We start from the raw sequence: 288358 nt of genomic DNA, 5'->3' as shown, positions 1-288358 counted from the left end.
TAACATCTTTAAGATATGTCATTTGAAATTTCTGTGCCTGGGATTAGTTTTGTTTAAAAAGTGGCAGCTGTTGACTCTGTGGGAGTTGAGACCCATTCATACTAATGGATTGTTTTGTTATGTCTGTGTATCTGCTTCCAAAGATATTCTGAAGGCACCAGTGGCTCATCAAAGGTGGCCACTTTATGACTGCACCTGGTCAGGGGGACCCTCCATTATTGGAAGGTTTTGTGGTCTGACTTGTTCCTGCTCTCATCAAATGTGTGAACAAGCACTTCCCAGCAAACCTCAATGGTTAGTGAATAACAAACGGTGGCAGGGTTTTCCCTCTGTTGTTTGTATGTTTCAAGAGCAATTTTAAAATAAAAGCATAACTTTAAGTTGAAAGCATTATGTTTAAAAGAAAATTTATTCAAATTACTTAAATCTCCAAGGTCTTTCTGGAAATTGCACAGATCTTCCTTTATGAGATGGCATGATAACATAATGCTGGCTGTGCTTTTCAATTCAGGGAAAGCTGCTATTTCCAACAGCTCCATTTACACAAATTGGTAATGTAATGCCAATACAATACAATTCAGAGTCATCTAGTTATTGAATAGATCCCATGCTCAGCATGTGTAAAGGTCCATAGCAGAGATCAGCAGATGGGACATAGACTGGGGCCTCAGGTCTCTTCAGCTCAGCACCACTATTGAGCTATCAGAGCTGAATTTTGAAATGCCCTGTGTGCCTGGTGGTAAATTGGTTTATTATTGTCACATGTACTGAGGTACAGTGAAAAACTTTGTTTTGCATGCCATCCATATAGATCATTTCATTGCATCAATTCATCAGGGTAGTACAAGGGAAAAGCAGTAACAGAATGCAGAATAAAGTGTTACAGTTACAGAGAAAGTACAGCGCAGGTGGACAATAAGATGCAAGGCCATGACAAGGTAGATTGTGAGGTCAAGGGACCATCTTATCATACAAAAGGTCCGTCCAATAGTGTTATTACAGCAGGATAGAAGTTATCCTTGAGTCTGGTGGTATGTGTTTTCAGGCTTTTGTATCTTCTGCCCAATGGGAGAGGGGAGAAACGAGAATGTCTGGGGTGGGAGGTGTCTTTGATTATGTTGACTACTGAGGCAGTGAGAAGTGTAGACAGAGTCTATGGAGGGGTGGTTGCTTTTCATTATGTGCTGAGTTGTGTCCAAAACTCTCTGCATTTTCTTGCTGTCTTGGGCAAAACAGTTGCCAGACCAAGCAGTGAGGCATCAGATAGGATGCTTTCTATGGTGCATCTATAAAAGCTGATGGGGCTTAATGAGGACATGCCATATTTCTTTAGCCTCCTAGGAAGTAGAGGCACTGATGTGCTTTCTTGGCCATGGTGCCTATGTGTTTCAGTACATAGAGAAGCTGGTCTGTTGTTTATGTAACTTTGGAAAATAAAGCATTGGATTAGACAAGATATGGCAGAGAATTTCACAGATACAGCAAATAATTTCACTCTCAGCACTGAGACTACTTTTGTTGACAGAAATATTAAGTGTTACAGAACCAAGGCCAATAGAGGAAGTTATAATGTAGATCAACCATGATTTTACTGAATAATGGAACAAAACACCGGAAGGGCTGAAGAGCCTATTTAGGTTCCTATGTTATATGTGGAAGTTAAATAGATTGTGGGTTTTCAGAAACCCTGCAGACAATTCCTTTTCCATAATCCCATTACATAAAAGTATGGTTTTAACCTTCTGTATCAGGGCTTACTTATAACAATTTCCTTCTCCACACCAGCAATCAATACTTTGTGATGAACTTGAATAATTGATTGGTTCAGTGTTTTACTCCTGTTAATTTTGTTAAGAAGGAAAAAAATCCTCAATCGATTTTAGGTTTGAAAGGGTGAGATGAGAAACTTTGAATTCTTCCCAGTTTTCACTTGTAGTGTTGAATTAGGTGAAGCATGTTTATTAGAACATTTCTTCAAGGTTCAGGGTTTGCCATTTAGTTGAAACCAAATTGATTGTTCCATCTTTACAAAATGCTTTATCTAGGATAGGCAATATGCAACCGTTAAGCTGCCATACTGCACACAGAGCCAAAGCTATTTCACTCCGCTACTCGTAAGTCTACAGACAAACTGGAGGGATGGTATTGATTTATTGCATGCTGTTTCGTAAACGTATCTTATATCTTTACTAATAGGCAGAATACTGTAAGTTAACATTAATTTCAGTGAATTGCTTGGAATGGACATTTAAGAGCTGAGGTCAAAAAGAGCCAAAATGGATGTTGTCTGCTGATGTGTGCTTTATTTTTATCCCACTAAGTGCAAGTTTAAAGTGTTTGAATTATTTTCAGAATCCAGATGCAATTTGTTTTTTTCTATTTTAATACTTATTACAATTTTGAGTTGATGGCATCATCCAGATTTAACTGAGCAATGGACCCTGAACTAAGCCTCACCCTTGAACCACAGTCTCAACTTCCACTTTCCTTTCACTTTGTTTTCCTCAGTAAGCAGCCCGGGTGTTAAATCGATGCACTGTGCAGTGTAGAACAGTGTTGAAGGCAGATTTTTGAACCTTGGTCTGGAATTACCCGAAGTACAGAGGAACAAATTATCGTGATGATCAATCGCTAGCTTAGTTTACATTTTTCTGTATATGAAATCCAATAGATCCCTGTAAAATTAATGCAATTGCTCAGCCCACCAGGACATTAGTAAAACCATGACAGATATTTCAATATAGGCAGTGAAAATAAATCTAATATCTGGTACGTACTGAATAATGATAAACTATAAATTTGGAACCCACTGAAGTGAACAGCTAGGGATGTTGTGGAACTAATTAATTAAATCTACCTCATTTCCTTGGCTAAAACAAGCAGACTTTAAAGGGGGATTGTCCTGTTGATGTTTGTTGTTGGAAGAAGTGACTGAAAGACGTGCTGCTGTCATGGTAACATCAGTTGTTTCAATATGTAGAACCAATTGAGTTACACATTAAAACAACATTTTCAGCATTAAGATTGTGGGCCCATAAATTTCGTTCTCTTCCCTCAATTAGTACTGACAAAATTTCGGCATCTCATTCATGCTATTTCATATGCATGCAGTCATGTACACTCTTGGCTGTCATGTTTGCCTACTTAGAGAATGCCCTTCATAAAGTGATTCATTGGAGAGGAAACACAGGAGGACGAGCTGGGAAAAAATAATGCCAAATCCACTATTTTTTCTCTCTTATATCTGGAGCCTTCGGAGCCATGCTTCCCCTCAGCATAGACTTAAAGTTCATTTCTGGCAGCATCTGGTATTTCCATAAAACATCTCCAGCAGAGGAGAAATAGCCCATGAGGGTTAGTAAGGGAAGAATTAAGAGAGTGAGTTGAAAGTACAATAGAACAAAGTGAGAAAAGATTCAGTATTGTATTGAATTTTTGGAGTTCATTATGTTGAGGACTACGACCACTGCATATGATGAAAGTAGAGTGTATGTATGACTGAATACATACCAAAAGCCTGGCAGATTATTGGAAATTTACTCAAATCACATACAAGTGTATGTTAAAAACAAAGCTTTGTGGCATTACTTTTGCTCCCACTGTATCTGACAGTATCAAACCATTTTGGTGTTTTGTGGGAGATTCTGTCATCCATTTCTGAATAGAAAGGTTTCACTTCCTATTTGGAGAGATACTCATTAGAGCTATCCTAAAGGAACTCAAACATACAATTATGCATCTGGAGTTTCAGTAACTTCCCTGCAATATTGACAAGAAATAAATTTTAGGTCCAATGGCGTCATGTTAGTATTTTGAGTTCTTGAGTACTCTGTTTGTTGCTGCTCAATGAGACATCAGAGGATTTTCTAACTAATTCAGGAAATGCTACAGAGAAGAGCTGCAGCAGGATAGAGCTCTGAGCAAGAGTTTGGTCATTCAGATAACGAATGAGAGGAGATCTTATGGAGACATAGGAAGCAAAGAAACAACTTGCATTCATATATCATTTTTTATGAACTCAGACTCTCCAATCATGCTTCACTGGCAATGAACTAACTTTGAATTCCCGTAACTGTTGTAATACTGGGAAGTGTAGCAGCAAATTTGTATAAAAACAGGTTCTGCAAAGATTAGTAAGATGAATGGCCAGGTAGTTAAACCAGCTAATATAAAGTGCTGGATGGAGGAGTAAAATGCAAATAGAAGTTTAAACCACATCTACACAAATGATTACACGTCAAATACAGGACTGGTGTTGATATTGGCATCTTCACACAAAATGATTAATACATGGAATAATAGTAGCAGGAAGAGCTTTGCTGTTATTAATGGATAGAATTGTGCAGTGGCAGACTCATGGGCTGAACAGCTTCTTTGCACCAACCCTTCTCTTATAACTCTAGTGTTTAATGTATTCCTGCTAAATTCCTATTTGGATTAGTTTATCACAGGTATTTGGCCAGGAGTTATTTAACACTGCATGAAGCATGCCACGCACGGCATGCTTTTTGTGAGGATCCAGAGCTCAGAATTCTACCATGCACATGAGTCAAGGTGAAGTGCTGGGGAAAGAGGTGCAGTGAAGTGGAGGGTAAAGTGGTCAGTCTATTGGGGATTGGATTGGGCATCAGAGGGAGGGTGGGGAAACCTAAAATGGTTGTTGAGAATGATTGTATGGTGGCATCACAACTGTCATGGGCTCAGTGTAGAGTTGCAAAGAGATTTGAACTTAAAGGGCACCTCCGTGCATTTGCTTCCCCCTGTGAAACTCCAGTAGATTACTATTGCTCAGGCAGGTCCCTGTTACATCTTACCTAGGCATTAGAGGTCCAATTGGTCATGGAACAACCAAGTATGAATGGATAGTGTAGAAATACAGATGTGCATTGTATCTGCATGCATATCTTAGCAGCTTGATGAATTAACACATCATATACTTCAAAAACTCAGAAGGAAAATTACAAACTTAATGGGATCAGTTTTATAAACTCTTAGTTCGCACACATAAAAACTACACCCTGCTATAGAATTTCTGGGGTATTATCTCTTTTAAGTGGATCAACAGTTCGACCAAAGTATCCTTGATGTGACCATTATGAACATAAATTAATCCATATATCAAAGAACTGGCAGATGAAATTAAAGACAATGACATAGATAGAAGGCTATTTGAAAAGTCACTAAATTTTGGCTCTGTAATATTGTCTTGGCCAAATGCAGAATTGTCCTCGAACAGCAGAACAAGATTCCAAATAGTATATACAAATGGATTTAGTTTCCTCATGAAAAGAGCTCATACTGAATGAATTACTTTCAAATTTAAATGACAAATTATCCCATGAAGGGAGATATTGGCAGCTGTATTACATCATTCTTTTTTCTTTCCAACTCTGCAGCATAGAACAGCAGACAGATAGTGCAAATGATACTCAAGAAAATAGCCTTTTTAATGAATTCTGGTAGTTCAGCAGTGACTTCTGTTACTCCAATTCACCTTTTGGTGATAGGTAGTGCGTGAGAATCAAGAAGGTAAGTATGAAATTCACTGGGAGATATTTAGTCATGCTTCAGTGATGATGTGAGTTATCTATGTATAAATGTTTCAACACTAATGCAAAGAGCTTGTATAATACAAGAAATCCTGTCAAGGGGAACTCCTTACCTACACTTGAAGTCCCTGAGCTTTCACTTTGGGGGTGTTTGTTATACATGCACCATCTTTGTGTGTTGTGTTATTGGGTCAGCTCTTTCCCGACACACGCCAGTTCCTGCACGCCTGTGTTTACTTGGGCTGCCTGCAGAGACCCAATCTCACTGTCCCTCTGCATGTTGAGTCCAGCAGCAAGTTCTGGATGGTCACTGGGCCACAGGTGGAATGGCACAGAGTCCCCACCCCAAAACATCCATCACAGCCCCAGACAGAAGCATAGCTGGAGTGATGCTTTGTCAACTATCAAAGCTTAACTGCATTTGTTCCCCTGACCACAAACACATTCTCTGCAACCAAGATCTTTGCTTTGACCCCTCATCACTACAGGCGAAGCCACCCTCCACTACCAGTCAAAGCCTAAATATAATTGAATGCTGCCTCATGGGATCTGGGCTCTGAACATCAGTGGAATCCCCGAATGCCAGTCCAACCATTTTCCCCCTCTGAACCAGTCTCTCAACCTGCCCCCTGCCTTCATACCCCATCAGTGATATCTCCCACTTCCCAAAGCAGTTATGAATACTTTGGACGTGTGGTCACTGTTGTATTGAATAGTAGAAAACTGAATGTGTTAAGTCTATTACCAGATCTAAGAGCAGAGCAGTACTTTGTATCACCTTCTACCACTTTAAATAAAATTTACTGAAATTGTTCTTTTTTCCTCAAGGAGCTGAACCAAGGCATAATTATTCCAAATTACAGGACTTTTTTGGCAGGAAAATAACAGCTTTTTTTTTGCACCAAATTCTGGAGGCCACATATGCTTCAAGCTCAGTGAAGTATCACTACACATGCTGGCTTTGACAGAGCAGTTAATTTCTAAAGGAGGACCTTCTTCATTATATTTGACAAATATTTTGTGAATTGCTGAACAACAGATTTACAGATAATTTCAATGCCATAGTTTCATAGGTGTTCCCAGAATTTGTAAAACCAAGCCAAGTTGTGCAGTTTTTAAGACAATCTTCAATAGTTTAATTGGATCCAATAATTTTCTCAGTCCTAAGCCCCATCTTCAAATGGTCTATTTTTACGTTCCCATGGTATGAATGTAAATGAACCTTTAAGAACTATGTAAACCATATGGTTTGACTTTTCATACATTGTTGTACAATTCACTGCTGTTAGTTGACTGCTTTCAGTAAAGGATATTTTGTTAGTAACTCTTTCCTTGTCACTTGCCTTGGTGAACAGCCAGACAAAAGAGCCCAAGAACACCACAGTTAAGGTTAAACGCAGTGTCAAATACTGCAGCGGCTCTCCATAAGGAATATAGGAGTAAAAATTCTTCTTCACTTAAAAATGTACATTGAAATGATGCTGTGTAGAGGAGGTGTACCAGTTTTGATCATGGCCATGGGAGAGCAGTATACTAATGCACATGGTGTGAAATGCACCATGCACACTGAATCATGAATCCCAAGCCTTGTATGAGTAATTGTGAATAGAGTTGGTGATAGGTCCAAAGTCACATGAGAAATTGTATGCCAACTGATGTCACTTAAATGTGTCCAGTGGTCTCTGGACACAATCATGTCATACACATACCTGCAGCATTTAGCAATGGGGTTTTACATTAATTTCATTCTGTTTTACATTACGGTATTATACTATGTGACTGATCACCAGGCCATACTATAGTGCTATCTTGGTTCATAATATTGATTTACCTGTACAATAGCTACAATATCCAGGATGTACAACATTGTTCCTTAGCTGTGTACATATCAAAGTATGTTCCATGGTTTTATTACTTTTCACAAATTAGCATTGGGATCCTTATGATCCTTTAGTCAGTTACTGAACATTTCTCCAACACGGTATAAATACAAGAACATATGGAATAAGAGCAGGACTAGGCCATCTAGCCCTTTGAGCCTGCACCACCATTCATCAAGATTATGGCTGAACTTCTACCTCAGTGGAATTTCCCTGCACTATCCCCATATCCCTTGATTTCTGTAATAACCAAAAATCTATTAATCTTCATTTTGAATGACCTCAACAACTAATTCTTCTCAGCTCTATGGGGGAAGAAAATTCCAAAGACTCACCTCCCTCTGAGTGAAATCTCTTCTCATTTCAATCCTAAATAGCCTACTCCTTATTCTGAAGCTGTAACCCTTGGTTCTAAATGCCTCATCTGGGGGGAACATCCTCCCTGCATCCAACCTGTCAAATCCCTTAAAGAGTCTTGAAAGTTTCAATGAAATCTCCCATTCTTCTAAATGCTAGTGAATAAAGGCCTAGTTTACCAGATCTCTCTTCATACTGTGAACCTGAACCCTAGTAGTCAAGCAGCGAGTTTTACATTAATGAAACAAAATGCACAAAATGGTGGTTGACACTGAGATTACTTAAATTCAATGTTTTCTTGGCATTGATGAATAAATGATCAGTTATCTGAGTAAAATTTATCTGTGATGTTATCTGACAATAAGTTGTGCTCTGGTGTTGTTTTGTACCATACCAAGGAATTGAATCCTTCAAATAATTAAGTGGCTGGTTTTGCATTCCTTGACTCTAGCACACTAGGATGTGGTTATAATACTAACCTGGCATTATTCATGTTGAAAATTATTTTTCATTCCTCCCAACAAATCGTGTGCTTAGTAAGTTTAGTGATTGTGTTGCTTCCTTTGTGAAACAGTGTAACTACCCAATTCATTGAATGTGCACAAGGATATGTACAAGATGTCTAGGGTACCTTTTATCTCACTAGCAGCATAAAGCAAAAATTTTCCTGTGCCAGACTTGTTCAGGTTATAAAAAGGGGATTTTTCTTTCTGCTTCCAGACATTCTCTGCCTTGCTTTGACAAATAAACAACAAACCTCTTGCTGTGAAAAGATTAAAGTAAAACCTCATTGCAGGCCAGAGGAGCCCTTTGGATCTCTGGATAAATACTGTTGTTCTCATCAAAACACTGCTTGTCTTTGATTGCGGACACTTAATGAGTTGAAGCATAATGCAAGTCCTAAGGATTTGCTTCCAGGGTAGTTCTGTTGAATTAATATAAACAATAGAGAAAGTTGTGATGTCTTCAAATAAAATAGAAAAAAAGTAAGTTGTTATGTCCATCTTGAACATGAATTTATATGCTTAACCTTTGTCATAACCATATCAATAACATCAACATTTAAAATAACCTTATATCAAATAACCTTGACATGATAATAATCTGACCACTAAAGTATCAAAGACCCAAACAAAACAATACTAGCATTGGGGAGAAATGCTTGTGTTTTGCAGCTTTAGATGAAGGATTACATTTGAGGGATTTAACCTAAGCAGAATAACTGCTAATACCTTATAAAACTTCAAGGCCTTGGCAATGAGCTGAATTCATCAATGTCAGATTCTTCTTATTTACTCATGGTAGTGTAGTGGTTAGCGTAACGCTACTACAGCGCCAGTAACCCGGGTTCAATTCCGGTCACTGTCTGTAAGGAGTTTGTACGTTCTCCCTGTGTCTGCGTGGGTTTCCTCCCGGTGCTCAGGTTTCCTCCCACATTCCAAAGATGTATGGGTTAGGAAGTTGTGGGCATGCTATGTTGGCGCCGGAAGCGTGGCGATACTTGTGGGCTGCCCCCAGAACCCTCTACGCAAAAAATGTATTTCACTGTGTGTTTCGATGTACATGTGTCTAATAAAGATATCTTATCTTACCTTATTTTTGTGATAAGAACATAGTTGGAGAGGCTAGCAATTGTAATCCTTCCACAATTAACCTCTGAACTTGAGGATCTTGCTTGATCATTTTAGAAGGCAGTTAAGAAGACCCAGCCACATTATAGGAGTTGGAAGGAGGGTCTGGAGTCACACAGAAGCCAAACCCAACAGATAGAAAGGCAGATTTTCTTCCCTGAAGGACAATTGTGAACCAGGTGGTGTTTTATGACAATCTGTGTGTTTAATGGATAGCATTACTGAGAATAGCTTTTCATTTTAAACTTATTTAAATTCCCCAGATAACATCGTGGGCTTTGCTCTTGTGTTCCTGGATCAATATTTCCGGCCTAATTGATGTTAGTCCAGCAACCTAATCTGCCTGCTACCTTTTTCCTACAATTAATGCAGGCTTGGGCACCTGGAGTGAGTGAGGGACCAGCTGCAAGTCTCTTGGTGGACTGGTATTTACAGATGAGAGAGAGATAAAGAGATAGAATGAAACTGCAATTGTGAGCTAACAGTCACTGGAGACTTGACACAATGGTAAAGCCAGTGTACATGCTTCACTGGACCACCTGAACACAAAAATATATTTTTTCATCCTCACCACAAATCTCTGTGCCACTCAATCCCAAAGTGATTCCATCTTCCACAACATGTTACTACTGTACAAGGTATTGGTGAGACCACACTTGGAATATCGTGCACAGCTGTGGTCACCCAGCTACAGGAAGGATGTCATTAAGTTAGAAAGGGTGCAGAAAAGATTCACAAGGACAATACCAGGACTGGAGGGTGTGAGTTATAAGGAGAGACTGGATAGGCTGGGGATTTTTCCCTGGAGCGTTGGAGGATCCTTGCTAGTATAACTCCATGACTCTGTGTGCAGACTCTTCCCATGCTCTCACTCTTCTTCTTGTCTTCATTCTTCTTCTGACATTGCTCCTCTCCTCTTTACCCCCTGACTTCTCTCTCTTTCTCTCTCTCTCCCTCCCCTCTCTCTCGCTCTCTCTCCCTCCCCTCTCTCTCGCTCTCTCTCCCTCCCCTGTCTCCCTCTCCATCTCCCTCTCCCCATCTCTCTTCCCCCTCCCCTCCTCTCTCCCCCTCTCACCCCCTCTCTCCCTCCCTCCCCCTCACCCTCCCTCTCCCCTCTCCCCCCTCTCTACCACCCTCTCTCTCTCCACCTCTCTCTACCCCCCTTTCTCTCTCCTCCCCCTCTTCCCCCCTCCCCCGTCTCTCTCTCTCTCTTCCTCTCCCTCTGCATAGTAACACTTGGACGCTTCTCTGCAACCTGATCACCTTAGACACTAAGTCTTGGGTGGCTGAGAGTTCCTGGTTTCAGGCTTATATTTTCCAGCAGCTGTCATCCACATATCAGAGCTTCCTTATCTGATATACAGTGGGCATCTGTCTTTACTTTGGTCAAAGGATTTACACAATGCAGCTTGTGTTATGCCAGATAGCTTGATAAAGATGTTTGAGTCAAGTGTGCATACTTATTCATCACTACCTGCTCAATCCAGCTCAATGGAAAATTGATTGTTTCTGGCATTGTTCCCAGGAAGAGAGCTCACATTAGCTATTAGGAAATTCACATGAATAATGTCTACACCTGTTGACCTACTGTTAGTTTGATGATACAGGATACTGTCTATTTCCTTCAATCTTACTGGTTTATTAACATTTTTAATGCAACAGATTCATGGAAACAGGCCATTTGGCCCAACCGGTCCATGGTGACTGTGTTGCCCAGCGAGCTAGTCCTATCTGCCTACGCTTGAGCCATGGCCCTCTAAACCTACCCTATCCATGTACTTATCCAGATGTCTTTAAAATGTTGCTAGTGTGCCCCCTTAATCACTGTTTCTGGCAGCTCATTCCAATTATGCACCACTGTGTGAAGAAGCTGCCCAGAAGATGATGTTCCTTTTAAATCTCTCACCTCTTATCTTAAACCTATGCCCTCTTTTAGCACCCCATCCCTGGGAAAAAGACAACGTGCTTCCACCCTGTCTATGCTCCTCATGATCTTAGAAACCAGGTCACCCCTCAATCTCCTATGGTCAATCCTAGGGATTAAAGTCCTGGTTTACGCAACGTCTCCTTGTAACCCAGGCCCCCAAGTCCAGGCAACATGCTGGCTATCATCTTCTGCAACTTCTTTGTAAATGAATCCTTAATGAGATCAGATAGATCAGATTCCGACTTCTCTAGAGCACTGAGATACCCGCATAAACTTGTTGGAATATGCACTTGGAGGAATTTTTATGTCTATTTATTAACAGAAGTGAGGAGGAGACTGTTTTTGATTCTAATTTGGTGTTATTTTGTATTACGCATTTATGCAACCCAGTAGCCCCACTTCATTTCTTTCTTCGTAACATGCTGCATGGTAATCTATATTTGCCAGAGCTCTTAACTGTTCTGATGCCACTTGCAGTGGAAATTGCTTCTGATTCCAATAGTGATAACTTTAACAGAGTCATGCCTCATGAATGAACACCTAGTAGGCTCCAGTTTCAATTCGGTTTTGTGTCCAGAGGCAGGGGTGACGTCATTCTTAATTATCACTGTTTGTCATGAAGTCAAACAGACCAAGCCTCAATCTTAATGCTCAGCAACATCCATCTGGCATTTTTTGTCTCACTCAAGCACTCTTCTGTTGTCCCTCTTTCTCTTTATTTCCAACTTGTTCTCATTCCTTCATTCCATGCATCTCTTCTTGGCTTTGATTCTTTGGTGTCATTCTGCCGTTCTCCTTCTACACCTGCCATACTGTGTCTGTCTCTATCTCCCAAGCCTCATCCTTTCCTTTTCTCTTTCTGTCCATCTCCTGTTCTGCACATCTTGTCACTTTCCTTTCTGTTGCTTTGTTTGTGCCTTGTTTTCTCCCTATCTATTTCTCAGCTTTTCATTTCCTTGACTCAGTGATCGGGAACCAAACCCATCAGCAACCACAAAAGGTTCTCCTGTCTCCAGCATTTATGAGAGCATTGTCATGATTTTGTTTTTCTTCATCCACCCTTTTCTGAAGTTGTCATAAAGTGATGTAGCACAGAAACAGGCTCTTCAGCCCAGCAACTCCCTGCAACCATCAAACACCCATTTATGCTATTCCGATTTTATTCTCCCCACATTCCATTGCGTCTCTCCCAGATTCTACCATTCATCTACACACTAGGGACAATTTACAGCAGCTAATTAACTTAAGAAAATGCATGTATTTGGGATGTGGGGGGAAACCAGAGCACCTGGGAGAAATCCACGAAGAAGAATGTGCAAACTCCACACAGACAGCACCTGAGGGAGGATTGAACCTGATTCATTGGAGCTGTGAGGGAGCAGCTCACAGTAGCTGCCCCAAGTTGTGAGCACTTGGCCTGTACATAACCAGTCTCTTGAGTCACGTTCCTCATAGTTTCTTCCTTGTGACAATTCACCTTGTCTGAGGTGGAAGATATTTGCCTTGAAACTTTGCCTTGCCCCTGTAACATACCGAAGTGGCAAGTTAGGAAGTATACTGTTGAAAAGTTTAATACTATCTGATGAAGGGGTGCTTTTGCAGTTCAAGCAAAACAACTAACCTGAAAACACAGCACAAATGTGACTAACTAGATCAATAAAGGTTGTAAATGAAATGAAGGTAGGTCATAATGTTGTTGCTTAAACAGCTCATTAATGAAATTAGCTGTACTTGCTTGTGATTACAGCACTTTATCCTTTTTGGGAATAAGAACTCAGCAATTATTTTTAACACAGCTTTCTAAATGAATCTTTGTAGTAATCTAACTAAGTACATGAAGAGTACCTCCCCCTTGAAGGGAAATCAATAAACTTTACAGCATGCCATCATTTGGCACTTTGTTCTCCTCTAGCAAAACAACAATCAGAGTCATTAACGTCCCTTTCTATTAAATATTTATTAATCTTGCAAGCCTCAGTAGGACATGAGAATAATGCTTCTCAACGTGGACCAAAACTGCCTTTGGTCAAGATTTATGTTGTCACTGAAATAATTGCTTTGTTTTCAACAATGTTCTCTTTATCTCAGGGCAGGGAGGTGCAGCAAGCTGTGCTAGTTTGGTCATGGTAGCCAGATTCAGTTTCCTACCCCGCCCAATGAATTTGATTTTCGGCCATGTCACGGACTAGAAGATGAGGAAAAGCCAGCCATATCTGCACAGGAGAAGACTTGGATAAATTGGAACAAGAACTGGCCTTACTTCACAGATGCTGACTACTCTACCTCCCATGACTTATCTGAAGAATATATAGGAACGGAAGGAATAACAGAATTAGGCCATGAATGCTCTGCCGTTCAATAAGATGAAGGCTGGCCTTGTACCCTAGAGCACTAACCTCATAATCACTTGATGTTCCTTACAATCTAAAAATTAGGCAATATTTGGGCTAGTAAAATAAAATATAATCTCTTCAAGTATAAGTATGTCTTTGAATGATGAGGGAGCAAGTGGAAGTGATTTATTGGCCAGAAAGAGCAAATAAATCAGTTTCTTTCCTTCTAACAGCAGGTATCATCCCACAGAGCAGCTGAATTCTCTTACTTATCTACTTTGGAATAAATTTGAGTGGCTCCTTGACCATCCACATTCTCAGTGATGGTAGGGCCCTGTATGAGATCCAAATACAAGGCTGAGACAGTCATGTTCAAATGGAGGAGCTGAGTGATGATCCTTACCAGCTTCATCCAGAGGTCTGCACCATCACAGCCAATTCAATTCACTCCACTGATATTAAGAAACATCTGAGATCTGGCAAGGACCATGAGACCAGATGGGCAGTGAGAAATAGTGTGCTCTGGAATTAGCCACAGTTCCAGCCAAGCTGTTCCAGTACACAGAAAAAAAAGCAGGGCAACTCTGATCTGGCTAATTTCAGTTGTTTGCAAAGTTCTGGAAGGGGTCATTATCAAACGGCACCAACTGACTAACAGGCTGTCAAACTGATGTGCAGTTTGGGTTTTGCCAGAATCACCATATTGGTCCAAACATGGACCAGACTTCTGAACTCCAGAGCTGAGGTGAGATTGACTGCCTTGAAGTTAAGGGCACCATTTGACTGAGTGTGGCATAAGGGAGTCCTGATAAAGCAGAAGGCATTGGACATCAGGGGAAAAGCACTCCAGTGGTGCAAATTATACCACACAAGGAATATGATTGTGGTTACTGCAGGTCAATCATCACAGCCACAAGGTATTGATCCAGGAGTTCCTCAGGGCAGTGTCCTAGCCTCAACCGGCTTCAGCTGCTTCATCAAATGACTTTACTTCCATTCTAATGTCAGAAGTTTGTTGATGATTGAACAATGTTTGACTTCTCAGAAAACAAAACAATTCATGCCTGAATGCATCAAAACCTAGGCAATGTTCCAGTATGAGGAGATAAGAGGCAGGTAACATTCATGCCGTACAAGTGGTAGGAAATGACCTTCCCTAAGGAGAGAGAATCTCACCACCTCGGACTGACATTCAATGCATTATCATTGCCAGATCCCCACCATCAACATCATGGAGATCACCACTGACCAGCAACTCAACTGGACTCACCACATAACCTGTCAAATTCTGGCTAGCCTTTGGCAAGTTATTCACCTCCTGACTACCCAAAGCTGTTCTGTCACTTACAAGGCACAGCCGTAATAGAATGCTCTCCACTTGCCTAGATGCATGCAGCTCCAAAAATAACGAAGAAGCTTATTATCATTAATGATAGGAAGCCTTCTCGATTGGCACCTTATTCACCTGGACATTCATTCCCTCCACCTCTGGCTGCAGTGATCATTGTCTATGAAAATTCACAGCAGCTGCTCACCAAGGCTACTCTGGCAACATCTTCCATACACACAACCTCTACCACCAAAAGTGACAAGAGCAGCAGATGCTGAGGAATATGCATGGTTTTCCTTCGAATCTCACCGCACCCTAATGTGGAACTATAATCACCGTTCCTTCATGTCACTGGGTCTAACTCCTGGAACTGCTTCCCCAGCAGCATTGTGGCAGCATTTCCACTAGAGCAACTTCATTAGTTCACCATCTTCTCCTGTCAATTGCACATGCACAGTAAGTGCTGGCTATGCCACTGATGTCTGCATCCTTAAAACATGAAAAAATAATTAACATACATCTCATTCACATTTCCCAGATGAGACATTGATCAGGTTGCTGACTTGGATGGATATAAAACATCCCATGGCACTAGATAGAGAAAGTTACCCATTGTCTTCTCCTCAATATTTATTACTCAAGAATCATTGTGAATAAAGACCTGGGTGGGATCACAATTGTGCAGTGCTTGTTTTCATGTGCCATAGGTCCTTATTCATGCATAATTTCAATCACAATTTGTGCAATGTTAAATTGAACTGTAAGCTTATGATAGTACCACCAGAGCAAGATTATACAACTGTGATGTCACGTCAATCATCATACAATGTCTGTTTGATTCTGACCTGTCAAATTTGCTGAATATCAGCAAAACCACACATTATATCAAGGAGGGGCAGAACAAACAAACAAGATTGCGCTTCCAATAGAGTTAGAGTCAAGAAACTGTAAGAAAACACAATTAAAGCCTCTTTATCAGAGTCCATACAACTTATGTAATAAGATCGACGAATTGATGGCAAAGTAGAAGTAATTAGGTACAGTCCAATAACCGTTACAGAGATGTGGTTGCAAAGTGATCAAGGTTGGGAAATACTTTAGAGCACTTAACAATTTGAGATGGGCAAAATTGAAAGTGGGGGGGGGGGGGGTAACTTGGATAGAGAAGGTAGAGATAGGATTTTAGCTCAGAAAATCAGTTTGGGTGCAACTGAGAAACAGCTAGAAACAGGAAGCATTGTTGGGAGCATCCCATAGGTCCACAAATAGTCAGTAAATTAGAAGTGCATGTAATTGATTTTAGGGAAGTGTGACCATAATATGATCGGACTTTATATCAAGATTGAAAGTGATTTAGTACAATCAAAATCTAAATAAAACAAGCTCCAAAGATATGAGGTATGAGATTGCTATGGTAGATTGGGAAACTAGATTAAAAGGCATGACCATAAGCAACCAAGGATTAGTACTTATAGATTTAATATAGTTTACAACAAATAGATATCCATGTAAAGCACAAAAACCCAAAAACCCAACAGGAAATGTAGTGTAACTGTGGTTAACAAGAGACAGTTTTCAATAAAAAGACCCATTATATTGTCGAAAAGAGGAGTTAAGGCTGAAGATTGAGAAAATTTTATCATGCAACAAAGGAGGACTAAGGCATTAATAAGGAAATGGAAAATAGAATATTAGCAAGGAACATTAACGCAGACAGCAAAAGCTTCTATAGTTAAGTAAAACAAAAAGAATGGTTAAAGTTAATGTGGGGCCTGCCCACAATGTATTGACAGCTCTGTTGTTTTGCTGGTCACAGGTTCATTTAATTGTTTTAATACCGATTTATGTTCCCCACTTTAGCATCTCCTCATTGTGGATGGATAACCTCCTAACCGAGTTTATTTCTCAATAATTTTAACATTTTTCTCCCCTATCTGGATGCTTTGTCATTTCCAAAATTGTGGATCCCCATTGCTCGCCTATCAAATAACTTAAGAGTTATTGAAAGAAATCTGCACTCCTGCTATCAGTTCTCCTCCCTGACCTTCTTATTCTGGCTACTGCCCTCCTCCTTTCCAGTCCTGATGAAAGGTCTTGACCAAATCGTCGACTGTTTACGACGATTGTGGAACTGCCTGGATTTGCTCAATCTTACATTGGAAGGGCCATTTTTAGTGGGTTTGCTAATCCACTGGTCTTGGAGAGTCTCATTTTTGGCTTGCAGTGCGTGGCATAAAACCTCTGCTCCTGAAATCCTGTCAGAGTTGAGACGAAGGAAGTGTCAGCCACCACCTCTTCTCTATAAATCAACATGGTATATTTTCCTCATAAATTTCAGGTGGCCATAATCATTTTTAGCAGTCCCTTCTATATTCTCTCAAGTTCAATAAATATCCATCTTTTATTATGCAGCAGTTCTTTCTACACTGATCCCATGAATGGGCTTGATTGGTAGAAATACAGGTTGATGAATCGGTGAGAGACCAGTGTGCATGATTTGCAGTGAGATTCATTCCATACATCAATCAACCATATGAGGAGGGGACAGTCCCTGGGAATTTATCTCCACGTGACAGTAACAACAATAAGAAAATTGAGCACTGAGATGCAAATCTATCTTTAAAAGTCTGAGTTCCTCTGTGTGTCTTTATGCTATTTATCATGGCTCAGGCACAAAGATGCCTTGTCAGTTCCACCTATCCTACAGCAAGTGGGCTCATTGCTTGAAGGTAAAAGAGAGATTTGGCAATCAGCCCATTTGTGTGGAGAGACTAAAAGTTAGTTAAATTTTACTATTACTTTATGCAGCCTGTGGTTCAGTGCAACCTTCCTGAAAATGTGCACATATAATTGTCCAGTGCTAGAGGAAAGCAAGTTGCACCATCCAAAAAAAAACTGCTTGATTTAATGCAATTCCTGTGTGTCCATGTTTATTTCAGTCTTGACGGTGCTATACATTCTAATTTACATGGGCATATGTCAGCTTGATGAGGGTCAGTGCTCTTCCCTGCATCAGACCAGCAGCTTAGCTGTAGTTATGGAAACCGAAGCTACAGTATCTGCTGCAGCTTTATAAATCAACACAAAGGCCTTTGTCATTGTGATGGAACATATAACAATTATCTTCTTCAACTGCAGTGGTGAAACATTTTCATCCATGTTATTTAAAGAGTTTTTAAATTAAATGTTCCTGTTTCCCTTTTAACTGTCGGTTAGAAAACAAATGATGAGGATTTCATGTTAAGTCACATAATAGAATAAAAATGAACCAGATAGTACTGTGTTGTTTTTACACAGGGAAAGGCACATTATTTACCCTGTTGAACTCTGACATTTAGAATTCTAGACACAAATTTTGTTCGTCGTCAGTCCATGCAATGTCTGATCCTTCCTAATCCTTTAAGACCTCCACTAGTTTTCCTGCAGTTTATTGCTAAACATGAGCAAATAGCATCCTCTTTTGAGTATTTTTTTAATTACATTTATGTTAAGTAGGTTTAATGTGCTGCAGGTTAAAATTATAAGTGAATACAGAATTTCTTTTAATCAAACCTAGGGATGAACATTGCACAAGCTACTCTCTTGCAGAATAGGGAGAAGGTAACCAGAGTAAGTTACTCATCCCCTCGAGTTAAGGGAGAGGTTAATCATTTCTACCTTAACCCTTATGCAAAAAATATATATAAACATCAGTCTTAAAGGTTTCAGCTGATCATTGTTGATAGCATTTGGGGAAGAGTGAGAAAGAAAGACCTACATTGAACTGTGCATCCCATTCCTTACTGGCAGGAATATTTTATTTATTCCATAACAATGTCAGTTGAATCATAAGAACTAGTTGTTGGTTTGCAGTGATGTGAATGAGCTGATTTAATGAGTAGATACAGTCAGTAACCTGAAGTCCAGCTGCAGTCGTCAGTTGTGTTTGTTTATTAAGTCAGTTCTCTACATTGTTAGGCTTAGCCCCTCGGAGCGTAATTATGTCACTGCTTCAACAAAATTATTCCCCCAAAAATACTAGGCAGCAAAAAAATACAGTGGGCCAAGGACGTTGGTATTTTTGCTTCCAAGCACTCAACTGTGGCAATATGAAAATTCGGTAAAATATTTTAAAACTGAAACTCGCTACCAACTGTGCTCAATCAATTATCTTTATAGGGCTGATGTAGACAGTCTGATGATGTTTAATTTTTTTTATATGGAAGTACAATCATTTATCCTTAACATTTACTTTGCTTTCCCCAAGGCAAGTTTCCCTAAATCATATTGATACAAAACAACTTATTCAATATTGATGTCTTTCCACCCACTGCTTCAAATTTACAGAATTAAATGTATCTCAGTATAACGTATATATTTTCAGTCAGTTCATTGCTTTGTTGTTCATTGTTTTAAAACATGTATGTTTATAGCCTTCTAACTTATACAATGGTAGATTTTATTTAACAAATACTGAGAGATTGTGAAATTTCTGAAAGTGAAAGACATTCACACAAACAGCAGTTTTGACAGTTGTTGAGCTTAGTGGTGGAGCCTTAAAAAGTTATCAAAGCTGTGCTATTAATGCAGGGAGGGGCCTTGCCAATGAGCTAAGTTAGCTTCCCAGAGGAAGGCTACTCTTGGGATCACTTTAGAAGAATGGCATTATTCTGGGATGATGAAAGAACTCGGGGTGATGGAGAATCTCTCCCCTGTGTTTAAAATTTCTTGAAAGTCAAGATAATGTGGTTTGATATGTTAGAAATGTGGTCCAGTGAGAGAATTTGCCACAAACTGTTTGCTCTCAGGCTGGGTCTGGATAGAATTCTCAAACACAAAATTCAGAGGGAAAAGTTCGAGTAAGTCTAGTTAGATTTGCAACTGCCGTGTTTAGTTACAAATTAAGATGGTTGGTGCCAAATTGGGATAGCCTGCCATAAGAATAGGTACATTCAAATTAAATGTAAAGTAAACCTTGTGGGGCATTTAAGTGTGATTATAACCTGCCACCATTCTGGCAGTTTCCAGGTTTAATGGAGATGTGTTTGGCTGCCAGCATGGCATCTGCTTTCTGGGTACAGACTACCTTTTAAAACAGAGGCATTTATAATTAACATCATTAGCACTTGGAAATGAGGATATTTTGAATTGATTTAAGATATCTTTATTAGTTACATGTACATCGAAACATACAGTGAAATACATCTTTTGCATTGAGTGTTCTGGGGGCAGCCCGCAAGTGTCGCCACGCTTCCAGCACCAACGTAGCATGCCCACAACTTCCTAACCCGTACGTCTTTGGAATGTGGGAGGAAACCGGTGCACCCGGAGGAAACCCACGTAGACATGGGGAGAACGTACAAACTCCTTACAGACAGCGGCCAGAATTGAACCCGGGTCACTGGCGCTGTAATAGCGTTACACTAACCGCTACACGCATTTTGAAGAGCTCAGGAAGTTTGCATCTGAAAAGGAGACAAAGTTGAGCAGTATTGGATAGGGGTGTTTGAAAATAAGATTGTCTGGCATTAGTAAAGCCTCAGTATTTTGTCATTTCCCTCTGAATAGAAAATGGAGGCTTTCCTTAAAGACTTTCAAGTGGATGCTGGAGGATCGTGGGGGAGAAAGGGGGCAGTTAGTGGCAGTGCTGTATTTTTTTCAATAGAGCAAGCAAAGCAACCATTGTCCATTGTGTACAGTACAGCAACATTTATTGTAGTGGGGTGCAGAGGATTTTAGATGGAGCATGACCAAAGATTATTATCTCTTGACAGCAAAGATATTGAAGAAGAAGAAGAGTAATATTATTTTAAAATGTGGCATCCATTGCCGGAGCAACTGCATACATACGTTACTGCCTGGCAATACCCTCATAGCTACAAGATTTAGTTAGACTGATTATAAAAATGACAAAGGAAATCAGCCACCTCTGTCCTCTTCCCCTGCATCCAAGTGGCCAACCTCACATTAGACAATTCCTAATCCATAAATAATATGGCCATAAATTAATGTAGGATTAGCATAAATTGATGGTTGATTGTTAGCATGGACCCAATGGGCTGAAGGGCCTGTTTCTGTGCTTTATCTCTCTATGACTCTATAAACCCACCATGTATTTCCCAGTTTGCATCACACTTTGCAATATTTTGTCACCTTGTGGTTGTGAAACACATCTCTGCCAAAAATAATGGCGAAATCTACCTAAAATAAGTAAGTTGTTCTACCAAGTATAAATAAAATTATAATCATGTGTGCACCTTTGTAAGTGAAATGTATTCTGCTCTTTCTTCCCTGTTGTTAAGGTTTTATGAGCTTTGAAGTGTACATCTCATATATGCAGAATGACCAAGTATCGTAGTCTATTAACAAAATAAACCTCTGACAGCAGGCTCCAATTTATGCTAGATTACAATCACCATTCCCTTTTAATGAAATGTTTTTGTTACCTTCAATAGAAATAATTATTTTGGACTGTGAATTCAACAAATTATTTTCATTACTATTGCAAGGGAATGAAATATTGGTACATGTTTTGTTCGTAGTTGCTTATAAAAGCAAAGAAGTGCTGGGTATTTATTTGAATTTTTTTTCTACCTGGTAGTTAGATTCTTAAAATGCCAATTACTAGAAGTAACTTAGAGCAATTGCAAGGTGAATTTTAGATGCATGGCTTCAGCTCAGTTTAAGAACTCTTGTAAACCTGATCAGATGAATAACCCACACTCCAGGCTGCAAATTCAAACCTTCCAGTCGGGAGAATGTTTACAAGGGCAGGTGTGCTCAGTTGTCCTGCCTCTGCTGTAAGCACAAGAACATTCTCAATAATTGGAGTTTTCATAGAATCATGGAAAATTTATGACGTAGAAGGAGCCCATTTGACCTATGTCACTGTTGGTCAAAAAAGAGCTAATCAACTTCATCCTACCAGCACTAGATTCGCAGTCCTGTAGGCCACAGTTCTTCAAATACACGTCCACTGTATATTAAATGTGATGAGAGTTTCCGCCTCTTCCACCATTCCAGGCAGTGAATTCTAGATCCCTCCCTCTGACTTTTTTAAGGTGCTAAACCCCTTAAACCTTCCTCTTTTATTACATTTACCCCATCTGACACATGCGTTTGTCTTATTTACAGTGTCAGCATCATTGCCATTCCTTGTGAAGACAATGGTAAGATATTTATTAAGAGCTAACCCACACACAGTTTGCTTTTTTATTTTGTAGTAGACCTGACTCTTTGTTTAGATATCTTCTTGCTCTTAACGTATTTATAAAACATCATTGTCATTTTTGTCATTTTGCTTCCTGATATTTTTTACATACCCATTCTTTGTTCTCCTATTTTCCTTTGAAATTAATTCCTACACTTTCTGTACACTTCCAGGCTTTTTACTGCATTAAACATTAAACTTCTTATTTTTGCCTTATCCTACCCTCTAAACATCTTGTTATCTGGATGCTCTAGATTTCAGAGACCCACCCTTTCTTTCTGTGGAAACATGTTTATCCTAAACCCCCTGGCATCTTCTTAAAATCCTTCTATTGCTGTGAGACTGATTCACCTTCAAAGTCTAGTAAATTAAGTCTTATCCCATTTTAGAGCCTGTTAAATCTTTTTCCTTTTCATTGATTGTGCTAAACCTAACTGTAAATTATGATCATTGCTACAAAAATGCTCTCCCACTGATACTCTTTCAGCTTCAATTTGAAAAACTAAATTTAGAATTGTGACATTGATTTTTCACAAGCATGAAACCTGCTGTCCTAATACTGTCAACAGTTGCCCACAAGGCTAGTTGGTGATCATTGTCTTTCTATAGTGCTTAATTTGGAACCTGCTGTGTAGGGCTTGATATTAAGACCATTGGGTAATGATGAGAATTTCACCAGCTTCCATATGCAACTGAGAACACCCTCTGTTAGAGGTGGATCGGCCCTTTAAATTGCTGCAGTGGCATTTTAGGTTTTGAACAGCTATGTATGTAAATTGTTTTAATCTCTGATGCACAAGGGATAACTTTGCTTATACACCTTCAGGTTTGAACGACTTTGACAGGGTTGAATGCCACGCCTTCAGGGTTTAATGACCTTGACATTAAACCCTCCCACGATAAGGGAGGAAGTGAGGGTGTGTTATGGGTGAGGATGTTGATTGTTCAGATTTTAAAAGGAGGCAATCCTTTCCTATTAACCAGATGCACACCCTTTCTTGGGGTTTCATGCTGTGCATATTTCCTGCTGTGGAGAGGTGTGAGACTTCATTGACTATTTTAAATGAGGTTTCTACAGTGCAATTTGGAACCTGATTTATCTTTAACAGTTGCTGTACTTGTTTCCAAGAGATTGGTAAACTTGACAATAAAGGAGAGCTGACAAGTCAAAGAGTGGCTTGTATTGACATTCTGTATGGATTTAGAAGAGCAGGAGTGCTCTCAGCTCCCAATGCAAGATGAAAAGCAAACAAAAATGCTGCAAATCAGAAATATTAAAGTAAAATACTGAGACACTCAGCAGTAAGGCAACATCTGTGGATAGAGACACAGACTTAATGATTCAGGATGAAGACCCTTTGTGAGAAGGAAGATCTTTAATCTGAAGAAGAGCCTTTAACCTGAAATGTTAACTCTGTCTTTTCAGAGATGCTCCTTGTCCTGTTGATTGTTTCCAGAATTTTCTGGTTCTGTTTTGTCTCTGTTTCACCCCTACCCATCAAGAATTCCATTGGTCCTTCTCACCAATAATGACATCCTCTGCTAATTGAAGAAAATCAATGGAAACAATTGGACTGGTTATCACTCTTTTTGGGGGAAAATGTTTCTTGTTCACTTGATGGTTATAATCTTCATTCTAACTTGGTGTTTTTTTGATTCCAGATTTTATTCCATGTGTTACGAACCAGCAATAAAAGAAACACACTGAGTCATGATTCAGTGTTAAAAACTATTTTATTAATCACTACTTATGATAATAAGAAAAATAAAAGTAAAAATGTTGGTATGTTAGAAGTAAAAATGTTAAACCTTGAACGTTAACCCCAAAAACTAAACTCTTCGTGTGTGTGTGGCAAAGTCCCAAACTCCAAGTCCAGGAATGGTTCTTAAAGTTCAGTTCAGCAAGCCATAAGGTGAAACGTGAGCAAAGGCTTCTTCAACAACCACCATTGTCTGAAGATAAGGCGTAGATGTAGAGAACATAGAGAGAGTAATTACGAAATCCAAATGTTCCACGATGGAACCCAAACGACACCTCAGTGTTTACTCGGTAGTGACTTCCTCACCCCGGAAAGCATCCGACCCATGGCCGTCCACACAAGTACCTGTTTCCTTCTACAGGTCAGCAACAAAGTGAACTCCGCTGGATTACTTCCAACTTCCATACGTGGATTGCAGTGACAGACACAGTTATTGTTTCTCATCCATCGATAGAGAAACTAGCAGGCTGGTGTCTCTCTCCCTTTTCTCTCTCTCTCTGACTGCCTTGGACTGACCTCTTCAACAATGTCATTATGTCCTTTATCTTCTGTTGACGTAAGCACGCTAAACACACACACACACACACACACACAAACACACACACACGCACACACACACACACACACTACTACTCTATCTTAAAGGGACATTCACCGAATCCGTAACATGTTTGTAATGCCCATTTTCCTCACAGGGCTCCATTTTCTATCTGTTCTTGAAAATAGTGTCTAGCACAGCATTAATCCGTCTTCTTCTGGTACTCATTACTAACAATTGCTATCTAATCCAGTGCTCTACACATCAGTATTCTAAACTTGCATTCAATAAATTCTAGGGGTAAAATGCAACCTTTCAATGCTCTTTCAACATCTGATAAAATGTTTATTTGCAAAGTAGTCCACTGGATTTGACAGACATCTCATTGACTCTTTTGAAGGCAAATAAACAAAAATGTGTGCACTTTGATTGATGTAACCTGTCAATTCGAAGCCAAAGAAGTCAGGAGATCGAAAACTAAAACCTGTTACTGTGTATGCATACAGGATTGAGGTTGACTGTATATTTGCAGAAAATCCAAGCAATTGGACACTTTTCTCAGTTAGAGGATGGATATCTAATCCTTGATTGGAATGAGAATTAGATTTTGAAAATCAATGGAATTTAGAGGGAATTGAGATACTTAAAGCTCGAGATGTCTTTTCCCTCTCCTTGTTAGAAGGCAGTGTACAGACATGCCGTCTCCTCCAGTCACAAATATCACATATGCAACCAAGTTGGTAGGTTTGATTCCTGAAAGGAATGATGAAAATGTATTTCATTTCATTTCACAAAGTACCTAAAAATTCCAATAATTAGTGTTCTTGGGTTAAGTGATGTATTTGTCTAATATGCAATTGAATACACAATGGCTGCTACCTCTGCACCTTCATTTGATATTGGATTGGGTAGGCCTCAAGACCTCTCAAGTCATGCATTATCGTGGAGTTCAAGTACCTTGAATATGTCAGTTTAGTAACAAAGCTATTGAATGTAAATAGAAAGATTGGAATCAATTTCATTATATCAATTAAAGCCAGTAAGTACAGCAAAAAATCCTTTTGTCAGCCTTAAGTACCTTTCTTGTTTCCACAAACTTTCAAACAGGTCCCAATGTAAAGGTAAAAAAAAAATTGCTGGATCTTTCACATTAGAAGGAAATTTAAAAAGAATACTGCAGATGCTGCAGATCTGAAATAAAAACAGAAAATGCTGGTCAGGCAGCATCTGGAAAGAGAAACACAATTATTGTTTCAGATTGAAACATTAACTCTGTTTGTCTTTTCACAGAAGCTGCTTGGCCTGCTAAGTGTTTTCAGCAATTTTTGTTTTTATTTTAACCAGAGGTAATTAACTGAAATCCTGGAATTCAGCCTGACACTGTAAATTTGGCTTAGGCTTGATCTCCCTGTGATTTATAAACTGTTTCAGGTCTGAATTAGTCAGTACAATAGCAATATAACTTGCTGAGAACACTGAAGATTCTAACGAAAAATTACTTTTGAATAGCTGATCTCTGGCCTTTGAAGTGTAACTTCTACTTCTATTTGGAGCTGCTGACATGATGTTGTGGCACATGGATGACCTTACTCACTTAATGAGTGGTTGCTGTGTTTGAAATGAGCGGTGACATTGCAGTAAATAGGAAATGAAACATAGAACATGAAGGTTTTATTGAGAGGCCTTGCTTCAATGTTTTAACATCTGGGAAACATTGACATGAGTTCTTTTGAATAAATTGATAAAAAATTACAACCTGGCTTTGTGAAGAAATAGATTTACAAAGTAATTTAATGGTGAGAAGAAACCCAATTCAGACAGAATACCATAGTAGATTACAGGGGAAAAAAAATCACCATTCAATCGGATTTCAACTGGGAAAAGAGATTTTTCAGATTTAGAAAGATCATTTTAAAATGTTGTTAAATCTCATTTTCCTGAAATGATGGCCAGTGGCTCTGGCACAGAATGCAAGGAGCTCATTATGTTTTCCAATCGGAATCCTACTGTCAGTTGAATAAACCATTGCCATATTAAATAATGACTAAGAACATTGAGCCTACAAACTGTGGAGCACACCATTTATGTGCATTACAGAATGGAATCTTGGGAGAAAATGAGCCATCAAAAGCAATCAGGGACTTACAAACTTTGGGAAATAGTTTCTGGACCCTGCGGTGTGCGGAGTATGGAAGTGTCTGTACACATGTAGTGACTTCCAACTTGTTGAAACATCTGTTTGGAAATTCGGTTGCATGTATGAAGTCAGCAGATCGCATGGGGCACTCATGTGAAGCATGTTTTCCGAGCCAGTGGAGGTCCTGCTTCAGCGATAGTTAAAAGGAACCAGCTTGACCAAGTCTGGGTCTGTGGGGACTGGCAGGCTTACTTTGGATCACCATGATGCATTCTCCCAGATCCTAGTTAACATCTTTAATATTCCAATCTTCTCATATATTCACAAATTTAAATTGATAACTCTCTTGATGTCTTCTTTCCATGACTGTTTCCTACTTATTATTACATCCAACGTGTGGCCCAATCTCCCTCCTACATTCAGTTTCCCACTCTTGTCAGTTAATGATTTCACATTTAGCTGTTAACCACTTTCAGTATGCACCTTCTCAATTTGCCTCTTTTTTTCTCCAGTATTTCCCTTGCACCTGCACTGTTAACATGGTCCATAATTTCCATTCAGTTTTCATTCAGTGCTCACTCTGTTATCATTACTTCTTGCTGCAGTCACCTGGGGCTGTTTTGCAATTGGTCTGGTATTAACTGGATTTGCTTTTGGCCGATGTGATTTTTTAAAATCATGGTGTTTTCCATTTAGTTTTTTATTTGCTGCTCTTTTCCCATTTCTTCCAATGTAATGGGCACTGGCAACTTCCCCTAATCTTTGTTCTTGTTCCCTGTTGTGCCAAAGTGAACTGGTGCATTGGCAAAAGGATTACAAATTAATTACTTGTACAATTACTATGGCACAATCCACCAGGAGATTGCTGAGGCAAAGCTCTAGTAAGTGGCACTCATCTTTAGAACATGGGTCCAAATTTTAACTGCATGCCAATTTAGAATAAGTAGGTTTGCCACTGTGTGGGAGCTCCAGACAATGAGGGTACAGCCACCTATGTGGCCGATGTAATATTGGTTAGAATCACTTTAAAATTTGTTTTATATACTCCGCATCCTTACAGCACTGTTTATAGATGGAACTGACCAGAGAGAACCTCATTCTGTGGAGAAAGCCACGGTAAAGAAATGCTGTTTTGTTACACAGAAAGCTTTTCTTTTATTAAATGTCCACTTGTTATTTGTTTGAATTACCAACTACTTTCCTGTACCCAGGAGAGAGGTTACTGACAAAAGAAATTGACAGATGATGAGATAAAGAGGAGACAAGTTCTTCTGCGCTTGGCTTTTCAAACCTGCTAGGTTGCTGGATTGGAGGCCACTTCAGAGGTGAGAAGTCCCGCAGAAATTAGTGTGGGAAAGAGAAGTAATGAATGTAGTAGACGTGAGTGTGAGTGTGCCTTTACGGACTGAGTGTACTGTTTGGTATGATCTTGATGCATTGTTGTAATGGACACTTGGTGTTCAGTTCGAGAACAGCTGATCTCAAATAACGATGTTCAGCTGGTAGTTCTGTTTGGTCACCAGAGAAACTCACCAATACTACAATAATATTACAGTTAGACCCAGCTCCTGTATGGTGAGAAGCTCTTTGACATTTCAGTGCCAGTGATTTGTATTTTAGAAGGTATTTTGTTTTGGTAAACTCACTTAAATTTTATTATTTACCTACTCTCTCCACCTCGTCAGGTCATGAGCCTTCACCTCTAGACCTCTGTGCCTTGAAATGTCCTGGACCATCCCGGTCACAGACTTAGCTTCCATTTTCCTTCATGATGAACAGTGTTTAAAGGTGACACGATATACTGCAGATGCTGGAATCTGGAGCAAATAACAAACTGTTGGAGGAACTCGGCAGGTTAGGCAGCATCTGTGGAAGCAAAGGGATAGTCGATGTTTTGGGTCAAGACCCTGCAGTCAAGAAGCTGCAGTCCCATGATGAAAATGGTTGCTGGCATACACACTGGTGTGGATTTCTAAGCAGTACCAGTGAAAACCTTTTCCTTCAGAAGCACCTCTTTCCTCTTTGTAATCAATGGGTAAACTGATCCTCTTCATTTGCAGGCTGTTGCTAATTGGAAATGTTCTGTGCGATTCGACGACATGATATATCTTGGTCCTGCTTGTCAATTTGGGCAGTGATTTATAGCTGTGACCTTCTTGGATCAGACTTGTCTACTTAACGCAGCAATAAAATACTCATTAGCTTAATATAGAATAGAATATTTCCCATTGCTTTTTGGGCTGAGAGGGAGTCGTGCATGGATGTATTCATTTCCTTTCTGCGTATTCCTGAGGTATTTCTTGATTTTATCCCATTTGACACAGACTATGGATGTGATGTGAGCCTTTTTTTCATGCTCATTACGGAGATGGATGATTGTGCTGAACTGGAAGATTTTTCCAATTTGTACTAATTGACATGTATAACTTGATGCAACGACTTCAGAGACTTCAAGCTGTAACAGACCTACAGGATATAGGCCCTTCAATAAAGTAACACTGCTTTCTTGACACCTGCTATTACCTACTTGAACCTGAGCCTCTCTCTGTCAGGTTCTGTACCCTGCAGTTGAAAGTATTGACTGATAAAACACTGCTCAGCAGGAAGTGAGATGGGTGTTTGTTTCACGTTCCAGTCTAAGTGGCCTGGGTTAATCACAAGTGAAGACAGGACAGCAGGGTTGAATAGAAGGCCAAGCCTCTGGGTGCTTGCCTGCTCATCACTTCAGTTGCCGTCACCAAATAGTTTTAGCTTTCAAAGCTGGAGCTCGCTAAAAACCTCCCCTTCTCAGTCTTTAGCTGCCATGAAAGCGTGTTACAGTGGCTCTGGGCATGGGGCTTGTGCACTCTTGGACAAGGCCCTCCGGCAGCCATATTCTATCACACAGGATGCCCTTCCAGTACAGAATCCTTACTATACAATGTAGATGCCCTTACTGTGGAACCAACAGACAATCTGCTGGAGTAACTCAGCAGGTCAGGCAGCATCTGTGGAAGGAAGTGGACAGGACAGTCAACATTTCGGGTTGAGGCCCTTCATCTGGACGTCCTTCATCAGAGTTCCTCCATCGTCTTGTTTGTTTCTCCAGACACCACCATCTGCAGTCTGTTGTGTCTCCATTGTGATAGAATCAGACTTACAAACAAAGGAAATCAAGTATGCCTTAGGTGATAGAGATGTTGGAAGGTGGGGTCAGGGTGAGGTGGAAATTGTGAGACGTTAGAGGGGTTAGAAGTCAGAGTTGGTAGGGTCAGTAGCTAGGGACATGAAGTAAAGATAAACGTCAGCGGAACTGACTGTGTTAGAGGAAGAGGAATGGGGACCAGACTTGAGATTGGGTGGCAAGCAATTGGTCTGGGGTCAGAGGTTGGAGTGGGAAGCTTAGGTATACCATCAGGGGTACCAACAATATCAGCGGTGAGGTAAGGTGGAGTGCTTAGGAACAAACACCAAATAGGATACATGGAGGGATCTATTTGCTGGAAGATTGATATCTCTTACTCTTTGTCAGCAGATCAAGTAAAGTTGATCCACTTAACTTTCATCAAGGTCTCAATGTCCCTGTTGTAATCTTCTTCACTGTGAGTGGCCCATGCACTGTCTGATGTGCACTGAGGATCCAGAACAAATTTTAAAAAGTGATCAGGTTTTAGATTACATTCCATTATATGGTGCACTGAACACTGGGTGGTCCTTGTAATAGGAGTAAGCACATTGCAGCAAGTACACTCAAGGTCACTCTTGTGTTGTTATTCTTTGACAAGAATGCTCAATAGGATTTGGAATTGCAATCAGTTAATTATTTCCACATAGGTGTGAGTGTCACTCTTGGGAATTTTTGTAGTTAGCTAACTCTACAGGCCAGAGACTCCAGCTAAGTGTATGCTCAGCCATGTTGTTGAATCTTTGGAAGTCAGGCCCTAAGGTCTGTTGTGACCCAGAGTTCACTCAGGAGTTCTCAGAGACCCATTAATTTTGAGAAATGACCTTTAGTAGTAGTTGTGCTGGATCCAATTCAGAGAGTTTCAATGTTATTCATTTGTCTGTAAGTAAAAGCCTAGAACTCCATTGGCACCTACAGGGGCACATTAATCCTTCTTGCACAATGTGACAGAAACACGCTTTACTTGTTGGCTTGCTGCTAAAAAAATTCAGCAGCATTCTAGGCAGGAAGGGTTGGGTACTGCAGAATGGTTTCCATCACGAGGTAGGCATTTTCAGAGGGTGCAAAGAAAAATAGCAGGTTAGTCCAGCAGTCAGGAGTTGGGCAGGCTGATCAAGGCCTGGGACTCGAGAGGTGTTGTTGGATTAGGACCTAGGGTCTGGTGAACAGGAGATCAGTGGGTGAGGGGAATCAATTAGGGGTAATGAGTAAGGAAGGGTGTTGGTGTGCTGGAGTAATGCTGTAATGATTAATTAAAGCAGCAATCGAAGTTACCAAGACTGGGCAGACACGGTAATGTAGTGCTATTACAGTGCCAGTGACCTGGGTTCAATTCTGGCCACTCGCTGTAAGGAGTTTGTATGTTCTCCCCTTATCTGTGTGGGTTTCCTCCGGGTGCTCCGGTTTCCCCCCAGTTCCAAAGATGTACGGGTTAGGAAGTTGTGGGGAAGCTTGTGGGCTGCCCCCAGAACACTCTACGCAAAAGATGCATTTCACTGTGTGTTTCGATGTACATGTGACTAATAAAGAAATCTTATAAATACTGCAAACATAGAAACATAGGAAACCTACAGCACAATTCAGGCCCTTCGGCCCACAAAGCTGTGCCAAACATGTCCCTACCTTAGAAATTACTAGGTTTACCCATAGCCATGTACCTATCCAAAAGTCTCTTGAAAGACCCTATCGTATCCACCTCCACCACCATTGCCGGCAGCCCATTCCATGCACTCACCACTCTCTGAGTAAAAAACTTACCCCTGACATCTCCTCTATACCTACTCACCAGCACCTTAAACCTATGTCCTCTTGTGGCAACCATTTTAGCCCTGGGAAAAAACCTCTGACTATCTACCCGATCAATGCCTCTCATCATCTTACATACCTCTATCAGGTCCCCCCTCATCCTCCGTCGCTCCAGAGAGAAAAGGTCATGTTCCCTCAAGCTGCTTTCATAAGGCATGCTCCGCAATCCAGGCAGCATCCTTGTAAATCTCCTCTGCACCCTTTCTATGGCTTCCACATCCCTCCTGTAGTGAGGTGACCAGAACTGAGCACAGTACTCCAAGTGGGGTCTGACCAGGGTCCTATATAGCTGCAACATTATCTCTCGGCTCCTAAATTCAATTCCACGATTGATGAAGGACAATACACCGTATGTCTTCTTCACCACAGATTCAACCTGTGCAGCTGCTTTGAGCGTCCTATGGACTTGGACCCCAAGATCCCTTTGATCCTCCACAACACTTATCTGGGTTGAACTCCATCTGCCACTTCTCAGCCTAGCTTTGTATCCTATCTATGTCCTGCTGTAACCTCTGACAGCCCTCCATACTATCCACAACACCTCCAACCTTTGTGTCATCCACAAACTTACTAACCCATCCCTCTACTTCCTCATCCAGGTCGTTTATAAAAATCACAAAGAGTAAGGGTCCCAGAACAGATCCCTGAGGTTCACCACTGGTCACCAACCTCCATTCAGAATATGACCCTTCAACAACCACTCTTTGCCTTCTGAGGGTCAGCCAGTTCTGGATCCATAATGCAATGTCCCCTTGGATCCCATGCCTCTGTACTTTCTCAATAAGCCTTGCATGGGGTACCTTATCGAATGCCTTGCTGAAATCCATATACATTACATCTACTACTCTCCCTTCATCAATGTGTTTAGTCACGTCCTCAAAAAGTTCAATCAGGCTCGTAAGGCAGGACCTGCCCATGACAAAGCCACACTGACTATTCCTAATCGTATTATACATCTCCAAATGTTCATAAATCCTGCCTCTCAGGATCTTTTCCATCAGCTTACCAACCACTGAGGTAAGACTCACTGGTCTATAATTTCCTGGGCTATCTCTACTCCCTTTCTTGAATAAGGGAACAACATCCGCAACCCTCCAATCCTCCAGAACCTCTCCCACCTCCATTGACGATGCAAAGATTATCGTCAGAGTCTCCACAATCTCCTCCCTCACCTCCCACAGCAGCCTGGGGTACATCTCATCCAGTCCCCGCGACTTATCCAACTTGATACTTTCCAAAAGTTCTAGCACCTCCTCTTTCTTATATCTACTTGCTCAAGCTTTTCAGCCTGCTGCAAGTCCTCACTACAATCACCCAGATCTTTTTCCGTAGTGAGTACTGATATAAAGTATTCATTTAGTACCTCTGCTATTTCTTCCGGGTCCATACACACTTTCCCACTGTTGCACTTGATAGGTCATATTCTTTCACATCTTATCCTCTAGCTCTTCACATACTTCTAGAATGCCTTGGGGTTTTCCTTAATCCTGCCCACCAAGACGTTCTCATGTCCCCTTCTGGCTCTCCTAATTTCCTTCTTAAGCTCCTTCCTGTTAGCCTTATATTCTTCCAGATCTCTAACATTACCTAGCTCTCTGAACCTTTTGTAAGCTTTTCTTTTCCTTTTGACTAGATTTATTATAGCCTTTGTACACCATGGTTCTTGTATCCTATCGTAACTTCCCTGTCTCATTGGAACATGCCTATGCAGAACCCCACACAAATATCCCCTGAATATTTGCCACATTTCTTCCGTACTTCTCTCTGAGAACATTTGTTCCCAATTTAAGCTTCCAATTTCCTGCCTGAGAGCCTCATAATTCCCTTTACTCCAACTAAGCACCTTTCTAGCCTGTCTGTTCCTATCTCTCTCCAAAGCTATCGTAAAGGAGATAGAATTATGACCACTATCTCCAAAATGCTCTCCCACTGAGAGATCTGACACCTGACCAGGTTCATTTCCCAATACCAAATCAAGCACAGCCTCTCCTGTTGTAGGCTTATCTACATATTGTGTCAAGAATCCTTCCTGAACACACTTAACAAACTCCACCCCATCTAAACCCCTCACTGTATGGAGATGCCAATCAATATTTGGGAAATTAAAATCTCCCATCACAACAACTCTGTTATTATCACACCTTTCTAGGATTTACTTCCCTATCTGCTCCTCGATATCCCTGTTACTATTGGGCGGCCTATAAAAAACACCCAGTAAAGTTATTGACCCCTTCCTGTTCCCAACCTCCACCCACAGAGACTCCGTAGACAGTCCCTCCATGACGTCCACCTTCTCGTTAGCCATGACACTATCTCTGATCAACAGTGCCACTCCCCCACCTCTTTTGCCTCCCTCCCTGTCCTTTCTGAAACACCTAAAACCCAGCACTTGAAGTAACCATTCCTGTCCCTGAGCCATCCAAGTCTCTGTAATGGCCACCACATCGTAGCTCCAAGTATTTATCCAAGCTCTAAGCTCATCCGCCTTGTTCACAATACTCCTTGCATTAAAATAGACACATCTCAAACCGTCAGTCTGAGCGCGTCCCTTCTCTATCACCTGCCCATCCTCTCTCTTGTACTGACTACAAGCCTTCTCTATTTGAGAGCCAAACACCTCTTCCCCAGTCTCTCCATTTTGGATCCCACCCCCCCCCCCCCCAACAATTCTAGTTTAAATTGTCCCCAGTAGCCTTAGCAAACCTCCTCACCAGGATATTGGAGCCCCTGGGAATCAAGTGCAACCCGTCCTTTTTGTACAGGTCATACCTACCCCAAAAGAAGCCCCAATGATCCAGAAATCTGAATCCCTGCCCCTCACTCCAATCCCTCAGCCACACATTTCACCTCCACCTCATTCTATTCCTATACTCACTGTCGCGTGGCACAGGCAGTAATCCTGAATACCTTTGCGGTCCTGCTTCTCAACTTCGTTCCTAACTCCCTATAGTCTTTTTTCAGGACCTCTTCCCTTTTCCTACCTATGTTGTTGGTACCAATATGTACCACAGCCTCTGGCTGTTCTCCCTTCCTCTGCATGATATCTTGAACGCAATCTGAAAGTTCCCGGACCCTGGCACCTGGGAGGCAAACTACCATCCAAGTTTCCTTCCTGCATCCACAGAATCGCCTGTCTGACCCCCTAACTATAAAGTCCCCTATCACTACTGCCCTCGTCTCTCCTTCCCTACCCTTCTGAGCCATAGGGCCGGTATCTGTGCCAGAGCACTGCCCCTGTTGCTTTCCCCAGGTAGACTGTCTCCCCCAACAGTACTCAAACAGGAGTACTTATCATCAAGGGGTACAGCCACAGGGGTACTCTCTAGTACCTGTCTCTTCCCCTTCCCCCTCCTGACTGTGACCCACTTGCCTGACTCCCATTGCCCTGGTGTGACCACCTGCCTATAACTCCTTTTTATCACCTCTTCATTCTCTCTGACCATACGAAGGTCAGCGAGCTGCATCTCCAGTTCCCTAACACGGTCCCTCAGGAGCTGCAGCTTGACACACTGGGTGCAGATGTGGCCGTCCTGGAGGCAGGGAGACTCCGGGAACCCCCACATCTGACACTGAGCACAGAAAACTGCACTCATTCTACCTCCTTTCCTCAAATTACCTATCTCGCCTCACCCCATTACTGCCTAAGCCCATTGAGCCAAAGCCCAATCACTCTGCTACCTCTCACTCCGCTGCCCGTTCCGATGCTGCCCACTGGATATGGCGGTCTTCTTTTTAAACTGCTTGCGCGCTAATCGCTTATGTCACGCGCCTGCAAACAAGGAGTAGGCTTATTTCTAGTGAAATAAAATATAAAAGTAGGAGGCAATATTAGAATCCTTTGTTGGACCACACTTAAATTACCTGATGCAGTCCCAGCTTTAGAACATAGAGCATAGAACAGTACAGCACAGGAACAGGCCCTTCGGCCCACGATGTCTGTGCCAAACACAATGACAAACTAAATTAATTTCTTTCATCTGCACATGATCCATTTCCTTCTATTCCCTGCAAATATCCTTTACAAATAGGATATTGAGCATGAATGTGCTGGAAAGATTTACAAATGTGTTACCAGAATGGAGAGAAAGATTGGGCAGTTCTTTACTCATTAAAGGAGATGGCAAGAAAACCAGTGGGAATTTTGTTTGAGTTATGAAGGGGTTTGTGGGGGGAGGGGGTGGATGTGGAGAAATTTTTTTCCAGTTGAGAGTGTCAAATGAGAAAGCATAAAATTCACACCACCTCAAACAGATTACGTTAAGAATTTAGGATGCATTTTGCATCACTTGGTCCGAACAGTCAATATCAATCTAGTTAGGGCAGTCAGCTAAAGGGTACTGGGAAAGTGAAGTAAGTTTTTTCTCACTTGTGGGTCCACTCCTTCAGGCTTCTGGATCTAAATTTTAGGCTTCTTCCCTTCCTTACCACAAGACTATTGGAGCGTCTGTCCCACACTACCGGCAGGCAGTCTGGGGCCACCCACTTATCCAGAAGCCAGTGGTTGCTCACTGATTCCTTCCCAACCATTCCACGTGTGATGTGCCCCAACCAGGCAGTTAAAAACACTGTAGCCTCCTACATTAGAAACTGACAGGGCACTAAATGAGGCGGGAGTGGCCTTAACCACCAGACTGGTGTATTTCCTGCTGTCAGTTTATAATATCACCCTTTGAATGTGATTTGACTCCACTTATTGTGAAGTAATGGAAGGTTATCCAATGTCATCCCAAATCAACCTCAATCGCACAAATCCTGTGATCATGAGAAACACTCCTGTTTCTGGAATCTTCTAACCAAAGTAATTTTGATATAGAAACCTAGGAATGTGATTTAAGGATCGCAGAGGTTTTTTTACAGTCTCTCTGCACTGGGAACTTTCCAGTATGAAATGATTGGTTATTGGGAACTGGAGTGGGCTGATTAGAATGACATAACTCACTGAGATTCAAGTCTGGGTCTCGTTACCTGAAGCATCAAGTAATAGTTTTTCTCTTTACAATATTTTTATTGAATGCATGAAAAAAAATACCAAGTACATACATCAAGAAAGAAAATAAAAATACTACTGAATACGTTGTATTAAATCGTACTTAGATTACAATACTCTAAATTAATAATCACATATAGTAGTTAGTTAATAAAGGAAGAAAAAATTGAAATATTTTATTAGAAAAACATATCTACTCCCACTACCAAAACCCGAAGCTGTTAGATGGAAAAAAACAAGGAAAAACCTTTAAAAACGTAACTGTGTCAGCTAATATCTGCATTTTAGTCCCCAAATTAGAGATTTTGAAAATAATTCAAAAATAGTCCTCGCAGGGTTTGAAAGTCTAGGTTAGGTTCAAAAACTGAACAGCAAATCTTCTCTAGATTCAAGTATGACATAGCATCCCGTAACCATTTAACATGCGTAGACGGAGTAGCTTCCTTCCATTTAAGCAATACTGTTCTCCTGGCTATAAGAGAAATAAAAGCCAGAATATGTAAATCAGAAGCCTTCAAAGTTATATCTTTTTCTCCAACAATTCCAAATAGTGCAGTCAAAGGATTAAGTTTAAAATTTATTTTGAAAAGTACAGAAAAAGTATGAAAGACCTCTGTCCAATATTTTTTAAGACTCTGACACGTCCAAAACATGTGAATTAAGGAAGCCACTCCATTATTACATTTGTCACAGTAAGGAGGTATGTCAGAATAAAAACGGGATAATTTATCTTTAGACAAGTGAACTTTATGGACCACTTTAAATTGAAGGAGAGAATGACGAGCAAAGTAATAGTTATTAATTTCAAAGTTTCCTTATTAAAATTAATCAGTCCTGACGTAAGCCTGTAACAAAGACTGTTGCAAAGCAATGAACAGATTTATCGTTTGGTGAACTTTGTAGTAAATACAACTCTCATGAGGACATTCACAAATAACATTGGTAGGGTAATGGCGAGGCTGGTTGTCTATTTCTCCGAAATTGATTCTCTAGATTTGATTGGTCCATGCTGTGGATATTATAACTCAGTTAAGACCAGTCAATGATTGCGACATACCTTCATACAACAGTTTCAGAGGGAGTTAACTGTAGAGTTTGTTATTGTAATGTTATTTTAGTTACATTTCCTTTTCTCAAGGACACTGTGTATTTTCCTCTTAAGGCTGTGTTTACATTAGAACAGGCTCAGTCTCTGATGTGGCAATTTTTAAAAAAAGTTTTACTTACAGCATGGTAACAGGCCCTTCCGGCCCAATGAGTCTGCGCCGCCCATTTTAAACCCAATTAACCTACCCGTACATCTTTGCAATGTGGGAGGAAACCGGAGCACCCGGAGGAAACCCACGCAGACACGGGGAGAACGTACAAACTCCTTACAGACAGCGATGGGAATCGAACCCCGATCACTGGGGCTGTAATAGCGTCGTGCTAACCACTACACTACCGTGCATAAAAAAAAACAGCCATTGTTTGCATTGTCTTCAGTAGTGAGTCTGTAAAATCAATAATAGATACAAGGGCAAACAGACACCATGTATGTTGGTGGTGAGGATGGAGAAACTGGGATTACTGTTGATGTTAGTTACAAAAACCTGCATTTGTGACATCCAAAATGAACTTTTGCTGTCAGTTTTTGATCTGGTCTGGAGGATTTCTTGCAGCTGTAATAGATTCAGCCAGTCAGTTAACCCTGTAGCTGCCAAGGAGACGGTAAATTCCGACACCTAGTCTAATTAAACTGGATCTGTTCAAGTTTCCCAACGTTGAAAATATATATGTAAATAGTAATGTCCAGTGAGTTCAGTGCACATGCATTGTATTTTCATACAGTTAAGGTGTTGATGGCCATGCCTATCCTCATGTTTTCCGGAGATTTATTATGGACCTTTATTATAGGAGTGTAGTGTTGTACAGCAGAGGCAGGTTGGTGAAGGAGTTTTGATTAGGGAATACTCGGTGCAAGTCCCATTCTCTTGCATACATCAGTGAAAGGGTGAAGATGACTGGGAGCTCAGACTCTGAATGTGCACTCTCCATGTGGCAGCTTGATGACTGAAGCTGGGAGACCTTGGTTCTGCAGTGAAGTTGATGGAGGTGGGAACCTTGTTGCAAGTGAGGTGCAGCACTGTGGCAAGAAAGGTCAAGGAAAGTGTTAGGGTGATGATGCAGCTTTGCTTAACACCAATCTGCACTGAGATTGGATTTATTGAGGACCCCTTGGTTAAGATTATGCCTTGCCTACTGCCATGATGGAGATGAATTTCTGCAGACAGCCAAAGGATGCTCCATAGTTCCTTTCAAATGATGAAATGAAAGGATTTTCAGAGATTGTGTATGATGCCTGAGGCTGCTCCTCACATTCCTTTGGCAATTGATGTGCAGAGAAGGTCACGTCCAATGTGCCTCCAGATAGGTGGAATCCAGAATGTAATTCAGCGAGCAGCTCTTCAGCCACTGGGAGGAGATGGATGTGGAGGACTCTGGTGATGGCTTTCCTTGCGACAGAGGACTCATCAGTAATTGGATTTGTCTCATTTGAAGATGGTCATGAATACATCATCACTGAGTTCTCTGGCATGTTTTCCTCAGAGGTGAGGTTTGACTTTGTGAGTGAAGTTCCTCTCTGCCAAGTTTTTCTATTTACCCCTGAGGCCTTGTTTCTCGGTTGGTATGTAGCCCTCTCAACTTCTTATCGATGTGTGGTGAGAATGAGACTGGACCAGATAGCATTCTATGGATGGAATCAAGTGCACTGATGTCAACAATTGAATCACAATTGAGGACATTTTCAAAGTATTTCTTGCAGTGAGCACTGACTGCTCTCCGTCCTTCATAAGTTCACCTCCAATCTTCACTCTTATAGACTGTGACTCTGGGTGTCCCACTCTGGCTTCATAAACCACCTCAGAGCCCAAAGAACAGAAGTGGATGTGTCATCCTCAATCCCAAGGGGGTGCCTAAGAAGCAGAACTAGAAGATGACTCATCAAAGCATTAGATATGGATAGAAGTGAATACTTAGAACTTCTGAAACAATGTACTACTTGATACAGGCGTATCTGTCAACATGATGATTGAATAAACCTTTGACAATCTTCAATCTCACTATTATCCTACTCTTAACTCAGTGAGAAAATGCCAGAATATTTCCTAACAATAGAGCTAATCCTTTGACAGTTGTGGAGACACATTCTTCACAGATGACATTCAAATCCATGAGTGTTAACATGTCATTCTATGTAATCTCAGCTAACTGTGGCATCTAGCTGAGTTTCAACTTAGCATCAGCTCTTCACTTTTGCAGTGCCTACAACTGACCCCAGTGGTTCTGAAGAAAAAGTTACTGAACAGCATTTTGCTTATTTGAATGGCAGAACTGATCAATACAAAAGCTACAGGGCAACATCTTGCTTCCATATCACTATGTGTGACACCAATCTAGTCACCAAGTGGAAGCATCGTGGAAACCATTGTGATATTGCAGATACACTGCAATGTTTGCACGTGATTTACTATGAACTCATGATTGCACCTACAATAATCATGTATTTTCAGATTTTCATTCCACAGTCATTAGTGGAACATGTTATACATATTGCTCACCAAGACCAAGGGGGAATCATGAAAACTGCAGGTAAAATTCCCCTAACAGATCATTTGGTTCAGTGTCACAGATGTTTAACGTGGAAAGCAACCACAATGTCATGACTGCAAAAATGAATAAAGAGTATAGGTTAACAAGTTAATGTTGCAGATTTACGGTATGTTGATCCTTTGTTCATCATTATCAGTGACAGTAGTAGATTTTTTGCTGTAGCTTTCCGTAGAGAATCTATTGTAGTCATCAACAATTATAAACAAAACTTGATGATGTCTTTGCATTGTTTAGTGATCTGCAACAGTGAGGCTGGATAATGGAACACCATTCAACAGTGATGACTTCAAAAAGTTTTCAACTACTTAGATTTCACCAATCATAAAACTGCCCTTCACTGGCCATGCACCAATCAGATTTTGTGAATACCAATGGAAGTCATCTATACCAATTATGATATGGGATAATCATGGAAGGCAGAACTTTAGGTTTTTTACAGAACTATAGACCAAGGCCATATTCAGTTAAATGAATACTGCATGCACGTCTTTCAAAGATAACCTGCACGATAAATAATTAATGAGAACTTGACAAAGCAAAGAAAGACATCATAAAAGCAAATGCAGAGAAACATGTGAAATTCAGATCTTGCCATTACAGCTTGTGAAACATGCTGAATTATAGACAGACAGGTAACTCTTTCTTCATGCAACCATTTGAAGAGATGACCACAATGGATCTGTGATGACAGCATTAGACAACTTGGACCACACAAAACAAATGATTCTTCACAGCACTCAGAACAACATCCACTATCCCTGAATCCAGAATGGAAAACTTCATAGGTAGAAGGAGAAACTGAGTACAAGTCCTCCCCAGCTTACTAACGCCCGACTTACGTTCAGCCCATACTTACAAACGAGCATTTGGGACACAGGCGGGATGGATTTGCCGGCTGCTGTGGGGCTGCAGGCATCTTCTCCTCCTGGCAACCCAGTTCGCGGTTGCATTTCCGGCTTGCGAACAGTTCGGGTTACAACCAGTTGATGGGAATGGAACCCTGCTGTAACCTGAAGGTGGCCTGTAATCACTATTGATGCAATAGCCAACACCCTCATAAAATCACTTGGTGTTATTCTTTGCGTGAATGGAAGCCTCCCATATATCTGAAATACTTTTTAGCAAGTACTTAAATCAGATGTTTCTTTTAGTTAATTAGGATGGGATGTAGTTTGTTATGTTATGTTATCGTTATGCTATGCTAGTACGTTTCCTTTATAAGATCACTGCTTGCATTTCCTCTTTAAGGCTGTGGTTCTGAGCATACTCAGTATCTTGGGTGTTGCAATAAAGAAACAAAATATTCATTACTTTGTGTTCAATAGGGAGTCAGTAATATTAATTACATAAATAAAGGAGATCAGATGTAAATTCACATTATGGTTTGAGAACAGAAGGAGGCCATTTAGATCTATACCAGCTCTACATGATAGCGATCCAGCTAGTCCCACTGCCCATATCTTCTGAATACTAAATTGAATCTGCCTCTAATAATAGCCCTTGCATGGCATTCCAGACCCCAATCATTTACTGTATAACAAAAAATGGAAATAAAACTGAATTAAATAGATGTAGAAACTTGTGTAAATTGGTTGCAAAATGGTGACATCTAGAATTTGTAGATTTCGATGTAGTACTTTGTTAATTTTCACTTTGCGGACATTATCTGCATCAGTAAATTTGTAGCTGTTATCTGGTTCCACTCAGTGACATGCAAAATAGAAGTTTAGAACTCCTAGCTGTCTGTACTAGGAAGTCCTTTCAGGCCCAATTAAAGAGGAAATCATGATGATTTCAGTCCTGGGCTCAACTTGACACTGCTGAATTGAATGTCATGTTTTGTGTTGTAAGTGAGCGGCTCCTCCATTAGTGATGCAGCTGACGCTGCCAGAGCTCAGTTCAGCTCTGACCTATAATAATTGTGCTTGAAGGCTTTCACTACTTCAGACTGAGGGAATTCAATCTTTGATTCAGCTACATGGTTTTAAACTCCAAAGCCAACATTTCCAGCTCCTATTGTGTATGACCTTGTCAGCAGTGAGAGCATGTGACTTTAGGCTGCCCATGTAAAATTATATTCTCTTCTCAAAGCAGCTGAGAAATTTAACTCACAAATTTTGTTTTTTTTTCCAAAGTTTAGTTTTGTCTAGAATGTTCACACTAGCCAAATACTGAATGGAACACTTCCCGCAAGGATACCAGAACCTAAACCCCAACACTGGGCCTTTCGGTCCCTGCACTTGCTCCAACATTGCACGGCAGAATCGCGTGATGTTGTTAGAACGGGATGTTTGGGTAGCTAGCAAGGTTTACAACTGCAAAACTCACATTGGTGCAATATGCATTTAGCCAAGACTGAGCGAACGGCAGGTAGGAATTATTAACCAGATGTCTAGGCCACCACAGACGGTGCTTACCTGCAGTGTGTCTCCCTGGGGTCATTAATCCTAGGGATTCGAATGACTTTGTCGCCTTCTTACATTTTAAATAATGCTGAATTGGCAGAATTCTGAGCAATCAAAATGTGCATTATTAAAAGAGGTATTTTCAATTAGTGCTATGCCAACAATTTATCATTGAGTCATAGAATCATACAGCACAGAAACAAGCCCTTTGGCCCACCAAGTCCATGCAAACCATCAATTACCTATCTACACTAATCCATTTTACCAGCACTTGGTCCATGGCCTTCCATGCATTGATGATTCAAGTGTTCATCTGAATACCTCTTATATGTTGAAGAGTATCTCCCTCCATGACCAATTCTGGCAGTGCATTTCAGATTCCAGCCATTCTCTGGGTGAAAATGTTCTCCCTTAGATCCTCTCTAAACTTCTTTCCCCTAACCCTAAACCTACATCCTTGAGTTTTGGAGCATTGAAATTATAGTAGAATGCAGCGTTGGGGGAAGATTGGTGGGTGAGGATGGAGAAGGACACCCATATGACACGTATGAGTACAAAATGATCAAGATGTCATCTTGTGTTATTACTGCTATATCTGTCATAGTTTTCTTTATTTGGCCTCATATACAACTTGATCATCCAGTGACCTCTGGTATGGATACAGTCCTTTACCTCCGTTTTGAGAATGTACCTTTTTTAGGTCTAAAGCTAGAGCACACAAGTAAGAGGTTTAGAGAAGATCTGAGGAAGAATATTTTCCTCAGAGGAATCTGAAACGTGTAATCTGAGGGGTGGTGGAGGCAGGTACATCACAGCACTTAGGAAGTATCTAGGTGAGCACTTGAATTGTCAAGGCATGGTAAGTTGTGGGCCAAATGCTGGTAAATGGCATCAGCGTAGATGGGTATTTGATGCTTTCCAAGGACATGGTGGACCAAAGAGCCTGTTGGCTGTAACTGTACTTTGAGGGTAACAGAACCATATCCTTTGTAAAGGTAGCCCACCAGCCTATTACCTTTCCACTTAAGATAAGATATCTTTATTAGTCACATGTATATCAAAATACAGTGAAATACATCTATGCGTAGAGTGTTCTGGGGGCAGCCTGCAAGTGTCGCCACGCTTCTGGCACCAACATAGCATGCCCACAACTTCCTAACCTGTACGTCTTTGGAATGTGGGAGGAAACCCACACAGACACAGGGAGAATGTACAAACTCCTTACAGACAGCGGCTGGAATTGAACCTGGGTCACTGGCGCTGTAATAGCGTTACGCTAACCGCTACACTACTGTGCCTGCCTACACTTGCCAGGACTAATCTTCAGTTTGACTAGGACTGATACTTCCTCATTTCATTGAAATTAACACTCTTTCAGTTAAGTACTTTTACTCCAGGTTACTCCTTGCCCTTCTCAATAACTAATACAGACCATATGATATTGGGCTTATTGTGCTCACTATTCCCAAGATGCTCCCCCATTCACCCCCCACCCCCCCAGAACATTCTCTACTTGAGTCACTTCATTTGCCTTATGAGTTTAAATCATACAAGTCAACATACCTCTGCTTATCTGACAACACAATATTTGGCCATTCAAAGTAGGATGAATTACTGTTTCCTCTTGCAGTTGATGGACTTCTCAGAAATTAGCTTGAAAACCTGTTCCTGCTTACATTAAATCACTCAGTTCAGCCTTTCACCTTTAAGCATACATTTTCTTGCTAACATTACAGTATTTTCAGTATTTTCTTTAATCAAAACTACTTTCCCTCCTTTTTACTCTTATTATTTATCTTGAATAGTTTGCAGCTAGGAACAGTAAGTATTAAGTCCTCCCCTTTCTCTCAGAAAATTTTGAAACCACTTCCCAGATGCCAAATTGTTTGAAACAGAGCAACTGTTACTTGGCAAATAGGGTGACACAAGTTAGTTTGAAATGTGGTTGAAGGAGGATTGTTGGACAGAAAACAGGGTAAATGTTTCAATTCAGTAGTCAGTTAGACCTTGATGTAACATTTCCTCCAAAAGCCAAAATCCTTCATAATGCTACAAGATTTGTGAGCATGCTGTCTGTAGTTTACAACATGTCCTCAAGTCCTCAAGTGTGGTTTGAAATTGAGTCTTCCATTTTAGGTGTAAAACTGCTCCCAGCTGAACCAAACTTGCAAATTGCTAATACTTTGGCATCAGCTTAAACCCAAAAGCAAAAAAAGCAAAATATTGCAGATGCTAAAAATCTTAATCTTTTAAAAGACCCAGAAACTCCTAGAAATGTTTAGAAGTTCTGGGACCATCCATCAAGAAAGAAACTGATTGGCGACATTTGAACAGAACTGGGAAAAGGTGGAGGTAAAATATGCTTCAAAAGCAGAGAATGAAAAGATTGCACAGGGTTGCAGGGGTGGTAATAGGTTAAGGGAAAGCTTGTGATAGGGTGGAGGGTAGGAAAGATTGAATGGTAAGAGGAATAGGGGAGCCAGATGAAAGTGGGTGGTAAAGATACTTGTGAATAATAGAAGGTAAGACAGGAGGAAGTGTAAATTAGAGAGGATGAATAAATGTTTTTTTAAAGCCTGCTTTTATTAATAAAGCAGAAAAGAGAGGAAGATAGAAGTTATGAGTGCTGAAGTTCTGAGATAGAAAGGCTGAAATTGCTGTACTCAGGGTTGTCAGAAGGCTGTAATGTGCCCAGCTGGAAGATGAAGTGTTCCTCTAGCTGACTGCTTATTTTCGCATAGATTTTGTTTAACTGCACATTGCACCGATGTCACACCTTTAAGGTAGAAATGTGGCTCGCAGAGGCATAGGCAACATGAATAAGAAACAAAGGAAGGAAGGTACCAAAGAAGTTACATTTCAGCATGGGATAAAGGGGAAAAGGTTTGCAGGATTTTGAGAAGCATTTCTAGAGATTGGACCCCAGGCATGATCGTAATGGCCTGAAGCGAGGCACAGAGGATCAAATGGACCTGAGGTTCAATGTATTTCAGTTTGATTCATTGGTTTTATAACTAGCTGTGTATATTAAACCATCATAAGATTGAACAAGAACTGATGAGATTCAACAGAATGCAGTTGATCTTCAAGTCGGTATTATTGTATCACACGAACAACTTTTTTAAACATTATTTTTCCTTAAATTTTTCAGTGCTTTGATTTATGGATTTTATTTGGGTTCTTGCTGACACTCTCAACCAGAGAAAGAAAGAAAGAAAGAAAGAAAGAAAGAAAGAAAGAAAGAAAGAAAGAAAGAAGGCCTCTATTTCTGTACCACCTTCCACAGCATCAGCATGTGCCAAAGGGTGTTACTGCTGAGGAAGTGCTCATGAAATTTAGCGAGTGCAGTAATGTGGGAAGTCAATGAAACACTCAGCTCTTTGAACCTCCTGACCATTCAGTACAATCATGACTGATTTTCTCAGTACCATATTCCTGCTCTCTTCCTGTAGTGCCTTTTGTATCTAGAAATCAATTTAGCTCCTTGTTAAATCTATCAAATTACTTAGACTCTGTGGTAGAGAATCCCATGGGTTCATCACCCTCTGAGTGAGTAACTTACACCTCACTTCAGTCCTAGATTTCATACCCAAATCCTGATTCTAAACCTGCCCCCCCCCCCCACCCAACCACCACCATCTCTTCCCTGCATCTAGCCAGCAGGGTCCTATCAGAATTTTGTATGTTTCAACAAGATCTCCCCCTATTCGTCTAAACTCTGATGAATACAATGCGACAGCATGTGTGAGTGAAAAGCAGGTGTCTAATAATCTGCATTTTGCAAGACCAAGCCTTAATCAGCTAGAGTTGGGAATCCCAACTATGTGACTGATGGTATCTCTGAAATTGACCTTGTTTGTTCCATTGATTATGGAGTCTGTTATGAAACTAAAGAATTTGTCAATACCCCGTGTTGGCTATATTTACGACTCACTCATACTCAGTGACAAGATACCACCCAGAGAGCAATTTAAGTGGCATTAATGGTCTCAGAGATTTAGTCAATAATGCAGACATGTGCGTAAAATCTTCGTTGGACTGGAATGTTGAGCTTCCATTTCCCATTTATTCAAAACAGTGGCCCCATTTTACTGGGCATTCAGATCAGGCAGACTTCCACCTCTCGAAACTCCTGAGGTTCAAGAAGCACTTTGGGGATCACAAACACTATTCCTGTTTCCAAATTCAAATTGGGTCCACCTTGTTTCCAACCATTTTACTGTCTTTGCTTTCTTCAGATGCTAATCATTTTACTTTCCATGTTCAAAATTTTGTATTCTATTCCAGATCTCTAGCCCTGTGATTTTTTTCTCAATTTCCTTTTCTGACTGATTTTTTTTAGAGTTGATTTTTTTTGGTTGGTGTGGGAGTCATCTTAGATTGTAGAGGCATTTCCTTGGATGTGGCTAGCCTTTTGCTGAAGAAACTCACTGAAGTACATCTAACACTGCATTTTCTTCAAGGGAAATTCACAATCCTTTTGAACCCTTTGTTGAAATATTGCCTTATTGTTCAATCTGGGACAAATTTATCTGTACGTCATAATTAAGTCCATGACTGTAACAAATTACTTTTCAAAGAAGTTTGTGTTCCATTGAATTTGCTATTCTAATCACTGCCCATCCCTAATTCCTACATAATAGCTATGATTTTCTTCTGAGTTAATATTGTTCACTCTTTATTAATAGTCTGACACCAATAAGGGTACCTGTAACTAGAATATACACAGATTTATCAGTCGTGGAGAAGGCATTAGTTTATTCACCTGCTCTTCTGGAAGAAGAATGGGTAAATTTGTTGGAGACAAATTAAGGAAATCAATTGTAAAAAAATTATGGTAAAACTGAGGAAATAAAACTAAATCACTAGACTAGAGATTTGGAATAGAATACAACATTTTGGAAATGGAAGGTAAAGCGATCAGCTTCTGAAGGAAGCAAAGAGATTAAAATGGTCGAGGTTTCACTCTTCATTAGAGTGGAGTTCATCAAAGAGGAAGCACTTACAAATGTTGGGGTGAAATATGTCATTGTTCACTAGTACTAAGCACGTGCAAGAGAACCACCTATGAGTTTCTACTCATCACTGGGATATTTCACCAATCATACAAACAGGCTCCTGGGCCAACCATCAACCACCAATTTACACTATTATGTTTTTCTCCCACATTCCCATCAGCTTCCTCCAGCCTCTACAACTCACCTGTATACCATATGTGATTTCCAGAGGCCAATTAACCTACCATTGTAGAAGTGAATGTGTGGAAGATGACAGTGGCCAGCACCCGAAACTCTTTCGAGCATGATGTTGCTGTAGCACATGATTAGTAGGCTGTTACACAGACACATGGATCTAGGAGTGTGAATTTGAATCCCACCATGGATTTTACATTTAATTAATTAAATAATTCTGGAAATGAAAAATTACAAATGGTAATCATGAAACTATCAGATTGCTGTAAAATCTCATCTGTTTCACTAATGTCCTTCAGAGCCTGGTCTGGCCTATGCATTTTAACTGCCCTATGAGATGGCAAGCAAATTGGTTCAGTGTGCAGTTTGTGATGAACAATAAATGCTGGCTCTGCCAGCAACATGCTCATCCCATCAACAAATACATTTTTTAAAAATGGGCTTAGTGCTGGCAACTGTTGATGGGCTAGGGTGGTGCAATCGTCATGTTACTGGCAAATCTGCTGGTGCTCCGGGCTAGTGACTCGGCGACATGTTCAAATCCTGTGAAAGTAATTGAGAATCTTAAATTCAAATAAAATGAGGTGGGAGTGCTGTGCTGGGGGCAGAAAGGGATTGACTCCTGAGTTGTAATTAGTTTGTCATTTCTCCTCGTTTCTTTGTATTTCACAAGTTTGAGTCCTTCTAGGAACATTTTATGCAGGTGTATATTGGGCCAGAGCACATGCAACTCAGTCTGTGCCTCGTGTTCACTTCCTTTGTGATGGGCACATGGCTCCCAACATCCCCCACAGCCTTTGCTGTTCCGTGAAACGGACTGGTCCACAAGTGGTGACCAGGCCTCAGGTAGTACAATCTTGCCCCCAGACCATCACATGAGTTGTCAGGGGCCTTCACCACTGTCTGTAGCTATACACTGAACAGACACATTTGTTAAACTACATCTAAGTAATTTTAATAAAAAGCTAAATTATTTTTCAGAAGTTATTATAAAAATACTTAAGGTGACTTCATTAAAACTGTGAGTATTAATTAAAATGGAAGAAAGCCATTTAGCTTCCTTTTGTACAAGGACAGCTTCTATCCCACTGTGATAAGACTATTGAACGGCTCTCTTATACGATGAGATGGACTCTTGACCGCACAATCTACCTTGTTATGACCTTGCACCTTATTGTCCACCTGCAATGCACTTCCCTGTAGCTGTGACACTTTACTCTGTGTTCTGTTATTGTTTTTACCCTGTACTACCTCAGTGCACTGTGTAATGAATTGATCTGTACGAGCGGTATGCAAGACAAGTTTTTCACTGTACCTCGGTAAAACTGACAATAATAAACCAATACTAATGAAGGTTAGTGATCTTGTTGAAATAAATGAGGCCACTGCTGATGCACTGTTATTGCTGGTGTAATGCTGAGTGGGAATACATGAATTATATCTGGCCACTGGCCCAGTATATTCTGGAATTGATGTGGGATTCTGTGCTGAGTCCAAGGGTGGAATGGAAGGTAAGGTGCACCAGCATCTTATCTGTGGAGTGTTCTGTACTTCTGCATCACAGTTTGAAGGTGTGCAAGTCCAGAATGTGCTGACATGTACATTGTAGCCAATGAACCATTGGCTAGTCATCAGTGAAATCCAGCACTATCCTCTCATGCTTTAATATTCTCTTGATGCATTGTGTCTCTCTTGATGCACTCTTCCCAATTTGTTCTTCCTTCTGCTTTCTTTTCATTCACTGACCTTTCTTTGTGTTTAATAACTCTCTCTCTCATGTGTGTTCACTGCCATTAATTGTCATTTTCATTCCTATCTCTCTCTGATTTGTTAATTTGAAATATTGCCTTTTAATTGGTGTCAAACAAAATAAATATGCAAAAAATTGCCACTTGTTATAACTTCATAGATGGTTATTCCTAATTCTCACTTATATCATTTGTTTTATGTGAGATTGAGCTATCAGTGAAGATCAGCCTTGAAGAAGTTTATTAGAAAAGTCATTAAGTGATCGAGGTCTAAGTCCCAAGCAAACCATTGTTCAGTAATCAATTATAGTCATATTAAGATTGTTCTTTATTCTTTAAATTTAAATTGAAACACTGACAGATTTTATTGGTGAAAATGAAAATTGTTGGACTAGAAGTTCTATTGGAAAGCACATTTTTGTGTGAAGTATCAGTGAATTAGAGCTGCCATATATTCTGGTCTTTGTGTCCATGTAGCACACTTGCTACAATTTTGATCTACCTCCTCTGTGCATGTGATGTGCATACACAGAGAGGCTTCGGGGCATATACAGTAACATCAAACAGCATGGAATATCGTGTACTCCCTCTTTGTTGTTGATGGAGACTTGTATTTCCAGCTCACACCATCCTCGGACCAGTTCTGTGACTGATACCTTCCCAGTCATTGCCAGTAACCTAGCAAATGCCCATTGTCCCACCAGTCCACAACTACCCAATTGAACTTTCTTTACCCCAACACCCAGTTCCTTGTATGTCTACCCCACCACCAAATCATAAATATCTTCCAATACCAGCCAAGCACATGTACACTTACCCCACTATTACCTATGCACGCATTCATACCTTCTTCCCCCTGCACCACCAGATCATGCATTCCAACCAACCCCTCCCCACCAGCTTCTGATTGCATGTTCAATGTGACGTTCCCTTGATCCCATCCCTCAGTGTTCCAATCTCCCATTCCCACTGACTGCAGGCCCAACCCTCTCTACTCCACAGCAGTCCCCTCTCTAAATGCAATCATCTTGATCAATGGCAGAACAAGTGAAGGAAAGGCCTCTCTTTGCACAACTTGTCCAAGACCTGTTTTATCACTCTGAACTCCATGGGCTTTTAACATGACAGAATTTAACATTCCTCACAGCATGAAAAAATTTCCAATGAAGTTCCTTTGAGTGCTATTGCATGATCATAGTATATTGCAATGCTTTGTAACATCACATCCACAGAATATACACAATTACAATTTACAAAAGGAAATCATTGTAACTGATAATGTAGCTGATAACAGAACTTGGCAGACACTAGATGAGATTTAACTGAGTTTTAATGTCCCACATCAGTGACTGAAATCTTTGTTTATCCTGCCATATCACTAGATGGGTCGTGAGTAATGCTTGAATGACCTTGGATTGGGACTGAGGGCACCATTCAAAAAGCCACACCTCAGCACCTGAGGAGTTGAGACACAGCTCACAGGAGGTGGCTTCTCCTGGTATAGATCACAGCAATTTATCAAGATATAACAAGCAGCTTTGCAGTTTCCTAGGGTCCAGCTGCTGCAGTCAAACCAATGCAAGGAAATGTACCTCATTATCAGAAGCTTGATTGTGATGATTTGGTTCTGCAGTTGCCTCTTTGATGCGTGTTCCTTTCCTTAAATGTGCGAGGAAGGCAACTGTTATTGTATGGTTCATGGGACAGATTTCCAGGCTCCATTCTTGCACAGAGGGGTTCCCTCCCCCCACTGTTCCCAACTGCTCACCCCACCTTCTTTATTTGATCCCAAGCTCCACCTTCCTTCCCTATCAGATTTCATCATCTGCAGCCCTCTGTCGCCTCCACCAAAACTTTCCAGTCTCTGTCGCTATTTCCATCTGCCTACCACCCCTCCTCACCTGGATCCACCCATCGCTTGCTAGCTCTTGCTCCACTCCTTCCCCTCACCTCTTTATACTGACTATCTCCCCTCTATCTATCAGTCCAGATGAAGGGTTTTGACCCAAAATGTCCGCTGTTCATTTCCCTCCACAGATACCTCCTAACCCACTGAGTTCCTCCAGCTTCTTGTTTGTAGCTCCATTCTTGCCCGTTAGGTTGCCTGGATTTAGCACCAAGGGGAAAATCAGGCAGTGAGGATTGCATGCTTTTGAAGGAGCTCACCCAATTTTCTATACATATAATACATTTTTTGGCTTACTTTCCTGTAGACACTGCTTTCATGTGGAATCAACTGCATCCCAGTTGCCCAATCAGTCAGCAGAGATCTGGAAATTATACGTAATAGAAGTCTTACTCATCCATCCACGCTCCTCCTTGCTTCTTTGTTTCCTAGTCTGCCTGTGAATCAATTGTAAAATGATCACATTCACAATGAAATCTCTCCACATTTCTTTCAGCCTTACAACCTCTGAGAACTCTATGTGCATTGCCCAGCTCTGACACCCTACCATTGGCGGCTGAACCTATATCCATCTCAGCCCTGGAACCTGGAATTCCTTTGCTAAACCTTTTTTCTCCTTTAAAGCTGTCATTAAGACCCATCACTTTAACCGATCTTATTATTGTGTGCCCTATTCGCCTGAGAAGTTTTTTGCAATGTTTTTCTATGTTGAATGGGTTATATGAATACCAGTTGTTCTAAATTAATCGCAGCATCATTGATGGGGAATAATGTCTGTTTTCCCAGAAATAAACCAGTCAACGTTTTCATCAAGCGAATTCTAAGGCAGAATTATACATGAATTTCAGATCCTGTTGTGTCAAAAGTTGTCTTAAAAGTGTCGCAGGCCCTTAGCAAGTAACACTATTTTGCCATGCTCCCAATGAGTTAATGCATTGTAATAATGTCTTGTTTTTATTTCTGGATAGGGAAACATAGGCTTGTTGTGGAATCCAAGGATAGATGACTAGCCAGGTCTTTTGAGTGTGAAGACAGGAAACACTTTGATGTGCAAAGAGTGGAGAGTATGAAAACTAATCACAAACAGCAGTCGATACTAGGTCAAATGCCCAGTAAACTCACTGTAGGAAGTCTTGCCATGCAAGTGCATATACTCTTCTAACGATATATGTGCTGATAACTGCCAAGTACCTCCCTGGATCCGAAAACTGCAAGTCCATTCCTTAACGTTTTGAAATTTTCAGGGAGATTTTAAAAAAGTAAGAATTTTAATTTTACTTTTTTCTTATTTTTGTTTTCCTTTCTGAGGCACTCTACTTTCAGGTCTTTCAACAGGGTATCAGCAAGCATGTTTAGCAAATTGATCCACAGGGCATTTTTGATCTGGAGGATGTAGGGGACAGACATTTGTATTACGATTTGTTACAGCAAAAATCTGCTTCATTGCTTTTTATTGGAGGTTTACAGGAATATATAAAGACTTGTTGGGGAGGACAGCATTTGGGCTGACAAGAGGAGGAGAGCAGGCATGGTGGTTAGGTGATCTCGAGTTTGTCTTAAACTTGGATTGAAGAGATTGTAACTATAAGGGGAATTGGGATATAAAAAAAATCCGATTGTGTCACTCCAAGGTGACATGCAGGGAGAACGATATAGGAGCATGTAAGTTCAAACAAAATCCTGCAGAGGCAGGCAAAAGAGCAGAATCAAAAGCCCAGGATTGGCACATTATTTTACAAATGTAGCCTAAAATGTAAAACCCTTTTGTTCCAATATTCTGCATTGTAGGTTTAGGTTAATATGTTTCTCCTTAATATAAGGATACTGGTTCTAGGACTGTAGAAGTCTTTTTATATCATGAATAAGCATTTGACAAGGCAGCTGCAGAATGAAGATCCCTCAATATAGTCTGACAGTACGGTTTAGCCCCAATCATACGAAGACCAGAATGATATTTCATTCCATTTCCAACATCCATCATGCCACAAGATTACCAATTAGTGCTGAAGTAGGAAGCAATTATTACTGTAGGCCCATGTTCATTAGAAATTCAATTAAGAGTGTTCAAATATATTTTTCAACCAAGCATTAGTTCCACATTTTTTAAATTGCAGTGTTTGAATGTGTATTTCCTTGTATTTCAAATGGTCATTAATGTACATGTGGCATTACTACCAAAGTGCTGGTTTCCCTCCGAAGTGCTCATATGATACATGAAAGAAAATTGTAAATATTGTCCAGTGGCAGAGAATGTATCTCAAAAGATTCATTGATTTAGTATTACAGCAGCTTTCAAGTTGGCTGCTAAGAGCTCATTTCATAAGACTTCACTGCAAGCACAAAGGTCACTTCCGAGAATCAATAAATCAGTGTTAGAGGATGTTTTTGAAATCACACGCTTGATGTTATTTATCAAAGTTCTTCCTTGTAATGGAGCAGAAATTGAGAAAGTGAAAACTGTGCATCTCAAGGCACACCTTTGTGGTCAATCTTGCATAGTGCTTATTTGTGAATTCTTTTTGATCATGTGATTATACAAATAACTCACATTGTGATTTAGACATACACAAAGATCACGGGAGGCAACCATATGGCTCCTTAAGCCCATTTCACCATTCAATAAAATCATGGCTGATCCTATCACAACCCCAGCTCCATCTTCATTCCCAATCCCCATAATTCGTGACTCCCCTGTAGACCAAACATTTTTCTGTCTCAGCCTTGAATATGCTTAATGACTCAATATCCACAGCTTCCCGGGTAAAGAATTCCAAAGATTTACTACTCTCTGAATAAAGAAATTCATCTCTATCACAGTTGTATGTGCCTTGACCCATTATCCTTAGACTGTGGCCCTCCTTCTAGACTCCCCCATCAAGGAGAATGCTCAGGCAAAGTTTACCCTTGTCAAGCCCCATCAACAATCTTTAGTTTCAGTGAGTTAGTTCCTCTCTCATTCTTCTACACTCCAGGCATTTTGCTCAATCTTTCTTCAGAAGATAGTATGCTCATCCTAAAATTTAGTGAGCCTTTGCTGCACCATCTCCAAGGCAAGTCTATTCTTCCCTAAGGAAGGAAATTAAAACTGTAAGAAGTACCCCATGTTGTATTACCAAAACCTTGCATATTATATGCAAAACTTCCTTTTCTTCTGCCTCCTTGCCCTTGAAGTAAAGATCAGCATTCCATTTTCCGCTTTAATTGTTTGCTGTACCTGAGTACTAATTCTTTCTCATTAGCCTGGTACCCCAGCCTTGTGTTTATGTTGCCAGTATTTAGAGAAAGTATTGACACAAGAATATGGTAGATCTATTTAAATCTATTCTATCCAGCACTTAGGCCACAGGCTTCATGAAGGCCCAAACAAATGTAAACTCCAGTAAATCAAATATTATGTTGTCAGTTCAGTGGAAATTAGTGTAAGAGTGTGTATCCTAATGATTCTTTTCAAGTTAATTTGGATTTTGATTACAAGTGTTGAGTATGAATTGTAAATGGACAATTGTAACCATTCCCTTAGTTGAATGTTAATATTTCATATCAGTTTTGAGTGAGTTAAAAACTTTCACTTTTGTATCAATTATCAATTAAGTTGTATATATAAGGCTAGTGTTGAATTACTAAGAAACAGGCCATTCAACGTAATTGGTGCATCCAGACTAATCCTAACCTTATTTAATCTAAACCTACCGTATCTCAGTACTTTTTCATGTGCTTATACAGTTTTTCCTTAAATGCTCTTTGCCACATTTGATTTGTTTTGCCTTATTTGATTTATTTCAGACTTTCATACTTTAGATCTCTAGCTTTGAACTCATCCACCAGTACAAATATTTTCTCTATGTCTACCCCAGTAAAACTCTTCCATAATTTAAAATGCCCCCTCAACCTTCTGTTCTCTAGACAAAAGATAAGCAGTAAATTCATTCTTTTCATCTCAGCTCTTGTTTGGTGTCACTTTCCAGTTAATTCTGTGGAAAATAAGGGCTAAAAAATTTGAATGTGCCTTAAGTGGGTGCAAGGGGTGTATGGTGGGGAGAGGGGTGTATGTTGGTGGGTGGGAGTGTGAATTATATGTGATCCCAGTGAACAACTTCTGGGCCCTCATTAAATAATACAACTTGCAGTCTACAATAATGTTTCATTTATTCATTTGCTGCATACCGGTTTTGGCCGGGCTGGGGCAGTGAGGTGGGGGTGAAATGTTGGGGCAGGGGTATGGGCAGCAGGTACCTCTTAAAGGGGCAAGGATGTTATGGTTGCAGAAAATGGAAAACTGCTGAAGAAAGAACTGTCTGGAAGAAGCATTGACAAGGCACTCGGTTTGTCCAGTGCTGGTTTGGAGGACTTGGTCCGTATAGTGCACAAGAGGAAGGTGCTGTTTTTCCTGGGGAACGAAAGCCGTCCAAGCACCACCTCTAGAAAGACTATTGTGCGCTGGAGCAAGCCCAATAGTGGTTGAATGCTGCTGTGTATAACAATTTCAACTTTTAAAGGAAGTTTTTTCTTCCAATCTCCGGTCACATAGAATCATGAAATAGTTCCAAGATAGGAACAGAACCACGTGCGGCTTTTACTTTCCAAACAGAATCATGGGAATTGGGAATACCCACATGACACTCAACATCCTGTCAACAGGAAGTGATTATTGCCGTGCATGGAGACTGACATTCCCATGATCTGAAGAAACCACTCTTGTCTTTTTTTATTCCTTGCAGGACGTAGGAAGGATGGGGAAATCGATGTGATTTGTAATGAGGTAATAACTCCATTAACTTTCCATTTTTAGGATTGATTCAAATCTGTGTTGACTGGCATTACTGAGTACTCAATTCTATTTTGACACTTTTATGGTTGCAAATGATTGTCTGCAATAACATTGTGCCTCAGGATTAACTAATTAACTTCACAAACGTTGGTGTAAACACGTAAGTTTGTACACCACAAAATCTGGCTTTGATTCACTGCTTTATTCAGTGCTACAGGTGCCAAAATACTTCCTTTTCTATCCAGGTCACGCATGCATATTTTTGTACAACTCTTGCCATCAGTCACATTGGATAGTGCCCCAGTTTGTGCATTGTGCACAAACACCATTGCAGAAAGAAGGAAGATGGTTATGTTAATCATTGTACTCTGTATTTTGAAGCCAGCACAGCCAAATTAAGACTTTAATAATGCTGTTAACACCCTGCGTTTCACCCACAAGGCAAATCTACCCTAGGACTACCCCAACATCTGCAATTTAAGAGAACTAACTACAGTATTACTATTGGGAAGTGATTGAGTTGTCACTGGGATTGGATTAACCTGATTGGTGAGAAGTCCCTACAGTCATTAGGAAATGCGATGGTTGAGGTCAGCATGCAAACCTCGTGAATAACAGACATGAAGTCAGTGTTGGTATGGCACTGGGAATCAAATATGACAAGGAGAATAGGAGTATCCAACTTGCTGGAAGGAGGAGGAGGTGAGCCCCATCCAGCAAAGGTGTTTAGAGGTGTTCAGTTCAAATGTCTGAGACCTAGAACATTAACTGTTTCTTTCCACAGATGTTGCCTGACCTGGTGAGTTTTCATTATTCTCTGTGTTTAGTGATCAGATTTTTCATGTATAGTTGGGTGATGAGCAATGTCTTGGGCTGATTTTATGAAGCAGATGGTCACAGAAGTCTGCAAACACAGCTTTCACCACATAGTTGGGCAATAACGTCATTGCTGGTGCCAGTCAAATTCACAATGGCCTTGAAACTTTTAGTTCCGGGCTTCTTCCAGGTAGTAGTCGTGGATGTTTTAGAATCATAAAATCGTACAGCATGGAAACAGGCCATTCAGCCCAACTAGTCCATGCCAACCTGTAGGCATACTTCTGTATTAACCCCATCTCCCAGCACTTGGTCCATAGCCCTCTATGCCTGAGCAATTCAAGTGTTCATCCAGACCCTTCTTAACTGCTGTCAGCAAGCCAGGTTCAACCACTTTATCTGACAGTGCATTCCAGGTACTTACCACTCTCTGGGTGAAGAAGATTCCCCTTCTATCCTCTCTGAATCTCTTCCCCCTTATATCTTCTATAAATCTCTTCCCCCTTGTTCTAAACCTATGCCCTCTAGTTTTATCTGACTCTGAAATGGGGAAAACTTTCCTGCAGTCTACCCTACCGATACCCCTCGTACCTCAATCTCCTCTTAACTTCCTCTGCTTCAGGAAAAAAAGACCCAGCTTCTCCATTCTCTCCTATAACTGAACTGCCCCATCCCAGGTATCACCCTGGTGCATCTCCTCTGCACCCTCTCCAGCACTATCACATCCTTTCTGTACCCGCAGTACACCAACTGAAGTCTGACCAATGTGTTATAAAATTGGAGCATGTCCTCCCTCCTTCTGTATTCAATGCCCAACTAATGAAGACCGGTATCGCTTATGCCTTCCTAACCATGTTGTTTACTTGCATTGCCACCTTCAAGGATCTATAGTCTTGTACTCCGAGGTCCCCCCGTTCCTTGAGAGTCCCTAAGACCCAACCATTCATGGCATATGTCCTAGTCTCTTTATTTTTCCCAAAATGCATCACCTGACATTTGTCTGGATTAAACTTCATCTACCATTTTTCAGTCCATTTCACCAAAACATCTATACTACCCTGCATCCTAAGAATACCTTCTACACTGTCAACAACTCAGCCAATCTTTGTGTCATTCACGAACTTACAGCCACATCCAAGTCATTCACGTATATTGCAAACAGCAAGGATCCCAGCACCGATCCTTCAGGGACACCACTAGTCACAGGCATCCAATCACAAAAACAACCCTGTACCATCCACCTCTGTCTCCTATTGCCAAACCAATTTTGGATCCAATGAGCCAACTTGCCCTGGATCTCATGGGCCCTAAACTTTTGAACCAGTCTCCCATGTGGGACCTTGTCAAAGGCTTAACTAAAGTCCATGAAAATCACATCTACTACACTGCCCTCATTGATACACTTGGTTACTTCTTCAAAGAATTCAGTAAAATTGGTTAGACAGGATCTGCCCTTAGTAAAGCCATGCTGGCCATCTCTGATTAGTCCCTGCCCTTCCAAGTGATCATTAATCGTCTCCCTGAGAAGACGTGCAATCCTTCCCAACTTTCTCTACATTAATGCATTCGGCAAGTTACTGAATGCTCTTTAGTTCAGGAATTTTCTTTTGGACTTCAGCCTTCAGGTGCCTGCAGAGTTGTTTCTGTTTCCAATCAAAGAACAACCTGCATTTGGACTTAATTAGCTCCTGGATCTCCTGGCATTCTCATCAAAGCAGTCCTGGTGTTTTCTGGGAAAAAAGCCAATAATCTTCTCACAGGCATTAATTTTGTAGACTTCGCAGAAGCTCAGATATTGTCGTTTCTGCAGCTTCTGTTAGTTGGGGGTCATCAAGTTATCTGTGAGGAGAGCTACTGTATCTTTGCAAGGCCATTGAGACCTTCCTTGTTGAATTTCTCACCCACCTGTGCACAGATGGACTCAGGCACAGATGTTCTTGTCCATTGCCTCCTCCTCACTTCATCCGTTCCCATGCCCACCCTCATCTTTGATCCTTCCCACCCCTGAAACTGTTCTATGTTCACCTGAAGAACAGATAAAGGCTGGAAGTGGTGTAGAAAGCCCTGCAATTCACTATTAAATATGGCACGAGTGGATTCTTCAGCACACTCAAGGCCACCTGTGGTCCAAAGATCTGAGAGGGGATTTGTCCAGGATTCAGAAATAGCCAGAACTCACTGGAGACTTTGAAAAACTCCTCAACCAAGACTCTGTTCTCAGCATAAGTGCACTTGACTCTATTTCACATCAAACTAGCCCATTAAGCCTCACTCCCACCCCTGAGCCAACAAGAAATCAAAATGGCTGTATAACAACTGAAAAAAGCAGAGCTTTGGAAACATATATACACATAAATATGATTTAAATGAAGGAATTAAATGTAACACATTTGACAACACATAGCTGGGGGATTATGAGAGGGAAGAGGGGAGTGTGAGCTATGGGGAGGATGCAGCGAGGTTTCAGAGTGATTTGGATAGATGCAGCAGACATTTAAGAGGCAAATGGCACATTGTCCTTCACAGTGAGAGACATTGACAACAGGAGCAAGGATGTCTTGCCTTAATTGTACGGGGCCTTGGTGAGACCACACCTTAAGTGCTGCTTTTAGATTTGGTCTCCTCATCTGAGGAAGGATGTTCTCGCTCTGGAAGGAGTGCAGCAAAAGTTCACCAGACTGCTTCATGGGATGGCAGGAATGAAGTATGAAGAGAGATTGGAACAACTGGGATTATATTCACCAGAATCCTCATAGGACTGGGCAGGCTGAGTGGTGGGAAAAGCCAGGTCCAGGATTTCACAGACTAAGGATATAGGATATGCCAGTTAGGGTTGAGATGAGGAGAAATGTCTTCACCCAAAGAGTGATGAACCCATGGAATTCTCTACCACAGAAGGCAGTTGAGGCCAAATAATTAAATAGATTCAAGAAGAAGATATAGTACTGATGGCTAAAATAATTGACAGATACAGGGAGAAAACATGGTATGGAATGGCCTATTCCTACTCCTTGTTTCTAAGTAACTGATGATTTTCCAGCTTAAGTTGCAAAACTTGGCAGAGAGGAACTTCAGTCACAAATTCAGAACCTCACCTTGCATGTCAGGAGGAGGAGGACATTCTAAGGGACCTCAGACACACTGTAATTGTGACCATCTTGAAGAGATGGAGCTGATTGCAATTATTGCAATGGGGTCTGCCGGCTAACACAGGGAAAGTCATCGCCAGGGTTCTCCTCAACCACCTCATCCCAGTGGTTAAAGAGCTGCTCCCCAAATCTCAGTGTGACTTCTGCCCATCTAGAGGCACAACAGGCATGATCTTTACTGTACCTAACTGCAAGAGAAATGCAGAAGGCAGCATCAACTACTGTACATAGATCTCATGTATGCCTCAGACACCAGTAATTGAGAGGGACAGTGGAGCATCCTTCACAAGTTTACCTGCCTGTAGAATTTGTCTCCATTTGTGTCTGCTACCTTTTGACATTCAAGCCATGATCTTAACCTACAAGTCCCTAATAGACTTGATCTCAGTTCGAACTGACATTAAGGAAGGCCACATCATCGTTCCAGCACTTTTCTCGTTAAATATCACCTCAATCTTGCATCTGACTTTCAACAAATGTCCTCCTGAAGAGGAACTAATCTATTGGAAAAATGGGAAAATATTTTGTTTCTTTCTAGAACCAAAGACAACCCAATTCAGATACTGAACTTCAGTACATAGATAATGCTTGCACATGCACTTATTAGGAGGACAAGTTCCTTGACATCATTGAAATTCAAAAAAATGCAGATTCTGCAAATCTGAAATAAAAACAGAAAATGACAAGTTTTAGGATTTAGCTGGATTAATACCTGCTTCCTAAGCCTTGTTATATTTTAATTGGGACATGGCCATCTTGACTTCTTATCCATGAGTATGGAAGAGTTATCAATCCTGTTCTCTCAATAATCATTGGGTATGGTTTGGAAAGATTTCACTGGCCATTTCAAACCCTGTTAAAGTCTCTTGACTGGGTTGGTTTATCCGCTCACACTACAAGGTTACCTAACCTCACAACTTCCGCCTATTATCTTCATGTTGACAGTATTAGAATGTTCAGTGTGAAGCTCTTCTAAAATCTGTTTTCTCAATGCACTTGGAATGACAACTCTGTATCTCCATTTAACACAACCTTGTTCTGTTGACAACTCATGTCATTCACTATTGTATGGTATCATGTTTTCATCTGGACAGTTGACAGATCTGAGCCATCCCTCCAGTGCTGTATACCTCCCTAAGTACAATACCTTTTTGTGTCTTTTCAGCCACCTCCATTGCTGTAACTAGAAAATCATCATCTACTATTTTCTTAGGTTGCATTCCACTTGCATCTAATTTTAGCCCAAAATAGATCACCTCTCTATTTATGGATACACTTTTGTGTTAATGTGGCCAAATGAACACTTCAACTAATATCCAAAGATTTTCTTCTTTAGTACTTAATGCATCATCTTGATTGAATTGCTGATGACCTGAACTTTATCGTATCTTGTCTGTTGGAGCATGAAAGATCCTCAGTGATGCTTTAACGTATCATTTGAGTACAAATACAGGCCCTTACGTGAATTAATTACCAAATATTGTTGACTCTCCTTGTCCACATTAATTTATATATGTAATTGACAGATACAATTTGGTGAAAACTTTCTTAATATCGATTCTTGAGGTAGTTAATGGACACTGATTCTCACTTACTGCCTAGTTCAATGTCGTTTTGTAATCACCGCAGATTTGTTGGTTTTAGGTTACATTGCAATTAGTGTTGCCCAGTTACTATGGCTTCATTTCAATAGAACTCCATTTTGTTCTAAGCTACCTGACTCCTCCTCCACTTCGTCCTTCAAGGCAAATAAGACAGGTAAGTTTACAGTAATTGCCTTTGTACCAGCCTTGATAAGAATATTGACATACTTGTGTAAGTATTCTGGACATTTTTGCTTACTTTCCTAATTTGTGTATCTAAGTATGAGTTTGATGAATTCATGCTGAAAATATCTCTCAATCTTGCTCCAATTGTCAGAGCCAATCTTTGCCCATCAATGCTAGTTCATTCATGTAATCAGCTATAGCAACTTGTAGTTTTAGATGCTAATCATTATGTCTTACCAAATGTTTTATCTGACCTAAAGTCTTCAGTACTTTGCTTGAATATATTTACAAATTCAGTATAATTTTCATCAGTGATAGTTGGCTGCACTTACTCCAATATGTGTCATTACCCAAGATTCGGCAACTTACTGTCATGTTACTGCAACTAACTACAGAACCTGACTTTGTCATGAAGTCATTCTGTTCTCCAACATTGCTGCGGCTGGTGTAAACACTACATGAACACAGTTCTCCATTGTTTTAACTGGCATTAGTACCTTGTAGACTTGCTCTCGATGGCCATTTACTGTGATAACTGATCTTCCCTGAAGAAGTCACATTACATAAGATGCTTTGGCTAACTATCTTGGATTTGGACTTGCATGCTGAAGATATGCCCTTTTGTCTGAGAGTTAAAATAATCTGTTGTTTTGAGTTGAAATGTGTGTCACAGCTATTACACATATTTGTGCCAGTTGCATTGTGGCTTCAGGACAGTTTGATGACTGTAAACTGCCATCATGTTTGATTAATTTAATGGAGCTCTTTGAATATGTGACAAGTAGAATAGACAAATTGGTATGATATGTTTAGATTTTCTGAAGGTTTTCAATAAGCTTCCACGCAGGAGCTTGGTCAACAAGTCGACAGCATGTGGAATTGGGATAATATACTGGCATGGACTGAGAATTAGTTAACAGACAGAAAACAAGGAGTGAGAATAAACAGATCTTTCTTATGTTGGTAGGTCGCGACTAGTAGGGTAGGTCGTGACTAGTAGGGTACCTCAGGGATTGGTGATTGGGCCCCAGCTCTTCACAATCTACATTGATGATTTGGCTGGGGGTGGTGTCAAATGTCATGTTGACAGGTTTGCTGATGATAGAAAGCTAGGAGGACGATGTCAAGAACGTTTAATGGGATATGGATGAGTTAAGTAAATGGGTAAGAGCATGGCAGATGGAAATTAATGTGGCTAAGTGTGAGGTTATCTACTTCAGTACATAAAACAGAGTATTTTTAAATGGTGAGAGATTGGAAAGTGTTGCTGTTCCAAGAACCCTTGGTATCACAGTACAAATGTCCTGTCATGGTGGTTTTGCCATGTGACGAGAATTGAGTAGACTAGGTCTGTATTCTCTAAATTTTAGAAGATTGACAAGAGACCTCATTGAAGCTTATAAAAATATGACAGGATTCAACAGGATGAATGGAGGGAGGTGTTTCCCCTATTTGAGGGCTCTAGAACCAGGAGTCGCAGCCTCAGAACAAAGGGTAAATCATCTAGAACTGAGATAAGAAGATAGATTTTCATTAAGAGTATGGTAAATCTTTGAGGGCTTCAGAGGCTCTATCATTGTTCATTCAAAACAGAGGTCAATAGATTTCTGAATGTTCTGAATAAAGGGGTACAGTGATAGGCAAGAAAATAGAGTTGAGGTAGAAGGCTAGCTCAAAGGGTCAGAAGGCCTACTCTTGTTCCTATCTCATTTTTTTACATGTACTTCACATTGGACAAAATTCTTTAGCCTTCCATATGCCTCATCCATAGTTGAGGCAGTTTTGCTCACAAGATTCTGCATGTTTAGTGACTTGCCCCTCAGTGGAAGATAGTTCCGTTATCTGTTTCGGACTTAAAAGTGACCCATATTGGAAACTTTTGCCTGGTATACAGCTGTCTCTTTTGAAAGACAAAGGGTTTGGACATACATTGCAAAGGATCACTTCAAAAAGCTTGTTTTAATAATCCTTTATTCTAGTCTGGCACATTCCATGTGTAGTGCACATTGTGCCTAAACTGCCAGTTGGGAGTGAGCAGAACTTAAGGTTCCAGCGGCTACGACAGAGCTACATGTTGGCTATTACTGAAGCTTTTCCAACTGAGCATTGAGGGAAAATAGTCACAGCCATGGCTGAGGACTAATTGAGATAGATCTTTCAATTTTATTCTGTGGGGTTATTCTATGACAGGGAGACCTGCTGAAATATTCTGTATTTAAAGCTGTTAATGAATTCTTGCCCACAGCTTGAGCCCAGATCACATATGTAATTCTTGTTGGCTGGCTTCATTGGGGCATGGTAAGTGCCTTGGGCATGTTTCAAGCCTCTGTGCCTAGTAAAAAAAAGGGATCAGGTGCTGCCCATTATATTACCATATTGGGTGGCTCAGTAATCAATTGCATGCAGCCAAATGACACAAATCAGGAAAGAGTTTGTGTGTCAGTAACACATAATATATCCAGGCAGAATTGATTATGCATTGTTCTTGAGACAAAAGGATGTTTTTTTAAAGCTGAAAAGACATTGCTGATTTCCACCCTAAGTATTCAGTTCCCCTGGCTGAATTAAAATTTGGATTTAAAACATCTTTTAAAACAGAAATATTTAATACCTTGCAGGATGAAGCCCATATATATCAAAGTGGCATAATGAAGCAATGTCACCATGCTATTATTAAATTCACCTAATATATTTTAACACCATCGTAGAGCATCATTTTGAGTTTGTGTGTTTTTTCTAGTAAAGGATAATCGCATTCATGATACTAGTAGGTTGGCCAAGTAGACGAGGGGTTGATAGAAATATTCCTCAGGTGGTTTGGGGTTTAAGTGCAGACAAAGTAAGGGCATATACTGTATGAGCAGTGACTGTAGTTCAGCCATTAGCAAAACATCTTTCAAGGCCCCTCCACATTTTTGAAATTGTGGGTAGTAGGAAAACTGTGAAGGAATAATTATGCCCACACAATTATTCAAAAAATCATAACAATTTTTGGCATGCATTTTATTGAACGATATACTACTCTTGGCATCAGGGGCCTGACAGTCTTTTATATTGGTCAAGAACTATGAAAACACCCAGTGTTATGCACAATAATGTGGAAAGTGGCCCACCTAGCTCATGTTCTTGGGGTGCGACACAGAGCAATTTTGATGTTACCTGGAGTAGATCAAGCTGGAGACCATTTCTGGGTGAAATCACACTGAATGTGAGAATGGAAAAAGACATTTCTATGCACAATTCATGTTAACCGGCCTTTCATTTTCCCAGTGTCAGGCAGCACCAAGTCCAGATGAAAGGTTTCGTCCTGTAATGTCAACTGTCTATTTCCCTCCTTAGATGCTGCCTGACCCACTGAGTTTCTCCAGCTTTTTGTGTGTTGCTCCAGATTCCAGCATTTGCAGTCTCTTGTGTCTCTGAGCGCCAAGTCATTGTCTGCATCCATTTCCATGTGTTTTGACATCAATTGAGGCACGGAGCTGCACTTGTGGAATGGTCTCAGTAGAATTAGGAATGCATCATGCTAGTTTGTTGTTTTTTTCCCTCTAACACTATGTTAGATCATCGGGCAACTTCAGATAAGCTGCTCAAGTACCTACCAAGGTGTACAGTGTGATCCACAACCAATAGCGAAGACTTTTTAAAATATTTATCTGCTGAAGTACTTGCTCCACATGTGCCTCGGTAGTGACATCACTGACTACACTTCATTACTGGAGATACTGGCATGGCAATGTCACGGTGGGTTCAGGGACCTTGAGGCTAGAGGCAACAGCATGTTCACTGGTGAAGAGCCATGTTTCCCGAAGCCATAAGTGACTCCTTCATCCTGAGTGAGAGAGCGTGCATTGCTGAGGGAATGGATGCTTAGGACAAGATCTATTTCTGAATCCCTCAACTCCTCATGCCATGTACATTTCAACCATAATAGATACAAGAGCTCTGCATATATCAGTAGTAGTAGAAAATGTCATTGGTCTCCTCAAGGTGAAATCAGTCTAGGGCACCCTGCAGTACATGTCTGGCAAATGCAGAGACATCATCATTGATGGCCGCAGACTACACATTCTGGCAAATTCAAGATAGCCACCAGTGCTGGAGGAAGAGTAACAAGGAGACCCAGGGTCTAAGAGTAGCAGGAGCAAGAGGTTTAGGAGGCAGAAGGCACTCCCAGAGGGATGTTCCTACTCAATATCCACAGCCTCATCTCCCAAATGAGTAGAGAAATTGGGTATTGGCTGCAGGGACAAAGAGCATTTTCATAAGGAACCTGGAAAAAAAATTCACTGGTGCATTTGAAATGAATCATCTTTAACATCAATCTAGGACATGAGTAGCAAGGAGGGCCCAAATGGCACATCAAATCCAGCTCTGCAGGTCCTCTCACACTGATTGTAACAAATGAATGAATGAATCCTTGCACCAGTTATTTAAATGATTTGTGACAACATCCGTATTTCCTGATCAATGGCACCTCACATATAGAACTCAGATCTCTGTGTAAAATTGTTTTTTTATTGTGAGCATTTCCACTCAGCAAGATGGCGATCACCTTGACATACCTTGTGAGACCATGAAATCTCTTTCAGTAATGCTGCACTGTATGGGGATTGCCCGTCCAGGAGAAAGTGACCATCACTTCTGCCAGGCTCTTCTTGTAACAGATGTGGTCACCTTCTAATGCACCAAGTCCTTTGCTGGCATGTACCTAATCGACCAGAACTTACACCTCCCTTCGAGTGATTGTGGGGGCTGCCTCCCTCTGCCCTGCAGCCTCTGTCCCCTCGCTGGCAGCTGAAGTTTGTGTTGCCAGAAGTGTGCCTTTAAGAGGTGACATCCTTCTCTGAAGGCTGTGCAGCAACAGGTTGTAAAATATAAAACAATCATTGATGTCCCATTGAAGATTGCTTCAACATTTGTTTCTAGATGTCAACCATCCTAACGTCATTTAAAGAAATGATTTTTACAATGAATATTATATCACAATTTTTTTTGTGGGGAATCCAGTTGGGCATTGGTGATTAATGCAGTCGTGTTTTAGAGCACCAGAAATGGTGCAATACAATTCGAGGCAAGTGTATGGCCTTTGTGTGATATAAGGTTGGCTTCCTGAATTTTAAGCAGCTGGTTTAACATGAAAGGATCATGCACAGAGATTCGCAAAACCTTTGGTTCCACCTGTACAAATTTGCAAAGCATCAAATTTAGTATCAGTCTTGTCCTGGATAGAAGCAATTTTCCATCTTGAGCAAGCATTAGGTGTACGGTATAAAGCAGTGCTGAGAGGAGTGCTAGTCAGAGAGGTGCTGGGCTTCATATGAGGCTCTTAACTGTGAGCCCTGCGTCCTTCTCAGGTGAATTTCATGGCAATACTTTAAAGACAAACATGAGCAATGTCCCACTCAATATTTCTTCACCACCTACACTTTGAAACTTTATTATCTAGTTATTGCTGTTTGCATGGGCAATTAGGCTACCACATTTCCTACGATAGTCATTTCATTCATAAGTACCATTTGGGGTAAAACATATTGAAAAATGCTGACATTTTCAATGTGCTGTATAAATAGTAGATCTTTCATTTTCCTTATTTTGTTAAAATTCAGGATTTTCTAAACAGAACTTAGTATAAAGGTGACACAAGAGAGACTGCAGATGCTGGAAATTTGGAACAACACACAAAGATGCTGGATGAACTCCGTAGGTCGGGCAGCAACTATGGAAGGAAATGGACAGTCCATTATCATGTCAAATCCCGTCAGAATTTTATACATCTGAATGAGATCTCTCATTCTTCTAAATTCTATTAGATACAGGCCGAGTTGATCCAATCTCTCCTTACATGACAGTCTGCCAGCCCCGGCTGGTGAATCTTCATTGCATTCCTTCTATACCAAGTATATTCCTTCTTAGGTAAGGAGGTCAAAATTGCGTACACATCCCAGGTGTTGTCTCACCAAGGCCCTGTATAATTGTAAGATATTATTGCAATATGAGAAATAAAATTACTATGGATGCTGGAAATTCAAAATAAAAACAAATATTAGGCATGCTCAGCAGATCAAATACAGTATAATTGTGGCAAAAAGACATTGTTCTCATTTCAAATTTTCTTTTAAATTCTGCTGGTAATCATTTAAGGTCTCTTCCTCAGTTGCCTAAAGTAAAAAGGTGATCCAATTCATTCAAGTTTGGAAGAATGCACAGCTTTACAATTCAAACAATTGGTTTGATTAGTCACTAAAGCAAAATGCATCTGGGTAACGATCTTTTGAGGAATAAAATTAGTAGCTTTCACAGAAATGAGCGAGATTATGACAAAGCAAGTGAGGCAAAAGGTGTGATTTTGGTTACTGATCAAGAAGACAAAAGCAATTAATTAGCAAATCTTTGGTGTGTTCTTAAATTGCTTTAAAATGTTTCATCTGTCATTTCTTAATGTGATGGTTTAGTTCGATTTTCTGTTATGTGGGAGGACTACAGCAGACACTTAATAGTTACCAAGAATTTAAGTTAGATAGGGGATGATTTTCTGAAAGAGTTTGATAGGCATGTAAACTCTTTAAGTTACACGATAAAATTAAGACAAGAGAACTCACAAGTGTTGGAGGTAGGTGGAATACAAATTAACAGCTGTCAGTGTATTGATAATTGCTCCACAGGAATGTAGAATGTGTGTACAAAGACCACAGGTGCAAGTTAAATGAGTGAAGAAAATTGACGTCAATGGACTTGATATTTGAAGTGTGGACATGTAATAAGTGTGTCAAGGACTGAGTTTAAAAACTGTTTTGGAAAGAACTTGCTGTGGAAAGAAAACTAATTGAAAGAGTGGTAAAGATCAAGTAAGATTCTTTATTCAGTTGTTTAATACGGAGATTGTCACAATAATTCAAAGAAAAAGGAGAGTCCATGGAATGGCATTCTCATTTCTTTTCATTTATTTGTTTGTGGGGTATGGATGCCATTAGCAGTGCTTGTATTTATATTGTATATCCCTAATGGCCCTTTCACTGAGGAGGTGGTTAAGAGTCAACCACATTGGAGGGTCTTGAGTCAAACATGGGTCAGACCAGGTAAGAATTGCTTTTCTGATGGACATTAGTGAATCAGAGGGTTTTTACAACAATCTGGTATTTTCATAAGTTTCATAATATTATTACTGTTGCCAGTGTTTTAGTTCAGATTTATTTAATTATTTGAACATAAATTTGCAGCTACTGTGATGGAAACAACTTCATGTTGATGGGACCATGGTCTAGGCATCTGACTGTCAGTCCAGTAAAACAACCATGATGTTTCTGGGCCCATAATTGCCCTACAAACTGTAATTCGTCTGACTTTGGATGCAGAAAGATATGCGAGGTATGGAGGTTAATCTTATCAAATCAGAAGAGCATTGACAACCTGCCAAATCACCTATTTTCTACACAGCTCATAGACATAATTGAATGGTTTGTTGAACTGCTGTTTGCAAGATAAGGTGTTGGTGGGGAGAAAAGGCCAGTGGTCACGGGCACAACCAAGTCCGGGGGTTGAATCTGAAATTGGGTGAGAAGCAGAGAAGTGGGGTGATGGAGAATGGGTCCTCCATCAGAAGCTGAGGGTCCAGGCCAAATGGAGGATCTGAGGGGAGACCAGTATGGGGGAGTGGTGGGCCAAAGGGCTCCAAAGAGAAAGGTTATGTATGAGATTTAGCAGAATCTCAGTTCACCTAGTTAGTCTTCAGGATAATAGCTGCTTTCAGAACAACAAGGTCCAGTTTCCCAAGCAATCCTCCAAAAGGAGCTTTGCATGGGAAATGATGTAACATGATTGATGAATGATGTGGAAATCACTTTAGATATGCAAGCATAACTCGAGGCAAGAGGTGGGTGGTCAACTTTCCAGAAATTAGGATGAATTTTGTAGGGCTAGAAACTCTGCTAATTATTGTTCCATTAGATCTGCTCAGGCAGTTCCTCGGGATCCAGGATGACTTGCTTTCACTCTGCTTTAGTGGGTTCTGAGGAGAGTAATTAGGTCAATATGGAAACTGTAGGCTCTTCCACAGATGGGCAGGTGGTGGATAGTTTGTGATGTAGTGTGCTCTTTTTGCCACTTATAGAAAGCTTCTGTGTTCTCTCAATGCATGGCCTCGAGGTTCTCGATACAGTCCTCAATGATCCTATTCCTCTTTGAATGATCATGGGCCAGAGGTTCTGAGGAGTGAGTGGCGATGTTGCATTTTTTTATGTAAGGTTTGAGCACATCCTTGAATCTTTTCTGTCCACCTGGTAATCTTATTGCATAACAAAGCTGCAAATAGTGTGTCTGTTTTGGGAGGCTGGCGTCAGGCATAAGAACAACCAGGCCTGCACAGCATAGCTGATCGAGTCTAACCCAGGGCCTCAATAGTGGCCTGAAAGGTGACACTAATATGTATTCATTTGTTGTTCTAGTCAACTTGGAGAATTTTGCAGACAGCACTGGTGGTATTTTCCAGTGCCTTGAAATTAAGATGTGAAGTAATTGTGTAAAATTAATATCACAAACTGCCATTTCTAGACTCTATTTTTAATAAAGCTTCAGTTTTGTGAAATAGTCATTAAATTTACCTTAACCTGATAGGATTATGTTGGAAGTTAAAAAGAATATGAGTAAAAGGTGGACAAAAATTATCTTGCAACTTGTCATATTGGTGGAACGGAGTGGGGCGGGAACCTGCCCAAGTAAGGATTCACTTATTTTACATTTGAAAAGAGCAAATAGCTAACATGAAGTAATTATTCTGACAAAGTAAATCCATGCTGGAAAAAGAAATGTCCTTAATTTACACATTTTGAAGGATTCATGATCATGATTTGTGCAATAGAAATTGTTCATGGAACACAGCAAGACTTCTGAGGTTATTTTTCCTTGTGAGTGGGAGGACACATGAACTTTCAGTAGGTTTCTTTCAGTCAGTATATCCAATTGACAGAAGCAGCTGGAATGAATGTGTGCTAACTACCCCCTTCTGGGATTAATTCATCTGTTGAGCATGATATCACTTTGTCACCCAGGCCTCAGCCACAGCTGGCACACTTGGGAAAATCAGCCCCCCTATTTGTGGCCACCCTCTTTAATGATGGGTCATTCAGAGAGTGAAGATGAAAGTGCTCCAGTTTCACAATTTAAGAAACCTGTTGAGACAATGACCTGAAAATTAGACTGTACAGTGCTGTGGTTTTGTGTGCTGTGCAGTCTGATTCTTAGGAAACATAAACATGATGGATTATCAGGGCTTTACAGTGTGGATTGGGAGGCCTGAAATTTCCACTTTGGGATTCTCTGTGAACATGTTGTGCAGAACACGGAAAACCCTGGACGTGTGCCATGGTCTGTGTTGCTGCAGAACACATGTCTTAATGGAACTTCTAGGATTTTTACTCACCTTGGAAAAGGCTTTGCTATCTGCCAGCCACTCCTGCTATAGAATTTCACAGCACTGTGAGACCTAGGTCTGCCTGATTTAAAAGGGAACTTGACTTGGGTAAGTACCTTCAAGTTATTTAACGACTGGCACTTCTTCAGCCCCCAAATGCTGCCTCGTATGGCACCTTCCACAGGCCTCCATCCAACCCCATGCAGGCTTGTAACCCTTGCTCATTCTAATTTCACATTCAGTGATCACCTTTCCATCAACACCCTCCCCCCGTCAGCCCCCACCCCTGCCACAGGTTGTAGTGCATCGACTCACTGACCAGGGATTGCAGCCCTGGTTCTCCATCACCATTGATCACCAGCAACAATCCTCATCCTGACTCACTTCCAACCCAAGATGCCCCATCTCACCTCCTCGCCTCTCTTCCTTGCAGTTCCCCACACTGAGGTGCAGAACCAGACTTTCCAAACAAACGATTTCCTTTCCATGTTCTGCATTGGTGCAGTGCTCTAAGGAAAGACCTTCCCTCAAATAAGATTAATTCAGATTCTATTGAATTTCTCAGCAGTGAGGACAAGGACCGACAGTGTTGTTTGTGCACCAGACACCAACTGTTTAAAATGTCTTTGCAGGCACTGAGGAAATTCTAGGTGAAGGTTGTGTCCTGCTGAAGTAGGCATGGTAAAGAGAGTGGTGATTTATCACGGCTTGGTACGGCAACTGCTCTGTCCAGGACCGCAAGAAACTGCAGAGAGTTGTGGACACAGCCCAATGCATCACAAACACCAGCCTCCTCTCCTTGGACTCTGTCTTTACCTCTCATTGTCTTGGCGAAGCAGCCAGCGTAATCAAAGACGACACCCACCCAGGATATTCTCTCTTCTCTCCTCTTCCATTGGGTAGAAGATACAGGAGCCTAAGGGCACGTACCACCAGACTTAAGGACAGCTTCTACCCCACTGTGATAAGACTATTGAATGGTTCCCTTATACAATGAGATGGACTATGACTTCACGATCTACCTTGTTGTGACCTTGCACCTTATTGCACTGCACTTTCTCTGTAGCTGGTAGGTTAACTAGCACATTATTCTAATTGTACTCTCATTCAATTTTCACCAATAGGCAGCAGATTTTTCAATTCATTTACAGGGTGAGGGTTATCACCAGCAAGACCAGCATTTATTGTACTTGAGAAGATGCTGGTGAGCTGCTGGAATTTTTCTGGAAGAGGGTCCATCATTGTGACCCAGACAGCTGAGTACGGCTGAGGCGAGTGGCAGTATAGCGACATATCTGGTGGTGCTGCTGCCTCACAGTTCCAGTGATCCCAGATCAATTGTGACCTTAGGTTCTGACTGTGTGGAGTTTGCATGTTCTCCTAGTGACCGTCTGGATTTCCTCCAACATCCCAACTATCGACAGGTTGCGAGATTAATTGGCCACTGTACGTTGCCCCCAGTGTGTTGATGAATGGTGGTATATGGAGAAGAATAAACTGGGGTTAGTACAAGCAAAGTGTAATAGGTGCTTGATGGTTGGCAAAGGCCAGTTTCTATGCAATATGACTCCATGAAGAAGGTTTGTCCACTGTGTTGGTTCATTCATCACTTGACATGGACTCACTTTGATAGCTTTGTCCTTCAGATCTCAGCCAGCTTGGTCGGTGGTGATGCTGCCAAGCCACTCTTGGCGATGAACATTGAAGTCCCTCGCCCAAAGTACAGTCTGTGCTCTTGCTACTCTTGGCATTTCTTCCAAGTATTGTTCAACATACAGTATGCGCGTTTTGAACAAAAAGGAAGTGGATTGTCACCATCCACCTTGACAGCCACCAACGCAGCTGAACCTGTGATCACGGCGGAGGATGTAAGATCAGTCTTCTGGAGAGTGGACACGAGGAAAACACCTGGCCCAGATGGTGTCCTGGGCCATGTGCTCAGATCTTGTGCTGATCAGCTGGCAGAAGTATTTGCAGACATATTCAACCTCTTCCTGCTTCAATCTCAGGTTCCCTCCTGTTTTAAGAAGATCACTATCATACCGGTACCAAAGAAAAGCAAGGTAACATGCCTCAATGACTACCGACCAGTGGCTCTGACATCCACCATCATGAAGTGCTTTGAGAGGTTGGTCATGGCACACATCAACTCCAGCCTACCAGACAACCTGGACCCATTGCGATCCGCCTATCGGCAAAACAGGTCTACAGTGGATGCCATCTCCCTGACCCTACACTCAGCTCTGGAGCATCTGGACAGTAAAGACACATACATTAGACTATTGTTTATTGACTACAGCTCTGCCTTCAATACAATAATGCCAAGCAAGCTTGTCACCAAACAGACCTAGGACTCAACAACCTCCCTCTGTAACTGGATCCTTGACTTTCTAACAAACAGACCACAATCAGTGAGGATAGGCAGCAATACCTCTGGCACGATTATTCTCAACACTGGTGCCCCACAAGGCTGCGTCCTCAGCCCTCTACTCTACTCCCTATACACTCACGACTGTGTGGCCAGATTCTGCTCTAACTCCATCTACAAGTTTGCAGATGATACCACCGTTGTAGGCCGTATCTCAAACAGCGACGAGTCGGAGTACAGGAAGGAGATAGAGAGCTTAGTGGAATGGTGTCATGACAACAACCTTTCCCTCAATGTCAACAAAACAAAAGAGCTGGTCATTGCCTTCAGGAAAGGGGGCAGTGTACATGCACCTGTCTACATCAATGGTGCTGAGGTCGAGAGGGTTGACAGCTTCAAGTTCCTGGGTGTGAACATCACCAACAGCCTGTCCTGGTCAAATCACATAGATGCCACGGCCAAGAAAGCTCACCAGCACCCCTACTTCCTCAGGAGGCTAAAGAAATTTGGTTTGTCCCCTTTGACTCTCACCAACTTTTACCGATGCACCATAGAAAGCATCCTATCTGAATGTATCATGGCTTGGTATGGCAGCTACTCTGCCCAGGACCACAAGAAGCTGCAGAGAGTTGTGGACACAGTCCAGCTCATGGACACCAGCCTCCCCTCCTTGGACTCTGTCTTTACCTCTCGTTGTTTTGGTGTAGCAGCCAGAATAATCAAAGACCCCACCCACCTGGGACATTCTCTCTTCTCTCCTCTTCCATCGGGTAGAAGATACAGGTGCCTGGGGGCACGTACCACCAGACTTAAGGACAGCTTCTACCCCACTGTGATAAGACTATTGAACGGTTCCCTTAACCAATGAGATGGACTATGACCTCACGATCTACCTTGTTGTGACCTTGCACCTTATAGCACTGCACTTTCTCTGTAGCTGTGACACTTTACTTTGTGCTGTTACTGTTTTTACCTGCACTGCATCAATGCACTTTGTACTAACTCACTGTAACTGCACTGTGTAATGAATTGACCTGTATGATCGGTTTGCAAGACAAGCTTTTCACTGTACCTCGGTACAAGTGACAATAATAAACCAATACCAATACCAATACCAATACCAATACTGATTCATGAACTGAAAAAGTGGCAGGGCAAGTTGAGAAAGAGTTTAATAAAGCATACACAATTCTGTTCGTTATAAACGGGGAAATCATGCTGAACCTCCATAAGTCACTGGTTCAGCCTCAGCTGGAGTAATGTGTTCAATTCTGGTTGCTTCATTATAGGAAGAAAGTGGAGGCATTGGAGATGGTCCAGAGAAGATTTACGAGAATGTTTCATGGGATGAGAGCTGCAGTTACAAGGACAGATCAGAGAGGCTGGGACTTACTTCTCTAGAGAAGAGAAGGCTGAGAGAAAATATGTTAGAAGTATATAAACTGATAAGAGATCTGGACAAAGTGGATAGTGGGAGGCTATTCCCACTGATGGTGGGGTTGAAGACCAGAGGTCGCAGGTATAAAATGAAGTGGAAGAGAATTAATAGTGATTTAAGGAAAAATCCTTTTTACATAGTGTGTGGTTGGAATCTGTAATGCACTGGCTGCAGATGTAGTGGAGGCAGGATTTATTATGGACTTCGCATGTACATTGGGAGGAACAATTTGTAAGGCCTCAGAGAAGGGGCCAGGGGTTGCAACTAGTGAGTTACACTGATAGAGAGCCAGTGTGGTCATGTGTTGTAACCATTATGATTCTATTCTCGCATGATAGGTAATTAGGTAGAGTTTTTGTTGCATGTCTTTGACCTGATGCCACGAGACCATGTGGAATCCGGAATCATTGTTGAAATTCTTAGCATGACATCTACTTAACTGTGTCTAAAACCTGTGGTGAGACAGGATGTACCCAGAGATTGTGATGGAGGAGTCTGGGATGTTGACATGAGAGTAAAACTATGTTAGGATTTTGCTTGCCTAATCTGTGGGTCACCTAACTTAGATTCCTAACTTATACTCCAGTTGTCACATTTTTTATGAGGGGAGCTCTCCAAAACTGACTGAGTGGGTGCTGACTCAGCCACAATTTTTATGAAGGGAGCTCTCCAAAATTGACTGAGTGGGTGCTGACTCAAAACCAAGCCTATTGGTTTTATGAGAGCAGAAAAGAATGGTCCTTGAATAACATTAGTACTGGGCAAGGCTTGGTGCAGGGTAGAGGCCAGGCTGTGTCCAAGGCCTCTGTGTGACCTGGGGCAAAGGTTGAGGGATATAGGGAGCACTCTTCTCTAACCTTAAGGGAAGTTGAGTGTAAAGTTTATCCTGTGTTCCTTTGGCCACCTGTCAGGTTTCTCAAATGGATTTAGAACTCGGTAGACCTGATGACATCATCATGGCTTGACTTCTGAATTTAAAATAGGTTCCTGCTTGCCTGCAGCGTGAAGCCCAGTCATAGCGTCACAGAGAAGTATGGCACAGAAACAGGCCCTTGGCCCACTTAGTCTAGGCCAACTGTCAACCTCCCATTCATACTAATTCCACATTAATTGCATTTTTATTTTCCCCACGTTCTCATCAATTTCCCTCAGATTCTACCATTCACCTACACACCAGTGGCCAGCTAACCTACTAACCCACATGTCTTTGAGGTGTGGGATGAAACCAGAGCACCAGGAGGAAAGCTACACAGTCACTGTTAGAATGTGCAGATTCCACACAGAAAGCACCAGAGGTCAGGATGGGAATAATGCTGCCTCATGCCATTAAACAGAGTGTTGCCCAGTTGAAATCCTCTTGATGTGCCATTCTCACCTGGCACAGGGATTAAAATCAAGGCCCATTGGGCTAAATTATAGATCACAGAGTCTAGTGGAATAATATATTAAAACATTGCATGCAATTGGATTTAAGTTGATGCACATGAAGCCTTTCCCTGTGAGCTCCAATTAAATCACAGCCAGAAGGTCAAGGGGAAGTTGCAACATAGGTATTTTTTTCCATTAAGAGACAGGTGAGATATTAAAGGATGCACTACCTATGCCAGGTGGTTCCAGTCAGGCATTGGCTTTGCTTTGTGAGCTATTGTCCACAAAGTCTTTCAGAAGAAATAGCGGGAAAAATGGGAATTAATTAATCCATAATCAAAATTAATTAAAAATATCAGTTTGAAGCCAAAAATATTTCAAAATAAATTACAAAGGCACATATATTGTGATTACTTAAAAATTTAATGAACAGTGTTGTATGAACTTGGAAGGAACTAGGAGCTGTTGATCTGATAGCTACATTTTGGTGACTTTACTTCCACACATGAATGGAACATAGGCTGGTGAGGCATCTACTTACTGTAGTATTGCTGTCAGAATTACCCCATAGTACTCAAAATTGAGAAGTGGACAATACCTGTAATAAACTCAATTATTATTGGGATTAGTATTGTGGATTTATTTCATTATTGTGCTTTGTTTAGTTATTTAGACATTTAGCAATCCCTTTTGATTATGCAGAAACTCTACTGTTGCATAAATGTGCAAATTAGTGTGAGAATGTGTTTTTTCTGATATTGTTCATTAATAGACTTTCTGTGCTATAACATAGAGAAACCAATGCAGTACATTGCACACTAATCAATTTGTTTAAGCTTTAAATACGGCTATTTGCATAATACATATTTGTTCCTAGTAACTGAACTAAAAAGCTTAAACAAAATTGTTTTTAATAATAAACCCCATCTGATAGAACTGACTTTGTCTGTGCCCAGAATCTACGCCTGCCCTTTAATCAACTATAGTCCACAAATATTTTAAGTACATAAGAAGCTCTTTCCATACTGACTATTCACATTGGTGGCAGCTGTCAGCTTAGCGTTAACTTGAGTAGGCTTTCTGTACTCTTCCATTGGAATTAACAGCTTCTTATTTCTGTTTAAAGCTTAAGATGCCTGGTAGGTTAGAGGATCCATTAACTTTAAAGATAATGTCCCATAATTATGTTTCCACTGACTTGATGACAAGCTTCCTTGCAGGGTGCAACCATTACTATCTTAAGATCTCATATTATCATCACTTGATTTTATTTGTTTCATTTTATTTTGAAGATCCAATTGTTGCTTTCATACTGCGTATTATAATTTGAAACCATCCAGTGACATAAATTACTGTTTGGTGATTTTAATGTATGAAGGCACTGCAGCAAATCCACTCAAGCAAAAAAAATCTGCTGGAGGAAAATGGTCAGTCGATATTTCAGGTCAAGACCCTGGACTGAAAGAGTAGAGGGGAGATTGCCAGTATGAAGAGGTGTGGGTAAAGGGTGGGACAAGAGCTGGCAGGTGATAGGTGGATCCGGGTGAGGAGGGGTGATTGGCAGCTGGAGGAGGGAAGGGTGGAATCACGATAGAGGCTGGGAGGGGATAGATGGAGGCAACAAAGGACTGTAGTTGATGGAATCTGAAAGGAGAGGAAGGAGAAGCATGGAATCAAACAAAGGAGGTGGGGTGGGCAGATGGGAACAGTCGGGGAAGGGACCCAGTTGGGGAAGTGTGTGGGTGATGGGGAGATAGAGTGGGTGGAGGAGGGAAAGAAACCGGGGGTGATAGGAGGTTGGTGGGTGGGGTTGGATGTGTATAGGAGGAACTAGGTAGACCAGGAGGAGAGAGGAAGGGACAGAGGAGAAGCAGGTTACCTGAAACTGGAGAATTTAAATGTTCATGTCATTGGGTCGTAGACAGATGCAATGTGAGGTGCTTTCCGTCTAGTTTGCATTTGCCTCACCCTGGCAGTGGAGAAGCCGAGGATGGACCATTCGGAGTGGGAATGGGAACTAAAATGGCTTGCAACTGGGAGCTGCAGATGGCCATGGCAGCTGGAGTGCAGGTGCTCAGCAAAACAGATGCCTAGTCTCCGCTTGGTCTCACTGATGTGGAGCAGGCCACATCGAGAGTACCAAACGTAATATACAGGGTTAGAGGAATTGCATGTGCAGTTGAACATGAACAGTGTACTTAACACTGCTTGTACTCAAGGCAGGTACATTGCTGCTAGACTTCCCAGGAATCAGCAGCAAATTGACTGTGCATAAACTTGCTGTAATGTTATCCCAGCTATTAACTTTTCAGGGTTTAAATTATCAGATATTAATAAAGTACTGGATTCAGTGTCTCCATTAACACAAGAACAAACCTGAAACAGAATAATATCAGCTGTAAACTTTTCAGGACATACTAGAAAGAAACTGTTGCACCCTGAAGTGCCCATGGATAACTGAGGATCAATCACAAGATGGTAATTTAATCAAGAACCTGAAAAAGAAACTGACAACATATTGATGAAGCCGAAGCAATTTGTCAAAGGCTTGAGATTTGATGATTATCGGTAATCCTTCCATAATATTATACTATATATATGCTAAATTACTTTTGTTATGCATCAGATAGAATAATGATAGAGGACCTTTCAGTGCGCAGAATGATTTATTGGACCTCCCAGGATATCGGGCTATTTTAGATGCTGAAGGTAATATGAAAGCTCCTTCTCTTCAATAGACCGGTAATTTCTATCTGGTATTCAGATAAGGATTATGCATCACTCAAACTTTGGTTTTACGGTTTTTGACATCTGACTCATAAATTAGAATGTGTTATTTTAATTCATTATTCTTTTGTGGTCAATATAGATACATGGCTGAGCATAATTTACACCATCTGAAAGCAAAACTTGCAATAACACAGTAATATATATTACACAATAATATATCATGCCTATTGGAAATATCTCAAAATGCTTCATGTACAGGGCATAGTTTTGAAGTTGCTGCTTGCTACATAAGAAATCGGAGCAGGAGTAAGCCATCTGGTATGGATCTGCTATGCTTATGAAGGTACCAGGCATTTTGATTTTGGAATAATAATAGAAAATGATGGATGCTTTCGATGCTATTGATCAGGGGAAGAATATTATCTGAATCCTGGAGGGCCTCTTGGTTCTCCAAATACTGACTGTAGAATGTTTTAATGACCACTTAATCCAGAAGAATGGTCATCTGAAATTGCAGTACTTCCTCAGAATGTCACTGAGCCTGGTCTGTAATCAATTCCTGGAAAGGAGCTTTGGATTGAGCAAGAAAGCTTCAAACTTGCAACTTCCTACTATTTGGCTTGAAGCAAAACATCCAAATCTGATGATGTTACATGAGTTAAAATTAAAATGAGTACATAGATTTTGACATATAGAATAATACTTCGAGTACACTGTCATTTTGTATTTCCAGTCATGTTTTCTTGGAGTTCAATTCCACTGATGTGACAACACAATTCTCCCAACTGGAAGGAACATGAGTCTGCTGATGATGCCTAATTGTTTTAGATTCTTTTTGTTAACAAATTACATTCCTGAGAAACAATGACAAATCATATTCTGATTTTAGGTTCAAATAATTCAGTGATCATGATATGATCTCCTATACAGATTGGGTGACTACTTTGCAGACACCTCTATTCAGTTTGCAAAGGTGACCTTAAGCTCCCAATGGCTGTCGCTTTAATTCTCCATCTCACTCCCATTCTGACCCCCCCTGTCTTTGGCCTCCCACACCTTCCCAATGAATCTTAACATTATCCAAGGAATAGCTCCTCATCTTCCATCTAGGTACATTGAATCCTGGGACTCGATGTTGGCTTCAACAGTTTCAGATAACTAGACATTCCTGTCTGTGTCAAATATTGGTAACCAACCTGTAACATTAACTCAGTTTTTCTCTCTCCACAGATGCTACCTGACCCAAGTACTTCAGCATTCTCTTTTATTTAAGCTTTCCAGCAACTACTGCATTCTGATCCCGCAGTTTCGACATTGTTCATCTTCACTTTTTGTTCTCATTCACCTCCCTCTACTTACACCTCCTCCAGACAGACTAAAACCCCTCACCACCTTCTCTCAGACAGCACGAGCAGCAAGTCTGGGTCAACTTGCTCTCCATCCTGTCAGAGATCTTGCTTTTTTTTCCCTTGTCACTCCTCTCTCTTCTCTGCAACATCAAGTATGCTTATTTCCTCAGTTTTCCAATTCTTATGACAGGTTATCAACTCAAGATGTTAGCTATGTTTTTGTCTGCAGATGCTGCCTGAGCTGCTGAGTATGTCTGGTATTTTCTGTTTTTATTTCAAATAACACACACTTTCCTGTGTTAATTACAATACAGATTGATGGTGGGTTCGGTTACTTTTAATGTAAAAATGACTGATGTTTCAGAGAAAGTTGTATACATGAGCAAAATAATAAACTTGCATTCACATTGTACGTTTATTGTAATAAAAATTCCAGGGCCGAGCAGGAATGTCATCAGATAACTAGAACAGGTGAGCAGGTGCTTGGACAGTGATTACTGAGCAAGCAGCATGACAGAACACACACCCTTACTGCACTGCTGACAAATTACATGCCAAGAAAGCATGCTGCTGCTTGGCCTTTACACTTCTATGACATAATGTGTTGAAGGCTTGGTTGGAAACAAATGCCTGAGGCTTTTCAAAGACATTTTTATTTTAAAAAAATCAAAATTGACATGCAAAATCTAATTTAGGATCCAAAATGCAAACCTAAAGTGTAAACAAGCCTTGTGGATTATTTGTATTGTTCCTAGGAAGTTAGGGGGATAAACTGGGGGAATTATGTAATACAGTGGAAAACATATTGCAATAGCTGTTTGGAATAAGGAAAATGTTAAATGAAGAAAGTAAAATAGATAAGTAAAAATGAAAACTACTGAAGATTCTCTGCAAAATCAGGCAGCATCCATTGAGGTGAAAACAGAGCTAATGTTTCAGGTTGATAAATTTTCTGGTGGTTGACCAGAAATATTAATTTTGTTTCACTCTCCACAGATGCTGCCTGACTTTCTGGGTATTTCCAGCATTTTCTGTTTTTATTACAGACTTCCAGCTCTGGTATGCTTTTGGGTAAAATGATTAAAGCTTTGTATGAAATGAATTGGATATAATTTAATGAAATGTGAAACATGTGGTTTGCATAGTTTGTACATAGCAATAAAAAGTACGTTAAAATCAATTTTGAAATACGACAGTACAATGTGTGCATCTGTAATTTATAGAGTATCATCGGTGTGAACAACTTGTGTCTTTAAACTTTATTTATACAGCACGGTAACAGACCCTTCCGGCCCAATGAGCCCGCACCGCCCAATTACACCCACGTTAACCTACTAACCCTTTGGAGCAGTTGAAATGGCATGCAATCAGGAGCTGGGGATGGCCATTGTGGACAAAGCGCAGGTGCTCTGTAAGTAGGTCACTTAGTCTGCACTTGGTCTCACCAATGTAGAGGAGGCCACATCTGGAGCACCAAATGCAATAGACAAGGTTGAGGGAGGTGCATGTGCATGCTATCTCAACTCGCCTTCCTATTCCCACACCATCCTGGGCCTTCTGCACTGCTAGGGTGAGGCCCAACGCAAACTTGAGGAACACCACCTCATATTCTGCCTGAGTAGTCTACAAACCAATGGTATGAGCATCGAATTTTCCAATTCCAGGTAACCCTTATCTCCTGTGTTTCCCACTCCCCCCTATCTCTCTATTTCCAATCCACCTCTGGTCCTCCCATTTTTCCTTTCCCATACCTCCCCCTCTTCAAACACCCCCCATCACCCAAACTTGTCCCCCTCTCCACCCCCCATAGTTCCATGCACCTACTACCCACAAGTTTTACCCACTGGATCCCCCATCCTCCCCTATCTGGTTCCGACTGCCCCTCACCTCTCCTTGACAGTTCCCATTATCACCTTCCTTACTTATCAGACTCCAGCATTGGTAGCCTTTGTGTTCCCACTTATAATCCTCCTAGCTGTCTCCACCTTTGTTCTCCCCTCCCCTCACCTGGCTCGATCTGCTTTGTTTTCCTTGTCTGCTTCCACCTATCATCCACCTGCTTCTGTCTCCCCCTCCCCCACCAGGCTCCATCTGCCACATCATATTTCACCCCAGCAATCACCTACTGGCACCTATCTCACCATTCCCCCTCTCCTCTTTATACCGGCTCTCTTCCCTCTCCATTCTCAATCCCAATGCAGGGTTTCGATCCAAACTGTCGACAGTTCCTTTCCCCTCACAGATGCTGCTCGACCCACTGAGTTCCTCCAACAGACAGTTTGTTGCTCAAGATTCTAGCATCTGCAGTCTCTTGTGTCTCCGCATAGAGATGGGAGAGCTGTTTCCAGTCAAGGCTGTAAGAGATTCTGACAACATTTAAACGTCTGATATTGAGAGATATCTAAAAATTTTTAGATTTGAGTAAGTAACATAAAAAGAATAAAAGTTGAAACATAAAAAATAAAAGGTTAACTAATATACGTGAAATATTGAGAAATAATTTTTAAAAATTAAACTAAAGCATAACAAAAATTTTGAAAGTAACTCACATTCGTCTTTGCTTCTTAACCTGTAAGATGAGAATCAATGGGATCTCAAGTTCTGTGCCAGGTCAGTTGTACTCTGTGTGGAGTCCAGCAATGTGCTATCTGTCATTCATAAGTTGCAGACTTCCAGCATATGTTCTGATGTCTGGGATCTACCTTTGTTTGAATGGCTGAATGATGATGTTTCCCATCACCAGGAAGAATTGATTCCCTGTGCGCACAGTGGTGAGCTGCTGACTCAAGTTGCATCAATAATGTTATGATGTTAGCTAGAAGAAGTATCAGTAAAGGGGAAACATCTGAGATCACCCTCCATCTTTACAATGAAAGACACTAAAGATGGTCTAACCCCATCACTGCCATTTCCATAAAGTCAATTGTTATGGCAATGGCAGGAAGTTACAGGAGGCCGATAATGAATATCTGGTTGTGAATGGACTTCAATGTAATGGCAGGAATCTTGCTTAATGACCTGACTTTTCCCTATTAACTTTCTACTGGAGATTATGTGTGAACTTTTTGCTATTTGTTAATTATTGTTTAAGTAGTTTCCCTTTGTTTTAAACAATACTTTGCAGCATTAAATTTCTAATTTGGTAAATTAACATTGTTATTTAATCTACAGATGATTATCACAGAACTGGACAATTGAACTTAATACATTATCCATCTTGTAGCAGTTGAAGTGAATGTGAAACACCTTTTCTCTGTACGTCTTCCAAGGGATGAGACACTATGCAATCAGGTTTGGCACTGAATTGTGTACTGAACATCAGTGATCTCTCAGTCAACATCACAAAACATTCTCTGGTCATTAACACATTTCTAGTTGTAAGAGTTTGTGTGCAAACTGCTTGCTCCTTTTCCAAAGCTACAGCAGTGACTACACTGCAACAGTACTTCATTGGCTGTTAGGCATTTTGGATTGACCCTGAGATTGTGGAAGACACCATAAAAATACTGGTCTTCCTTTCCAGTTAGCAATTAAGTCAGACAGACATGTTGATGGGGCTGCTGGGATGTATTGCAATTGAGGGGCAGTGGTGGAGAGAAACGTAATCACTGGTTGATTCAACAAGCAATCTGCTGGAGGAACTCAGCAGGTTAAGCAGCATCTGTAGGGGCGTAAATGAACTGCCAACATTTTACGATCAATGTCAATGATTCCTTTCCCTCCACAGATGCTGCTTGACCTGTTGAGTTCCTCCAGCAGATTCTTTATTGCTCCAGAAAGTGGGATGGTGGTTGTACTAGATAAAAGCCAGCAAATCATCATTGTTGCCCAAACCCTCCTGAGTGGCTGGCTGTTACCAGGTATTCATGAACCAATAATTATGCTGCCATTTGAGAAGCAGACTATGTTATCTTCCATTAAAAAACTGCACGGTAATGTTTGGGCCTGTGGAAAATTGTTGGCAGGGAAAATGGATCGGAATTAAAATGTCACTAATTCATATGGAGGTTTGGTGCTCTAAGAGTTATTTAAACTGTAAGAGTAAATGTATAATGGATTGTTATTTTCAGGGCTGGGGAGGTGAGCGACTGATATAACCAACACACAATAGAGGGTGAAGTAGCTGATATCAATTACATCAGCAGACAGTCACACCTCCCTTTGAGGATTCTGGCCAATTCAAATTGTGTATGTGTGTGTGCAGGCGTGGATAAAGCAGGGCTTGGAGTACTTAGCTGGACAGAAGCCACTGAGAGGGACTGTAGGCATATTAAACTGTTTGCTCAGTCAAACATAAAACCTGTCAGATTCTCTTCTTGTTGAAGAACTCTGTAACAGCCAGCTGGCATGTAGCTTGCTTGACCTCCTGAAGTAGAAAGAGGGCCATGAATGTCTGTTCATTTACCACAGAGAGCAGAGGCAGAAAGACATTTGAGAGCTTAGGTAAAGCCCAGCATGGCTAATGGTCAGCCCCATAGAGCCTCCCCACAAGTGGGTTCTTTAGCATCTCTTGAAGGGACCGAGTCAAGTCAAAGCAAAGGAGGTAAGATTTGTGTGATGAATGAGCTACTTGGATCATAATTATCATCACAATGTTTGCTGTAATGAGGATTTAGTTGTTATTTTCAAGTGCACAGTATTATCCAAGCCGGTACATTGTTGACAGTGCACAGCATTCATATTTGTTGAACTGTATATTAGAAGGAATTATGTTGCAATAAAAGCCTTGTTCCAACTCTGTATGCTCTGCTAGATTCTCTTAAATAATTGCAGCTTATTTGTTTCCTCTGTACTTTAGCATAGCTCCTTTTGAAATGACCAAACAATCATAGAACAGGAACAGTGAGGAATACTTGAAGAATTGTTACTTCAAGCCAATTTCGACTCAGCTGCAGAAGCTGATGCTGAGTGTCAAATCTAGGTGCAGAGTAAGGCTGGCATTAACTTGTCACTACCATACAGAGTACAGAGTGTAAAATATTTTACCTTGCCATGCTCTCGTCACCTCATGGAGCTTTGAATGAGCAAAACCTTCGCCAGGTTACACAAACACCCCTAGTAAGCAGAAACGATTTGCAATCAGTTGGCTGCTCTCTCAACATTAATTAAAGATGGGAGTACTTCTGAGGACTTTTTGAGGACAGTTGGCACAAAAAAAAATTGCTGCTTCTCGACGATATTTTGCCCCCAGGAAGGTAGTGCTTCAGCATGGTGTGCTTGTAACCCGGCAATGGAAATCAATGCAGCCACAGACTTGCTCACGGCGCTGGTGTCAGCTCCCGTCCTGGTTGTTTTGACCGAGGTGCGAACCCATTTAGAATAAACCGCAAAGCAAAGAGTGAACGATAGAATTTGACCACATTGCGGGACAACTTTCACCTCAGGCATCATCTTGTTTTGGAAGCTTTACGCTTAGATTTTTGTTACTTGAAGACCCTGTTATGTGAACCCTGTCTGAAATGATTGTACAAAACAAAAAAAAAGTGTCCCGAAAATTAGGATCGAAAACTAAACAAGAATTGGAATACGTGAGCCAGAATTGGGTAGCTTGCTCTCGCTTTCCATTAGTTCCTCCTGCGGAGTGTCTTTGACTTATTATAATTTGCGAAAGTTGTCTTGTCCAGTCAATAAAGCACGAATAGTTTCCGCAGATCTTGAGTGCGTGTCTTTGGAATCGGTTTTCAGTTTGCTCAGCTCGGCTGAGTGAGGGGCACCACAAGTGCAGGTTCAGTCATTCCTTCCTGATGTTATACTTGTATTGGACATGCGCTTTGGGAGTTAGCAGTGCAAATTGAAGTTAGGCAACAACTGAACAGTTAAGTGGTGATAGGAATCAGGACTGGATTGCTAGCCGGAGAGATGGAACGGAAAATCATTATAGGGTGTAAATATATTAGTTTAGTATATATTTAATTGGAAGAAAATTGATCAAATATTTGGAGAGGAAGTCTATATGGAGCAATGTTTCATGCCAAAAGCATTATGACATAAATGTGTATGTGTGTCTTTGCAATTAAGAATATATCTGTATCCTTCCTTTTGCTTCCCACTGTTTCTCTCCTCCCCTTGCTTTTTTTGCTCACCCTCACCTGCCAACATCCCCCCACCCACTTTGCTCTCTCTTTTTATCTTCCATCTCATTGTCTATTTGTAAAACTCAACACTGAAAGCTTGGCACAATGGCACAGCTAGTAAAGCTTCTGCCTCACAGGTCCAGTGGCCCAGGTTCAATCCTGACCTCGGGCGCTGTCTGCGTGGAGTTTGCATGTTCTCCCTCTGACTATTTGGGTTCCCCCGACTTGTCTGGTTTCCTCCAACGTCACAGAGATGTGCAGATTGGAAAGTTAATTAGCCACTGTAAATTGCCCCTCGCGTACAAGTGATGGAAGATGGAGTTGGTAATTGGTTTATTATTGTCACATGTACCGAGGTACAGTGAAAAACTTTGTTTTGCATGCCATCCAGACAAATTCTTTCACCCCATCAGTACATTGAGGTATTACAAAAGAAAAACAATAACATAATGCAGAATATAGTGTTACAGTTACAGAGAAAGTGCAGTGCAGGCAGACAATAAGGTGCAAGGCCATGACGAGGTAGATTGTGAGGTCAAGAATCCATCTTATCCTACAAGAAGTCCGTTCAATTGTCTTAGAACAGTGGGATAGAAACTGTCCTTGAGCCAGGTGGTTCGTGCTTTCAGGGTTTTGTATGGTCTGCCCGATGGGAGGGGGGAGAAGAGAGAATGTCCAGGGTGGGAGGGGTCTTTGATTATGTTGGCTACTTTACCAAGGCAGTGAGAAGAATACAATGGGATTACTGTAGGATTAGTGTAAATGGTGTAAATTGGCTGAAGGGTCTGTTTCCCTACTGTATGACTCTATACAAATGGTTCCACAGTGCAACAAAACAGAAAATGTTGAAAGCACTCAGCAGGTCAAGAAACATCCATGGGGAGAGAAACAGAATTAATGTTTTGGATCAAGGACCCTTCATCAGAACTAGAAAAGTGGGAAGACAAATGTGGTTTAAGTTGCAGAGAGGGGGAGGAGTGGAGAGAACAGAGGAAATGTCAAGGTAGCAATTATTTTGAAGACCAGCAGCTGAAGATGAAAAATAAAAATAAAACAGATAGGCACAGACATGTCTGTGGAGGGGGAGAGGGAAAATGGTTTACCTAAAATTGTTAAATTCAATATTAACTTCCGCTGGCTGCAACATACCCAGATGAAAGATGAGGCGCTGTTCATCAGGCTTACATTGGGCATTGTTAGAGCAATGTGGGAGGTGGAAGGAGGAGAGATTACAGTGGGAGTGGGATAGAGAATCAGTTGGAAGCTCCTGGTCATCCCTGTACACCGAGTGAAATACACCATATTGGAAGAAATACCAGTGAATTGCTGATTCACCTGGAAGGAGTACTTGGATCATTGCTATGAACCAACTAAAAAAGAAACTCACCGAGTCATATATATATTTGCTAAAAACTATTTTATTAATAACTACTTATGATAATAAGAAAAATAAAAGTAAAAATGTTAGAATGTTAGAAGTAAAAATGTTAGATCTTAAACATTAACCCCAAAAACTAAACTCGTAGTGTGTGTGTGTGTGTGTGTGTGTGTGTGTGTGTGTGTGTGTGTGTGTGTGTGTGTGTGTGTGTGTGTGTGTGTGTGTGGGGCAAATTCCCAAACCCCAAGTCCAGGAATGGTTCTCAAAGTTCAGTTCAGCAAGCCGTAAGGTGAAACGCGAGCCAAGGCTTCTTCAACAACCACTGTTGACTGAAGACAAAACATAGAGAGAAAATAGAGGGTAATTATGAAATCCAAATGTTCCACTTTGGAACTCATACCACACCTCAGTGTCTACTCAGCTGTGACTCCACCACCGCTTCCTTCCGAAGCATTCGCCACCCCGAAAAGCACTCGAATCATGGCCGTCCACACAAATACCTGTTTCCCACTATAGGTTAATGACAAAGTGGACTCCACTGGATTATTCCAAAAATCTATATGTGGATTGTAGTGACAGACACAGTTATTGTTTTTCATCCATCGATAGAGACTAGCAGGCTGGTCTCTCTCTCTCTCTCTCTCTCTCTCTCTCTCTATCTCTCTCTCTCTCTCCTCTGACTGACTCCGACTGACTGCTCCAAAAACGTCATTACGTCCTTATTTTCTGTTGACGTCATCACGCCCCACACACACACACACCACTATGCTCTATCTTAAAGGGATATTCACCAATAGTAACCTAGTACCTAGTCCATAACAGTCATGGATTATGGGAATAGGAGCGATGAGATAACAGGCCAGGTGTCCCATCTCCTATGGTTGTATGGAACATGCTGTAAGAAGGCGAGTGGATGCTGCAGATGAAAGTGTGGACCAGGAAGTTGCAGAGGGTTTGGTCCCTTCAGAGTGCTGAAGAGAGAAGAGGAGAGGGGACGTTGTGCCTGGTGGTGGAATCCCATTGGCATTGGCAGACTGATGCTGCCTGACCTGCTGAGTATTTTCAGCACTTTCTGTTCTCATTTCAGATTTCTAGCACTGCAAGTATTTAGCACGATATTTTCTTGTATAGCATGATGAGTACTTCACAACAATCAAAGGAAAACTTCACAGACAAGGGCCACATCAGTGTTAGGCATAGAAACTAGAGAAACAGTTATCTTTCAATAATGATTATGTCTTTAAACCTGCTACAGATTCCTATTTCCATGTGGGTTGAATCTGAATTTTTAGTTGAATATTTGGGGGAGAATTAGAATACGTTAGTATGCTGTTACACTCCATTGAATAGCATCCCTGAGAACCTTAGAAATAATGATGTATGTGTTAAACGAGGAAGCTGATATACTGCCTCCATTCATGGCAGGTGTAAACCATGTGCTTCTTGCAGCTTGTCTTTGTAGTTAGAAAGCAATTAGAGTAACCTTAACAATCACTGCTCACCTTTAACATAGTAAATGTTTGCAGGTACTTTGTTTAATCCAGAATGGATGCTAATCAGTTGTAGAAAGTCTATCAGAAGGATTGAAAGCACGGTCCAAGAGGTAGCAAATAGAGCTGTTATATCAATTGTATCTTTTTGATTTCCAAATGTCATATCCTCCCCTCTGTTTTTGACTCTTAAATGTAATAAATCACAAGAGTTAATTTATTCCAATTAATTTTAATGCACCATGCCAATGTATTGAAACTGCATGGTTGTGAAGCTGAGCTGTGGTGATAATGTAGCTTATTTAATAGAACCAGTATTGCACAACCAATGGTATTCCAAACATTTGCTTTAAATAGAACATTTTGGCTAGCATGTGTCCAAATTCCCACCATCTTCTGCAGGCAGCCATGGCTTCCATGAACAGACCAAGAGCCAGAAAATTACTTGCAAGATGCATAAACTTGCACAGACTTTCTTTAAGAAAATATTTTGTTTTTGTAATTTTGTTTTGAAATAAATTGATATTTGTAAACCTGTAGGGATTTTATATCAGAAGAAACAGCAAATAGTTAACTTCCTTGTGTATTCACTCAGCGTGACATGCCAATTAATTAATGCATTGAATTGTAACATGGTAGGACTAGGATCTGTGCCCACACAGTTGCAATTCCAAGTGGAGCACACAGTTCTCTATGGTGCCAGTGGTGATGTTTGTTGAAGCTTCGGAGGAATTTGCTGTTTATAGGGAAACAGTGCTCCCTTTAGCCTGGTATTAGACAATTATCCAGTAAAAATGGTTGAATATCTGCAGGTTTGGGGGACAGAGAATCACATGCTCTGTCAAATATTTGGAGCCAAAAGATTGTCTTCCACAACATGTCACTTCTTTAGTCTTTGGACTGATCATTGTCTTTGAGATTATTTACTTAATGGAAGAAAGATAGTAGGGAGACTATAATCAGTTAAGATTATTCTTGCTGCAGTAGGCCAAGTTGGTGGGGTGAATAAATAATTGATATTCATGATTTTTAAATGTATGATGTAGTTGTGTTGTTCCTACCCCTCCCATTCCAGCACCCCCTCAACCCTTCACTATGAGAGAGGAACTGGAGATAATTGGTGATTACAAATGGAAGTTTCAAGTGCCAGAGATAAGTTTGAAAGATCAAGCAACAAGTTGTGACAATCTGGTTAGAAATGTCTTGAACTTGGTACCAGGATCAAATGCAGTTTAGAAACTTGAATGCGTTATCTTTGGAGCTGTCTGCCAATGTCCTCCATATAAATGATGTGAAAAGTCACTATTAAAATAACACTACTTCCAGGATTTGCAGGAATGCTTGAGCAAATTGCAAGAGCATTGAACAGAAATGAAAAATAGTGATAATTTTATGTAAGACCTTGATTAGATTAGCATTACAGTACTCCATGTCAACAGAAGTCTGCATGCAAAGTATATTGCTCTTTGGTTGTGAAGCATGAAGTACATTAAACTGCCAAGAAAGACGGCTCAGCTACTTGCACCTCTGTTATCTGTGGCAGATTCTTATATGAAAAGAAAATGTCTGCAACAAAACAGTCCTCTCAGAAGCAAAAATGCAAAGCATTTCAACGCTCATTGAGTAAAGGAGGCTTCACTAGCAGAGGCAAGTGCACAGGATGAAAGATATGTCTTAATCACACTCAGCAACTGAGCCTCCACAGCCTGCTTGAATAGAGAATACTGGGTGAAGAAATTTCTTCTCATCTCTGTGACCCTTGTTAAGCTTCAGAAGATATATCTCATTCCTCTAAACTCTGGAGAGGGTAGGTCTTGTCTGCTTCATCTCTCCTCATGAGATCAGCTTCCCATCCCAGGAATCAATTTGATGAACTTCTGTTTCACTCCATCTGTGCAAATACTGTATATCCTTCCTTAGGCAGGGAAACCAGGTGCCTGCAATACCACAGGTGTGCTCTCACCAAGGAGCTGTATAATTGGAAGTGAACTCTGAAATAAAAACAGATAATGGTGCAGATCAGGCAGCATCTGTGGAAAGAGAAACAGAGTTAAGGTAGCAAGTCAAAGCCCCTTCATCAAAACTGGGAAAGGGAGAAAACAAGTAGTTTATATCAGAATGGACCAGATCGTCCAACTGTGATATTAGCTTAGATTTTCTCTCAGCACAGTCTGACCTGCTGGGCATGTCCTGCATCCCTGTATTTGACAATTCTTACATTCCTTTGTCTGTGTTCTCACTCTCTTATTGCCCTTATTCCATAGATTTTTATGAACAAAACCCTGGTTCTCTCTCCCAAGGCAACTCTGGCCTCACCTCACCACACCGAAAATATCCTCTTTCTCCTATCCATCTCTCCCCCACTCTCCCTGCAGCTTGTCACTAGCTTATTTTTTTCTCTCATTCCTAGTTCTACTGAGGGGTCTTCTACCTGAAACATTGTTTTTCTACTTCAGATGCTGGTTGATCTGCTGAGTGTGTCCAGAATTCTACATAGTTGCAGCAAGTTGTCTTTACAATGTAATTGCAGTAACACATCATTACTTTGTACTCAGATCTTGCAGTAAAGACCAACGGTCCATTTACCTTCTTAATTGTTTACATTAATTTTGAGTGATTCGTGTACAAGGATACCCAGGTCTGTCTCAAAACCAAAACCTTTCAATTTCTCACCATTTAAAAAATAATCCACTTTTTTGTTATATCAACAAAGTGGATGACTTTACATTTTTCCACATCCAACCCAATTTTCCACACCCTTGCACATTTGCTCAGCCTGTCTCTTTTCACTTGAAGCCTCTCTGGATCCTCCTCCCAATTTTCACTGATCCCCAGCCTTGAATCATCAGTCAAATTGAATATATTACAACTGGGATGTGAAAGCTTTCAGCATTGATTATGATGAGTGGGAAACTATAGCTTATGACAAGTGAATTGTGTCATTGCCTGTGGGTAGTGACAGTCAGTGCTTTCATAACTCTGCAGTACCATAAACAAGGCCACAGAATCAGAGATCACTCCTAAGCATTAGCCAATGATGCTTTTAGCTGTTACATTTATGGCAGACTCTGTCTTTCAGCAATCAGCTTATTTAATCATCAGTGGAAGTGAGGTGCATCGTAAGGCTTGGCCACAGTCTGGAAACTATATATCATGTAGAGGGAAGGATATCAGCCATGTAACTGTGAATGTCACATTGCAGGAAGAATGTTAACATTGTGGAACAAGTCACAGTTCAGATTCACTAGATAGAGCCCACTGTTTACCAAAAAAGTCTGTGAAAATTGGAAATTTTCATTGGAAGCACGTAGGTTAAGAGGATCTATTAGAAAATTCGAAGATTATGCAAGATTTTGGAAAGGTAAATAGTGTAAGAATGCATTGATTGACAAATAGCTAAACTCAGGATTATCATGAGGGGGGGACTTAAAATAAATGAATTTACGCAAGGGATTATCTGACCATCAAATGCTTTCACATGTATGTCAGCTTCTGAGTTTGATTTGCCGGTGGGAGCTTTGAACAGCCTGCCATTTCACGATGTGCAAGGCTAGTTGATGAGCTCCTTGCCTTAAAGGAAAAGCCTGACAATAACCCCAGAGAATTTAACCTAATTTGAGAGAGAATTTGATATGTATAAAAAAAAAATGAAAGGATATGAGAGAAAATGTGATTAAAGTAGAAAGTTCCAGTTAAGAACCCAATTAAGTACATTCATCCACAATGTGCTGAGGGATGACCTCTCGTGCTTCTCTGATGACATGACAAAGTTAGATTTTGGTTGTGATTCTGCAAGCTGTCTCTGAAGTCATTGGATAACATCTGTCAGATGTGATTTTTTTTACAATACCAGTTTAGTTCCAACTATGGGAAATGCAGATAGAGCTGAAACCTTGAGATTTCACTATTGGCTCCTTACACATGTTCAAGGTCAGCCCGATACATTCACTCGCATTCTCTTATAATGTAATGTTAACTTCCTTTCGTTTTGAAATACTGACTGAGTCTGGTTCCATGCCCGTCTCCATTATTTTATTCTTGTTCTGACCTCCTGCATCATGTTTTTTATTCCTGCAGAACAGTTGGCAAATCACCTAGCATTGCTCACATCCTCTTTAAACTGGAGTGTAATGCTTACCAAATGCATTTGCAAATAAAGATTCTATTATGGAAGATGTTTTAATTCACACTTATCATGAAGAGGTGGTCTGAACTGTTGCACAAGTGGAATATGCAGTGAATGCAAGGTTTATTTTCATTATATCATCACTCATATGACTTACACATTGCTTTCATTATGCAGCTACCATACTCTTTTTGGCCTTAAGCCATTAGTATGCATTAAAATATGGGACGGGTCACATATACTTATTTCAAATGTCTAAAGGGCTAACAATAGCATAACAATAACCATAACAATAGCATCAATTTCAAGGATCGATCTGCAAAATGAACACTGTGCAGTGTCTGCATAATTCACAGTGGAAATTCCAACCTTTTATTAATCACTGGATACATACTTTTAATTCTGTTGATATTATCTTAATGTTCTTGATTCCGTAAGTTTAAATTGTCATTTTCTTATCTTTGCAAATTAGTTGACTGCAGTAATTAATGTCTCTAGGCACAAGTGCACATAAAACCCAAGTTGACTAAGGTGAAAATACATGCTTTTAATTTAGCAATACCCAATCTGCCTACAACATATCTCATTTTGCTGTTTTGTTGATTCATAAGTTCACTCATTCACGAAGGTATCTCAGATGATTGAATGGACGTGCCAATGCGTCAGTATCATGGCCTATCCCCGGTGAGGGCTGATGTGAATAGTTTGATTGTTAAACTAGGGGAGTGCTTGAACAGATCAAATACCTTGAACAGCAAAGGCCAGATAGCAATATGTTAGTAGGAATGGAAAGGCCCGGAGAAGGGCAGCTCTCGAAGTACACATCAGGTAAATTCATACTGTAGTAGCATTAAACTTTACAAAGAGCTTTACACCTCCCTCCTCTACCACTCAACTGTTTAAACAAAAATTCTGGAAACACTGATCTTGTCATATTAACCAATAGTAAATCAGCTTTCACACTGGAATTAAGGATGAGGATCAAGCGAATAGTTTCAATGCTTGTTCATTGTCTGGGGACTTTAGAAACAGAATGTAGGTAAATTATTCAGTCAGATAAGGCAAAGAAGGCAAGCCTGATCTTGTTTTATCTTCACCCAATTTCCATGCATAATTTCACAGGCATCATTGGAAAACATCAGGACATTCTATTTTTCTTACACACTGAACACTGAGATGAATTGTAGCTCCTCAGCTACCAGCCTGGCCTGAGTCAACTCAGTTAATTTGGTGCACGCTGGAAGTTGAGCAGGGAAACTTGTACAATTTGTTTGGCTCATCTGCAGAAAAGCCTGTTGAGAGCGAGCGATCCATCTCTTCAATTTAAGATGATCTTCTTGGTCAGTCATCCCCCTTTGAGCCTATTATTTTAATTAACTCGTTACATTTGAAGTTGCTCTGTTAATCTGTTTGAGCACATAGACAGCTTGTGTCCCAGGTGGTAATTGATACATGAAATTGGCTTGAGCTGTCAAATTCTATTAAGAAGCAAAGGGCTGAAGGAGAAGGAATCCGGTGGGACAGGGCAGTAGACCATGGAATAAAGGGAAGGAAGTGGGGAATCGATGGGGAATGCAGGATGGTATGTTACCTCCATGGTACCAGGGTCAAGGATGTCTTGAAGTGAATACAGTCACTTTGGAGGTGGAGTGTGGGTGAACAGTCCATGTTGATATGGGTAGAAAAAGAGGGTGAGGTTCTGCAGTATGAATTTAAAGGAGTTGGAGCTAATTCATAAAGCACTAATTGCATGATGACTTCCTGTGCTAGTGGGTATAGAAAGAGATTAGATTAATGTGTGGCTGAAAAGCTGTTTTAGGAGGGAAGGATTTAGGTTCCTGAGACATTGGGACTAGTTCTGGGTAAGGTGGGACCTGTACGAGCAGGATAGGTGACCCCTGGGCAGGAATGCAGTGGCCTGACGCCTGGGCAGGAAAGCTAGACCTGCTGGGATGGATTTAAACTAGAAAAACAGTGTGGGAACCTGAGCTGGGAGCCTGAGCAGAAGGAGGATAGAAACAATAAACAGGAAGCAAAAAGGATGACAGAGAGATTAAGGCAAGAAATGAGCAGGGCCATGGTACCAAGATGACTAATGATCTTGAATGGGCAAGTGTGAAAGAGCAAGTTACTCATGAAGTATTCACAGTAAGCTAGAGGAACTAACTCCATATATAGATACTCCATAGATACTTATAGTTGTGATTATGATAACATAGCTGCAGGGTATCCAGAGATGAGAACTAAATGTTTTTGTTTTCAGATAAGGTCTCATGTAAGAGATTTGAATGCTCAATTAAAGCATATAGGATTGGGGTAAAGTACTGATATGGATGGAGAACTGGTTGGCTGACGAAACAAAGTGTAGGAATGAATGGGTCCTTGTACAGTACAAGTGTCAGGCAGTGATAAAGCGACACCACAGGGATCGGTGCTAGCACCCCAGTTATTCTCGATATGTATTCATGATTGGATGATGGAGTTAAATGTAATATCTCCAAACTTGTAGATGACACAAAGTTGGCTGGAAGAGTAAGCCTTGGGGAGGATGCCGAGTAATTGGCATTGGTATTGTTTTATTATTGTCACATTTATTGAGATACAGTGAAAAGCATGCCATCCAGACAGATCATGCCATGCATTATTACATCCAGGTAGTAAAAAGAAAACAGAAAGTAGAATATAGTATTGCAGTTATAAAGAAAGTGCAGTGCAGGTAGACAAATAAAATGCAAGGGTCACAACAAGGTAGATTGGAAGATCCATTCAAGAGTCTGACAACAGTGGGGTAGAAGCTGTCCTTGAGTCTGGTGGTACGTACTCTCAAACTTTTCTATCTTCTGCCCAATGGAAGAGAGGAGAAGAGAGAATGACCGGGGTGGGGAGTCCTTGATTATGTTAGCTGCTTGCCGGGGACATCAGGAAGTGTAGACAGAGTTAATAGACATTGATTTGGACTTCCAGGTTGATTTGGACGGGTTAAGGAAATGGACAGTTGCCTGGCAGATGCAGTATAATGTAGAAAAGTGTGAAGTTATTCACTTTGGTGGCAATACAGGAAAGCAGATTATTAACTGGATTGTGATAGATTGAGAAAGTGAGAGGCACAGTGCATCTGAATTGGCAATGTTTCCCATTGTGTATCCAGTGTAAAACCTTGAAGTAATGTTCCCCAATCTATCATAGCCAACTTGCTCCTCATACCTTCATGCCTCATGCCAGGTGCTGAAGCATGCTGGTGCAGCAGATGATTATGAAGGCAAGTTGCATGCTGACCTTTATAGCAAGAGGATTTTTGTTTAGGAGTGGGGATGTCTTGCTGTAATTCTACTGCACGTTGGTGAGACCGGTTTCCCAATGTAATTTTGTGGGCCAATCCATTGGGGGCTGGTTCAACAAGCAGTGTCTGTTTATAACATCAAGAAAAGGTAAACTCCAATTTCTTAGTAGAGATTTCTATTACAATAGATAAAGAAGGCAATAGACGTTTGACGTGACGAGGCTTTACTATTCTTAGTTGTGCACTTCAGAATGAAAATTCCAATCTCTTTTACTTCTGTTTGTTGAATAGTGCTCTCCTTGGAAAGATTTTATTTTCTTGGTTCTCCCTGTGTCATTATGAAGACTGACTAAGTAATGGTCAAAGAAGTACAAAGAATCTGCTCCCTGCCTCTGCTGCTTTGTCATTAGCTGCTAGGAGATGGATAAAACTCACCGATAACTGCTCACTGGTGCTCACTTTCTGTTCTGCCTGGTCCCAGACCCCATTGGCGTCGAAGGATGGGCAAAAAGAGCTGAACCCAGGAGATGAGACGAAGATGACTTTCCCTGGCATCAAGGGCACATTGGCTGAGTGTGGTATAAGAAGCCCCAATATAATTGAATTTGCACAAAGGAACATAGCTGTGATTGCTGGAGACCTGTCATGTCAGTCCCAGAACACCGCTGTACATAATCCTCAGAGAGTGAATTAGACCCAACCAGTTGCAACATTATAGGGTCAGAAGTGGGATGTTTGCTGATGATTGCACTATATCTGACTCTGTTTACGTTTTCTCATATGACGATGCAGTGTGGTCCTGTATGCAGCAAAACCTGGATAACATTCAGGCATGGGCTTGCAAGTGGCAGGTAACATTTGTGCCACCTAAGTACCAGCACCAATAAGAAAATACCCAACAATCTACCCTTGCCATTCAAACGCAATTACCATGGATGATCTTCTCAACCACCAACTACTGGATCACCATTGACCAGAAACATAATGGGCCAGTCACTTAGAATGCTGTAGTCTTAAGAACAGGTTGGATTTTGGGTATCCTGTGCTGAGTTTTTTCATCACCAAACTCCCCAAAGCCTTTCCACCATCTACAATGCACATGTCAGGAGCATGACAGAATACTCTCTCCTTCCTTGTATTAGCATGGCTCCAAAAACAATCTAGAAGATCAATACCATTCTGGACAAAGCATCCGGCTTGATTAGCATCCAGTCCACCATCCTAAACATAAACTCCCTCCACCACTATAGCATCTTGAGGTTACAGTCCACAAAATTGACTGCAGCAATTCACGAAGGCTTCTTGGCCTCAGTTCCAAAGCCCACAAGCTCCACCTCCTGAAATGACAAGGACAACAGGCATATAGGAACAACCCTTCACCTGACTGCCACCACCACTTGAATATTTCCATTCTTCCCTCCCAGTCACATAGCATTCTGTCACTGTTCCTTCATCACCACTGCATCCAATTACTAAAAGTCCCTGTGTTGTCGCAGACTTTCGTCATTGCCTTCCCAAGGGCAACTGGGGAGGGGTACTAAATGCTGTCCCTGCCAGCAATGCCAACATCCCATGAATGAATAGAAGAGTGACCTATTGTGTCACTTCTAACTCCTGATAAGGAATTTCTTGCCCTCTGAGGTCAATTGGTTCTCACAGTTGCACTGTGCTCAGCATTACCTTTTTAACCCATGTTGTATCGCTGTGGGACCCCGAAATGTTACATTTATGTTCGTGAAAGTTTGCTCCTTTGAAGCAATGCAACTGCCTCATACCCTCGAAGTTAGATCCATGGTTTTCAATGTAATATATCAGTGCCTGTTATGTCATACCTCAATGCACTCTGTACTAACTCAATGTAACTGCACTGTGTAATGAATTGACCTGTACGATCGGTGTGCAAGACAAGTTTTTCACTGTACCTCGGTACAAGTGACAATAATAAACCAATACCAATACCAATAGCAGCAATGAGGGACAGAACTTGAGCCATGCTATAAATAGGCAGAAAGTATGGTCTAGTAATAGGCAAGTTGTTGAAAATAGGCTTTTGTGCAATGCCTTTTGATACAGCCCTTTTTAGAAGGTGTTCTGTAGGCTGCTGTGTATTGAATAGAGGAAAAGCAAAGACATTCATATCCTGATGCATTGTTATAACTTGGCACAAATCTTGTGACATCTGATATTGCCACACCCTAACAGGGTGATCTTTGTGTTCTCAAATTATAAATCAAAGTTTGAAGGAAGCAATAGCAGTAGGTCAAGCAATCTAACAATAAATTTCAAATGGGTTTCATTCTAACTGTATAGTTGAAAGGATTGTGTTGCCGCTGATTATTTCATTGGTTCTGTGATAACTGTAAGGTCGTGTGGGAGATTTACCAGAGCTTAGTGTGGGCTGCAGTGTTCCCACAGTAAATCCAATTCCTTTGAAAAGATACAACTCACCAAGACTTGTTTAACACCTTATTAAGAGGTTTAGTTTCTCTATGAGGTTGTATGGTGAACTTCTTCCAGGTTCTGAGATCATATGATATAAAAGCTCTTATTTGCCATTCAAGCTAATACTTAGTTTTGTGGGTGTGGTAGGGTTTCCGGGCTCCAACTTGGGAAAGGTTTCAAACTCCAGCCACAACCCCAAAATAAAACAAATATAACTGACTTTATTCCTCAGTAATTAAAGGGTCTTGGTATTATTTTCTTGAGTAATGGAATGTTATTTTGGGAAACAGTGTATGAAGATAATTGTGGGGTGTTACAGCCTTAAAATTCATCTCGTCAGAGGACGGCTTGTACAGTGTTAAAGCCGGCTCTGTTAAGAAGGGAAATGCACATTGAGAAGTTTGATTTCCGCTGCAATCAAAAACAGTTGAAATTCAGATGATTGAAACGCCGAGTTTGTAAGTTACATGCCTTAAAACTAACTTTCAGAAGGTTGAACTGAGTTTATGAGGCACTTGAGCTTTAATTCACTGCTTTTCAATTGAATTAACTGCAGGTTTTAACTGTAGGACCTAAGTAATAATAGAGAATAGAAGTCAATGCAAGTTGATTGATTAGGTGAAAGTAAGCTTTGAGATTTAAAAGTGTACAGTCTAAATGACCTGACGATCATTTGTTAGATGCAATTGATTTTCAAAAGCATGTTCCAGCAGTGGGCTGTATTTCTCCAGCCCCTTGAATAGGTCAGAGCCGTTAAGAATGATTAGATTGTGATAGGTTATATTGTGCTACACTTGTGACACTTTGAATAAGACTTTGGCAGAAAATAAAAGAAATGCATTTGTAAAGTGCCTTTCTTGACCCCCAGGACATCTCAATGTGTTTTACAGCCAATAAAGTGCTTTGCTGAAGTGTGATTATTGTAGTTTAGAAAATGTGGTAACCAAAGTATGTACAGCACAGGGAGGAGGCTGAGGGGGGACTTGATAGAACTATACAAAACAATAAGGGGAAGAGATAGTAGGACACCTTTCCACCCAGCAGAGACTTCTAAAAGTAGAGGGCATAGGTTTAGGGAAAAGGGTAGGAGATTTGAAGAGAATCCAAGGAAGGTTTTTTTTTCACCCAGAGGATAGTTGGAATCTGAAATGCTCTGCCTTATTTACAAAGTATCTTAATGTACAACTGATTTGCCAAGGCATCGAAGGCTACAGACCATGTGCAGGTAAATGGGATTAATATAAATGGCTACTTGGTACTTGGCATGGACATTGGCATGGGCTTGAAGGGCCTGTCTGTGTGCTGTATGACTCTAGGACATCTGTCAAAGAGTGCTGGTCCTTAAGTATCAAAAAACAGCCTTGATGGAAGAATTCTTGAAACTGGTCATAAAATGGTGAAGAGCAATGAAAATGACTGAAATAAAATCGAGAGCTTACATTGCCACTCTTCTATCTGACTTGTTGGATACTGTGTCTGTAACTTCAGGGCAAGCGAATTTGTTCCCTTGAAAGAACAAATTCCTTTGGGGTGGCACGGTAACGTAGCATATAGCGCAACGCTATTACAGCACCAGCGATCGGGGTTCGATTCCCGTCGCTGTCTGTAAGGAGTTTGTACGTTCGCCCATGTCTGTGTGGGTTTCCTCCGGGTGCTCCGGTTTCCTCCCACATTCTAAAGATGTACGGGTAGGTTAATATGGGTTTAAAATGGGCGGTGCGGACTTGTTGGGCCGGAAGGGCCTGTTACCACGCTGTAAATAAAATTTAAAAAAAAATTTAATAGAAGTATTTCCACTGTACCTCTTGATTTTTCATAGAACTAGAATTTAGTAAAAAGTAGCATCTTTGGAACAGGATTAGATTTTGTGCATGTGTATATGTGAAATGGTGGTGTATAGCAACAAGGCTATTCCAAGTCAGAGTTGGAATGATTGGATGGATAATTGTTAGTCAAGCCTGGTCACCATGTTGCCGTAAATCACTGTGGTTAAATTGAAACAGTCAATTTAAATGCATCTATCCTCCAATCACTGATTTTTTTTTAGGATGAAATTACCCTGCTATTATTGGGGAAAGTTGCTTTAGTTTCTTTTGTAAGTTCTGTTTCTTCCATTCTTTAAATAGACTGTTTTCTGAGCAAAATGATTGTTTGTAATGAGCCAGACTAATGGCCCGTCCCATTTACAACCTATTGGTTGACATTGCGTTGTCAATGGAGACACTGGTGTAAATATAAAGTGCATTAACTGTATTGTCACATGGAACTTTGGACTTGCAAGGAAGAAATTCTTTTGCATGTAGTAGTTATTTTAACTTCTTGTCTTTAGACAAAAGCAAATTCACAAACTCAGCAGAGAAGTGGGATGAAGGTAATTTTTTATTCCTCCTCTTTCAAAGTTGAGCTGCTCATACAGCTAACTGGAATGTGCTTGGTTTGATTTGATTTTAAATATTTTTGAGTGTAAAAGGTCAAGGTCAAACATTACTGCTGGATTCTGAGTCAGTTGGTTTGTAAATGAGGGCAAATTCAAAGGGGTTTTAGTAGTTTTACAAACATTTACAGACTCGTCGTCCCTAAATTGAGAATTCAGTGCAGGTTCTAAGGAGTGGGAAGAAGATCAGATTTCCTCCTCCTTCACCACTTCTATCAATGTGTCACTCAACGTTATGTAAAGTGGTCTGAAGGAAAGCTCATGAATGCTCAGTTTTAGGGGGTCAGGTTAAATCTTAACTTACCCCATAGAGCAATGGGCAACATTTTATGTTGTTTTTTTGCTGATATCGGAGTTGAAATTTTGCATTTACAAGTATACTGTGATGGTCATTTCAACCAGAGCTTTCACGTATAGATATCTCTACATGTAAGTCAATTAGATCCCTGCCTCCTGATGACTGCCTTACCACTTGCTGCATCTGTATCTGGCAACTATATTCTGTCTGAAGGGATAATACTGAGCTACTCAGAGAACATAATATGCCCTTGCTATTCCCACAGTCACTCAGCATGGAGGAGTACTTATTTGTCAGTCGACGAGGCTGACCCAGTTGTAAATGAAGTATGATTTAAATAGTTTTATATCTGGAAACGATGAAAAATTGTGTTAGGTTGGAGTCACAATCCCTAGAGGGTCTAACCCTTTGGTTGATGAATGTGCATCTGTCCCTGTTGCTTAACCAATGTGTGGCAACCCTCCCAACTTAGGAACTGTTCCTTTTCACTTGTGAGGCTGCAGTTGCTTCAGTCACATCTTGGCTTCCTGCCAACGGGCCTGTCCAATATTTCTCCTGTGACTCTATTCCATAATTGTTTTACAACTAAGTGCCTGGCTAGGCCATTAAGAGTCAACCATTCAAACTGCGTGCTGCTTCCCAGCCCAATGGGATATTAATGAACTAGTTTTTTTTGCAGTTATCATTTAACCTGACATGAGCATACAACTTAACAAATGTTTCATTTCATAACTTGCTATGGTGGGGTTTAAACAATAGGTTATTCAAGCAGGTGACTTCACTACCATATCCAGTTGTCAATCATACTGGAGGTGTTGATTATGCCTCCTTGGTGGGGCTGTTCCTGGAGATGTAAAATCCTACCTTCCTTCAGAAATGTCAGACTGCAGTCTCGAGAGGTGATTGCATGCACAAGCCTCACTGCAATGTTGCTGAGGCTTATTTATAAAGCTGCCAACATGATTATCAAGGAATGAACATCATGGCATTTTTCATTTGTCTGCCTTTTTGTAAGCATGCTGTTAAGTCTGCCCTCCCCAGACGCGAGTTCACAGCTCCATATCAAAGATATTCTGGCAAGTAATTTACTGAAAAGTAATATTTATGTAGATATTACTGTTAACCCAGGTGATTTTCTGAAAGGCAGTATGGCAGCTACATAGTGTTAGTTGATGCATATATTTACAGATTCTTCACTGTTTCAGATACCACATCCACTTTTGACAAATACACGAGCAAATGGCATTTGATATTGTTTTTATAGGGTCATAGAGTTATACAGTGTGGAAACAGGCCCTTCAGCCCAACTCATCGATACCAACCAAGATGTCTATCTGATCTAGTCCCACTTGCCTGCATTTAGCCCATATCCCTCTGGGCCTTTTCTATCCAAGTACCAGTCCAAATGTCTTTTATACATTGTAATTGTACCCACCTCAACCACTTCCTCTGGCTCGTTCCACATACCAACCACCCTCTGTGTGAAAAAGTTGTCCCTCAGGTACCCTTTAAATCTTTCCCCTCTCACCTTTAATCTGTGCCCTCTAGTTTTAGACTCCTCTCTCCTGGGAAAAAGACTATGACCACCGACCTTATCCAAACAATTTTATGTACATCTGAAAGGTCAACGCTCAACCTCCTACGTTCCAGGGGAAAAAGTCTCAGCTCTCCAGCCTCTCTTTATTACTCAAGCCCTCCAGTCTCAGTAACATCCTCGTGAATATTTTCTGCACCCTTTCCAGCTTAATGACACCTTATCTAGAGTATGGTGACCCAAACTGCACACAATACTCATGTGGTCTCATCAACGACTTGTACAGTGGTAACATGACATCCCAACTCCTGTACTCAGTGCCCTGACTGATGAAAGCAAATGTGCCAGCTGCCTTCTTCACCACCTGTCTACTTTCAGGGAATTGAGTACCTGCATCCCCTAGGTCTCTCTGTTCTGCAACACTCTCCAGGGCCCTACCATTTGCTGTGTAAGTCCTGCCCCGGTTTAACTGACCAAAACACTTTGCACTTGTACAAGTTAAACTCTATCTACCATTCCTTGGCCCATTTCACCAGTTCACCTAGATTTTGTTGTGATCTTGGATAACCTTCTTCACTGTGCACTACACCACCAATTTTGGTGTCATCCGCAAATTTGATAACAACATTCGTCATCCAAATTGTTAATATAGATGACAAACAACAGTGGACCCAGCACTGATCCCTGCAGGAAACCACTGGTCACAGGCCTCCAATTTGAATAACAATCCTCCACTACCACCCTCTGTCTCCTTCTATTAAGCCAACTTTGTATCCAATTGGCTAGCTCACCCTGGATCCCATGTGATCTAATCTTCCAGACTAGACTATCAAGCTGAAGCATGAAAGGTTAAGATGAATGTTTATGACAGATTTATTATTGATAATCATGCTTTAACAGAAAACACGCGTTAACCTCAAACTCTTCACTCCCTTAATATCTAAAACCCTATCAATTTCTCTCTTGAATATACTCAGTGACTGAGCCTCCTCTGCTTCTTGTTAGTGGCTTAGCAGCACTGCTGGGAGTCAATTACCGGGCTAGTGGTCCCGAGGCGTCGATTAACAAGGCCTGGGTCTGAATCCCACCCCAGCAACCGGGAATTTAGTCTCCACTCCAGAGAATGCGTTCACAAACAACATTGACAGATTCTGCATATTGAAAGAATTCAGGGATGTTAGGACAAGGAAATGATCTTTGTGGTAGAAGATCAGTCATGAACTTGTTGAAAGGTGGAGCAGGCTCAAGGGGATGGACGGTCTCCTCCCAATTCTATTTCTTATATCTTATTAACTTCCCTGTGGATGAATAAATTTCTTCCAATCTCAGTCTCGAAATATTTATGTGTCTGTGTACCACATTTGTGTGTATAGATGAAAACACAAGAGACTGTCTTGTTGAATATTAGTCAAAGTTCTTTAGTGGATGTATTCGTAAAGGTAGAATATGAATAGTCTCCCACTAAACTGGCAACAGAAATGAAAATTAACACAAGTCATTTGAGAATTTTGTAAGTAACTGAAATCTATATGAATTAAAGATAAACCATAAGTGAGAACAGAGTTGTTTTGTAGGAGACCATGTGTCTTTGTTGTACCATTATTGGGAGTAGAATATATGCCGATGTGTAAAAGTGGACAGTTCCCTCATGTTTGGTAATACGGCCTCAGTTTTAAATCTGTCTGACAGGCTTGTTCCAGAGTGTGAGGAAGAGGGGACCTGTTTGTGAGGGTATGGTGGAGGCATTTAAAATAAAGGCCCACTCCATTTCCTGCCCCAGTCTGGGTGGCTATCATTTTAAATTGCAGGAAACCTGCTCCAGGACCTAGGGTCCTCCTTGAGTAGCAGATCAGCCTCCAATGCCACCTGTCATTTCAACCAACGAGCAAGAGACAAATAAACCCAGCAAAATAGGTTTACTTTTTTTTAAGTGTCCTTGATGGAATGAAGGAAGAGGAATACTACTCCAGGCCTTTCAAGAGAAACTTGCGACCGTGCGGTGTAGTCCTTTCCCATCCCTCACTTTAATGTTTTTCATCTACCAAAGCATTAGAATAGACTGAGTTTGTGACAAGGACCATTCCTGTGGGTTCCTGATACAGCCCCCTTTCACTTGAATTTATCTCAGCTTGGAGAGATTTACTGATGTCCTCCTACGAATAGAAGCCGAGAGTCTCGCAGATACTCTCAGTCTGTACCTAGCAGCACATTCAACAGCTCGGTGTTGGCTAGCAGATCCATCTTGCTAACTCACACTGTTCTTTTGTGTGGATCATTAAAACCAGCAAAGAGTTTTCACGGAATATGGGAAATGACAGCTAGTGGCTGATATAGAAACAGTTTAATTCCTCGAGCCTGTTCTGCCATTTGGTAACTCAAAGATCTCTAAACCCAAATCCACTTACCAACCTTTCTGCCACTTCCTCATATGAACCAGTTTCTGTATTTTTATTTAATAAGCAGTTGTGGTTTTTCCTTGTCATTGATTAAAGTTTATAGTGAGAATCTCGGTCACTTTGAGCATTGGCAGCTTCAGCTATTGTTGGAATGACTCAGGTTTGTGCTATTTCAGGATAGAAAACTGTATATTATGTTGTGAATTGTGTTGCTAAATTCAGTCTTTGTGAGATAATGGTATAATCAGTTGAGAAAGAGTTTGAGTAATGACCTTAAATGTGAATTTGTTAGTCATACCATCAGAAGAGGTCATAAAATCTAAACTGGGGCTTTACTGAAAAAGTAATAATGTTATAGGAAATGCAATAATTGAGCCAAGAATATTGAGAAGTTTTCACAAATTGATATTAGGCAATGTTAATTGGAATTGGTTTATTATTGTCACTTGTATTGAGGTACAGTGAAAAACTTGTCTTGCATACTGTTCATACAGATCAATTTATTACACAGTGCATCGAAGGAGTACGAGGCAAAACAATAACAGAATGCAGAATAAAGTGTTACAGTTACAGAGAAAGAGCAGTGCAGGTAGACAATAAGGTGCAAGGTCATAACGAGGTAGATTGTGAGGGAACTATTCAATAGTCTTATAACAGCAGGATAGAAGCTGTCCTTGAGCCTGGTGGTATGTGCTTTCAGGCTTTTGTATCTTCTGCCTGATGGGAGAGGGGAGAGGAGAGAGTGTCTGGGGTGGGTGGGGTCTTTGATTATGCTGCTTGCTGAACTGAGACAGCGAGAAGTATTGACAGAGTCCATGGAGTAAACTTGTACTGAAGAGTAAATGTGATTGTCTATTTACCTCTTTGACCAGGCTATTGGTTATCTCTTTATCCAAGCTATTGGTCACTTATTCTTTTGTCTCTTCATGTGGCTTGGTGTCAAATTTTGTTTCATAACTGTCCCAAGAAGTGGCTTGGGTTGTTTTATTACATTAAAGGCGCAATTGAAATTGAAGCTGTTGTTATTATTCTATGGTCTTTTCTGACACTTTTCATTGTCTTCTTTTGAATCACAGTCTGGTCAAATTGAGAATCTATCAGATAAAGCTGGTCACCTCATCTCCAGTTCACTATGCAGTGAGGTAGAAGAGGGAATTGGTGACAATACTACGGGAAGGATGTGATGGTGCAAGAGAAGGTATGGAGGTATCCATGTGTGTTACCAAAACTGGAGAACTATAAATAGAAGAGAGAAGACAGCTCAAAGAGTAGCTTTAATGACACTTCTTATGGATCAAGAAGAACAAGAATGTTCCTCTCAGCTCCATATGGAAGGAAAAAATTTTTTAAAAACCCTGCAAATCTGAAATATAACCAGAAAATGCTGGAAACACTCAGTGGGTCAGCCAGCTTCTGTGGAAAGAGAAATGGAGTTAATATTTTAGCTCTGAGATTCTTCATCAAATCCTTTTTTCTAACGAAGGTCTCAGACCTGAAATGTTAGCATTTTTTCTCTCTTTCACAGATGCTCCCTGTCTATTGAGAGTTCCCAGTGTTTTCTGTTTTCATTTCAGATTTCCAGCATCAGCAGTTTTTAAAAAAAATTTCATTTACTGAAAAATTCTAAATTTGGGGAGAGTCTGACTAAACTGAGGTTCTTTTGTTTGGAACCAGGAAGACTGGGATAGATTATATCTTAACAAACAAAATGATGAAAGATGAGTTTCAGCCTTTGAGAAGTTTATTTATTATCTGCAAGCTTGCTGAATGACACATGCCAACTAACACATGCCATTACTATGCCATTACATGCCATCACATGTCATTACTATTGATATCTGTAAGTTATTTACCAAACTTGAAATCAATGATGCAAGATAAGCTCCCAAGAAACACCATGACCCCTGCTGGCTTGGAGGAGAATAACTATAAACATTTAATAACATGTCTCACTACATTAATAATATATATCACTACATTCCCCTCCTCACCCCAAGCTAATAAAACATTATTTAACAAAAGATTTAAAAGGTTCTGGCAATCTCTTCTCTTTGATAGAGTGTCTGACCTCCACTCGAGGCAGAACAAATTGCTTTTCATTCTGCAATGGAAGCTTCTACTGACTCAGCCATCTCAGAAGATATTGTTCTCAGTATAATTAGCATCTGATCAGGCCACTCCTAACCATGGAAGGGAGCAGAAGTAGGTACATTTATGTCTCCTTGAAACATAGTGCAGGACTGCACTTTGAGCTCAGTGTTAGAGTCCATGTTAAGCCACCTACTGTACGTGGCCTAACCTCCTCATCCAAGTAACTCCTGGGTATCTGGATGATCCATCATCAGCAGTTGTCTTTGGCAGCTGAAGGAGACTGAGAGCATTTCTGTTTCTGTGGTATTCCCTGGATTTGAAACCAATATGCTGTCAAGATCAAAGCCCGTATTTGGAAATCATTTGAGGGTTCATTTCAGGAAACAGGGAAATCAGGGTTTTCTGATGTATGTAAATGCTGAATTGACAATAACTGTACTTATGGACATCCACACAGCCAAAACAGCACTGGCACCTTGTGGAAATGCATCAGAAGATAAACTCTCAGGATGTTGAATAGTGAACAATCACATCAGCAGATTGTGGCAATTCTTTGGAATGTACAAAAGCCTTTTCTTAAACCTCCACTTCACATCTTTTTGCAGCCGTAGTATTGGTAATGGCCTTTACCTTCTCTTGGACTGTGTGTAGTCCTGTCGTGTCTGATTTCATTTACTAAGAAAATATACTTCCCTCTATTGTTCTCCGAAAAATAGCAGGTGAAAAACAAAACTCGGCAGGGTAACAGTCGTAAATCAATAAGCCCTTGTTGTGAGTGGTGACAGTCAAAAACTTCTTGGACTGCTTCCCAAACACTATCTGTTGATATACATGACTCATATCCAACTCAATGAACTGTTGCATGCAAGTAATTCTGTAATTTGAGGAAAAAGACAATGTTCTCGTGATAGGACTCAATTTAAGCTAGCTTCGCAGGTGGATGGGATCCGGTAAAACAGGTCAGTAAGTGAGGGAACGGACAGGAGGGCTGATGTCAGGGAATGTAGTGTCAGGCAAATTCCTGATAACAGATGTGATGGGACGAATGGTTTGAAATGTTTGTACTTCAATGCTCGGAGTATTATGGACAAGAGTGATGAACTGAGAGCATGTATTAGTGCATGGAACTATGATGTTGTGGCCATTACAGAGACTTGGTTGAGGGAGGGACAGGAATGGGTGATCACGGTTTCGAAGTTTTAGGAAGAAAAGAGAAGGGGGTAAAAGAAGGGGAGGAGATAATATATTGGCTGCACTCCAGGGAGACATAATGGAGGGCTCAGATGCAGAGTCTATCTGGGTAGAACTCCGGAATAGAAAGGGTGCAATCACTATCTTGGGGGTGTACTTTAGACCTCCCAATAGCCACCAGGACATTGAAGAACAAATATGCAAACAGATTAGGGGAATGTGTAAAAATTACTGGGCTATAGTCATGGGTGACTTCAACTTCCCAAATATATATTGGGACCTTTTTAGTGCAAGGAGGTTAGATGGGGCAGAATTTGTTAGGTGTATCCAGGAGGGGTTCCTAAATCAATATGTTGGCATTCCAACAAGGGGAGAGGCTATTCTGGACCTGGTGTTGGGTAATGAGCCTGGCGAGGTGACTCACCTTTCAGTGGGTGAGCAATTGGGGAACAGTGACCACAGCTCATTAACTTTCAGGATAGCTATAGGTAAGGATAGGTATGGGGCTAGTGGGAGGGTTTTAAATTGGAGCAGGGCTAATTATGAAGCAAAAGGCAGGAACTAGGTAGAGTAAACTGGGAAAACCTTTTTGCTGGCAAGTCCATGTCGAGCATGTGGGAAGTGTTTAAGGATCAAATACACAGATAGGTATGTCCCGATTAGAAGGAATAACATGAATGGGAAAATAAGGGAACCTTGGATATCCAGAGAAGTAATGAACTTAGTCAAGAAGAAAAAGGACAAATGTGTAGAGCTTCGGAAGTTAGGATCAGACAGAGCACGTGAGGACTATAGAGAAGCTAGAAATGAACACAAGAAAGGAATTAGGAAAGCCAGGAGGGGCCATGAAAAGCCCTTAGCAAGTAGGATTAAGAAGAATCCAAAGGCATTCTATACCTATGTCAGGAATAAGAGGATTACGAGGGAAAGGGTAGGACCATTTAAGGATAAAGAAGGGAATCTATGTTTGGATGCAGAGGATGTGAGTGAGGTTCTGAATGAGTATTTCTCTTCAGTATTTACCCAGGAAAGGGACATGCAGGATGCAGAAATTGGAACTGAGGGCGGAAACATGTTAGGGCATTTAGAGGTCAAGGAGGAGGTAGTGTTAGGTCTCCTAAACAGTATTAAGGTGGATAAGTCCCTGGGTGCTAATGGGATACACCCCAGGTTACTGAGGGAGGCGAGAAAGGAAATTGCTGGGGCCTTGACCAGTATCTTTCTGTCCTCTTTGACCACGGGTGAGGTCCCGGATGACTGGCGAGTGGCTAATGTTGTTCCTCTATTTAAGAAAGGAACAAGGGAAAATCTGAGGAATGATAGACCGGTGAGTCTCACATCAGTTGTGGGGAAATTACTGGAGAAAATTCTTAAAGATAAGATATACGAGCATCTGGAATCCAATGACTTGATTAGGGAAACTCAGCATGGCTTTGCGTGGGGCAAGTTGTGTCTTACTAACCAAGTTGAGTTCTTTGACAAAGTGATGAGAGAGACTGATGAAGGTCGAGCTGTGGATGTCATCTATATGGACTTCAGTAAGGCATTTGACAAGGTCCCACATAATCGGTTCATCAAGAAAGTTTGGATGCATTGGGTCAGTGGATAATTGGCTGTGTGGATCCAGAACTGGCTTGCTTGTAGAAGACAAAGGGTGGTGGTAGAAGGGACTTATTCAGGCTGGAGGCCTGTGAGTAGTGGTATTCCGCAGGGATCTGTGCTGGGACCTCTGCTGTTTGTGATGTACATACAGTAAATGACCTGGATGAGTATGTTGATGGATGGGTTAGTAGGTTTGCAGACGATACCAAGATTGGTGGAGTTGTGAATAGTGTAGAAGACCGGTGATGGATCCAGCATGATATAGATCAGCTGCAGATATGGGCAGAGAAATGGCAGATGGAGTGTAACCCAGATAAATGTGAGGTGTTGCACCTTGGTAGGACTAAGAGTGTACACTCTTAAGGGCAAGACCCTTCACAGTGTTGAAGAGCAGAGAGACCTTGGGGTGCAAGTCCATGACTCATTGAAAGTAGCTACACAGGTAGACAGGGTGGTTAAGAAGGCTTATAGGATGCTTGCATTTATTAATTAGGGTATTGAGTATAGGAGTCATGATGCATCTCTATAGAACTCTAGTTAGGCCGCATTTAGAGTATTGCGTGCAATTCTGATCACCTCACTATAGGAAGGATGTTGAGGCTTTAGGGAGGGGGCAGAGGAGGTTTACTCAGATGCTGCCTGGATTAGAGGGCATGTGCTATCAGGGGAGGGTGGACAACCTTGGGCTCTTTTCTCTGGATTGGCAGAGGCTGAGGGGTGATCTGTTGGAAGTGTATAAAATTATGAGGGGCATAGATAGGGTGGACAAGCAATATCTTTTCCCCATTATTGAGCAATCCAATACCAGAGGACATGCATTTAAGGTGAGAGGGGGTAGGTTCAGAACGGATGTGAGAGGTACGTTTTTTACTGAGAGAGTGGTGGATGCCTGGAATGCATTGCCTGATAGAGTGGTGGAGGCAAATTCATTGGGGGCTTTTAAGAGGGGCTTGGATGGGCACATGAATGAGAGGAAAATAGAGGGATATGGGCATTCTGTAGGTAGGAGGGAATAGCTATGTCGGCACAACATTGTGGGCCGAAGGGCCTATTCTGTGATGTACTATTCTATGTTCTAATAGTCAGCTTGTAATTTCCAGAATTGCTGATGGATCCACTGTGCTTTTACAATGGGTGTTTACCACTTTGCGTACTCAACAGGTTCAGTTATTTTCTCTCTGAGAAACCTGTCAATTTGTGCCTCCGATTTTGGCTTTATTGCATCAGGCACTGTCCTTGGCTGGAAGAACCATGGTAGAGTATCAGCATCAACATGGGTTTTGGCTTGGGTGCCCTTCAATGTGCCCAGCTCACCTTTGAAAACTCTGTTAATCCAGGGGAATTTCATTCAACCATCATCTCCCCAACAGCTTCGATCCTGAAACTGTAACAACTTCTTGTGGTGATGTTTTAACAGGTCCTTGGTATTTTGCTGTCAAGTCAGGAGCTCCAACGACTTCAATGCTTTAACTTGTATAGGTTTTCAGAATTAGCTGTGCCTTTTTAAGTTCAGATGTTGTGTTCTCTGGCCACCCAGTTGCACATTTAGTCTGCTTCGTCAGTGTAACACCACCCAGTGTAAAGCTCAAATGCCATGTCTCTGTCAGACCCTTCTATGATAACAATCAGTGGTTCCCCTTTTTCATTAAATATTGCAAACACAACACCTGTATTACAGTCATCACTTCCTTCATGCTGTGAGAATGATGCAAACTTTGAAAATATTGAGTGCCTTTTTTAATTTTGTTTGCTCAACTTTATGCTTACTCCTGCAAGCTCTGGCAAATGCTCTTTGACACGTTTCTTGGCTGAACCTGCGCTCAGATAGCAAGTTTCCCAACACGACGGTAACAGTCTCTGTTTACCTTTTAAAATGATGTTCATTTCATGTCAGAACATTATGTTTTGTTGCTTGACTCATGTGCATGCAGTTGCACAAAACACCTGCTTTCATTTGCAACTGCTGGACATTTTTACTTACTAATTTCACTGCTTGGGCAATTTTCAGTGTGTTCTCAAAGATCAGATTCACGTCTGATAACTACTAGCTCTGAATCTGATAATCACTGATTCTGCAAACTAACCTGTCCATAAGCATCTGAGAGAGTATGCTGCCACAAATATGGTCTTGGGACAACTTCTTCAATTCAGTTACAAACTCAGAGACTGCTTCATAATGTTTTCTAAATTGTGAATCAAACTTAAAGCATTATAGTATTTTGCTTGGTAAAATAATTCTTCAACAAATTCACCAATTCCATAAACTTGTTATTACCAAAGTTCTCCTGGTTCATCTGGTTTATCATTAAACTATACATAAGGGCTTGCTCTGCTCTAATTAGGATAGACCTTGGTTAAATTTCACCATCAATGTTATTTGCAGCAAAGAAGTGCAACAGTGTCTTGCAATATTCCTCCCATGTCTGGGTTTCAGTGTCAGATGTTACACCCGAGCCTAGTGTTGTGGCCATTTACCTTTATCTACTATTTTCTTTTTTTTAAAGTTAGACTTTCTTTTCTCTCCCATTTTGTTTATGAGAAAGAATTTCTCTTCAGCCCTACCTAACTTCCTTGTTGAAGTTTGTTATGTCTTAATGTACAAAAACATTAGAGGCTTAATCTTATCATTTAGGAAATTTATTTTATTGGGGTCCAATGAATGCATGTGTCTGAAAAAGCCGCCTTTAAAATCACACAAGAAAAGTTCCCAAAGCACCAGGACCCTACTGGCTTGGAGGAGAGCCACTATATGCATTCAATTATAAAAATTACTATATATACATTACTATAGGGAGATTTTAATTTAGGTGTACCTAAGTATGAGAAGCCTGGACAGAATGAACAGACAGGATGTCTTTCCTTTGGCAGTGGTTTAAGTTGATTGTTTTAGGAGGGGAGTTTAAGAACAAAATTTTCATCGAGAGAATGCCGGAGGTCAATAGGAAAGGTGTAGAAACAGAACCATGTTGTAATTTAAAGATACATGGATAAACACATGAAGAGCCTATAACACCATGGACCAGGAGCTTGCAATGGGAATAAATTGACCATTTTTGGCTGAACAGTCTGCTACTATGCTATAAATTTCGATATTTTGAGTGGTCTTAGTGATGACACAGATGTGTATTCTGAAACTCTTTTTAATTCCTGTGCCCTTAAATTTAGCCCCATTATTCCTGATCATCTTCTCCAAGGTGGAGATGGCTTTTTGAGTTCAAGTTCTACTTGGAACCAATCAGAGAGTTAAGAGCAAATAAAATTCTGTAATACTATTGGAAAAGAAGACACCAAAAATTAACTACTTAATGTTTAGTGAAAAATTCACGGAAGCCATGAAATTACATATCAAGGAACATGCTAACCTGAAAGCATGCTCTTCCTGCAGTAAAGGGAAAAGCAATGTAATTCACTAGTGATTTAGTACCTGTCTGTCTTCATGGGTGGTCTATCAATGTGTACTCAGTACATAGAAAATGTTTGTGCCCTCTATTAATTCATTGACCTTGAGGTTGTCACACATTTGAGATGAAGTCCTTAAACTGGATTAGTACAGATTCAAATTTATAAATTTACACCACCAATTCAGGGAGTATTGTATTTTTGTCATAAATTTTGGGTCTCAGCAGTTATTGGAGAGAAGTTCAATTTATTGCAAAAGAGTGAGCTGACAGCTTCTGGGAGGGCGAATGTTCAATCTCCCTGTGGTAATAGCGTCCAGTCCCCTGTTTGGAATGCGACTTGGGTCTTGGTTACCTGTATTTTGTGATGTTCACTGGAAAAAGGACCTGACCTAACAGATTTATTGTCAACTAAAATCAAAAATGCTACAGATGTTGCCTCTCTGAAATCGAAACTGAAAATGGTGAAAATTCTCGGTAGGTTAGACAGCATCAACTGTCTAGAAAACGCAAGGGTATGCTGACATCTTGACTCAAGGTATTTCCGCAAATCTATTGTACCTGAGTTGAATACAGCATCACTTCAGCTCTTTTTGTCTCTGTGCCCTTTCCTGTTTTGGTCACTGGACTGATGGAAAACTTTATCATACATGGGATAAATTTGTCTCTTATAAGCTGAGCATGGGATCTGAATAGGTTTTAAAGGAAATGTGGAAATATGAGGAAAGAGAGGCTATGACCTTTCAATACTAAAAGGCTAAAAGGAGAACTGTGCACCTTATTATAGGCTCAATGCTGACAAGCAAGGGAAGAGGAAAGCTAGATTGTGAGTCAAGTATGGTCAATACTTGTACCGTGTGAACACATCAAGTCTGATGCCCTTGAAGCATTTTATTAGAAAGGGATGAAAAGTACTTTATGATGTACACTTGAGCCAATAAAAGGTGAAAGATCGCTAAAGTATCTCTGAAATGCCTGTCTCATAGCGAAGTGTGGATGAGAGAACTTGGTAGAAAACTGAGAGAGGAAGTTGAGCATGAGACACCAAACAACATTCCGATCAGAGTGATCAGGAAGAATCTGTGAAACAGTACAATTTGCAAACTACACCAGAATTCCTGAAATTCATACTGAAAAGTTGGATAACTTTGCCTTTACTTCAGCTTCAAATAAAAGTAAATCAGAGACAACGCCTTTCTCCATTTTGGAGTAAAAACAGAAAATGTTGGAAATACTTGGCAGGTCAGGCTATCTCTATGGAGAGAGAAATGGAGCTCTGATTTCAGAAGTAGTGGATAGGAGATAAAGATACTTTACAAGTAAGTTCAGAACATTTTAAGCAAGTGTGGCAAATTGACTAAACATAGCTAAACTCTTTTTCAGAAAGGTAATGTTACTTTCAAAGGCTGCTGTCTTTGAAAATGAATACGTACTGAGCAATTGCACTTGCTTGAATTTCTGCAGTTACTCAGCTTCCCAAAAGGAACTGCTCCCATTCTTTACAACAATTGAATTTAAATACTTATTTTTGAATGAACACTGTATCATTGGTTGAGTTACACTAAATGACCAATTGGGTATATTTTTATTTGAATGAAGTGAAATCATTGGACAAATTGTTGATATTTGATCCTTCCCTCTATTTGCTAACATGAAATGTACAATCATTATCATCAGAACTGGAAGATATTAGAGGTGAATGACTTTTTAATCTGAACTGATGAAGAAATCCACCTTTTGGTCCCTCTTCATACACCATGTACCACTTTCAGAAATGTCCAATGTAAGTCATAATATTAACACTTTAATGGCAGCTTAACTTTGGTGTTATTGCCCAGAGCCAATAAAAACTGATTAAAATGCAGTATAGGAAGATAAAATATTAGATAATACTATAAATAAATAAAAATAAGCAGTACATTAAGGTGACACTGAGAGCTTTAACTTCCAACCCACAGGAGTGACTTAACAGCAAAGGCTGATGCAAATATGAATCTGTCTTAAAGTCAACAATAAAGGTGGAAGTAGACAGTGGTGTTCCCCAAGGGTCAGTCCTACACCACTGCTTTTATTGATATGTATAAATGACTTGGACATTGGAAAACAGTAAGGTGAACCTATCAACTATAACAGGACACAGAGAGACCAATTGTGGATGGCATTTAAGAGTGAGTTGATGCATTTTGGCAGAACGCAGGGCATAGTTCTGAAGAGTATGCAGAGAGACAGAGAGCTGGAGGTTCATCTTTGCAGGACCTGCGTCGGGTGATTATATTTGCAAATTTAATGGGCTATTGTGCTTTATAACGTGAGGTACTGAGCATAAAAGCAAGAAAATTAACTTGAATCTTCATAAAGCTCTGGTTTGGCCACAAGAGTATTGCTAGTTGCCACACTTTGGGAAGGACATGAAGGCTCTTAAGAGATTGCAGGGGAGAATTACTAAAAATGGCTCCAAGGATGTGGGATCTTAACTCCAAGGTTAGGTTAGAGAAACTGGGGTTCTCCTTGGACTAAAAGGAGGATTTGCTATACCTGCAGGCACATGGTTATGACTGGCTCAGATATCCCATTAACTGATTGTACAAGAATTGGGGATGTGGATTTAAAGGTTTGGGTAAGAGGTACTGATAGAGGAAGGAGAATGTGAGGGAGAAATTTTCCACAATGTAGTAATGGCCTGGAGCCTATTGGCAAGCTGTGGTAGATGCACATTGGAGATGATCAATGATTTTGAAAGGAGACTGGCTTGAGGGAAATAAATTTGCAAGACCATGCAGATAGAGTGGGGAAATGGGACTGAGTGGATTTCTGAAAAGAGAGCCAGCATGTGATCAATGGACCAAATTACCTACTGTGCCATAATAACACTTTGACTCAGAAAAGGAAATTGGTGCAGCTTGTGAGTTGTCCTAGATCTCCATGGATTTCATCATGTTGAAATAATTGAGATGAAAAGGGATCAAGAACATAATTTAAACCACAGAAAATGAAGTCACTATGAATAAATCAATTTGTTTTGTGGAACAAGAAGAGAGACCCAGAATTCCCTGTAGTAGATAAGCTTAATTGTATTTGCAATAATAAAATAGTTACCAAATGGTAAAGATATTAAAACACTGTTGAGTAGTATGGGCTTCCACATTGCACTCAGAATTAGTGTAGTTTTATCCTGCCTTGCCTGGGGCATCAGCAAGACATTGGCTTTTCAAGTCTGAACCTTGGTTTAGGAAGAATAAGAAAGATAGAGCTTGCTCTTGCTTGCTTGTTTCTCTCTCCTTAGATGCCTACTGAACTGCTGAGCATTTGCTTTATTTATTTCTGGTTGTTTGACACCTTTTAGACCAAAGGATGTCTCAAAAACACATGACTGCCAGCAAAGTACTTCTCTGGTGTAGTTACAGTCGTAATGTTGAACAGGAGTCAACAAGTGCTCAGGAAAAGTCCTGAAATAAACGGGAAAATGATCTAGTCTGTGTAATGGTTAAGATATAAACTGTAGTCAAGAAACCTACTAGCCCTCATACCCCAAGCTATTGTGCTCATTTTCTCTGAAAAGTGGCCCAGTGGAGCTTCTGTTGTATGCCCATCTGAAAGTTGGCATCTTTGACAGTGCCACACATCCTCAGTCATGCATTCTGCTGAAATGCTTCATTTTGTAAATAGGGCTTGAACCCATGGTATTCTGACTCCATTCTTCGTCATTCCAGCAATCACCTCCATGGAAGAACTCAAGACAGAGTGTTTTTTTCAGGTGTCTGCTGTTGGGCATATGAATGACAATATAGCTCATCAAGAGTAACCGGGACCTCATTACTCGGGATGTTGGCCTGGGAAAAGATACTGATGTTTTTTGGCTTCCAGTGAATTTGGAGAATTTTACAAAAACAATGCTGATGGTATTAAACCAGTTCCTTGAGAAGCCTGTTGTAAATTGTCTCAGAAGTATACAGCAGGGCAGAGATCACTGCTGCCCTGTAGATTGTGAATTTCCTACCAGGTTTGGTTTTCAACTTCAAATATCCTCTTCTTCAGTTGAAAGAGGTGGTGAATTTCATCATCAATGTCAGCCTTTGCCGAGAGGTGGCTTCCAAGATGTGGGAGGTGGTCCATATTTTCCGGGGTCTTGCTCTGAACCTTTAGTAAGGGAGAGCAAGGTGGTGCAGTGGGGACAGGTTGGGAGAGGACCTTGGTGTTGTGGATGTTTAGTGCAAGACCAGCTCATATGCCTCAGGAAACGAGCTGACAATATCATATACAGCATGGAAACAGGTCCTTTGGCCTATAGAACCTGCAGCAACCAGCAAGCACCCATTTTACACTAATCCTCTGCTAATCCCATTGTATTCTCCCACATTCTTTTCAATTTCCCTCAGATTCTACTCCTCACCTACTAAGGACAATTTTACTGTGGCCAATTAGCCCACTAACCTGCACGTGTTTGAGATGTAGAAGGCAACTGGAGCACCCAGGGGAAACCCACATAATCTCAGGGAGAATGTACAAACTCCAAACTGACAGCCAGGATTGAACCCAGGTTGCTGAACTGTGGGGCAGCAGTTCTACTCACTGTGTCACTGTACTGCCTGTTTTGGAACTCAGACTCTGTGTGCACAAATGGAGATCAACTTGAGTGATATACCTCCCAATCCCAACGCCTTCAGCAGGCTCTACATTTTAGACTTCTTTGGTGCTGTTCCCAGTGTGCACTTCTGCATTCCTTGTTGAAGCAGGGTTGGCCCTCTGGTTTGAAGATGAAGGCAGAGTGAGGGAAATGCCAGGCCATGAGGTTACAGATTATGGCAGAGCACAATTCTGCACAATGATGATCCACAATGCCTCACAGATGATAAGTCTATCCGAGCTGGTACGACAACAGTACCAAGTAACGTGGTGGAGAGAGTCCTCTGTGCGAAGATGCCGTTTTGTCTCCACTCCATAGGACGGTTGGATAACTGGGTTCAGATTGGAGGTGCTCACCACAGGAGATGTTGCGGTATTCTGATCAAACAGCATTGATGGTTGAAGTTAACTTTGAATCATAGAGAGATACAACAGGGAAACAGGCCCTTTGGCCCATCAAGTCTGCTCTGACCATCAAGCACCCTTTACACTAATCCTATGTTAATCACATTTTTTCATTCTTCCCGCATTCTCGTCAACCAACCCCCCCCCCCCCCCCAAAGAATCTACCACGCACCTGCACAATAGGGCATTTAACCTACCAACCTGCACATCTTTGTGATGTGGGAGGAAACTGCAGCACCCAAAGGAAACCAATGCAGTCACAGGGAGGACATGCAAACTGTACAGAAACAGCACCCAAAGTCAAGATTGAATCTTGGACTCTGGCATGGTGAGGCAGTGGCTCTACTGGTTGCACCAATTAACCAAAGTTTTCTAACCCCACTGATCGTAACTTGATCCAGAGAGAAAAGTAGAGGGAGAAGATGAGAAAGGCTACAGACAGGGAAGAGAGAAATGAGAGCAGAGGATGAGGAATATGTGGCTAGGAACACAATGATGAGTCAGTGGTGAGATGGGGGTGGACAGGGAGGGTGAAGGGGAGGAAGGCTCAGTTTTCTGATCAGTAAGGAGGAAAGAATGACGCTTTGCAATCCTGTGGCAGAGCAATAAAGATCAGAAATCTGCTCACCAGCAAGTGCGTAACATAAGAGATTCTATTGAAAGGCCAGAACAATACTCAGCAGGGGTCTGAAAGATGATTCCACCCGATTTGTTGGAGAAAGGAGAGGATTGTAATGTTTCTTAAAGCTGAGTAAGGTGCCAGTAAACCACAATAATGTCAGTGGCGGCGGCAAGAAATTACAAAGCAACTCCAGGGAGGCTTAATATTTCTGGTGCGAATAAAGAACAACCAAGGTTGCTTTTAGGTCTTCTCATCAAAGACCACATGGGCTTCTGAGGGATTTGGCGGGAGGGCAAACTAATGTACCCAGCAAACAGAAACAAAAGTTTCCAACTCCATTGATCATGAACTAATAATCAGTCCATTCCTAAATTCTGAAACCACACCTCGTGTGCATGCCAGCCTCTCTGCCAGGTGTACAAGCACACAAAATTGCCTCAAATAACTTGAGCTAACAAAAGCTTTTATGTTCAAGATTTTGCATTCCAGAGCAGAGCAAGTACATACGGACTTTTGCTTTCTACTACTGATGAATCAAAAGTTGATGATGATTGCTGTGAGCTCCTTCTTGGGAATTGGTCCCTCAGCTGATGTTGTGCTGTATTGACGTATTCAATGTATCTTAAATAAGATCTCAGAAAGGCTTTGGGGATTTTGATGAACCAGTTCGATATTTATCAACTACATTTTTGTTGCAGTTTCAATCAGAAACTACTTTAGGCAGGAATCATATGTATCTAAAAATGGGTTCAAAGAATTGTCATTCCAGTACAGTTTTTGATCTTCTGCAGCATGTTTCCCTCTGTGCAGTGAAGGTGCTCCTTTCCCTGACGAATCCTAAACCTAAAACCTGTTGTTGCAATGGACAGTCTTAGTGCAATATGTTAATTTTTGTAAGCAATTGAATGGAATATGATTTATTATCTGAAGATGCAGCAGAGTTACTGTAAAAACTATCCATATGGGCAAGTTTGCCTCTAGATATCTATGGTTTGGGTCATTTTAATCTGCAGTAATGAGCAGCCCACATATATTTTGAAAATTTGGGGGCAGAGGGGTACAAAAGCTGGCTATAAATCTTGATGCTTAAGCAAGGTAAAATGTGACATTGAAAAATGGAAGCATTTTCACCTATTGACTATACAGGGCTTTTGCAGATCTGAAATTACACTGTCTAGACTGTATAACCTTTTTCAAAGATAATTGTGACTTTTACTGTGTTATGAGAGCCTGATGGAACTTATAGAAAAATAGTTTAAAAATTACAATGCAGTTTTCCAGAATTGGGTGGTGATGCGAGTTAAAGTACTGTTTCTTCCGTTCTGGAACAAGGCCATGTGGAAAGTATTCATTCTCTTATGATTATAAGTATCCTTCATTAAATCGGTCTGAACAGTTTCAACTCTTGTAAGGCCAGTGTTAATTATCTGTCCCTAATTCCGTCTTAAGCCAAATAGCATGTTGGATCATTTCAGTTCAATTTCAAGAATCAAACCCATTGTGGTCCGGAGTCAGTTATAGGCCAAACTGAGTCAAGAGCAGCAGATTTCCTTTCTCAAAAGAAATTGGTGATTAGTGAGTCTTTACAATAATCATATGGTTTCATAGTCACCATTGATATTAGTATTTTTAGTCCAGATAGGTTTAATTATTTGAATTTTTGTTCCTTAGATAGAAGGAGTTTTGATTGACATTGACGTGTTCAGGAGTGGGAGGAAGCAGTGACTGGTTCACATTGACAATGGGCCTTGAAGGGAAAAATGTAAAAGGGCTGCATTGAGAAGAACTAGCGTCCCAGGAATGACCAGCATTGGTGGCTCCCAGGAGAACTGATCCAAAAGGGAGTGGTGGATGACATGGAATCCTTGGCAGGCTGCAGAGGTGGTTCATGCCAGCTGAGTTTCCAAAGGGACTCAGAACAACCTGAAAATTATCTCATTTCATTCCAAAAAAAGATTGATTTTCAATTGCCTCACATTGATTAAAACAGCATTATGGGATTTGAGTTCTATGCAATTATTCTTCTGATATTTGTGGCAGAATTATGTGCCTGATGATGAGACTGGATAGTCAAATTCTTGTTAACAAGGGATTTAGTTCAGTAAAGAATACAGTGAAGGAGACTGGATTTATTTCTGATGGATTCTGAACTGCCTAATGAATCCTTCAGCTGCAGCCAAAAGGCAGGTTCAGAACCAGACAACGTTATCCATTCTACATATACTTTCAACATTTTGTCTTTTGTATGGTAAACAAAATTTCATTTTACCTTTCATGTCAGCTGGGACTCAACTGGTAGCACTCTCCCCTCTGAAGTAGAAGGTTAAGGGTTTGAGCCTACTTCCAAAGTATGCACACAAAATCAAGGCCGACATGTTAATGCAGTGCTGAGGGGGGTTGCACAGTGGTCAAACTGAGGCCTATCTGCCTTCTGAAGTAGATTTTAAAGATTCCATTGCATATTTCAAAGAAGACCCAACAAGTTATTCCCCATTCCCCCCCCCCCACTCCCCCCCCCCCCAGTGTTCTGGCCAATATTCATCCCTCAATCAACATCATGAAGGAAACAGATTATCTCCTTGGTGTTACATTGCTAATTATATGAATATGCTGTGCATAAAATGGCTGCTGCATTCTCTTTGTTGTAAATCACAGAGTCATAGATGTGACTACACTTCAAAACATACTTCGAGGCACTCTGAGGCAGTCATATTTGATGCAATGTTTTACACATGCTGTGAGCTCTGCATTTTAACTTGCATGTTGTACTCTGTTGATTTAGTAGGCTTTTTAGCATCCCATTCTAGGAAGTCTTCTGTTGTATATGTTCCTCTGTTCGTAGCAGTACATGGCTGGTCTTGATGGAGCTCTTCTCACAGAAAGAGATTTTCAGGTGCACAAAAGAAAAGATTCAAGGATGTACTCAAAGCCTCTTTAACAACTTATAACATGCCCACTGATACTTGGGAATCTATGTCCCTTTACCGCTCAAAGTGGAGAAAAAGCATTTGGAATGGCACAGAAAAGTACATGTGAACAGACGACAGAAGGAGCAGCTCATAAACTATCCACCCATCATCCTTGTCAGGCACCTCCTTCCCCATCTGAGGGAGAGTCTGCAATCTCCCCCGGTGGCATCATCAATTGCCTTAGAACCCATGAACCAACATTGGAAGCTCATCATCCTCGATCCCAAGGGTTGTCCACAAAGAAGAAATAATAGAAGAATGATTAGAAAAGTTTCTAGGCCAACAGGATTCATCCTTATGGTATAATATTGCTCATTTTCTAGAGAAAGCTAATCCATTTATCTGAGTTTCCCATCAACCATATATAATGAGTTCTCAATTCTCTGGAATTGTCCTAGAATGTCCAAGAATTAAAGACTAATCTTTAGAACATCATTGCAAAAATTCCTGAAAAAAAATTTAAAACTTTCATTATCATGCATTTATATAATTAGATGTAAAAATATAAATCAAATGGGCTTGCTTTACCATTTCTGACAGTCAGTTTTCACCCAGTCAGGGAGCAAAGAAAGGGCATGTGTTTTAATCATGGAAGTGCATGACAATCATTGGTTCAACTATGCACATGTGGGTGTTTGGGGTTGTGGTGTAGGGTGAAGGAGAAGGAAGGCTATGTGCAGAAATATGTAGACACCATTCAGCCATGGACTGATAGTAGTACATGATATTTGCACCGTCTAAGTGTCAAGCAATGATTATCTCTGACAAGAGAAGATCTAACCACTTGATGTTCACTGGTAAAACCAAATTCCTTATTAATCTTGGGGCCATCCTTGATCAGATGCTTAACTGAAGCAACTACATAAAAATCATGGCCACAGGAACAGATCAGAAGCTGGGTCTCCTGTGTTGACTGACTCATCTTCAAACGCCTCATAACCTTTCCACCGTCAACAAGGCTGAGTAGGAATGTGATGGAGTAATTTCCACTTGCTTGGATGAGTGTAGTTTCATCACTCAAGAAGCTCAGTACCATCCAGGACAAAGCAGCTTACCTGATTACCATCAGATCCACCACCACGACATTCCCTCCTTTCACTGCCAGGGTACTGTGGCCACAGTGTCACCTACAAATTAAACTGCATTTACTTGTCAAGGATACTTTAACAGCACCTCCCAAACCCATGGCCTCTCCAGCCAAGAAGGACAAAGGTAGCAGATACACAGGAAAATCACCAATGTTCCTCTCCAAGTTACATACCATTCTAGAAACATAGAAAAACTACAGCACAATTCAGACCCTTCGGCCCATAAAGCTGTGCTGAAAGCTGATCTCCACTATATCACCGTTCCTCCACCATCGCTGGCTCTGACTCCTGCACTTCCCTATTCAACATCACTGCAATGGAGGAGGTTCACCTCACCACCACCCTCTTGAAACCAATTCGGGATCAGCAAAAGGTGCTGGCCTGACCAGCGATACCCACATCCAGCAAAAAAAATACAAAGAGCTCTTGGAATTTGTAATATTTGCAAACTTTATGAATTTTACTGGAAAACCTTCCTCCTTGTTCTCTATCCATGCTTGTCCTATTGAATTTTCTGTCTCAACTCCAGTGAAACCTCTGGAGCTGGTATTTTCAATAATTCTTACTCCCAGGCCACTTGGTCCATGTAAATGAGCTCATTTATCCTTCCTATTATGCTTCATTTCACCCTTGCTCAAAATAAGATGATATCCATTGTAAATTGCTTTTGCTCTTCACTCTTCCTTTCAGTTTACTGTTGTTAGTTTTGCTTTTATGTAAGCATATCAGGTAGTGTTCTAATATGTTGAATATTGGAGGCTTTCTCTTTGGGGAACAGAAGAATTTGAACTCACTTCAGGCTGCAGGTTCTGCCTTATTGTTTGATTAGTGTTCAATTCCCTATTAAACATAAATCAGATTAAATCATTCACTGCAGTGATATTACCAGCTGGGATTGTGTTCGGATTTAAAATGCCCAAACCTGACAATGGAAAAATGAAAGATAGAATGATAAAGGGGGCTCAAAATGATAAACAAATAGTTAGCTAGAAGCTCAAGTCTTCTGATGGATAAATTGAGGTATTGAACTTTGTGGTTACAGTAGGTTCTACCATGATGATTGGAACTGATGTTTGAACCTCTGATTTAAATGGCACTCTTTGTAAGGAAGATAGAAACAAAAGTGTATTGGATTGACAAGACTATTCAGTATCACTGGTGGTAGGCATCTTAAAGGGATAGAATTTGTGATGTGAGAGTTAAAGTGACAAGTTATACAATACATTCTTTTCTGAAATTCTCTCCAATACATCCCAAACAAATCAAATATAAGAGGGCATAGGTTTAAGGTGAGAGGGGAAAAGTTTAAAGGAGATGAGCAAGGCAAATTTTTTACAAGGAGGCTGCCAGGGGAGGTGATAGAAGCAGATACAATGCATTCAGACAGACACATGAACAGGCAAGGAATAAGAACATAAGACATAGGAGCAGGTGTAGGCCATCTAGCCCGTCGAGCCTGCTCCGCCATTCGATAAGATCATGGCTGATCTGGCCGTGGACTCAGATCCACCTACCTGCCTTTTCCCTATAACCCTTAATTCCCCTACTATGCAGAAATCTATCTAGCTGTGTCTTAAATATACTTAATGAGGTAGCCTCCACTGCTTCCCTGGGCAGAGAACTCCACAGATTCACAACTCTCTGGCAAAAGCAGTTTCTCCTCATCTCTGTCCAAAATCTATTACCCCAAATCTTGAGGCTATGTTCCCTAGTTCTAGTCTCACCTACCAATGGAAACAACCTTCCTGTCTCTATATCTTATCTATCCCTTTCATAATCTTATATGTTTCTATGAGATCCCCTTTCATTCTTCTGAATTCCAACGAGTATAGTCCCAAATGACTCAATCTCTCCTCATAGGCTAACCCCCTTATCTCCGGAATCAACCTGGTGAATCTCCTCTGCACCGCCTCCAAAGCCAGTATGTCTTTCCTCAAAAGGAAACCACAACTGCACGCAGTACTCCAGATGCAGCCAACCAGTACCTTGTACAGTTGCAGCATAACCTCCCTGCTTTTAACTTCAATCCCTCTAGCAATGAAGGTCAACATTCCATTTGCCTTCTTGATAACCTGTTCTACCTGAAAATTAACATTTTGCAATTCATGCATAACCACTCCCAAGTCCCTCTGCATGACAGCACGCTGCAATCTTTCACCACTTCAATAATCTGATCTTCTATTTTTCCTTCCAAAGTGAATGACCTCGCAGTTACCAACATTGTACTCCATCTGCCAGACCCTTGCCCACTCACTTAACCTAAATAAATCTCTCTGCAGAGTCTCCACATCCTCTGCATAATTTGCTTTACCACTCAATTTAGTGTCATCAGCAAACTTAGATACGCTACACTCGGTCCCCTCCTCCAAATCGTTAATGTATATCATGAACAGTTGCGTGACCAGCACCGACCCCTGTGGCACCCCGCTCACCACTGATTGCCAACCAGAAAAACACCCATTTATCCCAACTCTCTGCCAGTCCTCTTTCCATGCTAACACATTACCCCCAACTCAATGCATCCTTATCTTTCAGTACCCTGGGATGCATCCCATCAGGACCAGGGGACCTGGCTACCTTTAGACCCACTAATTTCCTCATCACTACCTCTTTAGTGACAGCGATTGTATCGAGGTTCTCACCTCTTGTTGCATCCATAACATCTCTATTTGGCATGTTAGACATGTCCTCCACCGTGAAGACCAACACAAAATAGTCCTTCAAGGCTTCGGCCATTTCCACGTTACCCGATATTAATTCCCCCTTCTCATCTTCCAAGGGACCTATGTTCACTTTAGTCACCCTTTTCTGCTTTATATAATCGTAAAAACCTTTATTATCTGTTTTTATATTTTGTGCTAATTTACTTTCATAATCTATCTTCTCTTTCCTTATTGCTTACTTGGTGGTTCTTTGTTATTTTTTAAAGTTTTCCCAATCTTCTAGTTTCCCACTACGCTTAGCGACATTGTAAGCATGAGCTTTTAGCTTGGTGCCTTCTTTTATTTCCTTAGTTATCCAAGACTAGCTCTCCCCATCTTTACTGTTCTTGCTTTTGACTGGAATATACTTTTGTTGAGCGCCATGAAAAATCTCTTTGAAAGTCTTCCACTGTTCCTCAACTGTCCCACCATATAGCCTGTGTTCCCAGTCTACGCTAGCCAACTCCTCCCTCATCCCGTTGTAGTCTCCCACGTTTAGGCATAATACACTGGTTTTAGATCAAACTATTGCACCCTCCATTTGTATGAGAAATTCAATCATGCTATGGTCACTCTTTCCAAGAGGATCCCTAACAACAAAATCGTTAATTTTACCTGTCCCTTTGCACAGGACCAGATCTAAGACAGCATTTTCCCCAGTAGGTTCACTAACATGCTGTTCAAGAAAGCTGTCATGGATGCATCCTATGAAGTCCTTCTTAAGACTGCTCGACCAACTTGATTCGCCCAATTTACGTGGAAGTTAAAGTCCCCCATGACAACTGCCGTTCCATTCTTACGTGCATCAAATATTTCGTGGTTTATTGCCTGTGCCACTGTAATGCTATTATTCGGTGGCCTATAGTCAACTCCCACCAGTGACTTTTTCCTTTTACTATTCCTAATCTCTACCCAGATGGACTCAACGTTCTGCTCCTTAGATCTTATATCATCTCTCACTATTGCCCTGATCTCATTCTTAATTAAGAATAGATGTTCTTGTAATAATAGAATAATTAAGAATAGATGTTCTACCCCACCTCCCTTATCTACCCGCCTATCCTTCCGTATTACCTGATGCCCTTGGATATTTAATTCCCTGCAACCAGGTTTTTGTAATGGCCACTAAATCATACCCCTCTGTAATGGCCACTAAATCATACCCATACACTAAATCTAGAATAGAGGGATACAGACTATGTGCAGGCAGAAAGGACTAGTTTAGATTGGCATCATGGCTGGCGCAGACATGGTTGGCCAAAGGGCCAGTTTCCTGTGCTTTATTGTTTGGTGTTCATTCGTTAGAGCAAACTAGATTCGAAAGCTTCAAGAATAAAAGAGTTAGATGTTAATGCCCTTCTAAGCAAAATTCTAAACTTGAAAGGAAGTATCTGCAAGGTCCAAATATTTCTTTATGAAAAACCTCGGGAAATCCTACATGAATATTAAAGTAAAAGAATTTGGTTATAATATTCCTTTCCCTTCTATTTTAACAGGCATTATTCAATTATTTAAAATAGATTAAAGCTACTATTAAATAACTTGAAAAGAATGACATTGTGCAATAAGCAAGGTTCATACTTTAATATTTACATGGTGCAATTTCAAGGCCAAAGCATGATCATTACCTGTCTTTTATCATTCTTCTTCTGAGGAGGTGTTGGTTATGAAATTTATGTTATGTCAATCTGTATCTCCACAAATGAGCACTTAAAACACAGCTTTGAAATGGTTTGTTAAAAATTTACACACACATCAATGACTTCCTCATTGTAAACTTGGGTCATCTTCACTATAGAGAACTTTACTTATTTTATGTTGTGGGTTTTTGCATTCGCAATGAAGTGGAATCTTAAGATAAAAACATATTGTGACATTTTTTGTCTCAGTCTATTCAATCCTTGCAGCTAAAATCTTCCCCTGCTGCAATAGAATGTTTTTACTTGCTTTTTGGACCTTGTTAAAGTCCTACTATGTCTGGCTGTGACCATCACCTGTTTTTGACAGCTTGTGCTGGTTTAAAGAGCAGAAAACCTATGAGCTGAGTCTGGTTTGTTTGATTTATTTTTGTGGGCTGGCAATGCACAGTTTAATTATTAAAAGAGGTATCTGATGACTATTTCTCCTGTATGCTGATAAAATTAAAAATTATATTGTAGTCATGACAATCCCTTATTGATCCAACTTAAAATTATTCAATTATGTTGGGTTAAAACTTCAAAATGGATAAAGAAAGAAATGAACCAGATTGTATTATTGATATTATTTCACATTAGTAAACGTGTTGCGACAGATCTCTTCATAAATTGGTCCCTTGAAGCAATCAAAGTGATGCAATGAGATCAAAGAGTTTGTGCAACAAATCTTTTGGAGGCTATCAGTCTTCACTAGAGCTTTACATTTATCCAGAGTACAATGATCTATTAAGTACAGAATATAAGTGGAGGACTCTACACATAAAGTTTGCTGAATAGGCAGTTTTTTGACATTTCCTGGCACAAATGAAGGGTGAACTAAATAACAAGTCTTGAAGGTTATTTTTACACTCCTGTTGATGTGGATATGTTTATGCCTGAGGCTTTCTGGAGGAAAGTGCATTTTGAAAATGATACAAGCACCATTCCATCAACTGCAGGTTTGCTTTATATTTACCTGACCAGACAGAACAGTAAGCTAAGAAATCTTGCTCAATTCAGGAAGTATAGAATGCAAATAAGCCTTTGGGTTTTTACCTGGGCATTGGGTAATCAGCTGTTACCAATTCATTCTTTAAATGGCAAATTGATCCCTGAAACCTACCCCATTTACCAAACTGTCGGTCACCATTTCTTAACGCACCCAGAGCCTAGTTGAAGTTGGGGTGACTAAGCATCTTGGAATGACTTGGAGTTTCTCATTATCAGCAGATGTGCTTACATTAGCCGGGGAGATTAGCAGGGACGGCAGAGCAGAAATGGATGGAATTTCTACAAGAAATAAGGAAAATGCAAGATAGATATATTCCAAGAAAAAAGGTTATGAATGGAAAAATGGCACAAATGTGGATAATGTGAGAGGTGAAGGCTAAAATAAAAGCAAAAGGGAGGGCATACAAGGAAGCAAAAATTAGTGGGAAAACAGAAGACTGGGAAACTTTTAAAAACTTACAGAAAGAAACTAAGAAGGTCATTAATAAAGAAAAGATGAATTTTGAAAGGAAGTTGGCAGATAACATTCAAAAAGATACCAAGAGTTTTTTTAAATATATGAAGAGTAAAAGAGAGACACGGGTTGATATAGGACCAATTGAAAATGGTGCGGGAGAGATTATAGTGGATAACAGAGAGAAGGCAGAGGAACTAAATGAGTATTTTGTATCTGTCTTCACTGTGGAGGACACCAGCAATATACTGGATAGTCAGGGATCTCAGGGGATAGAACTGAATTCAGTTAAGATTACTAGAGAGAAAGTGCTTGGGAAGCTAAATGGACTAAAGGCAGATAAGTCTCCTAGACCGGATGAGGTGCACCCCCAGGGTTCTGAAAGAGGTGGCTTCGGAGATTGCGGAGGCATTGGTGATAATTTTCCAGGAATCAGTAGACTCCGGCATGGTTCCGGAGGACTGGAAGGTCGCAAATGTAGTTCCGCTGTATAAGAAAGGTGGGAGGCAGCATAAAGGAAATTACAGACCTATTAGTCTGACATTGGTGGTGGGTAAGTTATTGAAATCGATCCTCAAGGATGAGGTTATGGAATACCTGGAGCTGCAAGGCAAGATAGGCCCAAGCCAGCATGGTCTCGTGAAGGGAAGATCCTGCCTGACCAACCTATCGGAGTTTTTTCAGGAAATCTCGGGTAGGGTGGATAAGGGAGAGGCTGTGGATGTTGTGTATTTAGACTTTCAAAGGGCCTTCCACAAGGTGCCGCACAAGAGGCTGATTGATAAGATGAGGGCTCATGGGATTTCAGGTAGGATATTGGAATGGGTGGAGCATTGGCTGGTAGGCAGAAAGCAAAAGGTGGGAATAAAGGGATCCTGTTCTGGTTGGCTACCGGTTACTAGTGGTGTTCCACAGGGGTTGGTGTTGGGGCCGCTCCTTCTTACTTCGTACATTGATGATTTTGATAATGGAGTAAATGGTTTTGTGGCTAAGTTTGCAGACAACACCAAGGTAGGTGGAGGAATAGGGAGTATTGAAGAAACAGGAAGGTTGCAGAGAGACTTAGATAGTTTAGGAGAATGGGCAAAGAAATGGCAGATGAGATTCAATGTTGAGAAATGTGCCGTTGTACACTTTGGAAAAAGAAACAAATGGGCAGATTATTATCTAGAAGGGGAGAAAATTCAAAGTACAGAAGTACAAAGCGACTTGGGGGTACTCGTGCAGGATACCCTAAAGGTTAACCACCAGGTCGGGTCGGCGGTAAAGAAAGCGAATGCTACGTTGGCATTCATCTCGAGAGGTATAAAGTATAAAAGTAAGGAAGTGTTGATGAGGCTCTATGGGGTACTGGTGAGGCCTCATTTGGAGTACTGTGCGCAGTTTTGGGCCCCTTATCTTAGGAAGGATGTACTGATGTTGGATAGGGTTCAGAAAAGATTTACGAGGATGATTCCTGGAATGAAAGGGCTTACTTATGATAAGTGTTTGTCAGCTCTTGGACTGTATTCATTGGAGTACAGAAGAATGAGAGGGGACTTCATAGAAACATTTAGAATATTGAAAGGACTGGACAGAGTGGATATGGTTAAGCTGTTCTCCTGAGTGGGAGAGTCCAGGACTAGGGGACACAATCTTAGAATTAGAGGGTACCGGTTGAAAACAGAAATGAGGAGAAATTTCTTTAGCCAGAGGGTAGTGAAATGATGGAATTCTTTGCCACATACAGCTGTGAGTCCCAATCATTGGGGGTGTTTAAGGAGGAGATAGATAGGTATCTAATTAGTCAAGGTATCAAGAGATAAGGCCAGAAATTGGGGCTAGAGAGAAATGGTATTAGCTTAGCTCATGGAGCAGACTCGATGGGCCAAATGGCCTACTTACACCCCTTTGTCTTGTGATCTTGTGAGATTAACAATGTTACATTTCTTGACTCAGTGGACCAGGAGGGAAGAGGGACACTGAGGAATGAAGGGAAGACTAGGAAGGAGGATGGTGAAGGCAGAAATTAGACAAGGTGTGGATGACTATGAAAATGACGATCAGGGAATAAAGCAATGGGGATAGATGGACACTGAAGAATGAAGGAGCATTGAAACAAGGGGATCTTGGAAACTCTGGAATGATGGAGAAATTGAGGATGGGGGATGATGGGGAATGGGAAGCTGTGGGAAAAAAAGGTTGACTTGTGATTAGTTAATTGAACTTCCAGCAAGGAGTAGGGTGTGAAATAGTGGGGGGGTGACCATGGGAACTCACATCTCCCACCGAGACAGAACCAGCAGGAGCAAAGTAGCCACTTGGAGCAGCACTGAACAAGAAGCTGCCAATAAAGTGGTGAAAAATATCCCAAGACATTACTTTGAGTATGTAGTGAGATATTATTTCAATGACACTTGAATAGGAAAATAAGGAACTGAAAGTTGAAGAAAGGGAGAAAGTATGTTCCTGAATGCAGCATTTTATATTGAAATACTGCACAATTTATGAGATTAAACTCAGAAGGAATGGTATACATATTTAAATGAATAAAATAAAATGATGTGCTGGAATAGGATAGGAGAAAGAGAATGCAGGTCCATCTGTCTAAAATCCATTGGTTATTAATACTAAGAGTGATTTGGAGGTGCTGGTACTAAGCTGAATTTAAGGTGCTGCACCCTGTAAAACAACCCCAAACACTGAGCATACTGCCCTTTGTACAATCTCTCAGTTTGCTTTTGGCGATCAATTTTGACGTATAAAGTCCAAGCTTGGGTCCAACTGCTTAGAATCATAGCGTTACACAGCCTGGTAACAAACAGGCCCTTCAACCCAGCTCAGTCATGTTGTCCAAGTTGCCTACCTAGTCCCATTTGCCTGTGTTTGTCCCATATCGCTCGAAACCTTTCCTGTCCATGTACATGTCCAAATGTCTTTTAAACATTGTAATTGGACCTGCATCTACCATTTCCTCTGGTAGCTCGTTCTATATACCCACAACCCTCTGTGTGAAAAAGTTGCCCGTCACGCTATCCTTGAATTTTTCCACTTTCACCTTAAATCTATGCCCACTAGTATTAAACTCTCTTACACTGGGAAAAAGACTGTGATCATTCACCCTGTCTGTGCCTCTCATGATTTTATATATCTGTGTCTCTATAAGTTCATTCCTCAGCCTCTGATGCTGCAGAGATTAAAGCCATAGGCTACCCAGCCTTTCCTTGTAACTCAATCTCCCCAGTCCTGGTTACATCATTGTGAAGCTTTTCTGCATCCTTTCCAGCTTAATGACATAGCTGGCAACCAGTAGCTATAGCTTGGCAACCAGTACTGCACACAATACTCTGTGTGGTCTCACCAAAGTCTTATACAGTTGTAATAGGACATCCCAACTCTTACACTCAATGCCCTGACTGATGAAGGCAAGCATGCCAAATGCCTCTTCACCACTCTGTCTACCTGTGTTGCCACTTTCAGGAAACTATGTACTTGTATCCCTAGTTCTCTCTGTTCTACTCTCCAGAGCTCTGCAATTTGTTGTGTAAACTCTGCCAAGGTTTAACTTCCCAAAAAGCAACACTTTGCTCTTGTCCAGGTTAAATTCCACCTGCCCACCTTCCCAGTTGTTCTAGATCCTGTCGTAATTTTGAATAACCTTCTTCACTGTCCACAATTCCACCAGTTTTGGTGTCATCTACAAATCTACTAACTGTGCCACCTATTGTCATCTAAATCGTTAATATAGATGATGAAGAACAGTGGAGCCAGCATCAATCCCTGCAGCACACGACTGGTCACAGGCCTCCAATCTGAGAAACAACTCTCAAATACCACTCTCTGATTCCTACCACCAGGCCAACTCCGTATCCACCCTGGATTCCATTTGATTCAAACTTCCAGACCAACCTACCATGCAGGACCTTGTCAAAGGCCTTGCTAAAGTTCACGTAGACAACATCTATCGCCCATTCCTCAACAATCCTCTTGGTCACATCCTAAAAACATGTCAATCAAATTTGTGAGACGTGATTTCCCATGCACAAAGCCATGCTTACAATCCATAATCAGTCCTTGTCTTTCCAAATGCAGATAGATCCTGTCTCTCAGAATCCCCTCCAGTAACTTTCCCGCCACTACTGTTAGGTTTACTGGCCTGTAGTTCCCTGAGGCTCTTAGTTTGGAATTGGTATCTTTTAAACAGAACCAGACTCCAAGGAGATGGGGAGAGAACTGGTACCTTTACAAAAACTGTCTTGGGATGCCCAAACACATCTTGGGAGATCTCATCTGTGGTTTCTATGTAACTAACAGTGGAATTAAAGGACTATCACCAGTTGGGGTAGGATCTCAGGGCATTGCATCTCATCTTACCAATTTCATAAAGTGCATGACTGTAGGTTATTGAATTATTAGTAATTAATACAAACTCGACAAAACAAAATGAAACAACTGCAGGATGGTACACAGACACCTTACCACAATGTTGGAATAATTTGTTTTTACACAGTTTGCTATTTGGAATTAAAGTGCTTGAATAAAGATTGTCCATTGAAACTGAGTGAAAGATTGAGCATCACTTCCATTACAATGAGCTTCTGGAATCAAAGATCCTTACACACTAAGATTTCTGTTTAATGGCAACCAATCCTCTGCCTTGGTGACCCCATTATCTCCTGTCCTTGCCCTATGACACACACCAGCGTCAACTCCCTGGGGTGAGGATTGCACACCAGCTCCTGTTGCTACCCCAAGAGTTACCGATCCTCGACATTGCCCTTGGGCTTACCGCTGACCCCTTTTGTCACCACCCCAGTGGCTTCTCCCATCCCTCTGTTACTGCCTGGCATCCTCCCCCCACACCACTCAGGAACTATCAGAGGGAACCCCCATCGTTACTCCATTTTCTCATCCCTCTGGAGGCCTCCCACATCCCTCTGCCTTGAGGGTCCTCCCCCCCCCCCCCCCCCGACACTCTGTCACCACATCAGGGGTCTCTCCCCCCATCCCCCTCTTCCCATCCACTCTCACCAGGTACTTCCCAGCCTCTGTCACTGCCCAGGGTCCTCCAGTGCTGTCACAACCTGGGGGTTACCCCTGCGCTTTAAATTGGACCCTTGTTTTTGGAGCTTGTACAACAACTGCTAGCAAGAAACCATGAGCAAAAATACTCAATTACAGGTTGCCCAACTTTAGCATGGTCTTTGGAAAAATGCTATCAAATACCATGTGGCTGGGCATCAGATGATATTTAACTATTAAATTTAACCACATAGATGTTTAACCACACAAGTACAGCGGCTGAAGAGCACAGGAGGGGCTTAAAATAGGGGAATGTTCAAAAATGGGGGAAGCCCAGGAACACTAAATTCTGAATTGCAGGAAGTTTTATATTCCTCCAGAAAGATTCCTATGTAGTTTACACATGTTTGAATAGAAGAGCAGTTGTTAAGTTAGCCCACTGTCAGAGCATTTGTGAAGTTATTGGACAGTGGGTTCCCAGTGCTCATTAAACCACTTCAGTGGTAGAAGTGTAGCATCTGCAGACCTGCTGAGTGTACCCACAATTCCACTTTCATGCTCTTGCTCCCTCTGCCAAGTTCACTCCACATGCACCGGAGCTTCATGTAAAGTTCCCAGCTTTATTCACGCTCAGTAGCTTCACTAATGAGCAGTTTGATTCATGGATAGGAAATTCTCTATGGCACTTGGCACCAAATAACTTAATGCTTGAGCCAAATATCCAAACCCTAACAATAAATTCCTTTTTAATAGACCCCACCTCAATGATGCAAATTTCCAAATGCAACCCTGCAATTCACTTGGAAGAAAATGCCAATTTAAAAGTGCCAAATGTTCCCACATTATTTTGCTTCTTTCTTTATTAACAGCTGAAACCTTTATTAACAGTTTGCAAAACATCCGTTTTTGAAACTTTACATGATTGTCCGAGTTGTGCTAAACCCTGTGAAGTAAACAACAGAGCTTTTAAAGAAACTCAGAAACACAAAATGAAACAACTGCAGGATGGTACACAGGCTTCTTGTCACAATGTTGGAATAATTTGTTTTTACATTCAGGTCACTTTTGGGAATTAGAACTTTTGAACAAAAATTGAGATAAGCATTGTTTAGGAGAGATCTGAAAATAAATATTCTTGGTTATAAGGAAACATTGAGGAACTTGGAGTTAGTTCGCAACTGTAGGAATGAGATTCCAGTATAATTGCACAAATCCAGTTGGGCCTCAAGGTTGTCTCTGAAACTTTTGCATACTTGAAGCAATTTTCACACAGCCACAGGATTCACCCACCTCATATGCAAATACATAGAGTTTTCAGTTAGCCATTTCCAACTCTAACAATGTGTGGCGAAAGTTGCAATTTGTACACTTAGCAGGGAAAACACTCAGTTGTAAAATATGATCAAAGGAAAGGCTCCTTTTACTTGTACCTGCCTGATAATGTGATTATCAAATAAAACAGGAATGTAAGGAATTAAAGTGCTAACTTGGAACATTCTTCGGATATATAGAATCATTTGTTCATTTATTACAATTTATTTTTTGTTATAAAATATTTTATTACCTCAGTTCCAGACATATGGGGCTCAGGGGGAGGGGATGGAGTGGTTGGTAACTGAAAGGAGCTGGTTCATAAATCTTGAGTGCCATCACTACTGGCAAACTTCACGTGGGGACAACAATGTTCTGTAGAAATTGCTTTCCTATTAAATACTGTTCGTTGTTTCCAGATGTTCAGATTGAAGTGCCAAATGAAAGATTGCGTGGGCATTATATGTAGAGATTTGGTAATTAGTTGTTTATTAAATCAAATCTGGAATTAATAGGAATCCTGATCCAAGCAGGTAATTTCCTAGCAAGTATTGTGTTTAATAGGATTTAAATCTATGAACAGCTGCCAGAGTAATGTCCCACTTGCGCCAGAGCTCTGCAAGGTTCATAAATCTGCTCTTCCTCTCTGTGATGCAATGCCTTTTACTAAAAACTTGCTTTGCTCATATATTTGCTTCACTATTTGGGGGAAAATTTTTTAATGTAGCAGTGTTTGGTTTGGCATTGACAAAACGTAAAAATTAGTGACCAAAATATGTCTTAAGTTTTTTTTAAAGCAACACGTTTGATTGCCATTGTAATGGTTCCAAAGTTTAAAACCATTCAAAGCTCAAATGATCTGGCAATTTCTGTACAAATATTTCTGTAGGTTAGACAAATGTTTGCCATTTCAGACATGGCTGCAAATGTGTTTCATGTTTTGCACTGTGCAAATGCTTTAAAAATATTGATTGAATCATACTGTTAAATTATTGTATAGTTTGTTGCTATTGGGTATTAAGCACTATCAATAAATGGAAATCTTCCAGGAATAACACATTTCCTGATCTGATATTTCCACAAATGAACTTTACTGCAATTTTCAATGTATAGGTATATTTGTCATAGAGTGATAGAGTTATACAGCATGGAAACAGACCCTTCAGCCCAACTCGTCTGTGCCAACTAAGTTGCCTCACTGAGCTAGTCCTGTCTTGGTGAGGTGGTGGGGCTGATTTTTATTTTCTGCCTGAAATTGGTGCAAGGCCCCTGCTTGTTAGTGACAGTGGGGACTGTAAGGTATTTTGCTAACTGTAAGAGATTTATTAAAATAATGCTGGCAAGGTAAAAGAGTATCACCTGACTTCCTGATCCCCAGAGGTTGCCAGTTATGGCAAGTTCAACCAGTTACCACATGGACCCCAAGATGGAGCAGTCAGGAGTAAGGGGTGTGGTGCATGAATGAGGCAGACCTTTAACAGTTTCTGAGAAACTGCCAGTTGTTGTCTTAGGTCCACTGTTTAGTCCACATGGTTTAACACATGGTGCATGCATGGTGCACAGATCATTCATTTATACCTGAAAGGCAACTGGAACTCTACAAGGAGCATGGAATCCTGAGCTGCCTATCAGTGTACGGATGCAGCTAAAAGTAGTGCCAGGCAGGGCACAGGTGGGAATGGGACTGGTGAGTTACTCCATCTGTCCCCATTCCCAAGGAATGGTTCTCTGTTTTGCAGGTGAATGGAAAAGTGCATGACCTTTAGATGAAAATTGTGCCACAGCCTCTCCAAATGTTGTTTACTTTACACTAGATGTATATTCAGGAAATATTGCTTGAAATGAGTTAACAAAATAACCAAAAGATGACACAGTGGTGCAGCTAGTAGAGCTGCTGGCTCATAGCTCCAGCAGCCTGGGTTCAATCTTGACCTCTGGTGCTGTCTGTGTGCAGTTTGCAGGTCCTCCCTGTGAGTGCTTGGGTTTCCCTGAGTTCTCTGGTTTCTTCCCACACCCCAAAGATGTGCGGATTGGTAGTTTAATTTCCCTTCGTGTAGTATCTGGGGGAAGTTGACGGGAATTGTAGACAATAGGTTGCAGGGGAAAAAGGGATTGCTTTGCAAGCTGGCATGGACTTGTTGGCCCAAGTGGCCTCCTCTGTGTCTTAAGGAAATATGCAAAACAGTTATGCTCAGCCATATGATTACTGTTTATGGAATTAGTGCAGTTGGATTGGTATTTGAAATGAAATCATCCATCTTTCTCTAAGTTCTTAAGCTTTTGCACAGAATTGGAATAAATGGCATTAACAATTAGATAAAAATTAGTAAAAAGGCTGTAAATTAGTTGCTTTGTCTTGGAATTTGCAGTCACTTTGAGAAGCATATTGAATTGCAGTTAAAAGATAATTGAAGGATTTTTCAGATTAATTATAAATGATCTTAAGATTATGCTGTTTAAAGAATGCTGTCAACATTTAATATGTTTGTATTTAATTCCTTTGTCTGCTTTTTGAATGGTGCCATTAATCTTTGTAGAGTTAATTGCATGCTAAAGTTATACTTAGCTTCTGCTTCTTTTCCAAATCTTAGATAATTTGGTAAGGAAAAACAAATTTGAAAGAGTTCATTGGTTTTGATTGCAGAATCTTTTTGTTCTTGTTTGCAATTGGAGCAAAAAACCTAGGACCCTGTAATCTGAAGATGCCATGTCATTGCCCTGCAGTAATCACTGAAGTAAAGTTGCCTGTTTGTACCTGGTGCCAGCTGGCTTGGAACATAGCAGCGGCTCCTGTATGTTTCAGCTGTGCAACATGTACACCCAGTACAGCAGGGGTTTTGATGCTTAGATGAAAGATGGGACCCTGATAAGCAACATACTGTGGATACGGAAGCTGGGACATAATTAAACCTGAAAATTGTGGAAAGGCTTAGCATTTTCTAAGGCACCTGTGGAGAAAGGAACAAAGTCAACATTTCTGGTCAATGACCTTCAGTCAGCTTAGAGTCGATATACATTCATTTCCATTTTAAAACACACCTTCTCATTGCAAAAGGACTCTGGATTTTACTATATCCTGGATCACTCTGAGATGTTGAATAATCAGAACTTCTTTATATTGAAAGGATACACGGATACTGAAAGGTCTGGATAGAGTGGACGTGAAGAGGATGTTTCCATTAGTAGGAGAGTCTAGGATTTAAGGGCACAGCCTCAGAATAAAGGGACATCCCTTTAAAACTGAGATGAGGAGGAATTTCTTCAGCCAGAGGGTGGTGAATCTATGGAATTCATTGCCACAGAGGGCTGTGGAGACCACGTCATTGGGTGCATTTAAGGCAGAGATTTATAGGTTCTTCATTAGTAAGGGGATTAACAGTTACAGGAAGAAGGCAGGAGAATGGGGATGAAAAAATCCGCCATGATTGAATGGCGGAGCAGAGGCCTTATTCTGCTCCTATATGTTATAGACTTATGGACTTTATATTAGTATGGAGTGCAGCCCTTGCATCAGTCTAGTTCTTTGTAGCGTGGACTCTTTCTATTAAATGAAAGTCAAGTTTCAACAAAGGGTCACAGACCTGAAACATTGACTTGCTCTTTCCACAGATGCTGTCTGACTTGCTGAGTTTTTCAACATTGTTTTGCTTTCTTTATTAAAAATTAGCTGGTGGACTGCCCCATTGGAAGCTTTTCATTCCTAGGCTCCCACTGAGGAATTGCAGCTGTCTGCCTGGGCCAAAGCACAGCACAAAACCTATAATTCAAAAAGATTCTTAAAATACGAAGCCTGCATTTAACTGCATTGTGCCTGATGCTAGTGCATGCCCTCCTAATGCTGGCCTTTTTAACATTTCATTCTGTCCCACACAATAGCCAAGATAGATAGAAGAGGAGAAAATAACACTGCCAGGCAGTGTGTTGCTCTAAGATTGTTAATGAGGCACTTGTGAAAGAGCTGAAGGCTAATTCCACCAAATCCTATATCGATTTAAGTGCTAAATGTGGAATTAGAGGCACTCTGTCATTCTGCAAGAGAAGGTGGAATGGTAATTTGATCTGTTACCATAGCTGATGTTTTGGGACAGTATGAAGGAAAGTGTCAAAAATGTGTGAGTTTTACATTAATGCAGTTTTAGCATTTGAATTTTACACAGGGTACTTGTATTTGATCAGGTTTAATAATTTTCCTGTTAGCACATCCCATGATGAAAGCAAAGTGTTGGGGCAGCTTACAAAATAAAATATATGAAATGCACCACCAACCTTTTCATGTATGTGTTATTGGAACACCCAAGTCTCATGTGGACAGATGGAATATATTAACATAATTAAAGAATGCTCTCAGTGCCCAATTGTAAACCTGATTTGAACTTTACTTTTGGGTTTCTTAGCAGTCTGGAAACTCTGGAACTGGTAACAGGAAATAACTGTCTCTTTCAAACCTGGTGATTGCTAGGAGTAATCGAAGGCCCCTCTCAAGGAAGCCTCAGACTCCCCAAGTCTTGATTTCTTATTCCACCTAGCCGTGATGGCCACCATTCCAGCTGTGTGCCTCTTCAATCTCCACATAAGATAAGCCAACTCCAATGCCTCCAATTATTTGTGGTCCCACTCATCCAAAGACCATGTATCAATTCCTCTTTAGCTTTTAGCATAGTCACGATTATAAAGAGAAATCAGCCTTTATTTAAAGTAGCTACTTTATACTTCGGGTAACAAGCATTAAACAAACTGCTGTGTTTGCTGCTTTCACAAAGGCATGCCCAAGAGCTCTCTGGAGCAATGTAAATAAACAAGACTTCTCATGTGACATCACGAGCCACTGCAATGATTACTTTAATCAGGTTTTCCATTTCTTTGCATCTTTGCCCTCAAAAGATAAAATTTCACTGCTTACCTGAAACAAACATGCAATTACAACAGGTACAATAAAAACACAAAGTCTGCAATTGCACTGGTCCGCACCTGCAATTCTGCTGAGTTCTTCAACTACTTTTGCCTCCCTCATCCTGCAACCTCCTGGTCCCCCAACAAATATTAGGGCTCAAACCACTGCTCCTATGACTTAAAATATTTTGATTCATCGGACTCCTAATTGAAGGGAAAATTACCAGCCATTCAGTGTAAAAAAGTTTGCTGGTTAACAGCTTCTACTCACTTACTGTTGCTCTCATAATGGACCATCTCTGAGCACCCATACACGAGAAGGCGCATGCACCAAGTGGCAAGTAAGGCCATTTTATTGGGAACACAGAAGGCTTGTTTGAAGGAATGATTGATGGAAGGTGGCCAGACAAACTGGTTGTGGAGCAAAGGACAAAGTTACAGAAGATTAATTTGGGACAGGGGATTAAAAGAGTCTGGAATCAGAAGAATATTGATTATGGGGTTGGAAATAATCGGTAAAGGGGACAGAAAGTTTGGAATTGAGTAGCAATCTCAGGGTTGCTGCCAGCACCACGTGATAGTGAAGGTAAGAATAGGAGGAGCTGACAGATGAATGCGTGGCTGAGGAGTTGGGGCAGGGGGCAAGGTTTTAGATTTTTGGATCATTGGGACCTCTTCTGGGGAAGGTGGGACCTGTACAAATTGGATGGGTTACACCTGAACTTGAGGGGGACCAATATCCTTGCAGGTAGGTTTGCTAGTGTAGTTCGGGAGGGTTTAAACTAGGTTGCAAAGGGGATGGGAACCGGAGGGATAGATCAGTGGAAGAAGTGCATGGAGTAAAGCCAGATCTAACATATAGAGAGACTTTGAGGAAGGAGAAGCAGAGTATAGGGTATAAAAGTAGGAAGGTGGATGAGCTAAAGTGCATTTTCTTAAATGCAAGAAGCATCAGGAATAAGGGTGATGAATTGAGAGCTTGGATAAATACATGGAACTATGATATTGTGGCTCTTGCAGAGACTTGGCTGTCACCAGGGCAGGAATCGATACTGAATATTCCCAGATTTCAGTGTTCTAAAAAGGATGGGGGGGGGGGGAGAAGAGGAGGGCGGGGGGCGTTACTGGTCAGGGATACTATTACAGCTGCAGAAAGGATGGAATATGTAGCAGGATCCTTGCTAGAGTCAGTATGGGTGGAAGTTAGGAACAGGAAAGGAGCAGTTACTCTACTGGGAGTTTTCTATAGGCCCCCTGGTAGCAGCAAGGATTTGGAGGAGCAGATCAGGAGGCAGATTTTGGAAAGGTGCAAAAATAACAGGGTTGTTATCATGGGAGGCTTCAACTTCCCAAACATTGACTGGCACCTGGTTAGTACCAAAGGTTTAGATGGGGCAGAGTTTGTTAAGTGTGTCCAGGACAGATTCCTGTCACAGTATGTTGACAGGCTGACTAGAGGGAATGCCATATTAGATCTAGTATTAAGTAATGCACCAGGTCAGGTGACAGATCTCTCAGTGGGTGAGCATTTGGGGGACAGTGACCACTGATCCCTAACCTTTAGCATTGTCATGGACAAGGATAGGAGCAAAGAGGACAGGAAAATATTTAATTGGGGAAGGGCAAATTATGAGGCTATAAGGCTAGAACTTGCGAGTGTGAATTGGGATGACATTTTTGAAGGGAAATGTACTATGGAGATGTGGTTGTTGTTCAGAGATCTCTTGCAGGATGTTAGGGATAAATTTGTCCCGGTGAGGCAGAGAAAGAATGGCAGGGTGAAGGAACCATGGATGACAAGAGAGGTGGAACATCTAGTTAGGAGGAAGAAGGCAGCATACGTAAGGTTTAGCCAGCAAGGATCAGATGAGTCTCTTGAGGAATATAGGGTAGCAAGGAAGGAACTTAAGAAGGGGCTGAGGAGAGCAAGAAGGGGACATGAAAAGGCCTTGGCGAGTAGGGTTAGGGAAAACCCCAAGGCATTTTTCACTTATGTGAAGAGCAGAAGGATGACAGGAGTAAAGGTAGGACCGATTAGAGACAAAGGTGGGAAGGTGTGCCTGGAAGCAGTGGAAGTGGGTGAGGTCCTCAATGAATACTTCTCTTCAGTATTCACCAAGGAGAGGGGCCTCGACGACACTGAAGACAGTGTTGGTAAGGTTAATGTTCTAGAGTAAGTGGATATCAAGAGAGAGGACGTGTTGGAGCTGTTAGAGAATATTAGGACAGATAAGTCCCAGGGCCCTGATGGAATATTCCCCAGGCTGCTCCGCGAAGTGAGGGAGGAGATTGCTGAACCATTGGCTAGGATCTTTGAGTCCTCGTTGTCCATGGGAATGATACCAAAGGATTGGATGGTGGCAAATGTTGTCCCCTTATTCAAAAAAGGTAGTAGGGATAGTCCAGGAAATTATAGACCAGTGAGCCTTGCGTCTGTGGTGGAAACAATTCTTAAAAATAGGATCTATGGGCATTTAGAGAATCATGGTCTGATCAGGGACAGCCAGCATGACTTTGTGAAGGGCAGATCATGTCTCACAAGTCTGATAGGGTTCTTTGAGGAGGTGACCAGGAAGATTGATGAGGGTAGTGCAGTGGATGTGGTCCACATGGATTTTAGTAAGGCATTTGACAAGGTTCCACATGGTAGGCTTTTTCAGAAGGTCAGAGGGCATGGGATCCAGGGAAGCTTGGCTGTATGGATTTAGAATTGGCTTGCCTGTAGAAAGCAGAGTGTTGTGGTGGAGGGAGTGCATTCAGATTGGAGGGCTGTGACCAGCAGTGTCCCACAAGGATCGGTTCTGGGACCTCTGCTTTTCGTGATTTTTATTAATGACTTGGATGAGGGGGTAGAAGGGTGGGTTGGCACATTTGCAGATGACAAAAAGGTCGGTGGTGTTGTGCATAGTATAGAGGATTGTCGAAGATTGCAGAGGGACATTGATAGGATGCAGATCTGGGCTGAGAAGTGGCAGATGGAGTTCAATCCAGGGAAGTGTGAGGTGGTACACTTTGGAAGGACAATCTCCAAGGCAGAGTACAAAGTTAATGGCAGGATTCTGGGTAGTGTGGAGGAGCAGAGGGATCTGGGGGTCCATATCCACAGATCCCTGAAAGTTGCCTCACAGGTGGATAGGGTAGTTAAGAAAGCTTATGGGGTGTTAGCTTTCATAAATCGAGGGATTGAGTTTAAGAGCTGCGAAGTAATGATGCAGCTCTATAAAACTCTGGTTAGACCGCACAGAGTACTGTGTCCAGTTCTGGTCACCTCATTATAGGAAGGATGTGGAAACGTTGGAAAGGATGCAGAGGAGATTTACCAGGATGCTACCTGGATTAGAGAGTATGCATTATGAGGAGAGACTAAAGGAGCTAGCGCTTTACTCTTTGGAGAGAAGGAGGATGAGAGGAAACATGATAGAGGTGTATAAAATATTGAGGAATAGAGTGGACAGCCAGCACCTCTTTCCCAGGGCACCAATGCTCAATACAAGAGGACATGGCTTTAAAGTAATGGGTGGGAAGTTCAAGGGAGATATCAGAGGAAGGTTTTTTACCCAGAGATTGGTTGGGGCATGGAATGCGCTGCCTGGGGTGGTGGTGGAGGCAGGTACATTGATCAAATTCAAGAAATTACTAGATAAGCATATGGAGGAATTTAAGATATGGAGGGATATGTGGGAGGAAAGGGTTAGATAATCTTAGGCGAGGTTTAAAGGTCGGCACAACATTGTGGGCCGAATGGCCTGTATTGTGCTCTACTGTTCTATGTTCTATGAAAACATCCACTAGGCTCTTGGGAGCTGAAGTTGGTTGAGGGGAGGATGGGAGTATATTGGAGGTAGAAATGACCCATTGAATCTAATGGACTCTGTGCAGGAGATTGTCTTATTCTGGAATAGGAGGTTATTATAAATGTTAAATTCTAATGTGGGAAGGCTTTAAAACTCCAGGCCTCAAGATGAGGGTTTCAATAGTGCTAAGGGTGCAAAGTGGTCACGGCATGCAGTATACAACTGTGGGAAGAAAACTGACTTGGTAATGGAATTGATATAATGAAATATGTATTCAAAGGGATCACCAGATACAGAACCTGATTCTGGTTAAATCAAAACAAAATGAGATTGAAACCTGAAACCTATACACTTCAATGTCACAAATCTTGTCCAGTGATATTGATTGTAAGCTTATTCCTTACATGAAAATGAAGTACCTTGACATGCAGACAAACAGGTCTTGGCACAGATCAGAACATTGATTGTGTTAGGAAGCTTTTAGCATAGGAGATAAAACTGCTTGATGAATTTATTATGTGGGATGAGACATATTGGAATCAAACTATGATCAGAGAGCTATGAGGAAGAGAGATAAATATCAGAAATGGTCATGAAGTTGAGAATGGCCAGCCTAACAAGGTGCAGCACATTCCAAATGTAAGTTATGAGAGAACCATGAGACTTCAATGCAGGGAATTATGAAACTAGCATTTCCAGTTCTGAAATAATCATGTTCTAACTGAACCTGATAATCACAGGTGCTGAAAATGTCAATCTGATGTAAGAAATTAACAGATTCTGAGTTCCAGTGTATCAGTGCAATATATCCATTTCAGGATCATAACAATCAGAAGTTGTGAATGTGCTTCTATGGGATTTCATATTTGCATGTGAATGTCAGTTAACCATTTGTGGGATGTGGACATCACAGGCACTTAATGCCCATCCCTAGTTGCCCTGACGAAGATGATAATAACTCTGCCTCCTTGCCTGTAATAAATGTATTTCCATGGTGTTTTGGGATTAATAAAAAAATTTTTTCATCTTCAAAATGCTCCAAGGCACTTTATTTTTTTATTATTCCAAAATAAACTTTATTCATCATAAAAAAAAGCTATTTACAACAATAAAACAGTGCAAACCTTTACATACATATACGGATCCATCATTAGTGTTACCTTTTTATATATAAAAAAACACAGCACTGATGCCACTCGTGTTGCTCCCTGGGGTGCTACCCCAATCCCATATTTACAATATTTAAGGGGCTTCCTCGCCTGTCCCCACTCCTCCCTCTCCAGTGGCAGAAGAACCTTAAACTGTTGTCCTTCCCCACCGAGACCTTGCGTTGGCTGCACTCAGCTTCAGTGCATCCCTCAGCACGTACTCCTGCAGCCTGGAATGTACCAGTTGGCAGCATTCCCCTACGGACATCTCGCAGTGCTGGGAGACCAACAAGTTTCGGGCAGACCAAAGGGTGTCTTTCACCGAGTTGATGACCTTCCAGCAGCAGTTGATGTCCGTCTGTGTGTGTGTCCCCAAGAACAGCCCGTAGCTCAGAGAATCCTCTGTTACACAGCTGCTGGGGATGAAACGTGACAAGGTCCCTTGCATCTTTCGCCACACCCTCCTGGCAAACCCACAGCCTGCAAAGAGGTGGGTGACCGTCTCGTCCCCAGCACAGTCCTCCCAGGGGCAGCACGCGCTGGGACTAATGTTTCGACCATGCAGGAAGGATCTGACTGGGAGGGCCCCCTCAACGCCAGCCAAGTGAGGTCTTGGTGCTTGTTGGTGAGTTGTGGCGATGAGGCATTTTGCCAGATGGTCTGGACAGTCTGCTCAGGGAACCACCCCACAGTATCTATTGAGTCCTTCTCCTGCAGTGTCTGCAGGATGTTCCGTGCTGACTGCTGCCTGATGGACTTGTGGTCAAAGGTGTTGGTCTGGAAGAACTTTTTCACAAAGGACAGGTAGTGCGGCAGTGTCCAGCTGACAGGGACGTTGTGCAGCGTCGGGGCTAGGCCCATCCTTTGCAACACCAGGACAGGTAGAACCTTGGCACGTAGTGACACTTGGTGCCCACGTTCTTTGGTTCCACACACAGCCTGATGCAGCCACAGACGAAGGTGGTCATCACGACGAGGGCGACACTGGGGACACTTTTTGCCCCCATTGTCCAGGGACTTGTGCATGGCGACCCGTTGGAAGATGGCATGGGTGATTCCCAAGGCAGAGGAGCGAGGAACAGGCCACACCTGCGCCAAGTATAGCAGCCCTGAGAGCACCTCACACCTGGTGACCAAGTTCTTCCCAGTTATTGAGAGGGAGCGCCGTTCCCACAGTCCAAGTTTCTGCTTCACTTTCCCAATCGCTCCCGCCAATTTTTGTTGCATGTCCCGGCCCCTCCGAACCAGATCCCCAGCACCTTCAGGTAGTCAGGCATGATGGTGGAGGGGACGTTGGATCGGTCGGGTCAGTTGCCAAAGAGCATGGCCTCGCTCTTCGCGCGGTTAACTCTGGCCCCTGATGCCAACTCAAACTGATCGCAGATGCTGATCAATCTGTAAACTGGCCGTGGGTCTGAACAGAAGACGGCGACATCATCCATGTATAGGGAGGTTTTCACCTGGGTGACCTCACTGCCTGGCAACATCACCCCTCTGATGCTCTCGTCCTTCCTGGTGGATTCGGCGAAGGGTTCTATACAGCACACGAACAAGACGGGAGAGAGGGCAGCCCTGCCTGACTCCAGACTTGATGGGGAAGCGGTCTGTTTCCCACCCATTGATTTGGACTGTGCTACTGATGTCTGTGTAGAGCAGTTGGATCCAATTCCTGATTCCCTCCCCAAAGCCCATTTTGAAGAGCATGTGCAACATGTACTGTCTGTGTGTGATATTCTATCGAAGGCCTTCTCCTGGTCCAAGCTGACCAGGCAGGTGTCCACCCCTCTGTTCCTTGAAGCTGTCAAAAACCTTCTTGCCAGGTACAGCACAGGTTTGGTCCAGGTGGATAACCTGTCCCAGAGCAGACTTGACCCTGTTGGCGATGGCCTTGGACAGAATCTTATAATCCATATTTGACAGTGAGATGGGTCTCCAATTTCTGATGTCCTCCCTCTCCCCCTTGTAGATGAGGGTAATGGTGCCCTTCCTCATGGATTCTGATATGCTGCCAGACAGAAGCATAGCGTTGTACACTTCCAACAAATCCGGGCCCATCCAGTCCCACAGAGCCAAGTACAACTCTGCCGGTAAGCCGTCGCTTCCAGGAGTTTTATTTGAATCAAGAGAACGGGCGGAGCCAGTCAGCTCCTCCAGGGTCAGTGGCTGGTCCAGACTCTCCTGCTTGCTGTCATCTCAGACCTCTGTGATAGAGGACAGGAAGTTCTGAGAGGCGGTGCTGTCTGTGGCCGTTTTGTCGTACAGACTGGCATAGAAGGATCTGCAGATCCTTAATATGTCTTTCTGCGAGGATGTTACTGAGCCATCCTCTTCCTTAAGGCTGTGGATCACAGACCTCCCCCTGTGCACCTTTTGGAAAAAGAAATGTGATCTCGTCTCAACCTGTTCCACAGAGCAGACCCTGGATCAGAAGATAACCTTGGAGGATTCGGAGGCGTGGAGCTGGGCTTGCTGGCTCTTTGCCTCTTGGAGTTCCTCCCTCATATCCAACCCCTCAACTGCAGAAGAAGAAGTTGCTGCAGGTCTGTCTGGAGTTGGCACAGTTCCCTCTGACCTTGTCTTGCTTTCTGGACCCCTCCGCAAATGAAGAACCTCTTGATGTTCTCCTTTGTCGCTTCCCACCAGTGCACAGGGGAGTCAAAGAAGGGTTTCACGGTTCTCCAGCCTGCGTAATCCCTCTTTAGTTCCTCAATGCTCTCTGGGGTCAGCAGCTTGAAGTTCAACTTCCACATCCCCCTGCCTGCCTTCTGGTCCTCCTGTAGGTGACAGGAGGCCCAAAGGAGACGGTGGTCAGAGAAGGACACTGGTGTGACGTCGGTGGATCTGACTGTGATTAGCTCCGACACAAAGAGGAAGTCGATCTGGGACCAGGCTGAGCCGTCCGACCTCGACCAGGTGTGTTGCGGCTGTGCTCCGCCTGCAGTGGTGCTGAAGGTGTCGCACAACTTGGCATCCTTTACCGTTTCCATCAGGAGTCTGGAGGTGTTATCCAGTCTGCTCTCGGCATTGCCGAATCGTCCAGCCACATCGATGATGAAGTTGAAGTCGCCGGCCAGAACGACCGGCCGGGATGTCGCCAGCAGCGGTGGGAGCTGCTGAAGGATGGCCAGCCGCTCACTGCGCACGGGCAAGGCGTATACATTAATTAACTGGAGTGGAGTGTTCCGGTACATCACATCTGCCACAAGGAGCCGCCCCCCCACTATCTCTCTGACTTAGGTGATTGGGAAGTTGCCCCCCCCGCATCAGAATCCCCAGGCCGGAAGTGCAACAATCATTGCCTCCCGACCATAACAACAGTCCGTGGGTCCACCGTCACGACCACCTTCGATAGTTGCGGAGGTGTGGCAGCCCGCGCTCTTGCAAGAAAGTCACATCCGCCTTTACCTTGGCAAGGAACTGCAAGGCGTTAACACATCGTGCAGTGCTCTTCACACTGCGCATGTCTAGAGATGCCAGTTTTATCTCCATGGCTCTTCTGGAGTTCAGTACCACTCACACAGTCCATTTTCATTTGTCCTGAGCCCTCATGCCCACAGCTTTGGTGAACCTCACTGATTCCGGGCTCAGACATTGGGAGTGGTCTCCCCCTGGGTGTGGGGTCCCTTGTGGTGAGGCTGGAGGTGCCTCTGGGGGGGATCTGCCTGTGCCCCTGTCCTTTTCTCTGGTGGTCCAGTATCTTTCATCTCCTGGTGCTGGGGTGCATTGGATGTGGTGCTGCTCCCGGTCTCCCGGAGCTGAGGAGCGACAGCCTCTGTGCTGCTCCCGGTCTCCTGGAGCTGGGGGGCAACGGCCTCTGTGCTGCTCCTGGTCTCCCGGAGCTGGGGATCGGCAGGTAGGTTTCTTCCCTCGCTTCTTCCTGTCTGTTGTTTCTCTTTGGTTTCCCCTCCTCCATTCTGCCGCTTCCTCTGCCTCTGTCGCCGGCTTCCGCTGCCGCTTCCATCCTCTGACGAGGAGAGGTTGCTGGTGTCCATCTGCTGCATTATTCTTTTCTTTCCCGTCCCCTTGTTTTCCATGGCCCGTTGTCTCTTTGGTGGTGTCTTCTGTGCCTTCTTCCTCTTCACCACCTGCCATTCTCCTCCTTGTCCCTCCTCCACTCCCTCTTCCATTGACTCCTCCTCTTGGGGAGGGGGCTGGGGGTCTGTGGCTAGGGGTTGGGGGCTCAAGGCGGTCGGTCTGACCTCACCCCTCCTGGCCTCGTTCTCTTCTGAGGTACCTGTGCTGGTGAGGGGTGTGTCAGTGTTCCTCGGGGTGTTGCTGGTGCTGGCATCCCCTCTTATTGCCTGTGCGTAGGTACAGGCCCATTTTGGGCAGGGCTTGTAGAGGTGGCCTGCTTCCCCGCACAGGTTGCAACATTTGCTTTCCCGACAGTCCTGTGTGTGGTGACCTTCCTGCTTGCAGTTCTTACAGATGACTGCGCTGCACGGCAGCCATGGTAGTGTAGCGGTTAGTGTAATGCTTTACAGCGCCAGCGACCCAGGTTCGATTCTGGCCACTCTCTGTAAGGAGTTTGTATGTTCTCCCTGTGTCTGCGTGGGTTTCATCCGGGTGCTCCGGTTTCCTCCCACATTCCAAAGACGTACAGGTTAGGAAGTTGTGGGCATGCTATGTTGGCGACGGAAACATGGCGACACTTGCGGGCTGCCCCCAGAACACTCTATGCAAAAGATGTATTTCACTGTGTGTTTCAATGTACATGTGACTAATAAAGAAATCTTATCGTATCTTATCACTGGGCTGCCACGTGTCCAGGCTTGTTGTGACACACCCTGGGTTGTCCCACGTACACCATGTATCCACGGTTCCCTCCGATGGCAAACACTGCGGGGGAGTGGATGATGGATCCATTGGCGTCCACTCTCAACTTGACCTTCACCTGGCACTTGCTGGTCCAGATCCCGAACAGATCTTTGATGTCAACGCAGCTTCCTGCTCCGACAATGTACCGAGCCAGGAAGGTGAGGACATCCACCGTGGGCACATGTGGGTTAAACATGTGCACCGTTACCACATATTCCTTCTGGGTGGGGAGGGTGAAGAGTGGCTGCACCTTCAGCAGTGTCAGCAGAGCTTTATTCCCCTTCTCTCGAAAGTCCTGCAGCAGCTTCTGCCATCCTGTCTGGTGCTTGAAGGTAACGTCGAAGTATCCATTACCCATGAAGTCCTGGAGGCAGTAGATGTCCTTCGCCTCAAAATTGCATGTATCCAGCAAGACGTTCCTGATGAAGAGGTCCCTTGTGAAAGGGTTCCCATCGCTGAGGTCCTTCACCGTCACTCTGACAGTATTGCGGATCCCTCCTCCCGAGGTGCTCGTCGCTGCCGCCATCCTGATGTGGTCGATTGCTGAACAGAGGAGTTAGACTGGTTTCCCAATCAGCATTAGGATCCTCCTCTGTGTCAGCTAATTAAGCTCTCATCAGGCAGCCGCTTGAACGCGAAGAGTCCTCGATATCTTTCCTTCAGGGTCGGTGTCTGCAGAGATCTGCCACGAATCTGTCCTGGTGGAACCTTGGCCGTCCTGATCACCAACGATTCCCTGCCAGGTAAGTCAAAGGTCACCGATTAACAGGAAAATAAAAAGCCTCCTCACTGAAGGAGCCCAAGCCCGAACCTCAGCTCTGCACTGTCACAATGACCACTCCATTTTACCCTACCTTTTTATTGGCTGAGTTGCCACACACTTAGCCAATCAGAAACAACTTTTAAAAAGCTGCTGGTCCTCCCTTCCGCTGCTCTGGCTGCTGCAACTGGTAAAGTAAGCTCTTAACTGAAAAACAACTTTTAAAAAGTTGTTGTTACCATGGGAAGTGTGTCATTAAGGGTTGACACGCTTCTGTGTTTAATGTATAGAAAGGCGTCATCAATGTGTTTAATGAAGCCTGGTCCCATTGTAAACTGCATATTTTAGCTCTTGTTTATGGGTGTGAATTACCCTAACGTGATTTCAGATTTCTTTTTTTAAAGTTCATGAATGAGTATAGAAATAGAATGAGGTGGAGGATAAATGCATGGCTGAGGGATTGGAGCAGGGGGCAGGGATTCAGATTTCTGGATCATTGGGACCTCTTTTGGAACAGGTGTGACCTGTATAAAAAGGACGGGTTGCACTTGAATCCCAGAGGGACCAATATCCCGGCGGGGAGATTTGCTAAGGCTACTGGGGAGAATTTAAACTAGAATTATTGGGGGGTGGGAACCGAACTGAAGAGACTGGGGAAGAGGCGGTTGGCTCTCAAATAGAGAAAGCTTTTAGACAGTGCGAGAGGGAGGATGGGCAGGTGGTAGAGAAGGGACGCGCTCAGACCGATGGTTTCAGATGTGTCTGTTTTAACGCAAGGAGTATTGTGAACAAAGCGGATGAGCTTAGAGCGTGGATCAGTACTTGGAGCTGTGATGTGGTGGCCATTACAGAGACTTGGATGGCTCAGGGACAGGAATGGTTACTTCAAGTGTTGGGTTTTAGATGTTTCAGAAAGGACAGGGAGGGAGGCAAAAGAGGTGGCAGAGTGGCACTGTTGATCAGAGATAGTGTCACGGCTGCAGAAAAGGTGGACGTCCTGGAGGGATTGTCTACGGAGACTCTGTGGGTGGAGGTTAGGAATAGGAAGGGGTCAATAACTTTACTGGGTGTTTTTTATAGGCCGCCCAATAGTAACAGGGATATCAAGGAGCAGAGAGGGAAACAGATCCTGGAAAGGCTGAGCCGTCCAACCTTAACCAGGTGTGTTGCGGTTGTGCTCCGCCTGCAGGGGTGCTGAAGGCATCGCACAACTTGGCATCTTTAACCGTTTCCATCAAGAGTCTGGAGGTGCTGTCCAGTCTGCTGTCGGCACTGCCGGATCGTCCAGCCGCTTCGATGATGCAATTGAAGTCACTTTACAACAATGAAGGAATGCCAATATTGTCCAAGCCAGGATGGTGTGTGACTTGGAGGGGAACCTCTTGGTGGTGGTGCTCCCTCTCTTGTTATCATTCTAGTGATAGAGGCCATAAGTCTGGGCAGCGCAGTCATTTCAAATTAAGCTCTTTGCTGGAAATTTGCAGTAAATCAGTTTCCAAAAAAGAGATACGGGTTACAATTTTCCCTCAGGCTCATAATGTGAAAAGGTCTGTCAGCTGGGACTGGTACTTGGAGCTTGATAGACTGGATTGAAATTGAATTATTCACCTACTTGGTTTCCTACCCCTATGCTTATACTGATCACTTCACTGGAAACCCCGTTAGTATTGTGAAATCATTGTGTAAGGTAAATTCACATCATCATCGTCATCGTGGCTATCCCTCGAGGTCAAGGATGATGGTCTTCGTTCCGTCGATCAGAAGTAGTCCACAGAACCAAGATGCCTGTGCATGTATTTGTTTAACGTGTACTTGATGTTGCACTGCAAAAAGCACACGATACTTCACAAATCAACCAACTAACTCCAATGGCATGGAAACCATGACTGTTGGAGCTGATGGATTTGCTGCAGCCTTCATCCGCCTTCACAGCCGTTGAGTTTGAAATAACTTTGTCTGCCTGTTCCACCGTTGAGGTCTTGGTTGGATTGTTCTTTGTCAGGGACCTCACCATTGACCTTACCGCCATGGGTGACCCTACCAGGAGCACAGTTCCAGATGGCATCGCTCTCGGGATCTCAGGACCACATAAGCTTCTCCAACACAATGAGGTGACAATCCATGGAGAAGATTCACATCATAACATTCTTCCATTGGCATTTGTTATTAAATGATAAGGAAATATAAAGTTGCCCTGGAGGACAGCAGAGCAACAACCAAAGTTGGTATGTTTCTCACTTAAATATTAATCATAGCACTCCATTGTTCATTTATAATGTATTTAACCAAACATGGTCTCAAAAATATCCAACAGTTTATGCAAGTTCCAACAATTGTTGCGTCTAAAGCCAAATAGTACAACATGGTCACCTACTTTTCCCTTCCCCCAATTGAATCTTCATTGCCAAGAGTCCATGTCATAGTTGTGTTGTTTTACCTTGTACTATTACAATGCACTGTGTAATGAATTGATCTGTCCGATCGGTATACAAGACAAGTTTTTCACTGTACCTCGGTACAAGTGACAAGAATAAACCAATTCCAATTCCAATTCACTGCATAATGATAGTTTGATGTGGAACAATATTTTAAAATGTGTAGGCATCCAAAATACTCTTTATTATAAAAATCTGTGAGCAGAACCCTGTGCCGGCGTTCATGTGCATGCAAAAATAGTCCTTTGCAATAAAAACAGAAAATGGTGGAAGTACTCACAAGGCAGACAGTATCTGTGGAAAGAGAAACAGATTTAATGTCTTGGATTGAAAATCCTTCATATAAGAACTCTGGATCGAGGGTAAACTAGCCAATTGGATACAAAATTGCCTTGGTGGTAAGAGGCAGAGAGTGCTAGTGGAGGGTTTTTCAGACTGGAGATCTGCGACCTGTGGTGTCCCACAGGGATCAGTGCTGGGTCCTCTGCTGTTTATCATATATATTAATGATTTGGATGAGAATGTAGATGGCATGGTTAGTAAGTATGCAGATAACACCAAAATTGATGGTATAGTTGACGGTGAAGAAGATTGTCTAAGGTTGCAACAGGATATTAATCAGCTGGGCAAATGGGCAAGAGAATGACAGATGGAATTTAACTAAATGAAGTGCTGCATTTTGGGACGTTAAACCAGGGCAGCACATGCATGGTGAATGGTAGGACTTTGGAGAGTGATGTTGAACTGAGCGACCTTGGAGTACAAGTACATAGTTTCCTGAAACACAGGTAGACAGAGTGGTGAAGAAGGCATACAGCATGCTTGTCTTCATCAGCTGAGGCTTTGAGTACAAGAGTGATAAACAAACTGCTGGAGGAACTCAGTGGGTCAGGCAGCATCTGAGGAGGCAGAGGGATAGTTGACATTTCGGGTTGAGACTCTGCATTAGGATGGAGAGTGTAGAGGGGAAATAGCCATTATTTTTCACATAAAGAATAGTTGGTATCTTGAATGAGCTGCTCAAAGAAGTAGTGGAGGAAGGAATAGTAACAACATTTAAGAGGCATCTTACAGGTGTTTGAATGAACAAGGCATAAAAGGAATTAATGCAAGCAAGTGGGGTTAGTATTGATGCTGTACAACTCCATGACTCTAAACCTGTGGTTTTCTATTTCCTTTAGATTTCCAGCATCTGCATTTTTTTTAACTTTCAGTGATCCTTTGCTATTGGCCTTTCTTCGATCTGGGTGGGTGTGCACCTAGCAGTATAACTCCAATGATCTGGTTGCATGTGGCACTTAACACATAGCAATTTGAGACTGGTCCCTGAGCTGACAATGCATACTTCATGTATAATAACAGAATAGTCATGATCCTGCCGATACATTTAGACATTTTAGCAACATTGCCATTTTTACCTCAGCAAGTATCCACTCATAAACCAAATGCTTTTAGTAACCATGATATTTGATTATTGGCACAAAGAAAATAACTGAGCAAAAGCACTGATAATGTCTATAATTTGTTTCAACTTCCACTTATGGGGAATATGTTGGAAGTGGAAATTTTAAGTCAAGAGGTTCCAATTTTAGTTATTAAACACATACATCATATACACATCCCCATTTGTTAGAGGGAAGCTCGAGGCTTTGTGCAGGTAAGTAGTTTAAGAGCATAGTGAGAGGTAGTTCTGGCATATACAGTATGCATATGTAACAGATTTACAGTGAATGATCCAGCTTCAAAAGAGGTTAATAATTACAGTTAAATTATAATAATCTGCTATCTGAATTTTTTGTTCTGTATCTGGCTCACCTGGTTCTGTCACACTCATTCCCTTTAAGTTCACCGGGGCCCCATTTCCTGAGCTCCCTTTAAATTTGTTAGGGCCCTGTTTCCCAAGCTCCCTTTAACCTCATTGGGACCCCATTTCTATGCTCCTTTAAACTCACCTGGCTCACTGGAAAATTTATTATATTACTGCGTAAAATCTAACAAAAATGAATTAAAAGAATAGTAACAGGACTAACTTTCAATAATCTGGAAAATCTGCTACTCTGGCCCCACCAAAGTCCTGAGTGTGGCGATTATAAGAATCCAGGATTCTGGGAGATGCCGTGCATTTACTTTACTAATTTGGCATATAATGTGGATGTAATGTTGAATGTCATCAATTGATATTTTGTGAACTACCCCGGAAAAGTAACAACTTGCTAATTTCATATAATTGCACATGAATAAAATTAAAGTTCAATTTTTATGTTTCGCTTCATAAGTTTTTGTCATATTAACTCTACAGCATTCCACCCCATCATTAAGCATGGACTGATGTATTTGCTAGGAGTAACTGAAGCACAGTGGCAAAATTTTATTGCTTTAAAAATTATGAATAAAATGTGTACTATACATTGAATCTAGGATTTATGCAAAATGGTTGAGTGGACTCTGTGGTCTGAAGGATGGTTCCACGGTGTATGACTCTGTGAGAATGAATAACTTGTTTTATGATTTTTAAACCTTATTCTAGTGCCTAGTGCAAAAGCAACAACATGCCTTTATATCTGTGTATTTGCATTGCTGTTACAATTCAACTAATTTTGTAAGGGTTCCTCAACTGGTATTGTCTGTATGATTTTAACTAGATAATATTCACTTTTTTTTCAGTTTTTAATTTCTTTTGCCAAAAAAATTGAATTATCCAACTTATGCCTTAAAAATTCAAATTATTAGGTAATTTATAGAAAGTGACTTTAAAGTAAGAGAAATTATGGTATACACAATATTCAGCAAGTCATGGCTAACTAATCCATTGGCTGCCTGTAGGCCTCAAACCTTCATTTACCTTTGTGCTAACTGGTGACTTCCATGGCAGAGTTGATTAACATCTCCATGACATACATTCTTGAGAGAGAAAAATGTGTTTAAATAACCTGGAGAAAAATTTTCAGTCTTGGAACCTTGCAGCCTAATGGCACAAACATTGAATTCTCCCATTTTAAGTAATCCCCACAACCCTGCCCCCAACCATGCCTCTTCTTTTCTTCCCTTTCCTAGCCTATTTCTCTTTTTTCTTCCCCTCTTTTTTTCCTCTTTACCTTTGACACATCCCTCGGTGGATCTGCTCTCCCCTCCTCCCCTGCACCTGCCTATCACTATCTCTGACCTGCGTCTACCTATCACCACCTTGTGCCCACCCCACCTCCCCTCTTGTGTCCACCTATCACTGCTCTGCTTTTCCCCCCTATATATTGGGCTTCCCCTTTTCCTATCTTCAATCCTGAAGAAGGGTCCTGACCCGAAACGTTGACCACCTGCTTTTCTCCACGGATGCTGCCTGGCCTGCTGAGTTCCTCCAGCATCATAGTGTTTTTCATTTAAATCTCACCTAGCTGTTACTGCATAGCAATGCCTTTGGGGTTGATTTAGAAAAGGTGAATATGATGGTGATGGAATGATTTGATAGAACAATTTAGAAGACTAAGCAGAAATGGGCTGATTGCTGTGACTGAAGAGATTAGAATGAGCGATGTTTATTATGATGTGAAATGTAAGGAATTTAAGACAAAAGGAGGAGAAACGAGTATATGGTGGATTGTAAAGGTGGGGAGTCCACTACTGGGGTTAATGGAGTCACCATTTAAGAATGGGTTGAATGGGTAACTGAACAAGTATAGAGGCTGACTGCGAGCAGCATCAGTGGATGGGATTAGGAACATTTCTCAAATAGAAGATTAGCACTGAATTGAGTTGACTGGGTTAGATGATTTGTTTCTATGTGAGAATCTCTCTAGGTTTACTTCATGTACAAGTAATTAAAGGTAGATTAATTTTGACCAAGCCATAGCAAGTCATTCCAATCTTGATTAGTGAGATCATATTTGAATATTGAAGAAGTTTTGGGCACTTCAACGTCAGGAAAACATTGAAGCATTGAAAAGGGCTCATTGAAGATTTACAGGGATCATTCTGTGACGTTACTGTTCTCAATGATGTGAGATTCTCAACTGAATCCCATCTCAACTGAATTCTCAACTGGCATGGCATAAAGTATTGAGTCATGTGACTTTGGCTTTTAAACTTCTGCTGTTAGTACAGGCTATTTAAACTAGAGAGTATTCTAAAATTAGATACTACAAGTTCACAATTTGCAAGTCATGAATTGTGAGTTTAAAAGATTTCTTTCCCACATAATAATTAAGCAAAATAAGCTCAGATGAAGGGGAGTTAACACTGCAATGATGAACACTTTAAATAAAGGTGCATAAGTATATAATTGGGAATGATGATTAGAGGTTTGTAAATGTAAGGAAAAACCAAAAAGAGTCATGTCTTCCACAGAACATTTCATGGTACTTAATTACATCCACACTCTTGGAATGGAAGAATTTGTGTTGTGTGTTGTCTGTTTGAAGAGCTGGACTAAATTAGATTGTGGAACTTCAGGAAGACACTAAAATTCTGGAGCTTTTCTGGGCAAGCTTTATATTCATTGCTTTTCCTCAAGAGATTAATGAGTGGCAGAGGATGTATATCAAAACAGATTGTAAGTGACCTGTAAGATGACAGAACATCATGGGGTAAATGATTTTTTTCTCAGACAACACTTCTTGTGTTGCACCTATCACAGTAAAGGTGATGCCTGAGATAAGGACCATTGTTGTTAGTGATGGATGAGATAGAGTTTGAGGTTGGGATAAACTGTGTTGTGAATGGATGAACTGGAATTTGCAAGCAAGAATGGGCATTTTAGATGAATGAAGAGTTGATCCTTCATTTTTGTCTCTCTTAAGATCTTGCAGATATGCTAATAACTATGCAATTCTCCACAGCATTGGGTAGTATCCAAAATGCAAATCACTGCCATCTTTTTCAAATTGTTCAGTCTAATATGAGTAAGAATCTTTACAAGGATTAAATTTACAGTTGATTGAAAGGAGTTCCAAAATATTAACGATGTGTAGACTACACATATTTTTGTGTGTAAGATACATATCTCATAAACTCATAAACCCTGCCAGTTTAAAAAAATGCGAATTATTTAGGGTTGGTTATTTTAATCAGTTTATCAACCATTTAATTATCTAGATTTCAGTCTTTACAGTATGGAGGAGTGGGTATATGTTTTGCAATCCGTACAAAGCCTAGAACTGCAGCATGTGTGTCCTATAAACCAAAAGTATTTTAGCTAATAAATCACTCACTGAATAGATTCTAGTTTTGCATCCAATGTCTTATCAGATGTATTAATAAAATATTCCTATATATTTTATTCAAGGAGTAACACAAAACACAAAATATATTGGTTACAGCAGGCCTTTGTTAATGAAAGAGATAGAGAAATCTATTTGTCATTAGCTACTACACTGCCAACTGAGGATTTTTGTGCTCTGTTGTAAACATTTCTTTTTCTGTTTTGAGCAGAGAACTTGAAATGAAGCTTACATTGCTTTAATAATATCCACAGTACTTTGCTGAAGTTCAAACCCTGTGTCTACTAAATTACCAATTTATCTCAAATTGTCCAGTCACAAAAAAGGAAAATGACAAATCTCTCTCTATGATTAACTGAAGCCTGGAATATTTTATCTATGAGATACAAAGGAAGAACTACAAGGATGCGAACAACCAATTGTTAGCTTCAGGATTTGCCTGCTGCTCTTTTAACCCCTTCAATTTTATCTCATCTCTTTGTAAGGTTGATTCTTCTGCTAGATGTCTATTGTTTCACTGGTGATTCTTCATGCCTCATTGGGGGAAGTGGACATGATAAGTAGGTCAGTCCCATCCTCGGTCAATACATATATGTGACCATTTTCTCTATATTCCCTTTTCACAAAGCCAGAACACTGTGTTAGTTGCAGTTCGCTATTGCCTTGGCAATGAAGATCAGCTAAGTCAGTGCATATTCCAAAGGTCTCCACAGTTCTATAAAAAATAATTGGTCTATTTTCCCTTTGTACATAGCTTACTGAGTGTTTGTTTCTCATTGTCATGTTCAATATTTTTCTTACTTTTCTCTGGCTTGACTTCTTTATTTAAAGCCAATAACATTTTCCACTCTGTGTACATCTTTCTAATCCTTGGAGCTTTCTGTTTACTATCTTGCATGGTATAATTGAAAAAGCTGGCCTTCCACACAAGAACAGCAAATGTCACTACATAGTTGCCTCAAGGATGGATCATAAGTGAATTAATGAAAATTCTGTCTTCATCACCTGGGTTGCTTCTACTTGAATAATATATAACACCACAGCCTAGTTTAAAATGCCACAATAACAATCTCTGTTAAATGTCCTGTATTAGCAACAAGTTTCATGCAGAGTGGCATGCAATGTAATTGGACATACAATTGAACGCTACCATTGCATTTTCAGGGTTGACTTGGCACCCTGGTGCAAAGTCAATTCTGAATCAGCCATGGATAAATGCTGCTTACTATGACATCGCAGTAGGGAGTGTGAGTCCATCATTAATGAGACAAATGTCTTTTTGAAACTAATAGCCACTGTTGCATTCTTTAATTGAAAACATGTTATTATCATTATCTTCAAAATGCCTATCCAGGTATCTTAATCTCAGATCTGCAGTTTTTTTTTTGATTTTCAGTTCAATCATAGATTGGGTTTAAAAAAAAGGATTTATTGCTAAAAAATATTTACTTTGTTGTGGATACAATAGTACAGTGCAAAATGTAGCAGAGATAATTTTATAACCTCATGGAGTTTAACATATTTCATCTTAATATTTATATACTGTCACTCCCAGCAAAAGTGAACCATTTTGAGTTAGAATTTTCTATAGTAGATCACCTAAGACCCCTGCTTCTGGTTAGACTTACCCCTGCATCCTTTACCTCAGTAAAACCTTTTGCCCATAACAATGGTACACTGCAATGAAGGAAACAGGTTATGTGGGACCTGAGTGAACAGGACAACTAAGTGGGTATCTCTTTAAATGAAAAATATTTAAAGATGGACAAATAAACACAGGAAAGACAGATAGGACAGTGAACAGAAGGGGTAGTGCTGGTCTTAGTTTCAAAGCAGATACAAAAAAAATAGGTTTGTATTCTTCAGAGGGATGGAAAGGAAAGGATTTTGAAATTTCTCACAAAGCTTCAATAGCTGAAGGTGTGACACACCACACTTGTAATTACTTACACTAGTACCTTGCTTAGAGCTCAGGATGTGTTCTCCGGTTCAAGAGTGGGAATGAAATTAGTGCTAAAAGGGATCATTAGAGCATTATATAAAGGAACATGTGTTACTGACAGCACTGCGGTGGTGGGAATCAGGCACGAATCCCTGCGCTTGCTAGTGCCCTGTCAGAAATGAATAGCTCATGGCTCGGTGTGATGAGGCTGCCTGTGAAGGCAGATATTGGGAAGACTGGGCAAACAATGCAGTTACTCAGTGCTGAGATGTGGGCTCAGGGCAGCACCCTGGACAGCACAGTGAGTGTGAACTACTGGGAACTGACAGTAGCTGCTACAGGTGTCGATGGACCACAGTAGGTAAATGCTATCTTCTGATTTCTCCTGTGCATCCCAGATGTTAGAGACATAATTTTCAAATGCCCTACTCTCAGTCAGTTATCTGTTAGTCATCACTCATGATTGTTTATGCTTTTAAATGGTAAGACATAGCTAGTGACCAGATATTATATGGAAAAATTGTGATCTCGTGACAAACATGGTGAAGTTCTGCCTCTCATGACTGAGGAAATTCTCATTCAGAAACACACAAAATGTTGGAGGAACTCAGCGGATCAGGCAGCATCTATGGAGGGAAATGGGCATTCAATATTTTGGGTCAAGATCCTTCATTAGGACTGGAAAGAGGGGAGAAGCCATTATAAAAGGGTATGGGGAGCTGGTGGGCGATAGGTGGATCCGGGTGAGAAGGGTGTGGTAGGCAGGTGAGGGAGGGGGAGAATGGGAATGATGTAAGAAGCTGGGAGGAGATAGGTGGAAATGACAAAGGGCTGAAGAAAATGGAATCTGATAGGAAAAGACAGTGGACCATGGAATGAAGGGAAGGAGGTGAGGACGGGAACCAGAGGGGGGAATGTGTGGGTGATGGGCAGATTGAGAGGGATCCAATGCCTGCTCTTTCTCCACCCCCTCCCCCTACCTTTTTATCCTGGCTTCTCCCCTCTTTCCTTCCAATCCTGATGAAGTGTCTCGACCCAAAACGTCGACTGTTCATTTCCCTCCGTAGATGCTGCCTGACCTGCTGAGTTGCTCCAGCATTTTATGTGTTGCTCCAGATTTCCAGCATCTGCAGTCTCTCTTGTGTCTCCGAAATTTTCATTAATCTCACTTCTGTTCATCAGCAGTCATAATTCCCTTGAATCAGAATACTGACATGGGTTTGGGAAGCTCTGCACAGTATATTTTATCCTATGGTATATCAAAAACCAGCAGTTTGAACTCAAGAACATGATAGCAAAGGACAATGGAGAGATAAGTATGGAAATAACTTACAGTATGACATTATAAATCAGATGACCAGCCTGTAAAGAACTTCAAACACCTGGGCTTTGTGAGCAGTCAATATATTGTCTAAAGGTATTAAGGATATTCCCAGTGTGTGCAGTTAAAGCAGTTTTTTTTAATGCCTTCTAATTGTCTGGTATAGAGTGCACAGTTTGCTTCCAGCTGTATTTTGCATAAATAAAATATGCCATGTATATTTAAAGAATTGTAAGTTTGCTTTAATGCACATACTATAGAATAGATTTGTTATGGCATCTTCTCGGGCTTTATTCCCAGTGTCAAGCGTAACCTTTCTCCTTCAGGGCTACCTGCTGTTCAAACAAATGACAATAGAACAATGTAGTGTCTCTGCTCCAGCTGTGCCTGCTGCTCAGTCTACCAACTGGAAACAGTCACATCTGTCATCAGCCAACTTCACCACTTCTCTGTTGTTGAGATTAATGATGCCTCATATTGCCTTGCTTTGTTAAATCAGATAAGCTGATCCTGGACCTGAAAAGAAGGTGGGGCATTGTGCTTGACTTCTTCAATGCGCTCCAAAATTTTATCCTAGAACCTAGGTATGTGACGCAGGTCTGACAGAACCCAGCTACATGTGTTGAGTTTGGTTTGGGTCATGCGTATAATCTGATAGAATATTTGGATTCTGGTCCAGTTGGGTCATGCCACACTGGTCACTTCTGTGCCCTATCCCTGTCAGAATGATTTGCTTGTTGTTACTGTATATGAGTAGCATGTATGAGTTTGTTAGAGATATGGCAATGGCCAAGTCAGGTATGGAAAATGATCTAAATACTTGAGCTTGTGTTGAGTTTGATATGATCCTGGCAGACCTATCATCACCCCCAAGGGCAACATGTTACTGAGAAATTACCTTTTGAGTTTATTCCCCATAGCACCTCCTCAATTAACAACCTTGTCCTTGCCCACTGGCTCCCTAACCCACAGCTCACCCTTTTCTCAGCCTTGTTTGTGAATGTCACCAAGGATCCTACCTAGCCTTCCTCTGCCACTTTCTCCAGCCACAGTCATCCTCTCCAAACTCTTGTCCCTTTTCCTTGCTCCTTCTATTCCAACATTACAGATGGAATGTCATACTTTGGAATTCCCTTCACACAGCCCTTGATCCACTTTCAAAACTCTGTTGAATTACTGTACACATTTGGTCACCTCTATATCCTTTCTCCCCATTCCCCCCTTCCCCACAGTATTCCACTTGTTGTGTTAAAGGTGCTAAGAAAGTGAAAGTTTTTATTTTAAGTTATATGGTTACTTCACTCTTTCTCAGAAGTACAAATGAATGCGGGAGTTTGCATTCAAAAAGCCTGGGGACCAGGCATTGCAATTGACTCATTAGTATGTGTTCATTCTTTCTGTGGGGTTTAATGGTTTCCATATATGGAAAATTCCAAACTGAAATGTACACTCTGTTCTTTCCATAGCTATGCAGCAGGTCCTGGACAACTTGAATGACTTACCAAACTCTACTGGAGCCAAGGATCTAGATTTATTGTTCCTGAGAGGAATCATGGAGAGCCCAATTGTTCGGTCACTAGCTAAGGTAACTATTTAATCTGTAGATTTTTAAGTTGCATTCCTTGCTTTGTGTTTTCATTTCCGAAGGAATGTATCAGTCAAAAGAGATCACCATTAAATATGCTGAAACTTCATTTATTGCAAAAAAACAAACTGCTGAAGGAACTCAGTGGGTCAGACAGCATCTGTGGAGTTAAATGGACAGTCATCTAGACCAATTTACACTGATCCTATTTTATTCTCCCCACATCCTCATCAAGTCCCCCCAGATTCTTCCACTTAAGTGCATTGCTGCACTTTGGCTTCAGAAGGCTTTACTTAGACACTGACCCACTCCCTCATTGTAGTCCAGATGAAGGGCCTCAACACGAAACATCGACTGTTCATTTCCCTCCAGAGATGCTGCCTGACCTGCTTAGTTTCTCCAGCAGTTTGTGTTTTGATCCAGATTCCAGCATCTGCAGTTTCTTGTGTCTTCAGTTATTGCAGGTTTATCTCTTCTGCTGTACAGATGTTGGTCCTTAAGCAAGTTTAATAAAAAGGATACACAAATATGCTTTACAAATCAACTGCTGACAAATGCCACTAAATACTTAATCAAGTAAAACAGGCTGATTCCCCTTGAGATTCAACAGAGTGGTGTAAAGAGTTAAGTAAGAATATCTTGTTACCTGGTGTTCAGCTGCTAAATTGATCCAAAGAATTCTGACAGGCGAACATATTCTTTTCTTGAATCTGTTTCATATGTGAATTGCATTTTCATAAGAGAAACAGAGAGTAAATGTTCTTCTTAATATTTGAAGAATTCTGTGTGTTCGAATGCCATAAATCAAATATTTTTACATAATTTCCAACACTACTCCTCTGAATTGTGAGAGAATCCCAAATATTGTAAATGTACATGTATACTTGTGGATCAACCTTTGTTTCTCTGCTTTAAATTGGGCAGGCTGTCTGCAGGGAGGAATTTTATCTTAGAAGTTCTCTGATGAAAGATTCTTCACCAGTGATATCGTGGATGCAAATTGCCCAGTATTTGTTATTCAGGCACTTGTTGGCAGGGGAATTTTGCACATAGATATCTGTCAGTAAAGTTGAAATGAGTCACCCACTCTGCAGCAGAGGTAGGTCAAGAGAGACTGCAAACCCCTGCTAAATATGGATGTCTTGCTTTGAAGGGTTGAGGATTAATTGGGAAAGCAGTTTCTTCGAAACCAACAAGGTAGGGTAACAAGTTTTTACACTATCAACATATGATCGATGTTCTAGCTTTCAGTTTATTTGCAACCATGATTAGATTAAAAAGAAATAACATTATTACACTGATGCAATTATTATGTTTTGTAACAGGATTATTGGCAACAGCTTCAGCAGTTCCGTTGCAAACAAATTCTACACAAGATTTGCTATGGCCATCTGGTACAACGTGGTTTTAATTGACGCATTGTTAGCGTTCGTGCTAACCATTAGAAACTCACACTGACTGACAATCTTTCTAGACTTGTTCCTGCTTGTCAGAAACTGCTGACAAAAAGCAATCTGATTAATACTTCTACACTGCCTGGCCACTCCAATGAAAGCACCACAGAATGCTGCACAAATCTCATCTGTACCTGCTCAGGTATCGCGTAATGTTGGCCCCATACCAGCTCATGTCCTAAGCAATGCAGTGCCACAGTAATTTCATCAAAGTCATGGGTTTACACATTTAAAAGTTAATGATTAATATTCCACTGAGAGGCTGTGAATTAGTGTGGTAAATTAAAGTGAGATTTTGAATACCATTAGATTGCCTTGCTGAGATTGAGATTAATTTCTACTGCAGTGATGTTGATTTTTGTGTAATTATTTTGAAATGTTCCTAATCACAATTAAGCTTTTGCTTTACTGAAACTAGCAGTGGATTTTCCTCTGTGAATCAAATAATTCAACCATATTCTATAGGCTCTGGTTTAATTATAATTGATTCAACTTTGATGAACCTTGGGCTTGGTGGAAAACTCCAGTCATGGGCATCCATTGAAAGGAAGCTTTGCCTTTTTGACCCTTCATGAGGCAGAAATATACTTCAAGAAAGCGGTAATTCAATCTGTGCTTTTCCTGATGAATTATTTGTGTCACATGTGGATCAGTATCTGTAGTTATAAATGAATGGAAGGATGAATGGAAGGAGCAGTGAGGCGGCCTTTATGAGTGTGATGTCAAGAGTTCAGGGCCTGCATGTTCCTGTTAGGGTGAAGGGCAAGGCTGGCAGGTTTTGGGTTGATGAGAGATATTGAGGTGCTGGTTAAGAAAAAGAGGGAGGCATACACTATGCATAAGCAATTAAGAACTATTGAATCTCGTGATGGCTACAAGAAGTGTAGAAGTCCACAGGAGAGAAGTTAGGAGAGCAAAAAGAGGATATGAGAAGGATCTGACAGGCAAGGTGAGACAAAATCCCAAAAGATTCTATAGGTACATTAAGAGTAAAATGGTGGCTAGGGAGAGAATAGGTCCCCTTAGCTATCAGTATGGCCATCTGTGTGTAGAACCAAAGGAAATGGGTGAGATTTTTAATGAATAGTTCTCTCCAGGTTTTTACTGTGGAGAAAATGATGGAGTTAAGGAAATGAGGGAAATGAGTGGTGATGTCCTGGACCACATTTGAATTAGCAGGGAGGAGGTATTGGAGGCTTTAAAGTGCATTAAGATAGATAAACCCCCAGGGCCTGACCTGGTGCATCCTTGTGGGAAGCTAGAGAAGAAATTGTGGAGGCCCTTGAGAGATTTTTGTTTTGTCTCTGCCACAGGTGAGGTTCTGGAGAACTGAAGAGTGGCTAATGTGGTAGTATTGTTTAAAAAGGGTAGCAAAAACAAGCCAGAAAACTACAGGCCAGTAAGTCTGACATTGGTGGTGGTAAATTGCTGGATGGAATTCTGAGGGATGGGATCTACCAACATTTGGAAAGACAGGGTTTGGTTCGGGACAGTCAGCACAGCTTTGTGCATGGGAAGTCATGTCTGACAAATCTCTTGGAGTTCTTCCAGGAGGTAACCAAGAGCATAGATCAGGGTAGGTCAGTGGAAGTTGTCTATATGGACTTCAGCAAGGCCTTTGACAAGGTCCCTCATGGCAGGCTAGTCCGGATGTTTAGATCGAATGGGATCCAGGGGGAGGTAATGGATTGGACGCATAATTGGCTCAGTGGTAGGAAGCAGAGGGTGATGACTGAGGGTTGTTTCTCAGACTGGAGGCCTGTGTCTAGTGGTGTGCCACAGGAGTCAGTGCTGGAACCTTTGTTGTTTGTAGTTTAGATAAACAATTCAGAATGTGTTTGGCTTACTGGCCTTCATCAGTCAGGGCACTGAGTATAGGAGTTGGGAAGTTATGTTGCAGTTATATATGATGGTGGTGAGGCCACACTTGGAATATTGTGTACAGTTTTGGTCACCTGTTATAAGAAAGATGTTATTAAACTAGAAAGAGTCAGAAAAGACTTACCAAAATGTGGCCTGGACTTGGGGGCCTGAGTTACAAGGAGAGGTTGCATAGACCAGGACTTTATTCCTTGGAAAGTAGGAAATTGAGGGGTGACCTGATAGAGGTATATAAGGTCATGAGGGGCATAGACAGGGTGAAAGCACATAGTCTTTTTCCCAGGGACGGGGGTGCTAAAAACAAGAGAGCAGAGGCAAGAGATTTAAAAGGGACATCAGGAGTAGCTTCTTCACGCAAAGAGTGGTGTGTATTTGGAATGAGCTGCCAGAAATAGTGGTTGAGGCATTAGCAACATTTAAAAGCCACCTAGATAAGTACATGGGTAGGATAGGTTTAGAAGGCTATGGGCCAAATGCAGGTAGATGGGACTAGCTCACTGGGCATCACAGTTGGCATGGACAAGTTGGGGCATAGGGCCTGTTTCCCTGCTGTATGACTCTATGAGTCATAATTGCCTTAGATCTTCCTCTTCCAAGATTGAGGACAATTTTGTTTGCGCCATCCGTTCCCTTGGCTGGCTTTGGTTTCTATTCAGGTCAGAATCTGAAGATGCTTTGTGCTATCCAGGACGAAGCAGTTCATTTGATTGCCATTCCATCAATCACCCCAAACCTTTCATCATTGATGCACAGTAGCTGCAGTGTTTAATATCTACAAAGTGCATTGGGGTTTTTCACCTGGACTACCCCAACAGCATTGTCCCAACCCACAACCTTAACCATGGTGCACAGGAACTTCACCACTTTCTGGTTCACTTCTTGATCTCGTGCTGTCTGGATAAGGAAAGATAGTGTTGGTCCTTTATCAATACTATTCAAAGTCTTGAAACTCCCTGCCCAACAAGGTGGTGGGAGTACCTTCACCAAAAGGATATAGTAGTTCAAGAAGATGGCTCACCATCACTTTCTCAGTGGTAATTAGGGATAGGTGATAAATGTTGGCCTTACCAGCAATATCCAGGTCTTAAAAAGTCAATAAATTAAAATTAAAATAATAGTCATCATTATAGTGACTGTATCTCACTCAATGCAACTCCTCCAGTTCTTGTGAGTAGTATTCCAGATGCTTTTGAAAGTTGTGGAGTAATGGGAAATGATCAGACTGTTTTTTGATCTTCTAGAGAATATACTTAAGTTGGTGGTGACTTAATGAGTTTCCAAGCTCAATGCACAGGAGTAAGCAATTTGTATTGAATTAACCTACTTTCATTAGTTACCATGTTGTGAGTTTAAGCCCCTTTTCTGGAGTTTCAGCCTAGATTGTGCAGGCTGACATAACATAGGCTAACACTCTGGTGCAGGGAGTACTGTATTGTCAAAGATACCATTTTTTTTCAGAAGATTAGATAGGAATGCTAGATATGTTATTTTCCTGAATATACCTCCAGTACAATCTTGCTCACTTATTTCAATGTTATTGCTCAAAAATGTCAAGAGAGTATCATTTACATTATCAGAATGTGCAGCCATGGTACCTTTCCTTAGAATGCTGAGCTAAGCATTAACTTCTGATGGTACAAAAACATAATGGTATATATTTAAAATATCTTTAACTTTAGAGCATAAATGATTTTTGGCTTCAAAAGTAGATTTCCTTCAGACCCCAAGTGGCTGGAAGAGCAATAGAGTCTAATGAGCAATGAATGAACTGGAGTGAGTCCTAGAGTTCCCTGGGCAGTAGCTCACAGCACTCACATGTACCCATCCTATAGTTGCACTCAACACATAATGGCTCATGTGTTATGCCTTAAGCTTAAATAAAAAAGTCCTGTCCTGTCCTGTCCTGATCCATTATTAGTATAACTACTTCTTTCAACATGTTCCGGGCGAAGTCACTGGGTTTTAAATGCCACTGGAAAATTGACTCAGTTTGAAACTTGGAGTTCTCAGTTCAAAAAAGAAATGTAATTTATTCATCTTGCTTAAAAGTTCTGCTGGCATCAGCCCTTTCTCCAGGGCTGATTTTTGTTGCCAGCTTTTATTTCCAAGAACATATCAGCATTTGCTTTTGAGTAATCTGAGCCTATTGTGAACTTCCCAGGCTCCTACATTTGCGTATATTGGAAGCTGAGAATTATCTTGAATTATATATTCAAACCTACATCAAACATTTGGAAAAATTGTATGTTCAGATTGCAGGTACGGTGTGCATCAAGTGGTAATCGCAGTCTAACACCCATCTTTGAAAACAAGATGAAGTAAAATGGACAGATAAAGGATGGTTGCATGGCTGCAGTTTATATTTATTGATACCAAGGGCACATATTTTGGATATTTTCCATTGACAATGGCCTATGAGGCAGCAGTTATTTCAGGGTTGATGTTTTGCCAATGATTCAAATGTGAGATTACAAATACTAACACATGGCGCTACTGACCATCCTTATTCTTAATTGTTTTGTGATTAGTGAGCTAATATTAGGAAGACATTCTGGTGTTAAGGTATTGAATGCTCTTCATTTTGGAAATCTAGGATCACCAAGTTAGGTATAGCATGTTCAGACACATTGTCAATCTCTCTTGTTGTAAAATGAGTGGACGCATTGTCAACTCTTCCCATCAATATATTTTAGCAGTCAGCCAACAATTTCATGTTTCATCTGGATGTTGCCCTGTCATCTGTCTGAGTGAGTTAGCCATGAACTGCTGAGTTAGCAGTTTATGATGCTGCTTCACATCAACAGTTTACACTCAGTTTAAGCAGAACCCTTCACTCCAAACTATATAGGACATTTCAATATATAAAGCTGAAGCAAGATCAGGATCAGGTTTATTATCACTGACATATGTCGTGAAATGTGTTGATTTGTGGCAGCAGTGCAGTGCAAGACATGAAGACATAAGAATTAACATAAGTTATAAAAATAAATAAATAATGCAAAAGAGGAATAATGCGGTAGAGTTCATGGGTTCATGGACTGTTCGAAAATCTGATGGCAGAGAGGAAGAAACTGTTCCTGAAACATTGAGTGTGGATCTTCAGGCTCCTGTACCTCCTCCCCGATGGTAGTAAAGTGAAGAAGGCATGTCCTGGGCAGCGAAGGTCCTTAGTGATGGATGCCCCCTTCTTAAGGCACCATCTCTTGAAGATGCCCTCGATGGTGGGGAGGGTTCTGTCCGTGATGGAAACGGCTGGGTCTGCAACCTCTTTTGATCCTGTGCATTGGAGCCTCCATACCAGGCGGTGATGCAATCAGTCAGAATACTCTCTACTGTACATCTGTAGAAATTTGCAAGAGTCTTTGATGACATATCAAATCTCCTCAAACTCCTAATGAAGTAGAGCCACTGGTGTGCCTTCTTTGTGATTGCATCAATGTGATGGGCCCAAGGTAGGTCCTCTGAGATGTTGATGCCCAAGAACTTAAAGTTGCTCACCCTTTCCACTGTTGACCCCTCAATGAAGACTGGTTTGTGTTCTCCTGACTTCTCCTTCCTAACATCCACAATCAATTCCTTGGTCTTGCTGATGTTGAGTGTGAGGTTGTTGTTGCAACACCACTCAACCAGCCGATCTACCTCACTTCTGTACGCCTCCTCATCGCCATCTGAGATTCAACCAACAACAGTGGTGTCATTGGCGAATTTATAAATGGTGTTTGAGCTGTGCCTAGCCACACAGTCATGAATGTAGAGAGAGTAGAGCAGTGGGCTAAGCATGCATCCTTGAAGTGTGCCTGTGTTGATTGTCAGCAAGGAAGAGATGTTACTACCGATTTGCATTGACTCTGGTCTCCCGATAAGGAAGTTGAGAACCCAGTTGCAGAGGGAGGTACAGAGGCTCAGGTTTTGATGTTTGTTGGTTAGTACCGAGGGGTTGATGGTGTTGGAACACTGAGCTGTAATTGATAACCTGTAGCCTGATGTATGTTTTGCTGTTGTCTCAGTGTTCCAAAGCCGAGTGGAGAGCCAGTGAGTTTGCATCCGATGTAGACCTGTTGTGGTGGTAGGCAAATTGCAGCTGGTCCAGGTCCTTGCTCAGCCAGGAGTTAATTCCAACCTCTCAAAGCACTTCATCACAGTAGGTGTGAGTGCTGCCGGGCAACAGTCATTGAGGCAGCTCACCCTGCTCTTCTTGGGCACCGGTATGATTGCTGCCCTTTTGAAGCAGGTGGGAACCTCCGACTGCAGCAGTGAGAGGTTGAAAAAGTCCTTAAACACTCCAGCCAGTTGGTCAGCACAGATTTTCAGTACCCTGCCAGGTACACCGTCAGGGCCTGATGCCTTCTAAGGGTTCACCCTCTTGAAGGATGTTCTGACATCGGCCTCTGAGACAGAGATCACAGGGTCGCCAAATGCTGTGGGGATTCTCACAGGTGTAGTGTTATTTTCCCTGTCAAAGCATGCATAAAAGATCAGGGAGTGAAGCACCACTGCCATTTATGCTGTTAGGTTTCACATTTTGGAAGTAATGGCATGCAAATCCTGCCACAGCTGTCCATTTTAGTCAGAAAGAGAACCATTTTTAAAGCTAAATAGATTCTGCTGTTATTATTGGGTCCAGAGTCAACCTGCATGAACTGTTCCTCGTTTATGGAACCGGTCCTGAGTTTCGTCTGTCTAACATTAACAGCACTCCCTCCTGAAGCCAGGTGGCATTGAGGTTAGAGTGAAATGTCAGATGGCATTAAAGTTCACAAAGAATGATGTCTACTTGTCAGGTAAGTCAGAGAGAGGGAAGGCCTTGCTGAGGGCAGAGGGTGCTTTTTGCAAGATAGCAGAGTGAAGAAACCCAAGGCAGAGAGACACTTCTGTCCCTCTTCTCCCATGCTGGTGTTGGCTTGGAAGGAAAACATGCAGGACTTCAGTAAAAATAGTAGTTGAGTGCTTATGATGTAATTGGAATTCAATTTTCATGTTTAAGGAAAAATCCCACCTATTTTCAGCAAGTCTTTCTGCCAGCTCAGAAGAGCAGATAAAAATCAAAGACTGCAGTAAGAGTGCATGATCCCTGTGGGTGACTCTAAACGTCTGACTTCCTCATACCATTGGGAGTGCAGGATTACAAATTCCCCTTCAAGCTATGTTGCTAATGCTGTAGAGTCTCAGATACATTATTTCACAGATAGGACAGATGTATCAAAGAAAATCTGTGAACGACCAAGAGAATGCTTTTGCACTGGTGCTCTTTTTAGAGGTTAGGGGCGAGTCCTTTATGATTCCTGAATACATACAATGTTGCCTGGACTTGCTAAACCTGGTAGTCAGAAACCATGTTTTACTTACAGTGGTATGCAAAAGTTTGGGCACCCCTGGTCAAAATTTCTGTTACTGTGAATAGCTAAGCGAATAAAAGATGACCTGATTTCCAAAAGGCATAAGGTTAAAGATGACACATTCCTTTAATATTTTAAGCTAGATTACTTATTTATTTCCATCCTTTACAGTTTCAAAATAACAAAAAAGGAAAAGAGCCCGATGCAGAAGTTTGGGCACCCTGCATGGTCAGTACTTAGTAACACCCCCTTTGGCAAGTATCACAGCTTGTAAACGCTTTCTGTAGCCAGCTAAGAGTCTTTCAATTCTTGTTTGGGGGATTTTCGCCCATTCTTCTTTGCAAAAGGCTTCTAGTTCTGTGAGATCCTTGGGCCATCTTGCATGCACTGCCCTTCTGAGGACTATCCACAGATTTTCGATGATGTTTAGGTCAGGGGACTGTGAGGGCCATGGCAAAACCTTCATCTTGTGCCTCTTGAGGTAGTCCATTGTGGATTTTTAGGATCGTTATCCTATTGTAGAAGCCATCCTCTTTTCATCTTCAGCTTTTTTACAGATGGTGTGATGTTTGCTTCCAGAATTTGCTGGTATTTAATTGAATTCATTCTTCCCTCTACCAGTGAAATGTTCCCCGTGCCACTGGCTGCAACACAAGTCCAAAGCATGATCGATCCACCCCCATGCTTAACAGCTGGAGAGGTGTTCTTTTCATGAAACTCTGCACCCTTTTATCTCCAAACTTTCCTGCATCCTCACCACAAAATTCAACGACAGAAGTTTGCAAAGGAACATCTGAACAAGCCTGACGCATTTTGGAAACAAGTCCTGTGGACTGATGAAGTTAAAATAGAACTTTTTGGCCGCAATGAGCAAAGGTATGTTTGGAGAAAAAAGGGTGCAAATGGGTTTTCAGTAGGAGGGAAGGTTGGAAGAGTGATGTGTGGAACAATGGGATGAGCTGAAATGGCTTAATGGAGACAGTTATCAGTACATTAAGCTGCTGCTATGCCTGTGTAAGTTGTTATTAGTAAGATGGTGGGACCTGCCTGGCAGGCTGGATTTATGTGTGTAGGATAAGCAAAAAAAACCCAGAAAATAGAAAATACTGGAAAAGCTAAGTAGGTCATGTGGCATCTGTGGAAAGAGACACGGTTAACTCTTCAGGCAAGGGCCCCTTCATCAGACAGAGAAAGAGAGAAAGAAGTTGATCCAGGTAGTAGCAAAATGTGGATGAAACCAAGGGAATTTCTCTGACAGAGTGAACACGTGACATTTGGGATAAGGTACCATGGCTATGTAATTGGTAGCTGATGTGGTTATGGCATACTGGGACATGTTTAGCAGGCCAAATGAAAAGGAAAAAGGATTACAGGTGGAAATGGTTGCGCTAATGAAACCATCCTATCTGGATGCATCGCGGCTTGGTATGGAACTGCTCTGCCCCTGACTGCAAGAAACTGCAGAGAGTTGTGGAAACAGCACATCACGGAAACCAGCCTCCCCTCCATGGACTCTTGCTGTCTACACCTTGCTGCCTCAGTAAAGCAGCCAGCATAATCAAAGACCCCACCTCCCCCGCACATTCGCTCTTCCCTCCTCTCCCATCGGGTAGAAGATACAAAAGCCTGAAAGTACCACCAGGCTCAAGGGAAGCTTCTATCCTGCTGTAATAAGACTATTGAACAGTCCCCTACTATAATAAAATGGACTCTTGACCTCACAATCTACCTTGTTATGCCCTTGCACCTTATTGTCTGCTTGCACTGCACTTTCTCTGTAACTGTAACACTCTTTCTGCATTGTTTTCCCTTGTACTACATCAATGCACTGTTGTAATGAAATGATCTGTATGGACAGCATGCAAAACAAGTTTTTCACTGTACCTTGGTACATGTGACAATAATAAACCAATTCCAATTCAGTAATGTCTTGTTTTTTTACTAATGTCTTGTTTTGCCCATGTTTTATTCTCTTCATAGTCTTGTATAATTTATGTTTGGACCGTGTGAACATGAGCAGGGTGGAATTTGGCTGCAACAGTGATGAAATTTTTGAGTTCTGCGTAAGTGCAAAAGCAGCACCAATGCACTCATCGATGTGCCAGAGAAAGAATTCAGGAAGTGGATCCAAAACAAAAGACTTATACCACAAGAAGACAGGCATAGCATGGGCCCATAGCATTTGGAATAGGCACAGTATCAGGATAATGGTCCAAATAAAGGGGGAAGGCATTGTTGATGCCTTGTTCGAATTTCCTCCTGCTGTGACTAAGTACAGTGGCATACCAGTTAACTTATTGGACTAGCATCCAGAGGTCTTGGAAAATTGATGCAGAGATGAAAGTTTGGATTTGTTGGGGAATTTAAATTCAAGTCATTAAATCTAGAATTTCAAAAAAACGATTACCAGTAATTGTGACTCTGAAGCTACGGGATTGTCCTTCAGAGCAAGAAATCTGGCATCCATAATGTGACTTCAGACCCACTGGCTATTAAATGTTCCTCAGCTCAGGGGGAATAAAGGTGGACACAGAAATGCCTCGAACACAGCACACATGCAACAGCTGGAATTTCACTGTTGGATCTCCATGCTAAGGTCAACTCTGCCACTAGTTTTGGGTAATTAATAGGTCACACTCAAATGAAGCTTTTACTTTAAAAAAGGCCTTGGATAATATCTTGAGCAAACCTTACAAAATCCTTTAAAATGAAGCTCTGTGGGCTAGGTCACTTGCTTAAGCATTCCTGCAGTCCAGGTGCATCTCCTTAAGATGGCATCAGCTCGATCATTGGTAGCAGATGTTGTAGGCTAATGCAAGATGTGGGCCAGAAGATTTCAATGGGACACTGAGCTCTACAAAGGCCCCTGCATGTTCAACGGGAGATAACCTGATGATAATGCCGAAGTTCTTCTAATAAGAAAAGTCTTTATTTGCCAGGAGCTCCAGGAGTAACTGCCAGCCAACTATTGCCCCAATGTCTTAGAAAGGTAATCTTAAATGTGACTCTTATAGTAAAACACTATGGGAGGAATTCAATAACTTTTCAATCTGCACATCAGATGTAATGTATAACAAGGTGGGCAGCCAGTGTAGCCAAGAGCTGGGGGGAAAAAGACTTTTTTAAACCCGATTTAAAAGTATGGATTTTCTTGGGATCAACATTTAGCTAATTGGAAACCTGAAACTCTCCAATATGCAGAGGAGACACAAGAGACTGCAGGTGCTAGAATCTGGAGCAACAAACAATCTGCTGGAAGAACTCAGTGGGTCAAGCAGCATCGATGGAGGGAAAGGAATTGTTAACACTTTGGGTTGAGGCCCTGAATCAGGACTGATTCAGAACCAAAAAAGGAAATGAAGGAAATCAAAACAGAAAATGCTGGAAACACTCAGCAGGTCAGTTAGCATCTGTGGAAAGAGAAGCAGAATTAACACTTCAAGTCCGAGGTCCTTTGTCAGAATTAAAAAGAAATGACACAGGTATTTTGGTGTACAGAGCATGTGATTGGTGACACACCTGTAGATTTATTTCAAACACACCAAACATTTCAAAGCTTTTCAAAACCACCACACAAAATGCTGGAGGAACTCAGCAGGTCAGGCAGTATCTATGGCAGGAAATGGACAGGCGATGTTTCAGATGGAGAGGGTGGGAAAGGGGAAAGACATAGGGTGATAGGGGCCAGTTAAAATGAGAGGAACAGCACCTCATATTCCATCTCAGCAGTCCTCAACCTGGCTGCATGAACGTTGAATTCTTTAGCTTTCAGTAACCGCTCCCCTTCTGTGCCTTTTCCCCCGTATTTTTTTTCTCTTTCTTCCTGATCCAACTGGCCCCCATCACCCTATGTCTTTCCTCTCCCCACCCCTCTCCTTCTCCATCTGCCCATCACTCACACACTCCTCCCACTGGTTCCCCTCCCCACCTCCTTTTTATTCCGTGCTCCTCCATCCTCTCCTCTCAGATTCCATCATCTTCAGCCCTTTGTCACTTCCACCTATCACTTCCCAGCTTCTGACATTATTCCCACTCTACCCCCTCCCTTATCTGCCTATCACTGTCCCCCCTTACCTGGATCCACTTATCACCTGCTAGTTCCTGCTCCACTCCTTCCCTCCACCTTTTTATACTGGCTATCTCCCCTCGTTCTTTCCAGTCCAGATGAAGAGTCTCGATCTGAAATGTTGACTGTCCATTTCCCTCTACAGATGCTTCCTGACCTGCTGAGTTCTTCTAACGCTTTGTGTGTTGCTCCAGGTTCTAGCATTTGTAGTCTCTTGTGTCTCCAGCTTGTGGAAGACCATGGCTTCAGGATTTCTGGTGTCTGGATCTGTGTGTCCAACTCCGCATGTGGAGACATGACTTACAGTTAATTTGACAAGAGTGAGAGAGACATACAGTACAGAAACAGACCCTTCGGCACATGAAGTCTGTACTGCCTGTCAATCACCCATCTACGCTGCACAATCCCATTTTTATTCTCCCCATGTTCTCATCAATTTTCTCTCAATTCCACCACTCACCCACACATTCAGGCCAACTTTACAGTGGCCAATTAACTTATCAACCTGGACATATTTGGGATGTGGGAGGAAATCAGAGCACACAGAGAAAATCCAGTAGTCACCGGGAGGATGTGCAAACTCCTCACAGACAGCATCGGTGGACAGGGTTGAACTTGGATTTCTGACAATGGCTCTACTGGTTGCACTATTGTGATAATGACAAAGGTTTACAGTTTTTCTCGTTTTTTTGTATTATAGCCATTATTGAATGAATGATTCACTTATTAGATCTTGATTATTGGCAGGCGAGAATATAGAAGCATAAGAGACAGAAGCAGCAATAGGCCATTTGGCCCCTGGTGCTCCAGCTTTCTAAGCTCAAGATTAATTTTTTTTTACCTCAGCACCACTTTTCTGCATTAAACCATATCCCATAGTTGTCTAATATTTAAAATCAGAATCTGGAATCTTTCTTCACTGCATTCTCTGTTAACTTTACTTTAAATACTTTCAGCAAGTTGCTTGGCATTTTACAGCACTCTAGCTGAAAGTTTTGCTCACTCAGTAGGTAAAGACTGAGGACATTTTAAGCCCTCTTCATGTATGGCATGTTTGTTCTGAAGGAGAACATACATTTTGCCATCTCCCCGCATCTCATCACATAATCTTCCAGTCTGTGACTCTCGGGGAAGAGGTCCAGTGATAGAGAACATTTGTTCTCTTATCTGGAGAATTCAATAAAACACCATGCTAATACATTGTGGCAAAGAACATTTGTTCTCTTATCTAGAGAATCCTCTGATATAAAATGCGAGTATATTGCTGCAATGAATGTTCTGGAAAATAAAATAAGGTGTACTTTTCCTTGTAAAGTAACTTTGGGAAAATATTAATCCAATAATTTATCAAAACCTTGATGTGTGAAAATAAAAGTTGTTTGAGTTAACATATTTACAAGTGGAAGTTACTGCCATAGTTGAATGGTGCTGTTGAATAGCCAACTCCTATTCCTAATACTTATGTTTCTATGTTCTCTCATTTGCTATCTCTTATAGCCATTCATCCTCAAAAACTTTAAAATTGAAACCTCCAAGTGGAGCACCGAATGCAATAGATGATATTAAGGGAGGTGCAGGCAAATCTCAGTCTCACAAAGTGCGGCCAAGTGTGGCCTCCTCTACATTGGTGAGACCAAATGCAGACTAGGTGACTGTTCCGCAGAACACCTGCGCTCTGCCCGTAACCGCGATCTGCATCTCCCCGTTGCCAGTCACTTCAACTCCCCCTCCCACATCATCACTGATATGTCAGTCCTCTGCCTCCTCTACTGCAGGAGAATTCCAAGTGCAAATTGGAAGAACAGCACCTCATTTTCTATCTTGGAACCTTGCAGCCTAATGGCATGAACATTGACTTCTCCCACTTTAAGTAATCCCCACCCTCCTTCCCCACAACAACCCCCACCATGCTTCTTCCCTTCTTCTCTTTCCTAGCCTCTTTTTTCCTTTCTCTCCTTACCTTTGACCCATCCCCCAGTGGATCTGCTCTCCCCTCCTCAAGAGGCACAAGCTGAAGGTTTTACCATGGCCCTCACAGTCCCCCGACCTAACCATAATCGAAAATCTGTGGATAATCCTCAAAAGAGCAGTGCATGCAAGACGGCCCAAGAACCTCACAGAACTAGAAGCCTTTTGCAAAGAAGAATGGGCGAAAATCCGCCAAACAAGAATTGAAAGACTCTTAGCTGGCTACAGAAAGCATTTACAAGCTGTGATACTTGCCAAAGGGAGTGTTACTAAATACTGACCATGCAGGGTGCCCAAACTTTTGCTTCAGGCCCTTTTTCTTTTTTGTTATTTTGAAACTGTAAAAGATGGAAATAAGAAAGTACTCTTGCTTAAAATATTAAAGAAATGTGTCATCTTTAACTTTATGCCTTTTGGAAATCAGGTCATCTTTTACTCGCTTAGCTATTCACAGTAACAGTAATTTTGACCAGGGGTGCCCAAACTTTTGCATACCACTGTAAGTGTATAACAAGCCTCTGTTTAAAGTGCCCATGCATAATTAGGTGCAAATAATCATTTGATTATGGATGATCACATTCAAAACAGATGAAAACTTGAGATTTAAGTCAGTTGTTTATTGTCATATGCACATACACATATGCACAGATGAAAAACTTGCATGCAGCAGCATCAAAGGCACATAGCATCAGATAAGCAGGATTCACAAGAAAAACATAACATGAACATAAGTTATACACAATTTTTACAAGAAAGAACACAATGAAAACAAAAAAAAAGTCCATTGTAGCTCAAAGTGTTTAAAGTGGTCATAGTGTTGTTATACTGAGGTAATGATTAGGGTTGTGCAGGTTGGTTCAAGAACCAAATGGTTGAAAGGAAGTAGTTGTTCTTGAACCTGGTGGTCTGGGACTTCAGGCTTCTGCCTTCAGCACTCCAGTGCTTTGTGTAGCATTTACCGATTTGGAGGATAGCAGCACAGATCCTGAGAAATAATTTTGTCTGTATTTGATGTTCCTCAGCCCTATGAATCCAGATGTACATTTAGATTGCTCCAGTAATACTCCACATGTTCAACACCAGTCACAGAAAATTAGTTTATTGGTTGGTGGATCCTGGTACTGGACTTAAGCTGCCTCAACTGGGCTTCACTGTATGCTACTGGGCTTCACCAATATGCTAAACACTACAACAATTCAGCGTTTACTTCCTCAGGACTTCCTAGCTGTGCTGACCATGAACTGAGAAGGCCAAGTCAACAAGATTGTTGGGACATCATCTGCTGGAATTTTAACATGAGTATGTAATTCTGTTCCTTTTGCCAGAAGTTCAACATCCTGGTGGGAGCACCATTATCTTAAGAAGTTGGGGGCATTTGAAGATGCACAATAAATTTCTTAAACACATGCCAAGAATTAACTGCTGATGAATTTTATGCTGAGGTAGTGAAATTAAAGGCTGTATTGGGGAAGAAATGGCTTTATAAGGTGAATTAATAATCTCTGTCCTACACTTTTTTAAAGTATGCTGTAATGACATTTAGGACTTTACTTCCACCTTTGCACTTCACTGATAGTAAGTGGCCAATGCTTGCCTCATCTCAGCTGTTTGATACCAGAACTCAGTGCAATGGAATTTCAACTAATGCCTGGCACTCTTAGGGACTTTTTTGAATACCAAGCAATTGAGTGTTTTAATAGAAATTTGGTTTGACATAAATCGTTATTTAATTTTATTGTGCACAGTTGCTGAAGTTGTACATGTGCGCTTATAAACAAAGCTTTAATTATCTGTAAAATTCAATAGATACGAAATAGCTTTCAATTAGTCTTGCCCTAAGAATATATTTCTAATCAGTTAATGAACTGCACTGAATTGGAAACTGTCATCCAGCTGAATCAGCTTTTAATAATTGTACATTTATTGCCCAAGAAAGCATTGATGGCAATACAGCAGATTAAAATTAAATGGCTTCGAAATTCTAATGCATTGCACAATCTTTTCATGAGCTACACAATGTGATTTTGTCAAAACCTCCTGATTATTAAATAAAAACAGATAACACTGGAAACACTCAGCAGTTCTGACAAGGGGTCCTGGAACCTGAAATATTAACTCTGTTTCTCTCTCCATAGATGCTGCCAGACCCACTAAGTGTTTCCAGCATTTTCTGCTTTTAGTTCAGATTTTGCAGTTTTTGTAATTGTTACCAACTAATTCATAAATACGATCAGGTACTATGTGCACTGGTGACGAATTTGGTGAAATTAGGTCACGAACCAAATGGACATCATGATAGCATCATCATATTCTCCACTGTATTCAATGGAAATCAATGGTCAAATGAAAATTTCAGGTGTTTACAAATACAGATAATCTTATGCCTTGTAACACGAGATGTAAAAGTAATTGTACTTTTTATGGAATGCTAAGTCTTTTAATTCATGCTTAGCAAGCTGAGTCAAAGAACTAATTTACTATATGTGGATTGAAAATATTAAATACTTTCATTTTGAGTTTCAATTTTATGATACTTCAACCCTGATTATCTTGTATATTTGTTCCCATTTTTATTCTTATTTGTAAAATGTATGAAATATCACCTAAAAATTGCACCTTTATCGTAGTTGTGCTGCTGGATTAACTGTAAAATGTAGGTCAATATTAGATTAATTCAGTCAATATTAAATTACTACAGTTAAATTAAACAGAGTTTCGAAGATTACAATTACATTCAAATTTTGAATTAATTTTAGAAATAGGAAACTCCAGGGGATTCTAATGTCAAATTAACGTCATTGGGAGATGAAGTACTCTCTTAGAAAGGTAGTAAGTATCCTACTACAATATGTACTTGTCAATTACATTTATAATTGGAGACCTGAGTGAGCTAAACACTTAGGGTGCTCAAGAGGAGAAATATACATTACTTCTTGTTCAGAGGATGAATTAGATGTTTGTGGATATTCCGCTGCTATTGCCTTAATTATTTTTTCTTCACAAGTGATGTCCATTTGTGTGCAGCCGTAAGCTTTACTTCAAGTTGCTGGTTATTTGAAGTTGGAAATACCCTGATTTCCATTAATATGAGTTTGAAGTCAAGTATGGTGCTTTTTGTATTCTTTAGGTGCATCTTTGTACAAACATGTTTGTTCAACTTTTTAGTCATTACATTGTATATGAGGCAATTGGCTCCTTTCCTGTCGATGGTCAAGGAGGAGAGTTTTGATAATATTCTATTCTACTGCTCTCTTTTGTGTAGAGTGTGTTATCTCAGCCAAGAGGAAAGCTGTGGGTACAATTTAACCATTTTACATTTTGCATTTCTACATTGCATATCAAGAGCAAACAATCTGTACATTCTTGTTTGCTCTAAATATGCAACGTAGAAACAAATGACAATTGAAAGCCAAAACAAATTTCTGACTGTCATTGTACATTTATATGGAAATGGAGGATTAACTTCCTTCTATCTATATGTGTGTACTGTGAAATTTTCCAAATATAAATTCTTATGCCTGCAGCTATAATGGAAATTTCTTGCGAATCTTTAACTTTGTACACCTCCTATCATATTCCATATATCTGTTATTAATAAATTGATTTTTATTATATAGGCCCATGAGAAGCTGGAAGACACTAAGCTGGAGGCTGTGCGTGATAATAACTTGGAGTTAGTGAAGGAGATCATTGATGATATCACCCCAATTGCCAAGGAGAATGATACTGCAGCTGAACTCAGTCATATTCTCCAAGAACCACATTTTCAGGTGAAGGGCAGCCACAACAATAAAATGATTATCCTTTATTTTTGCTGGAGTTAAAATGCACTTTGTTCTTGTTTAAGTTGCATTTGAGATACCCTAGGTTGGTATTTTAACCGTGTAGATCAAAGGAAGTATTTAAAAAGTGTGGATTTTATTAAGTAGCCATGGTCAATCATTTGAATTGCGACTATCATCACTGCCAAAACTTTGAACATTTAATTATGGTTTTAGTCCAGTGGCAGAACATAATTTCATCATCTGTATCTTGTCTGTTGCTAGGGTGTCAGAGTCCTAGAGCAATGCAGTGCAGATACAGGCCCTTCAGCCCAACAAGTCCATGCCGACCATGGTGCCCACCTAGCTAGTCCCAATTTCCTGCATTCAGCCCACATCCCTCGAGCCCCACCCCTCCATGTACCTATCCAATGCTTCTTTAATTATACCATTGTACCTGCCTCAACTACTTCCTTTGGCGCTCATTCCATATACTCACTACCCTCTGCATGAAAATGTTGCCCCTCAGGTCCCTTTTAAATCTTTCCCCTCCCACCCTAAATCTCTGCCTCCAAGTTTTGGACTCCCCTACCATGGGGAAAAGACTGTCTTTCTGCTGAAAATATACAAAATATTAAGATTAAAAAACAAAATGTTACACCCTCCTTTACTTAGCACTCCCAACTTCATTGGTGCTTAATGATGGTATATTCTGTACTTAGATTTTTGTTATGTAAATCAAGAACACTGCAGATCTGAAATAAAAACAGAAAATGTTCAAAACACTCAGCAGGTCAGGCAGCATCTGTGGAAAGAGAAACAGAGCTAATATTTCAGGCCAGAGATCCTGTTCTGACAAAGTGTCCCCAACCTGAAACATCAACTCTGTTTCTTTTTCCAGGGATGCTGCTTGATCTGCACTGTTTCCAGAATTTTGTGTCTGGATCTTTATTTTGGCTTTTTTTTTACTTGCACAAGTTTTGCAGTTAAATATCATGCTATTGATGATGAAATTCATAATGTGACACCACCCATTCCAGCACATGCTCCAAATATCTGGGTTGCAGCTTAGCAACCATTGTAGCCTCTTGAGTCATGCATAGACCAGCCCAAGAGGAAGAGCAAACGTCCTTTTCTAAAGTACATCACTGCCTGGGTGGTGGTGGAGGCAAATACAATAAGGGCGTTCAAGAAGCTTTTAAATAGGCAAATGAATGTGAAGGAAATGGTAGGACATGGACATTGTGTAGGAGAAGGGATTAGTTTAGTTGGGCATTTTATTACAAATGTAATTGATCCAGCACAACATTGTGGGCCAAAGGGTCTATTCCTGTGTTGCACTGTTCTATGTTCTAATGAAAACTAAATGTGTTTCATAGTGGTCAGCACAAATTTCAGCTTCTTATTCCTGATTTACTTGGTGATCTGAATTGAAATTCCTTAGCTGCAGCAGAGAGGCTTGGGTAGTTCATGAGTCAGTATGTCATTGATGAGTTATCACAAAATTGCCATTCCCCAGGAATATCAGTGAAGCGCTGAAACTCGTTGGTAAAAATAATCAACCTTAACCTGCCATTCATCAGTACCACCTGATTCTTCTGAAACAGTTAGTCAACATAAATCATCATCACCTTTCTTAGCATTCCCTTTCAGTGATCTTGTTCTGTCTGGCTGCGGCTTTGTCAAAGAGGAATTTCAGGATAAACAGGATTCAGGGTACTTCCCAAAAGTGCAGTGTTGGTTATGGTTAGAGGCACTAAATGTGCATCTTACATACATCTTGAGCTAAGCTAATGACAGCTAGCAGAAGGCATAATAATCATTTTGTTTCTGATTGTACCAACCTGACTTCATGAACAAAATGTCTCATGAATCACTGATTTAGCAACATTCTACTGAATTATAATTTATCATTGTTTAAGAATATTGCAGCTAAATGCCCAACATTACAAATTTGCTGACTTTATTACATATTCAGCCTCAGTTCATGACAGCTGAGATGAGACTTATTTTTAATTTCTGTAAAATGTAAATGCAATCAATGCCAATCACTTCTTAGTGATTAGCACAAACATATTGCAAAAACTGTAAATGAAATCAGTTTTGTGACAGGGTATGTTTACATACAGACCTGGGGAGCTGAAAACAGCAAATTACAGAAATTGCTGCTTTGTGACCACAGCTGGGTCAGTTAGCAACTGTGGATCATTGGAGCTTTCAGCCTCTTGCATATATGACTGACATCTGTGCCTTGATAACATGGAATTAAAATGTTATAGACTGAAGACAGCCAATTATGGATACATTCAAACTGGAACATCTGTGGAGCATCTATGTATGACAGTAACTTAATTGTTTTCCTGCCTATTCCCCTTCTGAGGGAGGAGACCACATGCTCCACCATTCAGTCATGGCTGATTTATTTTTCCCTCTCAACCCCATTCTTCTGCCTTCTCCCCATAACCTTTGATGCCCTTACTAATCAAGAACCTATCAACCTCCACTTTTAAATATACCCAATAACTTGGCCTCCACAGCCATCTGTGGTAACGAATTCCACAGATTCACCACCCTCTGGTGAAAGAAATCCCTCCTCACCTCAGTTCTAAAGGGACATTCTATTTTGAGGCTGTGCCCTCTGGTCCTTGACTCTCACACTACTGGACATATGATCTCCACTCTATCCAGGCCTTTCAATATTCAGTAGATTTCAATGTGATCCCCCCTCATTCTTCTAAACTCCAGCAAGTACAGGCCCAGAGCTATCAAATGCTCCTCATGTGTTAACCCCTTCATTCCCAGGATCATTCTTGTAAACCTCCTCTGGATCTTCTCCAATGCCAATACATCCTTCCTGACATATTGGGCCCAAAACTGCTCAATACTCCAAATGTGGTCTGACCAACATCTTATAAAGTCTCAGTATTACATCCTTGCTTTTATATTCTAGTCCTCTTGAAATGAATGCTAACATTGCATTTGCCTTCCTTACTATCAACTCATCCTGCAAGTTAACCTTTAGGGAATCCTGCACAGGACTCCCAAGTCCTTTTGCACCTCTGATTTCTGAATTCGCTCCCTGTTTAGAAAATAGTCTACGCCTTTATTCCTTCTACTAAAGAGCATGACCGTATACTTCCCCACGCTGTATTCCATCTGCCACTCCTTTACCCATTCTCCCAACTTGTCCAAGTCCTTCTGCAGACTCCCTGCTTCCTCAACACTACCTGCCCCTCCACCTATCTTTGTATTATCCGCAAACTTGGCTGCAAAGCCATCAATTCCATCATCCAGATCATTAACATATGATGTGAAAAGTCCCAGACCCAACACTGACCCCTGCGGAACACCACTAGTCACCAGCAGCCAACCAGAAAAGGCCCCCTTTATTCCCATCCTTTGCCTTCTGCCAGTCAGCCAATCTTCTATCCATGCTAGTACCTTTCCTGTAATCCCATGGGTTCCTGTCTTGTTTCACAGCCTCATGTGCAGCACCTTGTCAAAGGCCTTCTGAAACTCCAAGTAAACAACATCCACTGACTCTCCTTTGTCTATCCTGCCTGTTACTTCCTGAAAGAATTCCAACAGATTTGTCAGGCAAGATCTCCCCTTAAGGAAACAATGCTGACTTCAGCCTATTTTTTTCGGAGCTTCCAAGTACCCTGAAACCTCATCCTTAATAATTGACTCTATAACATCTCACCAACCACTGAAGTCAGGCTAACTGGCCTATAATTTCCTGCATTGAACATAGAATTCTCCCACTTTAAGTAAACCAACACCCCCACCTTGCCTCTTCTTTTCTCTCCTAGCCTCTTTTCTCTCCTCCCCTCCCCCTATCTTGCCTGCCTCCATACCTTTGGCCCATCCCTTGGTGGATCTGCTCTGGATCTGCTTATCACCATCTCTGACCTGCATCTATCTATCACCACCTTGGGCCCACCTATCACTGCTCTATTTTTCCCCCCTAAATATTGGGCTTCCCTTTTTCCCATCTTCACTCCTGAAGAAGGGTCCTGACCTGAAACATTGACCATCTGCTTTTCTCCACGGATGCTGCCCGATTTGCCGAGTTCCTCCCTCATCTTGTTTTTTTTTCCATCTAGATTCCAGCATCTGCAGTACTTTATTTTTCTACAATTTCCTTCTTTTGCCTCCCTCCCTTCTTAGAGTGGAGTGACATTTGTGATTTTCCAGTCCTCCAGAACCATTCCTGTCTCTAGTGATTCTTGAAAGATCACCACTAATGCCACCACAATCTTTTCAGCTACCTCTTTTACAACCCTGTAGTGTAGTCCATCTGGTCCAGTTGACTTATCTACCTTCAGACCTTTCCATTTCCTCAAGCACCTTCTCCTTAGTAATAGCGACTACACTCATTTCTGCCCCCCGACTCTCTTGAGTTTCTGGTATGTTGCTGGTGTCTTCCACAGTGAAGACTGACACAAAATACTTATTCAGTTTGTCTGCCATTTCTTTGTTCCCCATTACTACCTCTCCAGCATCATTTTCCAGTGGTCTAATGGCCTCTTTTACTCTTTATATACCTGAAAAAGCTTTTGGAATCCTCTTATATTATTGGCTAGCTTACCTTCATATTTCATCTTTTCTCCTCTTACTGCTTTTTATTTGCTTTCTGTTGGTTTTTAGAAGCTTCCCAATCCTCTAGCTTCCCACTAATTTTTGCAATATTTAATGTCCTCTTCTGCTTTTATGCTGTCTTTGACTTCCCTTGTCAACCCTTTAGAATGCTTCTTCTTTGGGATGAACTGATCCTGTATCTTCTGGATTACTTCCAGAAACTCCTGCCATCACTGCTCTACATCATCCCTGCTAGGGTCCCCTTTCAATCAACTTTGGCAAGCTCCTCTCTCCTGCCACTGTAGTTACCTTTACTCAGCTGTAATACTGACATGTCCTATTTTAGTTTCTCCCTCTCAAACTGCAGCATGAATTCTGTCATATTATGATCACTGCCTCCCAAGGGTTCCTTTACCTCAAGCTCCTTAATCAAATCTGGTTCATTGCACAACACCAAATCCAGAATTGCCTTTTCCCTAGTGGGCTCGACTATAAGCTGCTCTAGAAAGCCATCTCGTAGGCATTCTACAAATTCCTTCTCTTGGGATCCAGTGCCAACCTGATTTTCCCAATCTACCTGCATATTGAAATCCAGCATGACCATTGTAGCATTGCCCTTTTTACATGCCTTTTCTGTCTCCTGTTGTAATTTATACCCCACATCCTGGCTACTATTTGGTGGCCTGTATACAACTCCCATCAGGGTCTTTTTACTCTTGCAGTTTCTTAACTCTACATCTTATGATCCTATGCTATTTCTTGCTAAGGATTTGATTTCATTTTTTAAAACCAACAAAGCCACCCCACCCCCTCTACCCCCCTGCCTGTCTTTTCGATAGGATGTGTATTCTTGGATGTTTAGCTCCCAGCTGTGATCTTCTTTCAACCATGACTCTGATGCTCACGACGTCATACCTGCCAATTTCTAACTGCACTGTAAGCTCATCTATCTTATTTCGTATATTGCGTGCATTCAAATACAACACCTTCAGTCCTGCAATCACCACCCTTCTTCTCAAATTTGACTCCACATTGCCTGAAGTTAAATTCTTATCCCCTTCTAATCTTTTTGTTTTATTATTTATTCTGGAGACTTCAGTAACCTCTCCTGCACTCTCCTTCCATTTTACTTTATCTGTACTTTTCCAATCTGTTGAACCCACTCCCCTACTATTTAGTTTAAAGACCTATCTGCAGCCCATGTATGAAATTCGCCAGGACCCTGGTCCCAGCGTGGTTCAGGTAGAGCCTGCCCCATTGAACAGCTCTCTCCTTCCCCAATACTGGTGCCAATGTCTCATAATTCAAACCCACTTCTCCCACTCCAATCTTTGAGCCACACATTTAACTCTCTGACTTTACTGACCCTCTGCCAATTTGCACGTGGCTCTAGTAGCAATCCAAAAATTATTACCTTTTTGGTTCTGCTTCTTAATTGAGTTCCTAGCTGCTCAAATTCCCTCAACAGAACCTCTTTCCTTGTTCCAGCTACAACATTCATACCCTCATGGACCATGACAACTGGATCTTTTCCCTCCCATTCCAAATTCCTCTGCAGGTCAGATGAGATGTCCCAAACCCAGGCAGACAACACAGCCATCAGGTCTCTCGATCTTTGTGACAGAGAATTGTGTCTATTCCCCTGACTATACTATCCCCAATCACAACTATATTTCATTCTCTACCCCCCCTCTTGAATGACTCCCTGCACCACAGTTAGGTTGCTGATCCTTCCTACAGCCCCCACTTTCATCCACACAGGGAGCAAGAATCTCAGGCCTGTTGGATAAACTCAAGGTCTAAGGCTCCTCTAGCACTGCCTCTTGGATCCCCCTTCCTGCCTCTCGTCCCTGACCACAGACTGAATTTGAAGTAGTTAATCTTATGGGTGTGACTGCCTCCTGAAACACAGCATCCAGGTAACTTTCCCCCTCCCTGATGCATCGGTGTTTGAAGCTCAGATTCATCAACTTTGAGCCCAAGTTCCTCAAGCAACCAACACTTGCCACAGATGTGGTCACCACAAACTGCAATGGGGTCTACCAGCTCCCACATCATGCAGCTACAACACATCACCATAGAACCATAGAACACTACAGCACAAAAAACAGGCCATTCAGCCCTTCTAGTCTGTGCCAAAACGTTATTCCGCTAGTCCCATTTATCTGCACCCAGTCCATAACCCTCCATACCTCTCCCGTCCATGTATCTATCCAATTTATTCTTAAAACTCGAGAGCGAGCCCGCATTTACTGCATCAGATGGCAGCCCTTTCCATACTCCCACCACTCTTTGAGTGAAGAAGTTCCCCCTAATGTTCCCCCTAAACCTTTCCCCTTTCACCCTAAAGCCATGTCCTCTTGTACTTATCTCTTCTAATCTAGGTGGAAAGAGCCTACTCGTATTTACTCTGTCTATACCCCTCATAATTTTGTAAACCTCTATCAAATCTCCCCTCATTCTTCTGCGCTCCAAGGAGTAAAGTCCTAACCTGTTCAATCTTTCCCTGTAACTCAACTCCTGAAGACCCGGCAACATTCTAGTAAATCTCCTCTGCACTCTTTCAATCTTGCTGATATCCTTCCTATAGTTAGGTGACCAGAAATGCACACAATACTCCAAATTTGGCCTCACCAATGTCTTAGATAACCCCACCATAACATCCCAACTCCTATACTTGATATTTTGATTTATAAATGCCAGGATGCCAAAAGCCTTTTTTACAACCCTGTCTACCTGTGACACCACTTTCATGGAATTATGTATCTGAACTCCCAGATCCCTTTGTTCCTCTGCACTCCTCAGTGCCCTACCATTTACTGTGTATGTCCTACCTTGATTTGTCCTTCCAAAATGCAACACCTCACACTTGTCTGCATTAAATTCCATCTGCCATTTTCTGGCCCATTCTTCCAGTTGGTTCAGATCCCTCTGCAAGCTTTGAAAGCCTTCCTCGCTGTCTACAACGCCTCCAATCTTAGTGTCATCAGCAAACTTGTGGATCCAATTTACCACATTATCATCTAGATCATTGATATAGACAACAAACAACAATGGCCCCAGCACAGATCCCTGAGGTACACCACTAGTCACAAGCCTCCAGTATGAGAAACAGTCATCCACTACCACTCTATCTTCTCCCACACAACCAATTTCATATCTAATTTACAACCTTTCCATGGATACCTCGTGTCTGAACCATCTGAACTAACCTCCCATGTGGGACCTTGTCAAAGGCCTTACTAAAGTCCATGCAGACAACATCCACAGCCTTTCCTTCATCTACTTTCTTGGTAACCTCCTCAAAAAACTCTACACGATTCGTTAAACTCGATCTACCACACACAAAGCCATGCTGACTATCCTTAATCAGCCCTTGGCTGTCCAAATACTTGTATATCCAATCTCTCAGATCACCTTTCAATAATTTACCCACGACTGATGTCAGGCTCACTGGCCTGTAATTACCTGGTTTACTTTTAGATCCTTTTTTAAACAACGGAACAACATGAGCTACCCTCCAGTCCTCTGGCACCGCACCCGTGGCTAAGGACGTTTTAAATATATCTGCCAGGGCCCCTGCAATTTCTACACGAGTATCTCTCAAGGTCCGAGGAAATATCTTGTCAGGCCCAGGGGATCTATCTACCTTTATTTGCTGTAAGGCAGCAAGCGCCTCCTCCTCTTTAATCTCTATATGTTCCATGACACTGTTGCCTGTTTCCCTTCCTTCCATATCCACGATGCCAGTTTCCTGAGTAAATACTGATGCAAAAAAACTGTTTAAGATCTCCCCCATCTCCTGAGGCTCCACACATAGACGACCACTCTGATCTTCTAGGGGACCAATTTTGTCCCTTACTATCCTTTTACTCTTAATATACTTGTAGAAACCCTTCAGGTTTACCTTCACATTATCTGCCAAAGCAACCTCATGTCTTCTTTTTGCCTTCCTGATTTCCTTCTTTAGTATTTTCTTACTTTTTCTATACTCTTCAAGTACCTCATTTGTTCCTAGTTGCCTATACCTGCTATACACCTCTCTCTTTTTCTTAACCAGATCGCCAATATTCCTTGAAAACCAAGGTTCCCTATGCTTGTTAACTTTGCCTTTAATCCTGGCAGGAACATGCAAACTCTGCACTCTCAAAATTTTGCCTTTGAAGGCCTTCCACTTACTGAACACATCCTTGCCAGAAAACAATTTATCCCAATCCACTCTTCCTAGATCTTTTCTCATTTCCACAAAATTGGCCTTCCTCCAATTTAGAACCTCAACTCGAGGACCTGGCATACATAATTAACTTTAAACTAATGACATTATGGTCACTGGACCCAAAATGTTCACCTACACATACTTCTGTCACCTGACCTGTCTGGTTCCCTAATAGGAGATCAAGTATTGCATTCTCTCTTGTTGGTACCTCGATATATTGATTTAGAACACTTTCCTGAACACATTTGATAAATTCCAAGCCACCCAGCCTTTTCACAGTGTGGGAGTCCCAGTCAATATGTGGAAAGTTAAAATCCCCTACTATTACAACTTTCTGTTTCTTACATCGGTTTGCTATCTCTCTACAGATTTGCTCCTCCAATTCTCTCTGACTATTGGGCGGTCTATAATACAACTCTGTTAGTGTGGCCACACCTTTCCTGTTCCTCAGCTCCACCCAAATGGCCTCTGTAGACGAGCCCTCCGGGCTGTCCTGTCTATGCACAGCTGTGATATTTTCCCTGACTAGTAACGCCACTCCTCCCTCTCTTATCCTTCCCCCTCTATCATGTCTGAAACAACGGAACCCTGGAACATTAAGCTGCCAGTCCTGCCCCTCCTGCATCCAAGTCTCACTAATAGTAATAATGTCGTAATCCCACGTGCCAATCCATGCCCTAAGCTCATCTGCCTTACCTACAGTACTTCCTACATTGAAATAGATGCACCTGAGAACATTTCTATCATGTACAAACCTTTAATTTCTGTCTATACCTGCAGTCCTCGCATGACCCTCCCCCTGCAAATCTAGTTTAAACCCCCCGGAGCAGCACTAGCAATCCTACCCACAAGTATGTTAGTTCCCCTCCAGTTCAGGTGCAAACTGTCCTGTCGGAACAGGTCCCACCTTCCCTGGAACAAAGTCCAATTGTCTAGAAACATGAAGGCCTCCCTCCTGCACCATCTCCTTAGCCACGTATTTAGCTGCATGATCCTCCTATTTCTAGCCTCACTAGCTCGTGGCACAGGTAGCAGTCCTGCGATTGCAACCTTGGAGGTCCTGTCCTTCAACTTTGCACGTAATTCTCTAAACTCTCTTTGCAGGACTTCCTCCTCCTTCCTATCCATGTCATTGGTCCCTACATGGACCACGACATCTGGCTACTCACCCTCCCTCTTGAGAATATTGAGAACTCGATCCGAGATATCGTGGACCCTGGCACCAGGGAGGCAACAGACCATCCGGGATTCTTGATCTCTCCCACAGAACCTCCTATCTGTCCCCCTAACTATCGAATCCCCTATCACCTGATCCTGCATCCCTACTTTATTTAATTAGTTGTAATTTGATGTATTTTTATTTAACTACTGTAAAAGCCTTACCTGTTCTTACCTGCTACTCACCTGTACCTCCTCACCAAAGTCTCTTGAGCCAAAACCTCAGATTCCCACTTACACAATGGCCACTCTGCTTTGCCCTACCTTTCTTTTATTGGCTGAGTTGCCAAACACTTAGCCAATCACACAACTTTAAAAATAACTTCTAGCTCCTCCCCTCTGCTGCTGTGGCTACTGTAACTGGACAAAAACCAGAGGGTCAGAAGGAGGGACGTGGTTGGTTCCCCTATTTAAGAAAGAATATACTAGCATTGGAGGCAGTTTAGGAAAGATTCACTGGGCTAATTCCTGGGATGAGAGGTTGTCCATTATGAAGAGCTAAAAATCTTAGATCTGTATACTTTGGAGTTTGGAAGAATGAATGGTGATCTTACTGAAACTTAAGATCATGACAAGATAGATGGTGACATCTCGCCACTAATGAGCAAGTCGCAAATGAGGGCACATGTTTACAAGATAAGGGGCCGGACACTTAAAACTGAAATGCATAGGAATTTCTTCTTGAAGAGGATGGTGAATCTCTGGAATCCTCTGCCTGGAGGGATGTGGAGGTCAGATTACTGCAGGCATTTGAAGGAGGTAGATATATTTTTGAAAGATTGGGAAATTGAGGGCTGTGGGAACTGGCAGAGAAGAGGAGATGAGGCCTGGCAGGGCAGGGTGGCCTACTTCTGCTCCAGGTTTCTTGTGTCCTTTTGAGTGTCAGGTGTGAAACTTAAGATGATTTAGTACGCTACAGAAAAGTTAGTTGTTTCTTGCCACCAAGAGCCTTGAGATTGCTTCACAATATACTGTAGATGTAGCATTGATACAAACCCAGTTTCACTCACATTTGACTTCAGAAGTGAGAATACATGCCTAAGTTGGTTCATAATGAAACGTGACCAAATGTCTGAGACCTGCAATGGATATCCTGGATTTCACTGATGGCCGTCAAAAGTATGACAGGTGATTGAGTAATCCCTAGTCACAAGGATTCTCCCACAAGTCACCATAATAATCAAGTCAGACGACAGCAGTGAATTAGATCATGTTGATATAGTCATCCTGGGGCAGCGGCAGTACATCAGAAAGGGATTTGTCTAAATGATAGCTATACTGGATATTGTTGCAGTAAGAAAAGATGTCTCTTGTTCTACAAATCAGCAGAATTATTGATTACACCACACGTGGAATTGCAAAGGTTCTCATTCCCTTTTATAGCAAAACGTCTTTAGTTTTACTGTTATGTATTAAAGCAAGATATATTGGAAATAAGAAATAGGATCTGAGGAGAAAGAGAAAAGAATTAACACTTAATATCAAAGATCACAAGATCACAAGACAAAGGAGCAGAAGTAGGCCATTCGGCCCATCGAGTCTGCTCCATGAGCTAAACTAAAACTATTCCTATCTAGCCCCAATTTCCGGCCTTATCCCCATATCCCTTGATACCTTGACTAATTAGATACCTATCAATCTCCTCCTTAAACACCCCCAATGATCGGGCCTTCACAGCTGTATGTGGCAAAGAATTCCATAAATTCACTACCCTCTGGCTAAAGAAATTTCTCCCCATTTCTGTTTTAAACCAGTACCCTCCAATTCTAAGACTGTGCCCTCTCGTCCTGGACTCACCCACCAAGGGAAACATCTTAGCCACATCTACTCTTTCCAGTCCTTTCGACATTCTAAATGTTTCTATGAGGTCCCCTCTCATTCTTCCGTACTCCAGTAAGTACAGTCCAAGAGCCGACAAACGCTCATCGTATGTAAGCCCTTTCATTCTGGGAATCATCCTCATAAATCTTTTCTGAACCCTCTTCAACATCAGTACATCCTTCCTAAGATAAGGGGCCCAAAACTGCACACAGTATTCCAAATGAGGCCTCACCAGTGCCCCACAGAGCCTCATCAACACTTCCTTTTATATTCTATAGCTCTCAAGATGAACGTCAACATAGCATTCACTTTTTTTACTGCTGATCTGACCTGGTGGTTAACCTTTAGGGTATCCTGCACGAGTACCCCCAAGTAAGTCCCTTTGCACTTCGGTACTTTGATTTTCTCCCCATCAAGATAATATTTCTTGCATCAGAAGACCAGGTTGATTGATCTGAATTGTTTACTGTGCATCATTCCCAAAAATGCTGCCTCATTTGCTGAGAAAATATATATTTTTATTTCAAATTTCTAAAGTCTGTAGTGTTTTCATGTTGCATTTGTTTATGTAAATGTTATACTTGACTTAAAATGAGTCTCAAGACTGGATGTTGACATATTTCATCAAGGTTGAATTATCAATTTTGTCTCCCATTCTCCCTGCAGTCTCTGCTGGAAGCTCATGACTCTGTCGCCTCCAAAAACTATGAAACTCCACCCCCAAGTCCAGAGTCTTTTATGGACTCTACATTCAACAATCAGCCTGTCCCACCTGATGCAGTCCGAATGGTGGGGATTCGCAAAGTCAAGGGTGAACATTTGGTAGGTACAGAGATTCAGAAATGTAAATTTAGATTGGTTTACATAATAAATAAAATACATTAAAGGTATTGGATGACCACAACTATTTATTCATGATTCTGCACCAAATTAGCAGAAATTTCTTCCAACTCAATATTGAGAGTGTCTTCACAGAATGAGATCTCAGATTTGCCATGATCCCTTAGAAAAGCAGAACAATCTTAAAGGGCTAAATACCTTCCTCATGCTCCTCTGTTCTTCATCCCTTGCCACTAAGTAATTTCTCTGCCATTGAACCGGATCATTTCTGCCCTTGTATCTGCTCTACCATAAGGGCTGCCTGTGTTAAGGGTTTCAACTAATTGCAAGCTCTTGTCATGCTCAAGACCAGGCACTGGACAGCAAGACACTAAGCAAGGTAAAGGGTTTAAATAATCTTACAATGATACAGTGATTGAGTTCATGATTTATAGTGTGAGGGCTAATTACTAGCAGTAATTTTATACCAGGTGGTGTGCATTGCATCAAATTACAACAAAAGATACTGTACTTCTATTTTTTATTATATTTGTCTCTTATTTTGGATTTTAAATGTAACTTTGGAAACACATGGAATGGGTGCTGCAGGTAAATTGGTCGAGAAATCGTACTGTGCTATTAGGGATATTTATATGCTTATGGTGCAAAGCACCAATGATTGCCTCAGTCTTAGATTCAAACAGAAAATGATGGAAACACTCAGCAGGTCAGTTGGCATCTGTGGAGAGAGAAACAGAATTAAAGTTTCAGGTCAATAACCCTTCAATAGAACTGGAAAAGTCTTCTTGATTTTCAGCCTGGATTTTTCAGCCTGTGAACTTTGGCTAACCATGGAGCAGGTATGGAGGGGAAGGGGTGGGAATTGGCCCTTGAAGTCAATGTTAGGATTGTCTCATTGTGGGGACAGTGGAGGGGAGGGAATGGAGGGTGGCTGAGAGAGGGGGGACAGGGCAGTCAGAGCTTTAGTAATTGGAGGGCCAGGGTCAATGTGTGGGTCACGGCCAGAGATGATTGAAGGGTTAGGGACAGGGTGATTGGGGTAATTGGTCAGTGGGTGAGATTAATGAATGGTGTGGGTTAATAGTTCAGAGGGTTGGAGAGAAGCTGAAAGATTGAAGGTAAGCAAATTTACCTTAATTCAGTCCCCTGTCTGCCACAGAGAATTGTTCCAGGAGTGCCCAATTGTATTTGTACCTAGGAACAACATGGTCTGATTTTCTCAACAACACTCCAAAAAGTATGTTGCATGGGGAATAATGTCATCTGATGTGCATCTGATGCAGAAATTGAGTCTGAAGTTCAAACACAACTCCCACTAGGAAGTGACCTATCAAATTTCTGGAGTGATGCAAAATAGCATGGAACCAGGCTTTGCGGAATTTAATTCCATGAAAAATACGTTTCCAATTGTGTAAAATTATGCAATCTAATTTCTAGCCCAGTGTTTCTATGAATCTTGAAACACAGAATTAAAAAGGAATTGATACTGTTAGCACAGAAAATAATCGTGACAGTGTTCAAAGAAATGTATTTCTATCAGTCATAGGGTGTGTTGCTGTTAGCAACATTTTACTATTTTTTTACTCAGTCAAATTATGTGGGCGTTGCTAGTGAGACCGACAGTTCTTATCCATCCCTAACTGACCTTTAAAAAATTGTGGAGAGATAACATTTTGAACTGCTGTAATCATTATTATCCCCACACTGCTGAAGTTCCATATATTTCCAAGTCAGGATGGCATGTGAATTGGAGAGGGACTTGAAGGCACTGCTGCTTCACTTGGAAATGATACATGCTGAGCTCACATTGTATAGGTTTTGGAAAGAGTGACTGTTTAATCAGGTGCCAATCAAACAAGTTGCTTTGGCCTGGATGGTGCCAAGCCTTTGAGTGAAACTACAGCTGCACTCACCTATATATGTGGATAGTATTCCATCGTGCTCCTGACCATAATTCCATGCCATATAAATGATGGAAAAACTCTGGAAGTTAAGAGTCAAGTCAATTTAACCCCTGACCCAGTATTTATGAACCTTGTCCAGTTTCTGGTCAATGGTGATGTCCAGGGTTACTCATGATTTAGAATTGGGTAACTATAAAGCCATTGGGTGTAAAGAGGTGGTGCTTACACTCTCTCTTGTTGGAAATGGCTGTTGCCTGCCAGTTGCTATGTGGTGTCTACCAGCCTAAGCCTTATTGTTGTCTGGACTTGCTCAAGCTGCTCATAACTTTAATATCAACAAAAGTTCACTTAGTTAAAAAGGTGCTGAAACCCTGCATGAAATAAATGCATTGGTCCCAAAATGTTTGTAAATTCAAGATGAGGTTCTAATTTGTTATTAGCAGGGTCTGAGAAATTACTAATAAAGTACCATGTGCATTCCATGAGGATCAAAAACACTGCAAAATATAACAGCTGTTAAGTATTTAGTTGAAAAAATGTGCCAGTGAAAATATACGGAGAAGTTAATATGCTACTATTATACCATCCATAGATTCTATCTCCTTTTGGGACAAAGATTTAGCTCTGCAGTTTAAAATAGAATATCCAGACAATTCTAGAGCAATGCTTATTTTCTTGTAATCTCAGAATAGTGAGATGTAACAGAGTAAAGGAGACAGTGTGCCATATGTACCCCTCCTGCTGTAGCAATGTCTCAACCTCATTTCATGCTAACACCAGTCGTGAAGCTATCAAGCATGTCAAAATAGCATAATACTCCTGTTAGGTAACAGTCTAAAATTACTTGATTTTCTGGAAATTTTGAGTAATTATGATTACAAAAAGAGAACTGGAAATATTTATGGAACTGTCAAATAATTTGTTAGGTACATAATGCTTCATCCAAAAGAGGAATCTCCCCACTTTCATCAGGGAGATCTCTCAATCTGCCTCGTCATGGCCCTTACACTTTATTTTGTCTACATGAACTGCACTTTCTCTGTAACTGTAACACTATGTTCTGAATTCTGTTTGCTTTTCTTATTATATTCTCAATTCTTATTGATTTTTCTTTCATAATAAACCAATTACCATTTATTAATTACCAATTACTTGAGCCTAAACCATCTCTTGGCATATACTCTTTTAATATCATCTTCTTAGTGTCTCAGCCTCATTCCATACAAACACTTGACAGCTTCAATACTGCTGTTAGTACAGAATGCTGAGATACAGAGAAGATGATATTAGTAGAGTATAGGCCAAGAGATGGTAGAAAGGGAAATTCAAGAAAAAGCTTTTTACCTTTGTAGAATAGCAACCTTTAAGTTCTATGATGTTTCATTTTATGTGATAAAGAGATTGGCATGTTGTTTATAAGAGATAAACTATTGTATTACATATTGTATTTCTCTAATTCCACCACATCTAACATTAAGAATTAACGCAAATTCAAATCCAGAATTTACAGGTTTGAATCCACAGCTCCGAGCCATGTAGTAATTTGAATTTATCGGTTTAACCTCAAGTGGAAATTCCTCTTTTGGACAAAGCATTATGTTACCTAAAACAAAATTTGACAGTTCCATAAATATTTCCAGTTCTCTTTTTATAATCAGAATTACTTGAAATTTACAGAAAACTAAGTTACTGTAGACTGTTACCTAACAGGATTGTCATGCTACTTTGGATACTGATCCATTATTTAGATTTTGAATCAGAATCAGGTTTATTATCACTGACTTAAGTTGTGAAATTTGTTGTTTTGTGGCAGCAGTACAGTGCAAGACATAAAGACATAAAAATCACTATAAGTTACAAAAATAAATAAATAGTGCAAAAGAGGAATAATGATGTAGTGTTCCTGGGTTCATAGACCATTCAGAAATCTGATGGCAGAGGGGAAGAAGCTGTTCCTGAAGCATTGAGTGTGGGTCTTCAGACTCCTGTACCTCCTCCCCAATGGTAGTAACAAGAGGGCATGTCCCGGAAGGTGAGGGTCTTTAATGATGGATACTGCCTCTTGAAGATGTCCTCCATGGTGGGGAGGGTTGTGTCCGTGATGGAGCTGGCTGAGTCTACAACCCTCTGCAACCTCTTTTGATCCTGCACATTCAAGCCATCATACCAAGCAGTGATGCAACCAGTCAGAATACTCTCCACCGTACATCTGTAGAAATTTGCAAGAGTCTTTGGTGAAGTACCAAATCTCCTCAAACTCCTAATGAAGTAAAGCCAGTGGTGTGCCTTCTTCATGATTGCATCAATGTGATGGGCCCAAGAGAGATCATCTGAGATGTTGATGCCCAAGAACTTGAAACTGCTCACCCTTTCCACCGCTGACCCCTCAATGAAGACTGCGCTGCGTTCTCCTGACTTCCCCTTCCTATAGTCTATAATCAATTCCCTAGTCTTGCTGATGTTGAGTGCGAGGTTGTTGTTGTGAAACCACTAAACCAACTGATCTAACTCACTCCTGTACACCTCTTCATCACCATCTGAGATTCTGCCAATAGCGGTGGTGTCATAGGCAAATTTATAGATAGTGTTTGAGCCGTGCCTAGCCACACAGTTATGAGTGTAGAGAGAGTAGAGCAGTGGGCTAAGCCTGCATTCTTGAGGTGAACCTGTGTTGATTGTCAGCGAGGAGGAGATGTTACCAATTTGCACTGACTGTGTCTCCCGATCAGGAATTCGAGGATCCAGTTGCAGAAGACACTGCTCCAGAGTCACATTAATTGAAATATTTTGTTTGCAAAGCAAAGCAATTAAATATTCCAGACACAAAGAGGTTGGTGCTCTTCCTCAAGCACAAATACAAACATACAACATTGGAAATGAAAATAAAAAAAATACTGCAGCTACTGGAAACCTGAAGTAAAAACAGAAAATTGTGGAAGCATTCAGCAAATCGGGGGCCTGACCTTAGGATCTTTAAAATTATTATGTTGTCATTGTCTCAGCCTCATTCCATGCTAATACTTGATGCCATCTCTGCTGGGATAGTGAATGGACCTCCATGAATTCAAGTTTTTTTTACTCTTTGGGTGAAAATCAAAAAGTTTCTGCTAAATCTACTTCTTATCCTGTGAGAATAAACTATTTAAAAATACCCACATTAGAGAAAGAGAATGGTGAACAAAAGATCTGAAGGGAAATCAACAAATGAGAATCTAATGAGATGCAAAAAATGGAGAAGTAAAGATTATAAACATTTTATTGAGAGGTAACAATCTACAGCTTCTCTCTGTTTTGAGGATTACTTCCTGAAAACATGCCAGACAGGAGAAGTATTTAGTAATCGCACTGCAAGGGGAAGTAGCATCCTAACCTTCTGAAAGAGCAACAATCTACAGGCAAGTTCTTTCAAATGTTTACATTGAAGTATGTAAAATAAGATATCAGTCTTTTTTAGTATTTGTCACAAAAAATTGTCTGAAAATTTCTTGGAGACCTTTAGGGCATTGTGAAATAATCCTTCAGCAAATTGTGCAGTGATTTGTTCTGAATCAAGTGCTTCAGTAATATATTTTAGTGAACCTAAAATATATTATATTTTAATAAAAATAATATATTTTAGCATTTGCAGAATTCTGGAAAACAAGAGAAAGACCATCATAAATATTATTCTTGGCTTGATTCAAGCATCAGCAGATTTATTCTAGATATTCTGTCTGAACTAGAAGATTTGTAGAATTCAGCCATACATAATTAGTTAACAACAGTGACTTATCCTTGACCGTTCAGGCATTTCACCTGTGATTGCTTGAACTCATCTGGTGTGCTGCAATTTACCTAATCAATCTATCACCATAAACCAGCTACTGATCAGAAACAAATGCTTTCCAGATACGTTCCAGACTTATTCCTTGCCTGCATGCAGCTACCTTTTCCAAATTCACCTGATTTTCATTCTTCTTTTTTATCTTTCTTCCTTCTCTTTTCTTGTTGGAGCTGCCATATCTGAGATCTATAAGATGTGGGACTTGTAATATCCCCAACAAACAATGTAAAAAAGTTTTAATTGATCAACAAGGTCTGATTCTGCAACAAGAACTCCAGAGACTACTTACAGTACTACAATTAATTAGTCATCAGTATCTGTGTGATGAGTAAAAGTCCTGTTGAAATGATGTGTTCCATAGAGAAATAATTGCATACGTAATACATTTCTCTTTTAACTGTTATATGATCCAATAGCACTAAAGTGCACTTTATGTGCTCCTTTACTCCCCAAAGGTGTCCTCTCTACATCCAGGGGAACTAAAGAGTTGTATGTGATACAATGTCACTCTGGCATAGTCCAATTTCACCTTTAGCATTTCTCTCTGAGTATTTCACTGTTTCTTATTTATTAAATTCCGTTCAAATGTTTGCTTAATTTTTATTTAAGTAGGCCAGTTGTGTGTATTTTGGCAACTTTAGAATCATGCAAGATAGGACAGGAATTAGTTGGACCTGCATGTGGAAACACTATAGCTTAATCCTGGGCCAGATTAAATGCTAAAAACATGTAATAGCCTGAGTTGGTCACATGGACTGGTATTTTAAGTCAACTATTTCTGTGAATAAAATGGCGGCTAAGAAAAATGATTAAATATTCAATGTGGCGATTGCTCCTGTCCTTTAAGTGTTGTATTGCTTCTTTGAATTGTTAATTTAAATATAACTGCAGTTACAAAATGTTCTCACTCTATAACAAAGAAATATCCTTGTAGAAGGAGTGACTGTTAGTCAATAATGAGCAGTAATACTTCTCTCCAGGGTGTAACGTTCAGGGTTGAAAACAGTGAACTTGTGATTGCTCGAATTCTTCATGGAGGCATGATTGACCAACAAGGTCTACTTCATGTGGGGGACATCATCAAGGAAGTGAATGGAAAAGAGGTCGGGAATGATCCAAAGGTTTTGCAGGAAATGCTCCAGAATGCCAGTGGAAGTGTCATCCTTAAGATCCTACCTAGCTATCAGGAACCACATCCTCCGCGCCAGGTAAGAACTACAGTTGTTATATTCATTCGCTAAATGTTGACTATGTTACTGTTATTAATGATTCACAGTGACCATCCTCAAGTCCTGACTTTATATTTTTTTGCATCATTAGCCTGAAGACCAGTTTAGGGATTTGCTTAATAGATGTGTGAGTGATGAAGCAAGGTGCAATGCAATTGGAAAGCAATGAAAGTGAAAAGACAAAAACAAAAGAGATAAGAAAAGGTGGACATAGGATGAGTTAAAAGGGGCTAAAAGAGTTTTGATTATAGGGTATCAAGTTTAAGATTAACTTTATTATAGAAAGGTAGAACCAATGAGCAGGAGTAGTTTCCTCGGCCCTTTGAGCCTGTCCTGCCATTCAATGTGTACATGGCTGATCCTCTATGACAAAACCTTATTTACTCTCTCTCCCTATATCAATGATGCCTTTTGTGCCTAGATATTATCCATCTCCTTAAACGTATTCAACAACTTGGCCTCCACCACCTTCTGGGGTAGATAATTCATCAGGTTTTCCAACCTCTGAATGAAGAAATTTCCCACATCTTAGTCCTAAATGTCTTATGCCAATTCCTGAGACTGTGACCCATTGTTCTAGACCCCAAATCAGGGAAACATCCAACCCTCTCTATATTCTCTAGACCAGTCGGAATTGTGAATGTTTCAACGAGGAAATGGGGCATTGAGTATAAGAGTTGGGATGTCATGTTACAGTTGTACAAGACGTTGGTGAGACTGCAAATGGAGTATTGTATGCATTTCTGCTTGCCATACTGTAGTGTAGTGGGGAATAGTGAAATGGCTCTGTAGCACTGTAATAGAGAACAAGGGGGTGATCATGTATCAGAGAGATAAAGGGCGACTCTGCAGGGTTAGTACCAGGCAGAGAAAGTCTGGAACTAGTTCAAACAAATCCGAACCACAAACTGCAGGCTAAAGTGAACTATAGTAAACTCATGCCTGGTTACCAGCCTAACAACAATCCCACAAACCCCAGGATGGAAGCTTACCATTGTACATATAAGGTAAAGATGGGACTGCAGCTCATGTAACACACAAAGCGATCAAGACTGATGGCTCAAATAGAACATAGGCACTGAAGCTTGATACTGAAAAAGGCTTACCTCACTCTATGTATACACAGTGCATACGGAGTAGAGATAATGAGGTAAAAAGTAGATTAAAAAGGTATAAGAATAATGGAAACTTTGGATCGTGGAGCGTTCATTCCAGGATGAGTGACTCCCCTGTTGATGTCAGCTTGTAATAAAGAGAAAGTTTGTTCTAAACCCCAGAATCTGTGTGAGTTCTTTCCATTTACAATAGGAAGGATGTGATTAAGCTAGAGAGGGTGCAGAAAAGTTTCACAGGGATCACAGGGATATTACTAGGACTGGAGGGCTTGAGTTATAAGGAGAAACTGGATAGGCTGGGATTGTTTTCCCTGGACCAAAGGACGCTGAGAGGTGACCTTATAGAGGTTTATAAAAATCACGAGGGGCACAGATAAAGTGGATGGTCATAGTCTTTTTCCCAGGGGAGGGTAGTTTAAAACTAGAGGACATAAGTTTAAGGTGAGAGGGGAAAGATTTAAAAGAGATCTGAGGGGCAGCTTTTTCACACAGAGGGTGGTGGATATATGTAATGAGCTCCCGGGGGAAGTGCTAGAGATGGGTGTAATTACAATGTTCAGAAGACATTTGGACAGGTTCACTGATAGGAGAGGTTTAGAGGGATATGGGCCAAATGCAGGCAAAAGGGACTAGTTCAGGAAGGTACCTTGGTCAGCATGGACAAAGGTCCTGATTCCATGCTGTATAACTTTATGACTCTATGAGAGAAGATCTCATTCCTCTAAACTCTGGTGCAATGTCTCCTCATATGACAGAAATGGCATTCTGAGAATTAGTCTGGTAAACCTTCACTGCATTTCCCCTATGGTGGCAAGGATATCTTTTCTGAGGTAGGGAAACCAAATTGCACACAATACTGCACAATTGTATCAAGACATCCTTGCTTCTGTACTCAAAATCTTTTGCAGTGAAGATCAATATGCCATTTGCCTTCTTAACTGCTTCTTGCACTTGTATGTTTACTTTAAGTAACTGGTGTACAAAGACACCCAAGTCCATCTGTATACCAGCATTCTCCAACCTATCGCCATTTAAATAATACCATGCTTTTTTGTTTGTCATACCAAAGTTAACAACTTCACATTTACCCATGTTATACTTATTTTGAACTATATTTGCTTACTCACTCAACTTTACTAACTCATCTTTAAGCCTCTTTGCATTCTCCTCTCATCCCATAATCCCATCCAATTTCTTGTTGTTGACAAATTTAGAAAGATTACATTCATTTTCCTTATCCAGATCATTAATCTATGTTGTGAATAACTGGCACCCAGAGTACCCTGTGGTACCCATTATTAACTGCCTGCCAGCCCAAAAAATGTCCCACTTATTCCGACTCTTTCTTTTCTGTCTGTTAACCAATTTCAATGCATGAAGTATATTACCCAATCACATGTACTTTATGCCACTCTGTTATGTGGGGCTTCATCAAAGACCTACTAAAAATCCATGTGCACCACCTGCACTGGTTCTTCCTTACTTCTTCTAGCAGCTATCTTCCTACAAAATCCCAGCAGCTTTGTCAAACACAATTTGTTTCTCATAAGTGCATATTGTCTTTGTCTAATCCTGTTGATAATTTCTCAGTGCCCCATTGTCACATCTATTTTAGTGGTCTCTTGATTTTCCTATCTACTCACTGGTTTGTGGTTCTCTCCTTTTTTTAAAATAGTGAGGTTGCATTTACCATCTTCCGATCTACAGAAACTGCTGCATAATCCGTAGAATTTTGAAAGGTTCCAGCCAATGCATCCACTATTTTCATGGTTACTTATTTTAGTATTTTGGAATGCTGATTATCAGACCATGGAAATTTATTGGCTTTCAGTGCCATTAATTTCTCCAGCACTTTTACTATTATTAACTTTCTTTAATTCCTTCTTTTCATTAGATTCATGGTTCCCCAGCCTTTCAAATTCAAGGTCAAGTTCAAGTTTATTGTCATAGGCATGCATACCCAGGATATAAATGCATTGAAAGTTAGCTTTTTGCAGCAGCAGCACAGTACATGACAAACACGACAGATATAAATTAACTTAAACTTAAATTAACATAAATCATACATAACTTACATGACAAAATAAACATCACAATATTAGTGCAGGTCGAGAGAGATAAAAAGGAAATATAGACCAAAGTAGTGTTAGAGTTTTTCAGGTTAGTTCAATAACCTGTTGGCAGTGGGCAAGAAGCTGTTATTGGAGAAGTTAATTCTGTCTTGTTCTGTAAACATAGAACCAAAATATTTAAATAATTGCTCTACCATTTCCTTGTCCTCATTATAAATTCTACCATGTCTGACTGTGAATAACCTATATTTGTTTACTTTTTCTTTTTACATGTAGAAACTTTACATTCACTTGTATGTTCCTCGTGTCTTTACTGTCATATTCTTTATCTCTTTTAATCGAACTCCTGGCCCTTTTAAGTTGAATTCTAAACTGCTCCCAAATTTCAGGCTTGCATGCCCTCTTCTTGGATCTAATCCTATCCTTAATTTCTTTTGTAAGATGAGTTGGGTTGCGTATCCTTTTACATTTGTGCAACTGTTGCATTTCCTACATATATTCCTTAAATATTAATCATTGTCTATTCATCATCATGTATTTTATTGATATTCACCATATACCCAGGAAACTTCATTGTGGAAGCTCGTGAGCTCGTAAAAGCACTTTTACCTGCTGAAAAGAAGAATAAAGGTGCCCCACCTGGCCTAGGAAAAGATTCTGACTATCCACTCTATCTATGCCCCTCATAATTTTATTAAGATCACCCCTCAGCCTCCTACATTCCAGTGAGAATAAACCCACCCTATCTAATTTCTCCTTATAACTACAGCCCTCCATTCCAAGGAACGTACAAGTGAATTTTTTCTGTATTCTTTCCAATGTTATCACATCCTTCCTGTAGTGCGGTGACCAGAACTGCATACAATTCTCTAAGTGTGGTCTAACCAGTGTTTTGCACAACTACTACATGATGTCCGAACTCTAATTCTCAGTGCCTCAGCCTATCAAGGAAAGCATACCAGGTGCCTTTATCATTACCCTATCGACCTGTATCACAAATTTCATGGAGCTATGGACTTGCACCCCAAAAGCTCTCTGCACACCAACTCTCTTAAGGTCTGCTATTTACTCTGTATGCCTTATCTGAATTTGACATCCCAAAGTGCATTACCTCATATTTGTCTGGATTAAATTCCATCTGCCTCTACTCCACCCAACCTTCTAGTGGATCCATACCCTGCTGTATCTTTGGACAACCTTCTTCTCTATCTACGACCTCACCAATTTTCATGTCATCTGCAAACATATGAATCGTACACCCTACATTCTCCTTCAAGTCATTTATATCACAAACAGCAAATGTCCCAGCATAGAGCCCTACAGTACACCATTTGTCACAGATTTCCAGGCAAACACCCATCTACCACTAACCTCTGCCTCCTATCATCCAGCCATCTTTGGATCTGGTTTGTCAACATGCCCCAGATCTCTTGTGCCTTAACTTCCTGGACCAGTCTACCATGCAGGACCTTGTCATATAGAAATCACAGATATAGAGTCCTGATGCAGGGTTTCGACCCGAAACATCAACAATTCTTTTCCTCCCACAGATGCTGCTTGACCCGCTGAGTTCCGCCAGCTGATTTTTTGTTGCTCGTGGATACAATAGTGTGTGATTTGCTTAGAGACCCAGATTCACAGGGAAATGAATAACTAAGTGGCACTAGAGAACCCATTTTAGAAAGCAGGTACAAATTGAGCACTCTGTATCCCACAGAAGTGCATTGTTCTTTGATTAAACCACTCTGCGAATGTATCAACATTACATTACATTATGGCTTTTCTTTGAGCTCAGTGTCACTTTCCTCTACTACCTCAGGTCCCTTAATTCCTTTCATGTCAAAAAATCTATCAATCTTTATCTTGAATTTCATCAGTAATTGAGCCGTTGAATCTTCATGTAAAGGATTACAAAGAGTCTCCATCCTCTGAGTGAAGAAATGTGTTTACATCTTTCTGTTTTGAATGGCCCACCCCTTTGATATTAACCCCTGGCTCTAGATGTGACAGCCAAAGGAAATATCATCCATGCATTCATATTAGAATTTTGTGCTGTAATTATTCTCCCAACCATAAGTAACTGTTAGACATTACCATTTGAGGAAGGGTACTCAGCAAGTCTCATATTAGCATCACTTTTTGAAGGACATAATTTGATACATGGTATTCACATGTATTGCTTGAATCCACATCAAAAGATTTGCAAAACTAGTACTCTTGTTAATGACTTTTTGCAGAATAGTTTTGATTTTATATGATGTCATGAAGTTCTTAACTTATCTTCTAAAATAAACTACTATCGCAAAGCAAAATGTAAGAAATAATGTAATAATTCTACAAATGTGAGGTTGATAAGAGTGGGCCTTAATCAATTGCAATGAATGTCCCTGAGCATTGATGCACGGAAAATGAAATGATAGTTATAATCTATAATTTCACCAAGCATTGCAGGTCAAAATCGCTGTGCAAATGTGGCTATACAACAGCTATCAGACTGCAACATTTTAAGTCATTCATACCTGATGTATTCAAGTGACTCTTAAGATTTTTATTATTGACTGAAATCTCTCTGGGGGATTAACTTTGCATTAGAATTCTAATAAATGGATCAGCTAAAGCAGCCGAAAGAGAAATTTTTCTTTGAGATTATTTCAAGCATTGACTCATTTAGCACAAAACCTTTAAGTGAATTATTGAACAATGATTGTATTAATGTAAGGAGAATACATATAATTATTATAAGTATTCAAGAGAATATTTTCAGAGAAGATCCCTTATATAAACCCCAGTTTCTAATGAATTGGTTGATTCCATTTGAGGGTGCTGCAATTAGCTATTGTAAACTTGAGTTAGGGAAAGGGTAAAGTGCCATTGTTTTCCCACAGTGGTCATCACCCACTGACCTCCACTGGAAGCCACACGTACATCTGATGAGGACCCGATTAGTCTTAGACATTAGGCACATATACTTGAATGGTTTTCTGGCATTTGTTGTGTCTAGATTGTGAGGGTGAACAGTAGAGTAAGGCTTCCAGTGGTCTGTACCGCTACAGTTAGTGCCCAAGGAGAGGAACAATACAGTATTTTAGCTTCTTTCAAAGAACTACTAAGATAGCAGACTAGTGAGTAAAATCACAACTTGCATTTATTTAATGCATTTAAAATATAGTAAAATGGCCAAGGTGCCATTTCATCAAACAAAACTTGACACAGTTGTACATGATGCAGCTGTATAAAACTTTAGTTAGGCCGCACTTGGAGTATTGCATGCAGTTCTGGTTGCCCAACTACAGGAAGGATGTGGAGGCTTTGCAGAGGGTGCAGAAGAGGTTTGCCAGGATGCTGCCTGAGTTAGAGGGTATTAACTCTGAGGAGAGATTGTTTTCTCTGGAGTGTCACAGGCTGAGGGGGGACCTGATAGAAGCTGATAAAATTATGAGAGGCATAGACAAGGTAGATAGCCATAATCTTTTTCCCAGGGTAGGAATGCTGAAAACCAAAGGGCATGGCTTTAAGGTGAAAGGGGAGAAGTTTAAAGCAGCTGTACAAAGCAAGTTTGTTTTACACAGAAAATGGTAAGTGTCTGGAATGTGCTGCCAGGGGTGGTGATGGAAGCAGATGTAATAGTGGCTTTCAAGATAGGCACATGAATATGCAGGGATGGAGGGATATGGATCATATACAAGCAGAAGGGATTTGTTTAATTTGGCATCATGCTCGGCACAGACATCATGGGCTGAAAGGCCTGTTCCTGTGTTGTGCTGTGCTGTACAGTTCCATCTTCAATGTTCTATCACACTGAGCTACAAAGGGAAATATTGGGACAAATAACTGAAGGCTTAGTCAAAGTGACAGACTTTAAGGAGCATTGTAAAAGGAAAAGGAGACAGAGAGAATAAGGGAGAGAAAAGCTATTGTAGAGGGAAAACTGTAGCTTTAAGTGAATCTCATCTGTGATATTTTTCTTTACAATTATTTCCTTATAATTATAGCCATTTTGATTCACTACAGGAATCCTGAAAAAGTGCTAATTGATTCATACACCAGCAAAGGCTGCAAATTTGTCTTGTCGTGATGATTAATCATGGAATTTTAATTGGAAATGAAATATAGTCTATATACGTAATTGCAATTTGCATGTTTAATTTGTTTGGCTCAATAAGGTGGACTGTAGAATAATTGTCTTTGGTGCAGGTGATATTTTTACCTAAAATAACAAGTATCCTTTACTTTGCATCTGTTTAAATGCCAGTACAGATTTTAGTTTAGATTTTTATCCTTATTTATAAACAGTTTTTCAAGAATACAAGAATGAAGGACCCATTGGTTAACAAATTAAAGACTTGTATTCTATAGCACCTTACATCTCTAACAGGATATACTTTTGTGTCTTGAAGTTAGTGAAATACTCTTAATGTATAACATTGTGATGCAGGCATTCAATTGAGACACAGCAATCTGAAATTGAGGCTGAACAATGTCAATGTACTGAGACAACTATTGATGTTTCTCTTGACATAAAGTGGACTCAGACCTGATGTTTTGGCAGCATAGACTTAACCTTCAGACTGTTCATAGGTAGTTCCTTAGACCTTTGAAGAAAGAAACAGCTTAGATGAATTAACATCTTGGAGTACAAGTAATGTAGGCAGTGAATCTTTTTAACTGACAAATGAAAACCAGTTGTCTCCACGTTGCCACTATGTTACTTCAAAAGCAAGTGCACTCGATATTTTGTAAGCAAAAACTAAAGGTACCACAAGCCAGCCTACTGTTGTTTTTTTTAGCTACTAGTGTGGTAAGTCCATATTTATTTCTACTTGAATTACTTAACCTAACAGCAACAAAATACAAAAACCACAAATATCAAACATCACAAATACCAAAAATGTCATTGACAGAACAAGAAGGACTGAATGGTTAATCACTAATGGATGTGAATCGACAGTACAGCTCTGCCAATGTTTTTCTTATCAAAGTAAGGAACAAAAAAATGCAGTTAACAAGGATAACTTACTGGGAGTTGCACATGTTTTCCTCGTAATAAATTACGTTCTGATAATAATCTTACAGTCAATATTTGCATAGGGAGTCATAGAGTTATAGCGCACTAAAGCACAGAAACAGTTTTTCAAGGATACAATTATACTGAAGGACCCATTGGTTAACAAATGAAAGACTTGTATTCTACAGCACCTTAGATCTGTAACAGTTTATAAATCAGGCCATTCGGCCCATCTAGTCCATGCCGACCTGATCTTCTGCCCAGTCCCATCTAGCTGCACCTGGACCATATCCCTCCAAACCCCTCCCATCTATGTACCTGTCCAAACTTCTCTTAAATGTTACAATTGAACCCACATCTACCACTTCTGCTGGCAGCTCGTTCCACATTCACACCACCCTCTGAGTGAAGAAGTTCCCCCTCAGATTCCCCTTAAATATTTCATCTTTCACCCTAAACCTGTGCCCTCTAGTTCTAGTCTCACCCAACCTTAGGGGAAAAAGCCTGCATGTATTCACCCTATCTATACCCCTCATAATTTTGCATACTTCTATAAGATCTCCCCTCATTCTCCTGTGCTCCAGGGAACAAAGTCCTAACCTATTCAACCTTTCCCTATAACTCAGGTCCTCAAGTCCCAGCAACATCCTTGTAAATTCTCTCTGCACTCTTTCAAGCTTATTTATATCTTTCCTGTAGGTAGGTGACCAGAACTGCACACAATGCTCTAAATTCAGCCTCACCAACGTCTTGTACAACCTCAACATAACATCCCAACTCCTGTACTCAATGCCCTGATTTATGAAGGCCAATGTGCCAAAAGCTCCCTTTATGACCCTATCTACCTGTGACACCACTTTCAAGGAACTATGGATCTGTATTGCCAGGCCCCTGTGTTCTACTGCTCACCTCAGAGCCCTACCATTCACTGTATAAGTCTTACCCTGGTTTGTCCTCCCAAAGTACAAAACCTCACACTTGCCTGCCTTAAATTCTCTCTGCCATTTATCAGCCCATTTACTTAGCTGGTCAAGATCATGCTGCAAGCTTTGATAGCCTTCCTCGCTTCCACTATGCCCCCAGTCTTGGTGTCATCTGTAAATTTGCTGATCCAGTTTACCACATTATCATCTAAATCATTAATATAGATGATAAACAACAACGGACCCAGCACCGATCCCTGCGGCACACCACTAGTCACAGGCCTCCAGTCATAGAGACAAACATCTCCTACCAACTCTCTGGTTTCTCCTGCTAAGCCAATGTTGAATCCAATCCTACCTCATCCTGAGTGCCAAGTGACTTAACGTTCTGGACCAGCCTCACATGCGGGATTTTATCAAAGGCCTTACTAAAGCCCACGTAGACAACATCCACTGTCTTTCTCTCATCAACCTTCTTAGTAACCTCCTCGAAGAACTCTATAAGATTGGTTAGATATGACCTACCATGCACAAAGTCATGTTGACTATCCCAAATCAGGCCCCGTCTATCCAAATACTTATATATCCTGTCTCTTAGAATACCTTCTAATAATTTACCCACGACTGATGTCAGGATCACCGGCCTATAATTTCTCGGCTTATTCTTAGAGCCTTTCTTAAACAACAGAAAAACATTAGCTATCCTCCAGTCCTCCGGCACCTCACCCATAGTTAAGGACGTTTTAAATATCTCTGCCATTTCTGCACTAGCCTCCCACAAGGTCCAAGGGGAAACGTTGCCTGGCCCTGGGTATTTATCCACCTTAATTCACCTCAAGACAGCCAACACCTCCTCTTCCATAATCTAAATACAGTCCATGACCTCACTACTCTTTTGCCTCAGCTCTATAGTCTATGTGTCTACTATTTATTCATTGTAGACAATAAAAAGACGCATCAATAATGAACTCATGGAAAATAATAAAGTGAGGTTGTTGAAGGGAAGTTGTTGTTGACAATTGTGTCAGATTTTTTCAAATAATGACTGAATGTTTGATCAAGAAAGAAATGATTTTGTGTCTGTGGAGATTCCTAATATGTTTCATAAAGTGTTGCACATGAGGCTTGTTGAAAACTTTTAAGAATTACCACAGTATTACTAAAAGTACAGAAAACAGAATACAAGGGAAGTAAGTTTTGGACAAATGGGAGAGACTGTAGAAATAAGGCACCTCATCAGAAAGCCCCACATCCATTTTAATTCTCACAGTGTACAGCCAATTTTGAATTTGGTTTAGGGAGCATAATCTCACATTACTGAAGAAGAGAGATGATATAAAGCAAGAAGGAACATAAAGGACTTCATGAAGGCATTGACAGGACAGCCGACTGGGAAAGCAAATTGACCGCATGGCCCATCAGGTAAAGGCAAAGGCGGTGGCATTTGCTTCATGATGAACTTATCATGGAGTGCAAATGTAGCAGTACTGTCTCAGTCCTGCTCCCTCAACCTGGAACATCTGGCGGTCACGTGTTGTCCGTTCTACCTACCAAGGGAGTTCTCTGCCATCAGCCTCGTCGTGGTGTATATACCACCCCTGGCAAATGTCAAACTGGCACTGGAGGAGGTGAGCGCCATGATTAACAGTCACAAGACAGCGCACCCTGATGCCTTCCCGATCATCACAGGGGAATTCAACCAGGTGAACTTCAAGAAGTCTCTAGCCAACTACCACCAACATATCACCTGCGGAATCAGAGGAGCCAACACACTCGATCACTGTTAAACCACCATCAAGAACACGTTTCGTGCCATCCTGTGCCGTCACTTTGGCAAGTCTGATCACCTGGCTGTACTCCTACTCCCGGCGTATAGGCAGAGACTGAGGACCTCAGCACCAGTGGTGACGACCACGAAGCTATAGTCAACGGAGGCAGAGGAGCGTTTACAGAACTGCTTTGAATTGGTGTACTGGCCCGTATTCAGCGATTCATCCTCGGAACTGAATGAATATGCCACGGCCATCACCGAGTTCATCAAGACCTGTGTAGATGACTGTGTACCTTCAAAAACGTACCAAGTTTTCCCAAACTAGAGCACTGGATGAACCAGGAGATTCACAGTCTGATGAGGACTAGATCTGTGGCATTCAAGACCGGCGATCCAGGGCCCTATAAGTAGTCCAGGTACGACCTGCGGAAGGCCATCATGAGAGCAAAAAGGCAATTCAGCGTGAAGTTAGAGACACAATCGGATGCACGACAGCTGTGGCAGGGTTTGCATGCCATTACTTCCTATAAGGCGAAACCAAACAGCATAAATGGCAGCGATGCTTCACTTCCTGATGAGCTCAACACCTTTTATGCAGGCTTTGACAGGGAGAATAACACTACACCTGTGTGAATTCCCACAGCATCTGGCAACCCTGTGATATCTGTCTCAGAGGCCGATGTCCAAACATCCTTCAAAAGGATGAACCCTCACAAGGTGTCAGGCCCCAACGGTGCACCTGGCCCGGTTCTGAAAACCTGTGCCGACCAACTGGCTGGAGTGTTCAGGGACATCTTCAACCGCTCACTGCTGTGGTCTGAGGTTCCCACCTGCTTCAAAAGGGCAGCAATCATACCAGTGCCCAAGAAGAGCAGGGTGAGCTGCCTCAATGACTATCACCCAGTAGCACTCACATCAAGTGCTTTGAGAGGTTGGTTATGCCTAAAATTAACTACTGCCTGAGCAAGGACCAGGACCCGCTGCAATTTGCCAACCTCCACAATAGGTTTACAGCGGACGCAATCTCACTGGCTCTCCACTCAGCTTTGGAGCACCTAGACAACAGCAAGACATATGTCAAGCTGCTGTTTATCGATTACAGCTCAGTGTTCAACACCATCATCCCCTCAGTATTAATCAAAAAGCTTCAAAATCTGGGCCTCTGTACCTCCCTCTGCAAATAGATCGCTGACTTCCTTATTGGGAGACCACAGTCAGTGCAGATCAGTAGTAACATCTCCTCCTCGCTGTCAATCAACACGGGTGCATTTCAAGGATGCGTGCTTAGCCCACTGCTTTACCCTTCCTACACTCATGACTGTGTGGCCAAGCACAGTTCAAATGCCATCTGTAAGTTCACTGATGACGCTATTGTTGTTGGTGGAATCTCGGATGGCTACAAGGTGGTGTACAGGAGTGCGATAGATCAGCTGGTGGAGTGGTATCGCAACAACAACCTCCCACTCAACATCAGCAAGACCAAGGAATTGATTGTGGACTTCAGGAAGGGGCAGTCAGGAGAATACACACCAGGCCTCATTGAAGAGTCAGCAGTGGAAAGGTTCAGCAGCTTCAAGTTCCAGGGCTTCAACATCTCGGAGGATCTATTTTGGCCCCGACCCATTGATGTAATCATGAAGAAGGCACGCCAGCAGCTCTACTTTATTAGGAGTTTGAGGAGATTTGGTATGTCACCAAAGACTTAAAAATTTCTACAGATGTACGGTGGAGAGCATTCTGACTTGTTGCATCACAGACTAGTATGGAGGCTCCAATGCACAGGATCACAAGAGGCTGCAGAGGGTTGTAGACTCAGCCAGCTCCATCACAGGCACAACCCTCCCCACCATAAAGGATTTCTTCAAGATGCAGTGTTTCAAGAAGGTGACATCCATCACAAAGGACCCTTGCCATCCAGGACATGCCCTCTTCTCGTTACTACCACTGGGGAGGAGTTACAGGAGCATGAAGACCCACACTCAATGATTCAGGAACAGCTTCTTCCCCCCGACATCAGATTTCTGAACAGTCCATGATCCCATGAACACTACCTTGTTATTCTTTATTTTTTGCACTATTTATTTATTTTGTAATTTATAGTAATTTTATGTCTTCGTATGTACTGCAAAGCAACAAATTTCACAACATATACGTCAGTGATAATAAACCTGATTCTAAATGTGATTCTATTCTAATATAGTGGTGGCCTCTCACTACCCTCAGTATTCCTAATCTATGGATCTTGCCACAAAGGACTATATATAAACCTGCTTAAGTTGTCATCTGAAAATATAAAGAACAATATATTGTAATATAGGAGTAATACAAAGGAGTACAACAATTATTTGCACCTCCCCTAATATCACCTACTGCATTCGGTGCTCCAAGTGTGGCCCCCTCTACATTGGCGAGACCAAACGCAGACTAGCTGACCATTTTGTAGAGCATCTGCTCTCTGCCTGTAACCATGATCTGCATCTCCCGGTTGAGAGTCACTTCAATTCCCCCTCCCACTCCAGCACTGATATGTCAGTCCTCGGCCTCCTCCACTGCCAGGAGAAGTCCAAACACAAACTGGAGGAACAACACTTCATTTTCCATTTTGGGACCTTACAGCCTAACATCATGAACATCAAATTCTCCCACTTTAAGTAAACCAAATGCCCCACCGCCTCACCACTACCACCATGCCTCTTCTTTTCTTTCCTTCCCTTTCCAAGCCTATCTTTCTTTTTTCTCCTTGTCTATCTTTTTTTCCTCTCCTCCCCACCCCCCATGCCGCCTGCCTCTATACCTTTGACTCATCCCCTGATGGATCTGCTCTCCCCTCCTCCCCTGCATCTGCCTATCACCATCTCTTACCTGCATCTACCTATCACCACCCTGTACCCACCCCGCCTCCCCTCTTTTGTCCACCTATCACTGCTCTGTTTGTCCCCATTTTTCCTATCTTCAGTCCCGAAGAAGGGTCCTGACCTGAAACATTGACTGTCTGTTTTTCTCCACGGATGCTGCCTAACCTGCTGAGTTCCTCCAGCATCTTGTTTTTTTTCATCTCAATTCCAACACCTGCAGTCCTTTGTTTCTCTGTCTGACTCCGTTACCTATTGTTTCACATTGAATAATCTGAAACTACATTGTGTAGTGATGTTATTGGTATTCAGTGATGGTTATACAAAATTATTTAGTTTGGAGGAATTCTGTTCCTAATCTAGGAAGCAACATTTGCTTTATAACTATATTTCTTTAACCAGTAAGTTGACCTGAACTTATGGTTTCTTTGCCAAATTAGATTGTGTGCACAAAGGTGTGAATAATATTATGCTTAACTATTCCAAGCCTGCAGTATTAGATACCCAAAAGAAGATTCTATTGAATTCTTGTTGGATTTTATTAGTGTCTATCTTAAATTTTGATCACATGTTTTGAACTTACCAACAAGTAAAATTGTTTTTTTTTCAATGTCTGCTCTATAATCCTTGATAATGTTCAAGAACGTTGTTAAGCAACTGTGCACTGTTCTGGTCTCTCTATTGTATATTGAGGGACTGGAGAGTATGTGAAAATGATTTACATGAATATGAGAACTAAAGGACTGCAAATATTGAACAGTAAAGAGGTCAGAAAAAAAGAACTTTTGCCCGTTCAGTCATTCATGACAGTTACAACCTTTAAATATTCATTGTATCCTTATAAATTATTTCTGCACCTTCTTCATTGTTTCAATATCCATTATATAGTATGGTAACCAGAGTTGCAGTCTAACCATTTTTCTATATAAGCTTAAAATAAGTTAATTGCTTTTCAGTTCTTTGTCTCATGAATGAATCACGGTGAAATGTTTGTATTTTATCCGTGTTTAGCCGTGTTTGTATTTTATCCGTATTTAGCCGTGTTAATTCATTTTTTCTCACTGCGACCATGGTGCATTATCTCTCCTTGTGCTTCTTGACCTATTTACAGCCTTTTATATGAGTGATCATGTCATCTTCTTCCATTGTCTAGCTGAGTGTAATTTTTGTAGTGTTATACAGCACAGAAATAAGCCCTTTGGCCCACTGTTCACACCAGCCATCAGGCACCCATGTATATGAATCCTATTTTTTTTATTCTCCCCACATTCCCATCAACGTCGCCCAGATTCTCTCACCTACAGACGAGAAGCAATTTAAAGTGCCCAATTAATCTACCAACCTGTACTTCCTTGAGATGTGGGAGGAAACTGTAGCACCTGGAGGCAATTCACACAGTCACAGGGAGAATGTGCAAACTCCACATAGACAGCACCGGAGGTCAGGATTAAATCCGGGTCACTGGAGCTGTGAGACTAGCTACGCTACTGTACTATCCTTGTCTCATGTACAATACAGATGAACATAAATTTCCTCCAGTTCAATACTGAGACCAGAAGCAGCATCTTCAGCCCATGCTGTTAATTCCATCTCCCATACTACCCAACGTCCTAGGTTTGCATACAGCATCCTGGATGTCTGACACCATTTTCTCTCCATCACAAAACACTTGTACAGCCAAGCGCATAATATTGGTGTCACTGTCCCATTGTCAAATTGGTCACTGCTGAAACCTCATGGATGTTTTATTTATCTGCAGCCTCTGTTGCTCAAATGATTTTCCTGCCTCCATAGACTCCAAAACAACACAGCTTAACGTGAACCAAACCATGTTGGCTCTGGTTCAGGCATCCCTTGATTTAAAAATTTTCATCCTCGTCTTCAGATCCCTCCCTGGTCTTTCTCCAGCCCTTGAGCCATCTGAGAACTCTGCATTCTGATTTATCAAGTCACCTGGTCATTCCTGATTTCCTTTGTCCACAATTGGTAACCATTCCCTCAGCTGCCAAAGCTATCCCGAACCTCTCCATCCTCCTCCATCTCTCTTTTCCATTAAGACTTAAACTGAAACCTTTCCTCTTTGATAAAACTTTTGGTAGTCTGTCCTAATGCATCATTTGGTTTGGTGTTCGATTTTATTTGACTTCACCCCCTCCCCCCACCCCTTTGAAGCAGTTAAGGATGTCTTACAACTTCAAAGGTTCTATATAGATGCAAACCCTTGTTTTAATGCCACAGTCATTTAAGAGAATGTTGAAGTAACGGTGTCAATTTCTTAAATCCTTTCAGGTGTTTGTGAAGTGCCACTTTGAGTATGACCCTGTCAATGATAACCTGATCCCTTGCAAAGAAGCTGGCTTGAAGTTTACCTATGGCGATATATTACAGATTGTGAATCAGGAAGACCTCAACTGGTGGCAGGTAATGCCAGTGTCTGCACAGCACTTTGCTATCTTTCCAGCACAAATTCTTCTGCATTGGCTGAATTTCTCTGACCCTGTATTATCCTATAAATAGATCTGCATTCATTGGACAGATCTATTTATAGCCCCCGGCAGCAACTCCTGTGAGTTCTGGCACTTATTGGCTTTTCTTATCAGAAGACAGGCAAATGGGACAGCGGCTCAGCTAGAGGAGCTACTGTCTCATACCTCCAGCACCTCGGGTTCAATCCTAACCTCTGCTGTCCATGCAGACCTTGTATATTATTCCTGTGACTGCGTGGGTTTCTTCCCTGGGTGTTTCCATTACTTCCTTGGGTGTTTTCGTTTCTTCCCAGATATGCAGGTTGGCAAGTGAATTGGTGTTTTCATTTCTTCCCAGATATGCAGGTTGGCAAGTGAATTGGTCTTTGTAAATTTCCCCAAGTGTGTAGGTAGTGGTAGAAACTGGGGAGGAGAGGGCGTTGAATGGAATGTGGGGAGAATAAAATGGGATTAGTCTAAATGGGTGCTTGACGGTTAGTGTGGACTCCGTAAGCCACAGGGCCAGCTTCCGTGCCGTATGACTCTGTTTGTCTATCTTCTCATTGGCCTCTACCCCCACCTACCCCAATCAATAACCTCTTTTATGGAGCTGATTTCTTCCAGCCATCCCATCAGTGGATGACCCATGCCACTGGTACCTTGGCAACACTGATCAAGTCGATGTACGTGCGTTGCTGAGTAACAGATGGTGCATCTGCTTCTTGCCATTAAGTGGGAGCTACGCTGGGTTTAGTTTTGACTGTCTGGGTTCTGACCTGAGCTATCCTGGGTTTAGTCCCAAGTGTCCTTGGCTCGGTTTCAGGTTTGGGTATCTAGAACTTGGACCCATTTGTCTCTGCTATTCTGTGTAAACCTCACAAAAAGCAAAATATGTCTGATTTAAAGTCCTTGTGCCCATTTCCAGCAGAAATCTCACCCACGTCCATAAGTTGTTAACCTAAAACAGGTTTAGTTGCCTGTCATATTTCCTCTAAAGAAATTGTCATCAACACACAAGGCTCATTTTAGTTAGAGTCATAGGATTACTTGAGCCCTGACAATATCCTTGTATATCTTTTCTGCACTGGTTCCAGCTCAACCTCTCTCCATAACTCAGTCCCTCGAGTCCTGGCAACTTCCTCATAAATTTGCTCTGCATTCTTTCCAGCTTAATGGCATCTTCCCTACAACAGGGTGACCAAAACTGAACACAATACTCCAAATGCATCCTCACCAATGTCTTGTACAACTGCAACAAAACATCCCTAATTATATACCAGACTGATGAAGGCCAACATGCTAAAAGCCTTCTTCACCACCCTGTCTATCTGTGACACCACTTTCAGGGAATCATGTTCTTGTGCTCCTAAGTTCTGTTGTACAACACTCCCCAAGGCCCTACCGTTCACTGTGAAAGCCCTACCCTTATTTGTCTTCCCAAAATGCAACACCTCACAGTTATCCAAATTTCTTGGCCCACTTACCCAGCTGATCAAGATCCCACTGTGATTCTTGATAACCTTCTTCACTGTCTATGATATCACCTATTTTAGTGTAATTATTTAATGGAAATTGGTTACAATCTATGACCTTCATAATTAACTCACAATAAAAAGAGGTGTAAATCACACAGCGATTTAGAGTATCTTTTTACATAAAAAGATGCTCTAAATCACTGTATGATGTACTCCTCTTTCTATTGTGCTGGTGAGAAAAGTTTACAGACCACTCGATCTGTGGACCTGATGTCTGTTGTTTCTTCCAGTACGCCTCTGGGCACAGGAAATCTAGCTGCTAGATGACCATTGAGGTCTTACATCAGTGACTGACCTGGCCATGAAATGATCTTAGCTACTGGAGAGGACCCACCTCTCCCAAACTCAACAGCTATCAATGCTATCAAATGCCCAGCAAAATTGCAGAATGCTGTGAAAATATTTCAACATCAATCTTATGATCCAAATCTCAGCTTAAATTCTTAAAGTTCCAATATTTCTTACACTACTTGACTGATCATAAAAAGTAACGTATCATAAGTTTTGATGGACCATTCATAAGCCTGCCTTCTTTAAATAAACAAATCAGGAGTGATTTCATAAAGTTTATAAGAATTTTTAAAACTCACAGATGAAAAGAGGCAAGAGGGATACTGGAACCACCTCAGCCAGGGTCACAACAGAACTCACTGAGTCTGCTGTGGACTTGGCCTCCTGTCATTGGCTGCAATGCTAAGAAACCCTGCCCATTATCACCTGCCCAATCCCAGCAATTCTGAATTCCCCACCCTCTCACCCTCTCTCCAACTTGTCTCCTGGGACTCCATATCCACAATGGTGGGAGATTACAGGCAGAAGGCCATTCTACTGAACCTGACACCTTAGTTTGTGCATCAGAGTTTAGTTGTGCATACCAAAAAGTTAATAGCATGAAGATTAAAATATTTCTTTGTCATTAAACCATTTCTTATACAGCACCAAAACACCAGTTTGACAGCATTCCTGTGGAAAATGCATTATGAGGAAGTTTTGCCCTTTCCTCCAGCATTTTCGATTACCCTGAGACAAACAAGAGTGTGTATTAAAAACACTATGATGCTGGAGGAACTCAGCAGGCCAGGCAGCATCCATGGAGAAAAGCAGTCAGTCAACATTTCGGATCAGGACCCTTCCTCAGGTCTGAAGATAGGAAGAGGGGAAGCCCAATAAAAGCAGAGCAGTGATAGGTGGACAAAGGAGGGGAGGCTGGGTGGACACAGGGAGGTGATAGGTAGTGTGGATTTTGGGGAGGAGATAAAATTGGGCAGTCCTAAGTTGTGGGGCTATCATGTTGGTAGCTGTGGGGGGGAGATCTCCTAAGGTGATGTGGATTTTGGGGAGGAGATAGAATTGGGTGGATAAAACCCCGCCTCCCCACCTGTGTCCACTTATCACCGCCCTACCTTTCCCTCTTATATATATTGGGCTTCCCCTTTTCCTATCTTCAGTCCTGAAGAAGGGTGCTGACCCAAAATGTTGACTGCCTGCTTCTCTCCATGGATGCTGCCTGGCCTCCTGAGTTCCTCCAGCATCATCGTGTTTTTCATCTAGATTCCAGCATCTGCAGTCCTTTGTTTCTCTGTCAAGTGACTTATCCTTCTGGACCAACCTCCCATGTGGGACTTTGTTAACTGCCTTGCTTAAGTCCAGGTAGACAACGTCCACTGCCTTTCCCTCATTGACCTTCTTGGTAACTTCGTTGAAAAATTCTATAAAATTGGTTAGACATGACCTGCCACGCACAAAGCCATGTTGACTGTCCTTAATCATGCCCTGTTGATCCAAATACTTATATACTGTATCCTGTCCCTTAGAATACCTTCCAATAATTTACCCATGACTGACATCAGGTTCACCAGCCTATAATTTCCCGGCTTATTCTTAGAACCTTTTTTGAACAATGGAACAACATTAGCTATCCTCCAGTCCACTGGCACCTCAACTGTGAATAAAGACATTTAAAATATTTCTGCTAGGGCCCCTACAGTTTCTGAACTGGCCTCCCACAAGGTTCAAGGGGACACCTTGTCAGGCCCTGGGATTTATTCACCTTAATTCACGTCAAGACAGCCAGCACCTCCTCTTCCATAATCTAGACACAGTCCATGACCTCACTACTCCTTTGCGTCAGTTCTATAGTCTCTGTGTCTGTCTCCAGAGTTAATACGGATGCAAAAAAAATCATTTAAGATCTCCCCCATCTTTTTTGCCTCCAGGCATAGATGACCATGCCGATTTTTAAGATGATCATTTTTGTCCCTTGCTATCCTTTTGCTCTTAATATAGCTATATTCTCTTTCACCCTGGCTGTCAGAGCAACCTCACGTGCTCTTTTTGCCCTCCTGATTTCTCTCTTGTGTTCCCTTGCATTTCTTATGCTCAAGTGCCTCATTTGATCCTAACTGCATATACCTGATATGCGCCACCTTTTTCTTTACCAGAGCCTCAATATCCCTCAATAACTAATGTTCCCTAAACCTGTTAGCCTTGCCTTTTTATACTAACAGGAACATACAGATTTTGTACTCTCAATATTTCACCTTTTAAAGCCTTCCACTTACCAAGCATCTCTTTGCCAGAAAACAGCCCATCCCAATCCACACCTGCCAGATCCCTTCTGATGCCAGCAAAGTTGGCCTTACTCCGATTTAGAATCTAAACCTGAGGACCAGTCATATCCTTTTCCATAATTATCTTGAAACTAATGGAATTATGATCACTAGGTCCAAAGTGTTCCCCTACACATACTTCTGTCACCTACCCTGTCTCGTTCCCTAAGAGGAGATCCAGTATCGAACTTTGTCTATTTGGGACCTCTACATATTGATTAAGGAAACTTTCCTGAACACATTTGACAAACTCTATCCCATCTAATCCCTTTACAGCTTGGAAGTCCCAGTCAATCTTCCTGCAACCAATTCTTGGGAACACCAAATTCATTATCTTTGGTCCTACCACAAATATTATTCCCTGGTCTTTGGATTCTGTTCTTCTCTCTCTAGCAAGTGACTGCAGTTGCATCAGATTGCCCACTGCTTTGACCTTAATTTAAGCCTTGACAACAAAATCTGTCTACTTTCAAATCCATAACATTGTATGACTCCACATATCTCAGTGAAAGCCTTGTTCATGTTTTTATTACCTCCAAAGTTAACTGTTCTAACACACTCCTGGTTGGTCCTTCATCTTCCACCATTTGTAATCTTGAGGTCATCTAAATTCAGCTCTTTGAATCATCATTTGTACCAAGTCCTGTTCATCTATCAGCCATGTGCTTGCTAACCTGCATTAGCTCCAGTTGACCAACTTGATTTTAAAATTCTCATTTTCCGCATAGCTGTGCTCTTTCCTAAATATGTGTCACCACAGCCCTCCAAAATCTCTCTACTCCTTGATTCTCGACCTCTTGGGCATTCACACATGTTATCCTTCTTTTGCCAGCAACCATGCTTTCTGCTGCCTTTGCAGTTCTTTCCTAAACTTCCCTCTCTCCCCTGCTCAGCTTTTCTCTTTTGTCTAAGCTCTTGATTATCTGTCTTCATTTGGGGCTCAGTATTAGTTTGTTTGTCAATCTCCTATGAAGCATTTTAGGTTGTTAGTCTGTTAAAGATTCAAAATCATTATGATGATGTTGGTCTTGGTAAATTACAACTGAAGACAAAAAGTGCTGGAAACACTTGGCAAGCTAGACAGTGTCTGTGAAAAAAGAAACAGTTAATGTTTCAGGTTGAAGTAAGGACATAGGAACCAGGAAACAAGAAAAAAACAAGTTAACTTTAATCTGCAAAGAGGGTGGGGGAGGAATGAGGTGGATTGAAGCAATATTTCTGATAAGGTGGAGCCACAGGATTGCCACAGCGATTAGGTGTAGATACAATCATCCACTTAATAGTTTAGAGAGAACAGTGGGAGAGACAGTGTAAAAGAAAGGAATGTAAAAACTATAAAATGAGGGCAGAGAGAGAGAGAGAAAGATCACAAACAGAGGAAAGCAAAAGCTGGAAAATGCAGAGCTTTAGGAAACGTGCAGCAGGTCAGGCAGGCCGTGATGATGGAGGAGGAAAAACTGAGCCAATATTACAGATGGATGACCTAGAGCAGAACTAGCCAGTCTGACATAAAGAGAGAAAGCCAGTTATCTGAGGTTGTAGAATGTGAGTCTGGAAGCCCACAATGTGACAACATGCCCAGATGGAACATGAGGTACTGTTCCTCAAGCTTATGTTGGGCCTCATTAGGACAGTGCAGAAGACTACAGACAGATAAGTCAGAGTGGGAATGTGTTGGAGAATTAAAGTAGCAAGCCCAGTGTCACCCATGTAGACTGAATATAAGTGTTCTGCAAAGTGATCACCCACTCTGCATTTGGCTTCTCCAATATAGAGAAGTCAAATTGTGAGCACTGAGAGCAGTAAACGAGATTGGAAGAAGTGCAAGTATGTCCCTGCTGCACCTGAATAGACTGCTTGCATTTCTATGTGGTGAGAAGGGAAGACGGATGTTTCTCTTTCCACAGGTGCTGCTTTACCTGCTGAGTGTTTCCAGCATTTCCTGTCTTATTTCAGGTTTCCAGCATCTGCAGCTTTTAAAAATTTTCTTGTGCAATTGGTGAGGCCTGGTAGGGTGCGGAGGGGTGTAAGTGAAATGCCAGGGAATGGTTTGGTAATAGAACTCAGAACCCAATGTAATTTCTTGCTTTGAACATCATCTTACCTTATGCCACAAACCTAACCAATATATTTTGCTGCAGGTCCTTCATACATTAACATTCTAGATTATGTCCAGTGTACAATGTTTTCTTTCCTAGTTGACTAATATACAGTGGTTGATAAATGAGTCAAATATGTTGGAGCCATTAATATGTAATAAGTCTCACCATTGGCAGAGATTATCAGATGAGGAGTAGTGACTCTGTTGAGACCTTCTAATGCTGAATCACAGCTGTTGACCTTTGATTTATTTGAATTGTTCAATTCATCATTTGGGATCTTCTGACAATGGAAGCATCTAGAGAAACTAACACTTCTCATAGAGTAGAATGCTATCATGAGAAACTTTGAAATACGGCAAGGAAAGGAAAAGGATCAGTGAGTCCGTTCCATTAAAATTCAGGTCTCTAAACTGAACTTAGGTTTTAAACTAGCAATCAATTCCAACCATCCTTCAGGCCTTTGTATTAAGATAATTATTTATTTTCAGTAGCAAAGCATTGAATCAAGCCTGGATTAACTTCAGGTCATTATCATTAAACATGGCAATTTTTCGCTCAGTGTCATTTTCCTTGTTCTATACTTTTTCATTCCCAGTTTTTTCTCTTCCATACTGCAACCCCCAGCTTACAAAGATTCTAACTGTGGCATTTTCCATTTCTCTTCCATTTATCAATTACCATCCAATTGTTCCAGTTCTTTCATAATCATATTTCACTCCTCTTCATGACTAGTTCTCCATGCTACTCTCACCTGTTCTGCCCCCTCCATTTCATTGGTTAATGCACACGAACAGGTCCTTAACTATTCTTCCTGCCACTCTCACTGCTAATAGTTGGGCTTCAATCTCTGCACGCTGCAACTTTGAAAGCCTTTCTTCACAAGAGTTCCCATATAATCTGTAGAGACCATAATCCTGCCATCAGCACTGGTTGCAGTAGACCTGTTCCTGCACAGACTTAGGAGGATAAAAGGGATGGGCAAACACTAACTGTCAGCATGGAAAGGTTGATACAGTATTAATGACTAACCGTAATAAGTTTGGGGGTACTGATTCAACCTGCATGGTGTCCATGTGACTTACCACCCATCCATCCAACAGAAGGTCTTGACCACTTGCTCTCTCTACCACATGGCTAGTGTGGTTGTGGGCGAGGAGTGTCCTGCGGCAGTAAACTGACTCTGGACACCTACAAAAATATAGGAGGGATCTATCCTTGGAACAGGTAGAATGACAATGGCCTGTTCTTTTCAGTAAAGTCTAAAAGAGACTGGGGGCAAGATTCCACCCTAAAATGGCATATGAATTTACATATACACATAGGGCCTTTACTTGCATATTAAAAGACTCAATTTTTGAGAATATCATTGCCCACACAGGTAGAGGGATTGTCCTAGCCCATCATTTTGATACTACCACAACCCTATTTTCATTGGGCAGCAGTCCTCGGAATCTCTGCTTCATGGATTTTGCTATAATAAGTTGAACCAGGGTACTGATTAAAGGCACCCACTAGAGTTTTGTTAATCCTTTCCTATCCTCTTGTCTTCTAGGCCTGCCATGTGAAGGAGGGAGGTAGTGCAGGCCTTATCCCAAGTCAACTGTTGGAGGAAAAGAGGAAAGCTTTTGTCAAACGAGACTGGGACTTCTCTGCACCTTCAGGTATATGCTGATGATCCATAAATCGAAGCATTCCCTGTCTATTTTGTAAAAGTAATTCTGACACTTGGTTAAGTCTACACTGGTTAATATTAATAATAATTCACAGAGGCTTTCACAGGACTATTCAGTATGCCAGACAAAAAGAAACAGGATCCATATAGGTTACTGGAAACACAAGAGACTGCAGATGCTGGAATATGGAATAACACACAAAGCTTTGGAGGAACTCAGCAGGTCAGGCAGCATCAATGGAGGGGAATGGACAGCTAACTTGCAAATTAAGCATTGTAATTCATGATATTCCATTTATTTCAATGGGGAGGTTTACACTGAAAATGTTTGGTGTGTTACGGACTCAGTGAATGTCCCTTTAAGATAGAGAGTGTGTGTGTGTGTGTGTGTGTGTGTGTGTGTGTGTGTGTGTGTGTGTGGGGGGGGGGGGGTGCTTACGTCAATAGAAGATAAAGGACGTAATGACGTTGTTGAAGAAGCAGAAGAAGGGAGAGGGAGAGAAGGGAGAGAGACACCAGCCTGCTAGTTTTCTCTATCGATGGATGGGAAACAATAACTGTGTCTGCCACTGAAATCCATGTATGGAAATTGGAAGTAATCCGGTGGAGTTCATTTTGTTGCTGACCTTAGAAGGAAACAGGTATTTGTGTGTGGACGACCACGATTCGGATGCTTTTCGGGGTGAGGAAGTCGCTACCGAGTAAACACTGAAGTGTCGTTTGGGTTCCATCGTGGAACATATGGACTTCGTAATTACTCTCTCTATGTTTCTCTACGTCTACGTCTTATCTCCAGACAACAGTGGTTGTTGAAGAAGCCTTTGCTCATGTTTCACCTTATGGCTTGCGGAACTGAACTTTAAGAACCATTCCTGGACTTGGAGTTTGGGACTTTGCCACACACACACGAAGAGTTTAGTTTTAGGGGTTAACGTTCAAGGTTTAACATTTTTGAATTCTAACATACTAACATTTTTACTTTTATTTTACGTATTATCATAAGTAGTGATTAATAAAATAGTTTTTAACACTGAATCATGCTCAGTGTGTTTCTTTTGTTGCTGGTTCGTGACAGGTGTTTGACAAGACCAACAGTAAAGAAACACAACTCACAATTTAGCATGGAATATTTCCAAATCAGATTAATGCAAGCTCCACCATGCTCTCCTATGAGATTCCATCATCTTCAGCTCTTTGTTACTTCCACCTATCACCTCCCAGCTTCTGACATCATTCCCACTCTCGCTCCTCCCTCATCTGTGTATCACCCCCTCGCCTGGATCCACCTATCACCTGCCAGCTCTTGCTCCACTCCTTCCCCCCACCTTTTGATACTGGCTATTTCCCCTCTCTCTTTCCAGTCCAGATGAAGGGTCTCAACCCAAAACATCGACTGTCCCTTTCCCTCCATAGATCTGCTGAGTTCCTCCAGCGCTTTGTTTGTTGCTCCATCTAATTTACCCCTGACTGTCTTGGCAGTCAGAAAAAAAGTGTATGATAAGAATAGAAACAAAATAGGATATGGAGAAAAACATTTAAAAATCTCAAGTGGAAGTTTACCTTTATTGCTCCCTTTCTTGTGCTCCCAAGATTGAGCTTCACATCAGGGCCATAAATCACACGAGGAACTGCATTCTTCCAACATGACTTAGTAGGCCAGGTGGTTGCGTATACTTAACATGAAAATTAAGCATTGTAATTTCATGGTATTTCTCTGGGGAGGTTTACATCGAAAATCTTTGATGTTTGACAAGACCAACAGAAAAGAAACAGAATTCACAATTTAGCATGGAATATTTCCAGATTGGATTAATGCATGTTCTCAGAATCCAGCTACACAATGTGAGAAGCTTCAAACAAACCACAGTCAGCAATGTGTACTGCGTGTCAGGGCGAATGGATTCAAACTAGCATTGGTGACCTGGTCAGTTTTTCCAGCTTTTTTTGGCTTAATAACATACATGAATGGAATCTCTATTATCTATTGACAAAGATATTAGACAGGGTTACTGAATTCAGTCTACTTAATAGTTTGTTCATACTTCGAAGAGGGTGATTTAAATCCTTGAAGCTTAAATGAGATTTCAATATTCCCTATAGTGATCTATGTCCTTTATAACCATAATCGTACTATATATCATTTATATAGGTGCACTATGTGGAAGTATGGGTGGGAAAAGGAAAAAGAAGATGATGTATCTGACCACAAAAAATGCAGGTAATTATCATAAAATTTGACAAGATGTTTTGCTTTTGATGATGCACGTAGGCTTGCGCGCGCACACACACACACACACACACACACACACACACACACACACACACACACACACACACACTTCTATATATGTACACATATTGTATAAACACAATGCAAAAACAAAACTTGTACACAACACAGAAATTCTTAAAGTGCAGATGGCAATTACTTAAGTCCAAAAAAATATCGAGATAAATGTTTCATTAATTTTTATTGAGAGATGAATGTTGATCGGGACTGCAGGGAGTGTGTCCAGTACAAAGAAGCAATATTTAACTAAGATAACAGTCACTGACTGTTTCTTGAAAGCTCAAAGCCTCAGCAGAGTGCCAGCAGCACCAGCCTTTGCAGTGTCCTGCTGACTGCAGGTTCACTTTTGGCCATACTTGGCCTCTCGCTCTCTCTCACTCTACCCCCATGTTTTTCCCATGTTTGTATCTTTGGTCTCGTGTACAAGCTACCAATTCCCAGAGCTATCTAATGCCTGATTGTTTCAAAAATACATATTATGTTTCATTTATTATTTGCCCTGTTTCCTCCTCTGCAGATTGAACCATTCTTCACCATCATCAGTTACTCCCTTGCAGACTGACTCACACTCATTTCAGTGTTAAGTAATCAGATAACTCCTCTGTTTAATTCTAGAATTTGATTGGCATGAACTTCTTATCTGTTAAGAAGTAGCAAAGGTGCCACCATTTCGGAGGAAATCTTGGTTATTTTGCTAATTGTCTGGAATTCCGTGATTATCTCACATCCTTCAGACACAAAGCCCTTTAGATGTTTCAACCTCTTCTTTGTTTCTTTTTTTCTATATCAGCATTTTGTTCCACTTTATTTGTTTAAAGCACAATATCTTGTTAGCATATGTTGTAGGATTTAACATACAGGCCACCCCAGGTAATGAATGGGTTCTTTTACAGATGTCTGTTAGTCGATTTTGTCTGTAAGTGGGAAAACACACAAAAATTACTCGATATGGTAACTATACCTCAACAATATTGTAATAACTGGCATCAACAGCACATTAGACTGATAAGCAAGAATAATTACTGAAAATGGAAGGAGAGAGAGGAAACTAATTCTGCTGGTTGTAGGAATAAATTTGTGTATGCATGTCAGACTTTTGAGTTTAATAATGTTATGGGAGCTCGATCGTATGTTGGCATTGTCATACGTAACCCTGTCCCAGTCTATCTGTCTGCTTCCAACAGCACAGTCCCACAATCTAAATTAGTGCTCTGGCTTTCACATCCTGCAAGCTTTAAATGTAATTGTATTTCAGCACATTCTCTACAGTTTGTATTATTTCTGACTTAAATGACCATCATGCTTTGTTTCTCAACTTTACACCATTTTAATGGAGTTAAAACATATGGTATTTGCTTTAACGATCTTTACAACACAGTTCCATTGCAACAATGCTAAAACACATCAGAAACATGCTAAAATAGGCTTATAGATTTAAGATATTTTACTATTTCTTTAGGCTACCTCTTACAGTCTGTAAGGTAGAGTCTGCATGTCTAAAGACTAATGAAAATCATTCAAGAACTGTATCATGCTTAAGTGTTAATCAGATAACCCCTCTATTTAATTCTAGAATTTGATCGACATGAACTTCTAATCTATGAGGAAGTTGCAAAGATGCCACCATTTCAGAGGAAAACTCTGGTCCTTATAGGAGCACAAGGAGTTGGGAGAAGAAGCTTAAAGAACAGACTCATCATGTCTGATCCAATGAGATTTGGAACAACCATTCCTTGTGAGTAGAGATAGATTTGTTTTCCCACAACCTTTGACTACCAGGTGGTCTTATGATCACCATTCTGGTCATTTAGCTGGTTTGCGATTGAATGACTTGGATTTGGAGCAAAGGAGAGGTGGAACATGGAGGCTTTTAAGATCTCTGATCTCTGATTTCCAGTCTGATCTTGGAAAGTGAAATCAATTGGACCAGGATAACCAATCTTTTGAAGCAATAGAACTGATCCACGTCAGCACGCCATATATAAATTAATTACCTTTAAATCAACTGATCATAATTAAACACCAGGTCCAATGCGCAATGTATTTTAAAGTTCTCATGATTCTTTCAAGTAGGATATTCTTAGCTGAAAATAGAATTGGGAGTGTTTTAGGATGGCAGTAATTAGAAATACACTTATCTTTGGTAAAGTTGTATGATTTCTCTGTTATTGGGTCACTTCTCAGGCTCTTCTAAATTTGTCGCATCTAGTATGTGGTCTTGGGTGTATCTTTTTATCTCAGAACAATTCCAGGAGTTTGTACAAGAATTCCATAGTCAAACAGTCACTGTCACTGTTGATATATTTTATTCAAGGGTATTAAAAGTTGACTGAATTTAAATTCACTTATCTTTCAAAGTAGGATCTGGCCTTAACTCTCTGGATTATTACTTAAGAGTCATGGAGTTATATACCATGGAAACAGGCCCTTCGGCCCAACTCATCCATAACAATCCAGTTGTCTACTTCAGTTTGTCCCATTTCCCCACATTTAATCCATATCCTGCTAAACCTTTCCTATCTATGTACCTCTCTTTTAAATGATGTAATTCCAGACCAATGAAGGCAAGCATGCCAAATGTCTTCATCACCACTCTGTCTACTTGTGACTCCACTTTCGGGGAACTATGTACCTAAACCCTTTGGTCCCGCTGATCTACAGTACTTTCCAGGGCCCTACCATTTATTGTGTCAGTCCTGCCCTGGTTTAACATACCAAAATGCAACATCTCACACTTATCTGAGTTATCTTCTCCTCAATGATAATCAACACGGGCGCACCTCAAGGATGCGTGCTTAGCCCACTGCTCTACTCTCTCTACACTCTTGACTGTGTGGCTAAGCACAACTCAAATGCCATTTATAAATTCACAGATGACACCACTGTTGTTGGTAAAATCTCAGATAGCAACGAAGAGGTGTACAGGAGTGAGATAGGTCAGCTGGGTGAGTGATGTCACAACAACAACCTCGCATTCAACGTCAGCAAGACCAAGGAATTGATTGTGGACTTCAGGAAGGGGAAGTCGGGAGAACATACACCAGTCTTCATTAAAGGGTCAGCAGTGGAAAGGGTGAGCAGTTTCAAATTCCTGGGTGTCAACATCTCCAAGGACCTGTCCTGGGCCCAGCACATTGATGCAATCATGAAGAAGGCACGCCAGTGGCTCTACTTCGTTAGGAGTTTGAGGAGATTTGGTATGTCACCAAAAACTCTTGCAAATTTCTATAGATGTACAGCGGAGAGCATTCTGACTGGTTGCATCGCAGCCTAGTGTGGAGGCTCCAATGCAAGGATCGCAAGAGGCTGCAGAGGGTTGTAGACTCAGCCAGCTCCATCACAGGCACAACCCTCCCCACCATAAAGGACATCTTCAAGAGGCAGTGCCTCAAGAAGGCGGCATCCATCAGTAAGGACCCTCACCATCCAGGACATGCCCACTTCTCGTTGCTACTACTGGAAAAGAGGTACAAGAGCCTGAAGACCCACACTCAATGATTCGGGAACAGTTTCTTCCCCTCCATCATCAGATTTCTGAATGGTCCATGAACCCATGAACACTACCTCATTGTTCCTTTTTATTTGCACTATATATTTTGTAATTTATTGGTTTTTTATATCTTTGCACTTTGCTGCAAAACAACAAATTTCATGTCATATAAGATAGTGATAATAAATCTGATTCTGATTCTAATTCAATTCCATTTGCCATTCTTCAGTCCACTTCCCAATTTGGTCTAGATCCTCTTATAAATGTAAATAGCTCTCTTCACTGTCTGACTTATTTATTCTTATTATAACACAGAAAGGGGCAATTCAGCCCACCAGGTTCACACCATCACCCAGTAGTGCAATTCCATCAGTTCCATTCCCCACTGCTTATTTGACTATAGCTCTGCAAATTATTCTCTCTCGCATACCCACCAACTCCCCTTGGATTCTTTTGCCATTTGCCTGCATAAATGGGTAACCTACTGCAGCCGATGAACCAGCACAACTTTGGGAATTGGGAGGAAGCCACCCACACAGTCACAGGGAGTACATGAGAACTCCACACACACAGCGTCTAAGGCCAGGATTGAATCTTGAGTCCCCGGAACTGTCACGTGCACCATGCCACCCATCATTCGCCCAAGTCTTTGTAATACTGCAGGTAAATTCACTGCTATACTGCTGGAAATTGTTAAGTGTGAACTGTAAGGTCTCAATATTTAACTATCGCATTTTCAACTTTGAAAGATGGAATTATCACCTAGCAGCACTTCTTAATTCTCCTATAATCAGGATCCTTATGCATCTAGTAGTCATAGCAGTCATTGGAACATGGAACATAGAACATAGAACATTTCAGCACAGTACAGGCCCTTTGGCCCACAATGTTGTGCCGACATTTTATCCTGCTCTAAGATCCATCTAATCCTTCCCTCCCACATAGCCCTCCATTTCTCTATCATTCACATGTCTATCTAAGAATCTCTTAAATGTCCCTAATGTATCTGCCTTCACAACCTCGGCTGGCAGAGCGTTCCACGCACCCACCACTCTTTATGTCAAAAAACTTACCCCTGACATCCTCCTTATATCTTCCTCAAATCACCTTAAAATTATGCCCCCTCGTGTTAGCCATTGTCGCCCTGTCATTGTTTACAAGCTTTAAATAGCTGAGTGGTGACATATTATATAATGTAAGGAAGCATCAGCTGGAATAAACAGGTGGGAAATATACAAATATGTCGGCTGGCATCCAAAAACAGAGAATTTTACTCACAGCCAGTGGCAGAACCTCTCCTTCCCCATCCCAAGGACCTCAAGATAAACGATTTCACCCATTCTGCTCTGTTAAATCCGACTATGGTACTCCTTCATTTTTTTCTGTTTCCAATAGTACAATAGTAAAGTCTCCAGACTGATAATCCAGAGGCATAATTTCAAATTCCACCATATCCACTATGGGAATTTGAATGTAGTTTATTCAAAATAGAGCGGATTAGGTGGAGGACTGCCTTCAAGGAAGGATAGGAGCCTGACAATGGTAACGGTAGAGGGATCTCTCTGCTGCCTGCCACAGGGAAAGTCATCACCAGGGTCCTCCTCAGCCACCTTCCCCCAGTGACTGAAGACCTGCTTCTGTGTTAAATAGGGTTGCCATTGCCTCAACAATGTTCTCAATCTTTCTCACTGCTCTGCTGCACCTCGCCTCCAAAAAAACTTCTCACGGGAGTGGAATTAATCTTCATGACTAATGGGAGGCTGTTTGACATACAGTCGCTATAGTTAGAACCGAGGTCATCTGACTCTCATAGTCGAGTGGCAACATCCAATGACGCTTGCATTTGCTCATGCTCAGAGGTTGAGCTCCAAGACATTGGTGACTCATCATTGAACTACATGAGAGGATAGGCCTTTCACTCAACATCCACAGGACAACCCACCTCCATTACATCACACTGTCCTCCAACAATAAAGGTTTGTACTGACACCCTGGGAAAACATAGATCATTTCCTGCTTCTCGGGAGCCAGCAAAGGCAGGCATCGATGATGAAATTTACCAGTGACTTCAGTGCACCAGCTCAACCTTTGATCAGTTGAGTAAAAAGCGTTTGAAGCTCAGCACCTGAGACTTGACAGAAAACTCATGGTCCACTGGGCAGCAGAGTTCTCTGCCCTCCTATATGCTTCTGAGACCTGGACTACTGACAGCAGGCATCCAAAGGCACCAGAAAGGAAGCATCAACAAAATTCTCCACATTCACTGGAAGGATGTGCCCTCTCCCCAGCCGATATCCCCAGATGGTCTGACACTAGACTCTTGAAACAGGTGTTCTGTGCCAAGAAGAGTGTTGGGGGGTGGGATCCGAACTGGAGATACTGGGAAAGAGGTGTTTGGCTCTCAAAGAGAGAAAGCTAGTAGTAGATACGAGGGGGAGGATAGGCAGATGATAGAGAAGGGACGTGCTCAGACCGGTTTGAGATGTGTCCATTTTAACGCAAGGAGTATTGTGAACAAGGCAGATGAGCTTAGAGCTTGGATAAATATTTGGAACTACGATGTGGTGGCCATTACAGAGACTTGGATGGCTCAGGGGCTGAAATGGTTACTTCAAGTGCCGGGTTTTAGATGTTTCAGAAAGGACAGGGAGGGAGGCAAAAGAGGTGGGGGATCAGAGATAGTGTCACGGCTGCAGAAAAGGTGGACGTCATGGAGGGACTGTCTACGATGTCTCAATGGGTAGAGGTTAGGAACAAGAAGGGGTCAATAACTTTACTGGGTGTTTTTTTATAGGCCGCCCAATAGTAACAGGGATATTGAGGAGCAGATAGGAAAGCAGATCCTAGAAAGGTGTGAGAATAACAGAGTTGTTGTGATGGGAGATGTTAATTTCCCAAACATTGATTGGCATCTCCATACAGTGAGGGGATTAGATGGGGTGGAGTTTGTTAAGTGTGTACAGGAAGGATTCTTGACACAATATGTAGATAAGCCTACAAGAGGAGAGGCTGTGCTTGATTTGGTATTGGGAAATGAACCCGGTCAGGTGTCAGATCTCTCAGTGCGAGAGCATTTTGGAGATAGTGGTCATAATTCTATCTCCTTTACGATAGCTTTGGAGAGAGATAGGAACAGACAGACTAGAAAGGTGTTTAATTGGAGTAAAGGGAATTATGAGGCTCTCAGGCAGGAAATTGGAAGATTAAATTGGGAACAAATGTTCTCAGGGAAAGTATGGAAGAAATGTGGCAAATATTCAGGGATATTTTGTGGAGTTCTGCATAGGCATGTTCCAATGAGACAGGGAAGTCACGAGAGGATACAAGAACCGTGGTGTACAAAGGCTATCATAAATCTAGTCAAGAGGAAAAGAAAAGCTTACAAAAGGTACAGAGAGCTAGGTAATGTTAGAGATCTGGAAGAGTATAAGGCCAACAGGAAGGAGCTTAAGAAGGAAATTAGGAGAGCCAGAAGGGGACATGAGAAGGCCTTGGTGGGCAGGATTAAGGAAAACCTGAAGGCATTTTACAAGTATGTGAAGAGCAAGAGGATAAGATGCGAAAGAATAGGACCTATCAAGTGCAGCAGTGGGAAAGTGTGTATGGATCCGGAAGAAATAGCAGAGGTATTTAATGAATACTTTACATCAGTATTCACTACGGAAAAAGATCTGGGTGATTGTCTTGAGGGCTTATAGCAGGCTGAAAAGCTTGAGCATGTAGATATTAGGAAAGAGGAGGTGCTGAAACTTTTGGAAAGCATCAAGTTGGATAAGTTGCGGGGACCGGATGAGATGTACCCCAGGCTGCTGTGGGAGGTGAGGGAGGAGATTGTTGAGCCTCTGACGATGATCTTTGCATCATCAATGGAGACAGGAGAAGTTTCAGAAGATTGGGGGGTTGTGGATGTTGTTCCCTTATTCAAGAAAGGGAGTAGAGATAGCCCAGGATATTATAGACCAGTGAGTCTTACCTCAGTGGTTGGTAAGCTGATGGAGAAGATCCTGAGAGGCAGGATTTATGAACATTTGGAGATGTATAATATGATTAGGAATAGTCAGCATGGCTTTGTTAAGGGCAGGTCTGCCTTGCGAGCCTGATTGAATTTTTTGAGGATGTGATCGATGAAGGGAGAGTATATGGATTTCAGCAAGGCATTTGATAAAGTACCCCATACAAGGCTTATTGAGAAAGTAAGGAGACATGGGATCCAAGGGGACATTGCAATATGGATCCAGAACTGGCTGGCCCACAGAAGGCAAAGAGTGGTTGTTGAAGGATCATATTCTGCATGGAGGTTGGTGACCAGTGGTGTACCTCAGGGATCTGTTTTGGGACCCTTACTCTTCGTGATTTTTATAAATGACCTGGATGAGCAAGTGGAGGGATGGGTTAGTAAGTTTGCGGATGACACAAATGCTGGAGGTGTTGTGGATAGTGTGGAAGGCTGTCAGAGGTTACAGCGGGACATAGATAGGATGCAAATTTGGGCTGAGAAGTGGCAGATGGAGTTCAACCCAGATAAGTGTGAAGTGGTTCATTTTGGTAGGTCAAATATGATGGCAGATTATAGTATTAATGGTAGGACTCTTGGTAGTGTGGAGGATCAGAGGGATCTTGGGGTCCGAGTCCACAGGACGCTCAAAGCAGCTGCACAGGTTGCCTCTGTGGTTAAGAAGGCATCTGGTGTATTGTCCTTCATCAATCGTAGAATTGAATTTAGGAGCCGAGAGGTATTGTTGCAGCTATATATGGACCCTGGTCAGACCCCACTTGGAGTACTGTGCTCAGTTCTGGTCGCCTCCTACTGGAAGGATGTGGAAGCCATAGAAAGGGTGCGAGGAGATTTACAAGGATGCTGCTGGAATGCGGAGCATGCCTTATGAAAGCAAGTTGAGAGAACTCGGCCTTTTCTCCTTGGAATGACAGAGGATGAGGGGGGACCTGATAGAGGTATATAAGATGATGAGAGGCATTGATCGGGTAGATAGTCAGAGGCTAAAATGGTGGCCACAAGAGGACATAGGTTTAAGGTGCTGGGGAGTAGGTACAGAGGAGATATCAGGGGTAAGTTTTTTACTCAGAGAGTGGTGAGTGCATGGAATGGGCTGCTGGCAACAGTGGTGGAGGCAGATACGATAGGGTATTTTAAGAGACTTTTGGATAGGTACATGGAGCTGAGAAAAATAGAGGGCTATGGGTAAGCCTAGGAATTTCTTAGGTAGGGACATGTTTGGCACAGCTTTGTGGGCCGAATTGTGCTGTAGGTTTTCTATGTTTCTAAGAGGTTACCAGGTGAACAAAGATCTTCAGGACCTATCTAGTCTGCCTGGAGGGAGATCTGCCAGCAAGTCCTGGAAGTTATCACTGGGAAGATTGCTGTGCAGAAAGTTTAAATTCAAAACATGAAACTCAACAAATGACAAATGCTGGAAATCTAAATATATATGACAAAATAGAAAGTCTGTGTTTCCTGCGCATAGCTCAGTTGCGAAACAACCCAGAAATCCGAAGTCTTGCATGTAAATTAGGATTGACATAAGGAGGTGCACTACACTATACTTTTTTCTAAAACCCCCTTAGGAAGCCTTCTGTTGCCCAAAGGGGGTCTTCATTTTCCCCATCGAAAATTGATGAGATTTTTTTCTGATCTATGTTTGAGGAACTAAATATATGGGTGAACTCAACCCAAGTACTTGAAGAGAACACCAAGTTTCTGTGGGAAACCAGTTGGACAAGAAAAAGAAAGAAGTTTCGTGAGATGACAAATTTGTCATAGATACTTTTACAGAAGCTGTTTACAATGACAAAGGAATCATATTTCTTTCAGATGCTTCTGTGGAACAGGAACAAATGTCAATCAACATTATTTGAATTACCAGTGGTTGTAGGAAAGAACAATTTTAGCACCAAAAATTGATGCAATACGGGTCATGAGTAAAGACCTTCCATCCAAGCTTCCCAGGCAACCTGTACAATATAACTCTATGGACAGTGTAATAGATATTGATGAGGCTGTACATTCTCCTGTCAAATTTTTAAACTTTTCTGTCACAACCTAGTAAGGAACTCCAATCATGCTACTCAGGCATTTGGCACATGATCACATGAACCGGACAGCTGCATCAGGTAAAGGCAGAGGCAGCGACATTTGCTTCATTATTAACTGATCATGGTGCACAGACATGGCGGTTCTGTCACAGTCCTGTCAGTCAAGTGTCGTCCATTTTATCTGCTGAGGGAGTTCTCCATCGTCATCCTGGTTGCGGTGTACGTTCCACCCCTGGCAAACGTCAAGCTGGCACTGGAGGAGCTGAGCAACATGATCGACAGTTACGGGACAGCGCACCCTGATGCCTTCCCGACAATTGTGGAGGACTTCAACCAGGCCAGCTTGAAGAAGTCTCTGACAAACTACCACCAACACGTCACCTGTGGAACCAGAGGAGCCAAAACACTCGATCACTGTTACACCACCATCAAGAACGCGTTCCGTGCCATCCCACGCCCTAACTTTGGCAAGTCCGATCACCTGGCTATACTTTTACTCCTGACATACAGGCAGAGACTGAGGACCGCAGCACCAGTGCTGAGGATCGCAAAGGTATGGTCAAGGGATGCAGAGGAGCGTTTACAGGACTGCTTTGAACGGTGGACTGGACCATATTCATGGATTCATCTGGTAATCTGAATGAATATGCCACAGCCATCATTGACTGCATCAAGACCTGCGTGGATGACTGTGTACCTTCGAGAATATACCGAGTTTTCCCAAACTAGAAGCCCTAGATGAACCAGGAGATTCACAGTCTGCTGAGGGCTAGATCTGTGGCATTTGAGACCAGCGATTCAGAACCCTACAAGAAGTCCAGGTATGACCTACAGAAGACCATCATGAGAGCAAAAATGCAATTCCATGTGAAATTAGAGACACAATCAGATGCATGACAGCTGTGGCAGGGTTTGCATGCCATTACTTCCTACATGGCAAAACCTAACAGCATAAATGGCAGCGATGCTTCACTCCCTGATGAGCTCAACGCCTTTTATGCAGGCTTTGAAAGGGAGAATAACACTACACCTGTGTGAATTCCCACAGCATCTGGTGACCCTGTGATCTCTGTCTCAGAGGCCGATGTCTGGACATCCTTCAGAGGATGAACCTCACAAGGCATCAGGCCCCGACGGTGTACCTGGCCGGGTACTGAAAACCTGTGCCAACGAACTGGCTGGAGTGTTTGAGGACATCTTCAACCTCTCACATGCTGTGTCTGAGATTCTCACCTGCTTTCAAAAGGGCAGCAATCATACCAGTGCCCAAGAAGAGCAGGGTGAGCTGCTTCAATGACTATCGCCCATTAGCACCCACATCTACTGTGATGAAGTGCTTTGAGAGGTTGGTCATGGCTAGAATTAACTCCTGCCTGAGCAAGAACCAGGACCCGCTGCAATTTGCCTATCACCACAACAGGTCTAGAGCGGAAGCAATCTCACTGGCTCTCCACTCGGTTTTGGAGTACAGAGACAACAGCAAAACATACATCAGGCTACTGTTTATCGATTACAGCTCAGCGTCAACACCATCATCCCCTCGATACTAATCAACAAGCCTTAAAACCTGGGCCTCTGTACCTCCCTCTGCAACTGGGTTCTCGACTTCCTTATCGGGAGGCCAGAGTCAATGCAGATCCAGTGGTAACATTTCCCGCCTTGCTGAAAATCAACACAGGCAGACCTCATGGATGCGGGCTTAGCCCACTGCTCTACTCTCTCTACACTCAGGATTGTGTGACTAGCATAGCTCAAATGCCATCTATAAATTCGCAGATGACACCACTGTTGTTGGAAGAATCTCAAATGGCGATGAGGAGGCGTACAGTAGTGAGGTAGATCAGCTGGTTGAGTGGTGTTGCAACAAGAACCTCACACACAATGTCAGCAAGACCAAGGAATTGATTGTGGTCTTCAGGAAGGGGAAGTCCTCATTGAGGGGTCAGTGGTGGAAAGGGTGGGCAGCTTTAAGTTCCTGGGTGTCAACATCTCCAAGGATCTGACCTGGACCCAACACTTTGATTAATCAGGAAGAAGGCATGCCAGTGGCTTTACTTCATTAGGGGTTTGAGGAGATTTGGTATGTCACCAAAGACTCTTGCAAATTTATATAGATATACCGTGGAGAGCATTCTGACTGGTTGCATCACAGCCTGGTATGGAGGCTCCAATGCACAGGATTGCAAGAGGCTGCAGAGGGTTGTAGACTTTGCCAGCTCCATCATGGGTACAATGCTCCCCACCATCCAGGACATCTTCAAGAGGTGGTGTGATGATATTGAGTGTACATCCAAGACCTCTCAACTTAAGTCAAGACTTTAATTTCTATCTGGCATAAGTATCCACGAGTACCCTCACTGTAGGGAGACTATACTCTGTCAACTTACACTATCAAGCAACAGGACTAGTTTACTTCACTACTTTAGTCTCTATGGAAAGGTCTCGCTGTCAATAATCACTATTTCGAACAGTGGGTCCCTCCTCCCAACTAAGGAGAGATCTTCCAGCTAACAAAGCAGTTTAAACACAGTTTATTTTATTTAAGTGAGACACATTTAATTCTATTAAGTAATTCTTCACAATGACTTGTAACTTACTAAGGATTCCAAACACAAGTACAATCCTTATAAGCTAAAAAGTCATACCAACAAGTTGCGGATGAACAAGTTGTCCATCGCAAAAACCAAAGGCTGAGGAATGAGTTCTAGTTCTTCTTTCTGTAACCCCTTCTCTCTGTCATCCCCCTACCCTGACTGCTTTCTAACATTCATACTGTTTTTTTCACTTAGTTTACATCAATGGCAATGTGATGTTTTTTCAACCACATTTCCAACCCAGGTGACCGGAGTGTTTAATTAAGTAAATGTGGATCCTATTGTTCTCTGGTTTATGTGAAGAGGCTGAGCAAGGAACATTGGTTAGAAGTTTAACCCAGCAAACAACAAACGTCTTGAGCCTTGGACAATTTCTGCTGTTTTTACAAAAGGGATTTTAGCTTAATGAGCAACCACTTCTTGATCTTTGGACAAGTCATGATGCTGTGCTAAAAAGCTGAGGTTAGCAATGAGCTTTTTTGGGGCCTGGATAGAGAATATCCATCACAGCCATGCCTCAAGAAGGCAACATCCATCACTAAGGACCCTCACCATCTAGGATATAAGATATTAAGATATTTACTTATTAGTCACATGTACATCGAAACACACAGTGAAATACGTCTCTTTGCGTTGCTAAGAATATGTTGGGGGCAGCCATGCAAGTGTCGCCACTTTTCCGGTGCCAACATAGCATGCCCACCGCTCCCTAACCTGTACATCTTTGAAATGTGGGAGGAAACCGGAGTACCCGGGAGGACAACCATGCAGACACGGGGAGAAACGTACAAACTCCTTACAGGCAGCAGCGGGAATTGAACCCAGGTCGCTGGTGTTATAATAGCGCTGCTATGCTACCATGCCGCCTCTTACTACTATCAGGGAGGAGGTTATGGCAGCCTGAACACTCACACTCAACTATTCAGAAGCAGCTTCTTCCCCTCCACCATCAGATTTCTGAACGGTCAATGAACCCATGAACACTACCTCATTGTTCCTTTTTTTTGCACTGTTTATTTATTTTGTAATTTATAGTAATTTTATGTCTTTGCACTGTACTGCTGCCGCAAAACAACATATTTCACATCATAGGATAGTGATAATAAATCTAATTCTGATTCCGATTTTGATTCTGATTATCATTTACAAAATTGCTACCAGATGTAATTGAAACTACAGTAATGACTGGTAATGCTGTTGGGGAAAATGACTTCATCCCTCAGATACCAATTACCTGATCTGCCATTTCAATTCAAGTGACTTCAGTTCTCTGTCCAACTTAGCTTTACCATGAGCAGTAACAAGCCACAAGAACAACCACAAAAAGTTGTTGGTCTTCATCTCAAAACTCAATGCTTTTCCCTTGGTCATCTTTGACCATGGGAAATGCAAGTCTGGTTGCTCCAGAGTTGGAGATAAAAACAATCCATACGTTTTTACACAAGATTCAAAAGAAAGAAATACAGTGTATTCTGAAGCACTTCAACATTGAAATCAAGTAAATTTACATGTTATGCATAGCTTTATACCTACCTAAAGAGAACTATATCAAATTTACTTCCATAGAGCATGGAACATAGAAAACTACAGCACAGTACAGGCCCTTCGGCCTACAATGTTGTGCTAACATTTTATCCTGCTCTAAGATCTATTTAACCCTTCCCTCCCACATAACCCCCTATATTACAGTGTGTATGTTTCGATAGTTATCTTTACATAGAATATAGAACACTACAGCACAGTACAGGCCCTTCGGCCCACAATGTTGTGCCAACATTTTGCCCTGCTCTAAGATCTATCTAACCCTTCCCTCCCACATAGCCCCCTATATTACAGTGTGTGTTTTGATAGCTATCTTTACATAGAACATAGAACACTACAGCACAGTACAGGCCCTTCGGCCCACAATGTTGTGCCAACATTTTACCCTGCTCTAAGATCTACCTAACCCTTCCCTCCCACATAGCCCCCTATTTTTCTATCATTCATGTGTCTATCTAAGAGTCTCTTAAATGTCCCTAATGTATTTGCCCCCACAACCTCTGCAGGCAGTGTGTTTAGTTAAGCTATATAATTTTAACCCCTTAATTATATTATTCATAGAATAATTATATGTTTAAGTTAAATTTTATTTCATTTGCAAGGAATGTTATAAAACCCAATTGCATGGAAATAAATGCAAACATCATGGTTAACAGCATGTGAACCAGAGCAAGGCTGGGTATTGCAGCTAGTGTGGAATAAAAACAGAAAATGCTGGGAACACTCAGCAGAACAGGCAGCATCTGTGGTAAGAGAAGCAGTTAACATTTTGGGTTTAAGACCTTTCATTAGAACTAGGAAAGGGAGAAAAGCAAGTTATTTTTCTGTGGCAGAGAAGGTGGAGGAAGGATGGGTGGAATAAAGGAAATATCTCTGGTAGGGTGAGTCCATATGGGTTAAGGGGGCAGTTACCAGCACATTGTGCCTCTTTGTCTGTGTAATATATTGTGAAATGTGAGACTGTGGAACATGCCTAATAGGCCAGACAGCATACTACTGATTCCATATTTTTGACCATTGTGTCTTTTGGGTGATGTCAGAGTCAGGCAGCTCAAGGTTGCCCTAGGGCTAGATCTTGTTATATTTGATGCCTGAATGGTGAAAATGAATGGAAATAAGTGGCCACCCACGCCGGTCTAGCGGAACAGCCAAGTTCTCGTTTAATACATCCAATATGGACTGTTGGCAACCCTCCTACAGACCCACAGCAATATGGTTGAGTCATAATTGCCCTTCAAAATAACGAGGCAAGCCTTTCAGTTTTAGGGGAATTAGGGATGGACACTTAAATGCTGCCCTTGCTAGTGATGTCTGTTGTGATTTTGAGTGAGCCACAGGGAGGCCGGAGCTGTAGAGGTTCAAGGTTTTTCATCGGCATGAAAAGCAGATATTCTAGGAGGATCTCTCTCTCTCGGAGAACCTTTGGCGAATCTCACTGAACTCAAAGTACAATGAGGTTTCATATTCTTTGAGCACAAAGCAAATGATTAAATACAGTTTCAACATCATCATTTTGGGTGCGGTCAAGTGGGTCTATAGAACTACATATTGGTAATTAGTAACTTTTTTATTATTGTCACATGAACCAAGATACAGTGAAAAGCTTTTGTTTGCATGCCATCCAGACAGATCATTCCATACACACAAGGTAGTACAAAAGGAAAACTATAACAGAATGCAGAATATCATGTTACAGTTACAGAGAAAGTATAGTGCAGGTGGAAAAATAAAGTGCAAGGACCATGACAAGGTAGTATGAGAGATCAAGAGTTCATCTTTATCATATAAAGAGTCCATTCAAGAGTGGATGGGATAGAAGCTGTCATTGAGCCTGGTGGTGTGATTCCTCAAGCTTCTGTATCTTCTGCCTGACGGAAAGGGGAAAAAGAGAGAATGACTGGGGTGGGAAGGGTCCTTTGATTGTGTTGGCTGCTTTCCCGAGGCAGCGGGATGTGTAGACAGAGTCCATGGAGAGGAGGCTTTTTGTCATGATAGACTGGGCTGTGTTCACAACTCTCTGCAATTTCTTGCAGTCTTGGGCAGAGCAGTTGCCATACCAAGCTGTGATGTATCTGGATAGGATGCTTTCTATAGTACATATGTAAAAATTGGTGAGGGTCATCGGGGACATGCCAAATTTCCTTAGCCTTCTGAGGAAGTAGAGGTGCTAGTGAACTTTCTTGGCTGGAGCATCTATGTAGCTGGACTAGGACAAGTTGTTGGTGATATTTACATCCAGAAACTCGAAGCTCCCAACCATCTCCACCTCAGCACAGTTGCCACATATGGTGCATGTACTCCATCCCACTTCCTGAAACTAATGATGAGCTCTTTTGTTTTACTGACATCAAGAGATAGGGTGTTGTCTTGGCATCATGCCACTAGGCTCTCTCTCTCCTTCCTATACTCTGTCTTGTTGTTTGAGATCCACCCCCACTACGGTGGTGTCATCTGCAAATTTGTGAATGGAGTTAGAACAGAATCTGGCAACACAATGGAAGCACATCTCAACAGACAAGAGCACCTCTGCATATTCAAACACCTTTGCTGGGAATCTGGACACATAAACAGCTGCCATTTACTACTTTACTGAGAGTTGGCTTTCTCTATAGAACAATAGTGTGTATTAATGCAGCTTTGTTCTAGATTGAAGACTGGTTCACATTTGTTTTAATGGCTTCTATCCAAATAACTCCTGATAGATGTCCCACAGCTAACAATCTCTAACAATGTCCATATCGCGGGAGAGGAAAAGCTCTGCAACAGCTGAACTGACCTGATTTTCGACTTTTCGGCCATTGTCTTGTACTTCTGCCTGTTTCTTATTCATTTGTCCCATCTGTTCAAATGCTTATAGGTTCATGTTGTATCTCTTCATTATAGTTACTTCACTGGAAACCGAAGGAAGACGAGAATGATGGCCATATTTATGCCTTTGTGTCCCCGCGCTGAAATGGAAAATGACATCAAAGGGGGTCGGTATCTGGAACATGGCGAATATGAAGGAAACCTTTATGGAACAAAGATTGATTCCATTCATGAGGTTGTTGAATGTGGAAAAATATGTATCTTGGATGCAAACCCGCAGGTATGGGCAGAATTGGAAATGAAGCATAACATTGCTATTACTTACAATTTGAAATTTAAAGTAAATGTGGATAATTCTAGCTTATACACTTTTCCTGCAATCCATACTAAAACCTGCAATAAGTACATTTCAACTGCTGTTGAAATCCATATGCACTGGATAATTATCACAGTATTGAAAAACTCATTTACAGCAATGAAGATGGAATTTCAATTCAGTGCCCTTTAAATTAAGATGCTTTGATTATGAATTTGAATCTGTTCTCATTCGGCTCTTGTTTTAGAAGTTCAGAAAGGTTTTGAAATTGTGATTTTAGAATAAATTGATTTTTACTTACAGGTCAGTCACCACAGCAAAGGATCAATAGGAGTAGTTTAAATGAAAGACTCAGACTGTGCCAGTCAATGAGTATTTCTTTCTGCACTCACATCAAACCAGTCATCCCAGTGTATTTGTTACATGAGCACTGATATCATTACAGATTCAGGGCGTGCCTCATTTTCTGTAAATGTGTATCATTTATTCAAATTAAAGTTGTCGCATTTTGCTTATGAAGTGTATCTCAGTCATGTCCGTACTCTCACCACACAGCAGAAGTATGAAGTTTTCTCATCCAGAGTATTACTGTGCCTGGTCACGCTTTTATAAATGAGTCATTGGGACCTACAGACATACATACAATCATACAAATGACAGCAGGAGTAGACCATTTGGCCCCTCAGATCTGTTCTGCCAGTTAATAAGATCGTGGCCAGCCTGACTGTAACCTCAATTCTGCATTCCCGTCTAACCTTTCACTGCCTTATTTATTGAATATCGAGCTATTTTGCCTTAAGAATGTTCAAATACTCTGCTTCTGGCATCCAGAGGAAGAGAATTTCAAAGCCTAACATGAGGAAAAAAGAGCCTCATATTTGACTTGAATAAGTGACTCCTTGTTTTCGAACAGCAACCTCTAGTTCCAGACTCTTCCACAAGAGGAAACGTCCTCTCTATATCCACCCTGTCAAGGTCCCTCAGGATCCTTTGTTTCAATTAACTCCCTTCTCACTCTTTGAACTCCAGTGAATGCAAGCCTACGCTGTCCAATCTCTTCCTCATAAGATAGCCCACCCATTCGGCATATTAGTCTAGTAAACACATTACTATCCTTCCTTAAATAAGGAGACCAAAACTTACACAGTACTCCAAATGTGGCCTCACTAATGCCTGTCACGAACCAGCAACAAAAGAAACACACTGAGCATGATTTAGTGTTAAAAACTATTTTATTAATCACTACTTATGATAATACGTAAAATAAAAGTAAAAATGTTAGTATGTTAGAATTCAAAAATGTTAAACCTTGAACGTTAACCCCAAAACTAAACTCGTCGTGTGTGTGTGTGACAAAGTCCAAAACTCCAAGTTCCTGAATGGTTTCTTAAAGTTCAGTTCCGCAAGCCATAAGGTGAAACATGAGCAAGGGCTTCTTCAACAACCACCGTTGTCTGAAGATAAGATGTAGATGTAGAAAAACATAGAGAGAGTACATACGAAATCCAAATGTTCCACCGATGGAACCCAAACGACACTTCAGTGTTTACCTCGGTAGTGACTTCCTCACCCCGAAAAGCATCCGAACCGTGGTCGTCCACACACAAATACCTGTTTCCTTCTACAGGTCAGCAACAAAGTGAACTCCACCGGATTACTTCCAACTTCCATACATGGATTTCAGTGGCAAACACAGTTATTGTTTCTCATCCATCGATAGAGAAAACAAGCAGGCTGGTGTCTCGCTCCTTCTCTCTCTCTCTCCTTCTTCTTCTTCAACAACGTCATTACGTCCTTTATCTTCTATTGACGTAAGCACGCCCCACACACACATACACACACACTCTCTATCTTAAAGGGACTTTCACTGAGTCCGTAACACCTCCCACCTAAAAAAAAAAATTTTCCCAAGAAAATTTTAACCCGCGCATACAGTTAGTAATGTTAATAATTATCATGCTACACAACTACAGACTATCAGATTAGTACAGATACATGTTTCCCATTTAACATCGGGAAAGACAATCAGCAATCACATTATCTTTGCCTTTAATGTGAGTTATCATGAGATCAAACTCTTGCAAAATTAAACTCCAGTTTAACAGCCTTCTGTTCTTGTTTTTGACTCGGCTCAGAAACACCAATGGGTTATGATCTGTATACACAGTCAATGGTTTCTGAGTGGTGCAAACATATACACTGAAAATGTTTGCAAGGCTAAAACAAGCGACAGTAATTCTTTCTCTATGGTGGAATAATTCTTTTGATGCTCATTAAATTTCTTTGAAAAGTAAGCTACAGGATGGTCAATATCATCAAGGTCACCCTTCTGCAACAACACAGCTCCTGCAGCTTCATCACTGGCATCTACTGCTAATGAAAATGGCTTTTCAAAGTCAGGTGTTCTGAGCACAGGATGGTAGCATAAAATGGCTTTCAGCTTCTTAAATGCTTCTTGACAAGAATCTGTCCAAACAAACTTTACTCCCTTCTTCTGAAGATTAGTTAGGGGAAGAGCAATATCAGCAAAATTTTTACAAAATTTTCGATAATATCCAACCATTCCCAAAAATCTTCTAACAGTCCTCGTACCTGTGGGGAATAGGGAACTCAGATATTGCTTGAACTTTTGCCTGAACAGGAGCTTGCTTGCCTTGACCTACAACATAACCAAGATACGTCACAGTGGCATGGCCAAATTCACTTTTAGCCAGTTAACTGTAAGGTTAGCCTTGGAAAGTCTTTCAAACAACCTTTCTAACGCAGAGATGTGATCCTCCCATGTATCATTCCCAGTCACTAAGTCGTCAATGTAGGCATCTGTATGTTTTAAACCCATGAATCACTGAATTAATCATTCTTTGAAATGTTGCTGGAGCATTTTTCATTCCAAATGGCAAAACATTGTATTCATACAATCCAGAAGGGGTTACAAAGGCAGAAATTTCCCTTCCTCTATCTGTTAATGGAACACACCAGTACCCTTTTAATAGGTCAATCTTTGTAAGAAATTTTGCCTTTCCCACTCTGTCTATGCAATCATCCACCCTAGGAATAGGGAAAGCATCTGACTTTGTTACAGCATTCACTTTCCTGTAATCTGTGCAAAATCTAACAGTTCCATCAGGTTTAGGTACAATAACACAGGGCGAACTCCAATTTGAAGTAGAATGTCTAATAATATCATTTTCCAACATGTATTTTATTTCCTGATCAACAAGTTTACTTTTTTCCACATTCATTCGATATGGGTGTTGTTTGGATTGGTTTTGCATCCCCAACATCAACATCATGGGTAATTATCGATGTTCTGTTTGGAACATCTGGGAACAGATTTTTAAATTTTAAAATTAATTCTCTCATCTGTTGTTTTTGTGAAACTTGTAAATGGTCCAATTTCGTTTCAAGGTTCTCCATGATATTTTGGTTTTTCAGTTTCGATGGAACAATATTTGGTCTAAATTGGCCTTCCTCAACATCAACATCAGGCATTCTAGAAACAACCTTTACACCATCCACCAAGGCCACAACTGAATCCCTCTCATAATAAGGTTTTAGCATGTTTACGTGACAGAGTTGTGTTTTCTTGCGTCTATCTGGTGTTTTGATTATATATGTTAGATCAGTCGCTCGAGATTCAATAACATAGGGTCCAGAAAAACGAGCTTGCAAGGGATTATTTTGGCTAGGGAAAAATACCAACACCTTTTGCCCCACTGCGAATGTCCTAGGCCGAGCACGTCTATCAAAATATGTCTTCATTCTTATCTGGCTTGTTTTCAGATTCTCTCTCGCTAGCTGGCAGACTCTCTCCAACCGAGTTTAAATTTTTGGACATGGGGAGGTCTCCATTTCCTCCTTAACACTCCATTTTGACATAATATCCAGTTGGCACTTTTTCAATCTCCTCACATGAGAGTGCTTTTTCTTTCAATTCTGTCAATTCAGGGTCCTTTGTCTGTTCCACCATAAAATCCTTCCTCGACAAAGACAAATCTTTAAATTCAGACTCACTATAAGGATGTTGATCCTCCAGTGAAGACAGAAAAGTCTCAGATAAGGCATCATAATTTTCTTCCTGTTTAGGACTGTCACAAGGAACTACATCAGACTGCACCGGACTGTCTGTCTTGGCTAATTCTTTAGCTCTAGCTCGAGTCACCGCACATGATGGGTAAACATCTGAATCATTCTCAGACTCATCAATCCTTGGTTTGGTTGTTAACCGTACCACAGGATCACTTTCTCCATCTGCAAGGTCATTTCCCAATAACAAAGAAACTCCTTCCACTGGCAAACTAGGTCTTATCCCTATCTCGACTGGTCCTTCTACGAACTTTGACTTTAAAAATCACCCTGTGAAAAGGGACAGACATGGTCTCACCTGTAACGCCTCGTATTAGATTTACCTCACCAGTGTCACTTTCTTCACCAAAATTTAAAACACTGTCCAGCAAGAGAGATTGACTAGCCCCAGTATCTCTAAGAATTTTCACTGGCACCTGGGGTGACTCATCATTCAGTGAAACAAAACCCTCTGATACATACGAACGGAATTCTTTTCTCACCTCCTCCAACTTTTCCGCTTTTACCTCTTGCAAGGACTGATCTTTAACAGCATCTCCTAAACCTTTTTGATTTTTAATTGCCTGAAAGCAAGCATTGGGCCCAGCTTCCTTCTTTTCTTCAAAAGGGCACAATTAGATATCACGTGGCCAGGTTTCCTACAGTAATAACAAGTACGCTCAACAGGTTTCTCCAGCCCTGGCTTTTTTTCATCTTTTCCTTTTGATTACCTCCCAATTTAATCTCTGGTTTACCTGGATTGTCTTTGTAACTCTTTTGAAAGGTTTTAGGTTGTCCCCATTTGGATTTATGGGTTAAAGCATAATCATCTGCCAACCTAGCAGTTTCTTGTAAAGTTTCCACTGCCTTTTCATTTAAATATGTTGTTAATTCAGCTGGAACACATCTTTTAAAGTCTTCCACTAGTATCAATTCTGTCAATTTATCATAATCCCCATCTACATTTTTAGCCAGGCACCATCGTTCAAACATATTCTCTTTCCATTGGCAAATTCCATATAAGTCTGATCTGCAGATTTCCTCAAGTCTCTGAATTTTTGTCTATAAGCCTCAGGGACCAATTCATAGGCCTTCAATATAGCTTGTTTTACCTTGGTATAATCAGCTGCATCCTCAACAGACAAAGCAGAATAAGCTTTTTTGAGCTTTACCTTTAATCACACTCTGTACCATAAGAGCCCATCCTTTCCTTGGCCAGTTTGAACTCACAGCAACCTTTTCAAAATGTTGGAAATACTGATCAACCTGATCTTCTTCAAACGGAGGGACTAATCGAACCTCCCTGCTGGCTGAAAAACCATCATCAGAATCAGATTCCGAACTCCTACACTTCATTTGTAACTCATGCTGCCTCTTTTTCTCCTCGTTATCCAGCTCCATCTGCTTCATTGCTAGATCAGCCTCTATCTTCATCTGAGTTAGCTTTTGTTCGGCCTCTATCTTTAACTGGGTTTGCTCTCGTTCAGCCTCTAATCTCTTTTGTTCAGCTTCTAATTTATTTTGTTCTCGTTCGGCCTCTAATCTCTTTTGCTCTCGTTCAGCCTCTATCTTTAACTGGGTTTGTTCTCGTTCAGCTTCTATCTTTGCCAGCTGCACCTGTGCCTCAGAAATTGCTATTTCACTGCCAGGAAACTGTTTTAACACTTCCTTCTCAAACACCTTCTTTTCCACATAATGGCCAGCTATCAATCTCTGAATATCTGCCTTTCTCATAGACTGCTTTACTTCTGTAAGGTTTAGCCTTGTAGCAATCTTTATCAAATCATCCTTTTTCGCCACCTCCAATCCCTTCTGGGTTGGTGACTCCAAAAATGCCTTAATTATCCATTGCTGCTGGTTTCCACACACACAAGCCAATTAAAAAGAATTTATCAGACCTCCCTCAAAAATCTTTGGATTGAACCCCGAACAAATCTTGTCAATCTGGGAAACGATCCCAGACGACACTCGTTAACCTTGGGAACTACCCCGGACGAGCCCCCAATTTTGTCACGAACCAGCAACAAAAGAAACACACTGAGCATGATTTAGTGTTAAAAACTATTTTATTAATCACTACTTATGATAATACGTAAAATAAAAGTAAAAATGTTAGTATGTTAGAATTCAAAAAATGTTAAACCTTGAACGTTAACCCCAAAACTAAACTCGTCGTGTGTGTGTGTGACAAAGTCCAAAACTCCAAGTTCCTGAATGGTTCTTAAAGTTCAGTTCCGCAAGCCATAAGGTGAAACATGAGCAAAGGCTTCTTCAACAACCACCGTTGTCTGAAGATAAGATGTAGATGTAGAAAAACATAGAGAGAGTACATACGAAATCCAAATGTTCCACGATGGAACCCAAACGACACTTCAGTGTTTACTCGGTAGTGACTTCCTCACCCCGAAAAGCATCCGAACCGTGGTCGTCCACACACAAATACCTGTTTCCTTCTACAGGTCAGCAACAAAGTGAACTCCACCGGATTACTTCCAACTTCCATACATGGATTTCAGTGGCAAACACAGTTATTGTTTCTCATCCATCGATAGAGAAAACAAGCAGGCTGGTGTCTCTCTCCCTTCTCTCTCTCTCCTTCTTCTTCTTCAACAACGTCATTACGTCCTTTATCTTCTATTGACGTAAGCACGCCCCACACACACATACACACACACTCTCTATCTTAAAGGGACTTTCACTGAGTCCGTAACATGCCCAATAAAAAGAAAGCATACATGTCCTACTTTTGCATTCAATTCCCCATGCAATAAATAATAACAGTCCGTTAACTTTCCAAATTACTTGCTTTATAAGCCTTTTCATGAATCATTCACCCCAAGACCCAAATCCATCTCCAACTTGAGCTCTACAATCCCTCATTTTTTGATAATATGTTTCTTCTTATTTTTCCTGCCAAAATGGTTACTTAAACCTTTTTCTACATTATACTCCATCAGCCAGATCTTTGCTCACTCTCTTAACCTTAATCTATATCCTTCGGGATCCTCCTCACGTCCAATTCAAAGTTTGCATTCCCACCTATCTTTGTGTCATCAGCAGATTTAGCAGCCTTCATCTAAGTCATTTATGTAAATTATGAAAGGTTGAGGACCCAACACTGGTCCCTGTGACATTTCACTTATTACATGTTGCCACTTATACCAATCCACTTGTCCTGGATTCACAATCTGAACAGAAGACCAAACCACAAGCAAATGGAAGGAAGTCCAGACAGAGGCGGAGGGGACAGTGTCTGACTGTCAGTAGAAACTACAGACTCATGGCTACAGCAGTGTTGTAGGGGGTTGATGGAATCATTAGAGCCTGCTCCTCCTAGCCCTACAAGAATGGGATCTTAAGCATTTCCTCAGTCCTCTCAGTATTTCCCAGCTTAGATGTGCATCGAGAAACCCCCAGACTTCCTCATTTATTTCTGCATGTTAATTAGGGCAGTCTATCTTTTGCCAGACCTTGATCATGGCCTAGGTTAATAGAGTCATAGAGTTATACAACACAAAACAAGCCCTTTGGCCCAACTCATACGTGCCAACCAGGATGTCTACCTGAGCTAGTCCCATTTCCTTGCATTTGGCCCATATCCCTCTAATCCTTCAGTATCTATGGACCTGTTCAAATGTCCACAACCCTTGCCAGACTGTTCTTGGTGGAGATTGGGAAGAATGATTTTCCCTCTGGTCTCCCACTGCTTCCTCATCATTAACCAAAGAGCAGTCTACAGTTGGACCCAAAGTGAATGGGAGTGCCTCCTCCTCACACCCGAGATTTTCAGTACTCTCCCACCATCCCCACGAAAGCACATCGGCCTTCCTCTGCCCAAGTTTCCTCCAAGTTTTCCTGTGAAACATTCCCCAGCATACTCAAAGAAACATTACAGCACAAGTGGCATTCAGTCTATCATGTCTGTGCTCTTTGTAGAACCATCTATTTAGTTGCAGTCCTTACTTCGTATACAAATCATTTTAAAAATGAAACATGAAAGGCAAAGTGCAATTTTGTCCTGAATTTTCCACTCAATTTTATTCTATTTCAGATGGTGTAATGAATTTGAAATATGACTATCATGAAAAGAATTGTTTGACAAACCTAAGACAGCATGGAATAGCACCCAGTGGCAACACTATTGCCTCCGAGTCAAGTCCCATTTCAAAAACTTCACCACACTATCCAGGATCACACTCCAAGCACAGCACTGAGGGACTGCTGTATTTTAATGACCCTTGCTTTGATTCACTCCCACTTACTGGAGGAATGGGTTGGGGATGATGTTTAAGATCAAGGTCATGACACTGAGACACTCATTTGGTGTTCCAATCTTTTGCAGGCATTGAAGATTCTGCGAACATCTGAATTCATGCCTTACGTGGTATTTATTGAGGCTCCAGACTTGGACACACTCCGAGCAATGCACAGGGCAGCTATTGATGTGGGCGTTACAACGAAACAATTAACTGTAAGTTGAATTTGTGTAAATCAATCTATTTTTGGGCAACGTAATCGAATCTCAACTCATTGCCAATGTGTCAATATTTACTTAACACAGTTTAAATACATTTTTGAAAGGTAGTAATAAAAGAAAAGAATTTGATTAACTCTGTAAACCATTAAACTTTTCACAGAAATATAAGTTGGGAATTTCTTCAGAAATTCTCCACCCTTGGTCAATACTCACCTGCCTCATTAAACCTACATGTGACATGAACTTCCTTAGCAAAGATCTGATCAGTGAACAGAATATGTTTTGATCTTTAATTGCAACAGCTTGTAAGGCCTGATAAAGCCCACCTACACAAACCTTTTTACAGCTGGTGAAGCCCCACTTGTAGGCAAAAATATAAAAGAATTAAATGTTTGTGAATATTCCTGGCATTCAAAAACATTCAAATACAATCAAGAACTATTATTAAAGTTGAACATAAAAGAATGAAAACACTTAAGACACAAGAAAACATTTAAATGTACTTCACTCTAATACACCAGAATACTTCACTCTAATTCACTCTAATAGCCCAGAAAAATGTTAAGGAACCTCAAACTGTCACAGTTGAGGAAGTAAATGCTGGCAATTCTGATTTCTTTGCAAAAATAAGTAAAGCTGATAGTTCCTTATAAACTAGATACCATGACAATGGAGAAACAAAGGACTGCAGATGCTGAAGTCTAAATGATAAAACAACAAGGTGATGCTGGAGGAACTCAACAGGTCAGACAGTATCCGTGGAGAAAAGCAGAGGGTCAACATTTCGGGTCAGAACCTTCTTCCGGTATGGGGGGAGGGGAAGAGAGGAAAAGGAGAGATCAAAATCTAAATGCAAACTGAAGGAACAACATCTCATTTTCTGTCTTGGAACCTTACAGCCTAACAGTATGAACATTGATTTCTCCCACTTTAAGTAAACCAACCCGCCCGCCCCCACCTTGCCTCTTCTTTTCTTCCCTTTCCTAGCCTATCTCTCCTTTTACTCCTTGCCATTTTTATGATTTTTTTCTCTTTCCTTTTCCTCTCCTCCTGCCTCCATACCTTTGACCCATCCTGCTCTCCCCTCCTCCCCCGCACCTGCCTATCACTATCTCTTACCTGCATCTACCTATCACCACCCTGTGCCCATCCTGCCCACCCTCTTTTGTCCACCTATCACTGCTCTATTTCTCCCCACTATATATTGGGCTTCCCCTTTTCCTATCTTCAGTGCTGAGGAAGGGTCCTAACCCGAAACATTGACCATTTGCTTTTCTCCAAGGATGCTGCCTGGCCTGCTGAGTTCCTCCAGCATCATCTTGTTGTTTTTACCATCACACTGGGGTGGCCAGTGAGAGTGTCACAAATATGATTGAAGAAAAGGGTGTTTGAAGATTAAGATCTCAAACCTGGCACCAAACGTCTGGTTTCCAGGCAACAGAGATCCCTGCCTTCCTACAGGCTTCTGACACCTGGACCACCTAGAGCAGCATCTCAAAGCATTAGACAGATACCAATGCTGTCTCTCAAAAATCATTCAGATTCATTGGTTGGGGAAGTAAACCAACATCTGTGTCCTTCTTGAGGCCAATGTCCCCAGCATCGAGGCCCTAACTGCACTCAGTTGATTTTTTAGAGCACTTGTCCAATGTTTTGAGATGCTGCTCTAGGGAGTCCAGGTGTCAGAAGCCCGTAGGAAGGCAGGGATCTCTGTTGCCTGGAAACCATAAGTTTGGTGCCAGGTTTGAGGTCTTAATATTCAAACACCCTTTTCCTCGGTCATATTTGTAACACTCTCACGCTCAAAAATATGCTCAACACCAGACTTTTGAGACACTCTATTCCAAACTCTGAAGGGATTACCAGGCAGAAGAAAAGATTTAATGATGTGCTTAAATCCTTCTTGAAAAACTGCACTGACTCCTGGGAATCATTGCTCCGTTACTGCTCCAAGTGGAGAAGAAACATTCAGATTGGCACAGAACTTCGAGTCTGGCATAAATGCTGTGAGCAAACTCATCACCAAACTCATCACCAAACTCTGAGACCTTGGACTCAACACCTCCCTTTGTAACCGGATCCTTGACTTTCTGACCAACAGACCGCAATCAGTGAGGATAGGCAGCAATACATCCAGCACGATTACTCTCAACACTGGTGCCCCACAAAGCTGCATCCTCAGCCCTCTAGTCTGTTCCCTACATACTCATGACTGCATGGCCAGATTCTGCTCTAACTCCATCTACAAGTTTGCAGATGATACCACTGTAGTAGGCCGTATCTGAAATAATGATGATTCAGAGTACAGGAAGGAGATAGAGAGCTCAGTGACATGGTGTCATGACAACAACCTTTCCCTCAATGTCAACAAAACAAAAGAGCTGGGCATTGACTTCAGGAAAGGGGGCAGTGCACATGCACCTGTCTACATTAACGTTGCTGAGGTCAAAAGGATTGAAAGCTTCAGGTTCCTAGGAGTGAACTTCACCAATAGTCTGTCCTGGTCCAACCACTTAGACGCCACAGCCAAGAAAGCTCACCAGCACCTCTACTTCCTCAGGAGGCTAAAGAAGTTCAGTATGTCCCCTTTATCACTCACCAACTTTTATTGATGTACCATAGAAAGCATCCTATCTGGATGCATCACGGCTTGGTATGGCAACTGCTCTGCCTGGGACCGCAAAAAACTGTAGAGAGTTGTGGACACAGTCCAGTGCGTCACAGAAACCAGCCTCCCCTCCATGGACTCTCGCTGCCTTGGTGAAGCAGCCAGCATAATCAAAGACCCCACCACCCGGGTCATTCTCTCTTCTCTCCTCTCCCATCAGGCAGAAGATACAGGAGCCTGAGGGCACATACCACCAGGCTCAAGGACAGCTTCTATCCCATAGTGATAAGGCTATTGAATGGTTCCCTTATACTTTGAGATGGACTCTTGGCCTCACAACTTACCTTGTTGTGACCTTGCACCTTATTGTCAACCTGCAATGCACTTCCCTGTAGCTGTGACTCTCTACTCTGTACTCTGTTATTGTTTTTTTTACCTGTACTACCTCAATGCACTCTGTACTAACTCAATGTATCTGCACCGTGTAATGAATTGACCTGTGCAAACGGTATACAAGACAAGTTTTTCACTGTACCTCGGTACAAGTAACAGTAATAAAGCAATACCAAATGTTGTAAGGAGGGCACCACCTAACCCATTTTCAGTAGAGTCTGTGGGTCAAAATCCACCGAACCAGAATGGAAGCGAGTCATCCTCAGTCTCGAAGGATGACCTCAGAAGGATAACAAGAACACAAACAAATACCACTGGTGATGAAGGAACTCATTGAGAGTACACAGTATATGTAGCGAGTCTGTTACAGCAAAGTTGCATATTTGCAAGTAACTAACAAATTCTTATTTGCCTTGTGCTGATGATATGAGGCTGTTGTTTGCAGTGCGGGTGAAACACATAAGCAGCAAGAATGGCAGCTTCCATACAATCTCCCCCCTACAACCTGGAAAGATGTCCCATGGTTGGGCGGGAACATTTAAAAAGCCGATGGAAATTTTCTGTCTTATGTTAATATGATTTGAGGCATGAGGCATCAATGGATCGTTATTGAGCTGATCCTTAGTAGTATAGTCTCTTTTGCTGGGCACATAGTGTGGTGAACGACTGCACCTTTAACTCCACTTCCAAAGTTTGCATCCTCGGATAAATTTGAGTTTCACAGTCCATTATAATTTGTCTGCTAATCTATTATACTATTTAATGCAGAATACTTTGTGAGGCAAAACATACATATTCCACAGAAAAGCAAATAATTCCTAATCTATTTTATTTATTTTAAGGACACTGATTTGAAGAAAACGGTGGATGAGAGCTCCCGCATTCAGCGAGCATACAACCACTACTTCGATCACACAATTATGAATGATAACCTTGACAAAGCCTTCCAAAAGCTTCAGGCAGCCATGGAAAAACTCTGCACAGAGCCCCAGTGGGTGCCAGTGAGCTGGGTCTACTAATGTTCTTCCAAAGGGTGGAGGAATATGTTTTACACAGAGCACCATTAACTTTGTAGAAAAAGTCCTTTAGAACTAAAGAGGCATCAATTTGAATAAGTCATAACTGGAGCAACTGATCATGCTTCCAACAACCAACATTGTGCCAATCAACAATGAATAAAAATGTTTTGAAAGGGAAGGATGAGAATTCTCCCAGGCCATCGTTACGATTTGATTTTTCAAACAATATAGGAACTGGGCAAATTTTTTGGGCATTGGTATCCAGTTTGTTGGTTTATGGCACGTTCTGATAGATTAACAAGATTAAACAATACAACTTTTCTGCTCTTTGCAGCATTTCACCAGAAAAATAAACAACTAATTAACAAAAATACAAACTACTGTGGTTGGTGAAAAGTTGAGACAAAACCAGACAATGCTGGAAAAATAAAAAGTTAATCAATCTAAAACTGTTTCCTTATCTGCTGAGATTTTCCAGCATTTTCAGATTTTATAAACAATTGACACTGTACACATAAGGGGAAATAATCATGGGCACATCGATGTTGGATTTTAAAATATCGGTTCTCTTTAAACTTTTAATCTTTGTTCCATTTCAATGCTTTTAAGTTACTTTAAAATGGACAGATTTGAATTGAAAGTTTATCCAGAATCAACCTTGAAATTATTGCCATTATTTTGGAAAGGATTCTTTAAGATCTGTCAAAATTTGGTTCAATTGTACATTTACCCAAGATTGCTGAATACTGTGGTCATGGTGTTCTGGCAATAACAGCACACATAATTTACCCTTAAGAAATATGTACACATTATGCTTTAATACAATTGTCTGAATTTAATTTGTCTGTTGTTCAAAAAGGCAAACAACTAACTATACATATACTGAAGTCTTAATTAAATGGTGGAGGATGCAAACCTGTTAAAATACTCATGTGCTAATACTGAATAGCACAGTTTTATCCCAGACTTTCCTTCACTGTTGTTCCTACAAATTGTTAATCAAATTGGAAACAACTATGTTGCTTTGGCCTAGCACTGGGAATTTATTTTCTACAGCTCTTAATTCTCAAGGACCTTTTCATTCAGACTTGATCTAATATTTACTAATAACAAGGTTATCTGTGGAAGAGTACCTCTTTTTAATGGCTCACTGGACTTTATTTTACAAACTGAGAAACGAGTTTAATTGAGCCTTCCTTGTTTACTGTCTTTAAGTTCACTGCTGAGCTGTACAAGTTTTGCTCTAATTGTGATAGAGTTTAGATTTCTTTTAAATTTAATATCATTTGGATATAAGTCATTCAGTGTGGTTATGCCTTTAACAAAATAACCAATTTGCTATCCCCATTGTGAATTACAGTTTCAGAGCAGTAATGATGTGTATTCACACACTTGAAACATGAGCTGAATTAAATCGAGTTCAACAACAATTTATAGACAGCTATTGTAAAGGTTAACCAGCGGATTATTGTGGGCTGCAACTATAACCTAGGTCATCAAGGTGTAAGTGTGGACATTTATTAACCTTCTTCTGTTTATTTCTTAATAAATTATAATTAAGATGAAATTGGGACAAAAAAATGAACAAAAAGCACCCAGGACAAAATATTCAGACTGAAGTAAAACAAAAAAGTGTTGGAAATAGTCAGCAATCAAGAAGCATTTGTGATAGGAGAGACAACATTAATGTTTCAAGATTCTGATAAAAGGTTGTTGACCTGTAAAGCTAATGCTGTGCATCTTTCTTCACAGATGCTGCCTGACTTGCTGAGTATTTCCAGCATTTTCTGCATTTATTTCAAAATACCTTTTGAATTTCAAAATACCTTTTTTTGTTGGTGAATGTTAACTTGTTCAAATGATACATGTGTTAATTTAAGAAAAGATATTTTGGTTGAACTATTACTACTAATAGAATATTTATTGTTTAATTTGCTTATTAATATACTCCATAGAAGTCCTGTTTATCACACTGAATCCATCAATGTAAACATTTTAGATTATTTACATCATTCTCCTTTGTCGCTTTCTGCACCACACATGCAACACCATAATCAGTTAACAGGTAACAGAAATCCCTTGAATTGATAATTTTACTGAAAAAGTGGTGCCGTACAAATTTATCCTTGATCACTATCCTCACATAACAGTGATGCATATGTGATACATTCCTCTTCTGAATTGCAGTGATATCAGAAGTGGTATTCAGTGGATATTGCATTTATTATTATGCATATAGCATACAATCATGGACACATTGTAACCCAATTTTTTTTTTCATTTATTTTTTCATAGAATGTTGATATCAGTGTCACCCAATTGTCCCTGAACAGAGTAGCTTCCTGGCTATTTCAGAGGGTATCTAAAAGTCAATGGCATCGGTGGATCTAGGGTTGTGTATCGGCCAGACCTGATAAAGATGGCAAATTTCCTTCCCTTACAACTCTATTTAATCCCCTTAGTAAATGAACTAGAGTTTTACGAAAATCCACTAGTTCAATGATTAATTTTACTGACGGTAACTTTTATTTCCAGATTTTATTTAATTATTTAAATTTAAGTTCCTAAGCTGCTTTGGTGGGATTTGAATTCACATCAGTAGCCCAGGTCTCTAGATACTGTGCCCCATGTCAATGCAACAGTATATCCAAGATTCTACTCATACTTGTTCTATCTCTACTAAAATTATCATAAAGCATTTCACCTTGTGGACCTGAGGTTAAACTTTGATAGAAAATGAATTACAACAGGTATTGCTCATAATCAAATATCTGAATGCCTTTTGGATTGTTTTATGATGTATTTCTAATACTAGCCAATTGTAAAAAGATATTGCTTCCTGTGATTACAGATCAGGCCCATCTCTATAGCTGATCAGTTAATATAGTGAAGATCATTTTTTAAATAAATCCTTAGAGGGTGCTTTTAAAATGTTGTTTTTTATGGTATTTTTAACTTTGTAACAGATTTAAAGAATCTCTATATATGTAACATGAAGGATTTATCAAAGGAAAAAAAAATAGACAGTATGACTTTCATTTGAACAAAAATATAGGAGAGATAGTATACAATTGCTGGAAGTGTACAATTGCAGTAGATTACATTTCGCCAAAACAAAATATATGTATATACAAAACTAGTATTTTCTTTGATACTTTATACAACTGTGTTTTTCATGTGAAATCTGATCACAGAAGATTAATAGAATTGTAGAAGTTTGTGACCATTCTCCAGTAGGAATTTGTGCTTCTGTAGTTTTACTTTAAGGTCAGAAGACACAAAGAAAAGCATTGAGCAAAATTGTTTCCAGTCATTCTTGAACAGGTGATTTGCTGTAGGTGACTGTTTTGGTTCTAGAACAAAGGTTTTCTTTATTAACTTACTTACTTGTCCTCCTACATTCCAAACTTAACACTTACTAAGAAATGGGAGCCTAGTTTTAAAAAAACTGAGATGTCTTCCAATCTTATTCCTGTGTCTTCTCAAAAATAAATAGGGAAGTAAATATTTTGAGACTTTATTAAACCTGGATATTATAGGTTTGGCATCCACATACTGAGGAAAATATTTTCTTTGATTATTATTTGAAGGAAAATTGTAGATGCGTTCTATGTAAAAGTTTCTTTGATCAAAGTTATGATTGTGAGGTTCCAGTATATCTTCATCCACTCTCTGTTCTCAGTGGCATCTTTCCTAGCTCTCTTGTCCTTTGATTCTGTGGTTCATGTATTTCAGCTTTTGAATCACCAATGGCAGCCACTCCCTGGAGTTCCTTCTCGAAAGTCCAATGCATCTATGCTGCCATCTTCTCCTTCATAATAATTCTTTTTTTAACTACCTATATGCTTAGACTTTGAGTAAGTTAATTTCTTTTTTTACGCAAGCATTAATTTCTTTACTCCTCAAGGGACTTTATTCAATATTAAATGTATTTCATTTATCATATGTGTTTAGGATATAAGGGGAATTTCATTCATAATTTTCTATCACCGTGCAGTTATTGTGAAGCATCTTAAGTGCATGGTTGTACATAAACGTACATGCCTGTGTCAAGTTGCCAAAAAAAATTCACATACTTAGAAATCAAACATGTGATCACCAATTTTTTTGTCCATTAATTTCATGGGAGCAATTTGAAGCTCTTTATATTTACAAAACCCTATAACCATGACGTGTTTCAATCTGAAAAGTGATATAAACACATTAGAGATGATTATCATTTGACAGTGGCACAGTGTTTGCCTTTAGGATGTCAGGTTTCTCACTACTCTTGGCATCATCCTTTCAGCATAGTTACAATATGAATCAGTTGTATTCAGTTGTACATATAAGTTGTATTCTCAATTGCATAGATAAGCAACCCTAGCGTAAGGCGCCCTGTAAAAAACACACTTGGATATTTTCTCTGTCCATAAGGCATTCTGTTCTCCTCTTTTGTTGTTAATAATTCTCATTCTTGACATATATTTAATTTTTAAAGTTTGGAATCAAAGCTATGCTGCTCTATTGTTGAGTTTTTTTACCAAATTGTTCTGGAACATATGAACAGGAGAAGACCATAAAACACATCAAGGCTGTTCAACTATTTAGTGCTATGAAGCTTGAAGCAATTTTGAGGTCAATGAATACAACTGAGCTTTTCTCTCAGAATGATTTGTTTTAGGTTTTCTAGGCTTCTTGCTAGAATTTCTGAAGAGTTTTGGAGATGCCTTTCAAATAAGACCAAAATAAACCTCAAATCATTTCACACATCTTAATATCTATCTTTGCAAGTATGTTGTCACATAAAGGAGGCTTTTGTGTCTTTTGTACAAACTGGAGGATCAAACAACAGATTGTGAAGATGTGCTTCATCTACTGCCTCAATGATCAATATATTGATTTATGTAATTTCGGTGAATGCGAACAAATCAAAGAAATGGGCCATGAAAATCAAAAATACTGTAGATGCTGAAAATCTGAAATAAAAACAGAAAATGCCAGAAACACACAGTAGCTTGGACAGCATCTGTGATAAGAGAAACACACTCAAAGTTTCAAGTTAGAAACCCTATGTCAAAACTGGGAAAAAGATAAAAAAGGTAGTTTGAGGTTGCAGAGAAGGTGGTGAGAAGGATGGACTGGACAAAAGGAATACCTGTGAAAGGGTAAAACTAGGTTATATGGGTTATTGGGGTAGTTGGAGGGTGATTATGCTTCAATGGGCCATCTGCGAACTGATTCTGTAAATAGCAATGAGGGGAAATGCTACCCATTGTAGTTGTCGTATGGTGCTATTTGTCCGTTGACTTTGCCTTACCAAAGATTTAACTAATGTTGTTACTGCACAGGGTTACATTGAGGCACAAATGCAGATTGGTCCATGTGAGGATTTCAGCTCCAAGAGGTCACACTCTCAAAAACGATTATGGGGCAGGACAATTTCAGAATTATTTGGTGGGTTAATTTTACAACCAAGTTGTCATTGTATTCTGTGCAGTTTACCATACTCATTTTTTTGGTGAGACGTCAGAGCGGAGGTTTATCCTAAGTATGTGACATAATCACAGCAGCATATTGTGCTCCACTTCTGAAATTTGGCTCCATTGAAAATGCATGACCAAGTGCCGCATTTTAGATCATTTAACAAAATGCTCAATATATTACGAGTATGTTTAAGGAATTGCAGATAAATATGTGCTGTTTTTGCATCACAGTCAAAAAAGGCTTTGATTGTTCCAGTTTGATCCCTGGCCTGGTCCCTGATTCTTCTGTAATTTTCTCTTCAAATCAAATATATATTCCAAAGGGTTACAAACAGTTGGAAAATTAGATATGGGAGGAATTACAAATGGCACTTTTTCACCAATTATAAGGGCATCAAATAATTTACTGTCCATGTTAGAGGAGCATCTGAAATAATATATAAATATAACATTTGCTGATGTGCCTTATATTAGAACATTTGCCCATGTGTTAACAGAAGGAAATGTAACAAAATTCCTTATGAATTGCAACTGCACTTTTAAAAATTGTTCACCTCCAATTCCATATACAAGGCTAGTGCTTCAGAGTATGTTGTTACTTCTTTCTTGGATCAAAACCTTGGTTCTTTAATGGATATTTGTGTCTGTAAAATTAAAAGTCCAATAAGGTATTTGGATATTGTCATGTCCTGTCCGTAGTTTTTAATAAGTGGGTGAAAAATGTTTTACGCATACCCCAGATTGGACTGCCCAACAGTCTGCACTAACTAGTACCAACATTATAAACAACTATCTCCTTGCTAATCAACCATTGTAACAAACCTGTCTAGGATGATTTAATTTGGACAGTCTAAAGTATTGAATATTTTCAAAAGTAGATCTTTTCATGTAATTCATGTAATGTAAATATCCATACATCCAATTAATCAGGATGCCTTTGTATTTACTTCATCAAAATATCCGAACAATTGTTTCATCATATCTTCCATCCATTCACTTCATCAAAATGACCATGTATTCACACAGTCAAAATGTCTGTACTTCATTTAATCAAAATGTCAATGCATTCACCTATTCAAATATCCATGTATTCACATACTCAAGACATCCATCCATTTCACTTAATCAAAACCATACATTCACTTATTCATGTTGCCATGCATTTAACTTAAGTAGGATGCCCATGCATTTATTGAATCAAAATGAAAGTACTTTTACTAAATGAAAATGTCATTACATTTCACTTAATCGAATTATCTGTACACTTCACATGATCAAATTGTCTATGCATGTGTCCGTTTGCATAAAATTAAATATATATTTATTTTAGCTGAGGGAAATGCATAGATTCAGTAAAGTTCTGAGTAGGTCTACATTAGACTTTATCAAAATGTTTGTGGATTTCATTTCATCCAAAATATCCAGATATTTCACTTATCAAAATGAATCTTATCACTTGTCACAATACCCTTAGTTAAAATGTCGTAATGTCTCATTAATGAAATTATATCATTTAACTTAAACCTTGAGTATAGTTGAATCCAATGAAGTCTAATCTAATGAAATGAATAATGAGTTGTTTTAGCCAAATGTTAGAGGCTGACAGACCTACTTTTGAAAATAAGTTTCCAAAACAGAGATTCTAATACTTTGAAGGATACGATATACGACTAGAACATTGTTGTCCTTTATGAAAAATCTTGTTCCTGACAGCTGCATTCCACATAAAACTTGACTATCAAGATACCACTTAGCGTTAAGAGAGAAGAATGTGCAAATAAGCAATGCGTGAGACACAGCAAATAGTATATATTATACACATGTTGTAAATATACACACATAAATTACTAATAAATGCACTACCTTACACACTGAAGGGGGTGCACATAGAAAGGTGCTGTTACTTTACTGCTGTTTTCATGTTGCAAATTATCATTGCTCATTCACGGTTAGGAGAGTATGATGTGTGATATTATATACATTCTGAAAAGAGGAGTGGAACTACACAAATACAAGTGCAAATCTTATACATCATAAGCCAGCAACTATGTTTACACAAAAGAAATTTTTTTTTTGCAATCTACAGTTCTAAGGCATTAAGTTTGTAAGAGTTATTTCAGAACAAGAACATTATATCTTTCTCCTGTTTATTAAATGTGTGGTTTCTTTGTATCATACACATACAATGATGAATCACGCAGTTTTTGCTATAAATAATATTATAAATATTCAAGGAAACCTTCAATTACCTGGCTTTTTTATTTGGATACACACACATAAAATACACTTCTTTTCCACTTAAGTCTAGAGTTTTACAATGATTTTAAAAACAGAAATTATATTTGAAGAGTGTATTTTGGATTATACATTTTCATCTTCTGAAGATGCAGCAATTGTATATTACCTTTCATCTTCCTTTAATACTTCTTGCCTTCTCTACGTGTTGGAGAACTTTCTGTATGATGTACACATTGAAATTATTTGTATTCTGGTCTAGATTTTACCTATACAAAAAGAGGCAAGTCAAAATATTTTTCTTAGTAACAAAAGATATGTAATGGTCTTATTATGCAGGTGATTATCAGTGAATGCTTACTTGAAACTGTGGTTACATTTTGTATCCATGTCTCAAACAAATTGTGAGCAGTATTTTTGTTTGTAGCTTTTTCTAAATTAAGTAAGGAACGGTGTTCAAATTGGTCAAACCTTCACATTGTACAAATGATAAGACATTGTGTGTGAATGTACAGTATTATATACTTTATTGATGGTAAATTATGTGACGCTGCGCTCGCTAAGCAATAGTATGTCCTTCTACAAAAACAGAAGGAAAATCTATGTTGTCTGTAAAGTTACTGTTGTGATTTACCTGTAATCATTTTTTAAATGTTTAGATTATCTATTGAATGATCACTGTTTAAACTGCAATATACTGTTATTACGCAATACTTCCCTGATATTTCCAGGTGTATTCCTGTTGTGTTACATACTGGAGTTAAAACTAGAGTTAATCGGTTTATTAATGAAGCCCACAGTCTCGCTGTTATTACTTACTGAAATATTTGTGTATATCTAATTTCAAATAATTAAAAATATACAAATTATCACCAATATGTTTTAAGTTTCTTGTTCTGCACAGTATGAACAAACTGCTTCATTTGGGGATTTGTGAAAGAAGTGGCAGAATAACAACTGTCTGTTTTCCAATAGATCAGTCATTGTAAATTGAGTGTGGCAGGTCATTTGACCTTGTGCACTATTACAGCTGAATGTGATTCCTTCTTTGAAATAAAAATAGGAAATGCTGGAAACACTTAGCAGGTCAGGCAGCATCAGTGCCGGATCCCATTGCTCCACCTCCACTTCCAAGTCCCATTGGTCTAGGTCCAGCCCCAGGTCACATTGGTACAGCTCCAGTTCCAGTTTCAGTTCCCGTTGCTCTAGGTCCAATTCAGGATCCCATTGTTCCTGTCCCAACTCAGGATCCCATTGCTCTAGGTCCAGTTCGGGATCCTATTGTTCCTGTCCCAGTTCAGGATCCCATTGTTCCTGTCCCAGTTCAGGATCCCATTGTTCCTGTCCCAATTCAGGATCCCATTGTTCCTGTCCCAATTCAGGATCCCATTGCTCCAGGTCCAATTCAGGATCCCATTGTTCCTGTCCCAACTCAGGATCCCATTGTTCCTGTCCCAATTCAGGATCCCATTGCTCCAGGTCCAGTTCAGGATCCCATTGCTCCAGGTCCAATTCAGGATCCCATTGTTCCTGTCCCAATTCAGGATCCCATTGTTCCTGTCCCAATTCAGGATCCCATTGCTCCAGGTCCAATTCAGGATCCCATTGTTCCTGTCCCAATTCAGGATCCCATTGCTCCAGGTCCAGTTCAGGATCCCATTGCTCCAGGTCCAATTCAGGATCCCATTGTTCCTGTCCCAATTCAGGATCCCATTGCTCCAGGTCCAGTTCGGGATCCTATTGTTCCTGTCCCAATTCAGGATCCCATTGTTCCAGGTCCAATTCAGGATCCCATTGCTCCAGGTCCAATTCAGGATCCCATTGTTCCTGTCCCAGTTCAGGATCCCATTGCTCCAGGTCCAGTTTGGGATCCTATTGTTCCCGTCCCAGTTCTGAATCCCATTGCTCCAGGGCCAGCTCTAAGTCCTATTGGTCAAAGTCAAAGTCGAGTTTATTGTCATGTGCACAAGTACATGGGTGCACAGGTGCAATGGAAAACTTACTTGCATCAACATCACAGGCACGTAGCATCATATAAGCAGCATTCACAAGAAAAACATAAATTAAACATAAATAAAACAATTTTTACAAGAAAGAACACAATTAGAACAAAAAAGTCAAAGTCCATTTTATTGCAAAATTATCAAAGTGGTCTTAGTATTGCTAAACTATATTGATTAGTGTTGTAACAGTTGGTTCAAGAACCAAATGGTTGAAGGGAAGTAGATGTTCTTGAACCTGGTGGTGTGGGATTTCAGGCTTCCGTATCTCCTGCCCAATGGTAGCTGCAAGAAGATGGCATGGCCCGGATGGTGGGGATCTTTAATGATGGATGTTACCTTCTTGAATCCAGCTTCAGTTCCTGTTCCCACTGCTGCAGGTCTAGTTCCAGATCCCACTGCTCCAGGTCCAGTTCCAGATCCCACTGCTGCAGGTCCAGTTCCAGATCCCACTGCTCCAGGTCCAGTTCCAGATCCCACTGCTGCAGGTCCAGTTCTGGGTCCCATGGTAGAGCTGCTGCCTCACAGCTCAAGTGGCCTGGGTTTGATCCTCACCTCAAATGCTGTTTCTCTGTGTGTTCTCGCATTATCCTGGTCATCATGTGGGTTTCCATCACGTTCTCTGGTTTCCCCCATATCTCAAATATGTGTGGATTAATTGGCTTCTGTAAATTACCACTCAGTTGAGATAATAGACTAGAAAAATCAAGGGGAAGTTGATGGACATGTGAGAGAATAAGCTGAGGGTTACAGGAGAGTGAAAATCAAGTTGATGGATTTCTCTATTGGAAATAGCATGTAGCCAGTGAGTCAAATGTTCCCTTTCTGTGTTATAGTGAGTAAATGCCAAGCCCATTGTCTTAGACCTGGTTCTAAATCTCATTGTCATAGACCCATGGTTTTATAAAATCACAGAGAATTTATGACATAGGATAGGCCATTCAGACCCATCATGCTTGTGGCAGTCAGAAAAGTACTACCATGCCTATCCCAGCGCTTGGTCTAAAGTCCTGCTGGTCACAGCTTCAAGTCCATCTTCAAGTATGTTTTAAATATGGTGAGGGTTTCTGTCTCCACCAGTGTTTAAGGCAGTAAATTACCGACTCCTATCACTCTTTGAGTGATTTCTCTTTCCTCATCTCCCCTCTAATTCTTCTACTGATTACCTTAAACTTGCCTCCCCTCTAACCCCCCCCCCCCACACATTGTTGAGCCCATTCCACCCCCAGTGTTATGACCCATTCCCCCACACGAAGTAACGAGCTCACTACCCCAGTCCTGGTGCAGAGTCCCAGAGCCACGGGTGTAGTTGTGGATGTACTGCTGGGAACCATTACCCAGACTGTGTTGAATCCCTTTTCCACAGACCTGAGCAGTGTATCACTACCACATAGCTGCAGGGTGCAGGGTAGTTTCTCAGACAACTATCCTCTGAGTGTAGCTTGAACCTATCCAGGTGGGGAAAACTGATCAATGCCCATAGGGTGGCAAACACACAACTCTTTTAGAAGATGAATGCCACCAATTAAGCAACATACATGCAAACATGACAAATAATGTGAATGCTAAAGGAAGTTATCAAGAGTATGGTGTAAAATACCATAAGCTATATACTATGACCCCTGTATTCTATCTTTTACACAGCTTCACTGCTTTAACCACATACAACCACTCTTTCTCCACAGATGATTAGTTTTGTGTACTGCTCCCTTGGAAGCTATTCTTTAAAAAGTACTAACTCCTTAACTCATAATGATTTTAAACAGGACTCATTCCTGGTGACCACTCAGAATGGTTTTGTCTACAGCTTCCTGAAATCTCCTTACTTAATAATCCAAGCATAATATCTGTGACAATTAGATTAATTCAACATTTTCTTTTGATTGTAATACCCTCATCCTGTTAGTCCACTGCAAGATGATGAATTGTTCAATATGGCAACTTTAGACGTACAACCATTATCAGTGCCAGGGGCTTAGATGAAGCAGAAATTGTTAGGTGCATCTAGGAGGCTTTCTTGAAACAATATGTAGATAGTCCAATTAGTGATGGGGTTATACAAGACCTTGTATTGGGGAATGAGCCTGGCCAGGTGATTGATGTTTCAGTGGGGGAGCATTTTGGGAACAGTGACCATAATTCTGTAAGCTTTAAGATGGTTAGGGATAAGGACTAGACTGGTGCTTGGGTGAAAGCGGCAAATTGGCAGAAGGCTAATTACAACAATATTAGGTAGGAACTGGTGAAAGTAAATTGGGAGCAGCTGTTGAAGGGTAAACCTGCATCTGACATGTGGGAGTCTTTTAAAGGCTGGTTGATTAGAATTCAGGACCAGCATGATCCAGTGAGGATGAAAGATAAGAATGGCAAAGGTTAAATGACATATAGTAGGTTTAGTCAAAAAGAGAAATGAAGCATACGTAAGGTTTAGGAAGCTGAAATTAGGCAAAAGTTAGGTGGGAGTGTGAATTGTGTGGAAGAGGAAGAGAAGTTCCTGTGTGATTTGGGCAGGTTGAAGGTGTGGTTACATGCATACCGATATCTCATTGCTGAATATGCTTTCCCCACCCCTTGCAAACAACCTCTCCGAGTCATCCGTGATTCCTTGCTGGTGGAGCATCAGTGCAGGCAGGGATTTGTGCCTGGTTCCAGCAGAGAATCACAAAGCAGCGGTGAGAGTCTTTTTAATGTACAGGTAAATGTGCACCTGTGTGTTCAGACTGGGGGACCAAGAGGATTTTCATGATGCAGTGCTCTACAGGTTGGTGCTTGTTAGGATACCACTATATACAGTATGTATGGAGACCACTTTTAGTTTTGATTCTGTTAGTACTCTGTTTGGAATGCAAGCTGTGTGTTAAATAAGTTACCAACATGACAGTTAGTTTGTAATAAATCAGCGATCTGACTGCATGTTATTTAAAGCATAAAATCAGCTTTGTCTTGCAATTTGGGTGTGGCTTAAAACACACGTCTATATTCATAGACAGGTGAATATTCCTGCTGACACACAGCAATTGTGCAGAGTGCCTACTAAACAGACTGGAAACCTGTAAAAGTTTGTTGGAGATAAAGTGGGAATTTTGCTTCCACTATTTCCAGTCTTGAAGTGGTGAGTGTTTAAAATTTTGTTCATTGTATTTATAGATAATATAGTTTAAGATGTGGCAGAGGAGACTGTATATCGGGATTATAGTGTATATTATTTTGTGGACAACTGTCCAAAAAATAATAGAATATATAGTATTCAGCTGTACTCTACTCTGCTGTAGATGTCTCTGTCTCGATTCCCTCTGACTTAGCCTGGAATATAGGGTAGGGGCACGCTAATGCAGAAGAAGGGGAAGGATCTCCTTTCTTATAGCTCCTGTGACCTGGGTTTAATCCTGATCTCTGGTGCTATCAACATGGAGTTTGCACATTCTCCCTGTGATGACATAGGCTTCCCTCAGGGGCTCCGATTTCCTCTTGTGTCCCTGTGATTTACATGTAGTGTATGTAACACTCATATAATCTTGCCGTGTCATCTTGGAGCAGAAGATTATCCAAACTGGGAAAAGGAGAGGGAGGAGGGTGGAAAATACAGTGTGGTTACCTTGGGGACGCCATAATTAGGGAGGCGAACATCGCCGTTTGTAAGCAGGAGTAAGATTTTGGGCCTCTTAGGAAGGATGTACTGATGTTGGAGAAGGTTCAGAGAAGATTTACGAGGATGATTCCCAGAATGAAAGGGCTTACATATGAGGAGTGTTTGTCGGCTCTTGGACTGTATTCATTGGAGTACAGAAGAATGAGAGGGGACCTCATAGAAACATTTTGAATGTTGAAAGGACTGGACAGAGTAGATGTGGCTAAGTTGCTTCCTTTGTTGGGTGAGTCCAGGACAAGATGGCACAGTCTTAGAATTAGAGGGTACCTATTTAGAACAGAAATGAGGAGAAATTTCTTTAGCCAGAGGGTTGTGGATTTATGGAATTCGTTGCCACATACAGCTGTGGGGGCCCGATCATTGGAGGTGTTTAAGGAGGAGATTGATGTTTATCTAATTAGTCAGGGTATCAAGGGATATGGGGAAAAGGCGGGAAACTGGGGCTAGGTGGGAGAATAGTTTAGCTCATGGTGAAGTGGTGGAGCAGACTCAATGGGCCGAATGGCCTACTTCTGCTCCTTTGTCTTGTGATCATGTGACATGTCACTTCCTGGAATTACAAGGGATCAAATTTTATACAAAACAGATGCCAGCAGTGGGACAGATCTGCCTAAACCAGGCTGGGATTAAAGTCCTTGTGGAAAGATTAAAAGGGAATATTCACAAGATTTGAAAGTGCGAGGGAAGATAGTTAGGCAGGGAGCTGGAAGGGGGGAGAGGTGAAGCAGCATTAGTAATAGTTTTAAATTAATGCAAAGGAAGAAAATAAAGTCAGGAACTGTTTAAAGTTACTGTACAAGGAATGTTAAAAGATACAAATTAATTAAAACAGGAAGCAAAATGTTAGTGCAGAGGATGGAAGAACACTTCTGAGTCAAACATTTAGGAGTATGAGGAAAAAGTTGAATTAACTGCAGGTGTAGTTGCCACAGAAGCCATTACTATGGTAATGGCTGGAAATGGTCAGGTCTGGGAACTAAATGCATCAGGTCAAATTGTTCACAGGAAAGATAAGGAAAATGAGAGAGGGAGAGGAATAGTTGAAGTGACTAGGGATGAAATTGCTTCAAGATGAGAGACGATATAATGAAAAGTAATTTGGTTGTTGAGACTTTATCGATAGATTTTAAAAAACGGAAAGGGATTTAAGAAATGCAGAAGTAACAAGGTCTTTGTTAGCTGTGGTGAAATGATAGAATGCATGTTTTAATGGTGAATTTTAATTTTCATTTGATTTGGGATATGCAGAACAGATCGTGTCCACAAGGTAGAGACACAAGAGACTGCAGGTACTGGAATCTTAAACAAAAATAAGTTTGCTGGAGCAACTCAACAGGTTGCGTCACACCTGTGGGAATGCAAATATCGAAGCTTCAAGTTGAGACCTGACTGGTAATGTTTCTTGAGTGTATTCCGGACAGTTTTCCATTGCTAAATATCTGAGATCTGATAAAAGGGTTGATGAGAACAGTCTTAGGCATTTTCAGACACAAATTTAAAATACTTAATATTGTGAAAAAAGTTATCTATTCACATGCACATAAATGTATAACTATGGTTCATAGGGTTGCACACATACCTGAGTCAGAAAGTTGTTAGTTCAAATGCACTCCAGAAACAGGAGCACAAAAATCTAAGCTGACAATCCAGTGTTGGGAATTCTACACTGTTCTTTGGAGATTAGGGATTGTTGAGCATGTTGCTTTAGTGAAGAGGAGAAAAGATAAAGGATTTAGGTTAGTATTTTACCTATTTTGTAGTCCTCAGAGGTCAACTCCTTGGGAGTAAGTACCCATTGGCAGGTGCTCCAGGACAACATGCTCCAAGTTCCCACATGATTTGTCAAAGGGATCACTGCCTGGAGAATGAGATTGTTCTGTGTGGCCCAGGTGGAGAAATAACAACAGGATTGCAAGGGTGACTCAATATGGGAGTGTTCAATCAAATATTCTGAAGACTAATTAACTGAAAAGGCGTATGAGGTACTTCACTCATAATAGCATCTCTTGCCAATTATTTATACAGAATAAATACCAGCATTGTGTAATTGCATTTCCGAAGACAGAGATTTGATGAATAAAAACTTTTATTGTATCCGTGTATACATGCATGAGAAAACAAAAGGTGCAAGGGGCACCTCAGCAGATCAAGCAGCAAACTGTAAGTGTTGAGGTTTCGGAAGTGTTAAAGACCATCAGAACTAGAATAAAAGAGAAAGCAAGCATGTTTTACATTACAGATAGGGGCAGAGTGGAGGGAGCAGAGGGCATGTCTGGTACAAATGTGTCAATGTAACAATTAAGGAAGGGAGAGAAAATAAATGAATGTAGAGTATCGTGGTTGAAAAGTCATTCGGAGCACGGAGCCATGGGTGTAACAGGTCTTTATTCAGGAGAAGCAAACACATAGGGGAGATCAGGTTGACAAATCTCCCTAAAATTTAAATACAAGTTTTATACTTACAATACATCCAGTTGCAGTGTCCAGTCCTGATGCAGGGTCTTGATGCCAAATGCCAACCATCCCTTTGCCTCCACAGATGCTGCTTAAGCCATTGAGTTCTTCCAGCAGATTGTATTTGCTCCAGATTTCAGTATCTTGTGTCTCCAATGATAATTCATGTTTAATAATTAATAACATGTGACCATGACAATTTTTGGTGAGACTAGGTGACCAAGTAGCCATCTGGGACATCCCATGATCCTATGCATAAGTTTGAGACAGTGGGGGTCGGTGGTTCCATGGTGCCAAATACTCTTACTTTAAAATATCCAGTGGTTCTAATGTCTCAAGCATTCATCTATTGATTCCTTGTACATTTCACAACTTTCTATACTATAGTGATCTCCCTGTCCTGATTTCATCAGTATGTCATGTTTTGGAGATTCAATGTGCCTCTCATGGAGTTGATTAACATTGTCCCTCAGTCTTCTACGTTCCAGGGAATAAAGTCCTGGTCTACGCAACCTCTCCTTGTAACTCAGGTCCCCAAGTCCAGGCAACATCCTGGTAAATCTTTTCTCCCAAAATGCAATTTCTCACATTAATCTGGGTTGAAAACCATTTTCCAATCCTCAGCCCAGATACCTAGCTGATCTCGATACCCCTGTAATTTTTCATAACCTTCTACACTATCTACAACACTACCTATTTTAATATCAACTGCAAACTTCCTAACCATGCTTTGTACATTCACATCCAAATCATTTATATAAATTACAAACAACAAAGGTCCCAGCACCGACCCTGTGGCACAACACTGGCACAGGCCAGTCTGAGAAACAACCTTCGACCTTTGACCATCACCTTCTGCTTCCTACCACTGAGCTAATTAAGAATCCAATCCGCTATTTCCCCCTGTATCCCATGTGATCTAACCTTCCAGACTAACCTGCAATGAAGGACCTCGCTAAAGTCCATATAGACAACATCAGCTGCCCTACCCTCATCTACCCTCTTGGCTACCTTGAAGAACACCAAGAGATTTGTTAGACACAACTTCCCACATACAAAGCCTTGCTGACTGTCCCGAATCAGAAACTGCCTTTCCAAATGTTGGTAGATCCTGTCCCTCAGAATCCCCTCCAGCAATTTACTCACCACTGATGTCAGACTCACCGGCCTGTAGTTTCCTGGCTTGTTTTTGCTACCCTTTCAAAACAATGGTACCACATTAGCCACTCTCCAGTCCTCCAGAACCTCACCTGTCTCTAGAGATTAACCAAAAATCTCTGCAAGGGCCTCCCCAATTTCTTCTCTAGCTTTCCACAAGGTCTGAGAATATACTAGTTCAGGTCCTGGGGGTTTATCCACCTTAATGCACTTTAAGTTCTCCAATACCACCTCCCTGCTAATTCATATGTGGTCCAAGACATCACCACTCATTTCCCCTGTTCCCTTAGCTTCCATCGTTTTCTCTAGAGTAGAAATATTCATTAAAAATCTCTCCCATTTCCTTTGTTTCCACACACAGACAGCCATGCTGATAAGGGGACCTATTCTCACCCTAGCCACTCTTCTACTCAATATATCCATAAAATCTCTTGGGATTTTGCCTCACCTTGCCTGCCAGATCCTTCTCATATCCTCATATGATATATTGATCACATATCAATGTTTGTCTACAGAACTGCACCTTGTGATTTCACAACCAAATTGTGAAATTTCAATATATCCAACAAAAGTACTTTTAAGGTTGGTTCCTGCTTACAGCAATGGTTCCTACATTAACTGTTTTCCTTCTATCGCTCTCCCGAACAGATGGAGAGAGGAAAAAAAGAGTTGTTGCCTGAAATTGTTAAATTTATTATGGAGTCATCAAGGCTGAAAATGACCAGAGGGAAGAAGAGATGCTGTTCCTAAAGCTTATGTTGGGCATTGTTGGACAAATGTAAAGGAGACCATGTTTTGAGCAGAGAACACAATACACTACGTTGGTCTCCAGCAGCCATTCTCCTTCTCATTGCACTCACCCATGCCCCAGGTACAGCACCTGCCTTTTTACCTCTTCCCTCCCCATCATCCAGGGACCTAAACAGTCCTTCCAGCTGAAGCAGAAATTCGTTTGAATCTCTTCCACTCTGTTCAGTGTCACAATGGTCTCCTCTTCATTGGGGAAACCAACATGGATTGGATGATCATTTTGCAGAAAACCTCCTCTTGTCACTTTAATTCTAATCAAAAAGCCTTGAACTCGATACAGAATTTTGCAATTTCAGATAACTATCCTCTTATCTCTTACTCTCTCCTCTCCTCTCTCTCTCCTTACTCTCCTCTCTTCTCTCTCCTCTCTCCCTCTTCTCAATCTCTCCTCTCTCTCTCCCCTCTCTCTCTCCCCTCAACATCTCCACTCTCTCTCCTCCTCTCCTCTCTTTCTCTCTCCTCTCTCCCTCTCTCTATCTCCTCTCTCTCTACTCTCCATCCTCTCTCCTCTCCCTCTGTCTCACTCTGCTCTATCGCTCTCCTCTTTCTATCCTCTCTCCTCTCTCTCTTCTCTCTCACCTCTCTCTCCCTCTTCTCACTCCTCTCCCCCTCTGTCTTTCTCCACTATCTCTCCTCTCTTCCTCTCCTCTCTCTCCCCCTCTCCTCTCTCTCTCCTCCCTCTCTCCATCTCTCTGCTCTATTTCTCTCTATCTCTCTCTCTTTCTCGTCTCTCCCGTCTCTCTCATCTCTCTGTCTCTCCTCTCTCCCTATCTCTCTCACCTCTCTCTCCTCCTTTCTCTTCTCCCCCCTCACTCTCCTCTCTCCCTCTTCTCAATCTCTCCTCTCTCTCCTCTCAATCTCTCCTCTCTCTCCCCCCTTTCTCCTCTCTCTCTCTCTCCTCCCTCTCTATCTCTCTGCTCTATTTCTCACTGTCTCTCTCTCTTTCTCCTCTCTCCTGTCTCGCTCCTCTTTCTCTCTCCTCTCTCACCTCTCTCTCCCTCCTCTTCTCTCTCCTCCCTCTGTCTCTATCTGCTCTATCTCTCCCCTCCTCTCTCTCCTCTCACTCTCTCTCTCACCAGTCTCTCTCCTCTCCCTCTCTGTCTCTCTCTCTCTCCTCTCTCTCTCCTCTCCTCTCTCTCCCCTATCTTTCTCCCCTCTGTCCTCTCTCCCTCTTCTCACTCTCTCCTCTCTCTGTCCTCTACCTCTCTCCCTCCTATCTCCCTCTCCACTCTCTCTCTCCTCTCCGTCTCTCTCTGCTCTATCTCTCTCCATCTCTCCTCTCTCTGCTCTCTCCTCTCTCTCTCTCTCTCCTCTCTCTCCTTTCCTCCCTCTCTCCCCTCTCACTCCTCTCTCTCTCCCCTCTCTTCTCCCTCTCTCTCCTCTCTCCACCCTCTCTCATCTCGCCCCTCTCTCTCCTCTCTCTCACCTCTCTCTCCCTCTTCTCTCTCCTCTCCTTCTCTGTCTCTATCTGCTCTATCTCTCTCCTCTCTCTCACCTCTCTCCCCTCTCTCTCCTCTCTCTCTCTATCTCTCTCTGCTCTATTTCTCACTATCTCTCTCTCTTTCTCCTCTCTCCAGTCTCTCTCTATCTCTCTATCTCTCTCTCCTCTATCTCTTTCCTCTCTCTCTTCTTTCTCTCTCTCCTTGCTCTCTCCTCTCCTCTCTCTATTTCGCTCTATCTCTCTCTCTCCTCTCTCTCTCCTCTCTCTCTCTTTCTTTCCTCTCTCCTCTTTCTCTCCTCCCTCTCTCTCCTCTCTCTCCTCTCTCCTCTCTTCCCTCTCTCCTCTTTCTCTCTATTTGTCCTCTCTCCTCTCTCTCCTCCCTATCTCTCTTCTCTCTATCTCTCTCTCTTCTCTATCTCTCTCTCCTCACTCTTTCCTCTCTCTATCTCTCTGTTCTCTCTACCTCTCTACCTCCCTCTCCTGTCACTCATCACTCTCTCATTTCTCTCTCTTTCCTCTCTCTCCTCTCTCTCTCTCCCCTCTCTCTCATCTCTCTCCTTCCTCTCTCTCTCCTCTCCTCTCCTCCTCCCCCTCTGTCCTCCCCTTCTCCCCGCTTTCTCTCCTCCCCGATCTCTCCCCCTCTCCTTCCCCCTCTCTCTTCCCCCTCTCTCTCGCTCCCCTCCCCCCTCCCTCCTCTGCCCCTCTCTTTCTCTTTCTCTTTCTCCCCCCCTCACTCTCTCTCTCCCCCCCCTTCTTTCCGCACAGATGTGGCTGCACATTTCTGTTTGCAATTTGCATCTTTTGTTTTCAATTCTGACTCTATCTGCTGTTTTCTGAAATATTTGTTGCTGTCACAACATTGGATGCATATTGGCAACATGCACCCTGTCACAGATATTCCCTCCTGTGTTCTCCGCCTCCTCCATCTCTGCAACTTAAAGCAACCTTGTTTCTTGAAGAATGAGAGAGGACCTCATAGAGACACTTAAAATGTTGAAAGGACTGGACAGAGTAGATATTGTCAAGCTGTTTTCCTTGGTGGGTGAGTCCAGGACCAGAGGGCACAACCTTAGAATTAATGGGTACAGGTTTAAAACAGAGATGAGGAGAAATTTCTTTAGCCAGAGGGTGGTGAATTTGTGGAATTCCTTGTCACGTACAACAGTGGAGGCCAGATCATTGGAGGCATTTAAGGAAGAGATAGATAGATATCTAAATAGTCGGGGTATCAAGGGATATGGGGATAAGGCTGGAAATTGGGGTTAGAGTAGTGATTTCCACCCCCCCCCCCAATTTCTCATTTCTTTTTCTTTTTTCCCTTTTCTTTGGAGCAGACTCGATGGGCCAAATGGCCTACTTCTGCTTCCTTGTCTTGTGATCTTGTGATCATCACTATTTCAGTTCTCGGCAAGGATCCCTGACTTGAAACCTCAACTCTGCTTCTCTCCCTTCTGATGCTGCCTAGCCTACTGAGTGCTACCGGTTTTTCCTGTTTCTGTTTTGGGATTTCAGTATCAGCAGTTTTTTTCAGCTCCAGTTTATTCACAAGGATATACCCCCTGCTATTATGGGAAGCGAGGAAAGAAATTGCTGGAGCGTTAACTATGATCTTTGAGTTCTCCCTGGCCACAGGATTGGTACTGGAGAACTGAATGATCGCAAATGTTGTTCCATTGTTCAAGAAAGGTAAAAGGGATAATCCTGGGAATTATAGACTAGTTAGTCTTCTGACAGTGGTGGGCAAGCTATTAGAGAGGATCCTTAGAGACAAGATTTAAGAGCATTTGGAGACGTATAGTCTTATAAGGGATAGTCAAACCTGGCTTTGTGAAGGGCAGGGTATGCCTCACGAGCCTGGTAGAGTTTCTCAAGGAAGTGACGAGACAGATTGATGAAGGTAGAGTGGCGGATGTGGTATATATGGACTTTAGCAAGGCATTTGAAAAGGTTTCACCACGGTAGGCTCATCCAGAAGATCATGAGGTATGGGATCCTTGGAAAATTGGCTGTGTGGATTTAGAATTGCTTGCCCACAGAAGGCAGTGGGTGGTTGTAGAGGGGAGTATTCGACCTGGAGGTCGGTGACTAGCAGTGTTCTGCAGGGATCTGTTCTGGGACCCCTGCTCTTTGTGAGTTTTATAAATGACTTGGATGAAGAAGTGGAAGGGTGGATTGGTAAATTTGCAGATGGTACAAAGGGTGTGGTGGAGTAGATAGTGCAGAAGGTTGTCATAGGTTACCATGGGATTTAGACAGGTTGCAGAGCTGGACAGAGAAATGGCAGATGGAGTTCGATCCGGAGAAGTGTGAAGTGATACACTTTGGAAGATCTAACTTGAAGGCAGATTCTGAGCAGTGTGGAGGAACAGAGAGACATTGGGGTTCTAGTACATAGATTCCTTGAAGTTGCTGCGCAAATTGATAGGGTGGTTAAAAAGGCGTATGGTATGCTGGTCTTCATGAGCCGGGGGATTGAGTTCAAGAGCAGAGGTAATGTTGCAACTCTATAAGACCCTGGTTAGACTACATCTGGAATATTGTGTTCAGTTCTGGTTGCCACATTATAGGAAGAATGTGGAAGCTTTGGAAAGGGTGCGGAGGAGATTTACAAGAATGCTTCCTGGATTGGAGAACATCTCTTATGAGGAGACGCTGAGCAAGTTAGGGCTTTTCTCCTTGGAGAGACAGAGGGTGAGAGGAGACTTAATAGAGGTATACAAGACTATGAGGAGCATAGACAGAGTGGACAGCCAGCATCATTTTCCCCAGGGTAGCAATTGCCAATACTAGAGGTCACCCGTTTAAAGTGCATGGAGGGACGGTAAGGGGTGATGTCAGAGGTAGGTTTTTTACACAGAGAGTGGCAGGTGCCTGGAATGCACTGCCGGGGGCGGTGGTGGGGGCTGATACGATAAGGTCATTTAAGGACTCCTATATAGGCACGTGGATGAAAGAAAAATAGAGGGTTATGGGAGGTGAAATAGAAAGGGGGATAGATTGAATGGGGATAACATTTATATAGGTCGGTACAACATCGTGGGCTGAAGGGCCTGTACTGCGCTGTACTGTTCTATGTTCTATGATACTCATCTTTGAGGTTTGCTGTGGTCTTTCTCTTCCTGAATCTGTTCTTACTCTTTACCTTTCTGTTATTTTTTTGTATAAATGCTTTATGTCCTCAGCAAATTCCCAAAAGGTAAAATAATAACTGTTCAACCTCCTATGCAACTTCCTGAAGGCCTGATGGCTGAACAAAGGAAGAGGGTTGAAGGCTTTGGATCCTGAGCAGACTTAGCTGGATGGATGTAGAGAGGTATTCCTCTTGTCTGAGAACCTAGAACAAGGGGCTACTGATTAAAAATAAGGAGTCACCCACTAAAGACAGAGATGGGGCAACAGTATTTTTCTCTCAGGGGGGGTTATGGGTCTTTGGAATTCTCTTCCCCAAGGGATGGTGGAAGCAAAGTCTTTCAATATTTTTAAGACCTAGATACTTGGAAAGCGAGGGGGTTTAAGTACAATTGTGCATAATTGAGTCTGCCTCCATTACTACCAAAAGAAGTGCATTTTTCATGTCATTTTGGTTCTTTTGCCAATCATCTTCATCCTATGTACCCTAATTCCTGACCCTTCCACAATGAGGACAGTTTCTTACCAGTTATTCTATCTATACCCTTCAGGATTTTAACTACCTCTTTCAAATCCACTTGCAACTTCCTTGATTCCAACAACAGCCCTAACATTTCCAGTCTATCCATATAAGTAAAGCCTGCAATCGCTTTTGTAAATCTCTTCTTAGTCAGTAGGAATGGGGAGGATGTTTACCCTGGCTGAGGAATTTGGAACTAGGGGTCACGGTTTCAAACTATAGCGAGGCCATTTATAGACCAAACAAGGAGAAGTATCTTCACTCAAAGAGCAACGAATCTTTGAAATTCTACATTCTGGAGTGTTTTTTTCTGGATTTTCTATGGATTTTTCAATATTAAAGAAACCAAGGGATGTGAGGATAGGGCAGGAAAATGTCACTGAGACGATGTCACTCAAACTCTTGATGAAAATGTCACTCAAACTCTTGATGAATGGCAGAGCAAGCTTAAGGACCTGAATGGCTTACTTCTGTTTCTATTCCTTACAGTTTCTCTTTGTTCTTTGTTTCCTGTTACTTAACCAAATTTCTATCCATACACGTATATTCCTTTTTATTCAGTATTGCTGACAAGCCATTTATTTAACCTATTATCAAATGCATACATATGCTACATCACACACATTTCCCTCATTGTCCCTATCTGTTCATTAAAAAAAATCTATTAAGTTAGACAAGGTCTGCCTTTAACACATCCATCTTGGCTTTCTCAATTCAATTTACATTTGTTCAAAGTATTAATTCTGCCCCTAATTCCTGAACTATCCTACCATTGAGATGAGGCTGACTGGCCTGTTGTTAGTTTATCCTTGCATTCTTTTATTGAAAAAAGGTGTAGCATTTGCAACTTTCCAGTCCTTACACACCACCCCTGAATAGTTACTTGGAAGATTATGGCAAAGACCTCTGCAACTTTTTCCTTACTTTACCCAGTAAGCTAGGGTGCATCCCATCTGGGCCAGGTTCTTCATCACTTCAAGTGCAAATTCATCTCTCTTCTTTTCTCAATTTTTAGTCTGTCCAGAACTACATTATGTTTTCCTGAGGCTCCAGCAGCATTTTCTTCCTTAATAAAGATATCGTGTGTAAATTGTGTAAATTTTGTTACAAAAAATGTTCTTAAATTTTTTAAATAACTTTTTTTATTTTAGATGAATCCCAAGTAAGTACATTTGTGTGTATTCAATGGCTCTGATAGCAGTGACAACCTTGACATGCGTAGAGCCCAGGGAACTGGGCCTCACAGGCTGTCAAAGCAGTTCTCTGAGTTGATTAAACAGAGTGGCCCAGGGCTGGGAGATAGTGATTTCGTGATAATGGAAAATTTATCCCAATACTCTTAAACAGTGAAAAATTAGTAAATCTTGGTGTGCCAATTAACCTAGATGGAGTGACAACATGAGGTTTGAGATACAAAAACACAGATGCCGCAGTAATTACGAACACAAATTATATGTTGGCCTTTATTCAGAAGGTTTGGAATACAAAAGTAAGAAAGCCTTGTTGAACTTATAGAAGGATTTCGCATGATAGCATTTGCAAACCTTTATGCAAGTTATTTCTTCATAAGTAAAGAATAACAGAATATCCTTAGGTTTAGTGCCACAGTGACTCATAATGAATCCATGATGGCAGAATGTCATGTGAAGAGAGAATGAGTAAGATTGCCTTGTTCCATCTGCAATTTTGAAGAACAAAAAGTGGTTTAATTGAAACGAACAATATTCAAAGGGGCTATGACGGAGCAGGTGCAGTAATATACACTGACTGATGTTGCAGAAACTTCCTCTCAGTCACCCCAGCTTCCTTATCTTATTGTAGCCCTTTCTATTCATTGCTCACTCTCACAATCACTTCTGTTTCTTTTTAAATCTTCAATATATGATGCAGTCTTCTATCCCACTATTAATTTGATACTTACTCTTCTGGAGTATTTTTCCTTGTTATTATAGTTTTTTTTCAAGGGCATATCAAAAATTGATCATGTGGATAGTCAGAGGCTTTTTCCCAGGGCTGAAATGGTTGCCACAAGAAGGCACAGGTCTAAGGTGCTGGAGAGTAGGTACAGAGGAGATGTCAGGGGTAAGTTTTTCACTCAGAGAGTGGTGAGTGCGTGGAATGGGCTGCCGGCAACGGTGATGGAGGCGGATACGATAGGGTCTTTTAAGAGACTTTGAATAGGTACATGGAGCTTAGAAAAATAGAGGGCTATGGGTAAGCCTAGTAATTTCTAAGGTAGGGACATGTTTGGCACAACTTTGTGGGCTGAAGGGCCTGAATGTGCTGTAGGTTTTCTATGTTTCTATTACATCCAATATTATTCCCTAATGTTCCAAACATCACATTCCTGCCTTAAGTATGTCCTGCTGACCTCCAGCTGCTTTCTTCATCTGGAAACACAGTACATTAATTTAATTTTAATTAAAGAAACTAAAGTTTGTTATGCAATGACCTATATTTAGCCAGATCCACTTGTTTTCCTATATTACAAACCACATTTGACAACAATCCCAATTAAACTAAGTAATAACTGAATGCAAGGATTCAATACAGAATGAGTCTGAACAGACACAAGCCAGACTTCTGCAGGTATAGTGCAAAAGCCAATAACTTTCTTGTGGCTGACTGAGATTTCTTATTACTGCTATAGCTAAGATCAGCTGCTGATATTGTATTAACCATGAAGTCTTGCAGTGCTTGTGGCATGGCAAATACAATGAGTCCAGCATTAGAGGAAAATCATAGAACATAGAACAGTACAGCACAGGAACAGACCCTTCGGCCCATGATGTTGTGCCAAACTAATTAAACTAGTAATTAAAGTACTAACTAAAGTAATCCCTTCTAACCATATACTGTCCATATCCCTCCATTCTCTGCACATTCATGTGCCTATCTAAGAGCCTCTTAAATGCCTCTATCATATCTGCCTCCACTACCACCCTGAAAGCACATTCCAGGCACCCACCCCTCTGTGTGAAAAAAACCTGCCTGCACATCTCACACATCTCCTTTGAACTTATCCCCTCTCGCCTTAAATGCTTACCATCTAGAATTAGACATTTCGATCCTGGGAATAAGATACCGACTGTCTACTCGAACTATGCCTCTCATAATCTTATAAACTTCTATCAGGTCTCCCCTCAGCTTCCATTGCTCCGGAGAAAACTACCCAACTTTATCCAACCTCTCCTTATAGCACATGCCTTCTAGTCCAGGCGGCATCCTGGTAAACCTCTTTTGCATTCTCTTTAAAGCCTCCACATCCTTCCAATAATGGGACGACCAGAATTGAATGCAATATTCCAAATGTGACCTAACCAGAGTTTTATAAAGCTGCAACATAACTTCCAGACTCTTGAACTCAGTGCCTTAACTAATAAAGGCAAACAGGCCATATGCCTTCTTTACCACCCTGTGCAACCATTTTTAGGGAGCTATGGACTCAGACACCAAGATCCCTCTGTATATCAACACTGTTGAGCGTCTTGCTGTATCTGCAACTGATCTATATCCCACTGTATCATTTGGCAATTTTCTACACGATCCATAATGCCACCAATCTTTGTATCATCTGTGAATTTACTAATTCAGCCATCCACATTTCATCCAATTATTTACATACATACATACGTATATATCACCCAAACAGCGGAGGTCCCAATATAGATCCCTGCAGAACACACAAGTCATGGACCTCCAGCCAGAATAAGTCCCATTGACTACTACCCTCTGTATTCTATGGGCAAGCCAACTCTGACTCCAAATGGCTAAGTCACCATGGATCCCATGCATCTTAATCTTCTGGATGAACCTACCATGAGGGACCTTGTCAAACGCCTTCCTAAAATCCAACATCCACAGCTCTCCCTTTGTCACCTCCTGGAAAAACTCAATCAAGTTCGTAAGACATGACTTGCCCCACACAAAGCCATCTGACTATCCCTAATTAGGCCATGGTTTTCCAAATGCTCATAAATCCTATCCCTAAGAATCCTCTCCAATAGCTTCCCTACCGCTGACATGAGATTCTCTGGTCTATAGTTTCCAGGATTATCCTTATATCCCTTCTTAAACTATTTAATATTCATTATCCAGCCTTTCTTATTTTTTATCTGGGTGCACCAAATTGTTATCAGCAATGTGTTTCATGTATTTCTCAAAAATTGCTTAATCTGAATTAAATAATGTATCAGCAAATTTTGAAGAATTGTTCAAATTCACTATTGATTTTCTTGTAATAAACAATTTTTGCATTTTCAGAAGCTCTGAGCTAATTTATTGAAAAAGAAAAGAAACCTGACTTGAAAACTTCATGGAAGTAGTTCCATCAAAGACAAATTGCATTTGGCAAAACAAGATGAAAATATTCTTCATAATAATCAGTTTTCTTTTAGTAACATCTATTTCCATGTATGTTAAATACCAAAGTAATTACAGTAATGTTGTGAGCTACCAAAAAAATGATGAAGTTGTAGAATCTGTTAACAGAAGTGCTCAAAGGAGGATGCCTGCTCGAAAGGGAATTTGGACAATAAACTCTATTGGACGGCTTGGCAACCAGATGGGGAATACGCAACGTTATATGCTTTGGCAAAATGAATGGTCATCAAGCCTACATTTTGCCTTCCATGGCCAATTATTTGTCACCTATCTTCAGAATCACTCTCCCAATCCTCCATGAAAGTTTGGTCAAAAAAACTACCTTGGGAAGAATTACCATCTCCATGACTGGATGGCCGACGAGTATCGTAATATTCCAGGGGACTATCGTATGCTTACTGGATATCCTTGCTCCTGGACCTTCTATCATCACTTACAAGATGAAATCCTCCGCGAGTTCACCTTTCATGACTTTATCACAGAAGAGACAAATGCATATCTCAGGCGCATTAGGGGAAACCAAGAGAATGTGACATTTGTAGGTGTTCATGTTCGAAGGGGCGATTATATAAAAGTCATGCCAAATGTTTGGAAAGGTGTCATAGCTGACAAGAAATATTTAGAAAAAGCAATGTATTACTTCAGAAAGAAGTATAAAAATGTTATTTTTGTAGTAACAAGTAATGGAATGGATTGGTGTAAAGAGAACATTAATGGCTTCCAAAGGAGATGTTCTCTTTACAGACACTTCAAACAGTCCTGGTCAAGATCTTTCTATCCTTGCTCATTGTAATCACACTATAATGACTATAGGGACATTTGGTTACTGGGCAGGCTATCTGGCTGGTGGAGAGACAATTTTCCTTGATAATTTCACTCTGCCTGATTCACCATTTCTGAAGTTATTTAAGTATGAAGCAGCTTTCTTACCTCATTGGATTGGAATTCCTGCCGACCTCTCACCTCTTCTGACCAAGACCACTTGAATTTGTCCAATAATTTGTCCAGTTACCAAAATATAATTCCACAGAAGGATCCGAGTCCCATTAATTGTCTGCTGTTATGTTTAATGATTTTTTTTTAAAGTCGTAAACCCTGATTTGATGTTTTGTACAGGACTGTGTCTGCATCCGTATTTTGCCTCCGAGTAACAGATACAATTCAAACTTTTTATTATTGGAGCTAGAATTGATGCTAAGATCACATCATTCCAACAATCAGCACTTCAAGGGTGTTCAGAATTATTAATTTAGATTTAGACTATGTGCAGGCAGATGGGATCAGTTTAATTTGGCAATCATGGTTGGCACAGACATGGTGGGCTGAAGGCCTGCTCCTGTGCTACATTGTTCTATGCTCTAATGTCCATAAATAAAATCTACAATTTGCAACATGAATCATTCCCTGCAAAATGCTGGATGATTTTTGCCATTTTATCATTAACATGGCCAAATGCAATATAAATCTCATCTTACCATGAACTTCACATTGATCGTGAAATTTTTGAAATTATGATATCATTATGATGTGATTCAACCAGTCTTTCATTTCTCATGATTCAGACATGATTCCCATTTTTTCTACATGAAACCAAGAGTCCACTCTTTTGCAAAAACATCCTGCCAAATGAGTTTCCTGAACTCTTGAAATGTGAAGCTCATGAGCAAGGGAAGGTCTCTCATCTACTGAAAATTTTCCTTTGGATCATCATGAATGGTACCTTAACTGTCACCCTCCCTGAGATATTCACCTGTTGCTCCATTGTTTGGAATTCTTACTTTCAGCACAAATAAACCTCCCTTTTACATTTCTGAAGACGTGCCCAAATATGCATCAGCAGGTTAATTTCCCATCTGATTTGCCTAACTATGTTTGCTCCATCAACTTCTCAGCCAGCGTGGACTGGAGTCCAGCTGACTTCACCAGGTAGCTGTACTGTGAGCCCCTATCTGATTCAACACCAATTAGTCAGCCCAACCCCTCTCCCCAACTACTACCACCATTCCTGAATATTCTCAAGGGACATATTTCACTCTTGGTTAAAGAGTTTGCACACTCTGTTCCATCCAGATTTCAACAAAGTACTATTTGAAGGGTACAGATGTCTCCCTTAATTGTTGCCTCAGTAGTCCAAATTTTAATGATACAGAACCAATTTCCTAGGGCTAATACCTTATTGCACTGGGTTTTCTCTGTAGCGGTGACACTTTACTATGTACTGTTATTGTTATTACCTGTACTACATCAATGCACTCTGTATTAACCCAATGTAACTGCACTGTGTAATGCATAGACCTGTACGATCGGTATGCAAGTCAAGTTTTTCACTGTACAAGTGACAATAATAAACCAATACCATAATGATTTTTATTTTATAATTAGAAATAGTAGAAATGGTCATTTGTACAGTGCCTAGATAGGACAAAAAAACACTTACAATTGATATGTACTTTTTCAAAGAATATATCTTCTGTGAAACAGGCTAAAACAGAAAATATGGGTTTCTTGTTATTTTGTGCTTTTTGTTGTGGTTTTATTTGAACTTGGTATGTTATCCTGTAATTTAATGTTTATAGCCAGAAAACCAGGAATATCACCATTGCTTTGATCTTAAGTTATATTTCAAATAAAAAGTAAAATGGATATGGAGTCTTTAAGACTTCAGAGGTTTCTCATTTTTTTTCAGGCACATGAAGTACTAATGGTGAAGACACTGTGATAATATAAAAACATTGATCTATTATTGTATTTTAACTATATTTCCATATATAGATGATGAAAATGCAAATAATTTCAGAAAACCTTAGAAAGATGTAAACATAAACAACTGAGAAAGGAAATTAGAACCACAGAATATAAAATTAATTGAAATTCAAGGGACACACAACAACAGAAGAAAAGTCAGGATAGGGTAGGTCCAACATAAAAGGAGGGTCATTTGGCCCATTTGGTCTATTCTGGCTTTCAGGGCAATCTCATTATCAAGGCCTATTCCTACATATTTCTCTGTATTCCATTCTCTCTCACATGCCCATCAATTCTCCCCCAATCTGCTATCACTCACCTACACTAGGAGTAATTTACAGTGGC

The 288358-nt window shown here is 41.2% G+C and overlaps 2 protein-coding genes across 2 annotated transcripts; both read left to right on the top strand.

Moving 5' to 3' along the window:
- The first annotated feature begins 148051 nt into the window (after nucleotides 1-148051).
- Nucleotides 148052-259659, top strand: mpp2b (MAGUK p55 scaffold protein 2b). Its single transcript, XM_052038592.1, is given in 14 exon segments — nucleotides 148052-148168; nucleotides 164034-164152; nucleotides 182475-182627; nucleotides 195121-195276; nucleotides 202002-202229; nucleotides 218278-218409; nucleotides 226252-226360; nucleotides 228521-228589; nucleotides 230235-230396; nucleotides 241568-241581; nucleotides 245222-245281; nucleotides 245283-245426; nucleotides 253870-253998; nucleotides 257848-259659. Coding segments are annotated over 14 exon segments (1764 nt in total). The 5' UTR covers nucleotides 148052-148056; the 3' UTR covers nucleotides 258025-259659.
- A 10675-nt stretch (nucleotides 259660-270334) lies between these two features.
- LOC127582980 (galactoside alpha-(1,2)-fucosyltransferase 2-like) lies at nucleotides 270335-287911 on the top strand. Its single transcript, XM_052038650.1, is given in 5 exon segments — nucleotides 270335-270485; nucleotides 270711-270836; nucleotides 285149-285591; nucleotides 285594-285983; nucleotides 285985-287911. Coding segments are annotated over 3 exon segments (768 nt in total). The 5' UTR covers nucleotides 270335-270485; nucleotides 270711-270836; nucleotides 285149-285483; the 3' UTR covers nucleotides 286255-287911.
- The last annotated feature ends 447 nt before the right edge of the window (nucleotides 287912-288358 follow it).

This window comes from Pristis pectinata, chromosome 25 (assembly GCF_009764475.1).
Source record: "Pristis pectinata isolate sPriPec2 chromosome 25, sPriPec2.1.pri, whole genome shotgun sequence".
Lineage (NCBI taxonomy): Eukaryota > Metazoa > Chordata > Chondrichthyes > Rhinopristiformes > Pristidae > Pristis > Pristis pectinata.
The sequence above is the reverse complement of the archived record's forward strand: the minus strand, read 5'-3'. Positions and strand labels throughout refer to the sequence as shown.